This window comes from Thunnus maccoyii, chromosome 21 (assembly GCF_910596095.1).
Source record: "Thunnus maccoyii chromosome 21, fThuMac1.1, whole genome shotgun sequence".
NCBI classification, from domain to species: Eukaryota; Metazoa; Chordata; class Actinopteri; order Scombriformes; family Scombridae; genus Thunnus; species Thunnus maccoyii.
The window spans coordinates 7,077,238-7,303,087 of record NC_056553.1 but is presented as its reverse complement, the minus strand read 5'-3'; the positions used below and the strand labels follow the sequence as shown (position 1 = coordinate 7,303,087).

The 225,850-nt window shown below is 40.7% G+C and overlaps 10 protein-coding genes and 2 long non-coding RNA genes across 17 annotated transcripts; 8 read left to right on the top strand and 4 right to left on the bottom strand.

Annotated features, from left to right (window-relative positions):
- Positions 1 to 3,313: 3,313 nt before the first annotated feature.
- On the bottom strand, positions 3,314 to 8,659 carry LOC121888359 (patched domain-containing protein 3-like). Its single transcript, XM_042399825.1, has 4 exons — positions 7,937 to 8,659; positions 6,355 to 6,476; positions 5,285 to 5,430; positions 3,314 to 5,003 (listed from the first exon to the last, which is right to left on the bottom strand). Exons 1-4 carry the CDS (start codon positions 8,657 to 8,659, stop codon positions 3,427 to 3,429), a joined length of 2,568 nt encoding a protein of 855 aa, XP_042255759.1. The 3' UTR covers positions 3,314 to 3,426.
- A 6,330-nt stretch (positions 8,660 to 14,989) lies between these two features.
- Positions 14,990 to 19,859, bottom strand: LOC121888052 (threonine synthase-like 1). The gene is made up of 3 exons (XM_042399318.1): positions 19,732 to 19,859; positions 18,126 to 19,534; positions 14,990 to 16,414 (listed from the first exon to the last, which is right to left on the bottom strand). The coding sequence occupies exons 2-3, from the start codon at positions 19,497 to 19,499 to the stop codon at positions 15,611 to 15,613; spliced, it is 2,178 nt and encodes a 725-aa protein (XP_042255252.1). The 5' UTR covers positions 19,500 to 19,534; positions 19,732 to 19,859; the 3' UTR covers positions 14,990 to 15,610.
- Positions 19,860 to 20,501: 642 nt separating this feature from the next.
- On the top strand, positions 20,502 to 22,891 carry enkur (enkurin, TRPC channel interacting protein). Its single transcript, XM_042400226.1, has 5 exons — positions 20,502 to 20,716; positions 21,046 to 21,191; positions 21,278 to 21,501; positions 21,763 to 21,909; positions 22,279 to 22,891. Exons 1-5 carry the CDS (start codon positions 20,637 to 20,639, stop codon positions 22,450 to 22,452), a joined length of 771 nt encoding a protein of 256 aa, XP_042256160.1. The 5' UTR covers positions 20,502 to 20,636; the 3' UTR covers positions 22,453 to 22,891.
- An 82-nt stretch (positions 22,892 to 22,973) lies between these two features.
- prtfdc1a (phosphoribosyl transferase domain containing 1a) lies at positions 22,974 to 34,602 on the top strand. Of its 2 annotated transcripts, XM_042400227.1 has the most exons (11): positions 22,974 to 23,137; positions 23,386 to 23,465; positions 24,044 to 24,150; positions 24,235 to 24,418; positions 26,713 to 26,778; positions 29,121 to 29,138; positions 29,771 to 29,853; positions 30,290 to 30,336; positions 31,577 to 31,653; positions 33,867 to 33,908; positions 34,272 to 34,602. In XM_042400227.1, exons 2-11 carry the CDS (start codon positions 23,433 to 23,435, stop codon positions 34,278 to 34,280), a joined length of 666 nt encoding a protein of 221 aa, XP_042256161.1. In that variant the 5' UTR covers positions 22,974 to 23,137; positions 23,386 to 23,432; the 3' UTR covers positions 34,281 to 34,602. The 2 variants fall into 2 exon arrangements, with proteins under 2 accessions (XP_042256161.1, XP_042256162.1); XM_042400228.1 differs by lacking the exon at positions 34,272 to 34,602 and having other exon boundaries at positions 22,974 to 23,465; positions 33,867 to 34,252.
- Positions 34,603 to 39,399: 4,797 nt separating this feature from the next.
- On the top strand, positions 39,400 to 126,426 carry LOC121888077 (rho GTPase-activating protein 21). 4 transcript variants are annotated; one of them, XM_042399357.1, is made up of 25 exons: positions 39,400 to 39,809; positions 40,758 to 40,999; positions 84,863 to 85,051; positions 89,512 to 89,533; positions 101,390 to 101,482; positions 102,415 to 102,493; positions 102,880 to 102,934; positions 107,292 to 109,302; positions 113,078 to 113,224; positions 113,329 to 113,431; positions 113,607 to 113,643; positions 114,023 to 114,142; positions 114,810 to 115,109; positions 115,956 to 116,020; positions 116,155 to 116,303; positions 116,434 to 116,576; positions 116,672 to 116,830; positions 117,195 to 117,273; positions 117,399 to 117,472; positions 117,561 to 117,650; positions 117,742 to 117,867; positions 117,982 to 118,023; positions 118,790 to 118,895; positions 121,747 to 121,778; positions 123,393 to 126,426. In XM_042399357.1, exons 2-25 carry the CDS (start codon positions 40,922 to 40,924, stop codon positions 125,097 to 125,099), a joined length of 6,006 nt encoding a protein of 2,001 aa, XP_042255291.1. In that variant the 5' UTR covers positions 39,400 to 39,809; positions 40,758 to 40,921; the 3' UTR covers positions 125,100 to 126,426. The 4 variants fall into 4 exon arrangements, with proteins under 4 accessions (XP_042255291.1, XP_042255292.1, XP_042255290.1 ...); XM_042399358.1 differs by lacking the exons at positions 39,400 to 39,809; positions 40,758 to 40,999 and adding an exon at positions 49,881 to 49,899; XM_042399356.1 differs by lacking the exons at positions 39,400 to 39,809; positions 40,758 to 40,999 and adding an exon at positions 77,496 to 78,092 and having other exon boundaries at positions 113,359 to 113,431.
- Positions 126,427 to 131,119: 4,693 nt separating this feature from the next.
- Positions 131,120 to 135,832, top strand: apodb (apolipoprotein Db). The gene is made up of 4 exons (XM_042399803.1): positions 131,120 to 131,230; positions 131,900 to 132,021; positions 132,646 to 132,731; positions 134,406 to 135,832. Exons 1-4 carry the CDS (start codon positions 131,120 to 131,122, stop codon positions 134,636 to 134,638), a joined length of 552 nt encoding a protein of 183 aa, XP_042255737.1. The 3' UTR covers positions 134,639 to 135,832.
- Positions 135,833 to 136,270: 438 nt separating this feature from the next.
- Positions 136,271 to 138,489, top strand: otos (otospiralin). Its single transcript, XM_042400197.1, has 4 exons — positions 136,271 to 136,336; positions 136,523 to 136,589; positions 137,113 to 137,136; positions 138,098 to 138,489. Exons 2-4 carry the CDS (start codon positions 136,532 to 136,534, stop codon positions 138,283 to 138,285), a joined length of 270 nt encoding a protein of 89 aa, XP_042256131.1. The 5' UTR covers positions 136,271 to 136,336; positions 136,523 to 136,531; the 3' UTR covers positions 138,286 to 138,489.
- A 1,050-nt stretch (positions 138,490 to 139,539) lies between these two features.
- Positions 139,540 to 142,622, top strand: cops9 (COP9 signalosome subunit 9). Its single transcript, XM_042399717.1, has 3 exons — positions 139,540 to 139,726; positions 141,051 to 141,123; positions 142,512 to 142,622. Exons 1-3 carry the CDS (start codon positions 139,664 to 139,666, stop codon positions 142,547 to 142,549), a joined length of 174 nt encoding a protein of 57 aa, XP_042255651.1. The 5' UTR covers positions 139,540 to 139,663; the 3' UTR covers positions 142,550 to 142,622.
- Positions 142,623 to 144,927: 2,305 nt separating this feature from the next.
- Positions 144,928 to 151,912, top strand: and1 (actinodin1). Its single transcript, XM_042399634.1, has 6 exons — positions 144,928 to 146,062; positions 148,155 to 148,199; positions 148,559 to 148,704; positions 149,469 to 149,882; positions 150,078 to 150,326; positions 150,417 to 151,912. Exons 1-6 carry the CDS (start codon positions 145,990 to 145,992, stop codon positions 151,425 to 151,427), a joined length of 1,938 nt encoding a protein of 645 aa, XP_042255568.1. The 5' UTR covers positions 144,928 to 145,989; the 3' UTR covers positions 151,428 to 151,912.
- Positions 151,913 to 173,627: 21,715 nt separating this feature from the next.
- On the bottom strand, positions 173,628 to 175,963 carry LOC121888252. 2 transcript variants are annotated; one of them, XR_006093171.1, is made up of 5 exons: positions 175,070 to 175,963; positions 174,939 to 174,995; positions 174,736 to 174,851; positions 174,265 to 174,477; positions 173,628 to 174,034 (listed from the first exon to the last, which is right to left on the bottom strand). It is a non-coding gene; the product is annotated as an uncharacterized LOC121888252 (long non-coding RNA). The 2 variants fall into 2 exon arrangements; XR_006093172.1 differs by having other exon boundaries at positions 174,736 to 174,838.
- Positions 175,964 to 189,494: 13,531 nt separating this feature from the next.
- On the bottom strand, positions 189,495 to 225,248 carry tmtopsb (teleost multiple tissue opsin b). Its single transcript, XM_042399524.1, has 4 exons — positions 224,384 to 225,248; positions 214,051 to 214,379; positions 198,841 to 199,074; positions 189,495 to 191,517 (listed from the first exon to the last, which is right to left on the bottom strand). The coding sequence occupies exons 1-4, from the start codon at positions 224,769 to 224,771 to the stop codon at positions 191,209 to 191,211; spliced, it is 1,260 nt and encodes a 419-aa protein (XP_042255458.1). The 5' UTR covers positions 224,772 to 225,248; the 3' UTR covers positions 189,495 to 191,208.
- LOC121888146 lies at positions 199,312 to 211,095 on the top strand. The gene is made up of 3 exons (XR_006093150.1): positions 199,312 to 199,750; positions 199,899 to 200,071; positions 210,560 to 211,095. It is a non-coding gene; the product is annotated as an uncharacterized LOC121888146 (long non-coding RNA).
- Positions 225,249 to 225,850: the final 602 nt, after the last annotated feature.

The following is a 225,850-nucleotide window of genomic DNA, read 5'->3' as shown; positions in this document are numbered from 1 at the left end:
TTTCTTCTGGTGATCAATGTGAAAGAAAACCTTAATTACAACCACTTTTATTCAAAGTTGTGAAACAATAAAACTGAGACGACAAAGAGCATGAAGACTGAGAGTACAATATCATCCTGAATATTTATTTATTTATTTTTATATATTCATTTATTACATTTTTGTTTAGTTTCTCTTAATGTCATTGGGTGTTGTACTAATGGGCGTCGGCATGTATTCTCTCCTATTTTCAATACTTTCATGCATACGTTCTTACAAATCGTAATGCTAAATACGATGTGTGATCCACAGTTATATGGATAAACTTCCTGTCAAGTGTATTTAAGTTGGAGCATGATATATCTACATGTACATTTAATCTGGGAGTGCCATATTTTACTGTTTCTATGGTTATATGAAATTTAATATGGCAAATAGTCAGTGGATACCACTGTCCACATACTTTTGGACAGTTTACGTGAAGAGTGAAGGCTAGCACTGTGTGCCCATGATTATGGAATGATGTTCAACAACCACATATGTGTAATGTCCAAGTGTCCACATACTTTTGGCCTTATAGTGTACACTGTAAAACATCATACAGTGGAATCAACTAATCTTTTGTCATTAACTCCACTTAAATATACAATTAATCTCAAGTTAATTCAACTTATAATTTCTAGTTTTCATTCTCAGACCATTTCAGAATTCATCACTTGAAGTGTTTTGACTTGAAACGATGAGTTGAGTGAATGTACAGCTGAGAGATCACTCAACTCGTTAAATGAAGTACATAAAGAAACACAATCAGCATATTAGCAGACTTTATTGTCATCAAGGATGCATTGTTTGAGACTTAAAACTCTCCAGAGACTTTTTTTTTGTAGTTTGAAGAAAATATACATGATGGAAAAGTTATTAAAAAAAATCACACTTATAATTATAATAATTGTCAACGTAACTGATCAGTTGTTGAGTCAACTTAATACCTTATTGAACATGTTATCTCTAGTGGAGTTAACATGACTCTGAGTTTTACATTTTCACAACTCATGAGACAACTTTGAACTAATTCTTCAACTTAAATTCAGTTAACGCACATTTTTATGTCAGCAGAACATACACCTCTGTACAACAGAGGCAGATCAGCAGCAACCCAAACATTGTATTTCATCTTTACAGATGTTTTATACCTACAGGGCTCATTGGCACTGTGGGAATTCATTCATGCCTTTCCTTCAACCTAGATATGTTTCCAATCAATAAACTAATTTATTGTTGAGGCAAGCTGTGGCTCCTTCATGTGTTAGCCGAGCAGATTACACAGAAAGGGGATCTGATCTATTCCTCTACCTCTGTACTTCATCACCAATCCATCAGTCTCTCTCTTTCTTATTAGATCAAGTTCCTAGGTTGTTCTGTCTTTCTCTCTCCTGAGTGTAGGGGCATGTCACGTCACGCTGTATGGCCTAGAGGCATCTTGTCCTGGAAGCAGGGTGAGGGAAGACAGGCGTGACGGAGGGTGACAGAGCTTAGAGCCAGCTAGCAACGCTGGGCCATCAGGGTGGGTAAAAGTTAAAACCTGGAGACCTGCTGGATTTCTTGACCAACCTACATACTCTACAGCTGCATCCAGGACTTGAAATTTTGATTTCTGCAAGCCCCTAAACAGCAAACCCAACATTGTGCCACTGTGCAGAAAATAACTGGGGAAACTTTATTTTAAATGCGGCCTGCATATCAAAATGGCGCTGCCTTTCCATCTGTTTATGTCTAAGGGAATTCATAAGTCAGATTATTCATGGTGCTAAAAGAGTGTACTGCATTTTCCCACTGTGAGAAAAGCAGCTAGTTTTAATTTAGTAAATTTACTTTTCAAGTCCAGAGCCTCATGGGAATAGAGCTGTGCGTCAGTGGCACTGAAAACATGTGTCCGGGCTTATTAATAATCAAATATGCCTGTATGAATTTAAGGTGGCTCTTTATGTTGCTATATTGCCAATGTACTGTATTCTAAGTCCTCTCTCCATGCTATTGCTGTTTATATCTTATTAATCTTATAAGTGACCATGTATCATTGTAAGATCCAAATTCTGCATCCAATGGAGCAATTTAGTGGCGACCAGGCCAACAAATATCCATTTATTACCTGTCTTTCCATCAAGAAAGGTCCCAAATATTGTAGGAAAATGTGATGATGGCTCTCAGCAGAATGGTTCAGAGGAGAAAAATTCTAAAACATCAGTCAGAATGAAGATGATGATGATGGTGGTGGACATAGCACCTTCCTTGTGAGGTGTGAGCCATCTGCGTGGGTTCTCAATGTTAATGTGCTGCCAGTTGGAGACCATAATGAATATGTTATCAACACCAATTCCATAAAATGACAAATGGCGCTGCAGCTTTTTGGATAATGTGACATTTTAAAATGGTGCAAATGAAATAACATCTTGAAAACTTAGAAGACGATAACATTTCAGCCGTCCATAGCAGACCATAACTTTAGGATTGTTGATATGACTTAGTGATTATTGTGGCAGATTTAAGCTTTAAGGCTCTAAAACCTTCAAAACCATGACCACTGGAATTTAAGGGTAACAACAGCAGCCACACATCATGTGACTGTGCTAAAATGATGATATTGGAAAAAGGACAAATTCTGCAGTGTGGTACCAGATCACTTTTGGGTTGGTTCATCTTTAAAAGCATCCCAAACAAGAGTTAACCAAAAAATTACAATTGCATTAAGATGATGTGTCAGATTTCTTAGGTGCAACTAAAACATAATCTTTTCAGGGTTGCATTGTGATGTGTTACAATGATGTCCATTATTCAAGCAGTAAAGAGTACAAAGAATAAATGACTTTGCAGTGTATTTTTCTAGGAATAACAGTAATAAACCTTTCATGAAAGACATCTTCACATGTCATAGAAGGAAATTTCATTTAGGTGTGTCAGTTCCAGGGCCCTGCTGTATACTGGCTCACTGGGACACTTAATGGAACTCAGTCATCATTAACGTCATTATCAACACCTGGGAATATGTCAGTTTCTGCAAAGCAAGAGCACACAAAGTAGGCAAACAATTCAATATGAAAAAGACTTTATTGTCATGTGTAAAATGTAAACAGCTCCAAACTAATGTATGTTTATGGGAACCTAAACTACAATTAACTTATATTACATGTCAATGAGTACAAAAATTGCTGTTTACAAAAAAAATCACTGGAAATCATCCATTAATTCATCAATTAAAACAAGGACAGCAGAGTGTTTTTTTAAATGAATAACATAAAAATGATGCACCACAAATATTTTTGACAAAAGGCTTCATTCAATTCAAGTCAAATTTTTGACAAAATTTGTAAAATTTTTTGCTTTAAAGGAATATTTATATTGATTTCTCTGTCACTTTCAGTACAGTTTTGGAAAATATTTCAACAGTGGTCATAGTTTGCTGATTTTCACAGTCTTGTTCTTACATTCTTTTACATCTTTCTCTGAGCTACATGTAAATAATGTCAGGAATACTGGGATGAAAATTATGCCGTGAACCATCCCAATAAGCATGACAAGGAAAAAAATTTTAAAAAAGGTTCTGAAGGTGTGAAAGTCAGACGTAGCCAAAACTGACACTCCCAAAATGATGGACAAGGCCCCTTGAAGTATTGGATAGCCTAGATGGGAGAGCACATCCACCGCCTTGTCATCGGGGTTGGGTTTCTTGCTGGAGGCTAAGGCATAAGACACGTGAGCAGAGAAATCGACAGTAAAGCCAATGCAGACGGTAAAAACTATCATGGATATGGAATCGAGACTGACGTCCCATAGCGTCATGAAACCAGTCACCCCCGCCATCACCGAGCCGATAGAAAAAGTCACCCATAATGAGCAGAGGGGGTCTGGAATCAGCAGAAGAGAGACGACAAACATCACAGCTGTGATCACAATGACATTCTTAATCGTGCTACTGACTACTACACCGTACTGGTCATAGAAGATGAATTGTCGGTGATAAAATGATAAAGACGCCACATGGCATCTGCCTGCAGTGGTTTTAAGACCCTTAAGCATTTGGATTTCCATACTGGCGTTGGCAATATCAACAGTCTGAATGAAAATGCGGGATGCATAAATGGCATCACCAGTGAAGTTCACATCTTGCTTGAAAAAAGGAAATAAATCCAAAAATTCAGAAAGGTTTTTGAGAAAAACGTCTTTTTTGTCAAGGTTTAAATGTCTTTCTCGTCCATATGACAAGTAAGAGTGAAACCAAGACGTATAGACATCCTTATCTACAAAAGGAAGCCATTTAAAACTGTCCAGGCATGCCTCAAGCTGGTAACGCCTGATTCTAACCCAATATGGGAATTTCTCACTTACGATGACCATCACAGCTGGACCGTAATCAGAAAAATACTGCCTATCCTTCCTATTAAATCTCGTAACGTGGGAGTTATCAGCTGCCAGATCATAAAGCTCAATCCCCTGTTGTACTTGGGAACATCCATAAATACTTGTGGCTAAATATACCACATAAAGGAAGATTACACCTCTCTTGACCCACGGTTTGATCAAAAATGGGCCGTAGTAATCCTTAAAGAAATTATTTGCAGGCTGTTTTTTCTCTGCACCAGTGTGCTTATCATAGTCGCCTCCCACACAGCAGATGTTATATATCTCAGAACGATGATCAGGATTGTCTGATGGTATTTTCATGCAGGTCAGCCAGTGCCTGTTGCTGGCTTCTCTCCTCCCGTTTAGAGCGAGGAAGGCTCCGAAGAAGGTGATTGTGTAGATGTAACAGAATATGATGGAGGTGCTGGTGTACAGGCAGAACGACTGCACTGACGGGAAGTCAGACGTGAAGCCTATAAAGAACTTGAGGACGTCGGTCAGGGCGGTGATGGTGATGGACATGATAGCTTCTTTGTAAGAGTGAGCCATCCGCTTCGACACTGGGTCTGTCACGTTGGTGTGCTGCCAGTCGGACACCAGTATGAACATGTTGTTGAGGCCAATTCCTGAAACAATTGTGTTAGTGATGTAAAATTAATTACAGTTTTGATGTACTGAGTTTTTTCATATCTAAGACATTAAACATTAAGTGTAAAACATAAAATAATCATAAAACATGATGAATTGCTAGATTTTAATCTACCTAAAAACATAAGAAGCAGTTAAAATACTGACCATTGGAATTACTTTGTACGATATGGTTTTGTCACTTTTACTTAAATACAGAAACTAGTAGATGTTGCACTCCAAACAATGGAACAAAAAGGCAGAAGGTGCTTTTTCTCACCAAGTATTAGGAAAGGAGAGTTTGCGACTGTAATAACAAAAGGCACCCCGATGTAAAGCAGCAAGCCGAAAGAGGAGAGAATAGCCAGGCCAGAGGACAGGACCCCGAAGACAGCCACCCACAGCTTGTTCCTCACATTGTCCAGTCTGTCGAGGGAGTAAACACAGCATGATTTAACAAAGTTAGCAAAGTGAGACATGGTCTGTATTTCCAAATGTCTGTACAGTCAGTACAAAAACTGAAGTGCAAAAGCAACAGCAGCAGTGAAGTCACCACAGATATCTTAGACAGAGTCAGGCTAGTTGTTTCCTCTTGTTTCCGGTCATTATGCTAAGCTAAGCTAACCGTCTCATGGTCCTGGCTGTAGCTAACTCAAGCAAGAAAGTGAATGAGCTTATTTTCCAAAATGTCAAACTATTCCTTTAAAGGACAGGTTCACATTTTTTTCAAGTCTGTCTTAAAACAATACTCACATGCCTACATGCCTATATATACACTGAGAGAGTTACTGGTTGCTGTAATCATTCCTCCAGTTTATAGTTGCCCTTCTTAATGCAATGTTAACATAAATGATTGAGGACAAAATCCACAGTCCTCATCCGGTGTAACAATGCATATAAAAGTTTAAGTGAAACTTATATGAGGCTTCAGCAGTCTGAGTCAGCCAAATTAAATGAGTATGGCTTCAGCTGATCTCTGAAATGCATTTTTACGACTGTGGGTTTTGTCTCTCATCGTTTCATCAAGTTCTCTTCACATCAGGTATGAACAGGAGGAACGATTACAGTGACCAAAAACTCATATACAAGTACATATAAGACATGTGAGTGTAGAAAAAATTTTTTTTTGTGTGAACTCATCCCATAAGTTGCATGTTTAAAAACTTGCCGTCAGATTCTAAAATAATAAAGCTGCTTTAGACACAGTGATGCTGAAACTGTTGTTATCACTACTTGATGTGGCTTCTTCCCTGTATGAGTCACATTGATAAACAGCAGCTCTCTGTGTCCTGGACTTGGCCTGCAGTCAGAAAATCGCTGGCTGTGTGACAGTCACTGATCACTTCTTACCTCAGGCAGGATATCACCGAGAAGGTGATAGCACAGGCATAAGTGATGAGGAATAAAGGGAAGCCATCTGTGGTGTGACTGTCAATCTCCTCCTGCTTGGATTTGGAGGTGTAGTAAGACACCTACAATAGAGTACAACAGAAAGGAGCCAACATCAGCTCTTCAGTCGGAAAGCAGTGTTTACACATGGATGTCACGACAGCAATAAAGCCGGCGTGACAGCGCAGCTTGAATTTCAGGACAAAGCGGTGTGTCTTCAACCTTGCCAACCGCATTATATGAGAAGCAAGTGTAAAGATACAGCAGCAGCAGGCAGGCTGTAACTAATATGTTTAGCAAATGCATTAGTATGCTTTTTTTATTGCACGTTAAAAGTATTTATTTAGATACTGAGAAAACGCTTCTCCTACACTTAAAAGCAATATCTCAGTACAGCAGGTTCAGGTATGAATCAAAATCCACCTTTGTTTCCTTTTACATTGTCAGATATTGTCCATTTTGTGGCAGTCAGTGCATTCAAGGAGTTATTCTGTCACGATTTGTTAGACTCTAATTCAACTATGCCTCAATCTGCCTCATCTATTTCAGTTAGTGACGTCCTACAATTCCCAGAATGACTTTCAAACACCTGAAAGTGTTGTATTTGGTTGTATAAGGCTGCAGATACCATTAAAGACAATACTGTCATCTCCTCCATATTGTCTCTGGAAATGTGAGGTTTTAATGACCTGATGAGTCTATAAATACACACAAATTATCCATGGTGTTTTTTAAAGGTTGATACACACATTTTTAGACTTTTAGACTTAAATTAATTAAGAAAATGTAGTATTTCTCCACCAGAGTTGTATTTATGGATTGCAGAGAGGGAACTGAAACAGCCTTTAGACCATCACATAGGCAGATACAATTTACATAAAATATAACTGGACAAAAATTTAAACAAAAACTAAAAGCTAAAATTAAAAATCTGAAGTTTTTATGAAATTTTATCACTCAATCTCCAAATGTTGTAATATTCTGTTTATAAAACAGAGCAATAAAGCTTTTACAATGAAAAGAGTTACTCAAAAGTAAAATAAAATGGAAGCATTACATTACTGTCCAGTGAAGCTACTGTAATAAAGCTGGAAAAACTGGTATGTTCCCACTATATTATATTTCTGCCTGTCTAGGGAGAAGTTCTTGATGCTAAATCTATCTATAACTTCTGCAGTCATCACCAATAGATCACTAAACAACAAAATCATTTCAGAAATGCAACTCTCTGCAATTTGAAGTGTTGAAGTGTTTCAAGCTGGATTTTTCTAGTTCCTATCCATTGGTGCACCATTTAAGCCCCAATATGAGCCATAGTTGTTGAATGCTAACTAAAAAAATCATTGTTATATATTAGTTAAATCACGGAGAAGTTCAAATGTTACTATCAAGTACACTAGTAGACATTTTAGCATTGAAAATGTTCAGAAAACATGTTATATGAGTAAACATATTGGGTTTAAAGATGGAATCACTGAGTAACATGCAAAAATGTAGAAATATCCTTTTTTCAGTCTTATATTAGCAGCAGTGTGGTACATACGTCAATGTGTTTGCTGTTCATCTCAGCTGATAGGAGCTCTTTGAATGCTCTCAGCCATAATTTTGAGGCTTCAGCTGTGGTTCCCTTATTCTCTAAGTAGTAGAAGAGTTTGATCGCCTGAGCCGTTACGACTGAGCTGTTGGCGTCTGTAATAACCCCACCCAGCACAGATCCCAGAAAGACTGAACTGGATCTGTATGTATGTACTGGGAAGGTGATGCTGGTCCTTTGGTCAGTTTCATTAGCCCTAATAATTTCTAGGATGACATTTGAGACGCATTCTCCATTGGCTTTGACACATAGCTCCTTGAATCCCAGTCTCCTATTGCCCACAGTGATGTTAAGTATCTCATTGTTGAGTCTGATGATGTCCTCAAAGGCAGGATTTGCTAGTATACTAGAGCTGTTAGTTGACACAGCAATGAGGGATGCAAAGCTGCCCTTTTCGTAGAGCCTGTCTTCTGAAAACATCGAGTCATTGTAGGGAAAGTTTTCCTTGACAAAAGCTCTTGTTGCCTTCGAGGGTCCTTTCCTGGGTGTGAATTGCCGTTCAAGGTCATTGTCTTCCCTGTCTTTGAGGAAAGTGAAGCCTCCGCCGAGTGCTGCTGAAACTATAAGAGGAATCACAAAAAAATAGAAAGGATAAGAGCCTACAAGTGATCCAAGTTTTTCAAAAAGACCTGACAGAGGCTTTGCAAGACAGTCCGTGCGTCTACAGCCCATCTTCAAACATCTGATATCACAGATGAGGAGGAACTGCATCCTTTTAAAGGCGGCCATGCAGATTAAGTCACTCCTTACACACCTACTATTTGGAAGGCAAGTTGATCAATTACAATAGTTTCCTTTGAAGTCTCTTTAGGCATTACAGGCCCTTACTCCGGGAAAAATGTGGTGATCTACATAGAGGCTGTAAAAGTGATAAGACAGACAAGACATTGTAGACAAGAGATAAAGAAGACAGTTCAACAGGAAAGTAAATGACGACAGATTTCCCAGAAATTAAAAAAACTTATGGAAAATCACTGACAAAGATGTCAGACTTTATTTTTTTATGATACAAGTATTCAAAGATGCGTCGTAGCTAAGTCATAGAACACCGTATACCTCAATACTTAAATGAAAGCATAGTAATAAAGACATTGAGTCTTATCACATAACGTGTTCAAGTAAAGTTCAAGTGCTGTGAACTGTAAATGACTGTAACTGTGTAGTTAAACATTGTAGTAAATATAATTCTTTTCATTCAAATCCTCCACAAAAAGAGCTGAGTTTCCTGGAATGATGAGTTACTGAAATACAGCCGAATCCATCCCCTGAACAGTGATTGTCCTATTGTAGCTTAGCAACCTTAAGTGTTAGCATACATATTGTAGGGCTGTATTTACAGTGATACTCTGTATATAAAGAGCTTGGTGGTGTCTTTTTTTGTTGGTTTGTTGTTTTCTTTTTGACTTTTAGCCATTCTGAAACCAAAAAAGCAAGAGCAAAAGTGTAAGAAATGGATTTAACGGTGTGTTTGTCTGCCATGCCTCAAACGTGCAACCCAAGGAGCATTTCATACTACATTGTTTTGTAGTGTAACAGGAAGAGGTTCACACTCCAGCAAACCCAGCCAGCTCATTATTATATATATAGATAGCGTTACATTTGCCAAACACATCAGTTAGTCCTTTATCTTAAAAGCCTTTTCTTCTGTAATGTGAAAACTAACAGTTTGAAAATGCAAACAAGTAGCAAACTAAGCATCAGAACCATAGAACAAAATAAATCAGCTCTCGTCTATCTCTGTCTGAAATCAAGGACCCATTGTCTCCAAAAATAAGAATTTCAAGTGCTAAATCTGCCGCGGTTATTATTGTAAACTGTACCAGAAGGGACAGCTTGATAGGCGTAGCAACAGGGGCACAGGGCTCAGCGTACGGTCCATTACAGGAATACTTGTGATTCATGCCGCAGCCGGCCTCCATGTATCAGCCGTGCCCTCAACATGTACCATTTTAACCTTCAGTTCCACTTTATATTTGGAGTGAGAGTCCGAGAGGGTCAGTTTTACACCTCGGAGCCTGTCGGCCTTCCCTGGCAGTTAACCCCTGTCAGTCAGCTGTCAATCTGAGCCCTGCTGAGTCCTCTGAGACGAGGCTCATATCTCATTTCACACAGATCCATCTCGGGGTCATTGATTTCTCATTCTGCGAGTGAGAAATGGATTCTCTTTCCTTCATCACAGAGAGGAGAGGATCCTGGCAGACGGTCGCCAGAAGCCTGATGGACACATCAGTTAAATGTAATCTGTTTCAGGACCCCTCGGTTATTGTGTTCACCTTGAATTGAATCATTGCTTTTTGTCTGTTAGCTTATCAAAGACTGTTAACAGCAGATAGGCACCGATGCGTATTGTTCAGCTCTGAGTTTGTATCAAAATGCAAATGAGCTCAATCTGTGCTCCAATAACCATCATCTTCTGGTGGCCAGCTCCTGTTGACACCTTCATTAGCACTGCTTTTCTCTGCCTCCTCTTCCTCACACTCGGTACAGGTATGTTGGGGTGTGAATCGATGTCTTAGGTAATTAGCGGGGAAGCCTCGGGTGAACACGATGTTGAGATGTGTTGGCTGATTGTTCTGCTCTTGCTTCCAGAAAGAAACCATTAATCATGGTGAAAAACACTTCAGTATAACAGTGTAACGGTCTAGTTAACAGTATGACAGTCACAGTTTTTACTGTGCTGTCATATCAGATCACATGACTTGAACCACGTAGCTTTCTCCACCTTTACTCATTTTATAATGAAAGGTCAGAAGATCATTAACCTCATGAGGAGGATTTTCTGCAGTTTCACGTTCCACAATGGTTAAATATTATGTATTTTTATGTTCTTAACATATACAGGTCATGTCAGTAAACCTAAATCTGACACAAATGATTGTAGAATTTGAAGATACGAGGAGGAAATGTACACTGAGAACTAGAAAGAGCAACACTTATTTTCATTTTCACAGAAGTTAACTTAACCTTTGATTCCTGGGCAATTTTAACGATCAAGTCACATGATTTTAAGTGTTTAACTTGCTAGTTGTGCTAATATTGGTCTTCCTGTATGAGCACCTTTATTTCACATTTTTCTGTACTGTATCCATTTTGTTTGTGAAATAAATTGACGCCTTTTTGCATCAATAGAGCCTTTTCGAGAGTTTTTGTAGCAAGAAATATAACTAAATGTAACAAGATGTTTCCTCTTAATGGTTGAAAATGTAATAAAATCTGCAACTTTAATGAAAAGCCAATACTATAATGTACAAAATACTGTGTTTGTAATAATAATAATCATACAATTACACAAATTATTAAATTATTATTGCATACAAGTTTATATATGTGTAGCAGTTGTTATATTTGTGAAGGTCTGTTCAGTAGTTGTTGTAATAAACATTACACATTACGTTTAATGTAATTTGCACCAAGTAAATCCATTTATTGAATGGGAAACTAATTACAAATACCTGCATATTTTAAGCGAAAAACCCCCCAAACATTTCCCTTGCTTTATAATTATGTTTTAAAGGTACTTTAATGATAATGAGGATATTTTCTCGAGCCAAGTTTTCACAAGAAAAACAAAGATAGTTGAAATAAATAAATGTCAATAGTAGTTTTCTTTTTTACAGTGTAATCCTGAAAACATATTTGTAGACCGAAGTCACAGCTTTGCCAAAATCTCAACACTAAACAGCGGATTTCAGCACAAAGAAAAGAAACTCCAGTCAGGGTTCTTGGGAGCAGAACCTCAAATCAACCCGGTTCACCGAATCTTCTTTCCAAACCCTTCCGATGCTTTAATTTCCTCCTCTCCACTTTCTATTTCCTTCCACTGTGAAAGAGCAGTTTCCATTATGCCACAGGTTCACATTAAGGAGATGGGAACAGGCTGGTACCTGCAATTATCCTTGCTCACCCAGCCGTGGGCCACTAGGTGCTGAGCAACAGCTGGCTCTCTCTTTCCCTTCACCACTTATGCACACACACACATGCACCTGCACACTTCCCTCCTCCCCCTTCAGACACTTACCCACCCATTCCTCACATTCACCTGCCAAGCAGCTTGATTAATAAGGCCAGTGCTCACAGTGAAGCAAACCATAGAAACAGAGCGGATGGAGACCAAAGGAGAAAGAACAAGCACAGAGTTGCTACAAAGAAACCTACAGTATGTGACCATGTACTATGTAATATATTCATGCATAGCAAAAAAGTGATCAGTCATCCTGTAAGCATGGAAAAATGTCTGCAAACACAGTAATAGTATAGTCAGAGGGGGTGATTGTAAAATATTGCACTCATTCAAAAAAAAACAGCCCAAGTCATAATTTATTTTGATGTCCCTCTGCAGCTTTTTCTTTCTGTCTATCTGTTTTCCACAGGCACAGAAACACCAGAGCACAGGTTTGATTCTGTCAGGAGCAATGGATCACCTCAAACCATGGAGAAACCATTTTCACACAAACACCGCTGGGTTAAACCAATCAAACATACACTATGTGGCCAAAAGTCCCAACATGACACCCATACGTGACTGGCCTCCACTGTTCTGTGAAGTCTTTCCATAAGATGTTGATGAACCTGGCTGCAGGGATTCGCTCCCATTTGGCCACAACAGCATCGGTGAGGTTAGGCACTATGTTGGATGGGGTTTGGGTCACGGCTCTGTGCAGACCAGAGCTGAAAGTATCATTTTATGACATTATGATATCATTTTAAGACTTCCCTTAATTGGAACTAAGGGGCCCAGACCTTTCTGGCCATCACTCAGTTTTGAAAATTTTCCTCCATATTACACTTTAATTGTAAGTCAAAGACTAATATGGTGCACATTCATGTTGTTTTTGTTTCTTTAGATGTTAATATAAAAATGAAGAAGTGATTGAATTTTTTAAAAGTTTTTTTTGGGGGGGGGGGCGCATTTTTGCCTTCATTAAAGAGTAGTCGCTTGATAGGTGACAGAAAACAAAGTGGAGAGAGAACAGTGGGAATGTCATGCAATAAATGTGCCCAGTCACAGTCAAACCGAGGACGTTGTGTGTTCACAGTATGCGCCATTAGGTCAGAAATTGTTGGGGTTTTTTCTTTTAGTTTGGGATTTAATTTCTATGCTGTACAGTATGTAGCACAATATAAAAGTAAGGGAAACATTTGAGGAAATAAGAGGAAAGGATATGGACACATTTTGCTGTTTACTGTAGATGCTGATTGCAGATATGTGATATAAAATGGCTTTTATGATGAAAAATTATATATATAATAAGGACTGGGTATGGTATTGAGATGACAAAACCAATTATTTGTACCAAATTCAACTTGAGCATGGTGGTATCTTCATGTAGGAAACATTTGTGATAAAACAGTCAAAACTCAAGATTCACTAGCTTCCTCCAGAGCTTTTGACTGTATGTTGTGGCCTTCTTCTGTGATGTCTGATTAAAAAATAAGCAATGAAGAGTACAAAATCTGACAAGACATTCAATACAGTTTTCAGTATCTGACAATTTTCAACTTGATGCTATAGACACATTTTGGTCTGTGCCAAAAACATAATGAGGTTTGACACCCAGCCCTATACATATAATGTAATTAAGAACTATAAAAAAGGAGGAGGAAAAACTCTTTCTCAGTTCTGGCAAAGACACAGAGAGACAGTGATCCAGATCAGAGGGCATACTAGCAAAGTGCTTTGTCAAATCTAGCCTGACTTTCCATCTTTCTCAACAACTGCAGTCATAAGCAATCCTGGAGATCTATGAAACTTATCTTCTTCCCTCCTCTCCCTGCCCCTGCTGAGGCAGCACCTGGATTTAAATGACTCGACTGATAGCCACAGAGACGGGATTAATTTCTGGACTCTCCTGTTATGGATTCTGTGACGTCGAGGGCTGGAAAATTGCCCTCAGGCTCACTCTGTATTATATGATGTTTGTTTTAACAGCTGTCTGGCAAAAAAAAAGGAGTTATTTGGTTTTCTTAGAAACCAAGAAGTGTTGACTAGATGAATGTTACTGGCACATATGAATCCTGACTTAAATCAGTACATATTTATCAATTAATTCCTTTCCAAGAATATTTTATGGGAAAAAATATGGGAAAAAAAATTACATGACCTTGGTGTCATCAGTTGCAGTTACAGCTCTGCTTTTAAGCTGTTTTCATTGATGCAAATGTGAGGAAAACAACACTACACAGGCATCACAGCACTGAAAAAGGCTCCTCACATAGTCTAGAAATGAGTTAAGACATCTTTTAATCAACTGGTCCAAACATTACATCTATAGTATAACACAAAATAAAACATTTGTAAAAAATATTTCACAAAAATTCAGTTTCTTGCAGCAGCTAAAAGTTTGTTCCCTTGTTTCGGTCGCAGCAGAAGCAGAGAAGCTCTGTGCTAGTCAAACTGTAACTGCAATGTCTCAGTTTCAGGTCTTTTATGAGGAAAAAAAAAAAAACTCACAATGCCCTTCCTTGTTGCTGAAGTCAGATAGAAACATGAGCTGAATGTCTAAGTTGAGCCACTTCCTCTGGAGAAGCACAATGACTTAATTTCTGTTGATTGTATTTCAATCATTTCATTCAGCTGTGTTTGTAATAAATCTTTAGTGCAGAATACAATAATTTTGAAATTATATTCAGAAATACCTGGATTGACATTAGAGACCAAGGAAAGACAAAATCCTAATGCTGTCATTCACACCGGGAGGAACATTTTTGACATTATAGTTAAGCTAGCTGTATTTAAGCTAAGCTAAGCTAACCACTAGCTCCTCACCTGGCAATTACTGGACTTTGACTCTCAGAGAGATCAATTCATTATCTGTATTTTAATGCCACGCAAGTGAAATCCACCATGTTGTTGTCTTAGCCTCTCAGTAATGTAAAAGGATGAGAAAATTGGCACATTTTGATACATGAAACACTGATTAAATGTTTAAAAAGTGAGTTTTACATCATTACAATGTAAAACTGTGAGTGTCAGGACACAATGGAGCTGGACAGGTAAAGAAATATACTGCAAATATACTTTATCACAGTACAATGAGCATACATGGCAACAGATATTGATTTAACATCACAAATTACTAGTTTATTTGATCTTCTCATTATTACAGCGATAATCGTATAGTGTTACAGAAATACTGGCACCAGTGTTTCCACACAGCAGTGGCCGAGAGGTAGACATCACCATCTAGTGGGCCGTGACTCCAGATAATGATGTGAAGAAATGTTGAGTAATCAATAGGCTTTAAATCAAGCAAGAAAACAGTTTAGAGCTCTATTACAGTGTAATCAGAATGAATGTGCTGTTCACTTTTCTTCCCCCCAACCCTACAGGCTCAGCTTGGCAGAATCACTTTGGCCTTTAAATTTAAAAGAGTTATAACCAGCCCTGTTTATAATAGGCACTTTTTATTCATTCTTATTTATTTGTTCTTTCTCTGTTTGAATTTCTTGCACATTTTGTGTCTTTTGTGCAAGATTTGACGTTTTTTTGGCCTGTAATTTGTAATATTTTCTTTAAAAAGTGTCATACAAATGATACACAATACATACAGGACGCATAAAGAATAATATTACTATTTGTAAATTATTAATTCTGACTTAAATTAATGTTAATTTAAGATAAAGCTACATGACTTTCAAGAAGGAGTCATGTATCATATTCTCCACTTCTTCTACCAGCACACCATAATCTGCCTGACAGACAGTGTGTCCCTTCCTGCCGCTTTCTTGGAGGCATGTCATCAAGTCTCTGTGCGTTTCTGGTCTGGATGCGGTTGATCCCAGTTTCTCCAGCTGCTCCACAGGATCCTCTGGAATATTTTGGATTTGTAACGCTTTGAACACAGCGGGAGTAAATTTCCCGTAGTGAGCAGTGGAACAGAGCACCACGGGACACGAGCCGTCCTGCAGCCTATCAGCCGCAACTTTCGCCACGGCGGTGTGTGTGTCCATGACGTAGCCCGTCCACCTGTGAACGCTCTGGATGGCGGCCAAGCAGTCGTCTTCAGAGCACCAGCCAGCCAGCACTTCCTGCTGTATCCTGCCAAGAAGAGGCTCAGGAACCTGAAAGTGCTGCTGTCTGTCTAAGCATGTGAACAGGTCCTTAACAAGACGGCTGTCTCCTTCTGAGACGTGGTAGATAAACCTCTCCAGGTTGGAGGATTTCAGGATATCTATAGCCGGGGAGTGGGAGAGCATCAGAGGCCGTCCCCGGAGATCGTACTCACCTGTGCTGATAAAGTCTGTGATGACGTGGTTGTGGTTGGACGCGCAGATGATTTTTCTTATCGGGATGCCCATTTGCTTGGCGTACACAGCTGACATGGCATTGCCAAAGTTACCCGTAGGGATGCAAACATCAACGGGCTCCCCGAACTTGATAACACCGTCTCTGCACAGGTCCAGATAGGCGGAGGAATGGTAAACCACCTGCAAGAGAAAGGAAAGTTAACAAAATCTATGCCAACTAAAAGTGTGCAGTTGTGTGCGGCACAAAAACTTTTCTTCTTTTTTCTTCTGGCAGAATAAATCTGACACAACAGATAAAAAATGTCACTTCTCTTGAAAACACCAGAATAAAGCGCAGGGCCCTGAGTTGACATTTAAGTTAATTCCCTTGTGGTTGCCTGATAAAACTGGAAACAAAAAGGACCATATTAAATCACAGTGACTGAGCAAATTATAGGATATTAAACTTACTTTACTTTGCTCATCCTTTAGTCTGTTACTGCAGCCTACAATCTCTGTTTTTAGACATAATTTAAACAATCTGCCAGCAGACTCAGGGCGTCGAGGACAACGAGGTCACGTCCTCAGTATTATTTCTGGGAATGTCGGACTTTTAATGATCAGAAAAGGAGCTTAAATCAGACAGTTACACACAAATTACACATTGGGGGTTTGTGAGGCTTTATCAGCTATTTTTTTTTTGAATCAACATCTTTAAATTTGACTATTTTAGGCAAAAATACATGTAATTAAAATAAAGAAAGAGTTTTGGCCTGCTGGTTGAGGCCGTCACCTTGGACTCTGGACTCTGATGGGCAGTTTTCCCTGCTGCCTGACATTTTTTCAGCAGAATAATGAATAATAAACATGTAAGTTGCCCTAATTTAGTGAAGCAGGGTGTACCTGAAAAGGAGAACACTGCAGTGTCATTACATACACTGAGGAAGTTGATATTCTGTTCTACTACTCTCTTAAGATTTCCATGTTCATTTCATTGTGAATCTTTACATCCTTTATTCATAAGATGAGATGCCTTCAAGAAAAAGCATCCTTTAAAAGTGTTTCTAACAGATTTTGACATGTACCTCACCTCTGTTAAAAAAAAGTGACGTTTCATTCTTGGCTGCATCAAAACAAACCTCAGGCCTTTTATTTTTCTTTCTTTCTTTTTCTTTATGTTTTCTTTTATCACTGCTTACTTGTCTTTTCTATACGTTACTTTTGAATGTGTTGATATGAGTTTATTGTGTCAAGATTTATGTTACATCTGTTTTCTGATCTTTCCTGTCACAATAACGTTTTGTAACGACTCTGTATTACATGTTTTCTGTAAATAAACAAAAAAATTTTAAAAAATGGTTAAATGAGGTTTAAAAATAAAAACATATCTTCTCAGAAACAAAGCAAACTGCACTGGACATAAATTAAATTATCTCACCTCCTCAACAGTCAGTCAGTTATTGTTGAAACCATTTTTCATAAAAAAAAATATATTTAAATATTCTCTGCATTTACTGCTTTTTCCTGTTTTGTATGACAAATGAATTATCTTTTGGTTTTGGACTGTTTGGATATAACAAGACGACCATGATATGCATATTTTTTTTATTTTCTGACAAATCTGCTTTTGACAATTTAAAGGTTATTTAAAAAATAATTGGAAAAAAAAATCTACTGATTTAACAATAGGTGTTTTTCCACAGGAAGTCAGTTTGACATCTCACAGCAGGAAAAGCACAGGCGTAAATAATAAAATTAAGGACGGCTGAATTGTTCATGCTGACTCACTGTCACGGCTTACTGGATAGAACTGAACCATCGTTAATGTCGTTAGTAACACTTGTGCCTTTCCTGCTATTTGAGAAAGTCATTTTCCTTGCAGCCGCACTCAGTGATCATCTTTGTTACCCACCTGTGGTAACAAACGTGCCCAGTTGATGGAGTTGGCGGTGCTGAGGACCGTGCCGTACTCCACGGCGAGGTGCCCGGTCAGCCCGGACTCTCCAAACATCCTCTTGATGGTTCTCTGACAGAAGTCGAAGTCTGACAGGACGCTGACAGCCCTGGCGTTACCCTCTTTGTAGCTCGTCATCTGGAGCTTCTGAATCTCACTCACCCCTTCCTCTGGGAAAAACACCAGCACCCCGGTCCTGTGTCTGTCAGTGCTGCTGAGCCTGTTGAAACCGCTGAGCACCGCGCTTCCGGTGTCTCCGGACGTGGCTACCAGGATGAGGTAGTTGCACATCGGTGGGAGGCAGTAGGCGAAGAGCTGGGGCATCAGCTGCAAAGCGAGGTCCTTAAATGAGGCGGTGGGGCCATGAAAAAGCTCCAGAACATACTGATTGTGGATCAGGTGTTTTACAGGTGCAACTGCCTCGCTGGAAAAGTTCGACCCGTACGCCTTAAATACCATCTCTCTTAGATCCAAAGCAGATACATCTAATGGGTGTATGCACTTCTCAAGTAAAACTAACGCTCGCTCTGGGTATGACATGTCAGCTAGTCTCAGCCATTCACGAGCATCCATCTTTGGGAAGCCATTTTTGGGTACATAAAGGCCTCCATCTGTGGCCAGACCCTCAACTACCACATCGCTGAAGTATGTTTTCTGACCAGATGATCCTGCGCTGTCACTCCTGGTGGACACATATGTTTCTCCATCGTGGTTCTGATATCTCTCCACAGCTTTCAGCACCTTCTCCACTATCTCCTCCACCGTGTCGCCTGTTCCACACAACACCCGCACGTCGAGCCACTTCTCATAAAACTGTTTCCTGTAATGCAAAATGTCCTTCATGGATACCCCTGCTTCTTGGCCCACTATCCTGTTCACCTTCATCCTGGCGAGTCTCTGTATGATGTCCTCACTGTGCACGTCCAGGTAGATGACCAGCCCGGTCTGTTTGAGGTGCTGCATCGCCTCAGCATGAAGAGGGTTCGAGCCTGTCAGGGAGACAACGCACCCAGAGGCAGAGAAGTTACACAATGCTTGTCCTTCTTCCTCCAGGAAACGCTCTCCACCGATCGCAGCCAGCTTGGCAGCAACTGGCATCTTCCATGTTGTCTCCAAGACGTCGTCGTCAACGTCAATGACAGGCAGTCCCAGTCTGTGGGCCACTATCCTCCCCACTGTGGTCTTCCCTGCTCCAGGAGGACCCATGAGCAGGATGTTCTTGTCCCCCAGCAGGGAAGCTTTGGTGGAAAGCCATGATCTTGATTTTGGAAATGGACTCAGGTAGCATCTGACAACTCTTAGTGCAAGCTGACTTGCATTGAATAAACCCATTTAGATGTAAAATGACAGCACAGCAGCTGATTTTCCTGTGAAGACGAAAATACTATTTAAGAGGACATTTCAAATGCAGTTGCACTTTTAACAAATGTGTATTATTCACAGTAGCAACCTCGGGTTTTCTTTCAGTGCCTACAGTGTGTATAATAACTTTGCACGTGTTTTGCCTTTAGTGGTACTTTTAAACATAAATTATAGATTTAATGTAACGCTATTTTACACTCACGTGAAATTGTGGCTTTCTGTCTCTCAAACCCCTTTAATTAATGCTTTAATAGAGTCTGTGACAACAACGTGGTTTGTTTAAAACGTGAAAGCACCAGTCAGTTGTAAATACTTGACAGGACGATCACCCCGCAGTCCGCAAACAACTACGGTCCGCCTGGAGGGACAAAACTCATGAATCTCTTTTGGGAAGTCGAAAGCGCACCAGACAATATTTTTATCACTGTATGTACTTGTTCCGTTTATAATTGTCTATAAAGTCTAAAAATATGCTTACAAATTCAACACTAGTATTACTGAACGATACACGTTGTGTTTTATGGTTTTTGTATCGCGAAAACTGCTAAAACGAATGACCTTACGCTGCGTTCAAGAGCTCGTCAAAACAACGTAATTCTGTACTTCAAACTCGAAAGTATGACAAATAAATATAAGCAAGCAATTAGAACAATGAATGAGAAATCTGATAATTGGAGTTGGAATAAAAAAAATGACATATATACTTTGACACGTCAGTTTTCGGTGGGAGATGATCATTTGTAGAGATCAATTGGCATAGACGTAGCAGAATGAGTGGAGAATGAATATATTCCTAATTGGGTGAATAAAATGAGTTGTATACACAGGAAAAGGGCGCTGTAAGTGAAAACACAGTTCATAACTTTACATGTAGACAGCTCGGATATCGTAAGAAAGTGTAATCTTACCTCAGATTTGCTACTTTACGACTGTTTCGGAATGCAACATTTGCTCCCGCGGTCGCCTAGCAACTAGCCGGCAGCGTGTTGTCAAACAAATCGCACTGAACCAAATGTTAGCTCGGTCAAGTTAGCTCCTTTACTGCCTGAATTCAGTTATCGTGCCTTTCTGAACATTTCATCCACCTCATATTTGAAGTCATTCAACATGTCTGAAGTTGTTTATCCACGAGAAAGCGTCTACAATCTTATACCAAAGGAGAGGGTTCCAACTCAAAAACCGCCAAGGTATTTTTAGAGCATTATAACCTAAAAAAATAACATCATATTGATCAAATTAGCCTTTTTAGCTAAATCAGAAGCATAAACTAGCCAGATAGACCATAAGCTAACGCTAGTGGGTGAGCAAAATGATGTAAAGGTGTACATTTTGACAGCTGCAGTTGGTCTTTCGCTACTATTTGGCCTGAATAAAAAGAAATACTACTTAAAATGTCTAATAAACTGTACACTAGATAATTTTATGCATGGTGGAAGCACTGAATTTGGCATTTTAAAGATAAAAGTAATTAGAAATACATTTTATTATTGCTTGCTCCAATGTGCTGTTTCCAAAGGTATATGTCCAAGTTCAGGCCAATGGTTGTTCTTGAGGAAAAGTTATCCAAGGATACAATGAAAACGATGGGACCAGCAAAAGTTGAGGTGCCCTCCCCGGAAAAATACCTCAAGAAACATTCAAAAGAGCCCAAACTGCCTGAAAGTAAGTTATTGGACAGACTATATTGACTATATTATCAATGTGTGTCTTGAGTAATTATTATTCACCTTCATATTTGTCTTTTTCAGAGAAAGAGTGTTCAAAAGAAGTTCGTAACACCTGCACCATGAAGAAACCAGCCGTCCCTGTGAGGACAGAAAACCCACCTATGGGCATTTATACCAAGAGAGACTTTATAAAGACAACTACAGTGATGCCAATGAAACCACAGCCTACCTATGTAGACACCAACAAGGGACACAAGGAGCTCCTTGAAAATTCAGGACTTGTCCCCAAGTACATCATGAAAAGGGTAAAAAAAAAAAAAAAAGACTTCACAAAAAACAAACTTTTCACATTGTTTGGAAGAAAAACGTTCACTTAAACCAGCACAAATGGTCAAAATATTAAAAAATATAAGAATTTTCTAAAACACAGCCTTGAATGCTAGAAAAAGATGAGTCGGATGTACAAAAACCTAAAATAAATTCCTGTCTTTATTGATGAAGTGATCCATCTTTGGAGCCTAACTTCATATTTTGTATGCATGTATGTTTCCTGTTCCTACCTGCAGGATTACGGAGAAGTACCTGAGTACCTGCTGCAGCGCAATGAAGACGAACGAAGGGCTAAGGAGGAGTATGACAAGTTTGTGAGAGAACAGATGGATCAAGGAGCCATGAAACCCCTTTCTGATGAGGAGCGACAAGCCATCCTGGAGGTACTTGATCACGTGGCTGCACAATGACAATTCTTTCCCCAAAACAGCGAGAGATCCTGCAGACATCTGGAAACGACTGGAAGAGCACAGGAAGTTAATTAGATGATTTCTGACCGTGTCTTTGAAGTTTTCAGGAAAACTCCTTGTTTTATATTGTTACATATCCACAAATAGTTTTAACCTATAAAGAGATATTGCGTCATATTGCCCAGCATCAGTCATACAAAATGAAAAGTCCACATTTAGCAAAATTAATTTAACACTCTGAGGTATTTCTGGACTGCTGAACTCTTACATTATCAAGCTGACTTTATTGTGACATTTATTTACCAATGGTTGGGGGTTTTTTTCTCTGGGTTCACTGTCCAGCGCCTGAAGAAGAACTGGGATAAGGTGCACCATGAGTACCAGGGCCTCTCGCTGGTCACAGACACCCTGTCGAAGAAGGCCCACAAGGAGCGGCTCGAGGTGGCGATGAAGAAGTTGGAGAACGACATCAACCTCTTTGAAAGATTCAAGACCATCTTCATCGCCAATAACTAGGACACTTGATCAGATGTACTGTGCTGCGCCCTTATTTCATAAACCACATGGGCTTGAGTAAAATAAAAATCTGTATGATCTGCGCTATGATCAGTGAAAAGTCTAAAGTTCAGCTAGTGCAACATTCATTCATTGCAAATAAGGGGTGATAAATGACCAAAACCATTCAGATTCATCTTCTTGGGGCAATATCTGCCATTAGTAGGGTAAAAAATGTTTCCACTGCTTTATGTTAGCTGTTAGTTTTTAAAGTAACTCAAAAATATCAAATTCTAAGTGAAATTCTCAAAGGATAATGACCAATTATTCTCTCTTGCATGCTTGCTTTTAGCCTTCTTTATAAATGGATTGTGTCAGATTACTGTTCTGCAAAAACTCAGCCTTTAAAATCAGTTCTATTCTGACTGAATAAAATTTACCGCATAGAAGTTGAACCAAACTTTTGTTGCTACTTTTGTTCATTTCTTCCTGCAGTGGCCTGTGATGCGGCCACGAGCCAGCATAGCATCACATGAAGCTGATTATCCCTGTAATTCTCCACGACTGAAACAACGCTGTCCTTTTTTGCAAATGACTCAAGCGTGATCCCACAGCCCATGTGGCTGGCTTCTCCGTACGCTTTTGACTTTCTTTTTTTCCCCTTCTTTGTTTTGTGAATGGTCGCTGAGAAGAAGGCAACAAAACTGTAAGTAATGCTTTGGCAATAACAGATTAGAAATGTTGCGCTGCAGGTTAATACACAGAGAGAACGTAAGGTTAAGTCTCTAATGAACAAATTGTGACTGAGTTACATGAGATACTACTACTAAATTCAACTTGAATCTAATGTTTCTCTCCTTCTTGCCCTTCCTGCCCTTTTCTTGTACTATCACTATCCAGAGGAAGATGAAAAATATATATACAATAAGCTATTTCTGTGTATTTCCACTAAAGGTCACTGAACCTTTAACCCAGACAAGACTGTTTTCACCTTGTCAGTGATGGAGAATGCAGGGAAGAAAAGAGGAATTGTGGTATGTGTAACACAAAGCCCGTTGTGTCAAAGTATGTGTTGCTTAATTCAGAAATGTAGGTCATGTCTTTATATTTTGTGACAGTCAAACATCAGTAAAGAATGATTATTTTTGTCAGTATTTGCTCAGCTATCACAGCTGTTGTGAAAAGATAACCCTAAAGTAACTCTCAACCCAGAAAAACATGTACAGTTATTAAGCCAAAGTCAATAATGGCAGTAATGATAGTTCTCTGATTGAGGTTAAAGGTTACAGACATTTCAGGACCAAAGAACTTTGGGTTCTTTCCATATAATTCAAACTCTATCCTTATTTCTCTGACAATTAAACTGTAATTAACCTTATTTATAGCATTCATTTGGCTGAATCTGATGTTTAGCTTTGACATTACAGCTGAGCTTTGCAGGGACAGTTTGACTTCTCTAACCATTAGCTACAGCTGTGTCCACTCTCATAATCAATAGCAGTGTTGTTATACTATCATGAATACATTTTAAAGGTTAACAGAGGAGTGACAAGAGGCTCCAGCGTGACTAGTTTGAACACTTCCATGCCTAACAGTATGCTGTGTATCCTAGATAAAAGATGACTGGCCGGGTTACAGTCTGGACTTGTTCACCTACCCCGAACACTACCATGAAGACATAGAGAGTGTTTATATTCCACATGGAGTGATCAAGAACAGGTAGAAAACACATCACCATCACACATGCAGAGGGAGTTTTTAATCATTTTCTGCTCATTTGCAATGATGTGATTTGTGCCGCAGGACAGAGCGTCTGGCCCGATACATCATGGACGACTTCGGGGACAACAACATAATGGTGCTGTGCGTCCTGAAGGGAGGCTACAAGTTCTGCGCGGACCTGGTGGAGTTTATCAAGGTTCTTGGCCGTAACTCTAACAAGTACCTTGAAACCCGGGTGGAGTTCATCCGTCTGAAGAGCTACCTGGTAGGTGGACTGTACTGTGTACTAAAATATACATTAAACACCTGACCTGGCAAATGTGACTGTGATACATTTACATAGTGCTGAAACAATTAATCAATTAGCTGGTCGACAGAAAATTGCCATTTAAGCAGTAGTGGTTCCAGCTAGGGTTGCAACCAAAGCGTATTTTCTTTATCGATTAATCTGTTGATTGTTTTCTCAATTAATCGATTGGTCATTTGATCTATAAAATGTCAGAAAATGGTGAGAAATTGTGATCACTGTTTCCCAAAGCCCAATGTGCAACCTAATATGTCTTGTTTTGTCCCAATCAACAGTCCACAACCTGTTTACTGTCACAGAGGACTAAAGAAACCAGAAAAAATTCACACTGTAGAGGCTGTAATGAGAATTTTTTTCAATGAATCAACTACTCGTTAATATTCCAGTTTGGGCTCTTAAATGCTGCTTTGTTCCATTTTATTTCTTTGTTAATTTAATATATTTTGGTTTTGGACTGTTGGTCGGACAAAACAATCAATGTGAGGATGTCACATTTAGCTCTGGGAAACTGTGATGAGAATCTTTCATATTTTTTGACGTTTCATAGACTAAATGAATGAAAAATACATAAAAATGAATAATAAAAAATAATAATCAACAGATTACCTGATAATAAAAATAATCCTTAGTTGCATCCCTATATTCACCCCTTGTGTAACTCAGCCCTCGGCAGGCTGACGCCTCGGCCACTGGATGTCACTGTTGTGTACGTTTAGGGAGGAAAGAGGACATTCAGGCAGGACATCTCAAGGACAGTTGATGTTGGGAGAGACTGCAGAGCTCAGGACATGATACCAGATAAACACCAGACTGCTAATTGGCCTCCCTGCGCTGTGCCAAGACAAACAGATCTACAATATATCTACACAATATCATGCACCTGGAATGTATAAAGTGAGGAATTCACCTTGGGAATGATATAGGAATGTTTACAATGATATCACTTTGCAATTGTCACCAGTCACTTATTATACTGTGGTGTATTTTGGCACGTGTAAAAGGATCTGATTTATATTTCTCTGCATGTGGTCACATTCCTTCCCTCCCTTTACAGCACAGGAGAGGATTCACTATCCTTATTTACAGAACTGGATTCCACAGGGGTTCAAGTAGCTACACGAACAGCTTAAATTGAATTATAGATTGTTTTTTTTGGGGTTGACACAGACAGTAGGATCATCATTACTGATGAATGTGGTCAACATGGCTTTAATTCTTGTGTTTTTTTGCCTTTTAAACAGACTCAGGATTGTTTTAGATGTCAGCAAGCAACATTGCGGCACCGCTCTGGTGTCTGAGCGATGACACTGTTAGTCAATCTCACAGGTCATGATGGAGTCATGTGACCTGCCCCCAGGGCTAGGATTTTGTCCATGTCACTGCTCCTTTTATCCAAGTGATAAGTAACTTCAAAGCAGTTGTTCTTCAAAGCTGCATGCCGTGCTTCTGACTGTGAAAAAGAGTGCCTGTCTACATTCAGAGTTATTGTAAAATAAGTCTCCCTTGGTGGATTTGTCCTGCGTTAATGCTGTTCTGTTTTGAATATCTTACAGTAAAGCCAAATTTTAAGCCAATTTTTTGTCTTAAAGGGGACATAACATGCTTTTTGTGATTTTCTGTCATTTATATACTGTTATAATGTCAGAGGTCTATGTTAAACAGGATCAAAGTTCAGTCGAAGTCCTTCAGCCTGCTCTCAATGCTCTGTTTGTAAATTTACAACTATTTCGCCGTCGAACTGACGTCAGATTGTTTGTCTTTGTTGCTAAGGTTGTTCCAGGGGTTGTTCACGTCATTCACTCGCATATTTCCGATCAGATTCAGACTCAAACATGTATCGATGTATTTGAGAAGTTTATATTTTGAGTAAAGAATGAGAAAAATAAGTGAAATCCCACTACTAATGTTTGTTTACAAAGCTCATTGGGCTCATTGGTAGGGGGGTCTTAAAGCGACAGGAGCTAAAACAGCCTGTTTCAGACAGAAGCTGACCTGAGAGGCTGCATAAAGAGCCAGTTTAAGATAAATAAGGAAATTTTAAATCTAAATCATGCAAAGATATTCCAGTAGAGCCCCAGAATGAAAATACAGACCTGGACATGTGCATGATACATCCTCTTTAACTATCTGACTGACCTTTTATTGTAAGGTATTTCTGATATCATACGAATGCATCTTGATTTTGCACAAACAATCCCTTTTAAAAGTAGTAAAATATTAATAATCTCTCCATATTGTCTTCTTCTCCTCAGAATGACCAATCAACAGAAGACCTGCACATCATAGGAAGCAGTGATCTGTCTTTTCTGCGTGGAAAGGTGTGTGTAAATTACACTTAATTTAGGATATTATGCGGTCAAGGGGCAGTGCTCATTGTCAGGTTTAGTATTTAGATTTTTTTTTTAACAGAAACTACCTTGTCCTCAAGAGGGAGCTGTCAGTTAAACTGTCAGGAGGTGACCACTTGTATACAGGTGAACAGCGGAGAACAGAACAGAGCTTCAGTATGGACTTGAGAATACAACACAAATAAGTTTTTTACTGCCCAATCATGCGCAGGTACCAGATTACACCTCTATACTCAGACTTTTCCCCTCACAGCCGTCCTCTCTGTGCACACCTCACGATGAGTTTCACTTTGTTAAAGTGTTTTACCCTTCGCCAGCCTGGCCATGAATCCGACATTTCAGGCAAACGAATGTTCCCACAAGGCAGATTTACTGACTATTCATCCCCGCTGAACTCCGGCGGGGGAGGACCGAGGAGTCAGTAGAGGACGCAGGCTGTTGAATCATGAGGAATGATCCCTCTCTTAACTACATTATTCTCTGAGATAGGCGTAAGACAGAAACTCCACGTCCTCACGCGTACGCAAGACAGCGAGTCCGATGTTGAAATCCCCTTTTATGAATAGCTGAGCTGACAGAATGTGCTGTGCGCTGAGATGCATTTTCACTGTGGTTAGAAAGGTCAAAAGGAATAAAAACAGAAAGGCTGACAGGCACCTTGCACAGAGAGCATGAATCACTGTACTTTGTCTGCATCAGTAAGGTCAACGCTTTTTTTTTTAACGATCCTTCACCTTGATGAAAATATGAAATGAAAACCTCCCATGAAGTCAATAGTCATCAGTCTTTGCAGGCCTTTATACAAAAATGTTAGCCCCAGGTAGATTATGAATGCAGAACTGTTAAAACTGCTCTTTACAATCTATAATAATGGCAACGTAATGACAGCATAGTAAAAGTAAAAGTGTTATGTTGAAGAGTGAGGAGACATGAGCAGGCTCTCTGGTTTCTGTGAGTTGAACGCCGGCCAGCAGAGTTCATCGACACTGTTAAGAGGTTTTCTACTGCAATTCTTACTCACCGTGTCTCTGTGATTTCGTAGCAATCCCAAGTGTTATGATAGTAATCGGAGTGGTTTAAGTTCAAATTCAGCACAGCCGTAAAAAATGGAAAAATGGTGGCTGAAATACTGATGAGTGAATTATTGGAGCGTGGATGAAATACCAGTTTCTGTTTTACGGGCGCTTAAGGCAACAAATAAAGTTCATAGCATCACTTTATGTTCACAAAGAAATGAAAACTGAACATGTAATCTCCTGCTGTAATATACTACAGCTGCAACAAGTAATCGATTAAGTGGTTAGAATTAATCTCCAACTATTTTGATAATCAATTCATCATTTTGAGTCATTTTTTTAAGAAGAAATGCAAAAATTCTTTAGTCTTCTATGATAGCAAACTGACATTTTTCACTATTTTCTAACATTTTAAAGACCAAACAACTAATCAGTTAATTAAGAATATAATAAAGATTGACAGACTAATAGATAATGAAAATAATTGTTAGTTGCAGCCCTATAATATACATGTATTTCATTGTAAATAGTCTTTTAACTGATGAAATATCCTATAAAGTAAACAAGAACATAATAACACCATGATCAATTCTTGAACAATGCCTGTAGCGCAAAACACCAAAGCAGTGATTGATTTCAGCCAAAGTCTTTGCCAGATTCAGGACTGATTGATTGAGCTACAGAAATAATTCAAAGCTCCTGGGAGAACGAAACTAATCCCAAACAATCATACTATACAGAATAAAAATAATCACACAGTTGTTGCCCACACGGCTGCACAGTATGTTTGTTTGCAGAAAAACAGGTTGGTTTGGTGTTTTCATGTTCTTTACATGTCCCCGTCTCCTTTCTCTTGAGTTTTATGTAACAGCGTTCAGGTGTAGACTGAGAGAACATTGGCCGGGCGCCTGCATTCTCTCCGATCACTCTCCCCAAACCATAGATACTCTCCGCCGGTCTGACAAAGAGCCCCATACACCCAGCCAAGGGAACAAGGAGTCACTTGAAACCCCGCAGCAGAGAAAGCGTGCAGCACCCGAACACTCAGAAGTGACTTTTTGCTCACTGTAGACACAGATGTTCATTACTGGGGGAGAACAGAATGACTTCTGTGTTTTTGTTTAAGGCGCTGATGATACTGCCAACATTGTTGCCATAGATACCCTCTCTAAGAAATGTAAATTTCACAGAAACAACCCAGCTTTTATTGTTACTTTGCTGAAAATTTAAAGGTGATGTTTTACTAATGTGTTTCTGTCTCTTTTTTTTTTTATTTTTTTTTTACATGTAACCAAGAGTGTGCTCATTGTTGAGGTGAGTGTCCGGAGCAAACAATCTTACTAACTCGCCGTGTGTATTTATTTTTTCCATCAGCATTAATTCTATCGAGTATTTCCAACTCGTTTGATGCCTTTATCATGTTTTGTTTGCATTTCTTTTGGTGTCTTGTTGATTGAGGAGCCATTGTGTCTGTAACAGCCAAATGTCTTTTGCCTTTTGCTTCACAAAGGGACAAAAAAGAACAAAGTGTTTTTCTCTTTGAGATCATGTTTCAGTTGAAAAAAGCTGAGAAAAAGAGCTGTTTACCCCAAGAAATACAAACTACAGAAGTATTTATCAGGCTACACCCATCAGGGGTAATCTGACAAATTTACTATATATAGTTTTGAATAGCTGCCCCGGTGCCATATCAGCTCAAATTCATACTTGACTCCTCAAAGTCATGTCACAAACAAAAAGATAGTTATGTGCCCTCATTACTTGTATATAAAAACTTAATATATTCAATTTAAGAAGAATATATGATAGCAAAGTTAGAAAGAAGGTTTTTATCCTATCATTTGTAGATCATTTTTCTCCTCTTTCAAGGCGTTCTGCACTCAACTGTCCCACGTCCCTCCCTCCTCATCTCCTCTCCCTTTTCCTTTGCTCTTCCCTTCCCTAAGGCCATAGTTGACACAGGAAAGACCATGAACGCCCTTCTGAAGCATGTGGAGACCTTTGAACCCAAGATGGTCAAGGTCGCAGGGTGAGCCGGGTTTTTCAGTCATCTGTGTTTTCCCCACCAGGGGAAATGCCAAGTGTGTGACGAGCACAAAAAAAGAAGAAGATATCGCTTATCCACACATCCACAGTCCCTATCTCGTGTCCGTGGGCTGTTCCTATGGGCTCTGAGATGACAGAGACACGATAAACATCTTTCCTCGCACATGGTTCATGTTGAAAGTTTACTTCCTTCTGTATGTGTAATGCTGTTCAAGTGTTAGCATTACTGTATCCACTTACGGATTGTGACAAGACTGAAAAAACATACATTTTTACAATTGTTAAGATGTATATATGTTAGAGTGACGGTCTTCGAATGAAAATATACAGAAAAAACAACATTTGATGCCTTTTTAATACTGTATGTGTATTAACTTTAGTATTTTGGTAAATAACTCTTTATCTAACATGTGTTTCAGTCTGCTGGTGAAAAGGGTCCCTAACATGCCTGAAAGTCTGACAGACTGTAAGTACTCCTTGTTTTAATGCTCTCCATTGATTCCACAGAATGGGCGCCATTATCTTTCATTGTACTGCGATCGCCATGTCAGTTACAGTGAATCATGTGTGTTTTTCTGGTGTTTCTTAAAGCTGAAGCTGTTGTTCAGCAAGTGTGGTTATACACTCACATTTTTTTCATCTTTAATTATGTTTTCTTACCTGATAAGCCTGATATCTCTAGTAAATCCTGGAATATATGATTGAAAATGTGAATATAAACAGCAGAAATTCTTCTTAAGTTTCTAGCCTCATGTATTGGGTCAGAAAGGTGAAAAGGTTTGATGGTTTGGACAGCCAATAAGGAGGTAAACTGTAAAAGTGTAACTGACAAAAGCAAGTGGGAAGAAAAGTCATGACTGACACAACATTTAACAGCTAAACAGACTAAATAGAGCTGAAATTGCTTGAATGGCTCTCAGACTGTATTGAACTCCATTAAAAAAGTACAAACTTTTCTGGTAACAAATTCCATACATTTGTTTCTCAGATATTGGTGTCTTAACAGCAGATTTTACATTCTATGAATGTCTCTTTGGTGATTGTAAGAAACCTTATTCCATGAATGAGATGTACTGCATGTTTTAAAGTAAGCTCACTTGATTATCACATGTCTAAGCTTTCACCACCTTCCCTTTCGACAAAATTAGCTCCAGTAAATGACAATAATGTGGCGAGTGATGAGCCCAAACCCAACTTTTAAAAACACCCTTTTTGACACCAATTCCCGTTGTTGAGCTGAAAGAAGCTGTTGGAAAGAAAGAGGTCCGGGCTGCTCTGTTTGCCCTGTTGCCAAGACTGAATTATAACTGGATGGATTGATTGACTATTGAATGAAGTTGTGGTATCAATAGGAAGATAGTTTCATGTCGGTACTGACTGACATGCTGCGGATTCAATTTTGCTAAAAGCTGCTGTATAACCTTGAAGTGAAATCGTTGCAGTCGGTTTCCTAATGAAGACATTCTTGTGAAGAGTAGAATCTCTGACCTGCAGATCAATTCGTATGACAGAAAATCTATATTTCTGACCTTGTACAAAGCACTGATAAACATGTAGAGAAAAAAAAGATGTCTATATACTCTTATGTATGTTTAAATTCTTAACATACTGTATGTTTTTCATGTCATGCAAACCCCAAATTAGCATTGATTTTACGCACATCATATTAATCTTTAACACGACTGTCTGTTTTTTTGCTCTGATAGATGTTGGATTTGAAATCCCCAACCACTTTGTTGTTGGTTATGCTTTGGACTACAATGAATACTTCCGTGACCTGAATGTAAGTCCCGAGTCACCACTGCACAGCACATGACCTTTTGAAGAGCTAAGAGAAAGAGATGAAAGAGACGTGGGGCGGGAGGGGGGTGGGGAGGGGGGGTGCAGTAAACACAGTAAATCAAAGAGATGCACTCCTTTCCCTGAAACCTAAACTCACCCAACAGGTATCCTCCCTGCCTGAGGAGACTTTACATGTAAGCAAAGCAGCTTACATCACCTATATTTGTGCAGGTGGTTTTCTGTGGATGTTTCTGTGTGGTGTGTATTAGCTGTCTGTCCTTGAACATATGATTCAGGGTGGTGTAAATTCATACGTATGAGACCTGGTGTGTCCAGCTCTGTGCATTTTGTTCCCGATCACCTTTACGTGTCATCCAAGTCAGGAGAGATCTCTGATTGCCAGCATTCAGTGTGTAGTCTGACATGTCTTTTTGCCGAGTCATGGTAGGAATTTAAAGCACCATGATCACCTGTTCTGGCGTAGCGACCATTTTAAAAGACATGTAGTCTGATACCAGCATAGGTTAAAAAATGTCACTACTTTAAATGCTCACTTTTTCACTTTTAGCAATTTTATTATTTCATGCTAGTGGTGCGGCTCTAGGGAGGGCAATTTCGGTCAGTCGGTCAGTCTCTCACCACTTTCGCGAATACTGAAATATCTCAACAACTGTGTGATGGATTCAATTTAGCACAGGCATTCATGTCCCCCTCAGGATGAATAGTAATAACTTTGGTGACCCGTCGACTTTTCATGTAGCACACTTGAGTCAAAATTAAAATTTGTCCAACATTTTGGTTATATTACTTAAAGCAGGCGTAATCTAGATTTTTTTTTTCATACTAACAATGTATCAGATGACAATGTGTAATGTCAGATGTCCCTACAGAGAATTATCACTGGAGTCTGCAGCTCCTCTCATGTTTACAGAGCTTTATAACACGTTTCAGCTCATTGTTAAGCCGTCCAGCTGCAACTTCACTGTTTTGGTTCACTCTCACTGCTCTCATAGTGCTGTTTTCAGCCTCAGCGGGCAGCTACTTTGAGGGAAAAAGCTAAAAAAAAAAAAAAAACACTGTGCACTACCTGCTCAGCACCAAACAACAACAAATGGACACAGTGAGTGTCAGCTGGTGAACATAGCGGAGCATTTAGCAGCTAAAGAGCCAGATATTTCCCTCAGGGGTTGGTAGAGAGTGAAAACAGAGCTAAAAGAGAGTGAATTTTGGACTCACAGTCACCTGATCAGAAACACACCTTGAAATGAATGAATGATAATGTTGCTCCATAACTGTTGGATGTGGAAATAAGCAAGTGTTTGCTAACAGGTTCACCTTATCAGCTTAAAAGATGACGATGATGATGATCCTCTGCCCCCAAGTGGAACATGGTAAACATCAGCATGCTAACGCTGTCGTTGTAGGCGTGTTAGCATTTTAGCCAAAGCACTGCTGTTCCCAAGCACAGCCTCAAAGAGAAACTTTTAGTGTTGTTAAATTTTCCACCATACAATAAAAAAAATAAATAAAGAAATGAATCCAGTCCTTTTGCGTGTGAAAAGTTTCTGACTGACTACCTGGTGCTTTAAACCAACTTTACCTGGCAGCAGAAGTCTGAAATTAGTGAGCACAAACCTGTGTGAACTTTGTCATTTTTATATCTGTAAAGACGTGGCCTCAAATTTACCTCTGACTCATGTGAAACACTAAGCCAAGCCTAACCATAGCTTTGTGTGTGTATTCACGTGGGTGTGTATGCTGCATTTATTGTACTGTATGATAGTGTGTGTCTCTTGTGCTATGTTTGAGGGGGGGGTGGTATTCATTACTAAAGTTTGAAGGAGGGTGACCTGTGGAATGTCGGGGTTAGGATCTCATTATCAGGCAGAGTTAAAGCTTCCCCTCTTATCTGTCCTTATCCCACAGAAGAAATATGAGTTGAACCCCTGGGACGTTCAAAGTTAGATTAATGAATGTGTCATATCTTTGTAGATTACCTTCCCTGCTTTTAAAGGTTTGCAGGCTTCATCTTGCTGTACTGTATACGGCACATCGAGACTCTCAGAACGTGCTGGAATTTCCCACAGGGCAGGATGATCTTATGCAAATATTTTTTCTATCATCAGATTCAATGTTAAAGTTAAATTTGGAGTGACACAAGCTAATTTTTCCCTCTCTCTCTCTCTCTCTCTCTCCCACCTCTCCTCCTTTCAGCATATCTGTGTCATCAGCAAGATCGGGAAGATGAAGTACAAGGTTTGAGAAGAATTGAAACCACAAGTTATGCGCAGTTTTGCATTAGCAGCAGTATTTCAACCGTGTCCTGCTGAAGATAAATTAAGCTGCAGTTCTGTTTTTGTGCACACAAATGCTTCAAAATATATCGTCCATCTCTCTAAAGGTCATTTTAAAGGAGCTGTGTTTCACATAAAAAAAGTACATTTGTATTTATATCTGTCATTTGTAATATACGTTTTTAAGTGTAAGTGCTTTACAATGAAGGACTGTTCTTCAAATCAAAAGCACCAGTCATAACTTCCTCTTAGTGTCCATAAAATGTTTTTAAAAAGTATTTGTTGTGATGCAATTACGGCCTCATCTTCCATTTTTGTATGTCAGTGTGATTAACACAGAGGACAAAGAAATGGACAAATGAAAGAAAGGGATGCTTCCCACCAGGAAAGGACGTTGGCGACAGATGGAGAGAGCTTATGGACGTTGGCATGCCCGTGCTGGGTTGACGCCCACTCTGACTCATGGAAAACACACAGTGGGCACAGCACGCAGGCCTAACACGTCTCCTCGCCACACTGTATCTGTTTGTTCCCAACTTTAACCAGGCCTCTCTGAATGTCAGAACTAAATTTATGTGAAGTTAACTGCAAAACTGACATAAAAGTCAAAACCTGGAGAGTCTGTTTATAACTACTCTGACACTGAGTCAGCATTCAGTCTCAACAGTAATTTAAAGTTTAAATAAACTGTCATTTTTATCTTGGAAATTATTAGTATGTAAAACACAGAAGTTACTATGAATTACAATTCATAGTAAAACATGTTTTCATTCATAAACACTGGGGTTTTGTGTTTTTAGAGGGTTTGTAGTACTGCAATCAAACCCTGAGCCCTTAATCTTTGGAGGAGAATACTCACTCTAGAGGCTACACATCAAAATACCTGCAGTCTCAGGGCTCTGAACTGCAAACATACGCTACACACACATACACAGAAGTATTTCGTCGGGTCTGTTGCCATCGTTAGGGTGACTAAGAGAGTCAATTGTGCATGTCGACAGACCAGAAACATGCTGCACTTCACACAACGTGCACTCGGGGAGTGTTATCATGTGGCTACGCACTCTTGATTCTTAATCACCTGAAACTCCAAACAGCCGTCACATCACATAACAGGCATGCATGCATGCACACGCACATATTATTCTAAGAGTGTAAAGATTTCAGATGATTTCTCGTTACCATGGGATACAATATCTGGACTGAAATGTGGTTAAATAATTAGGCCCTCTTGTGTTGACTCTGGGTCGGAGTGTTCACCCCGACTTCCCTGACTACGTTCACTCCTCCATGTAAAGACCACCAAGGTCTGCAGTATTACTGTGTCCAGTGTTCCAATGACTTTTGTGTAATTCAAAACTCTTATCATACTGTGTTTTACTCACATTTGACAAACAAGTTCATCTTTGTGTTTTTAAGTCAAAGGTTATGTTTCGGTTCCGGCTACTAGGCCTCTCCAAGTTAAATGACCTGATAAATGAGTTGCTATTTGGATAATATGAATGACTGCAGACAAAAGACAATTCTGGGAGGTTTGGTGCACTTATATTGAATTGCCGTGCTTCCAAAATGCTCTCAAGTTTCACATCTGTGGTGGTAAACAAGATCTGCACTAATACATTCAGATGATGTCCTAAGTTCACTCAGGTTTTTATCACTTGTCAATGACCCCTGAAGATGCAGAGGAGTGAGGTAAGAAAGAGGGAAAAACTCAACAAATTACACAGCTTTTTGGATGTGTGTTATCCATGCAGCTCGAACCACAAAGACCCCCATTGTACCTCCGGCTGCACCCCCATGTGTTCTTATCGTAAAACATCAGCACTTGGCAGTGGTGGTTAACTTATCCCAGCTCTAATGCCCCCCCACACTGCCCTGGGAACCCAGAGGCCAATGTCTTTCACCTTGATGCAGGTTTTTGGTGAAAGCGAGAAGGGACAAAAAGCCTTTGCAGGTTTCACATGCTGCGGCTTTGTAGTGTCCCGTCGAGGGAACAGAGAACGGGGGGCTGACCGCGGAAAGTAGGCTACAGGTAAACTGGGCACAGCACAAAAGGAACAAAACGGGAATTGTACATTTGAATGGCCACGCATCCATGAATTCGACATATGAAGCCTGTGGTTAGAGACGGAGCAGTAGGATTTGATTTCACATCAACGGCACAACAGACAAAACATGTTTACTCCTGAAATCTATTTCATTGTGCTGTCTTTAAAGGAACAGTTCAACATTTTGGGAAATAGTTAGATGAGAAGATTAATACCACTCTTAAAAGGTCCATCTTGCCCTCAGTAAGAAAGCAAACAAGCATATTTCCCACACTGTCAAACTATTTCTTTTAAGGTTAGACCACTTCATTGACAAAGCCACATCACTTTTACAACTTTTATGTGTGCTTCTGTTGCACTTTTAAGATGAATAAAACCTCCTTTATTTGAAAGTTTATTTGACTAGAAATGAGCCACCAGACACTAAAAGATTATGTTCTTCATTCCCAGTTTGGAACTTAATAAATACTGCTTCAATGACGCATTTCAGTACACAAATAGAAAGAACATCCTCGCCAGTGTTCATTGTGTTCCAATTAGGGACTGGCTGGCCAGAGGGCTTGATAGATTGACTGCTGCTGGGTTTCATCCAGTCATCAAACTCAGTGCCAGATCCACTTATACAACCTGTAGTGGGGAGTGATCCTCATCCTCTTAAACTCTCAACTGCAGCTTACAAAACCCCTTGAATGAATGAAATATATACGTTGTGTTTTACCTGATGAGTGTTTGCGCACGTAGGAGTGTTGAAAACCTGAGACTCTGCATGCTGTGCTGCAGAGTCATCTCTACCTGTCCTAATCCTGACGCTCGCTGGGCTTTGAACTTGGGCTTCATGTGATGTCCTAATCCAGCCAAACATTTTACTGCCACGAGAGAGCTCGTAATCTCTCTTCTCCTCAATGTTTAAATCACTCTGACTCTGCAGCTATAAGCATTTGGCACAAAGCGATCAGCAGTGAATGTTCATACAGAGTTCATGCGAGCAGAACGTACAGAAATTATTTTGAAAAAAATCTGGGGAAAGAACAAGGGACCATGAAATGTAGAAACAACCCCACAGTAGACATGGATCCAGTCATTAAAGCAGACTACAGACTGACTATAATCTCATTCATTCATCTGACATCATCTGTCTTCAGTTTGACATTCATAAAAACAACACCGAGCTGCATGCGTGCCTTAAGCTGTGTTCCTCACACAGGAGAGTTGTAGTAACTGAAGTAGGCCAAGTGCTTTTTTTGGGAAAGTACCACAGAAACAATCACAGTTGGCTCTTAACTTAGTGAACCAGTAAAAACATTTTTATAGGTTGCTTGCTATTCTTTATACACACATTTAATCCTGAGAAATACAGATTGTGAGCTGTTTGTGTGGGAAAACAGAAGTCTACCCCATATGCTATCATGCTAAATGCTTAACTGTGGAGTTGTCATTATGTCTCTGATGCACAATCACGCGTTATGTCAAATCAATATGATCCTCTCGCTGCATTAAAAATGTGGTATGGGTTCAATAAACAAATTGCATTAAATGAATATGAACCTGATGTTTACCAACACATAATGCAGAGTCCAATTTACATCAGTTTAAGTTCTCCATTGTCTGGATGAGGGTGCACCAGCTCTTTAGACAATAGCTCCACTCTGAAACCAGGGAAACCTCGCCACAGTATGGGTCAAAAGAGTCCTATTGTCCTATCTTCTATTGTGCTGCTGGAGTAGCCTGCAAACAGAACACTGTCAGCCTTTGTCTTTGCCCGGATCAGCTGTGCAACCTTTTTTTTTTTTTTTTTTCATGCTCTGCAGAGTCCCATGTGGTTGCCATGCCCTACATGTCACCATAATAAAGTTAAGGACACTGCTGTTACAGTTGATAATGGATAGGCAAATATGTTTCACCAGTTGAACGTTAGGAAATTGGAGAGCTCAGCATATGTGCGGGCCTCAGGGCTTTCCTCGCAGTCTACAATGATGTCCCTGTGATTTCATTTGCTCACTTTAAAGGCCTGAAAGGTCTTAATGACTGAGAGTGGGAATAAAGTGTTTATTTAAATGTATTGTGTGAGTTTGCCTCCGTGGTAGCGGAAGAGAGAGCATTCAGATCTTTTTTCTTGAGTAAAAGTAGCAATACTTTTATGTAAAAATACTCTGTTACAAGTAATTTGTGGATTTAAAATCTTACTCAAGTAAAAATAAAGAAGTATTAACAGAAACATGTATCAAAAGTAAAAGTTATCATTATGCAGAATGAGCAGTTTCAGAGTGTTATATAAATATATACATATACATAAATACATACACTTTATATATTATTATATAGTAATTACTGATGTGTTAATATGTAAGCAGCTGCTGTTGTAGCTGGTTGAGGTGGAGCTAACTTTTACCTGCTTCATATACTGTTGAGTAGATCTAAAACCTGAATCTACAGAGTGACTAACTAGTTACAAACCAAATGAATACATAATGTTCAACCAGCAAATATGTAAACCATCAAAAGTAATAGCACTCATCATGCAGAATGGTACCTTTCAGAGGTTGATATTGCTGCATATATTATAAAATTGATCGATGAGTCAATTGACAGAAAATTCATCTGCAATTATTTTGATAACTGAATGATTGTTTTTGCCATTTTTTAAAGCAAAAAAGCTAAATATTGGATGGTTTCAGCCTTTCTGATGTGATGATTTAATGCTTTTCTTTGTCAAACATGATGGGAATCTGATTTTCTTTGGGTTTTGGACAACTGGTCGAACAAAAGAAGACATATGAAGACATCACCTTTAACTCTAGGAAATTATAACATGCATTTTCACTGTTTTCCAACATTTTACGGACAAAACAATTAATCGAGCTATATTATATTATTGGATTATTATTATGAAAGCAGCATTTTCAACCTGTCAAGCATGAGAAAATTTGAGGTACTTTATATAGTGTTGGACATTTTCGTCATATTTTATATGATGATCATATTTTGTGTGAATTTTTTGTATCTGTAAAGTAACTAGTAACTATGGCTGACAAATAAATATAGTGTATCAAACAATTACATGTTCATCTGTGGTAGAAATGTATAAGTATAAAGCAGCATAAAATGGAAAGTAAGGTTTAAGTATCTTGAATATATACTTTCTACCCTTGTTTTCAGTTGAATACCTCATGAAAGACCAAGTTACTACATGAAATAATATGAGAGTACTATGGTGATTTTTCAGCCAGTGACCAGTGCCGACCAGCTTCCACTCTTTATTGGAAATGTTATGTAACAACATCTCCAATTGGCTCGCTTTAAAATTCCAAATTTAAACTGACGATCTGATTGGACGACGCCCTCGGAGAGGGCGAGCGGAGGGGCGGGGCCTCAAGCAGAGTCGGGAGAATCGTCAATCTATATACAGATTGTCGCGCCGCCAACCGGGACCACGTAGGAGTACACGTTACTTTTTTTTGTGTCTATTTTGACTAATTATGCATCGAATTGAAGCTCTGAAATGAAGGGAAATGAATGGACACCAGAGGTATAATTTTCGTCGGGTCTGTCTGGCGAAGAAATGCACACTGAAGGGCGTTTACCATGTTTTTTCCAGTGTGTTTTCACTAACAGGTAGTGAGCTTCAACGGTCAGTCAGTGTAGCTCTAAAAGGAGACTGAATATCCCGCTTTGTAATCTCTTTGACAGCCTTTTTTAACTCCTCTTCGGATCCACCGAGGCTTTCAAGAAACACAACAACCCCCCACCTCTCTCTCTCTCCCAGAAATATGGACAATGTGTTGTCTTTTCGGAGTAGTTTTCTGAATTTGTAACAGGTAGGTTTTTTTTTTTTTTTTTTTGTGTTGTTCGCAATTACAGCTACACAGCAACAACCTGTCGTCCGCCTGGTTAGCCAGTTATTTCTCAACAGCAACGCGTAGTGGGAACCACAGGGGCATTTTCTTGCTTAAATAGCGACTGGAAAAAATAAAGAAAACGGGTCGTTAATGCTGTATGTGTGTCAGTGTCCTAAGAGAGAGCATTTAGTAGCCTGTCCTCGCTGTTTATATTTAGCGTGTGGCTTGATTCATGATGGCTGGTGTGGCGCTTTTTACACGGCAATCCTTAATGTCTTGTTGTGCACTTTCTCCCCATAGAGACTCATGAATTCCGCTTTATTTGACATGCATGTCTCGTTTTCTTTTCCCCCTCCACCTCTCCATGGTGTTCACATACTATTACACAGGTGTCGTCAGGCATTTTTAATCAAAAATAACAAACAAAAAACCTCTTTTCCACTTGCTATTACTCACTTAGAGCCAAATACACGCTCTATTAATTGGACAGAAATAGACTATTAGGTAAATATTTACCGTTAATTGGGCTTTGAGCCTAAAAAAACGTCACTTTAACATCATTGTTAGGTCTCTGTATTGACTGCAGTGTGCTTTATTTTAAAGCAGCGTTGATATTATTATGATATCTGTAGATAAATAAGGATTTAAGGTTAAGAAAGTTAGTCTTTTGATGTAATATCTTCATTTAGAGTTAGGACAGTGAAGATGCTAGGCTGCCCTTAGATGACCAGGCTTATCATAAATTCAGGGACTTAATTGGCCATCTTCCAGCAATGCATTATGCAGTATATTTTCATCTACATTGTGCAGACATCATCAGTCAGAATCAAAATAAAGAGATAAATCGTGGCTTGAGTGTCCCTCCACATGATTGTGGCTGTGTAACCTGCAGTTTTATCTCACTAACCTGTATAATTTGTTGTTTAGATTTCCGCCACTGACATGAAGAAGGAGGACGGTGTGGATTAGGATCTTTTTCCTTTTTCTTTTTCTTTTTTTTTTTGTTTTTTTTGTTTTTGTTTGGGGCTTCACCCTCCTCACCTCAATGTGGGCTCTAAAGGACTTCTTCCTCTTCAGCGGTTTGAAATGAAATGATGGCAGCACGTTGGAGTGATTCACCACAGGACAATGAAGAGAGTAAACACAGAGCCATAACTCCGTCTTGCGAGGTAGGACCTTGGAGAGAGATGTGTGGACCCTAGAATGTGCCTGTCAAAGCATATTTTTTTTATTTTTAAATGTGCATGCTTGTGCAGTTCTTCTTGTTTTGCTGGTCACCGTCTCATTTGTTTCATATGACGCTCTGGCAGTGGCGGACAATAACACTGAAATTATTCGCCAAAAAATTTGTATGCATCATTCATTTTTGAGACAAGGCGAGCTCTCTACTACAGATTGCAAAACACTCGCATGAGGATCCGCTCTGTCAGCTGGATGCATGCGAGGCATCCATGAAAACCATCAGACTACTTTAAAGGGACTGTAACTTTATCAGCGGTGTTTCAAAGGTATCATCACTTTCAGAAAACTCGTGATCATGCCGCACAAGTTACTGAGTGTGTCGGAGAGAGAGAGAGAGAGAGAGGAACCGAGTGAGTGTGAGCTAAGTGTTGCGGCGCACAGCACCATCACATCTGCCAGTGTTCGGGGTGACAGGGTTCATTTTTTTCCCCACTCTGACAACTGTTTAAGTGCAAACAGCACACAAAGAGAGTTTTATATCTGCAGCGCTAATCTTACTGGGTCTTTTGTTGGTCTGCATGCCAAACTCTGATAAATGGCACATTGTAGAGTTCATCCTTTTCCTCTTATGCACGGTAGCTTCAGCGGTTACATCATCCTAATCATTATCAGAGTCCAGCTAGGCTTCATGCATGTCATAACAGCATTGCAGCGGTGGCATGTTTTGGATTAATCCATCAGGAAATGGCAACAGTGCTCTGTTTGTGTGTGTGTGTGTGTGTGTGTAATCCTCTTAGTATGTCAGAACTAGCTGAGGATGGACAACATAAATCTTTGGGAATGGGGTGAGGCAGGCAGGGAGTTTACGAAACGGTCGATGGAGTAAGAAGAGGAAGCGTAGGGCGCAGGTGTCTGCTACCGCTGTTTGTTTCAAATAAATCTTAATGAGAAGTCTGAGCAGGATTAACAGAGGCAAGTAAGCAACACATCAGCGTCATTGAAAGCGGTTGTTTCTGGACGTCTGGTAATTGCACCACTTTCCTCTCAGCGTCCTATGTACTGCCTGAGCGAGTTATCTGAGGAAGTGAGACAGGAATCTCTTGAGATAAAGAGAGACAGCGGAGAGCGGTCGATATGAAAAGATAAAAACTTTTTTCCTTTCCTCTCTCTGGCCGCGTTACGTGTCAGCGTGCGGTTGCGGTTTTCCCTCGCATTTCGAGTTTCTACAATATAATAATAAGTGTTTTCTGTAACATCACTTAACTACAACCACCACAGCCTAGCGAACTCCCAGCTGGCCAGCAGACGCATTAAAAATACATCAACTACTTTACAACACAAGCCTCTTGTCCGCTAACTTCTCAGACTCTGATACTCTTGAGCTTTAGTCAGCTTTAAATCAGCGGAGACTCACAGCTGAGGCATTTCAGCTTTGCAGTTGAAAATAAGCACAGGATAGATGAGGATGCTGAAGCACAACAGATGTAAAAAAAAACAGGGAGTTGCAGGTGCATGGTTGCCTGCTGAGTTAGCAGGATGCTCTGATAAAATGAGATTTGATTTCATCTGTTTCTGAATAAACGTGAGACCAGAACATTTTTGCTTCACACCTCTGCATCGCTGCAGGAGATGCGAGTCACCTGTGAGTCAGTGCCGATGTTTAGCCTGATTTGTTTGAAGCCCGGGGCTCGACGTGAGAACGAGGCGGGTCTTTTTTTATCTTACCTGATGCCTTCTTCAACACACACAAACACACACAAATCTCTCTCAATTTTCAAGCTTCACTGCTTATGAACTGCTTTCCTCCCTGAGATCTAATGAGAGCTGAGACCCCAGGCTCCCCTCTCCCTCTCCCTTGCATCATCTTCCCTCGCTAATGAGGGAGATTGCAAGGGGCGTCTTCTCTAAGACCCCCCTCACCACCACCCTCCTCCTCCCTCCTCCTCCTCCTCCTCCTCCTCCCAACTAACACACGCCACCGCCAAAGCTATGATAGCAACGCCAGGGTAATTTAGGCACAGCTGCCCCAGTCACGAAGAGAAAAACACCCCACGTGTATAACGTCTGCTTGTCTCTCTCTGTCTTGGCCTCGGTCACACTCCCCACCTCACTCGACCTGCTGTCACACTCGTATTAGCTGGTTAGTTGTGATACAGCTGAGGCCCATAGAAAAAGATGAATTAAAAAAAAAAAAAACTATTTTGTTGTTAGCATATTGGCTGCCAACATCAATCAGCTGTTGAATTCATTTTTAAGCAGAAATTCCAAAAATCTCTGGCTCCAGCTTCTCAAATGTGAGCATGTGCTGCTTTTGTGTGTTTTACATAATCATAAAGTGAATGTTTTTGGATTTGGGACTTGTTGGTGGGACAAAACAAGACATTTGACAGGCAAAATGATTAATCGATCAATAGGAAAAAACAATAAGCAGGCTAATCGTTAAAATAATCGTTAGTTGCAGTTCTAAATAGGAGTCAATATATGCCACTATAAACACTTGGTGCTTCTCTTCCTCTTTCTCTCGTCTTCACGTGATTTCAGTGTTCAGTTTTCAGTTTCATTTAGCTTTTTGGACACTAATTTGAAATAAATGCTGCCGAGGCATAAAAAAAAAGAAAAAGAGTGGACAAAACAACCCAAACACACCACGCTGAACCTTTCCCCTCAGCGTGTATTGATCAGCTCCCTCATTCATGCTGGATGAGACCCATGGCGGCGCTCAGAGTGCTGGTGATGCTCTGCTTTGCTCTAAATATAGCCCCTCCCTACTCTATAAACCCCCTGCTCTTTTTTTTTTTTTTTCTCTCTCTCCACCATCCACATGCTTGTCTTTCACCCGTCCTCTATTCCCGCGTGTTTTTTAGTGATGCTATATTTAACCCGTGGAAAGAGGGAAAAATGGAATCACTGTACTGGAATCACTGTTTTTTTTTCTTCTGCTGAACGCAGCTACAAGCCGTCAGTATGTGAACGTCGGTCAGGACGGTATAATTTTAGGGGTCGGGGAATGCGACAGTGGTCAGTTTGTGCCATGTGAGAGCTGATTTTTTTTTTTTTTTTCTGTGGAAACAAGGAAGACCCAATCTCGATCTCTTCAGTTTTTCCACACACGTACCCAGCTGGACACACTTTGTGTCAAAAGACAACTTAAATTTCCAGTGTCACATCCCAGCCCCTAATTAATCTCACTATGATCTCATGTTTTTTTTTTTTAAAGCCTGATGGTTTATTTTAGTCATTGTAAGGATGAAAAAAACCTCACAGAACAGATTACAGTTCCTCCAAAAGGAAACGACCTCCTCATTTATCTGTGTTTAGAGTCGCGGCAGTTCATCAATCAGAGCGGCGACAAAACCATTTTGATTTGCATACATTTGAAAAGCAAATGTGCCTCGTGCAGCACATCGTGCTTCTTTCATATTCAGCAAACAAGACAGTGACCCGGACGTGACCTGACTTCTGTCTTAGCACATACACTCAACACAGAGTGAGTGTCATGGGAATCACAAGGAGTACGTTCTCCGAAGGGTTTCCCCAGTTTGGAAACACCAGATCTGCCTCACAGTTTACCGTCATTACCAAAAAAAAAAACCCCTTTGGAAATGAAGTGTGTGTTTTGGCATTAGTATCGGAATTAAACTTCCCAGCCATTTGCTATTTTTTTCCTGGAAAAGACGAAAAGGGAAATCTGTACGCGTGCTGCGTCGGACTCAAGGTCATCCAAAATATGTGTGCGTGTGTGTCGGCAGGCTACCTTATCATTTCCTCTCGTGGAGGGTTGACGTTCATGCTCAGCATGGCTCCCCGAGCATGTTGTCCCTCAGTCTGCTAAAAGCCCAGACTGGCCACAGTCACACTAGACGCCATTCTGCCGGCTACAAGCATGGATGAATGATTGATGGATGGAGAGATGGAGAGAGGAAGGGAGGGAGCAGGAGGAGGGCAAGGGAGTGTCAAGGCAGACGAGGGTTTAACCACCGGGGGGGGGAAAAAATGCCACCCTTTTTCTTTTCCTTCTCATCTTTTTTTTGTTCATCTCTATTGCAAATTGGCTCAATGTCACCGCCCCTTGTCCCTCTGTAAGATAAAGGGAGGACAGAAAGAAGACGGTGAGAGGTTGGAGTTTAGAGGAGAGGGGGGGGGGTGCAGACGCAGGCAGACAGACAGGCAGGCAGGCAGAGCAGAGCAGAACCGGTCTAATGCTCAGTGAGGCTGAGACGCTATCCATTACACATGCCCAAGGCGTCTCCTTCAACACTTGCCCCCTATCTGGCTCTATCTTTGGCTCCGAGACATGACACACACAAGTCTGTGTGTGTGTGTGTGTGTGAAGTGCATAAAGCGCTCAGTTTATCTGCATAGCTAATTTCTTATGGCGGTATTCACACTCCTCCCTCCATCCTGTCATTTTACACCCTACGGGCTTCATAAGCCACAGATTATGTAATGCACTGTGTAGCGGCTGGTGGATAATGACTATATAGACTGCAGGCATCAGAAACATTTCAGATAACTGTGCTAGTGGAGAGGAATTACCACATATCTGCCTCTTCTTCCTGTAAGAAACAGGGTTTTTTTTCCTGGGGGCGCTTTCACTTTTCTTTTTACATTCTGTATGTGAAGCTGCACATAACCACGTGCGTCTGAGGCAGTGTTTGTTTTCAATCGAACCTTACGTAACAAGGCGTTATCAGGACGTATCTTAACCTGCGGTGTTAGTGTGGGCTTTGAGGTCTCGGCAGGTAACCGCATTATTTCCTGTCAGCGTCAGCAGTGGAAATGAACAAGAGCACTTTGATGTAGGAATGATCTCATGATGAACGGATGGCAGAGAAGCCAACGTGTTTCAGGAGCAAGTGCTTCTCTGCAATGGGGCATGGAAGGACTGGATGTAAAAAGTGCTCCCAGACAGTAAATATAATACGCCTAAATTGACCACAACTGCTTAATTGTGGAGTAGCAGTCGGTAGTGGAAAAGCCGCTGGATTTAAGTCATCTAAAGAAAAGGCCAAAGAGCTGTCAGTGAAAACGAATGAATGTCGAGTTTTGGAAAATATTATTTTTCTACAGAGCCTTGAACATGTAAATGTGAATCATTTTAAAAGCTAACAAGTGGATTCAGTGTGTGTTGGATAAGTAATAGTGTGAAAAAAAGGACACATTCAGCACTGAGAACAGAGTTTTATTCCTAAAATCAACACTGTGTGTCGCAGGAATACCTTTTATATCAGCTGGATTTATTACTAGTAGTGAAACAAATTGCCAATCTATCAATTATTGTTTTTGACATAAAAAATAAACAACAATCAAGTAAAAATGTCAAACATTCACTTGTTCCTGGCTCTAAAACATGAGGATTTGCATCAATGGAATTTCTTTTATATTTATTAATTTTTTTGTTTTAGGACATTGGTTGGAAAAAACATTTTCTGGGAACTTTTGATGGATATTTTTTCATAATTTTTGGACTCTTCTTTAGACTAAACAATCATCACATGAAGATATCAGCAGATCAATCAATAATAAAAAATAATGTTCAGTCGAAGCCTTCAAGATCATAAGTGTGATGCCATTGACAGCTGATGGACGCACTGCAGGCTTAATAAATTCTGCCCTGTTTCCTGTCAGAGAAACCTCAACATCCTACATGCGCTCACTGTTGTTTTGAATCGGAGGGCGTGTGTGGCACTGAACGTGTGTGTGTATGTGTGTGTGCGCCACGAGATCCATAAGATCACAATTGATTGGATTATATTGGCTTCAGTGTGGGGGCAGGGCACATGCTTTTACTCTTTACTGGGTCTATTTCTGGCTTGTGATGTGGGGCGGGGGGGGGGGGGGGGGGGTTTCAGCCACAGCTTGTACACATGTTGATGCATGATGTCACAGCAGTTCACTGTGCAGATATTATTCAGACAGTTGTATCTTATTTCTTTATTCAACATTTGAAGTTTGAAATTATTCCGACATGAAATAATTTGGACTCAGGTGATGTGTACGATTCCCAAATATCTGCACAATTTTGAGTGTTTTACACACTTTTTTGCTCTTCATCATGAGTATTTTATAGATTTAATGGTAACATTTAGATAGGGCTTATCACTTGTCCTGCATTTAGGTGTTGTTTTGTTAGATTTTGTTAGATTTTTCTGGTCTATATATATATGCAGCATATTGGGACCAGTATGTTGTTGTTGCAGAGCTCCGCAGCAGATTTGCTTTCATTAATCCCCTTGACTTGTAAAGCATTTGTCATGTTTTGTTTTAAGTGTTAGATGGTGAAACAGGGACTTTGATGGATTTCATTGTGCCAGAGGCAGATCTAGCAATGTTTGAGACAGCTGGGCGGGTTGGACTGACATCACAGTTTCAGTCTTGCGTCTCTTAGAGCTTGTCTCACGTGTTTTTCCCCCCGATGTGATGAAAGCAAAAACAAAAGCGAGGTTTTTAATCCGTCTCGCTGACATTATTTTTTGAACTTCAGTATGAGAATAAGCACCTTTTTCAGTGGATTTACCTGCTGGGAGCTTGGTCTCCTGAGTTAAGGAAGAGTGTTGATAATGGGGGAACTCAAGGCGGTGTAAGAGTTAGGGGGGGGGGGCATGTAAAGCAGAGCACTGAGTGATCATTACCCCAACTGGTTTGTTGTTTGTGTGTTGTGGGGCCCAGGGTTGCCATGTCTGGTCACCAAGTTTGGCCTGTGGGACTTGGCTGACCTTTCTCACCCGACCGTGTGTGTAGCCTCGTGACCTGACTCAGACTCTAGTGTCTGTATTATCACTCACCCTGTCTTTTCCTTTTTTTTTTTTACATATTTAATGTATTTTACAGCAGATAAACTGGTGCACAAAAAGACTGCTAGTGCTACTGTTAGCGTCCTTTTTCATTTGTCTCTGTATGACGGCAAATAAATGAAAGCTAACAGTGACTTAATGTAAGTAATGATCACATGTTGCTGCACCTGTACTATTACTAAAGGTGTGTGCTGGTTTTTGCTGGACATATCCACATTGGGCATTCAGTCTTTGTGGTCAGTGTCCCTGTTAGAGAAAGAGCAGAAAGTGAGCCTGGACAGGTTAAGCTAACCCATTGTCGCTAACTTCGGGGCTAACCCCCTTCCAGCAGTTGAGGAAAACAACAGACGAGACTTTTCTTGGTCTTGAGAAGCTGCAGCTTTTATTAACAGACACACTGTAGTCTGTACTGTACATTTACTGCCCGACTGACGACTTCCTGCTAACTTTTTCCTCTGCTGCGCTGGCGTTCACCGTCACTATTCTGCTGCTCGCACTCTCTCAACCGGGCACAGAGTTTGACTTGGCTTCCAAACGATATTGATTCACGAATTAATGGATATTTAATGTTATTTTTGGAGTAAAAAGTATATTTTTCTGGGCTGGCGGAGGTTCTCATCGTACAGTTATAGGGGAAACCCCGAAGAGACGAAAAAGCCAAGATCAGAGTGACATGTAGCACTAAAGCGTTTTTTAAAAATGTATGAATATCTTAAACCCCACCTCAGGCTACTCCTGACTGCTAATTGGTTATGGCGTTTCTCATTTGAAGTAAGCTCAGAGCATCTCAGTGATGAAGCCGCCTCACAGCTAATGTCACAATCACAACCATCTGGACGTCATACAGCATCAAAGGGTGGAAGGAACATAAACAATCCCAGACAACTATTTACTGGCATCCAGTAGTTTGCTAATTCTCTCTTCTCGCATGCGAAAATGAATTTCCGGCATGTTTCCCTCTCTCAATAGCTTGATGTCTCTGACATCCCATGGCGAGATGGAGACTACAGAGGAAGTCTTTAACTTGATGTTCATTTTACTTAATAGAGCTGACTTCCGATGTGGGAATTCGCTCTGCAGTGGTGGGGGCTGCGGCACTCCTCTTCTTTTTTTTTTGCAAGAGAGTCTTCCTCCTGCAAAGTAGAGGGAAGATATTTTTTTTGCAGAGTAATGAAATAAATAAGGCTGCACAGGATCCTGCATTGCCGGCAAAATGCAGAATCAGTCAGGTTTGGAATTGGCGGCAGAGGCAGTGAGCCGTCTTTGTAGGTGTTGTTGAGGTGTTACAAGCGGAGGAAGGTCTGAATGAAACCTTTCCTTTGCTCTGTCCAGAGGAGTCTGGTGAGAGAAGAGAGAAATCATTCTAAGTCCTGCAATGCGGCCTGATGCATGATGATTTAGAGCGAGGCTTTGCTGCTGCCTCAGCCTGGCACCGCCGCGGAGACGAGCACAGGGAGGCACAGCCAGCCGGGGCGAGACTCCGTCACTGAAAGAGAGAAATAAAAAGCAGGGGCTCCCAAAACGCAACGGCAGACGACGACAAGGAAAAAGTACAGCAGGCTTCTCCTCCGCTGGTCTGCGGCGTAACCATGGTGACGCCTCTCTTGCATGCTGATAATCAGGTGGACTTTTTTTCCTCCGGACCGCTGATAACTCTTTTCTGCTGCTTCCCTCTCACAGGAAGGCTGTTTTTTTTTTCTTTTTAATGTTATGTCTAGATAATCCCTCGAGTATTTGCGCGGCATGAATCATTAACATATTGTTAATGAAGCGTGACTTGGGCGATGGCCACAGCTGACAGGACGCCCGCTGGGCTCGCAGATGGGCACGGAGATGCACCCTTCGCCTTCTGCTGATGGTTCCCTCTCGCCTCCTCGCACTCTCCTCCGTGTCAAGGTGGCATCGAGGAGCGTCGCTGCCAGCAGGGCGCCGCCGGGCACGGCAGGGTTCGGGAAACACAGCTGAGGGCAGGTGTCTGGGCAGCTTGTATTTCCTCAGAGCAGCTCAAAATGGCTCATCTCAAAGTTCTCGACTGTATGATTAATAACAACTGGAATCTGATCTGCAATCTGTACTGCGCCTGGAACAGTCAGGTCAGTTTTGTTAATTTTGTAGATTTTGCTCAGCCTTTTTTTATTTTTTTTATTTTTATAAGCTTGTCTTCCTCTGTCCCCTATTGCTCTCTGGAGTTTTCCAGGAAAGGCATCCCTGACATCTCAAGTATTAATAGCCAGCATTCATTCAGTAGTGCAGTGTGGAACTGGAGACTGTGGAGTGCTTGGCATGCTGACCTCTGAGTGTCCCTGCTCATGCAGACAGAGTGCCTCATGCAGCCTCAGGTGGCTCGACACTAAATTTGATTTTACAAAATCTGTCTTATCGAGTTATTAAATAAGTGATTCTCAGGAGTCTCTTGACCTCAATCGAAAATCAATGATTTTATCTCAATACAAGAGAAGTTATCATCTTAAGATATTGTCACTTTTTTGAAGAAGAAGAAGAAAAATCTTGCAAATGCGAGTGGAAACTGGTGAAATAATCCATCCCATTAATAGTTTAGAAAACTACAGATTAGGCTGACTGGTAAACACCCAGTTGAAGCTTTGCACTTTTAATATGGGTTGGATGTTAAGTACAAGGGCGCAAAGGTCGCAGCCTGTCTATGCTGAGAGAATGACGTATGTGTGTGTGCATCTGAGCATATTAACACGGACATACAGCGCTCTTTGTGGTGCATTTGTCTCTATATTCACACAAGTCAACTTGGCACCCTTACTAACACTCATATCTCTGACATGCCTTCACTTCACTGAAAACTCACACAGACAGCTCATTGTTTCTCTCTTCTTTTTTTTTTTTTTCCTCCCCTCCTCTCCCCTTTTTTCATTTCGCCATGGAATGCCTGATGTGAGGAGTAAAGAAGCCTCGCCGTGTCGAGCAATGCGGCGGCGCTGCTCTATGGCCTGCCCCTTCCCCTAATTTAATTTTAGCAGTGCTGAAAATTGTTTGTGTCCCAAGTCGAACTGATAGGCCTCTGTTTCCAGAGAGCCTCCGCTGTCCGAGGCCCGCTGAAAACGGCCTTTGTGTGCCAGTAGCACAGCGTCGAGGCCTCATGAAATATTTACAGGCTAACACCTGGTGTGAGACAGAGAGAGAGGAGCCAGGGAACTACAACAACACAGCAAGGCCACAACTCTATTAATATGTTGGCCCGTTGAAAATATTTGGTTTATTATTGTTTGATCTTTAGCATCCTCGTGAACAATAGCGGTCATTCATGTCTCCGGGAAATGAACAACAAAACAACCAGTTAAAACAGTGTAGCTTAGATGGTTTCATCGTTTTGCGCTAACAGGTGTAAAGTAAGATAATGTCACGTTAACTTCCTGTATCTTCTCATCCATAGAGATAACAGAAGCTCAGAGAGAATCAGTTCATCTCTGGTTGTCATGTGCGTTCTCCGACGTGTCCGAGTCTCTCCACTTTGTTCTGAGGAGTTTTAACACGGCACTGGGGGGTTAAACAGGAGTGTGTGTGTGTGTGTCAGAGGGCGCTCTGTCATGACCCTACTCTGTCAAAAACCTCAAAGAGCAACCAGGATTAATAATTCATAGATGAGGAAACCAATTATACAGGCCTTTGCTCGCATCTGGGTGGGGAGGGACTCCGGGGACTCTAATTGGCCCACCTGCTCTCACTCCCTGAAGGGTTGGCCGAGGTGGCTGGCTGGATGTAGGGGCGGTGTGTCTTTTCTTTGTTCGGATGAGCCTTGTAACGTGGGGGGATGGCTTCCTCAGCGGCGCGCTGGTAGCCACCTCGGACGACATCCGTGTGGTAACGGACCACACCCAGCACAGAGGGGAGGGCTCCCTGTGTGCCCACCATTGCTTTTTTATAAGGTTAAGAGACAATGAGGCATGCAAGAATGATGAAAAATTATATAATAAGGCTGTATCTATATATTATTCTCATTATCATTTAATTTGTTGATCATATCTTTGACTTATCAATTAATTGTTTGATCTATAAAATGCTAGAGAATAGTGAAAAATGTGCCCTGCTCATCAATTTTCTGTCTGTAGGGCTGCAACTTATGATTATTTACATTATCGATCAATCTGTTGATTATTTTCTTGATTAATTAATTTGTTGTTTGGTCCATAAAATGGTGAAAAATGTGTAGCACTGTTGCCCAGAGCCCAACGTGACCTCTTCACATGTCTTGTTTTGTCCACAACCCAGAGATAATCAGATATGAAATCCCAGAGGACAAAAGAAACTTAATCAATCATCAAAATAGTTGATCATTGCAGCTCTAGCCGATGAATTCATAGATTTAATGTTTCAGTATTATTCTGTATCTTGACTTTAAAGGCTCTTTTAGACGGGTGTGTAGGAGGAAATGTCCACAAGCAAGAGAAGAGAGAACTCCTGCACACTGTACTTTTACTGGCAATAAACTTTATTAGAGATACAATGTTTTGGTACTTAGACCTTCATCAGGTAAAACACCTGATGAAGAATCGACCAGTCAGATAATTAATCAGCAACAATTCTTATAATCAGTTAACCGTAAAAGTAATATTTTAAGCCAAAATGCCAAAAATTCAGCCTCTCAAATGTGAATATTTGCTGTTTTTCTCAGTCTTCTATGACAGTAAATTGAATATCTTTTGGGTTTTTGACTGTTAGTCACACAAATCATTTTGAATATGAAATCTTGGTCTTTGGGAAATAATCAATTTTACTACTTTCTCACATTTTATAGACTGAGTAATGGATAATTTAATAAAGTGGCAGCCCTAAACCGCCCTACACTAACATACGCTCCAACACAAAGCCGTTCTTGGGCTTTTGATGCTCTTGCTTATGCTAGCAAACCCCTCTCTGGACAGTCATTTGGGCCTCTGATGTGCATCGGCCCAGTGTCGTCTGCTCTCTGTCTGTCTGTCCCTTTCTCTCTCTCTCTCTCTCTCTCTCTCTCTCTCTCTCTCTCTCTCTCTGTCTCTCTCTCTCTCTCTCTCTCTCTCTCTCTCTCTCTCTCTCTCTCTCTCTCTCTCTCTCTCTCTCTCCTTCCATCTCCATTTCTCCTTTGTGGAGAGGAATTCCAGGCTGTTGGCCCGCACAATTGCTCGTCCATTAGCATATGAAAGCAGCCGAGGGGCAGTGAGCGAGGCGGGAAAAAGGGAGGGAAGGAGAGTCATAAAACTTCCAAAATCAGTCCCAAGCAGACATCAGAACTTTAATCAGTCTCATGCTAGAACATGCAGCTATGTGGTGGATATTTCCCCTTATCAAAGTTATTTATTCTCTATTTTAAGTCAGTCTTCTTCTCCGCTTTATTCCTGAGGTTTTATTCATGGACATTGTTTAAAGTGGAACTGTTACGCCTGATGTCAGTGAATATTGACAAGCTTTTCTTTTCAGTCGCCGGCATAAAATCAATCAATCTAAAGGATTTGCTTCGCTGTCTTGAGAACTTAATGTGGTCCCAAACGAGGCCTTAGTCCACATGATATTTACAGGCCTTTTTTCTTTTTCTGAATTATGTCGCCCTCACTGAAACATAAAAAAAAAAAACAAAATGGAAAAACAGCTATAGCTCATCTTCCTTTCATGGTGGTAAAAAACAAAAACAAATTTTGCATTCCTTTCATCATTTGGAAGCAGCGGGACTGACCTGGTTACTCTGCTGAGTCTCAGCACGCACTTTAAACTGTCCTCCTGTTTTATGATGTGATTTAGGACTTCTGGTTCAGACATATTTGTCTGTTTTGATAATGACGGTGTCTGAAAACATAAATATAAATAGATCAATGACAATATTTGTATCATATGATCGGCTATATTTGGCACGTATGATGAGCGGTCAGAGAAAGGAAGTGAAGGTAGAGTTGTGAGAGAGAGAGGAAAAGAAGCATTTTCATACAGCTTAGCATAACAAGCTGTAAAACGCATGTTGTCTCAGTGAGCAAGGATGTACTGAGGCATTAAAGCATGAAGTAATACCTCCCGCTGGGACAGGTTAATGTTTACACACACAGGGCAGTTTTAAGCCCCGTGACATAGTAGATTATCTTCAGACACCTGAACCTCTGACTTCGCGTCTGCATGCATATTGACAGGATCTTGTTTCAAGCAGCCAGTCCGTGCTTATTGGTATTAGTTTGTTTAATTTGTATTTAAAGTAGCAGGACACAGGAAGCAGCTAAACCTGCAATTTGGAATGAACAAGCACTGAAGGAGCACAAATTTGAGTGGAAAAAATATCAATAAAGTTATGAAAATGATGATTGTGCTGAACACCTTTTGATGAATCAGCGTGTCGTTTTTTTACTCGCCTACAAAAGTAGGTCACATTTGAGTTTCTCCTTTCAAAACTGTTGCTGTGTCATTGTCGCTCGGTACAGCTGCTGCAGACTATGAGGGTTTTTCTTCAGTGTAGACTCTTGATACGTCTGCCCGCGGTTGTAAATTCGAGACGTACCGTGGCCCTCAGCGTTTTGGCTCAGCTTGTAGTGAAAAGCGGCGTGAACAGAATGCTGATTCACCTCATACTGTCACAGTAACCCCTCTCTCTCCCTCCCCCTTCTCCCCGCCCATCTACGCACACGCATAATCCCTCCGACATATGTGCACAGCGCTGCAGTACACGTACAGTGATGCTGCTTGTGTAGTTTAGTCTGTATAAGGCAAAATTACATAAAAACAAGCTGAGTCTCCAGAGGCTTGGCTCAGCAAAACCAAGAAACACCTTGTCCTTGGAGCGTAACCTTGGCAACACAGAAAAAAGCCGGCATATAAAGACGTCTTTCTTTTATCATTTTTCAAGTAGGTTACTCTTCTAAGCCACAAGAGAAAAAAAAAGAGGGGGGGGGGGAGAGAGTGAGAGAAGACAGCAGAGGATGTGAATAAGAAGTAGCTGGATGCTGCTGAGTCTCCTTGGTGAGGATGATGAAAAACTGTCTCGGAAAAAGATGCAGCTCGCTTTGGTGCAATGCAGACAGGGCTGGGAGGAGCCTACGCCAGTACGTGCATGCAAGTGTGCGTTCAAGAGAGCACGGGCGACCGTGTTTGTCGGGGAGATGTTGTTTTGTTTTCATCTTTTAAGTGTTTACACATTGGTTCTTTTGCCCCCAACTCCCACTCCCACTCCCCCCCACCTTCAGGCTCTCTCAAGTGGATGTTGTAAATATCACCGGCACGCTGTAAGAGAAAAAGGTTGCTATGGTGATTTCTTTTTTTCTTGTTGTTTGAATGATAGAATCGCAGCTCTCGGTGCATCTAAACTCGATCAACCTACTAAGAGCAGTTACGTCATGCAAGACAGTCAGAGGGAGGGAGGGAGGGAGGGGGGAAGGCGGGGGGGGGTCATGAATAATCCCTCTGCAGAGCTCTGACAGAGAATCCATAGATCACTGGTGTGTGTCGGTCACCCTCTCTGTACTCCGACCCTCTCCGCTCCCGCTATCAGACCTGTCCCTCGCAGTCTCATTTAGCCCAGATAGACGGCTCAGTGACTTTAAGAGAATAGTTTGCTCGCAATATCCCCGATCCTGACAAACCCAAACATAAAAAAAACTCCACCATGCCCTTCTCCTCTCCTTCCAGCTCTTCAATAAAACGGTGAGCACGGCATATTTTCCTGTTTTCCTCACACAGCCCCGAGGCGTCCCAGTAAAAAAGGCGTTAATTGGCTGCCCGTTCAGTGCCAGAGCACGTGATTGGCCAGGCTCTACAGGCTTCACAGCGGCACAGACGGTGATAATGATGCCCTCTGTCCTCTGTCAGTCAGCGTGCACACGCAGCTTTGTTCCCATGCTGATGAGATGACACCGCGTTTGCATTCAGAGCACCTCCGCACCTCTGACAGCGTGACTGAGATGGGCTGAGCCCTGATTTTCTAATGGGGCAGCGTGGTGGCTCAGTACAACGCACTCACAGCAAGAAGGTCCTGCGTGAAAGTTTGCATGTTCTCCCAGAGTTTGCGTAGGTTTCCGCCGGGTGCTCCGGTTTCCTCCGCACTGGCTAAAGAACTGGTGTTAATCCTCGGGCACTGCATTTTGGCTGCCCGCTGCTCTTAGCGTGTGTGTATAGTATGGGTCAAACGCAGAGGATCAATCGGGCCATCCCCATTTTCCCCCATGGGGATCAATAAAGTGCTTCTTCTTCTAATCAACAGTGATGAATTGCAAGCGAAAGCAATCTGACAGTGTCAGAGGAGAGGTCACCGGAGGAAGACGGTGCCAAATTTGCTATTTTTTTTTGCAAAAACCGTATACCTCTCCGCCAGCCCGAGGAAATCTATTCTGTTGCCATCGTGCGTCTTTATAACACAAATGACATCCATCTGTTTTCTCCCTCGCTGTTTTCCTTTGGCTTTTAGTTTTTTAAAGGGGCCTGTGCGTGCATGCCAGAGAGAATGGCTCACTGAGTGTTTATTGTGGTGATGGAGAATGCAGTGGACACTCCCTCTGTGTTATATGGGGCCCAAGGATGATTAGAAAACAGTCTGATAGACCCAGACAAACGGAAGATGGGTGCAAAGAGAGGAGGAGAAGGTGAAAGAGACACTAAATTGAGATCCTAAAGTTTTGACGATAAGGGTTTAAAGTGTAGCGAGAAGGAGTAAGAAGAGGGGACAGGAGATGGAGCGAAAGAGGAAGAGATGAAGAGTATGTGTTTTTTATTGTTTCCAGCTGGGCCCGGGTGTGGTCATCATGGCCTGGAGACCTGCTGTGTTCAGTTCTGCTCCGAGTCCTCCTTCGCAGTCTCTGACCCATCTGCCAAATGGCTTCTCTGTGTGTTTTGTTTTCGCAAATGGTCCCGCACGTGTTCGACTTAATGGTGATATAATTGTTTTGGTGTGTGTGATTATTTCAGTATTTCACATTGATATTATTTACATTTCGAGGATCTCTGGGCAGATTGTGAGTACGCAGCGGCGGTGTTAGGGCTGCAGGATATGCATCAGCTGCTGCAGGAATCAAAACAGCACCATTTCCATTACAGGATGATCTATAAAACTATTAAGATACCCAACAAGTGGAATCCTGTAAATCAAACTCGACAGTTGCTCGGTTTTTTAGTGTTTGCTGTGACTACTAGCAGTTTCTGACATGTTTTAGTTTCTGTTGATGAACAGCTGAGGTAGGGTGGCACCGGTTTAACTTCATCAGTACTTTATATCCAAGCTGTTATAAATCCATATCATCCTCCTCTTTGTTGTCTCTCTCTATGACAACTATTGCTATGGCAGATTTTTTTGCAAATGAGAAAATAAGCCTCTGATTTTTTTTTGTGGAAATTAATGAATATTTTCATTTTGTATGCAGACATTCCCTGTTATTGTGTTGCACCACATTTTGAATGCAATTCAACACAAATAGGATGGAAAAAGCAACAAAGATGTCTCGAGCACCGCAGCCAAACAACCAAACAGTTACGGGAAGAAAACAGGCAGCCAGATGGACTGTGAAAAGGCTACATTAGTGAAAACGCCAGTTAACATGGCTCGAATTGGCTTATATTAGCTAAACTAAATTATGCAGCATGGATTCAATTACAAAACATAATGCTACACTTAAAACAGTTGCTTTTGCGATCACTTTGATGGATAGAGTGTGACAAAGAGAGTTGGGGTGGTCATTTTTTTTTTTTTTTTTTTTTTTTTTTTTCCAACTCTTGGCGGGATTTAGTTTTGGCATATATGAAAGATAATGAAAGTGCCGCTGACAGACATGTAGCCACAGCGCTTATAAAAACGCCGCTTTAAAACCAAAGTATTCTGCTTTTAACCGCACAATCCTCCCCCTGGCAGCATTTCGGTGCAGTCCTGGGTCATGTGGTTTTTCCTCTTCTCTCATCGCTTCATTATTCAATTAAGCGGTAAACACATGTTAGGCTTAAACGTTAACTGCACCGAGGATCCCCTATTGGGACGAGAGCAGTAAAGATCAACCGTAGGCTCTTGTATCATGCTCCATCAGCAGAGATGAGGCTCTCAGACTGGTTTCCATTTGGACCACCGCTGAAAGAGGATGATGCCGCTCAACGGGTGCACCTAGTAAATACCTTCTGGTTTGGAGTGGGGCGACTGCAAGAGCTGCTAGGTCTGGGGGTTGGAAGAAGCAGGGATGGGTTAGTAGAAAAGGAAAGATAGAGCCAGAAAAAAGAGATTTCAGCCTGAGTGGAGGAGACATTTGGTTTCTACTGGTTGTGATTATTGTAAACGCTGATAGCTGTAATCCTGAACTCTATATCAGTGTGTGCTGTTGTGCGCAGGCTAACAGGGTCAAGGAAGGTCTAGAGCTTTGGTTCAGGTGCGGAGATGCTCCCGTCCAGCCATCCCATCAGTCCCAGCGGGGGCATCCATCAACCGCACTCAGGGCTTTTTCTTCTTAGATTTGATTGATCGCTGATTACTGCCACTAACGGACATGTGGCTGCACACACACACACACACACGTGATACAAAAGACACACACACACACACACACACACGGATGCATGGACACAGACACACAGCATCAGCTCGCTTGAGTATCACATACACATTGTGGAAATTCACACACCTCTTAGACACACTTATTCTGGGCCTTTCCACAGTCTCAACATTCCACTGGCCGTATCTCACCGAAGGCCCCAACTGCTTTTAATCAGTTGGGTCACGAGGCGCTCCAGATGGGCCTCAGCGTTGGGTGGGACTGCCGCGGACGTGGTGGAGGAGGAGGAGGAGGACGAGGAGGAGGACGAGGAGGAGGAGGGGGCTTGAGCTCGTAATAGTCAACATATTTGTGCCCCCTCTCTCTCTCTCTCTCTCTCTCCTCCATCCTCTCAGCCTCCCCTCGCGTCCTGTATTGCGTCACCCTCCTCAGAGACCCGTGCTGGACGGCTCGCGCTACACTGGCCCTGCCGTATTCGGCGCATGCATTTCTAAGGCTCTCACTTTTCCAGTGTTTTACTAGCTAACATTTTCCATCGTCAGACTGCATGCTCCAAGTGTTTTGAAAAGAGCACTGTGTGCTTTTGGAGAGCGTCATCGCAGGATGTGCTTTTACAGTCTGAAGAAAGATGTAGGTGTACATGCAATTTAGTAAAAAACCTGAGGTAATTTGTTTTCCTCAGATGTCTGTAACGTTGAGTTCACCGAGTACAGAGCGTCTTGATTTTTGGACATGTGGGCCATAAGGAAAAATATGTGCAGAATGTGTATGGAGTCTCTCAGCACGGTGTGTATCAGCCCTCGTGGAAGTGCCAGCATCAGTCTAATCTGCATCCCACACGTCTTATCTAGTTATTACTGGGAAAGAGGAGGAAATTGTGGGAGAAGGAGGAGATATTGCAAAGATGTCTCTTAATGTGAAAATGCATCCAGACCAAGAGACTGTAATGGCAAGGAATCTGTTGGCACGTGTAGTATTCACTTACTTTCTTGCAGAGTAGCCAAAACAACAACATTGCAGAGTAATTTCATCCCTTCAGTTGTTTTCATACCACAATAGCTGGTCTTTGTCAGCTTGTCATTATACAGTCTCATGCTTTGATTCGCTCCGTGTTCAGTCTTGCTTTGACAGTGTTTACGACTGTTACCTGGATACCGTAGTACTAATCTCCCCTTTCCTCTCTCCCCTCATCACCTCTCCCCCTCGCTGCTGTGGTCTCACATTACAGGGGCTGACGTTGCCTCATTCTCAGAGCAGGCCTATCGGGTTAATACTCGCAGGGCGCACGCCCTGGGTGAAGGTCACAACACATCCGCGCTACAGGAAACGTCTGGGATAGTCTCACATATTCTGAGCGGAATCGGACTGGACATAGTCCTGAGTTGTTCCTCAGAGCTCATCCCCATCGCTGTGGTGTCTTATTCTGTATTCCCCCTTGTCGAGTGTGTGGTTTAGATTCCCAAAATATGGCATGACGTGCAGCTCATCAGCTGCCCCCTCATGCCTGGTTGGCAGGCAGAGTAAGACAGAAGAAGAAGAGAAAGGAGTGGAAACACTGACAAGAGAGACACTTGCCAGTTAGGCTATATGGGGGAAAAGCTAGGGCTGCCCTCTAAATGTCAATGGTTCGATGCATCAGTTGAGAAGCCTCATGAGTCGACTCACATTTTGGCAGTCGAATCACTGCGTAATATAAATTTTCAAAAGGCAGAGTAATCCAGAGTGACAGCAAGACAGGCTGTAAACTTTTAGAGTTTGTCTTAAAATTACCTAAATACATTACTGTGATAGAAACGGAGGACAAGCGCAACGCAGAGCCGAGTGACCACATTTCCGGACTCTGACGCTCTCGGCTTCAGTGCTGAATGTTAGCGAAGTCGGCTGAACTACTTCTGAAGCAGATGCCGGTACAACCTCCTCTACCGTCCAGCGTGACAGACTCTTCTGCTGACAGCGCTGTCAGCAGCCAGGCAGGAGAGATTTTATAACTAAATACCAAGAGGCACACTTTTTATTTCTCTGATTAAGTGGAAATCTGATGTTTTCACATCACAGATGATGAACAAACATGAGGCTCATGTAGGCTATTAGGAGTTTAGTGTGGGGCGGCTGCTTTGCAGATTGTACTGTAATTGGGCAAAGGCATGAATAACATTTCTCGTAAACTTTGGGAGGTAGTTGCAAAGCCCCCCCCCCCCCCTTCTGAGTTGATGCATTGAGCTGAAGTGCCAACTCTGAGTCGACTGAACACCCTGAGTCGGGGACAGCCCTATGAAAAGCAAAGTTAGGCCCTTATGAACACCTGTTTCGGCCTTTTGGTTGCAAAGATATCACATGAGTATTTGCAATCAATTCACTGCGGTGAAGGCCGCAGGCAGCAGAGCAGGGATATAGAGTGACACTTGCCACTATTCCTGACGCCATGAGGGAACAGTCCTGTCAATGGGATTGACTGAGTAAGGTTTGCTCAGTTTAGAAACTGATCTCGGCTGTGCTAAAAGGATTAGAGTGGTTGTACCTATAGGGTAGACGCTGGGCATCCCTTGATGGCTGCCAAGGTAGCTTAAAGTTGTGACTGTACGTCAGCCAAGCTGCCCCGCACTCACCTGCAATCTCATCCACACACTTGGGTTTTGTCCTTGCAAATTTAGACTGGCACGGTGCTCAACTAATGAGCTCTGGATTTACCTCACTCCCTGTGACTTTGTCTCTTGTGTCTCCTTAAACTTTCACCTTGCTAGCCATTTAATCACTTGACTTGTTGCCCTGTCAACAATCCCCAGCCCTCTCACTGGTGCCACTTGGCAGGCTTACGTCCACTTCAGAGACGATCCACATACCATTGATAGGATTTGAAACTGTTAAATTATTCTAACCGCTCTCTTTACTGCCTCCAACTCTGTAACCATTTCCTTGGCTAGAGAATCAGACAGGTTAAAGGCAAGAAGCTCTTTACTGTGATGTAATACTACCTATTCTGGGAAGGATGCATTTATAGCTAGAAAGAAGTCCTGTCTGTTTGATGCTTAGGATAGACCCAGTGAGTTCTGAAAGTTGTAGAAAGCCAGACATGATATAAAAAGCACATTTGTGGTTTGAGCCTGTTTGTAGATTTATGACATGCAGTATTTTCTTTTTTCGCCAAGTTGCCCAAGTAGTAGCAGAAACACTGCAGGTTTCTGAAATAAAAGGGGTGTTTGCTGAGCCTGCAGACATCCACCCACCTGGTCTGAGTCAGTGCAACATAACATAAAGAGCCGACGGCTTCATCTGTCCAAGTCTCCATTAAGGCTAAGTGTCTTGTCTAGTGCTACTCACACGTAACCCCTGACCTTTAGCCCTAACCTTGAAACCTAATTCCTTTTAAACTTGCCAGTGAAAGCTCAATGTGTGTTCGTGTGTGTGTGTGTGTGTGTATTTGTGTGTGTGTGTGTGTGTGTGCACATATGTCAGTGTTTACCGCCACTGTTTTCTGGTTAGCATCATTCTATCTGGACGCGATGCAAGAGTACTCTCTGTCCCCAGTAGAAATCATCCACTCTCCCACCAACAGATTAGATTTAATGCTTAATCAGTTGCTCTAGCTCAGCCCCGCCATTGACTTCATCACTGCTCTAGCTCAGCGCCATCACTAACTTCTTCTCCTACATGACACACATACACTCACACACACACACACACACTCCTGCCCCTCCTCCCTCCCACACCAGCGAGTGGCAGTCAGGGGAGTTTGCTGGTGAAGCCATCTGGCCCTCAATCTGGGCTTGCCGTACCACCAACAGCCCTTTTTTTTTTTCCTCTCTCTCCATCTTACAGTAACATATAAACACACACGTGTCACATCTCGACATAAACAACAGCTGCTGAGTCAACTTTTGTTCAACTGGTACATGTTGTGTTTTTAATGGTTGCTACAAGGATGTAATTGCATCGGTGCATGAAATGGGCGTTATTCAGCGATCTTTTAAGGATGCACCAGCTGAATTACTGACTGGTTGGTGCTTGCTCTGATTGCACAATAAAAACAACAGGAGTCTGATTATGTATGATGAGCTGATGTAGTTGTTTTTCCTTCTTTTCTGGTTGATGAGTAAAAATTTGGGGTGTTTGTTAAGCTTCTCTTGGAAATTAGTTTTCATGTCAGCAGAAAATGTTTGTATATCAGTCTCACTGTTGATTATGACAACTTAGCAAAAATATGGGAAGTCCCAAACTAGACAGAGAAGTGCATTGAAGAGGACCTGAAATCCTTCACAGTGCATGATTTCCCTTTCTTTTAACACCTTCTGGAAGGAGCTTGTCCATAACACCCAAAGAGAAACGAGTGTCCATCTCTACATGTCCGGCCCCCTCCCTCCTCCAACATGAAGTACCTACGTGATTTTTTTTGACATAGCCTCATAAATTGTTAATATCAGGGCCTTTTTGCACTTTTTTCCCCCTCGAGGTCAGAGTCTCTAAACCACACCGACCGTGTGTTCACACCAGCATGACAACAACATGCAAAGTGACAAGTACTCATTCATTTCAAATGAGTTCTGGGAGACAAGATTTGCTTTAGACGTCAGAGCAACGTTCAGTAGACGGACGTCAGCGACTCGGCGACGGGGTGAAAATGCAAATGATCAGCCGTGCAGTGTAGCGATAACCAGTTTTCTTCTGCTCCCATCGTTCTGTTCCTTTTTGTGATCATTTTTCAAGTTGCTGGGAGTTCTTGTCTTTAGGAACATGCAGTAATTACAGGTTGGTAACAGTCTGGGCTGGTTGATTTGGTAGAGTTTATTGACACTTATTGATACTGAGCCTATGACATGATTGTCCCCCAGTAGTGTTGAGGTGCATCTTTACAAGATGTCCTCAGGGGGAAGCCCATAATAAAAGTTTTGAAAGCATTTACGGTCACACTTTAGGCATTGAGTTGTTGCATTAATCTGAAATGACAGTGACTTAGAAAGTTTGAGCTAACTGTCATGTTTAAGGACACTCAAGCTGGACATATAATAACTGATGGACAAGTAGAAGAATGTAACTTGAGGCGTGGTCTCTATTATCTGTAGTTGGTTCACTAGTTTTTCTTTGCAGCTCAGTTGTAGACAGTCATTGCTGTCTGTACCAAATCGATTATTTGTCTCGATCCAACTATCTACATCTGCTTACCTTCAAAAAACAAGCGAGGAAAGATGTGGCCCATGATGCAACAGTGGTGCTTTGGCTCTTTAACAGCCAAGCAAAGGGTGTGTGTAACAGGAAAATTAACATTGTATTCTTTAGTTACACGTTTATTCTTAAGTGGTTTCTCTAAACGGTTACTCATCAGTTAACTCGTTTAGCACAGTTGAAGAAAATACCAACAGACAAGGCAGACAAACACAAACTAACACAGAGAGCTGATTCGTCAGCCCTCGCGGCTTCGGGGTCTCAGCCCCCCTGGACAAACATGGGAGGAAAACATTCCAGTGAATAATGGCTGAGCTGCTCCGCGCTGCAGGGAGAGAGGTGGAGAGCTAAATAGCCTTTTCTTCAGCTCATCTGGTCCAGGTCCTTATTACATAACTGGCTTTTGTTGGACAGACACACGGAGAACAGGCCTAAGAAAAGCAAAGACATGTTGTAGCTGTAAAGAGCCTCTGATGTCAGCTGTTAAAAGGAGATGCTGCTCGGGTAAACAGTCTGCGCCGAAAGAATGCTTTGATCCAGATTGATATTTATGCGACGGACTCTATTGAATGAAACGAGATTCACTCAGGATGTAAGATTTCTGTCAATAAATCACATGTGGCTGGCTTCTCGTTAGCACGCAGACAGACATCAAACAGGGGAGTCTCGCACAAATATCTCTGGACCATAACATCAACCGTAGATCTCTTCTCCCACTAAGTGATGTTAGCGCTCAGCTGAAAGACGACATTCTTGTCTGCTCAGCTAATACAGGACATTACTGTTCGGTCACACCTGCCCCGCCCTGTATAAATCCTATGTCTGTCTGTATGTCTGCAGCAGGTCACATGAACTCTCTTGAACCCCACCCTAAACAGCAGTCCTGTCTGACGTCAGCAGCAGCCAGGAACCGTCCCATCGTCTTTTCCCACTGAGTCCGTCGTCTCTTGGGGCTCACAGTTTATCTTTATTCCATTATTTCACCCTCAAACGCCCTTATCTCACTCACTTCTCTTGGCACCCCCTCTTCTTCTGAGGACACTAACCCTCAGCTTCTCATTTCTGCTCCATTCCTGTCTCTATTCCCAGCTGCTTACCTCATGGTCTTATCCCCTATTTTTGTTCCCACCGGCAGCTCCAGTGCTATTGACTATACGCAGCAACAAGAAAGTATGTTTCCACTACATAGTACCTGCTTGGCTTTACTCTACTCAACTCTACTCACGTCTTGGTAACAGGTACTTTTCTGGATTTCGTTTTCCACTGCAGATAGCACCACCTTAATGGGGGCGGGGTTTGCAGGCATGACCGTCGTTGATTGGTCAAACACACACAGCATGGCTGCTACAACTTGTGTACTGCTTCATTCATAAAACAAGGAAATACTCTAGTATCGATTTAAGACCAGTTTAGGACAAGGGGAGGACATTTCTCTTTGTTCGATAAAGTTTAAAGTAAAGGCTTTGTTGTCAGTTTCCTGACTCATTTTAAAAAAGATGAGAAAAAAAAGAGAGAGAGATAGCGCCAGTGACCTGAGAGTGCGAGAGAGAGAGAAAGACAGCGAGGAGAGGGAGCAGCGGTAGAGAGAACAAAGCAGTAAATGAGAGAAATGACTGACCAATCAGCGCCCAAATTTGGCACCGATTGATCTAAGGTGAGTAGTACTGACGTAATTCAGTCAGTACCCTTAAAAGTCCCGAGTTTGGTACCCAACCCGAGTGATAACCGTATGCAGCCGAGCCTCAGACCCTCCTGCTCTCACAGCGACTCTTACCCTCTGATTACAGTCGAGCTGATCCACAGAATTACGCGGTCCATAAATCAGACCCGCATCTTCTCCCGGATGCTGCCAAATGAGCTCAGAAGCAACGCCTTCGCCCGCAGCAACACAAAAGCATCTGACTGACATGTCAATAAATTTCTACCCATGGATCTGAAATCAAACTGTGATCCCGTCTCGGGGAATCTCGTTTCCTTGGTCCTGACATTTTAGTTTTGTTTTTTTTTACTTGCCACATCACAGCTGACACGTCGGCTTATCTGCAGAACGAGGATCTCAACCATACAACAACCACACACCACTGTGGTCCTTTTGATGAAATGTAACATGATGTCACCGACTGAGTTTCTGGGCGCATTTTCAACGTCTTAATTGATGAAGCCACTGCGGCTAAACTCAGATGGTCTGATGAAGTGCAGCAGAGTGCCTGAAAGAGAAGAGGAGGAGGGAGGAGGACGAGGGAGGAGGAGGGAGGGGGGGGAGAAGACACACCCACTGGCAGGAAAGTGAAGGATGAAGGGAAGCAGAGAAAGAAGGGGGTGGTGGGTGGCGGGCGGGGGGGGCGGGGGGGGGCGCAGCTCTACAGTACTGTATGTGCTCCAGCTCGGACCATGTGTACACAGGGAAAGCACCACGGTGTTTTCCAAGGATCATCATTCCTCTCTCAGACACTCCGGGCATCCACAATGACTCAATTATCTTAAACTCTAACCTCTCACTCTCTCTGTCTGTTTGTCTCGTTCTGTCCTCTCTCTCTCTCTCTCTCTCTCTCTCTCTCTCTCTCTCTCTCTCTCTCTCTCTCTCTCTCTCTCTCTCTCTCTCTCTCCATTCTTCCTCCCACTCCCTCTTGCTGGATCATAATAGCTGTGTAATTTACAGCTCTTGGTCAGGACGGGGCTGTGTATGTTATGTGTGTGTGTGTGTGTGTTGTTTAAAGGGCGTGTCCCGCAGCTCTCATCAGTGTTGGCTCCAGTGCAGAGCGCCTCTCCTCCATAACCAATACCAGATCTGTCCCATACCAAATCTGTTACAGTCCACCGAATGCCTTTACAATAACGCAACGGCGCTAATGTTGCAGATTTATAATGTAGAGCTGCAACGATTAATACTCCATCAAAATAAAATTAATTTACAACTATTTTGACAGTCGAATGATGGTTTCAGCCATTTTTTTTTCAAGCAAAAATGCCAAACGTGTATGGTTCCAGTTTCTCTAATGTGATGATTTGTGGTTTTTTTCTTTGTTAAATATGACAGTAAATTGAATATCTTTGGGTTTGGTTTTGGACTGTTAAACAGACAAAACAGGCAAATTGAAGCCATCTCTGTGGGCTCTGTGAAATTTTGAATGCCATTTTTTTTCACTATTTTTTTTTAACATTTCATTGACTAAATGATTAATCAAGAATTAATTTCATTTTAACCTCTTCCACCCCCCCCACACTCCCTACCATAGACCCATTTCTGTCTTTTTTTTAGGGGTGGGCGGGGCAGGGGATGGTATACATCATCTGAAAGCTGGGAACTTGAAGATTAGTTTGAGATGCCGCACTATGTGTCAAGTTTTTCTAGTCATAAATCTGTAATAAACACTGTGTTTTAGTTAGGCACCAGTTTAATATTGAAAGTTTAGAGTGTATAAGGGCTTAGAACATTATGATGGAAGTACATGATGGTCATTCCCGCACTCAGTTATGTCTCATAAGTTGTTGCAGCAATTTTTGGGTTGATATGATTTGTTACACAGATTTGGTGTAAAATTTAACCATTTTTGACCACTTGAGAGTTGATAAAAATGGTTAAAATCCCTCCAAAATACCACATTAAGACACCAAAACCTTCAGAAACACCACAGAAAAATTCATGCTGTCATTTGATTGGCTCAGAAACCCCTTTTATTGTCAATATACCTAGGGAAAGCCACACATCCTCTGAACGCCTTCTGTCTCTAGTTTGTGGTTGTAAAGTTTCATGAGGCTGTGATTATCCTCAAGATCACAATAGCTCATTTTATACGGTGATGTCAAGTTTTAAAAAATGGTCTCACTACAATGGAATATGGGGATTAACCATCACACATGATGCCACACCCAATTTATGCAATTCCAAGACTGTTTAGGGACCGCAGTATGCAGAAATATTCAAATACACCATTTTTAGAATAACACATTTATACAGTATGCATAAATTTCTGTTGGTAGAGAAAGCCATGAAAGACTCACATCAGATATCCAAAAGCTTTAAAAGTGGCAAGGCCAGTCTTGCACGCAGACCCATCCTTACTCTGTAGAGGTTTGTGTCAACCCTCTATTATTTGGGATGACTCTGAATAGCAATAATTGCTATCAAGAGAAATAGCAGCTGCTGCTTTGGCTGCGGGGTTCAGCGGCTCGCACACATGCTTACAGCCTCCGCACATGAGAGAGGTAAACACGGGATTGCCAGACATGGCGAAAGGGTTCATATCATGATGAATATTTCATATTCCCGTATGCTGTAAAGAGTATTTTTAGAGTTAAGGAGCATCTCTCCAGTCACTTATGAATTTTAAATGGACGTTATGAATATTTTACAAGTCGACCAGAATAGTTGAGCCGAAGCTGAAGAGTTGACATGTTTGGTATTTCCTGAGTGGATGCGGTCTTAGAAGCTCGCGCACTTCTCCTTCCTAGTTTTTGCCTGTTTCTAGGCTTGATGAGGATTATTTTCTTAATTGATTAATCGGTATATTCTTTTTAAAGTAATTCATTGTTTGCTCTGTTAGAAATAGTTTTAAAATGTCCTTTGCAAGTTCAAGTCGCTTGTTTTATCAGCCCAACACAGTTGTTCAGTTGATAATGATGTAACAGAGATATTGAAGGCTTCCTATTGGATGAGACATGTGGTTTAAGACACATACTATGTAATTGTGACGTTCCAGGTTTGATTGTGGCCAGGTGAGCTTTGTCGCATGTCATCACCTCATCTCTTTCCCTGTGTTACCTTTCTATAGTATCATAATATCGAGTAAACACAACAGTGCCTTAAAGGGGACATATATATAATGCTTTTTGTGATTTTCTGTCAGTTTTATACCGCTATGATGTTGGATGTCAATGTTAAACATGGTCAAAGTTCTAAAACTTGAGATCACGTATGTAAAATGCTCCCTGCAAGTCAAAAGCCAGGGCTTTAACCTGCATGTTATCTCTACTTCCTCATCGTGATGACGTCGGATAGTTTGCCTACAAACAGCTGTCCATTGGTAGCCTTTGTTGCTAAGGTTGGTCTATGGATTGTTCACATTGTCCACTTGCATACTTTGGATTGGGTTCAGGCTCAAACATGTTGGGATGCATTTGAGAAGTTTCTATTTTGAGTAAAGAACAAGAAAAATAAATGAAATCCTTCTACTGTTGTTGGAAAGCTGACCAATCAGAACAGAGTGGGCTCATCAAGGGGGGGGTGGGTCTTGAAGAGACAGGAGCTAACGCCGTCACCCGTCATTAAACCAACGTGGTTTACTTTTCATCATACCACTCTGTTTGCATTCATTAATCATTTAAACCTGGACTATTTCATCCTTATTTTACTAAATCAACATCTTAACGACTGAGATCTCATCATGCTGAACACCAGCAGCATGCATCCAGTATGTCCACGCGTGTTGTCACCCATTACACTGTAATTATGCATCCATCAGGCATGTGTGGTCGTATAAGCGGACCCTCCACCCCCCGTCCACCCTCCGAGCCTACAGCAGTCCAACCTCAAACCTCAGCTGAGGGAATTCCAAGATCATCTTACACCGCTGCTATATGGGCTCTTTATGGAGCACACGTTGGCCAACAGTAGTGTCACAGTCTCTTAAAGAAGTCTTTCAGAGGGCTGGAAAGCCTGAGTTTACATTCAGGGTGGTACACGTTAGTCTATATTCTTATTCTCGCTGCTCAGTAGCCCGGCTTGTTGAATCAGGTGTTTGTCCGCATGTCTCAGTATCTGATTGATGATGTCTTCGCCGAGTTTCCAGACATGGGTGGTTTGTGGCGCTAGGTTGGTTCTGGATGAATAGAGGTGTCTTTTTATGTAGGGTGAATCCTGCTTTAGTTGAGTTTTTTTCTCTCTCTGGAGGTTTAACCAAACCACTTTTAACACACATATATACCCTGTGTCAGACATGTTAAACACGAGCCGCCCATACCACACCGCTCTCACAGGTTAACCCCTGGTCATTCACACAACACCTGCTACTGCTACTGTAACTCAAACCACTGCTAAACATATGATCATACTACGCCTGATATAAATACATTTGCTAAACAGAATGGTCAAGTTTTTTTAAAAGTGGTTGCCTAAGTATTATTTAAGAGATAAATCATAGCAAATGGACCTTATGAAGAGTTAAAGTAACACGCTAAATCAGGCTCAAGTGTTTCTGAGGTTGATGCTTGTACTAAATAATAATCAATTGTTTGATTTTTGTTTGTCATAATTTTGTAGAGCCTAAGATGACATTTTCATTTTGCTTGTTTTGTCCGACCAACAGTCTAAAATCCAAACACAATCATTTTACAATTATATAAAAAAGAGGAAAAGAAGCAAATTGGCACATTTTTAAAGTAGGAACAGTAAATAGTTTGCAGTTCTGATTGATAAATGACTTTAAAAATGTATCAACATTAACACCAATCCTTTAATAATGTCAATTAATTGATCAAAAATACATGTTTACCCTCTTATACCTTATCCAAGCAGTGTTAGACCTGCATTGTATCGGAGCAGGGTTGCAAAGCAAGGTCACATAATACATGTTGACCTTTTTAGATTCATCTCACATCACTCTGTCAGTCTGGAAGCTGTATAACCGCGTCTTCATTAACGCTTTCTGATGATTCGAAGCAGAGAAAAGCTGCCGTGCTCTTTCCTCCTATCACCTCTCCTTAACCATGTGCTTTCTCCCTGAGGGGAAACTGTCTGGGCGAGGAGGAGAGATGCAATAATTAAGCATCGGCAGAGAAGGGTTTTTTTTTATTTTTTTTTTCGGTAGATGTTTGAGTTGAGAGTGGGGGGTACGGCTGTCATCAGAAACATATTTGCTCCTTTTTCTGCTGTCTGAGAGCAGCTGCTGAGGAGTGAATGAGCCGGCTACTGAATGCTTGATTGGCACAGGCATTTGTCTAGAAGTGTCTAGGGACCTTTGGAGACAATTGTCCAGATCAAGCAGGGCTCCTTTACTGGGGGATCTCGCTAATACACCAAGCTCATGCAAACCCCCCCCACCCCCACCACACACACACACCTCCCTCCTCCTTTGTATTCCCCGTTAGTTTCTGGGTGAGAGTCTAACCCACAGCCTCTCCTCACTCTGGCCACAGCTCCTTCTTGAAGGAAATCCCCTCTATTTTTTTTTTTTTTTTTTTTTCTCTCCTGGAAGTTTGGCGGTGTATTTCTTCTCTGCACTACACAGATGGTCTCCATAGCAAACTGTGAATTTTGATTGTTGTTTTTGCCAGTGGAATAGAAGCGACGCGCTGGCTCATAAATACTGTATGTCGTGGGCATGAGTCACAGGGAGTTAAGCTGGTAGCTTTCGGAGTTGCTGATTGAGTTTTTTAAAATGAAAACAAAGCTGGCGCCAACATTGTCCTCCAAAAGCATGACGAAAGACTGTCATTGTATCGTTAGTGGATTTTAATCTAGAAGCCTTTTAATGGGAGCTTGACATTTGTTGCACCTAATAGATAGATAGATAGATAGATAGATAGATAGATAGATAGATAGATAGATAGATAGATAGATAGATAGATAGAGAGGGAAACTGGGAATTAAAGGTCCTACATTTTGACTGTATGTTTAATGAATTTATTAGTCAGTTATTATAAGTTTTTCAGCTATTTAATGCATGTTTGAATGGCTGCAATGATAAGTTGAAGGACAGAAAATGAACTGGCAACTTGTTTAATAATCATATAATCATTTTCAGTCGTTTTTCAGCAGAAATACCAAACAGTTTCTGGTGAAGTGAATCTCTTATTTGAGAACATTAGTCAGACCAAAACAAGTAAATTGAAGACCTGGCCTGACCTGGAAGACGTGGCTTCTAAGAAATTACCAATACAATTTTTTCAGTTTAGTTTTGTCGTGCAGCCTGTTTCAGATTTTCTATTTCTTCATTGTTTTAAGCAGACTGTTTATAATAATCCCAGATGCAAACAGCTTTTCTCATTCACTTTTATTTTTCCTCCTTTACTGTCTTATTTTTCTTCCCTCCAGGAAAGAAACTCTTGGCTTCGCGCACCAAAACACCCTCCCTTCCTCCCTTCTAACGTACTGGCAGATGAGAGTGCCGTAAAATTATATTATAGGCCTCCTCAGATACAGTACCTGCCTCCGTCAATGCCTCCTGGACTCAGATTGAGGCGTTTCGATGTCTGAAACAAGCGTCAGTATCTGCCTCGATCAGCGCAGGGCAGCCTGCTTACCTACCCCAACGTAGTCGACTGTGGGGTTCATACCCCTCGGTACCCCCCGAGGGCCGTATGAAGAAGGGCTTTATGGGTGTGCAGCGGTGTGGGCGCATAGTGGGAGCAGTCTGTTCCCCCGGCCCTCATTAGCCAGTCCTTTGTTACAGTAAGCCATACCTCGCGGAGCCCAGATGCAGCATGTCCAGATTAGATCTTACACCCGCCAGGAGTCCTGAAAAGCCACCCATGAATCGAGCCTAATCCTCCTGCAAGACTTTTTTTTTTTTTTTCTTTTCTTCTTTCTCGCTCTCCGCACCACACACACACACACACACACACACACCCATTCACAGCCGTAGATACATAAAGTTAGTCACACACGAGCACCGATCGGAGACTTCAAAATTACTTATTGTAGTTTTTAGAGCCCTGTCGGTGCCTTGTGTCTTTAATCCCCATCCAGAGATCCTGTCAGCTGCTTACAGACCGCGGGCCTTTTTTCCCCCCATTGTTACACAAATCAGAGCTGCAGATAATCATCTAATAAATCCTAGACTCCAAGATTTTGAGTGGATTAAAATGAAACGGCATCATGAAACAACCTGGTTTTCATTGTGTTGTGTTTCACCAGAAATGTAAACATCTGAAACAAGTTTCACAACTCAGGGCGACACGACTTTGGCTGTTAGCTTTTGGGATTTTAAGGATTTTTTTTTTTTCTGTGGCGAGTGTTGGCATACCGCTTGAAATGTAAATGTAAAACACTGAACTTTTTCCTCTAACCAGTTTTGCTACCCTAGCCTTTCCAAACCCGCAAACTGGACTTGTGTCTGCCGCTAATGTGATTTCAGCTTAAACACTCACGAGCGGTCTAAAAAGCCCCGCTCCATTCCCTTTAAAAAAAACTCGCCGATCTCTCCATCCTTGTCTTTATTTCACCACAGCCGCAGTTTGGATGTTGTCTTTGGCCCTGCATGAGATGTTGTGTGAAGCCACAAGGCCATTTGCAGAATTATCAGCAGGGGGGGGGGGGGAGGACTCCAAGACCAAATTGCACCGTGTAGGGTCCAGCCACCAGCGGTAACAACAAGTGTAGCAACAAAGACCTCCTAAATGTTACAACACATAGTCAAGTAAACCATCTCTCTGTCTACTGGTCAGTTATTCATAGCACCACCCTCCACACCCAGCGGTAGAATGTCTCAGGCGTCTGTGGCCACACTCCAGTGTATTCATCAACTGGATCACACTGGTTTTATGTTATTGCTGGGTTTTTTGGGGGGGATAGACAGCGATGTTTACAATTTACACCTGTATGTTATCTCATAAAGTTCTTCAAAGCATTTTCCTCGCCGGTGTTAAAGATCTGTGTTTGAACATCATCCCATTAACCTGTTTCTACTCGTCTCTGTTTCATATGAGAGTAAATTGAATACATTTGGATTTCGAAACAAGCGATTTGAGAACATCACCTTGGGCTCTGGGATATTGTGACGGGTGTAACATGCTTTTTTGATTTTCTGTCATTTATGTATTGTTATAATGTCGGATGTCTATGTTAAACATGTTCAAAGTTCCAAAACTTGAGGTGAACTTATCTAAAATGATCCCTGAAAGTCAAAAACCAGGATTCAGTCTGCTCTGGATGCTCCGTTTGCAGAGTTATCTCTACTTCTCTGTCGAACTGATGTCAGATTGTTAACGCACGCCCACAATCAGCCATCCCTCCTGTAGCCTTTGTCTCTAAGGTTGTTGGTGTTGACTATATTTTGTCCGTATTTAAGATTGGATTTCTGCTCGAACATGTACGGATGTATTTGAGAAGTTTATATTTTGAGTAAAGAACCAGAAAAAGACAGAGGCTCAACTGAGGGGCTGCATAAAGGGCCAGTATGAGTTAAATAAGGAGTTTTTTAACTATAAATCAGTCCCAGTAGAGCCCCAGAATAAAAATATAGACCTGGAAATGTGCATGTCCCCTTTAAGGATTAACTTATAATAGTTAAACAAAAGAATAATCAGTAATAGAAGATCAATTTTAGCTGCAGTCTTGTATATTATAAGCCTTCTGATGTCTGTTGTCACGTCTCTGTAAACAGGTGAATTCCTTCATGAACACACCAGAACGTGACCCCTCCGCTCGCCTCGCTCTCGCTCTGCAACTTCAATACCTGAGATGACCCGACTTATCCTTTAAAGCTTTATCAATCCTTCCCAAACATTAAAACACGACCCAGTTTTGCCGCTAGTAAAACAAACAGAGCGCACAGCTAAATCCAGAACACACACACACACACACACACACACACACACACACACACACACACACAAATCCTTCCTTTCACTTTTTTTTTCTTCTCTGTATTTGCACATCGAGCCATATCAGGAACTCCAACGTGTGGCACATCTGACAGGATAACGGTGTTCTCTCAGATCAGAGGAAGTCAGAGGAAGTCAAATCACCTCCTTCACACTATATCCACTGATACACACACACACACACACACACACACACAAACCATGAAATCACATGAGCGACCACAGAGAACACCCCAGTCCAGTGGCTAACATTGTTGTGGTCAGGTTTGTTGCCACGACGACGGCATAATATTTCTGGGCGGCATGTCTAGTTTTTGTGTCTGCATGGCACCAAATCCACTTCCTAGCCAACAGGAATTCCATTCAAGTTTCCTGCCTCAGGATCTTTTTTTTTTTTTTTTTTTTTTTTTTTTCCTTATCATGTGTTTTAGATTTACAGGAATTTCGAGACATATATGATGTGTTTTGAAACACTATAACAGTCTGAAATGCATGAGTGGAGGTAAGATGTATTGTTTAGCTGGTAACTGTACCTGTAATGCTTTTGTAAAGACGGAAGCAACACACAGATTCACTTTCTATAACGCAGTCGACCCACGTACGCTTCTCAAATATAACCATTCTTGTAACATTTAATCCTTGTTTTGGCTTCTGCTTGTCAAGTGTCTCAACTGGGCTTCTATTTCTGCCATCTTTTCCATACGGAATACCACATGCTATATTGAGCTGAGTGAATGTGGTAACAAGATGCTCATAACCAAATGCTGAGAGGGAACATTCCACGACTGGGTTCCTGATGTTGTTTTCATGGTCGCTGCTGTCTCGGATGGCAAATAATCCTCAGAATCAAAATAGACCGGTATTTACGTTTTCGCCATTTAGCAGACGACCTGATCCGAAGCGACTTTTACAAACCACACCGGCTGTTGACGGACATGCATTAGCTGATGCCGGCGGCGAACCAGCACGCTTATGATTACGGGACAATCTGTCCAACTTCCTGGAGGTATAGTGAGCTGTTTAAATTCAGAATGAACTAAAGATGGATTCAACGTTTAGTGACAGGCCATGTAACAGCACAAATCCCTGCTGTTGCTGTTGGAGCAGCACAAACGCTCCAGAGAGCTCTGAGATGAAAATATGATTAAATATTAAATTGATATTTTGGCCCTGCTGTCTACCAGAGAGAGAGAGAAAAAAAAAGGTATCAGGGCTGAACCCATCCGGCTCCCAATCATCTCACCGGTCCTGGAATAAAGGCAGTTGCCAAGCCTCTTTGGAGTTTGTTTACCTTTTTAAAGATTGAGGAGGTATTCCCTTGTGGCATGGCCGGCCCTCTTATGTAACACACCGCAGTGAGTGTGAAGGGAGAATAGGTTGGTTGCAGGTGGTTTCACTGTTTGGATTCGCATGTTTGCTTAGGCTCTAATTCAGAGCACATTGTCCTGAGGGTTGAAGGTAAGGTATCACGCTGACACATACTAGAGTTTGTCTTAAGGTTTCTACCAGTAGACTTCGCCTCTCTTTTACATGATTCCTGTTGGTGTCTTAACACAGTCAGAATATGTCAGAGCTTGTTTATCACAGAAGAAAAGAAAGTAAATCGTTTTCAGACTTCTGAAAGTAGATTATTATGATGTTTTTTCTAATTTTTGTGTTATTTGGCTGTGCTTTAAGGCCCTGCACAGCCACACCTGCAAAGGCATTTTCAATTTCATTTTCACTCACTGATAAGAGCTCAAATGAAGTTGAAGTCGGGTGGAGCCATGTTTGGGAATAAGTATTAACTATGAACTAATAACAATAATAATATGGTTAATTGTCCTGCCCTGACAGGTGCAACAAAACCATAAGATTAAGGGAGCTGCCAGTCAAACTTAAAACAAGGTCTAATCAGGCAACGTTAGTGACAACACCTGTGTGAGTAAGAGTAGGTGTGAGCAGTGTTAAGGGCGTTTTCAAACCTATAGTTTATTTGCTCTGGTTAAAAATCAGTGGATAAGTTTCTATTCACACAGAGAAAAATCCAAGGGAACCAAAACGCATCACTACAAGTCAGAGAACGTTCTCTCTGCTCATTGGTTAGTCCATCGGGAAGTCCCAAGGAAGGTCTTCTGGCCAAATACAGTGTTCTTCGCTAGTTGGACCAGGATTCATTCACCGGCTAGCTGCTAGCAACTGCTGATTTCACTCATCTGCCTCCCAGTATACAAAGCACAACTGTCTACAAGAGCTGTTTAGTTCAAACTCGCAGAAAACGCCTTGTAGTCGGGTTGGCTCGAGGTCGGATCACATTCCTACCAACAAACCAAGACCACATCCTCAAATGGTCTCAGTACAGTCGTTTTAGTCCACCCCAAGAAAAATGTTCCATAGAAATCATTTTATAATACCAACATATTTTGTGAAATCATTAACATTGTGACTGCTTCATCACATTTATGTAGAAATCTTATAAAACCAATAATTCCTGGAAGCAGTTGAATCATTGATGGCCTGAAACATATTAAAGGTAGAGATAACTCAGTATAAATGGTTATGTTTACTTTTAGTGTTACTCACCAAGACTCATTGTGTGTGTCCTTGAAGTGCATTTCAATTCTCATAAAACATTTACAGAGAGATCTTTTTTTTTTTTGATATCTCAAATCTTTCATTTAAGTACATGTTTGCTTGCTAGCAGTCTTCTGTTTTCCATGCTTTTGTTGTCACATGACATGGACCGTACCGCCGCCAAATCAGCAAAATTATATAAATAACCCTCTTGTAAAAACAATACTCTGTAACGCCACGTCACTGTTTTCATTATATAATTTTTGCACTTTACTATGTTTTATCTTCTGACAAAGGAAGTCGTCCATGAAATAGTAGTTTTATCATCTTTTTTTTTTTTTTCCAACATCTGTCTTTTGATTTGTCATATCTGTTATATTGGACAACAGTTAGGATACATTTATGTAACTGCTGGTATTCTCGCCGACTACCACGTCTGCCATCCGAGCATTAGTTCTTTTGAAGGTGCCAGATGAGCTGCAGGCATGCGGAGGTGGGTGGGTCGGTGGTACATTTTTGTGCCTTATAGATTTTACAGAACCCATATGCTTCCTTATCTGCATGAGCCCCACTTGACTTCTTCTACCAGCAGTGAAAACAATCCAGGTTATTCCCGTCTCCTGGCAGATAACAACACGCCTATGCTTTCTATGTTAAAAACTTTTCAAATATTCCTTATATTTAACTTTGACTTGTGTGTGCGTCTTGTCTTCTCCTTTTCATTTGTTCTCATTTTTTATTGATTAGCCCCGACACGTGAGTCTGTCAGTGAGAGCGTGTGTGTTGGGGAGCTTTTAACGGCTGGCAGCGGAAGAGGGGAGCAAGAGAGAGAGAAGGAGAGAGAGAGAGAGAGAGAGAGGGCGATGGAGGAGACAGGAAAGGGAGAAAGAGAATTCACTTAAGGCTGCCTGGTGTGTGTGCGCATACTTCAGAGAGAGTTTTGTGTGGTGAGTGGGTGGGTGCGTCAGTCAGTCGGCCTGGGCTCTCTGCAGCGCACTCAGCCGCTGTGCTCTCCTCTCGGCTGAGTGGAAACATCATGTGTCTGTGGGACGCCCAGAGGAACAGCCCTGTTTCTCCGAGCCGAGACTAGAACAGACAGTAAAAGGCGGACTGAGGGAGAAAGAGGGAGCAAGATGGACTCGACCAGAAACTTATAGTAGACTACTTGGAGTTGGTGAAGAAAAGAGAGACCGAAAGACACAGAAAGTGGACGGGTTTTGAGGATAGTTTTCATCTGTTCTGCCATCTGGTCCTACCACCTCAGACTTGGCTATGCCATGCTAGCCCAGAGGAACGGGCTACCTCCAGGCTGTAAGCCGGTTCCTCTGAAGGACCACCCTGACTTGCGGGATGTGGACGTGAGCGCTGAAGGGTGCTGCACCCTGTCTCCTTCTCCGTCATCTGGAGGTTGTCCCTGGGCTCGACTGGCCGGGGTGGATGGCTGTTTGTCAGAGCCGTACTGTCTTTGGTTCCAGCTTTTGGCCAGAGCCTACTGGGGAGAAGTGGAACTCGGACTCACCAGTCCCAACCGCAGCGTGTCCTGGGCTCGGCTACGAGAAGCCTCCAGAAAGAACTGTGTCCGATCTAGGGTAAGAACAGTTATGTATGAGAAAGATGGAGAGCATCCATGTGATTTTTGACATTTTTTGGGGAGGTGCTAGGCAACTTCCTGGACAAGCGTGGCAGTTTAGAGGCTTTTAGGAATACTCTGACTCGCTATCAGTGTCTGGCAGAGGCATATAGGTTTACATAGGAAGCATCTGAGAGGGGAGAAGAGGTTAAGGGCGGCTACACTTTGTTGTGCTGTCTGAGGAATTTTGTGTGCGTCATCCTGCTCTCCAGCGACAGGGTAGTCCTGTTTCACTGACCGATATCTTTTGTAATGTGAGTGTGTCTTTGTGCGTTGGAGTTTTAGGTTTCGTTTATTGTTGGCCCCTACGGTAGTCTCAGAATGATACTTTGCCGTATGCTGTCAGACGACGATATCGTTGTTTTTTCCAGCTGTACATACGCGACAGTCCATATGGTGTGGCCTCGAATAAAAAAAAGAAATATCACCACAATCCTTTACTGTCTGTTTAGTGCGGAGACTGAAGCAGATGAAGTCAGTCATTGTTCAGTGCCGGACCAAACTAGGGAGTTAAAGGCATATTTTCCTATGTTTAAGGGAATAAGGGTGACTAATGTTAAAGCCTGTGGTCAGACAGGGAGAAAGGATTTGGAAAGAAAAAGCGAGAGAGGAGGGAGTGAAAGATCTATGAGGTCAGTCACCCAGGAGTGACTCGTTACTCACAAATGAACACAAAAAAAAAATAAAAATAAAAATAACACCGTGGAGAAAAGCTGAGTCAACAAGTAATGTCATTCAAATTCACTCTGATCTCATATGCATAAAGAAGCAGGAACAGGCATGCAAACGCACCATCCTGCAGGCTATGGCACCATATGGCAGCACACAGATCAAACCCTCTGTGCACATAATGGTGACTGTTTTGATGAGCAGATTGCATGCATAAGTGAGTAGTATTTATCAAGTAATTGTGTGAGCTTGTGTGGATCAAATTTACAGTATTGTATCTTTTTTGAATATGACTGTGAGGCATTGTGGGAACCAATAGCAGCACTGTGCTATACTGCTGCCTCTCTTGCTGGATAATTCAACATGCTATATATATATATAGAAAGAGAGAGAGAGATGGAAAATGAGTGTGCGTCTCAGTCATAGGACATTGGTGCCAAATGGCTTAGCTATTGCATAATACATTAGATTTTAAGCATGAAATCAAAACAAACAGCTGAGTTGGACTGTGTCAGCTCCCCTCCTCTCTGCTCTCTGTTACATCGTGAACTGTTGCTCACTTCCAGGCCCATACCACTGGGTATTGGTGGTGATTTCACCAGTCATACCATTAAGCCCACACCCATCCCTCTCTCTCTCTCTCTCTCTCTGGAGGCCTCTACATCTGCTGCTTCCAGACAGGCAAGAAGAGGAGAAGTGTGGATAGAGAAGCCTGGAGGATAAAGACAGAGAGGGGTGGTGGAGTCTTTGTTTTGGATCCATACCTAAGATGTATTTTTTTAGGAGAAGAGCCTGCGGAGAGATCTGAGTCGAGGCTGAGACTCTTTTTGCAGGCTCTCGTAGCCTGGATTCATCTATGGTAGTGTTAGTATTAACCGCTAACGCACGCCCTGTGGTGCAGTGGTTCAGCTCCATCATGACTTTGATGATGGATGTGACAGAAGTCTCACTGCTCAGACGGTTCACAGCGGCAGGAGAGAGCAGAGTTGCTATCTCAACAGAGAATATTTCCTGCTGTCTGTTTTACTTTGACTTAAGCTCTTTGCTCCTCTACGGAACATAGGCCATTGATAAATGTCTTCCACCTCATTGGGTTGTTGGCGGTTCTTTCGAGATCTCCCAGACATTTCCGCCTGGACATCTCTTCTCCCTCTGTTCCTGGGGAGACCATTTCAGGGCCTGTCAGGTGATATTTGTGGCAGGTTTTCCAATCCAACTCCACTTTCTCCTTCAAATTTGGAAATCAGTGAGATCCTGGCTTGTTCTTTTCCACAGGTCCATATTGATTGAGATGTGTTTTGAGCTCCAGATCTTCCTGAGCATATTAAACACCACCTTAGCCTTATTGATCCTGTTTTTTATGTTGGCATCTGTCCCTCCGGTGGTGTTCACAACACTGCCAAGGTATGTGAATGCTTCTACCTCCTCTAGGGCAGTGCTGTGCATGAGGATAGGGTTGCTGATTTTGGAGTGGATATTCATCTCATGTGTCTTTGCTGTGTTGGGTGAAATTTTGTCGCAGTTTGTGAGAGTCTGTCTGTTTTCTCCTGCACTTGTATCTGTGTGTGAAAGGAGAGCTATGTCATCTGCAAAGTCAAGGTCATCTAGCAGCTCCCACATTGTCCACTGTATCCTTTCTTTTCCCTTCAGTAGTTTCCCTCATGATCCAGTCAATTGCCAGGAGGAACAGGAATGGTGACCGTAGACATCCCTGATTGACACCCGTCTTGACATTAAAGCTCTGGGAGAGCTGGTCTACATGCATGACTTGCATGAGGTTCCTCATTAAGTTTATGATCTTGGTGGGAATTACATATTTATTAGGTGCCACAGCGTTGTCCTGTCTAAGCTATCAAACACTTTCTCAAAGTCGATGAAGTTGATGTACAGGGACGTGTTCCAATCAATAGACAATAATTCAATGATGATTCCTAGTGTTGCTATGTGATCTTTCCTGAATCCTGCTTGCTGGTCCCGGAGTCTCTTCCTGAAGGCTGAGGATGACCTGGTTGAGAATTTCACTGGGTACAGTAAGTAGGGTGATCCCTCGGTAGTTGTTACATTTTCTTAGGTCACCTTTCTTTGGCAGGTCTTTTTCTCTTCCCATATTCTCTCAAAGAAGCCATAGAGCATGTCTGTTGATGAGTTCACTTTTTCTTTGAACTCTTTCCTCTGTTGGATTGTGTCGAGGGTTTCTGGTGTTGTTCACTCCTTGTGCTTTTGGATGCTTCTCTCGAGGGCCTAGCGCACTGTTTCTTTGGCAACTATGGCAGCCTTGCCAGCCTGGAGCATGGTTCTGATGTTCCACGTCCCCACAGGGATGGATTTCTTTGGCGTCAGAAGGTGTGTCGGCTTCCCAGTGCCCTTGCAGGTGTGACTGGGAAGCGTCATAGTCCCCCCTCACTGGGTCACCTTCTTCAACCATGTGTGTGATTTTGGTTTTCACTCGTCAAAGTTTCTGTAACTCACAAATTTTCCAGGGCGGGGTAGTTAACCTCATGGCCAACCGGGGAGTACCGGGGACTGCCTCCTCACCTTGACCTGTCCGGTTCGGTTGCAACTGCCAGGGTTGTAAAAACCCCATCCGGCACAGCTCTCAGCATAGCTTGCAGTCCAGGAAAGGGCTGTGGGCTGTTTTGGAAAGGCTTTGAATTAAAACAATCTGAGAATGAGATTTAGAATGCAATTAAAGTGAATTATGTGTTATGAGTGATGATGTTATCATCTACTGTATGTTTGGACTGTAAACACAAAAAATAATTACTGTAAAGAAAATATTAGCCTATAGTTTGTAGGGCTGAAATGAACAATTATTGTCATTAAGGCTGCAATTATTCTGCAATCATTATACTCATTATCAAATAATCTGTTGACTATTTTCACAATGAATTGATATGTTGTTACATATCAGAAAGTGGTGAAAAATGACAATCACTGTTTCCCAAAGTCCAGAGAGACATCCTCAAATGTCTTGTTTTGTTCCAGCCAACAGTCAACAATCCAAAGAAGAAACAAGAAAAATGATTAATCGATTATTAAAGTAGTTGTCAATTAATCAACTAATCTTTCAGCTCTAATTGTCATTATTGGTTAATATGCTGCTTATTTTTCTTGGTTCATATCAGAACTAGAAACGGCTTTGTTCTCGCTAGCGCTGCTCGCTCTCTTCATTCATTCTCTAGCTCGCTCGACCGCCGCTGCTCTCTCTCTCTCTGCTCTCAGCTCGCCCCGGTCGAGCCAGGGGAGGAGGGGCTAACTTTGAATGCTATGTTTACTAACACCGACCGACAAAAACACGATTTATGTCACACAAATCACGTTATGTTGATCATTCTTTCATCACAACGCAACCTCCCCGGTAGATCTGAGACGTGACCACTCACGCTCCTTCTGTATGTTTGTGTTTGCTTGTTTTTTCTCGGGAGAATCATTATCACAGACCGGATCGACTCACTATATCTCCCGCTTGCCGTTTGAGACTGAGTCAGCGAAAACACTTTTCATAAACAGCTTTTGTTGTAGAACATTTCAAACCCCCGAGCCTCACGGGCCGATGTGGAGCATGTGTTGTGTTATGTAGGCATAAACGTAATGTTACACAAGCTAAAGCTGTCAGCGTTTAAGGGTTGTTTTTATCCTGCGTTAGTCACAGTAGGAGTGTAGAAGATAAGTCTGTCATCATGCAAACACGCCAAATAGCCTTGCAAAGCCCCAAATGTGCAATAACTGAAGCCATATGTACAGTTGTGTGAAGCTCGGGGCAGTACAAATATGACTTAAATGACAATCCTGATTATTTTGACAGATATTGTAGTCACTGACGTCAACTATAATTCAAAAACTCAATTATATGACTGTGTTTTTTTCAAGTGTAATGAAGTGTTTCTGTATTTGCTGACAAGCTTTACTGTAGATATGAATAAAAAACCCCAATGTAAGGTAGGTGACGCTCATCTGATGGCTTAATCAACAGTTTCTAGTGGATGTGATATAATCCTCACTGTTGAGAGACATCACAGTAGCAGAGGAGTTCAGTTGGTTATCAATTAATCTGCAGATTATTTTCTCGATTAATTGTTTAGACCATGAAAAGTCAAAAAGAAGTGAAAAATGTCAAAACTATCCAGAGCCCAAAGTCCTTAAATTGCTTGTTTTGTTGGACCAAGAGTCTAAAAACCTCAAAATATTTAATTTAATATCATATATGATACAAAAACAAGCAGCAAATCCTCATAATTTAGAATCTAGAGCCAGCAAAGTTTTGCTCTATTATAATTTAATAATCATTTAAGTAATTTTTCAAGCAAAAATGCAAAAGATTTGCTTGTTTGAACGCTTACAAATGTGAAAATGAGTTGCTTTTCTTGGTCTTACATCACCATAAATGTAATATTTTGGGGTTTTGGGTCTGTTTTTGGACAAAATAAGACATTTGATATGATGTACAAGTGTTGTAGTTTGCGTGATTGCAGAAAGGAAACAGCTTCTCTGTTCTTGAGGAGGCCTCAGTGCTACTTCAACACTTGTAAATCCTCCACTGATAACACCGGTACAAACGCAACCTGCCATATTATTTGTGCTGACAGAAAAAAGAAACATGAAACGTTGAAGTGAATTTTAGTTGGAGAGCTCTAAAAGCAGCCGAGCACTTTCCTTTAAAAAAAAAAAGAACGTTCAAACAAAAACGTTTTAGCCTTTTCTTCAAGTCGTAGTCAAGAACCGAAACGTTGAATTATTTATGTAGTATTACTCAACAGCGCACAACCCCTACAAACCTATCTTTTAACAGTGAGCCTTCTTGTTTACTTTGTCCTCTTGTTCCTGAAAACACAGACCTTCACCACAAAAAAACGACACCTTGTTATTCAGCAGAAACAAGCAGTCCAACTCTGGTAACTGTGAAGAATCACCAACAGGGGATTTCTTGTGTTTTTAAATCAGGTTGATTTATAATATCTATGCTTAGCCACGGGCTGTTTCATCTGTGAAAACACACTTTTCTTTGTTTTAGAAAAAAAAAAACCCTTTTGCTTTACGTAATTACCAGGGGTGAGGTGAACCGAGTGACTGAATGCTTTTTAGATTTCTTCATTGTGCATCATTTAAAGCAAAGGGTCCCCAACCTGGGTGTTGAGACCCCCCAAAAGATAAACCTGAGGGGAATGATGATGATGATGATTTAAGGGAAAAGGAGGAAAAAAAATATTCCCGTTGCACAATATTATGTGTATTTTTCTAACATTTGTCAAGCTTTTGCTTTTGTTTTCTTGTTAATATCACTTTGTTAGGCCTTTTTTCGTTTCAAATGAAACTGCTCACGTCTCATGCGCACACTAAAGTCATGATCTGTAACGAGGGGTCACAAGTAGACATTATTTTAAGATGTCACAACCCAAAAAAAGAGTGTGGGAACTATTAATCTGGTGCTGTTGTTTTGTATGAGATTGAGTAATCTGGTTAACCAAGTACATATGGTGCAAGCTTTCTTAAACAGGACAAAATATGATGTAAACATATGTAAAAAAAAATGGTGCCTTCAAGTCAAAAGTCAGGGCTTCAACCTGCTCTGAACGCTGCCTTCACTTCCTCCTTGTGATGACATCAGATTGTTCGCACAGGCCCTTAAACAGCCGTCCGTTCTGTAGCCGTCGCTGCTAAAGTTGATGCTAAAGTTGATGCTAAAGTTGATGCTAAAGTTGATGCTAAGGTTGTTCTGCAGGTTGTTCGCGTCGCCCACTCTCGGATTTCGACTTGAACATGTACGGATGTATTTGAGAAGTTTATATTTCTAGAAAAGAAGTAAAATCCGACTACTGCTGTTTGTTTTTGTAGCCTCTGAAGCTGGTGGAAGAGTTTTTTGAACTGTAAATCATGTAAAGATATTCCTGTAGAGCCCCAGAATATAAATATTGACCTGGAAATGTGCACGTATATCCCCTTTAATAATGTAACCATCCTTTCCTGTTTCTTTCCGTGTCAACAAACTGTATATATGCTCTACTTACTGTGTATATTTCAAAAATCACTACTGACGTTTTTGTTTATTTGTCTCCCTATCAGGCCAAGCAGAAGGATGGGCGCGATCAGAGCGAGGCGTCGGCTACGGCTTCTCCGGGGGCAGAGGAGGAGCCTTTCTCCTGGCCGGGGCCCAAAACGCTCCACCTGCGCCGGACCTCTCAGGGCTTCGGCTTCACGCTACGACACTTCATCGTCTACCCGCCCGAGTCTGCCGTCCACAACTCTCTGAAGGTAGAACGCCGATTCATTCGATCATTTCCCCAACTACGCTAGAACCTAAATAAACAAAAACACGTCTAATCAAATTTAGAGCTGAATAATTTTTTTAAATAAGCAAAAAAAAAAAAAGATCCTGACACTCGGGGTAAGGAAATATACTTGTGTTTCCAAAGTAAATAAACTTTTGTTGAATCAAGTGATATAAGCCGGAGGCAAGTAGGAGGATCTACTTTAATTTAAGACACTGTCATAAAAATCTGTGTCAACTGGGACATTATATTAGAAACAGATGAAATAATCTCAGACCGCTGGCAGGTTTTTACATTTATTTTAGGAAATGAAACATGTTTTTGACAATTTTTGGGGACTGAAATGCATTATCACATAGCTGGCCTTATGCCTCTGTATCACATTGATAGCAGAACTTTACAAAGAGAGCCGTGAAGTATTTTTTAGATTTTTTTTTTTTTATTACCGCGTGTGCTCTTGAATTCGGACTGAATCGAGGCCTTTCTCCAAACACCACTTTGACTGTTTTGCTTTCTCTCCTTTTGTTGATTCTTGTCCTCCACGCTAACTCTGGCCTCGCTGTCAAGAGCCCAGAAATTATAACTACTGGTCAGCGTTCCAGATTGTAATCATAAAATGTGACTCTATTTAGCTTTTTAGTGTCCACAATGATTAGAAAACATCAGATTTGTGTGACACGAGGGAAAAACATCATCAAAATTATGATTCTCAGCTGCTGTTTGAACACGGCCCTAGACAAACACCGGTGCATTCAGTGCAGTCGGGACATTAGAGTTGTGCCACAGTTCCATACTATTTACTAATCACATACAATAAGTTTTCATACTATACTGTTTTAGCTGACAGTATACAAGGAATAAATGTATTTTGTTTTGTACTAACTGGAAATCATGCAATACAATATGTGTGCTGATGGATGTTGATCAAACTGCAGCTTTGGAAAGCCACTGCTAATTAAACTTTACAAAGAAAAAGCTTTTTTTTTTCCAAAATATCTTCTTGAGAGTTATTTTGTCACGATCAACAATCTGTTTTAATTTTCTCCAGCTGTGAGCAGCTCCTCAGTATCCTTTGTGCAATAAACTGTGGACAGTACTGTTCATCAGGGCTGGAACTAACCATTGTTTTCATTTTTTGTTTAATCTACAGATTATTTTCTCGATTAATTGTGAAATTTGTAAAATGTCAGCAGATCAGAAGTTCCCAGAGTCCACTGTAACATCTTAAAATGTCTTCTTGGGTCTGATAAACTGTCTAAAACCCCCAAATATTCAGTTTACTATCATAGAAAAATTGTTAATATTCAGACTTGAGGAGTTATCACGCATTGACTACTGCAACTCCTAACTGGCAGACTTCCCCACATGTACGTTCAGATGATCCAGAACACGGCGGCATGTCTGGTCGTCAACCAGCCCAAAACAGCACACGTCACCCGACTTTGTTTATATCCCTCCGCTGGCTCCCGGTCGCTGCCCGCATCAAATTCAAAACCTTGACGCCTGCTTATAAAACAGCAACAAAAACAGCTCCCGCCTACCTGAACTCCCTCATTCAGGTCTACACTCTGCCAACGAAAGGCGTCTGGTTCTGCCACCACAACAGAGCCAGATTCTTCTCTTCTCTAGTTCCCCGGTGGTGGAACAAGTTACCAAACTCCTGAGCTTACTGAAAAATATGCACCATGCACTCTATGCCTCTGTGCACTGCCTGCTGGCACCTACTTCCTGTCTGACTTGAGCTCAGCTTTATGACGTCGTTGTGTCCTGACTGGATCCCTGCTTGTGTTGAATCAGCTCTCAGATATACGTCACGTTGGATAAAAGCTGCTAAATGAATTTGTAAATTGTAAGTTGGAACCAGCAAAATGTTCCATTTCTGCTTAAAAAACAGCATCAAAGATCTATAATCAAAATAGTTCAGTGTGTTTACACACTAAAACCTGCATGGAACTGGGAGGAAGCTTAGTTTTATCTCACTGGTAACTGTTGTAAACATTATGTAAGCACTTGGAAATAAAATCAATATTTGATCTGTTCAAATCTCTTTGAAGTTGAGATTTTTATAGTCATTTTGTTAGAAAATAGGAATCAATTTTCAAATATCTGTACTTATGAGTCATTATTGACACTTCTGACCATCACTGACATTAAAGCGTAGCGCTCTGTAGCAGTGTAACAGTAATTTTATTACAACAACGGGGTGATGATCCCAACCTGGGAAGTCTGCCAGCCATCCTCTGGATAACATCAGCACCAATCTGCCCTTTGGTATTAATCCTGACGTTACAGCACTTCCGCCTCCTAATGGGCACAGAGTAGCACACACTAAAGGGCTTTAGGTAAATACCACATCACACTTTTAACGGGAAAATGTGCCGGCGTTCGGAGGCGGCTATCTAAAAGCTTATCATGACCTCCCCCGTATTAGTTTTTGTAGGTGATAATTCATGATAAGTTCAGTTTACTTTTCTCTGAAGTGTATTTTGACAACCTCTTCAGTTTGCACAGAAGGATTTCCTACAACGTTAGCATAGTATGTTGTGTTTATAGCCTTTGGCTTCGGTTCCGCGTGTTGAAAGAGAAACTATGGCACAGCAGTTTGAATTTTCAGACATTTGTGTAATCAAAGAGAGAGACAGTTTCTCCCAGAGGCCTTCTTGGTTATCACAATGTTGTTTTGGACACTTTTTAAGTACAATCCGGGGCCACTATGTGCTTCTGTGATCTCGCTGTAACTTAATAATTTGATTTGAAGGTTTTGTAGACAAGTTTGTTATCTTAAAAACCCCTAACTCAGCGGTTTAAGATGCATACCAAACAAAATTAAAGCAGTAAATCCATTTTAATAAACTGGTAGGTCCGTTTAGCATCCATTAGCCATTAGCAGCTGGCATCGGTATACAGAATTACACAACTAAAACAAGCTGTTGCTCAGCAAGATGTGTCTGGCTTGTAGCTGTCTTCAGTCTTTCTGCAGCCTTCTTATCATAAGACATGATTCTGGGAAATATTTCAAAACCTTGGATTTAAATCAGTCAGGTCACAGTCACTGTAGATCCTAACCAGTTCTCCCATTACATAACCGCAGCAAGCAAGGGGAGAGGGAAAAAAAAAAAAATCCTCATCCTTGTACATTCATCACATTCAATTGTAATTACTTTTAAGGTCTTGGATGGGAGCTCTTGACTAATCACAGTTTGAGGATATTGGGGTTAGCTTGAAGAGGGTCAGGCTGTCTTAAGGAAAGCCGTGGGAGAGCAGGGGAGTCTTAAAGGATACAGTATGTGTCACTGAGGGGGAGGTGGATTAAAGCGGGAGTATGGATTTTAAACGGGGGGGCTCTGATGGAAATGAAGGTTTTATGTGTTGAGGAAACAGGGGAGAAAAAAAACACAAGCATGGGCTATGAAGTGGCTTTTTTTCTGTCCGAACTGGCACATGGATGGATCTGGACCGCTCCTGTCCCCATCTGTCCTCTGCAACACAACCGCTCCAATTATGTAGATGTGTTTAATGATAATGAGGCCTCTGTTTGTCTCTATGGATCATCTCGTCCCTCCTTCAATGCTCAGAGATGATTTTAAGACTGCAGCTATCAGTTTGTTTTTGTTTTGATGACTCGATTAATTGATTAGTCTGTGAAATGTTGGAATATGTTGTAGGGTCGAGTGTCTTTATTTGGTCTTTTCTTATTTGTTGTGACTCGATTGTGCCTTTTCTGCTTCATAGTTTTGTTTGGTTTTCTTGGAAACAATAAAGAATAATATGGCAAAGAAAACGCTTTAAAAATTCCAAGCACAAGTTCTCAAAGCCCAAGGTGATCTTAAACTTGCCAAAAGCAGTCCACAATCCTAATATTCATTAAATAGCGTAGCACATTTTCCTTAATAAAACAATTTAATAAATTGTAGGAATATTTGCTTCCTGTTAGGTTCCTTCCTTTATAAACATCAATTAGATCAAACTTCATAAAACTCCTCTTAGTAATTATTAGTCCTCGCTATTAGAGATTCAAAAGAAGCAACCGTCTGTCATCAATTTGAACTATTCAGCTAAATCTGGTTTTTGTCTGGCTCTTCTAATGGCAGAGAACAATCCTTGAAGCGGCAATAAAGCCTGCCAGTACAGGTCCAAAAAAAACCCCAAATATTCCATTTATAATGATTATTAAAAAAAAGGGAAAAAGCAGCAAATCCTTACATTTGGAGGGTTTTGGAGATTGGGATGGGTAGATGGCGGGACGGTTTTAGGGATTAGACAATGAAAATGATGTGTTTTTAAAGTATGATGTAACACTAGTCTTTCAACATATATTGACACGGTAGATTCAAATGAACTGTTTTGCATCTACCTGTGAATATCATCATGCAAAACCGGTAAAGAGACGATCTAAAGAAACAAAACATCTGACATTTACCGTCTCTCTTTTTTTTCCTCTAGGATGAAGAGAACGGCAGCCGAGGTAAGTGTGGAAAGATATACTGGTTTTTTATTTTTAAAACTGCTGCATGCGTTGTGCACTGTGAGCTGGGACCTCAGGTGTTGTGATGAGCATAGTAAAAAGACTGCGGCACAGAAAACCAGAGATCAAATTAGGATTGACAGTCCATTACTCTAATGTATTCTGACTCCTTATAGAATGAAATAGATGCATTTTGATGATTCTTTGTGTCTGGATCTGTGTCTCATTAGCTTAATTTACTCAGCTTGATCCAATCCCATTGATAGTGTTTTTTTAAATGCACTGATTCACCCTGGGATCAGTGCTACAGCCAGTACAAACAATATGTTGCAGGTGAAGTTGTCTTTTTCTGCAGGCTGTCAGGCAGGCAGACGGGCAGTGTCTGTTGCGTTTTAAGCCGTAGTCTTTTGCTGCTCTTCGGAGTGGCAGTCAGCACTGTGCTGTTAGCTTGGCAGAGCCTCAGCATTCCTCAGAGCATCCGGCTCGTCGTTCCAGTCCCTCAGTATTCCGCTCACGTCTGCAGCCCAGCGTGAATGCAGGAGGATCGCTCTGCTGCGCTTCATCAGCAGCCTTCTCGAACAGCCCATCATCACATGTCCGTGTGGCAGTGAGACTCTCGCAATCATAACACAACAACACCTTCCTTGTATCTCAACTGAAACAGCAACAGCACAGTCTTGGAAAATCTGTTTTATTTAAACAGATACACTTTTTGTGTATTCAAGTGATGTGGCGCCAGTTTATGCAGGCATTTTTATTTGCTCGTTTAAGCAAAGTGTCTCATAGATCTTTCTCTGAAAAAGCAAAAACCGCTTGATACATTTCTGGCAGAAACAGCAGTTTTTTGTTTGAAATAAACGGGGGGGGGGGGGGGGGGAGGATTATCATCATCAGCTGTTAGTTTGGCTTGAAATGCATCCAAAGCTCTACTAGGTGTGATTCAGGGAATTGTTATGGCATGAGTGGGCAGTGAAAGGGAAGCATCCTGGGTTTAAGGGGGGTGTGTGTGTGTGGGGGGGGGGGATAAATCCCACTCCCCCTTTTGTGATAAATCTGACTCTTAAACAGCTCTCAACGGGAAATTGAGAGATTCCTGTAAGTGTCCCTCATCATCCCTCTTGGCCCTTGGTGTCACATTCCTCACGCTACCCCCCACCCACCCCCCACACCCTTAACCATTTTAACCCCTCCATGTCCTCCCGCCTCATTCAACACAGGCCTCAAAAACATAAAACAACACACATAGGGTCCCGCTGTGGCAAGAGAAAACCCCTTCAGGGAGATTTGCGTGGCTACACATTCTTGCATGGCATTTTTTTTTTTTTTTTTGAATTCCTTAACGCGACCCTTCCTGAAAGGAGTCACGTAAAACCGGTGCGTGCTGATGTCATAAAATAGTATGCGGTGAGTGCATGACGAGCATTCATCTCCAAACTCAATAGAAGGTGCCTAGAAAGCCCCACACCCACACCCACCTCCTCTGCCACAGGAAGTCACTTGGCTCGCCTCCAGCTGATCATAAATCCTTCTTCGCTTCCCAGCATGCTCGGAGACGGCGACGACGCTGACAGGTAGCAGGGCATCAGTCAGAAACGGATATCGGGAACGACAAGAATTTCCTTGTAAGGCCACGTCAGAACAAGGGCCACAAAACATTTATGATATTAATAAGCACATGATGGTGTTATTGCAAATATCGAAGCGTATTTTGCAGTTGGAAACCATGCATGAGATATAAAAACAAGTATTTAGTGACTCTAGTTATTAGAGGTGAGCTAAATAGTCAGAATTTTTTTTTGTATCTGCTGGATATTTAACATTTTCTTGGAACTACTGTAGGATTTTTCACTCAAGCATAAGCAGAAGCACATGTGCATTTAGTAATCACCCTCCCTGGTCTCTCCGTGTTAACATCCTCCTTTCATGACCAGACATGCAGCTGATGAAAAGCAGCCTTTTTACTGGAAGAAAGTACCAAATTATTAGTTTTTCTCCTTTTGAAGGCATCCATATTTGCTTTTTGTTGTTTGTTTCTGGCTTTCATTATCTTTATTTATACGTAATTAATTGCAAGAATGCACAACGTAGATCTACATTTCAGTTAGATATGATGGTATTTATATTTCTAGCATTCTTGCAATATTTATATAATAATGAAAGACAAATTAACAAATAAAATTGTAGGAGAGAGAAGATGCTGTCATGACATAACACGTAGCCAGACACTGAGGGGAACTAACAACCAGGCGTTAAAGAGATCGGAGCTGTGTTTTAACATTTAACATTCCTCACTGATGTCTACAAATTGTTAACGTTGCTATGTGACGACCAAGCTCACTGCAGCTCTCCAGCACACTGTAGCGAAGGGGCACACGCCCCAAAAAACATCCGTAACATCGTCGTTCTCGCACCGACACAGACAGATAATACATCCCATGTGTCGAGTTATTTTAATGTGGAAAGAAAAAAAAAGTCGCATTCTGCAGTTTTCTCCGGTTTTCTCTGCCCCAGTCAGGTCTGTGATGTTCACTGCAGCCTGCCCAGCGCGCTGCACTGCAGTTTATTTGCTTGACTCCAGGCCAGTGTGTGATGAGGCTGTTGGTGTTTGGAGAAAGAGAGAGGGAGAGGAGGGGGGGTGGGGGGGGGCATGTCGACCGCATGTTGACTAGCTGGGTGTTGCCGCTGGAAACACTTCAAACCTCCAGAAAATACACAGACGGTCCCGCACGCACTGACGTAGATACACAGATAAACAAACGCACAGTATGTAGGTGCATCGTGGAAACATGATGATGTTGCTTACTCAGCGTGCGTCTCAAGTATGGATCTGTTTATTTCCTTTCACAGCGGTTGTGTACATACCAAGCAGCTTTTATCCCAAATCTTCCTCTCTATCTCACTTCCTCTTCTTCCTCCCTCCCTCTTCTGTCTCCATTTCTTTTTTCCTGTATGTCCCGTCTCTCTCTTCAGTCGTGTATTTTAGCAAGTTGTCGAAGGGTAAAACCCGAGCGAAGCGTTTTGCGCTACGCTTATGAAGCTGTGATACCTCAGAGCAGCAAGAGAAGCAACATAAAAATGTTTCCATCTGTTCAAATATTTATTTTTCATTCAACGTGAAACACTTTTCTCTGCAGATACCAGCTTTATTTCTCCAACTCTTCTTTTCTTTTCTTTTTTTTTTGTTCAGATTTTGGTTTGTTCCCATGAATTCTGCAGAGGGAAGGAAGCTCCAGCAAACAGAATTCCCCTTTATGCTCCAGCTGCCTTTTTAATACCCCACCTTCTTTAACAAAGCTGTGCACTAAATATTAGTGTTTGTTTTCTCTTTTTTCCCCTCTTGTCTTTCTTTTCTTGTATTCACATTCTTCCTCTCCCTGTCCACCTCTTTCTCTTTCCCCACTACAACTTTCTGACTTCTCAAAGCAACAGTTGGACATTTTGAGAAATGCACTTTTTCACTTTTTTGCCAAGAGCTAGATAAGAAGATCGATATCACTCTCATATCAGTTCATTAAGGACACAGCTAGCAGCAGCTTAGCTTTGTATAGAGGCTGGAAACATGAAGAACTAGTACTAGCTTGGCTCTGTCTAAAGGTAAGTGAGGAAACTCCAGGAAGTTACTGTGTCCGGCCAAGAATAGTCCCCTAACATAACCATAACATGTGTGAATCCACATTTTGATGTCACACTTTGGTTTTTGTTCAGATTAAACAAACGAGGTATAACATGTTAATTAGTTACCTTCAGAGATGCTGATAGGGGGATTATGTTACTTTTAGACAGAGCCAGGCTAGCTGTTTCCACTTGTTTCTAGTCTGCATGCTAAGCTAAGCTAACTGGCTACTGGTTATAGCTTCATATTTACAAATATGAGAGTGGTTTCAATGTTCTCACCTAATTCTCTGAGAGACAGCACGTCCAAAAAACCTTGAAGATGAAAAAACTAGTTACAGAAAAGAAAACCTTCTTCCGGCACAAACTGTCTCTGACCTGATGAAGACCTTGTGAGGTCGAAACCATCGCTGTTTTTACCAATATTCCCGACCAAATAAAGGCTCGTCATAAAACTCATCTCCCTGTTCTGCCTAAGATTGTTTTTGTGTAACGTCTACTATTCCATTATGTTTGTTTCCATTAGGCCTTAAACTAAACTCACCAGATCTAGTTGTTTAAATATTTTCCTTTTGTCTCATTCTGGTGACTTGTATACAGAATAGTTATCTTCTGTGTTAGTAATCGTAAATCTGACAACTTGTTTATTTGTTATGACATACACCCACCCATCTAGGTTATCATTATCATTAAGTATCAAGTCTTAACACCTGTTTTTAATGGGGACATATCATGCTTTTTACAATTTTCTGTTATTTTTATGCTGTTATAATACCAGATGTCCATGTTAAACAACTGTTAAAGTTCCAAAAATGGCTGTTTATTGATTACCTTTGTTGATAATGTTATCGCTAAGGTTGTTCTACGGGTTTTCACGTTGTCCACTCACACTTTGGAACGGATTCGGGTTCAAACATGTGCGGATATATTTGAGAAGTTTTCATTTTGAGTAAGGAACAAGAAAAAGAAGTGAAATCTTACCACTTCTGTTTATTGATGTTGCCTCCAGAACAGGAGAATCAGAACAGAGTGGGGGGCCTTAAACAGACAGGAGCCAGTATAAGATAAATATGTTGTTTTCTGAACTGTAAATCATGCAAACATATTCTAGTAGAGCCTCAGAATAAAAAAATATAGACCTGGAAATGCGCATAATACGTCCCCTTTAAGCAAATATCCAATTACATTTGGCTTTAAACAAATTTATAGAAGCAAGAGACACAGTTTTAGGATAAAGTCAGCCCATCTGTTTCCAGATGTCCAGATTTATAAGTGTCTGACAACATTATGGAAAGGATCTCTACAGAGAGAAAAAACTTTTTTTTTCTTTACCTTTCAGTCGATCCGGTCTGTTTGTTATCGTGTCTAATCGAGACTCGCTGGAGGAGAAGTATCACTCTGAAATCTTGTGAGAGTTGGTTTGTTGCAGGAAGACGGCTAAATAACATTTCAGATAACACTGAGATACATAACAAAATCTTCCCTGCACTCTCCTTTCTCTAACGCTCACTCATGTTTCCACCATCGTCCTACAGCAGCAACTCGACTCTCACAAGATTTCAATCAGAAACTTTTGATAACGATGCGAGGTTGTCAGTGGCAACTACGAGCACTTTTAGCGGACGTGCACTGATGGATAGTAATTACCCTAAAGGCTGTTTTTGCGGCCGCTGGCTGAAGCGTTCTCACTCAGGACCAATTTCACAAACGATGGGAACATAGGGTCCAGGTTGAACAATCCCAAAATTTCCCTTTAAACCCCCCCCAGGGAGAATGTTTGGCTTGTTTTACAGAAAGAAAACAAAACATAAGATTTTTTTTTTTTTTTTGCTGTGTGGTCAGAGTAATGTCAGTACATATCCTCTTTCCCCTGGGTGGATTTTGGTATTTGAAATTCCTAGAGAAAAAAAAAAAAAAAGTGATGGAAAGTACTACACCACCTTCCTGTTCTGTGGTGGAAAAAACACCAGATGTGTGTGTGTGTGTGTGTGTCTTTTTGTGTTTGTGTGTTGCAGTGACGAGCGGTCAGATGAGTGGACAGATGTAGCAGCGGTGACAGGCATGTATTTCTACATGGAAGTGACTTTGAAATGATCCCAGGCCTTCCGGGATTTAACCCCGCTGGGTGTTACAAGCACATATTTGGTCGCACATGACATTTTTTTTTGTGCTTTGTACACCTTCTGTCCATGTTTTTATGTTTTATCTGTCTCTATTATTTCCTCTTTAGAGCCTGATCTGTCTTACTACATTTATATCACTATCTGTGAACATGGTAGCCTGTAAAGAACAAGACACTGTAGTACAGGAATGAAAAACAATAGATTTTTTTACCTTCAGGTCCGAAGCTTTTAACCACATCTCCTCCTCGGGGAGAAAAAGTTTGCTCGGTTGTCGTCACGTGACCCAAGTGTGGAATTTCAATCACAGGTGGTGGTGTGGGTGGAGATTGTATTGGATGCTTGTCTTTGTTCAGAAACAGTCTTTGGCATCAGTTATGAATGGAAGTTTCATTCATGGGTCACATGAGGACAACTGAGTCAACTCAACATCCGCTGAGACAGACTGGAGATACAGTCGAAAACGCAGTAAAAAAAAAAGCTAAGAGTTCAGATTTTTTTTGTTTTGGAAGTTCATGCTCGATTTAGAGTAGTTTATTATAGCTCAGGGTTAGGGTTAGGGTAGTTTATAATGATGTTGTATCTTAACTTGCAGCTTTTCTTTGTCGTATGTGATAGTAAACAGAATATTTTGGGGGTTTTAAACTGTTGGTCAGACAAAACAACCAATTTGAAGACATGAGCTTAGACTTTAGGACATTGTGATGGGCATTTTTCACTATTTTCTGACATTTTTTAAGCCAAACAAATAATGAAACTAACCATTAGTTGCAGCCCTTGTCGTATAATAAATGGGGAAACATGGAATCAAAGCATGTTTGTAGTAAAAGGTTTTATTGTTATCACTTTGGCCTCAAAAGTCCAGTATCAGGCAGGCTTCTTCTTTCTGTTTAGTGAAGTGCTGCATGAAATATTTACTTACATGCAAGGACTAACTTCTAACTTGACACTGTTGGAGATGACAGGGGCTTTAAGGTGTATTGACATACCCTCCCTCCGGTGTGTGCTGAGGCTTCTGACATAAAGCCGCGGCTGTTTGCAAAGCGCAGCGATTACTGAAACGAGACCCGTCCGTCTGAAACCGGCACCTTCGTACAAATGGTTTCGCCATCTGACACAGTTTGTAAGGATGTGGGTTTGTAAAAGTGTCTGGAGGAGGTCAGGACGGAGGTACGCAGGTGTTTCAGCAGAGTTTTAAGTTTTCAAAGTAAAGTTGTGCTTGGAAGTAGTTTGTGTGTGAACCTGTACGCAGTCGGTGGTTCTTCATAGGACGGGGAGAAACAGACAGAGTTACAGTATTTATTTTCATCTGCCGTGTTCAAGCAATTCTTTTTCTTTGAGCAGAAGTTTGACAATATAACATGCTGTGCTCTTGAAGGAAGTTTGGAGTTTAGGGATTTAGGCGAAATGGACTTGTGTTCTGACCCTCCCACACTCTGGGGGGACCTTCTTGTGCCAGGATCATGTGCCTCCCATTTTCATATTTCTCCTCTGGAGCAGACCTGACATAGATAACCATCTAAACACACACACACACACACACATGGTGTTTGAAGTGTTGGGAAAGTTGGAGAAAAACACCTCTTCCTCTGTGTGAGAACCAAGAACACAGCGACACATCTGCATAGGTTTTTGTGTGTTTTTGTATACTCGTACTTGTCCGTGTGGGCGCGGTACTTGTAAATGTGAGAGTGATACAAACGGTAAAGAACAGCGAGTTTGGACGGAGAGGTATTACGCCAGGGTTAATGCAGTCAGTGGGCAGCGGGCCCAGCCCTCTGTAGAATAACATTATCTAACCCAAAACAACGGGAGAGCGGGGATCTGGCCCACACAACCAGGCCCAGCTGTGCAGTCAGGGACCACAGCCAAACCAGAGCTCGTCCAGGCCAGAGAGCAGCGCTGACACCCAGCCACGGAGGTAGATGGTCATTCGCTGTACACCGCTAGATCGGATCAGATAGGGTTGTACAAAATCTACAGTAAGGAGAAGAAATGTCTTGTATAACTAGACATGAGTTGAGACATTTTTCTGCTTTTCTGTGCCTGAAAATTCAAAAAATGTGGGAGAAGCCAACAAACTTTATATTTTTAGACTCAAATTTCAAACTCTGAAGATAGACAAAGTTTTTGGAATTGCACAGTTATCAATTAGGGCTGCAGCTAACTATTATTTCCATTATCTGTCTATAAATTGTCTTAATAGTGAAAGAAAATAGTGAAAAATGCCAACAATCCAACATCTAAAGATATTCAGTTTAATATGACAGAAAAGCTTAAATCATTTTAGCTTAAAAAAATGACTAAAATGATGATTCATCAGTCAAAATAGTTGGTGATTAATGGTTGCAGCTCTATGATCAATATTTAGATTTTTGATTAAATATGAGGAGTCATGTGGGTTGTAGTTAGAGCTGCAATGAATAGTCAATGAATCATGTTGCTGATAAGCAGAAAAACCTCAACTGCAACTATTTTGATATTCTTTCAGTCTTTCATGCAAAAACATTCAAAACATTCACTCAGATGTTGTTTTCTTTTCAATATATAATCTGAGAATCTAAGAGTTTTGGACTAATGGTTGCAGGAAACAAGACATTTAGGAACATTAGCTTTCAGCTCTGGTAAATTATGATATATTTTCTGACATTTATAAAACAAAAAAGTCAACGACAAAATAATCGGCAGATAAATTGGTTCTGAAAATAATCATTACAATCATTAAAACGTTAGATTAGGGCCAGAATAAATTATTCTGGTTTATTTTAGGTGCTGAAGGGAATCAAATTCACCACATGAGTTCATGTAACTGGCTGAAACAACCACCACAACATAGTTTTTGTTAACCATAATATTGAGCCACATGTAGTTTGAACACAATGTACTTGAAAGCCAAGTTCTGCCTCAAACAAGCTCTCGCTTACTAGTTGCACAAGCGTTCTCGTAGTGTAAAACCTTATAAACATGCAGTATTGAGTGTTTCGTCCACTAGTAAAACGTTGCCCTCAGTACCACCCAAGAGAAGCTGCGGTTACTCAACTCTTAACTCTGTGTTTTGGAAACGGCCGAAAGTCATTTTGAAGCGGACTGATGTATTTCATTAATCCACGTAGTCGTTTATGCTTTGGTAAGACAGTTGGGAGCATTAAAAATATCCAAAGCTTTAGATTTCCACATTTAATCCTGCTCATCCAGCTGCAGGCAGGGCACGGAAACTTCCAGTATCCAATTTGTGCTGTAGAGTTGGAGCTCTATGAGATTGGCTCTGGATTGGGAATCTGCCCAGTACCCACACACACACACACAAACACACACACATGCACACACACTGAGGAAAGGCATAGATGTGGGGGGTCATTTGTTGACATCTGTATACTGTGTTAACATTGTCGCGCATGAATGCATCAGTCCAGTTTCTCAACATGTTATGTAATAAATGTGAAAAGGGGTTGCAATAGAGCCAGTTTTTATATGTCATGTTTTTTTTGTCATGTGATCGGCCACCCGGGCTTCCCAGTTAGATCATAACCAGCGAGAGCATGAATGGAAATACAGTGTTGCCCTTAACAAATCTCACACTGTTTCCCAGTAAGAGAGATAACAGACATTTGATGTGCTTTGCTGCCTTCTGCTGGATCAAAAACAAGCCTACAAGTCCTTGTTGACATCTCAGCTGACTCCACAGTGGGTTTAACAATGAATCAGCAGGTTTAAAAGCACAGATTTGCCGTTAAAGGGATCAAACCTCAGTTTTCAGAATAGTTTTTCAGACAGTTTTTGGTGGTAATTACAGTGTTTCTGAAAGGTTTGAATAAGAGAACCAGAGTGTTGGACATCTATCAGTCACTTATCTTTTAAACACCCTTTAGAGATTTTGTTGCTGTTATATCCTATTATACAGTTAATCTGTAAATTAAAACATTGTACCTTTACAAATGTTAATCCTTTGCAGTAACATGTTCAGCCACAGGAGGGAGCTAGCAGAGTGGTGAATAGACAGACTGGAGAAGGAAAAGGATATCTGAAGTGACATGCTTACTGTACAACAGCCCATACTGGAAACACTGGGATGTTTTCTGTCAATAAAAATGATCAGTGATAGTTTAATTAAATTTAAAAGCATAGAGTATTTTTTTTACTTCAAAGTAGCTACAGGCAGGAAATAGTCCAGATTTTAGGGAAAATAGTTCAGGATTATAATATTCCTAGTAAACGTTGAGTAAAGTGATGATTAAACACAATGAAGCCACGTCTGCTCCAGCAGTCCAGCTGTTCAGGATTCTCCAGAACTAGCAGCAACTCTGAGTCATAAGTGCTTGTGTCTGCTGTGTAAACGTAAGATTGGGGATTCATGGGAAGACCCTGCGTCTGCATCCCCCCACACAAAACAACAGTAATGATGCTCTGATGTTGCAATTTTGCTCTCTCTCACTGTCTCAGTCAGACTCAGTCGCTACACATAATCACTGTTTTTAAACACACATTTTATGCATTTTAAAGAAGCTTTATATCGTCTCAGTTTGTCGGATTTTCTCCAGCTCGCCTCGTGTATTTCACACAACATGGCGCGTGCCGTCTCTTTTTCCGCCACATGAAACCAAAGCCCCTCGTGGTTCACCTGCGTGTCGCTCTGTCAGCACACTGTGACCTCTCCTCGCTGCTCTGGAGCTCAGGACACATCTGACAGCAGAGTAGAGTCAGTTGAAGGATGAGACAGGAGGGACAGGGGACGAGATAGGAGAGAGAGAGGGAGGAAAAGACTGATCCATGGTTCAGGGGATGTATGGATGTGTTTTGGGAAGAGGAAGGATTCGTTTTCTTGTGTCACCTGTTTCATAAACACCAGTTTTTGTCTTTCAATAACCAAACTACTGAAAAAACAGTGTAAATTAAATGTGAGAAGTAGAAATCCTCTGCGTAGTAAGTCTACTTGTTATGATTGTGAATGGGTGCACATGCAAACTCTAGTTCTAGCTCCATATATATAATTTCTATTTTTTTCTATTTTTTCAGCATTTTTTCATGTACTGGAAGAACAAATAATGACTTTTCCCATGTGCTTTATTCTTCTTGCTCATATAAGTGAATGTTTTCTACATGTGTTCAGAGAGGCATAGCTGTGTATTAGAGCTGCAGCGATTATTAACAATTAATTTCATGATCAATACATCTGCAGATTCTCAGTGAATTGTTTAGTCCATGAAATGTCAAAAAGAAGTGAAAAAGGCCTTTCACAACTTCCCAGAACCCAAAGTGATCTCTTTAAATAGCTATAATTTACTATCATGTACGATAAAATCCTCATATTTGAGTCAGTGGAATCAACACTCCCTCATGAGCAGCACTGGGCGACATCAGCAGGAAAAACTCCCCTGGAAGTCCCCGGGAAGAAAGCTCAAGCAGAACCGGACTCTAGTTGGGCGGCCATCTGCCTTGAGTGGTCAGGCTGAGAGAGAACGAGAGTGGGAGAGAGGGGGAGAGAGACACACAGAGAAGCATAATAACAATAATAACAATAACAATGATATAATAATAATAGAGATATTAGTAGTAACAATAACAGCAGGTGTGGGATTCGAGGCAGGACACTCACAAGAGTGAAACCTGCACATAGTCGGTGTTTTAATGTTTCTGAGTCCAGCTTCTCATGTTAATATTTTCTGCTTTTTTTAGTCCCCTATGACAGTAAACTGAGTATTTTTGTGTTGTGGACTGTTGGTCGGGACAAAACAAGACAATTGAGGAGGTCACCTTGAGCTCTGGGAAACAGTGATCGACTTTTCACCATTTACTGACATTTTATAGACCAAACAACTAATCGATTGCAGCTTTACTTTACTATGCATACAATTGTTTTCTGTAGATACATACATGTAAATAAGACTTCATATTTCAGCCTCAAGTTGCCTGTATTTTGTTATTCAAAGCCAAGAAAATCCTTTAATCAATATACATCAAAGTGAGAAACATCCCTGTACAGTCTCATACATATCACAGTTAAAATATACTGCAACATTGCAGCATTTATATTGTCCCAGCCGTTCTAGTGCAATACAGCCTCATTCTTGCTCTTCCTCACCGTGTGACCAATCGCCTGTGTGCATGCGCTCTCTCTCGTTGCCAGGGAGACAGAGGAACCGTCTGGAGCCAATGGACACCATTTTCGTCAAGCAAGTGAAGGAGGGAGGCCCCGCCCACGGAGCTGGACTCTGTACAGGTACACACACACACACACACACACACACACACACACACACGTGACACACACACACAGATAAGACCGCTGCACCCCTTCTGATAAACCGATAGATCTTATGATTAACTCTGCCTGTCTCACATCTGACCTTTAAAAAGCGACATCCGATGCCAAGATTTCTTCACGTCTGTAGGTAATTCCACTTCCTTGTAACACGCCAGGCAAAACAGATACAAGTTACAAAATAACAGATGGCTCCTTTGTGGGAGGTTGAACAAAGTGTAATATGCACACTGTTATTCCAACCTGCCCGTGATTCTGTTTTTCCAAGTCTCCCTCTTTGTTTCTTTACTTATTAGTATGTGAATCATTTCTAATTTTAAAGCAGCAAGGATAAAAATACTTGGAACAAACTCCCACCTGGTGAAAAAACCAACCTGCCTCTTGTGAATTTCCCCGAAACTGAGGTGAAAACCGAAGCTTTGTGCAACGTACTGTCAGCATTATTGCCAGGTTAGCACTCTGTATTACAGGAAATGTTAAGTGGCCTGGACAAGCCCTCTAAGCTGTCTCCTTTTATCTGTTCTCGCTCCTCTCCTGGGACAAGACCGTACACTGTTTTCCCACAATTATCTAGTTTCTCTCCTAAACTCACCTCGCCTCTCTTCCTGTAAGTTATTCGGGAAAACTTGAATGAAGACGCCTACACGGGGCCTTTCAAATAAACAAGTATTGGTATTACTTATTCCACTTTGATCTAAACACAGATATGTGTTTGTGCTGGAAGCTCCAAAGTGGTTTTCTTGGTCAATAAACTTATTGACTGGACTCCAGATTCCTTGTTTTTTGGTACAGCTGGGTGCAGAAACACAGTCGTGCAGAGTTGATTTGTCATGTCGCTGTTAGAAGTTAACAACAGAGGTGTGTGTTTTTTATTCTCTCATTCTGCGCAGGGGATCGGATAGTGAAGGTCAACGGAGAGAGCATCATCGGAAAGACCTACTCGCAGGTCATAGCCTTGATCCAAAACAGGTGAGACCCCGCCAGCTTTCCACGTTTTAATTTCATGCTTCACTTTTAGAAAAATATGCTAAAGGGGTGGGGTGCAAAAAGTCCTAACTGATTTAGACCCGAATGCCCCGAGATTTCATCTAATCTCTTCCCTGCCGACTCTCCTAATAACACCGTAATGGAGACAGAGTCATTAGAGGAGTGTGAGCCATTGTGAAACTCTTTAGGAGCAAACACATTCAGTTTCCTTATCAGTGACGAGCACACATGTAACAGTATTTCACGCTCCATTACACCGCAGCTATTTAGTGTTCTGATGATATTTTATACAGTAAAGGTCCAGTGTTACCAACAGTTTCTCTTTCTCTCTCTCTCTCTCTCTTCTCTGCCACCGTTTTATCCATTAGTGATGCCTCACTGGAACTCTGTGTGATGCCAAAGGATGAGGACATTTTGCAGCTGGTAAGCATTCATTTGTCAGTAAATATTGCAAGCGCTCTCAAAAATGCATTTTTTTTTTTTTATTATTATTCTTCAAAGCAAACCACGCAGTCATTTTTGGTTTTAATAGTGGAGGAGTAGCCTTTTAAGTCTTATCGGAATTAATAATGTCTTTTATCAACGTAGCCAAAAATGGCTTATCTAGGGCTGTATCTTGTTTATTTAACCCACATGTGAGTAGGCGATTGGAAAATTAATAAATTGTGTTTTTTAGGGGGAGTTTTCTCTGTGAAAATCAGTTTATCCTCGCAGTGTTTCTGGCTGTACTGCAGGTTCACTGCGAAGACTTGAGGATGCTGTGTTCAGTCACTGCACCCGGCTGCACGCAACGCCACCTAAAACCCACAAATTCACACTTTTACACTTCTCTTTATGGACGGGTTAAACAAACAAGGCGCAGCATGTTAGTTTATCAGCTTTAGTGATGTCAGACGGAGCCAGGCTAGCTGTTTCCCCGTGTATGCTAAGCTAAGCTAAACACAACACATCATGAGTCCAGTTTTGCTCTTATTGCACAGACATGAGTAGAGCTTAGTCAATTAATCAATTAGTCGATTGACAGAAAGTTAATATGCAACTATTTTGATAATGGAGTAATCGTTTTAGTCATTTTTTAAAGCAAAAATAACAAATATTTGCTGGTTTCAGCCCCTCAGATGTGATAATATTGTGTTTTTCTTTTGTAATACACGATAGGAAACTGTTGGTCAAAACAAGTCCTCTGAAGGCGTCACCTTCGAGTTATTTTTCACTATTTTCTGAAATTTCATAGACCAAATAATTAATCGAGGAAATCGTCGGCAGATGAATCGATAATGAAAATAAACGTCGGTTGCAGCCCCTAGATATGAGCTTGATTGAGGTTTATTTTCTGAACACGCTCTTGGAAAGAAAGCAAATAAACATATTTGCCCAAGTGTGGAACTATTTTTTTCCCCTAGTAGGCCAGACAACTTCCTAGTCTGCCTCCTTAACAGAGACGGAGAAAAAGTGTTGCTTCACTTTGCAGATGAGCTGCTCACGGACTAGTCTGTGTGAATCATAAACAGTTCATTGGGCTTAGAAAACAGCAGACACCTACTTAATCATTGAGATCTGAAACAAAGTCTCAACATGACTAATGGATATAGAGGCTGTCAAGTCCTTTTTTTCTAATCCTGACTATTGAAACTGGCCTTGATCATCTAAACTAGTGTGTGGGGGGGGCTCACTGCCAAAAATGTGAACTTCTACAGGCAGTGAAAATAACCGAGGCACAGACCCAGACTTCATGCCACAGCTCCACAGCCCCTCTGTCTGTCACACCGATGAGCTCAGCGATGCAAACAACCGGCCCACGCCATCAGTCAGGGTCCAGAGCTCCACAGACGATAAAACAGCGCCAGACCACGTCAAAACCAGTTGCCACACGTTATTCACCTCTGTTTGGAAATTCTCTGCCGAAGCAGAGAAGTGAGTCAGATCCCACTGTGTTGCTAAATTCCACACATAGCTAGTTCGCTGGGGCTGCAGCTCACGAAAAACCACAGAAACTTGCTTTTGGCATTTTGGAATGAGTCTTGAGTGCTCACAAGGCTGACGGCTTTCAAAAGCAGCAATTAGCTCTTCCTTCCCCAAAGTTGATTTCAGTTAGATTTTCCAGCTGGAGATTGTTTTTTTGTTTTACAGTTGTTAAGAATCTGACTGGCTGCGAGACAGATTCATGGGTTCAAACTATTCCGTGATGCAATATGTGTCTGAATATGTGCATCAAAGTGGAAATGAGGATAGTAGAGATGTGATTTCACTGACAAATGTTGTGTCACATAATCCATATCTGTCAAAATCCAGATTCCTGCTCTGTTTGAACATTTTTATACACAATTATCTTTTTTTTTATCTGCTTCATAGATGAAGAAAAGTGAGAATATTTTGGTTTTACTGCTCATTCTCCCTTGAGAATGTGTAAACAAATTAAATTATTACTGCAGAGTTCAAAATGAAACACTTTTATTAATATTGGTTGATAAGTGTGAACGGAGGCATGCAATGACACGGTCATAAACACAGTGTTTCAGTTTCTGTACATGTGTTCATGTTTGTGTGTTGTTGTTTTTTTTGCTTCGGGAGACATCGAGCCCACAAACTACCAGAGGGAGTGCAGCTGCAGTCAGCTGACTGCTCTCAGTACACTGTATATTTACAGGAGCGAGCGAGGGAGGAAGCTTGTGCAGATCAGGCGAGCGTGCTGTTATGCTCACTCTAAAGTGAACATAAGATAGAGCAGCGTTTGACACAGATGAGGGCAACGCTGACAGAGAGGAGTGTGCAAGTGTTATTGAAATGCTTGAGAAACCAGAGAGGGGGAGGTACCAAAATGAACAGGTGAGAGTGACAGAGTGAAGGAGAGAAATGCTGACTATGTAGAGAGAGAGAGAGAGAAAGCCAGCAGCATACATTTGACAATGTATTCTGACAGCAGCTGGGGCGTAGCTAGATGTAGATGAGGAGGAAGAGGAGGAAATCATGATGAGCAGCAACACAGGAAGCTGTTCAGCTCTTAGAAGGACGCTGCTGAAGTTCTCCTCTGTTCTTTCTTTTATTCCCTCTATTCCGACTTCTGTGATGCCTCTGTTCAGCGTTCCCACAGCGGGATGTATTTTTAGCCTGTGCTAAAGTGAGAGAAGTTGCCTGTCTCACCTACATCGGTGGCGTTGTACGTCTCATTTCTTTATTCTCACCTGTTTTACTTGTCTTTATTCCCTGTTTTTTCTCTCTCTGCTTGCCCTTCTTTAACATGTGGACTGCAGTTTTCCAGGGATATCACTGCTCTGGTAAGAAGGGAAACTATACTAACTAATCTCTTTCCTTTTACATTCTGTTTCTTGTCGGCATCATTGTGACGCATCGAAGTTATTTTTGCACATCTTGAAGTTGGCAAATCCCTTAAATCCCCAAACATAGTTACTTCCTTTGCGGTTTGCCGTATGCAAGTCATATGTTTTATTTTTTCCTTATTGGTGGGTGGATGGGAAGATGACTGTATACATGGGGTGGAAAAGCTTAGAAGGTACTTAAAACTTGTTGGTCTGTACTTTCCAGTACAGTTTCTATTTAGCTGTATGCCTTATGCAAATCAAGAGGGAGGCGCCAATCAGCAGACCTGCCGCTGCTGCTGCTGCTGCTGCTGCTGCTGCTGCTAGTGCAGTTGTAACCTGACACCTTAGGTAGAGCGCTATCGATTTAAGTCCAACACCACAACTCTCTCCTTTTCATTTTCTCAAGAGCTTGTGTGTTGAAAGGATGAGGAAACACAGGGCGGTCAATATGCAACCAGGAGTTTTCTGTGAAGCCGTCCGTGTGGATCCTTCACTGGAGAGCGAGTAGGGTTATTACTAGCTAAGATAAGTGTTTTTCTACCAGGTTTTTAATCAAGGAAAATATCATAGTTGCGACAGTAACAGTGGAGTTTTGGAGCCATGCTGACAGAAGTAGCGTTAGTTGCCAACGGCAGACAGAGGCGTCCCCCGTTCACCCTGTCTTCATGCCTCAGGGCACACTCTCCGGTACCAAAGGTGGGTAAACCCCTGCCAGTTTAATCCTCACTCCTGGCTCCACGGGTTTATTCTGGACTTTCCAGCCTTCTCTCTCTACTTTATTTGCCTCCCTGCTTGTCCCTTTTTTTCCCCCCTCTCCTGTTGAATCATGTCGTAATTGTAATATTTGTTTGCCGTTTCCTAGGAAAAGATTGTTAATAGAGTTGTGTTTAGTTTTGGGAAATCATACTGGAACACTGTCTACTTTTAGCATTCTGTTGTTTTATTGTTATATGCAGGCTGATTCCAGCTGCTCATCTGTCATTTACAGTTCTTTGAGGGAATGCAGTGACAGTGTTTGTCTTGCTGATAATCTCATCAGCTCACACAAAGACTTGTCAATGAAGGACACCAGAGATTAGCACTGTTTCACTACTTTCAGAACCATATTGCCACAATGCAGTTGAGGTTTGTCAGAATCATAAGAGTGATAGTTGTAATGGTGGAGACAGTACATGTATACTGTATTTAGATATTCATTCACAGTGATACATGGATATCTAAATAGTCGTCTTCTTCCTTGCTATTTTCAGGATTGCATTTGCAGCAGTTGTTTTTATTGTTGAAGTCTGACATGAAATTTCACAGTAGCTCTGAAGCGCTGCCTGTTCCATACATGTCTTTTTAGAAATGTACTTTGTCCCTGGTTGCGTGTGATGCTCTCGCGGGGTTTATTGTAATCTATTTTAGCGCGCCAACCTCTGAGCAAACGAAGTGACATAATATCCTATAATCTCTTGCAGGCGTATTCCCAGGATGCATACCTCAAAGGAAATGAGGCATACAGCGGAAATGCCCAGAACATCCCAGAGCCCCCTCCCATATGCTACCCTCGGATAGAAGTCAAGGCCGCGGGCATGGCCCAGGCATCAGAGCCCGCCACAGTCAGTGAGACCCCCCGAGGGCCGGCTCAGGGACCAGGAAGACGTGGGGGGGCGACAGAAAAGAGCTACCGGGTGGAAATCCCTGTTCCACCGTCTCCTCCACCCCAACAGACGTCAAAGTCTCAGACAGTGGTGTGCGTCTGTAATGACAATGTGAGGACAGTAGCCATGCCCCCTGATCCAGTTGACAGGGGGTCCCGCTTGGCTCGGGCTGGCCCCAGCCACAGGACAGAGGAGAACCGGCACAGTCCTCAAGCGGACCCAGGATCAGCTAGACCCAGACCCCTTATTCCCTCAGTACCTGGGGGCGCACAGTTGCAGTATCCCTCTTCCCGCACCACAGAGACCCCTGTGTACTCCCCTTCCTCAACTTCTAGACCCGGCCCGATCTATCCCGACACCTTAACCCCACCTGTACGGACACCTCTCACTCCTGCCTCACCGGACACATTCTCTACTGCCGTCTCCCCCAACGCCAACCACTACTCACCCTCCCCGACAGCCCCCTCCACCTCTCCACACCAGAACATTGACTGGAGAAACTACACCACCTATAAGGACTACATAGACGCCAAGAGGCTGCACACTTACGGCTGCCGCACCATCCAGGAGCGCTTGGACAGCTTGCGTGCCGCCGCCAGTTCCAGTTCTGCCTACACCCAGCAACGTACAACGCCTCCTCCTAGTACCAGTCAGAGAGGGGTGCTGGGTTCTCAGGTCAGACGGAGGAGCTCCTCCAATGACCGTGGGGTGGATGCGCTTAGCCAGGATATTGCCGTGATAACTCCGTTACGAAGTGCCTCTCAGGAGAGGCTCGGAGGTGGGGCGGAGAGGACGATACCAACCAGGAACTGGCCTCGGAGCGCTTCCCAGGATGCTCTGCCTTTCTCCACCCCAACAGGGATCGCCAAACCTCGGGCGCGGTCTTGCGACTACCTGGGCCACCATCCTGGAGAGCTGGGTGGTGTCGTCCCTGGAGACAGGGTAGGGTTGGAAGACAGCCTGATGCTGTGCCGGGGAGAGGAAGCTAGAGCCAGCAGGCAGGGATCAGGCCTGAGAGCTTTACCTCATCTGAACAGGAGTCTCACTGGACAGGGGGAAGAAGGGCGAGGAATGTCTAACTCACCTTTAGCTGCTCCTGTGTTTACTAAAGGTACGACAGATTCTGCACAACCATTAAGGACAGATGGTGTCATTGTGAGACCCTCACGTCTGCCCGTCAAAAACTCCATCTCAGACCCCTCACCTGCCTTATCCACCACTAAAACCACAGACCCTCTTAAAGACCAAAGAGCTAACATCATCGGCAACCACCTGGGCTACGCCTCTCCTCTGCATCTGCAGCTCAGGGGCAGAGCTGACAGTCTGAAAATGGAGAGCAGGTCGGAGGCTGGGTTGGCAGCCAGGTCCTCTTCTTGCTCTGGCCCCTCCTCTAAACTGCCCGTGCAGAGACAACTACAAAGCGGAGTTGCTCCCTCTCCTTCTGGTTCCTCCACCACTAACGGAGCTACGACCCAAAAGCCAAAAGTCAAAGAAACCTCCATTTCCGCCAACACCCCAGTACGGACTAATGGGGGTCATGCAGACGGCGTAGAAGGACCTGATGCAACAGTAGTGGTCCTAAGAAGGGATAAAAACTCTGCATCCCTTCACGTTCGCCCTCCGTCATATGTTCTAGCCGTCAATGACAACCAAGGAGGAGTGACTCATATGTCACCACCATTGGTGAAGGCAGGCTCCGCAGACGGAGCGATGTGCTGGATATCGAATGACAGCTGTAGGGACGTGCATCTAAAGAGGCTGGGAGACACACGGCAAAAATCTGGCTCCGACAACTTGGATGACTCCCTGGATTCCATCCCCTTCATAGGTAAGACTAATCTCTGCACAACCTTTGAACCTTTTCCTGTTTCTATAGCAATAACAGGGGGGGTCCTGTGAAAAATGTTGTTGTGTGAGGGGATAAAGTATGTTAATGCATGAAAGCATTGTTGTCTCTTTAGGCATTGAGATAAACATTTGTACCTTAATGCAAATTTACTGTGGCTGGGTATGAATGTTTTGACATACAGTTGGGGCTCGGTATCAAATATAGCAGTACCATAAACTCTGATAACAAAGGTTGGCATTAAATACTTGCATAGATTCTTCATCTGATTTCCTTATCTACATCAGGAAATACTTTGTCTATTTTATTTAGGGAAATTCCCCGTTTATAGCTCCTTGTGCTTAGATAACAATAACTGCTGATGCATTGAGAAATTTTAAATGAAAACATTTATATTCCTCAAACTAATACATTAAAAAGAAAAGAGTATCCTAGTGGCACCGGTATTGAAGTTTCCCATAAGATATCCAGTTCTATATACAGTGAATGTACATGACCAGTGGGTGTTATTTCCAATTGTTAAATATTATTTCCATCATGAAATTCTATTGAGGGGTTTTACATGCTCTAATAGCTTTAGCATATGAGAGGGTAACTTAGCTGAAATTGCAAAGGCGGGGGTGTGTGTCTGTGTGTACTGTATGTATAGCATGTTGGAGGCAGTTAGACATCCAATCATCCATCATCTAGTATTACTTACATTATGTGAGGGACGTGTGGGACGTCCTCCTGATCTGTGGACACTTAAAGGGGCATTTCACAGATTTTAAACAGTTGTATAATGTCTTCTGTGGCTCTGGAGGAGTTTTGTCAAGTGGGGGAAAAAAAACTCAACCTGGGCTTGAAAATAAATTAAATTTTAATGGATATTTCAGCTTGTGTTGTGAACTCGGATCCTAGAGTTTGAAATACATGAGCACCAGGTAGGGAAGGTCTAATGAAATATGCTAGTGGTTGCACTATGGGAAATGTAGGATCCAGTGTCTGGAGTTTGACTAAAGTCAGGATATCTCACCCTCTGCTGCTTTTATTTTGACCATTCTTTATATGATCAGTTGCTTTTAAGTCTCCCTACGTTATAGAAGTGCAATGCTAATTTGCTGGAGCGCCCCTTTAACAAAAAAAAAAAAGCATCTTTCCCCTTCTGGCACTTGTGCATTCAATCATAAAAATGCATTGAAAATCAAGTGTAAGCATGTCCATTGTTGCCCTGCTAATCAAACTACAAGGGGATCTATTCATGAATATACTGTGGATCATCAGAGGTAACGATGGTGTCATCTGTCTGGGTATTTCCCTGAGAAAATATGACGAAGACGCTTATTAGAATAAAAATCAACAAGCTATGAAACGGCTTGTTCAAGGTCATTTAATACATACTGTACATGACGCATATATATAGAGAGATATTTAAACTGTATTAGTTCCTGGTGACATTTTGAACTCTAGGATGACATCGTGTCAGGTGTGTGATTACGTGACATTGTACTGTAGGCAACCATGACGTATTTAACCCACAGAAACATACAGTCATTAGATACACACACATTCACACAGAGCTGCTCTCCAACTCAATACCCCCACCGCCCCCCCACCCCTCCCTCAAATGTCTCATATATCCCCCCAGTGTTCAGAGCTGTACAGCAAGAGAAACTTAAGAACATTGTCCTAATGGACTGTGACATAACAGAAAAAAAATAAGAGCATTCCTGCAGAAATCTGCTTCAATTAGATTTCATATTACAGTTCCAAACAATAAGTGGAACAACTGCTGTACATTAAGTGTCTGCCAAACATTTTATACTGGTGAAGAGAACACAACTGGCATTGTTGAAGTACATGCAAGATGTCACGTCCCCGTCTTTATGATGAGGAGGAATTCTTGCATTTTTTAAGTGGCTTTTTTTTTGTTTTTTTCCACATCTGAGCCGACTTATCAGCTGACATAAACCTAACAAGCTTGAACTCGACCGTACATCCTCGTTGATGTCTTCACTGGTGACTCATTACTAACCAATCAGAGCAGCTTTTGTGTTTCTCAGTTCCCCAGAACCTTTATTGGATAAACTTTTCCGGCACTGCTTTCCAGTGTATACACACACACACACCCTCCTCAGCTCTCACTTTTTGTTTATCTGTATCTAAATGTAGGTTAGATTAGATTTAGATCTTACCACTTCCCATTAATCTGTGGTTAAGGCCAGTAATCTTTTCTGTCCTTTTTTCATATTGATTATGTATGATAGCTGAAGTTTTATATGGGTCAGAATGCAATCTTCAACATCAAATGGGTGATTAAGTGTATTTCCAGTATAGTTGTGGTGTCAGACAGTTTTCCCAGCAACAGCGATGGAGTGTTACAAACAAATGATTAAAAGAAATAGGACTCAGCCTGGCTCGGCAACATTTTGTTTTTGAGGTTTTTGAGAGGGGGGGGGTACTTTGTACACAACTAACAAGCAGGTCAGATGTTTCATATTAAGTTGTGCCATTGAGAGAAAAGGTTTTGCATCAGTGCTTTGGCATCTTGAGGAATTTAATCTTTTCGATCTTTTTCCCTTTTATTCTTTTGGCCCTGTACTTGGAAATGAAAGTGAATGTGGGGTTTTTCATAAAGTTAAGTAAATATTTCCTGAGATTAATTTGTAAAACCATAATACAAAGAAGGTATTGCATCGCACAACAACAAGAATGAAGTACCGCGTCCAGCTCTCGCTCTACTTTATTCAGGGACACTGTGTTAACTAGTGCCACATTTGGTCTCACCTGTGCACCTGCATCATCACAGTCGCAGATATGATTCATCGCACGCCTCTCTTCATTTGTTTTTAGGGCTCGCCTTCTTCGCTGATATTGCATATCAGACGTTACGACACAAGCTCGTCTGCGATGATGTAATGTTAGCTAGATGACTGTTCTACGTATGTTTATTTAAAAGGAAAGGTGTGTAGCAGTTCATGAGAACAGAAGAACCTATCGACTGGCTGACTGCTTCTCTGTCTGCATCACTTTTCTTTCGCCCCATCAGCTGTTATCAAAGCCTTTTATTGCTTTCTGCTGAAATGTTTATCCAAGTGAAGATAGCGGCGATGAATTGGGCGTTGTTTTTGATTCTTACATTTACAATGTGATATTTGTTAACAGCTGACTTAAAGGGGACATGACATGCTTTTTGTGATTTGTCTGTCATTTATATACCGTTATAATGTCGGATGTCTGTTAAAAATGTGTGTAAAAACGCTTCCTGCAAGTCATAAGCCTGGGCTGCATCCTGTTTGCGATGTTACTTCTACTTCCTGATGATGTCAGATTGCTCAAGCTTGCCCATAAATGGCCGTCCGCTCAATATTTCAGATCGGATTTGGGCTCGAACATGTATGGATCTATGTGAGAAGTTTCCAATTTGAGTAAAGAATAAGAAAAAGAAATGAAAGCCTACTACTATAGTTTATTTACGCAGCCTCCCGAGCCGCCGGAAGTCGGCCCAGAGTTGGCTCAACGAGGGCCTTAAAGAGACAGGAGCTTAAAACAGCCTGTTTCAGACAGTATCAGATAAATAAAGTGTTTCTTTTAACTGTAAATAATGCAAAACTATTCCCGTAGTGCCCCAGAATAAAAATACAGACCTGGAAACATGCATGATACGTCCCTTTTAAGGCCAAAGTTATTCATCCTCTCATCCTTTAATCACAATTCTAACCCAAAATATAAAGCGTTCTCCTACTTTGTACCTAAATTCTTCTGTTTCTGTCCTCAGATGAACCATCTAGTCCCGGTACTGACCAGGAGAGCGCACACATTCCTGCCTCAGCTGTGATATCTGGAGCACCCATCATCACCACCAGCCCACCCAGCCCCCCTTCTCCGTCCCCTCTCATCCGACGCCAGCTGTCTCATGACCAAGGTTTGTGTTTTTTTCATATTATGGCAGATAAATTAGTCAATTACTGAATTTAACATTACAGGTGATGGACAGTTTCAAATAATTATATGACCCTCTCTTAATAGATTCTCTCCGTCTCACAATTGTTGAGTCAGATTCTGGTACTAAAACTGAGCGGTCCAAGTCCTACGACGAAGGTCTGGATAACTACCGGGAAGAAAGCAGAGGGTAGGTTGTACCCACAGCGGTGTCATCGCAGTGGAAGTATAAAAGACTGCTCAGGGCAAAAAAACAAGCACATAAAATCCTTTATATCCACTTTTTGGGATAAAATAATGGATATATCAGCTCCTTTTTGCTCTCTCTCTTTCAGTACTGTAATATTTTTATCTCTTTCCTTCAGGAGGTCCTTAATACCTGGTCTGAAAAGTCTCCAGAAGGTGAGTACTATCTGCATCTTTAATCAAACATGAGTATACTTGCCAGCTCAGTACCAGCTGTGCACACCTGCTATATGACTGGTTTATCTGCATTTCCTGCTTTGAGGTTTATCAGCTCATTAGTTCACACCCAGAAGATAAAAGTCCTCCTATTGACATTTGAATATATTATGGAAAATTCAAACAGCTGTAAAAGGAACAACTTATATTTTAACAAACAAAATCAGTCTTTTTGGTTAATGATTGATTTTTAGGGTGTAGTTTGCATAATTAGCTCTCCTACTGCGCCAATAGTCACACATCTCAGCATGTATTTAGGAAACTCTTATAGGTTTCTAAGTGTTTTCTAAGCTTCATGTCATTTTCTGATGCGCCACAGGCTGTTGACAGGTCGTCAGAAGATTCAGGGTCCAGGAGAGATTCTTCATCGGATGTCTTCTGTGACGCCACCAAGGAAGGTTTGCTGCATTTCAAGCAGCTTAACACAGACAAGGGCAAGGTGTGTAGTGTCTAAAAAAACATCATATAACTCAAACATGCACACACGTAAACATGTTTGTATCCCCCGTAGCCTGACAGATACTGTATTTATGAGGCAGATACCGACCTTGACATTTAATGATAAAACGATAACGATATAGTGGCCGATATTAATTATTTTGATATGAACAACAATCTTGATTCGGATCCCTTTGATTTGTGTTTTTGCAAACTTAATAATGGTGACACTGTTTTTAAATTATCTGAAATCTAATTTGGCATTCATGTCCAGTAATTCCTTGTTACTTATTAGCCAACACATACACCAATACAATACAAAGAGCTATAATATCAGCAGATTTATCAGTCGAGCTCTATTTCACTCACATAAATAAGGAAGCATTATGTGACCTACTGTCTAACTTGGTTTCTAAACATTAGCAGGGCTGCCCTTGTTTTGCAGAGTGTATCCACTTACATTTGTTTTATTTCCTCCTGAATGTTTCACTTGTGTGACCAGTCTGACCTTGTTGTACGAGGTCTTCTATCGTCCCCGAGGCAGTGATTATGTGTTATGATGGCAACAATAGAAAACGTTTCTGACCTGACTGAGAAAAAAAAGAGTTAATTCCTTCTATTTTTGTTTTGCAAAACTCACCTCCTTTCTCGTGACCTATTTTCCGCAGCGCGTCGGAGGCGGTATGCGCCCCTGGAAACAGATGTACGCCGTGTTGCGAGGCCACTACCTCTGCCTGTATAAAGACAAAAAGGAGGGGCAGGCTCACGCCAACTGTCAAGCGGTAGACGAACCCCTGCCAATCAGCATCAAGGCCTGTCTGATCGACATCTCCTACAGCGACACCAAGCGAAAGAACGTGCTGCGGCTCACGACGTCGGACTGCGAGTATCTGTTCCAGGCTGAGGACCGAGAGGACATGCTAGCCTGGATCAGAGTCATACAGGAGAACAGCAACCTGGATGAGGAGGTTAGAAGGCACAAGACACTGAGCCCCCATCACCTACTATATAACAGTCCATTGTCCATTTAACTGACGGTCGTGTCCTCTTGGCCTCCTCACGTTTAAGTCATGGCCCACTTTGCTTCACTGAGATGTTTTTTCAACTTCATGTTGAATCATTTCCACCTTATTTCTATCACAGTACAGCACTGCTCTGATGACAAGTCGTTGGCAGCTGAAATACTAATATTTTCTAATTGTTTTGAGTCCGCTAATACGACTGCTGGCACTGCTAAACCTGCTGACTTCCAACAGCAGGACTCGAAGCTCCGCAGTTTAACGTTCTTCTGTTTACTTTTTGGTAATGTTTTTCTATGGAGGACACTTAACCACGAATGGAGCAGAACAGATTATAGCTTATCTTATATAGCACTTTAAGGGTGTTGATCTTGCAAATAAACCTCCTCATGCATTCATAAAATTGAAAGGAGTGTGTAGATTTAGTTTATTTGCTGTTGATTAGCGTTTCTAACAATAAGACCTTTCATAAATGTAACGTTATTGAGCCTATAATAAGTAAATGTATTGGGTATATCATTATCAGCAGTATGCCTACTCCACTGTGTCTTTTTATAGGCGGGTCTCCCACCATTAGAAATTTAATCCCTTCTTTCCTCTCTTTTGAGGGCCTAACCACACTGTCCTTACTACGACATTCCAATGGTCTTACCTGTGTCACCTGATAGCAGCAGGTTATATAAAGATCCGTTATAGCCTGTTTGGGGGGGGTGAGGGGAGTTGTTGCATCTTATATTTTAACCACCATCTTTTGTGTCGTCTGCTCCCCTTTCCTTCCTTCCTTTCTTTTTTTAGAACGCGGCCTTTACCAGCCATGACCTCATCAGCCGGAAGATCAAGGAGTACAACACCTTGATGAGGTAAGGGGTAAGAGGAAGAGGAGGGAGGAGGGAGGTCCTCACACTTGTGGAGAACTTGACACAGTGCTGTGTAGTAGTTAGATGTGAGTGGATATCCCGAGTTCATTTCGCGTTTACTTCTGCGTCTTTCCCAGCCCGACAGGCAGCAAGACAGAGCCGTCACCCAAACCGTCACGCCAGTCGCTGAGCATCAGACAGACGCTGCTGGGAGGTAAAGGAGAGACCAAAGCACAGAGTCCACACTCCCCCAAACCGGAGCAGGAGAGAAAGAACATGCACAAAGGTAGGAAAGAATAAAAAAGTGTACAATTTTGTTCCGTCAAAGCTCTCGGTGTCTAAAGGAAAAAAGTTATCTGAAGGTAAAGAATTGCATTGTTTCTATCTCAAATATTCTCCTGGTTTGTTGCACTCAGATGACACCAGCCCTCCCAAGGATAAAGGGACGTGGAGGAAGGGCATCCCGGGGCTGATGAGGAAACCTTTCGAGAAGAAGCCGTCTCCTGGAGTCACGTTCGGAGTGAGACTGGATGACTGTCCTCCCGCACAGACTAACAAGGTAACAAGGCTGCAGATAAAATATAAAATCCAGCAGGGTTTTCATGTATGTTGCTGATTTAGAGCTAAACATTTTTGTATTTCCGTGTGTTCTAGTTCGTGCCTCTGATCGTGGAGGTTTGTTGTAAGCTGGTGGAGGACAGAGGGTTGGAGTACACAGGCATCTACAGAGTCCCTGGAAACAACGCAGCCATCTCCAACATGCAGGAGGAGCTCAATAACAAGGGCATGAATGACATCGATATCCAGGACGATGTGAGTGCCACTTAATCGATCCGCCGTTTCTTTAATTAAACTATGAAATGGAGTTTCACATTCTCAAGTGTTGTCCTTTCATGTGTTCGGGACAAACGCAGCTGTGTGCACAGCTGAAAGATTTTTCAAGCCCGCAGAATAAGTGATGTTTTCATGCCAGTGTTTTGACATTCTCCACACTGTATACTTGCCAGTAATGTGTCATTTAGCAGTGTTTTATAGTTTTATATCCATATTTCAGAGCTTGTGTCCTTCCAAATGTGACAAAATGTTCCTGTGAGCCCAGAATCATTATACATGTTGAGTAGAAGTCCAGTTTTTCTTTGCACAGTTTCCCATCATTCCCTAATATCATGTTTTACAGAAATGGAGGGATCTCAACGTGATCAGCAGTTTACTTAAATCCTTCTTCAGAAAGCTTCCAGAGCCGTTGTTCACAAACGGTAAGTAGTGTTTTTAAAGGTTCTGCACCCCATCTACTGGCCATAAATGAGAACTACAACCTTGCAGCATGTCGACTGTGTTTTACCTCCTGCCTTTGCTTTAAATTGTTAATTGGTACTTGCAGATAAGTACACAGACTTCATAGAGGCCAACAGAATAGAGGACCCAGTGGAGAGACTCAAAGTGCTCAAGAGGCTGGTGAGTTGTTTTGCCATTTTCTGTTTCATTCTGATCCAACCTTCATGTCTACAGTTGTGGTATAATGTCTGTTTCTTTCCTGTTTCAGCTTCATGAGTTACCTGATCATCATTATGAAACCCTCAAGTTCCTCTCAGCTCATCTAAAAACTGTCGCTGAAAACTCAGAGAAGAATAAGGCATGTGACTTAACGTTTTTTCTTTTAAACACACTTAGGTTTAGTTTATTTTGCAAATGTACAATTAAAACTTGGGTTTCTTGTGTGTTAGATGGAACCGAGGAACCTGGCCATCGTGTTTGGTCCCACTCTGGTGCGCACCACAGAGGACAACATGACCCATATGGTGACTCACATGCCAGACCAGTACAAGATAGTAGAGACCCTCATTCAAAATGTGAGTAACAGATTTTAAGTGTTCCCTTCATGGATTTTTTTTTTTTCAATTAAACCAAATTCTCACATGTAAAATACAAAACTTAATTTGTTTTGTTGTCTTTTTTAATTCCAGTATGACTGGTTTTTCACTGAAGATGGAAACGGAGATCCAGTGGTGGGTACAGGCATCACTGCCATAAGATTCTCTACTTCTGGTTCTCTCCTGTCTTAATATTTGACCTTAAAGACCCTCCAGACAGGTTTTAAGACATAAAAAATTAGTCTTGTCAGAATAATAGCTTGTGTCTTATATGGCTTTTCTACAAAAAAGTTGAATTACCTAGTTTAAAATTCTTAAAATTACATCTACTTCTTTTCCCTCACAGAAAAATCCAGAATCTATGAAACTGCAAATATTAAACACAATATTAAGAAGTCTACTCTCAGTGTACGTGCACTGGAGGTTTCAGGTTTTCACATTACACTTGTGTAAGTTGCGTATTGGACCCTGATTGTCTCCAAACTAGATGTGATGTCACAAATCATGCCTGTTGGTACACGCCTTAAACTCAGATTTACGGTGAGCGCAGAGAAACTTTCCGCAAATGAATGATTCACCGTGCATTACGAGCACAATCTGACAGCCTCCAATTGATATCTGACACATATTCTGACTAAGATGTTATTATCTGGCTCATCTAAAGGGCGCGACTCTGCAAATACATCATTCTGCACACTGAAGGTCAAAAATCCACGTGACGTTAAAATAAGTCAAAACACATTTTTGAGCTTTTCCAGGACAGTATGTTGTTTTTTTCAAGGTGTCAAAAGACGTTTGTAGACTTTAGCTCAGTATTAAATTCAAGAAAAGTCTACAAATAGAGATTAAAGTGTTCAAACAGCAGTCTCAGTGATTCTGTGTTATCATTGTGCTCCTCCAGACCGTGTCCCATGAGGAGAGCGCAGTGGAGTCTCAGCCTGTCCCCAACATCGACCACCTGCTCACCAACATCGGTCGCACAGGCACATCGCAGGGTGAAGTATCAGGTAACACGCTGCCTTTGGCAGACCGACTCTGTGGTGGGTTAACCTTTCTCTAACCTTTTCACTGCTGAGCACTGTGATCAAGGAGGGGCCGGCGTGTGTGAACTAGAAACAAATGTTGATGATAACGCTGCTTCTTCCCTAGGCCAAGCTTCCCCTTTTTGCTTCTTTGGCTGTTGCCATCAGATAGGAATGTCTATGGCTAACCATGACTCCAAACGCCTGTGTGGGTTTCAGTGGGCAATTTATCTGCATCCCCGAAACTTGAAGGGATGCAATAAATTGTGACGCTTCTTCATTTGCTTTAATAGATCTACCCTCCCTCGGTATTTGTTAATCTTTTAAACAGACTCTTACTAAACTTAGATGCCCCTTTTCCCTTTTTAACCATCCCTCTCTGCCACTTTAATACATCCTTTTGATCGAACTCTCCCCCTTTATCTTGCCTACTGTTGCACTAATACGTTCTTTCCCACGTCAGAAAATAGATGTTTTTACAGTGAAAGGCGACCTCTGATTCCTCTCTCTAGTGAGGCTCTGTCGGGTGTCCTAAAGGCTTTCCCAGCATTCACACATACTGATCTTGACACAGGCCAAGTGGGAGGAGTCTATCACACCGTGATGTCACTGATGGACTCTATAATGTCCGTGATGGACAGCTGGAACTGTAGGAAGAAGGAGGATTGTTGCCCCCAGTGTAGCTGCCTAGTCTGCAGGAACCCGCAGGTCTTTTAAGCGCAAGAAATGCCAAAGAGAAAGAAAGGAAAAACAAAAAAAAAGCATTAAAACAAAGAAAACCGTGACGAAAAGGGGAAGCGAAGCGGCTACACGGTACTGTACGGTGTCCGGTGTTGTGGGTTTTTCTATCAGAACATACCTTACGCAGGCCGGTGCTACTGTCTGAAAGGCTCTCCGCTGTCTCTCCTCACTGTCTCGCAAGCTTGCCAACAGGAGAGATAGCATGGTATGGTTTCTACGTCACCAGTCAGTGTGCACTTGCATATCGTGCCATCATCTGTATTGTAAGGGGTGTATAGGGGGGCTCGGCTATGTCACACAAAAACAAATTTTAGCTAGAAAAACGAAGGATGAGGAGGTGAGGACTGATTATAGTTTTTTTCTCTTTCTCATGTAGTGTCCTCTCTTTTCATATAGCTAGCCCCTCTGTGACTCCCCTGTCACTTCTCTTTTTGTTTTTTTTTGGTTTCCTCCATAGCCGCCTCTGTCATCACCGTGTCACTGTTGTCATGGCAACTCATGTCACCACATACCGCAACGTCGCCATTGCTTCGTCAGCTCAGCTGAGCAGCATCGTCAGAAAATAAAGAGCTCAATCTGTGGGGCTTGATATCAAACCTCAGTGCTTTTCTGGTGCAGACGGAAATGTCTTCAATCAGATAGTTCCTGATTTAAATTTTAAAGAAAGATGTTTCAGACGGTTTTATTTAAGAGTTTTTGTGTGACTGATTGTATGTCTTTGGTAACAAAACTGAGGCATCATACTGACAGTTGTATAAAAAAGATTAAAAACAGCCAATTCAGCCTTTTCTATTTTATATATAGATGTTACTACATTTGTATTGGTCATGTATAAATGAGAAAATACTTAACATTCTTACAAGTATTGTGTGTGTATCCAAAGCCTCCTTTGTTGGCCAAAAACTATTAAAAACACGTCAGTGAGTCACAACTTTACACTAGGTGACTTGTTCCTTCACCATGGAGATTAACGGTTACAGTAGTTGGTTTAGAAACGGCTCCAAAGAATAATAACAGTGATCACATTTTCATTCTCCGGAGAGTAGTTCTCTGTAAGGCTTGTTGTGCTACATAACACAACCTCTTGAATTAGCACTGAAGTTCTTTTTAGATTGTTTTTTGACATTTTTGCCTTTATTGGATAGTGGGCTGTGAAATGTCAGACAGGAAACAAGGGGAGAGAGAGATGGGTATGACATGCAACACAGGTCTCTAGCTGGAATCAAACCAGAGACGTTGCTCCAGTGTACTGAAATTGACAGTGTAGTACAAAGTTTGAGGTTGTGATATGTAGCAAGACTGAAAACATGATCACTGTTATTAGTCTTAAGAGCCATTTTTAAACAAACTAACGTGCCCAAAACACTTTGTGGTGAAGGAACATGTCACCCAGTGCAACGGTGTGACTCATTGACAGGTTTGTAATAGTTTTTGGGCCACAACAGAGGTCTACAGCACAGAGGAATAAGATATATCAGGATTTGGATGCACACACTTTACTCACTTGGCTCTGCATGAGATTTGTTGACAATAAGAAAATCCTAGAATATCAGCAGCCTTATCCATAAACAAAATCAGTCATCATTCTCGTTTTGCATGGCACACAACTCACTCTGTTGTTCCGTTGCTGTTAAACACATCTGTATGTTCATCGCCAAAGTTGCACTCAGTATCACTCTGTTGATAACATCTTCTGTGTCAAATAGCTTTTAAGAAACGATATCTCTGTGGGTTTAGTGACCACACAGTCTCTGTTTTTATTTTACTTGCACACAGGATGTTTTGGTTAGTGTCAGGGTTGGGAAAGAACGCTGCTTGTCATGATGTAGATGTGGACCTGAGTGTAACGTAGAGCTCATCTGTCCTTGTGTGTGCAGCATGGCCTGTCGTCTGCTCATGTGTACTGTATGTGTGTGTATCTCACATGTGTCGCCAGTCTCGTCTGCTCTGTGTTTTCACACTCTACATGATCCTCTTCATCAACGTGGTTCTCTTTTCCTTTTTTTCCTCCCCAATTCATTTTCCCGTGTCCTGCAGTAGATGTGCAGTTTTCAAATCATCTAACATGTCTTTCTGTTTTCTCTTTTACCTACAGATTCACCGACTAGTGACTCAGCTAAGTCAAAGGTGAGTGTGTGTGTGCCCAGTGTGAACCCTCTCAGGCCACTGCTAGTGTAGGATGACAGGAGGTAGGTGAAGCCTCCAGTCGAGATCAGCGTCCAATAGACTTATCGCAGCGCAAAGTTAAAAGGCAGTTTCACCCTAAAAACAAAATTAAACACATTCTTCATTTACCTCTAGTGGTGTCTACACTGTAAACTGTCAGATGGTTACATGTGTCCAGCTGTTGAGATGTCTGTTTCCACCCCAAAACAATGGAGGTGAATCGTGGTACTCACAGCTTTGATAAAGCACATTTAAGAATATGAGCAGCAATATCTCTTTCTAGAAACAATGTCCTGGGAAAGCCCTCTATACACTGTGTGATTTTAGGCTTTACCAGATGAAAGTTGACTGAATGATGAGACAAAATCTCAAGTTTTCAAACCAAAACAGTGATCCTGAATCGCCCAAAGATAACCTGATTGTCCGAGGAACAAATTCCCACAGTGATTGCTACCACAACCCACATCTCCATCAAAATTCAGCATGAAATGACACAGGATACACTGTCATAAACTTTTTTTGAAAAAACAGTGGTTTTTGCTGAACTTTCAAAACATGAGAGTGATGCAACAGAGACATGGCATCAATTTCCTTACCAATCCACTTTTTTTTTTTTCTTTTTATATCATAGTCATATAATTACACAATTCAACATAGCTTACACTGTTATTGCACAGTGTGTAGTTACTCCAAAATAACACACTAACCTCAGCGTAAACAGTGTTTATTGAAATTACTGCCCATAGAAGAAACTGTCCCTCTGAAAACTGTTGATTATCCAAACTAACAGTTATTTCTGGAAAGAGATGATTGTGTTTAATTGTAATTTAAGAAAGGGATTTTTTTATCATTGCTGTGAGTGTCACAAACAAAAAATCAACACCTGTTGTATTAAGGTGGAAGCAGAAATCTCCTAGATGAATAAAACTATCTGCATGGCTACGAAGCTCTGGAGTTAAATGAGACATTGTGTTGTTTTGTAATGTGGGTGAACTGAGGTTATGCTGTGAATAGTCTATGAGAACTGACCAGACGAAAACCTACTGTACGTCCAGTGAGCCACAGTCTTTCATGTCAAAAGGTCGCCTTTTAAAACGCTACAATCTGTCATGAAAGTCCCGCTTCGTGACACACTAAACTCAATACTTGTGGCTGAGAAGCTCGGGATTATACAGTCGCTTGTGATGAGATAAAGAGGAAAAAATAAATCCGAGTAAATCTCATCGCTGCACCGCTGCTATCTGGCTGCTTTTCCTCAGAGCTCCTCGGGGCTCCTGCAGGGGGTTGCATCAGTTCACGCTGTGCTGCTGCTTCTCTTGCTTCTGCTTTAAAGCTGGCATGGAATCAATAATGTGCTCCCTGTCAATGACGCCTCTTAATGTTCCTCTCTCTGTCCCATTTTTCTGGTTTGTGGCGCTTCACGGGAGCAGGTGGAGTACAGACTTAAGTTTTCAGACAGCGGTGAAGGGTTCTTTTTTCTCTGTGATGTGCCTCCTCTTGGTTCTCAGCTTCATAAATCCTCACTTTGGTTTTTTTTTTCTGCTCTCTCTCTTCCTGTCCCCTTCCTTTCTGCAGGGTTCCTGGGGCTCAGGGAAGGACCAGTGCAGCAGAGAGCTCCTGGTCTCCTCAATCTTTGCTGCAGCCAGCCGCAAAAGAAAGAAGTCAAAGGAGAAGCCGCAGCCTAGCAGTTCAGATGACGATCTGGATGCAGTTTTCCCCAAGAAGGAAATCCCTGGCCAGAAGCCGAACCACCACAGCCTCCAGACCGAGACGCAGAGCGAGACTCGCCCTAGCCCCAACACGAAACCCAACGCCAAGCAACAAGTACGGGCGGAGGAGAGGAAAGAGAACGGGAGAACTGTGGAGCTGACACCTAAAGCCAAGAGAGAGCATCGAAACTCCTCGTTCCTGAAGGAGAAGACTCCACCCAGACACCCCTCACCTTCCCCCTCCCCGTCCCCAAAAATCTCCGGCTCTCCCAACATCAGCTACCAAACAGTCGCCGGAGGGAAATCCTCCATGTCGGATCCCCCGTCCCAGCTGGATGAAAACACCTCCGACCTCGGGACCATGAGCTCCGGAGCGTCGGTGCAGCGGTCACGGCCGAAAAAGTGGACCGGAGGAACGTCCCCCGACCTGCCAGCGGGAGCGTGCACCGGGTTGGGAGCAGGTGCGGGAGCTTCGGCCGGCGCGGAGGTGAGCTCCATCACCTCGGACTACTCCACCACTTCTTCCATCACGTTCTTGACCGGAGCGGAGTCGAGTGCGCTCAGCCCGGAGCTGCAGGGTGGGGAGGAGGCGGACGACGAACGCAGCGAGCTCATCAGCGAAGGACGACCCATGGAGACAGACAGCGAGAACGACTTCCCGGTTTTCGCTCCGGGAGGCGGCAACAGCCAGTCCACGCCCTGCCCAGAGCAGAGTCAGGAAAAGACTGAAGTAAAAGGTGGAGCAGCCGAGGGGAGCACCACACCGAAACTGGAAGCACGGCGCCTTTTCCCCTCGCACAAAATGATCGAGTGCGACACCCTCTCCAGACGGTGGTCCCTAAGACAGAAAACCGACAGTGAATCATCGGTGGAAGGTGTTGCGGGCAGTGGAGAGCGCAGTGAGGGTAGGGCGGAGTCTTCCACGCGGCTGTCCCGAGTCCTGGAGGTGATGAAGAAGGGGCGGTCCACCAGCAGCCTCAGCTCGTCTTCACGCAGCGAGTCGGAGCGTCCCGAACCGGCCTGGCACCTTAAGATCACCGAGCGGCTCAAGTTCAGGTTACGCACGTCCGCCGACGACATGTTCACCCAGAAGACCCGCACTCCTGACGCTCGCGGCAAGAAGAAGAACATCCGGCGGAGGCACACCATGGGCGGCCAGAGAGACTTCGCAGAGCTGGCGGTCATCAACGACTGGAGGGAGCAGGGCGGAGTGGACCAGGCCGCCGAACTGTCGGCCCTGGACCGACTCAAGCCCAAATGCTCCTCTCAGGACTTATCCATCCGGGACTGGATCACCAGAGAGCGGTGCAGGGGCGGGGGCTCGGAGTCCAGCGTCGAGGTGGTCGCGCCCAAAGCCGTCCCCGAGGACGACAACACAGAAGCCCAGACGGACGTAGCTCCCGAAAGACCGCCTCCTCCCGCGTCTCCGGGCGCACAGCCGCTAACGGGGGAGCACGTTAACGGTAGCGGGCTGGCAAACAAAAGCAAAGCCTCCATCGGGGCAGCAGACGCGCACCCACACAAACTCTCTGGAGCACAAGTCGTCCGCTCACGGTTCTACCAGTATCTGTGAAACGGCAAGAGCGGTCTTGTCTAGTGTGTCTGCGAAAGAGGGGGAGGGGTTTAAAAAAAAAAAACATGAGAGAATGAATGCGTAATTGTACGAATGTGGGTATTTTAGCTAAGGTTACTGCACAATATTTTTTCTACAAAGTATACTTTATGTATCTACTGTACATACTGTGTATAGGCTCACAACATGATTGTTACTGGAATAATGCTGAAGAGATGTTTTATGTAATTCCACTGACTCGTTGGCCGTACTGGAACAGACACGGAAAGAACACGGGACTTCCTCCTTTAACGCAAGAATGTGACTTCGCTGTCGATATGTGACGATGTTAATAGGACAGACATGAACTCTGTGGAATGTTTTACAGCACTAATGAATTGACTATTACTGAAGAATCCGTTAGCGACTCTGCAGGAGGAAGCCTTTTTTTTTTTTTTTTTTTTTTTTTTAAGGAATCATTCAGTTCTTCCTATTATAAGCGGTATGAAGAATGTATAACTCTTTTCGTATTTGGACTAACACTAGTTGCTTGTGACAGTATCGTCATTTTCAAAATAATATGTATGTGTTTTGGGTTTTTTTTTTTGCCTGTACTTGAAGTATGTTGATATAATCGAGGGCTGCTTTCTGAGCTGGGTGCTGTGGGAAGTTTGTTTTTTGTTTTTGTTTTTTTTGTTTTTTTTTCACAGCACAGTCACAACAGCCAGATATTAGCTTGAGGGACTGGAGGATTATTATAGTTTTATCAAATAAAGACTGAAAAACATAATGAAATGCTGATACTAGAGTATGTAATGCTTGGTACAGTAGTTTTTATTTCCAAACTGTGTCCATTTATAGTCCAAAAAGTAAGTTTTTACATATGTGTGAATTGTTTTTATCTCAAAAAAAAAAGTGCCTCTTTTTTTTTTTTTTTTTTTTAAACTGTTTTTACCAACAGTTGTCAAGACAAGAAGGAAATTTAAAAAAAAAAATACATTTTTAGAAGAGCATAATCTCACAGGCATTCCAGAGATTTTTGTTTTGTTTTCCTTTCTGTTTTTTAGTTTCTCACCACGACATCAGCATTGAAATTTACATCAATGTCTGTGTTTCATTGTAGTTTTACTTCATTTTTACCCCCCCCCCCCCCCCCCCCCCCTCCCCACATCTGTATTTTTCAAGTGCAGTAAAATGCATGGGCGCTTAAAACCTGGGAGAAAAAAACTTTGTCTTTGAAACTGCATGAGACAACGTTTTCTGAACAGTGAACATCTCGCCTGTGTACAGCAGATCATGGGTGCAATGCCCTCCCTCAACAAACACTGGAAATAAATAATCTTTATTAGATTGTCGTGTCTGTTTGGTCTCATTGTTTTATATCACTAACAACCACTGGAAAGAATAATAGACATGGAAATGATTTATTCCTAATTAATGCCAAAATACAAAAGAATTTATTACATATCTTCCCCTTTTTACTAATAAAGCCACATTATAACAGTTAATCTGTAAATTTGCTACAGTAACTCAAATGAAAATGCAAATAAACTACAGATTAGAAAGCTGCAGTGGAATAAACATGTCTGAAATCTGACAGCTGCTTGTGACATACCATAATTTGACAGTTGTGGTATGACCTGGTGCTGAAGTAAACTTTGAATATTTTGAATTTAACATAACAGATCGTTACTTTTAACTAAGTATTTTTTACATTGTAGTATTGCTGCTTTTACTGGAGCACTAATTAACAAACTTATACATCAGTTAAGGTCTTGTAATATTCCTTCCTTGTGATTTAATAATACGCTGAGCTAGTGAACAACCTTAGATGGCAGAAGTTTAAACATCAATGACAAAAACTAATTACTGGTCTATAAAACAACACATTAACACTTACATACTGTTCAGGTCAAACTTGACCCTTTTTGTTTACATTTAAGAGCAATAAAAATATCCAAAACATAATTTGTTTAGCCTGAATTTTACAACCTTTCTCACACAGAAATATGCAAAAATGGAAATATTTCAACTTTTCTTGTGCAGCTGATACATGAAGAGAGTTTTACAGGTTAAACTGGACTTGTATTTATTCAAAACTTAAAATTCAGTTTTCTTGTTTTAAGTAATATACAACCATAATTTTGAATGATTTTTCCTCCATAAACAAATAGTGTAAAACATAAAGAGTACTCTCTCTGAACTCTCTGACTAATTATGAGGGGATACTGTGAAGAGAACAGTATGTAAGAATTAAACATTTAATGAATAATATTAGCTACAGACAGATGACAAATTAAAGGAAAAACTGGTCCAGGTTTCTGAATGCTTGACCCCTACAGTGAGGGGATCTGTTATGCTTTGGGGGGAATTTTACTGGCATGATTTGGATCCACTTGTCCCCTTAGAGGGAAGAGTCACTGCAAATCAATACAAAGTTGTTCTGAGTGATCACAGGATGAAACATTTCTATCCTGATGGGAGTGGTCTCTTCCAGGATGACAACGCCCCCATCCACAGGGCACGAGGGGTCACTGAACAGTTTGATTAGGATGAAGATGATGTGAATCATATGCTGTGACCTTCACAGTCACCAGATCTCAACCCAACTGAACACCTATGAGAGATTCAGGACTAACGTGTTAGACACTATTTCAAAAAGATATTCCCTCATTTCTTAAATTGCTCTAAAAGTACAAAAAGTATCATAAGTAATGAGATTACAGCCACAACAACACGTTTTCACTGATTTACAGAGAAAATCCTCCTTTGATTCGGCTGCAGCCTCACTAATCTTTTACATTCTTTCACCAGACTCCATACAAATATTTCACCTTCTTTAGAGTTCACTGTAAATATATTCATGTCATGATACGCAGAGATTTCAATCACCAGCAAATCCAGTGAAATGACCGAGGTTTGGAATAGTCTGGAGAAGGTTTGGAATAGTTTTGGAGAATGTTTTTGATAGTTTGGAGAAGATTAGGATACTTTCAGAGAATGTTTTTGATGTTGAAGGTTTGGAATAGTTTTGGAGCATGTTTTTGATCATTTGGAGAAGATCAGGATAGTAAGATATTTTTGGAGAATGTTTTTGATAGCTTGGAGTAGATTAGGTTAGTAGGATATTTTTTGAGAAGATTAGGAGAGTTTTAGAGAATTTTTTTGATAGTTTGGAGAAGGTTTGGAATAGTTTTGAAGAATGTTTTTGATAGTTTGGGGAAGATTAGGATAGTTATAGAGAATGTTTTTGATTGTGTGTTGAAGGTTTGGAATAGTTTTGGAGTTTCACAGTGTAGCAGTGTCGACATCTCCACGGTGGTATAAGGAAACAGTTTGACCTTTGACCCGAACATTCAAACACTTTTCTGGAGTTTTTAAAGTAAGTCCATGTTTTAAAAAAAAAAAAATCATACAAAAGTAATGTTTGTTTTTGCCTGAAGACAACTTCAGATCAGAAGATTATTATTATGATTATTATGATGATGATTATTATTATTAATTATTGAACACTGTAGCTGAGAGGAGATAAACATGAACCATCAGTGCAATAATAAAGTTTATTATAATACATAATAAAAGTAAAATTCGTGAACAAATCATTCAGTCATACTGTTTACTTACAGTTATCGGTTATGTGTGTAGTCTGACCGTGAATTCTCGTATTGCAAGATTACAGATAAATGTAATATGTTGTTTATAGAATCTTAATTGTACATATTGTGATCCAGATGTTTATAAAAGTGTAACCTCACAACTGAAGGTCCTCAGACAATAAAGTGAAGGCAGCCAGTTAAATAGCCTGTTTGCTCTGTGAGGTCACCTGAGGGTCAAACATGTTATATATCCTCACATAACCAGAATAGGTTTGGTTATTGTGTGCATATTGCATACTAAACATTAATATTGTCATTATTTTAATTGACTATTATTACTATTTCCATGTGAAAGCAATTAATATACAATTATTTGATTAAGGATTTTGTGTAAGAAATGTCATTGTAAAACAAAAGAATCTCAATATGAGCCCCCTGGACGTATTATAGATCGATAGATAGATCATAATTGTAATTAAAACTAAATAAAAATGTAATATATATTTAATATCCATAATATATTCAAGAATTAATATCATTATTCTTAAAACATAGAGCTTTCCTCAATTAATATTGAGCCACATCATCCAATAAAGCACTCCAAAATGTGTGTGTGTGTGTGTGTGTGTTTGTGTGTGTGTGTGTGTGTGTGTGTGTGTGTGTGTGTGGGAATGTGCACATGATGACAATTTGGCTAATGAGCTGCCTCGTGCTGTCGGAGTGACGTAACGTGAACGAGTTCCCAACCTGTATTTTGACTGCAGAGCTCGAGACTCGCAGCCAGTTTCTTTCTACAGCTGCAGGACAGAGTGAAGACGTCTTCCGCCTGACATCTGTACACACCTGAGGTAGGTGTTTGGAGTGAAGGTTGATGGGAATTATACTAAACTGCATAGTTTGGGGGTAAATGTTGTTTTAGTTTTAGTTTTATTGCTATATGGTATTTAAATGATACTGTTTTTAAGGAGATTGACGTGTTGGGTTTATCCTCTGTGATCCTACATTTGTATTTTTATTATATAACATTTTATAATATTTCAACTACAGCTTTCTCCTTGTCATTATGCTGAAATCTCGTGACAAATAACAAATCTATGAAGGCTAATGTTTGTTTTGTTATTATACAATAATGTAAAGAAGCCTACTGACATGTGAGTTCAGGTGCAGTGTGTTATGTGAAACCTGAAGAACAAGTGTGGCGACATGTGATGTTGTGTGAAGAGACAATAAGAGGATGAAGCTGTGCTTAACCACTGACAGATAGAAATTCTTCTGGCATGTGTTTCCACTATTATCTTGTTTTGTAAAACCGTTTACGCCCAGTCGAGCACTTTACATTTCTCTGGGTAACAATAGAAGATAAAATGTAAATGCTTTCAGGTATGTAGATGGAGAACATCAGCACCCACTATGGACTTAAGTTAGATAAGAATGATGTGAACTTTATGGTTTAACCCTCCAAAGTGAACAAACACACTCCATAGTCAGGCCTGTTCACACACAGTTATATTTTACATTTGGAAGAAAAAGGTAATATTTTGTCATCCTGTTATCTGAAATCAAACATGAATAAAAATCCAAATAATCCAATTATGACCCTTTTGAAAATGTAATAAAATACCTATAAATATCAATAACCCTACCAAAATGTAATGTAATGTAAATGTACAATCCTTAATTTGGTTCCAGCAAAAAGCGCATGAATAAATCTCAAACTTAAACCCAAAATCTCCAGAAAATCTTCACAATGCAAAACATTTTATAAGAATCCCCTTGTGTCTGAAGACATAAATAAATATATGAGTAAATAAAAATCATCTGCTTGTAATAATCAATTGTATCTGATATAATTGGAGCATTTTTCTCCCACAAAAAAGTCCAATAGTGTTGTGAAAAATTCTTAAAACTACATCTCCTCCTCCTTTAGAAAAATCCAGAATATATCAATATTACATTAGTAGAGTAATTAGTAGTAAAAAGTTTGACTACTGGGCACAAGATGATTCCTACATGAATGAGAAGTCCGTTCTCAGTGCACTGAAGGCTTCAAGTTTCTACATCTCACTTTTATAAACTGCATACTGGACCACGATTGGCTGCAAACTAGTTGTGATGTCACAAATCATGCTAGTAGGTACACGGCTCAAACTGAGATTAAAGGTCAGCACAGAGAAACTTTCCACCAACAAGAAAAACATATTTTTGAGTGGAGAGGACTTTAAAGCAGCAATTTTACTCATAAATTTTAATCCCACACTCAACTATTTACATCTAAATTTATTTAAAAACTAAATTATTGTCCATTTTACTCTCTTACCTCAGACATCGGGGTTACACAGAGATGGATTTAAGGTTGTTATATCCATTAATTTGCCTCACAGGTTCAGCCACATAATTTCTTTCATTTTTAGTTTTTATAATCTCCCCTCCACTCCTGAAGGAGCGATGTCTACCGTCTACCTCCTCCTCCTGCTGCTCCCTCTGGTCTCAGCGCAGACCTATCACTGGGGTCCCTGTCCCACTCCGAAGGTGCAGCCCGGCTTCAACCTTCAGCAGGTAACACATGAACACAAAAACACACAACACACAATCCAGACACCCTGTCATCTCTTTCAGGAGCAGATTCAGTGATTTGGGTGCTCCAGGCAAAAATGTCTTGCTTGAATATACACCCTTTGTCTAACTGGGAATGTTGGTATTGGCAGTGGTAGAAGTACCGAAAACCTTTTTCTAAAGTAAATCTATATATACCACACAGTAAAGTACTGTAAAAGTCCTGCATTCAAATTTTTACTTAAAAGTGAAGAATAAAAGAGACGTATTATTACTTAAATTTACTTGACATCTGTTCAACGTAGAGCTTTTGATTCTACTTTATATAAGGCTGGATAGTTCATTGAATAATAATGCATCATATTTTAATTGTTATATTTTATGAGTAAAATCTGAATCTGCTTCGTAACCAGTAACATTTATCTGTCAGCTAAATGTAGTGGTACAATGTTTTCCTCTGAATTAGAAGTATACAGTTTTTTAAAGTGCTTTGGGGCCTTTTGTAAGTTATTTCGAGGTGCAATGAGTTAGAATAGTAACATAATTCAATATTTTTCATATCTAAACATCATAATAAATCTACAGCTGTTGGGGGCCCTTTTAGTTGGGGGTCCCAGGCAGTTGTCTATCCACCCCTGACCTCTCTGCATAATTCAACCGTTCTGCTGACAGTACCTGGGCAGGTGGTACGAGATTGAGAAGCTTCCTGCTTCCTTCGAGAGGGGAAAGTGCATTGAGGCCAACTACGGCATAAGGAGAGATGGTACCATCCAGGTGCTGAACACTCAGTTCTAGTGAGTATTGAGGGATTTTTTTTAAATTGCAACTTCTTCTAAAACTTCTTCTAAAACCGCACTTTTTGTAGGGATCAAACAAATTAGATGTAACATGTTAATTAGTTTGAGGTGCTAGTTGGTGTATTTTGTTACCTTTAGACGGAACCTGTCTAAACCTATATTTACTGTATAGACGTAAAAGCGGTATCAATCTTCTCATGCAACTATCAGCAAGAAAGTGAAAAAGCTTGTCAAACTGTTCCTTTAAATCAATGCTCACTAGCAAAGATTAAAGCTCCTGCACAAGTTTTCTATTGACTTCAAATGGAGGATTGTACAAGGTGTGATAACCATGAATAGACACAAAGGGTTTAAAGGAGTGTTTTTCCTTTTTAATTATTTATTTTTGGATTCTACCAGGAGGTAAAATGTTCATAAGTTCTGGGAGAAGATAGACACTTAATTCAGTCCTTGCAGTGATAGTGTCTTACTGGGTTCACTGGAGTCTCAGCATTTTAAGTTACCTTGACTTTACTCCTCACTTGCAGAAGTTAGCATGTACATCTGCTGATTTGTTGTTTCCCTTGTAGCAATTCAATAAAGGGCGTTTAAATTTTTGTATTCTTTGTCTGTGTCTCTCAGTAAAGACAAGCTGAGGAAGGCAGAAGGGACAGCAGTGGTTCATGACCCAAGAGAACCGGCCAAACTTGGCGTCAGCTTCTCTTATTGTAAGTCTTTGTTTTTGCCGTCGTCTTCTTCGACTGCCTCACTTCTATTCTTCTTGTTCTTTATTTTCCTTTGTAGTCTTCTTGTGTTTATGGTTGTTATTGGTAAAATGAGTTGGAATCAAGCATTTAATACCAATAATTACAATACTAAAATCATTATATAATGTAGTTTCTTACTGCATTGTTGAAAGTGTTGAATTAAGACAGAAAATCGGACAGAAAAGCAACATGTACTTTTGCTTCGTACATGGCAGCCGTTTCACTCATCACTGAGCTTATCTGAGAGCACACATACCTTGTGAATGATGAAGATAACGGCTGACACATGATGCAGCAGCCTCACTGCATTTGTAATGTCTATGACAATGAGTCTGTCTGTCTGTGGAAGCCTTGAATCATCATTATAATTTATTCTGGTGTTCGTACATCTCAGTAGAAGTTTATGTCCTCCGTAACAGACTTGAACTGCAACAACGATGAGTGCGAGACAAACAACATAAAGCAGAAATATATGTCTCAAAAACACATCACAGTATCAGAGTGTAAACACTGCAGTGTAAATCATGAATGAAATTTCTCATTAAGTCATATAAAGTATTACATCCTCAAGACAACTTAAGATTTCTTATAAGCAACCCAACAGCTGCTTGTCTAGAGAAAAATAAGTCAAATAAACAACAAATATCTGAAACAACTCAATGAGACTAAGACTTTAGGTTCTAAAATACCCCTAAAAACACCGTCAGTATTTACAGTATAAACAGTTGACAGTTGAGTTGAAATCGAATTTCCATTCAAAAGTCAAAGATGAAAACATTTCTCTCCACATCAAAACCTGGAAACAGAAACATATGATCCTTCTTTAATAAAGTTTTTTGGACTTTTTGATCCATTGGATGATTGTAATCCTCTTTACTCTTGCATTGGTAAAAAAAAAAGAAGCTAATTTTAAAGGGGACATATGCTTTTTGTGATTTCCTGTCATTCATATACTGTTATAATGTTGGATGTCTATGTTTAACATAGACAAAGATCTAAAAAAAGACAGTAAAAAAAGTGAAATCCAACTTGTTTACATAAGCTAACAAATAGCCAGTATAAGATCAATAAGGACTGTAACTGTAAATCATGCAAATATGATTTTAAAGGCTCTTCTAGGGACGGACATTGGACATTAACAGTAGCTACAAATTATGTGATGCATTGCGTTGGATATTTGCTCTGCAAATGTATATTGTATCTGTCCCATCCAAATAAACATTAAAATTAAATAAAATGAAATGAAAGATATTCCAGTTGAGCCTCAGAACATAAATGTAGTCATGGAAATGTGCATGTTAATGTACAGTTTATCCCTTTAACGCACAAAACACACATTTACTGTAAAATATTTCTAATCAGTGGGTGGATCATTATAAAATCAAGGAGCATTTTGAATGTTTTACCTAAATACAAACAGATCAAGATCAAATTAGCCAACTGATCTGATCCTTCATCTTTTATTAATTATAAGGTAGTTTTTATGTAAGTCTAATTTTCCTTTTTTATTTTAAGTCCTTTCTTTCTGTATCTGAATTGTGTTGTGTTGATATATTTTGTAAGTCAGTTTTATAACTCTTCTCTAAAAAAAAAGATGTATGGTAAAATATTCTTATGTATTCTCTGTGCTCCCAGTTACTCCCTACAGCCCATACTGGGTTCTGACCACCGACTACACCAGCATGGCCGTCGTGTACTCCTGCATCGACATCCTCCGCCTGTTCCACATCGACTACGCCTGGATCCTCAGCCGCTCACGCTTCCTGCCCTACGAGACCGTGAGCTATGCCAAAGAGCTGATGATCAACGAAGGAATCGACCTGTTCAGGATGAAAGCTACGGATCAGAAAGGCTGCAAGGACAACTAGGGAGTCCTGGAGACTTCCACCCACAGGGATATTACTGTGTATTATAAACATACTGGACTCATATTATTTTAAGAAGATGCAGATTTGGGTCAGAGAGCAAGATACTGCCCTGCAGAACCTTTACTCATATTCAGTTTTTTTTAAAATTTCTATTGGAACTCACCAAACTTTGATTTTTTTGAATTTTAGAGATGCTAAAAAATAAAGCATGTGAGGAGAAAAATATATTCAGTAACTTGATAAAATGCACACATTAAATATTTGATTATTTGATATAAAAATGTGTTTTTTTGTATTAAATCAATACTGCAGCTCGTACTGCAATTACATTAGCAACCAAATCTCAGTATGATTTACTTTAATTTTTACAGTATAATCTAAATATCTCTGTGTTATAACTGTCTCTTATATCTCTGACAGGCTAATATATTCACAAAAAACAAGTTCAGTCTTTGTTTTAATATATTTTTCTATTTTATCTCTGCAGTAGCTGCTCTGTACTTTAAAAGGGGGAACTGAATTTGTCAAAACTACATCAAGACAAGTTCTCAGTTAAATGTGTTGTTATATAATAATACATATTGCAATTACAGTATGTAATATTTTCTTTTTTTTCATACTCTTACACCACATTTTACCTAATGTAAAATAACGTGGTGGATAATGTTGCAATTAAACGTCATATTCTTGGTGATTGAAAAAAACATGGAGGTGGGTTCTATAGTATGTCAATTAAAGCTGTTTTCATCAGCAGATCTAATGGTTTAACTGTGTTTATGTGGTGAACGTTGTTCATTGAGGATAGAAGAAGAACAAAGACAGGAGGCTGTTTGAATGCTTAAGTGATTGTCTGTGTGCACAAATAAGATGCACTTTAAAGATATGTTGTGTTTAAAGGTCAGTTTCAATAGTAGGAGTAAAACCATATAAAATAGAATACTTTATCATCAGTAAAGATAATAGTTATCATTTTAGGCAATGGCTTTAACTACGGGAACACATGAGGTCATAAACGTTTCTGTAAAATGAGTTTCGGCCATAATGTTTTATGTGCCAGGTGCTCTTGAGCAAGGCACACATCCTCAAGTAGAAGCTCCTCACAAACAGGGACTAATGTGTTGCTCAGCAACGTAAAAAATACATTTAAAAAAACAGATTTTTGGTGTGAAATCTTCTCTGATGACAAACACGTGGACCAATATTTGTTTACACTCAATTTAAGCTTCATATTAAACATATATGTCACAAATCAAACCTTTTAATGATCCTTTATTGAGCCTTAAAGTACAAATCCATGCAATTTCATTATGAAGAGAAAAGCAAATTTGTTGTTTAAGGCACTGAGAGAAGTACGTCTATATGCAGCTATAGAATTTTACATTTTTTTTTACCTTAGACGTAAAAAATAACTTTATACCACCCGGAAATTAAACTCTGTATTAAGGAAGGACTTTCCTGTATTGATACAGTATAAACTGGGCAAGGCTTGGCTGAGCTTGGTCGTGTGTGTGTGTGTGTGTATGCATGTGTGTGTGTGTGTGTATGCATGTGTGTGTGTGTGTGTGTGTGTGTATGCGTGTGTGTGTGTATGCTGGAGGTCCACTGGCTCTCCCTCCACTGAGCCCGACACACCACAGAACACAGTGAACCAGCAGATGAACAGAAGCATCTCTGCAAGACTTCACAAACCATTTACAGGTAAACAAAATCGCAAATTTCAGTTGTTTTCATGTAATTTTACTCACAAATTTATTGTAAGCTACAAAGAAAACCATTTTTTTAGGGGGAATCATTATATATTATATATTATATTGCATAAACCTGTAGATTGTACTAATATTGGAACTAAAATCTAGAGCATTATGAGTGTTTTTGTTTGTTTAGGAGGGCAAGATGAAGTGTTTGGTCTGGCTCAGTATTCTTCTTTGCCTCTTTGCTTGTCATCTCAGTGGTGAGTTTCTCTTTTTTTTAAAAAAAATCTGTAAATCATATTTTAGTTGAAGTATTTTCTTGAATGGAACAGCTGATGCGTTTTAATTGATGTTTGTGCAGTAAAAACATGTAGGGGTGAAGTAATATAACCCAGTTTGATATGTGCATGCTTATCAAAATAGCTGTGAATCATGTCTGATTCTCACAGATGGGACAGTGCTGCATTTGTTTTTGGCCACTGCATGTGTACAAAGGGGACTCTGTCCGATGATGAATTCCTTCTGCTTCGGACTGTGTGTGTGTGTGTATGTGTGTGTGTGTGTGTGTGTGTGTGTGTGTGTGTGTGTGTGTGTGTACGTGCTCTTGTGAATGGTCAGCAATAATATTTTGAGCAGCGAGCAGGTATCCTGCGATCCTCTGGCAGAAAGCTGAGTTTTCCGGACCTGAATCCCGTCTTTGTACGTGGAAAGCCTTGGAATGCTTGGGAATGTTAATTTTTTTTTCTCTCTCTCTTCCTCTCTCCCCCTTCTTCCTCCTCACAGAGGCCAGAGTCATCCCAGAAGGAGGTACAGTATTTAAATAAATAACACATCTCCTTTTAGACACCTTCATATTTTGCAAGAAAACCAAAGATGCTTCACAAATAGTTATTTTGCTGTTGTACAATTTTTAACAATTCCTTAGTCATTCTACCCTTGAAGCAGAATCTCCTTTCATTGGAAAAATGACTTAAAACACTTAAAATTCATTAGCTCAGTCATTAATTTCTGCTACTACAAAAAAATATGTCTTAAACATACTGGTTACATACAGAAAATGATCTTAATCAGCAGTGAGTACATTCATAATGAACCAGAATTAAAGTTGAAAGTTGTTTTGTGAATTCAAGATACTTTTTTTTGGATATATGCCATATATGCTAATTTAAGAGTATTATTTTGCCATTAAGCAGTATAATATCATAAAAAGTTTAAAGGGTGCACATTTTATTTTTCTTATTATTGTGTTTAACTTGCAAAATATAGATTAAAGTTTTTCTCACTGCAGATACAGCAGCAAACAAAGCTTTTTGTGATTTAAAACACAAGCCATAAGGGACCCAAAAACTGAAAAATACCATTTTTTAAAGAGACAAAACTGAGAAATTCATTACAGAGATACTTCAGCAGAGGTGTACGTGCTGCAGTCACGGGACATTTTGTGTTTTTAACTGCAGGAGTGACTCTCATTCTCTTGAGTGGAAAAACTTGCTCTTAATCTCTTTTCACCTGTATAAACTACAAGTTCACGCCTCTTCACTGAAGCTTGTGTAAAGACCGTCTGGAAAATATTCAACAGGCTGATTAACAAGAAGCAGCAGATGTAGATTTAGAGAAAATAAGCGCAGCAAAAATTGTAACACATCATCCTTAAATTGCAGGTAGAATCTGCTGAAGCTCACAGCTCGATGATAGGTCATACTAACACAGTGTGCTAGTGTTGGAATGTGGGTTTAACGTGCCCTTCCCTTCACTGCTGTGTATTTAGTGCCATACGATCAACCACCGGCTGTTCCCTACTGGCCTTACTCCACCTCTGACTTCTGGAACTACGTTGAATACTTCAAATCCATCGGCGCCTACAACCACATCAACGAGATGGCCCGGGCTTTCTTCGCCCACCAGCACCTCGGAGACACCCTGGGATACGAGACCAACATGGGACATGAACACTGAGGGGGGGTGAAAGGAGCCGGGAGAGGGAGGAAAAAGGCTGAGGGAGAGATTTTCAAAGTAAATAAATGTCTTATGCTGTGAGAAAGAGGAGACCATTAAGAAAGAAGGAAGTTAAAATTAAGAAAATAGCAGAAAATTAAATAAAGGAAAGATAGCAAATTATTCTCCAAGCATAACACTGTGTGTGTTATTATAGCATAGCCACACATATATAAAAGTAGCTTTTTTGTAGGAATGTATGATATCTTCATGTAATGTACAACAAATAAATCAAACATGTTTCAAATATGCAATGATGTCTATAAAATGATTTCATTATTTAACAAAACTACCAATATTACACTGTAAAGCCCATGTATACAGTCTACACTAAAGTAACTGTTTACATGGATGAAGTAACTGTCAGGTGTTCATATGAATACTGAAAGAGGTTTTCCTTGCTGTAATCATTTCTCCTGTTCATACTGGCTATTAAAAGATCCTCTTCAAATGTGCTTTCAATATAAGTGATGGGGGCCAAAATCCACAGTGTGTCCACACAGTTATTTTGCGCAAAAATGTATTTAAAAGTCATATCAAGTGGACATCTGCCACATTTACAGTCTTTTTTAGCATCAAATTCCCTCTTTGTGTTTCCTCAGACAGTGTTTCCCTGTTGAGCTGCGGTGGAAGTATAGTAACAGAAGGAGGGACTTTGGCACTAAAAAGACTGTAACGTTGAAAGATGTCAACTTGATTTGATTCATCTGGATGGCTGAAGGTTCATTTTAGTTTCAAATAAACTTTTAATACATTTTTGCACAGAAGGAGGCTTGTGGATTTTGGAGGCTCTCAGGGCTTCTCTGAGACTAGATTGAGAAGTTATATTAGGGAATGAAATGAGAGGTAAGGAAGAACTTTATTTACTTATTTTTGATATTTTTATTTTCATTTCAATTTATTTTATACATAATAATTTAGATTAGATAGGAGAATTGAGTTGTATTTTCAATCCAGTAGAAGGCGGTAATGCAACATTTTGGATACAAACCGCCTTTAAAAACCAACGAAGAAGAAGAAGCTGCCTGGGAGCAATATTTTTTCCTAGGATGGCGAAGTCATAAAGCGCCCTACTCCGCCTCTGATTGGCTTACTCTGATATTATTCCCTTAACTCTAACCAATCACACTCCTCATGTCTAAACTACTAGCCAATCAGAGGCAGAGTAGGGCGGGCCATGACTTCGCCGTCCTAGGAAAAAAACAAAACATTTGGCTATCCGGGTACAGTGTAGTGTTGCACACACTGTTTTGTTTACAAGACGAGCACTGCTAGCTCAGCTAGCCACAAACGAAAGCATCTTTTAAGCTAACTGCTGTTGAGCTGAAACTAAAACAACATGAAACCTGCGGTGGATGAGATGTTTCCTGAAGGAGCTGGTCCCTATGTGGATCTGGACGAGGTTGGTTGACGGATTTGTAGTAAAAAATAGCAATATTCAATTATTAAAATCCTGGTATATGCTAACAAGCTAGCTAACCTAACGTTAAAATGTAGCATTATGACAAAAAATGTGTTTAAAATGTATTTACGTTAACAGTTACTGTTACTAACAATTCAAAAGCTGTAAATGCTCTGAAATGACCGAACTGCAGTCATTAAATGTCAGTTTTGTTTGGGTTTACTAATTTAATTTATGTTCTCATTTTTCTAGCCAGTAAGTAATAGGCCTATATTCAGTTATTCGGGGGCTGTTTTCCTTTTCAATTAATTAGTTGCAAACTATTAAACTAATTGCCAACTATTTTGATAATCAAGTAATCGTTTTCAGCTGGTTACATTTTGCTCTACTAGACAACTAACTGATTTCTTGATAAAATAATCAACAGTAACCTATACCGAATCGAAATCTATATGGAAATAGTCAGTTGCAGCCCTAATTCGTACACTCTGCTTTGTTGTAAAGAACTAAATTCATTAGGATATCATTAGGGCTGCAATTAATTCTCATTATCGACTTTTCAGACGATTATTTTCTCAAATAATCAATTGATTGTTTTGTCTATATATAACTTCTTTGAGCCGAAAGTGACATCTTCAAATGTCTTGTTTTGTCTGATCGACTGTCAAAAACCAAAAGATATTCAGTTTTCTATCATGTATGACACAGAAAAGCTTCAAATCCTCACATTTGAGAAACTGCAACCGGCAAATATTTGTCATTTTTGCTTAAATAAATGACTAAATTGATCATTTAATCATCAAAATTGTTGCCAATTAATTTTCTGTCGATGGATTAATCAACTAATCATTGCCGCTCTAGATATCAGTATTGTCAGCCTCATCAGACCACGTGAAGAAGAGTCTTTCATCACTCTGAAAAGCTGAAATATAGTTACATGAACTGACTGTGCGTTGGTTAATAGTGGACTTTAGCTTTCAACAAAACGATGACTCTCTTCATTGTCCTTTATGTTACAGTAATATGGTCAAATTATAATTAAATGACAGGCAGCACTTTATTTTATGGATCCTTTACTTTCCTACTTATTTCCAGTGAAGACCTCTTTCACTGTTCATATGAGCTCCTGACTGTTGTCACCTACGTACCCTTTATGAAAATAAATGATAAATAACCGCCCATTTTCCCATCTTTCCTTTATTATTTGCTCTCATAATTACTTCTCTATCCTGAATCATTTATTGGAATGTAAAGCACCATGTTTGTATATGTGTGTATTCTCTGCTGGTGCCATTAAACCGGTTGTACCGCTGTGTGTTGACAGGCAGGAGGCAGCAGCGGCCTGTTAATGGACCTGGCAGCAAATGAAAAAGCAGTGCACTCTGATTTCTTTAACGGTGAGGTGGTACTCTTTTCTTTCCTATACCTTTCTGTAATGTGTGCAGAGTCAAGAGGATATTAAACACTACGTTGTCAGTGTAATGATCCCGTCAGATAGAGACGTGTGAGGGGAAGAAGTAAAAACCCTCCTGTGTCTCGATTTGTTTCCATCTTCCCACTTATTTGTAGGAAGACACGGGGGATTTTAGTCATGAACAGCTGTGTTTACTTGCTTACATTACGTGATCTGAACATTCCTTTAACCTGATATCTGCAACATCACTTAAATAACCCAGTTCCCCTTAATGATCAAAGGATTCGTCCTGCTAGAGAAACCTGATTACTTGGTTGTTTAGCCTTTAATTAAACACCAACTTAAATTGAGAGCCTGTCTTCTCACGGTGTTGTCAGTCCAAATGCTCCAACTTTTAAAAAAACATCTGTTAAAGTGGAAGCATCATATCTTCAGTATCTTTAGGAAGGTTTCTTGTGGAATCAAATGAACTTAAATACACATAAAACATATTGTTTGAGTACCATGAATGATGTGGAGGAGAAGAGTTTTACTGTTTCTTACATCAACCACATCATCTCCTCACATTAACCCTCATAAATCCTCTGTTGTCTCCCTGTAAACACCGGTTTATGTACACGTGAACACGTATACTGAGGACGCTCGCAAAAAAAAAAAAAAAAAAAAGCTAATCTGTTTTCCGTCTTGCAGCGTCGGCTTCAGGCAAAAACAATTTTGGCTCAGCAGCACATGACCTAGAAAAAAAAAAAAAAAAAAAAAAAAGAGCTGATTGTTAAAAAGAGGGGAATGAAAGAAGAAAAAAAGAAAGAGAGGAGAGAAGAGGATGGTAAAGTGAGTTTATAGCCGCTGTCAGACGGAAACGCAGCGGGACACCTCGCCAGTCAGCTGCTTTAAACACACACACACATTTAGATCACTTAAGGTTGTTAACACCGCTCTTACTGACAGGCAGTGAATTCCCTCCAAGTTCTGGAGCAGAGCGACTCTCACATCCAGCATGTCCTCGCTCATGGCACTAACAAGGATTTGAGATCCACAAACGCTCTTCATGCTAATAAAAGCGTGCAATGTGGAGCACAGCTGGTACACATAGTCAAAAAAACATACAGTGTGTGTCCAAAATAATACAACTTAATGTTTTTTAAGTCTTCTGCATCATCACAGAGCCCTCTAATGGGGCTTAGCCACTTATCTTTTTATATCTACACACTGAATAATCACATAAACATGCTACTGACACTAATCAGCCAAACTCAGCAGCTTAAAAAAAGGAAGATAAATAACAGCTGAGCTAATGATTTCCCTGTTTTTATCTCTCTTTTTGTCTCTTTTCTTTCCATTTTGTGTTTTTTTTCCTCTATCTTTCTGCAGATTTCGAGGATCTGTTTGATGACGACGACCTGCAGTGACGACAACAACAGCGAAACACCTGTGAACGTTTCTGTGAACATGTACATATAAAAATTGGCACTGTATTCTGACTACAAGTTCTCTCTTTATTGTACAGCCCCCTCCTCTCCTCCCTCCTCTCCCTCCTCCTCCTACATGTCACTCACCACCATGTTGAAATAAAGCCTTTTTGTTTTTACAAAAAAAAAAGCCATCATGGTGAACCAGGTGTCTGTGAATTCTGAGAATCACTTACATTCCAGCTTTGGAGAAAATTATGAGTATGGTTTTGGCGTCGTTCGTGTTTGAATCTGCTCCCGACTGGATTGTAGGTTTGCGAGCTCTACGAAACACCTGTTAGCAAACGTAATTACATACGAGATACAGTGTTAACATGACCACTAAATGTTCAGTTTGGGGCACGATGAGACAGGAAAAGAGGGGCTGCAAAAATGTGGAAATACTTAAAAAAAAAACAACAGTAAATGAAGCGTTCACGTTTGGGTAGTAAAACGGTTCGTTGTCAGGTCAACAGTAATTGAGCTAAAGTCTGTAGAGATGGAGTCAGATCTTATAAACATGTTACTGTTCATTTATAACAACTCAAATGTTTGTCGTATGAAATGTTTAATTGTATTCATTTTTGATTTTCTGTTATATGATGCAGACCCACATAAACCAGCTACATGACTGCAAAAATGAAATATTGGTAACACCCTGCAGAAAACTTAACACATTTAGACATACATACCGCCTACACATCGCAGGAACATTTACCACAGAGTGACATAGTTTACGTTTTATGGCTTTAGCATCAGTAAAGTCAGGTGCTGACGTTGGGGAATGACATCTGGCTCGCAATCGATCTTCATCTTAAAGGTGTTGGATGTGCGACATAAGCAACTTGTGCAATCTCACACTGAAACGGGAAAGAGTCTAAAAGTTGAAAACACATTTTATAATAATTTGCAGCAGAAGCCAGAGAGCCGGAGTCTACGTGAGGAGAGAATATTCCTCCCAAGTTAGAACAGTTGTGGTTATTTCATAGATTAGTGTTTTTCTCTGTGCTCTTCTCACTGACTGGAAGTAGATGTGGCTTCATTGCAAAGAAGTTGATAGATGCACTTCTTAAATCTGAGCAATATTTGAATCAGAACCTGATGACTAGTGAGGCTTCTGTCAGTCAGATATGATCAGACTGCACCTGCTCATGGTCCTGATGCAGCAGATGAGTTTTTGACTTAAACTGTTGATACATTAATACTGAGGAAGTTTGATGATGTCACTACATCAGATTCTGATACAAATATTACTTATTACATTTTTTAACATATAGAACTTAACTAAAGAAAAAAGACACCAGACAACCACCTACAAAAGAAAAAGTAAAATGAAGAATTTTCCATCGTAATCAACTAACAGGGATTCTTCCACTTTTAAACATAAGATAAGAACGGCTGCCACAAAACCCTTTATGTTTTAAAGTGTAACTAAGAAAAACTTAAGATTTGAAATCATGTTTTCAGGGACTTTAAGACCCAAATTATGAAAATATTGCTAAAAGTACATAAAGTATGTTAACTATACTTTAAAACCGTGTCTCACTTTTAAAAAGCACATAAAGAAGGTCAGTCAGCTTAAATAAACACTTAAATAAGATCCGGGGTCCAGATGGCAGTTATTTCCCAAAATGCAATACATCCAATAATAATAGAATAAATGTGTCTTTTTAAACTGCAATGAAAGTCTGATTTTTAAAAGGCAATTTTGCCCCAAAAAATCATGATTTATTTCGGATTAAATCACTTTTGGTGCATAAAAACGGATGTTTTTCAAAGTCAAAATCTCACTTTCTGCATAAACTAGTAAAACCTCCTCAGAAGTGGAGCCTGGACATGAATTTCATAAGACTACAGACAAACAGATGTACTGATATTGCATCATGTATCACAGCTATACGGCTTCTTCAGAGACCGGCTGAAACCGCTGTCCATGTCTATGTGTGTGTGTGTGTGTGTGTGTGTGTGTGTGTCTGAGGAGGCTGGCATGCCTGAACACAGTTAAACTGAGGAGGAAACTGTAGATTATCAAATTCCTCATGTGTAGACCAGCTGTCCCTTTGTGTGTGTGTGTGTGTGTTTTCACGTTAAGACAGAAGCTGTGGTTTGGCCCTCATTGAGGTCTCTGAGAAGTGCTTATGTGGCACCTCAGCTCCCCCTCATTATTTCCTTCTGTTTTACTTCATCTTTCCCTCTTTGTCTTTGTTTAACTTGCTCAGGAGTTATTGTTGCATCCACAAAAACAGAAAAACAGACACAGAAACTTAAAACCTGTATTTTGAGGCATAAATTACTAATCATTCAATTTCTTAAATTAAAAAAAACTGCCTTCACCCCATTTCTCCACGTTTCCATCTCTTTACCTCGAGCCCTCCCACCTTCCCTCTCTTCCTGCCTTTAATTACGGTGCCTCCGATTGGTCCGATCGCTCAGAAACTTTCAGCCAATCAGGCGTCTTGTTGAGTTGGCCCTTGACCCCCCTCAGGTAGTCCCCCTGTGTCCCTGTGTGCGTTTTTCTACGTGTAGCGTTAATGAATACTTGTTGGGTGTGTTTTTTGTGTGTGTGTCAGAGATGACGGGCTCCGTTTAAAACCCTCGACCGATCCCTTCATCAGGGCAGTCTGTCAGAAGGGCCGCAGGGACAGGGTGCACCAGGAGTCTCTTTTATACAACACACACACACACACACACACACATACACAAACACAGGCACTTGTGTAGATTCCACCTCTGGATCCGCAGACAGACACGCCGATAAACTAACCACAGGTAAGAAACCAGAAAACACAAGAGGAGTGACGTCTGTGCTGCTGCATGTTTAGGTTGGTAGATTTAGGTACTTACCAAAGGATTCAAGTTCAGGTTTGAAGTCAAGTTTGACTGCCGGAAAAACACCTGGTTCTGTTTTTTTATGATGACAAACCAGTAGCTGCAACACAGCTGGAAGCCTTGTGGCAACATGTTTGTTTAAAGCCTCCAAATCAAGAGTTTTCCAAGCTGCAGGGGTCACGTCCTGCTCTCCAGGTGAAAACTAGCACAAGTCTGGTGTCTCAGGTTGTGATCGGAGTGAAAATTTAACACCTTGTAACTGTTTTTTTTCTTCTGGACTGCTGAGCTTCTTGCAGGTAATGAACTATTTTGGAGAGAGAGCATCCAATTCTAAAATGCAGCTGTATGGTAAAATTGACAAAAATAGGTGGTGATTTAGTCACAGCGGTAGATAAAAATGTCACTTTCTTACTCTGCGTGGTTTGATTTCTTTGCAGCAGTAATCAAAGAATGTGTCTACAGTACATCTTTAAAGTCATAATGTTTGAAGAGAAAGATGTGTTTTATAATTTTGAGCCATTTTGACACCAGTTTTCGGTGTTGACAGGAGAAGAAGAAGAGGAGGCGAAGTCATGGCTGGACGAAGGAGAGCCGGTATCTCCGGTGTGATGGTCACCGCTCTGCTGGCTGTGATGTTGCTGCCTGGTGAGTACACAGTGGGACTCTGTAGCGGGATCATACATCACATACAGTCACATAACCGAGGTCATTTCTTTAACTACGTCACTACGAGATCCAGACGGTCACCGTGGTGGAATACAAACCATTTCATCAAAGCGCAGCTAATGATGTAAGTTGTTGCGAAACAAAATAAAAAAAATCAGAAAAGAAGATAAATTCTGTTCAGGTTTTGATGATAATGAATGGAGAGTGACTCATACGGTAGTTGAGAAATATACCAAATTATCTCACTTTACTTCGTCCGACTGTGAGTCATATAAGTTCTGCTTATTACAGGGATGCACTGATGAAAAATGTCCCCTTTTAAACAGAGACACAGCAGTGATTTTCTTCTTTTTAATGGTTATAATTTAGAGCTTTTACTCCAAGACAACATGGACACAATTTGATAAAATGGCAAAATGATAATGATGAAAGAGCTTATGTAACAGTAATTAAACATCATTCAAAAATGGTCGACGGCAACTGTTGATGAAGCTATTCATGAATGTCTCATTTCTCAAAGATGCACTGTATAGATCTGGGAGGCTAATAAACCCTATAATACCTTCACATAATCAAACTTCTCTTCCCATCTTCCCCCAAATTTTTCACTTAACATACAAGCAGCCGTTTTATTTGTTTGTTTCACAGTCTGCTTTTTCTTCCTCTGTCGGCTCTCTGCTTCTTTAAAAAGCTTTTTTCAAATAAATTTAACTTTGAGTTATAGCCTCACAGTCATTTTCAAGGTTTGTTTGTTAAGGCTAAAAGGTGAGCTACACTGTTCTCAGTTCATGGACACAGACTCGCGTCATTGCAGCACTTGCTAAAAGGTGGCCGTAACTCAAATGTGCTCCATATATTATCATGATGTGGCTTTCTGACACAGCCCGTGATGGTCATATATCATCTGAATACGACGTGAAGACAGGTTGCTCCTCCGCCACCTGGCTCTAGTTTGCTTAAGACGTGATTGGCATATTTACAAAAGGAGGGAAGCCTCATCTTTACCTTTAAAAATTTTTAAAACAACACTTTGTGGGGGGAAAAATAAGGAGGAGGAGGAGGAGTTTCTTTCATCATTCCTGGTTCTGTAAAAAAATTAGTACCTGTCAGCATCACCTCCTCCTCCTCTGCCCTCTTAAAGCTCTGCTGTTTCCAGATGTGCCAGCTAGTTTTTCTTTACAGGCTCGTAAAAACCAATACAGCGGATACACTGAGACAGCATCATTTAGCCCACCCTCCTCCTCCTCCTCCTCCTCCTCCTCCTCCGCATCACTCCATCACCGCGGGTCACCTTCACTTCTCCTGCTTCTTTTTAAAAAAAATTCTGTCTTTCCCTACAAATTCATACCTTTGCCTGTTACCCTTCCTCTGTGACCTTACATGCTACATTGCGCCCGGCGTCTCTCTGATTACTCCATCAAAGCTTATCAAAACTCTTTTTTCTTTTTTTTTTTACATCAGGAGATTGATGTTTTTTTTTTTCCCCCCACTTCCAACACGCGCCACGTAACCCTGAATTATCCCCTCTGGATCTCTCTTTTTAAACCTGTCGTCTGTTCCCCTTCTTATTCTTCCTCCTTCTCTTCCTCCCCCCCCTCCTCTTCCTCTCCTTCTGTAAAGCATTAACACCTTTTCCCTGTGGAGATGAAAGAAACCGGGAGCAGAGCTGAATTCACTGTTCCCTCAAGCGCATGGGGGTCAAACAGTACACATACATACGTATGTGCGCGCGCACACACACACACACACACACACACACACACACACACACAAGTGCAAACACAGCTCTTTGAAAACGCAGCATGAGGTTTGATGTTACAGGCTCCTATAAAATCTACAAAGAGCTGCAGTCGCCGGCCCTTCAGGCAGAGCCAATTACCCCTGCCCTATTTAATGAATGATATCTGCCTAAAAAAAGTGTTTGAGGTTTAATGTCATATTATCACTTGTATATTACAGACACGTTTAAAAAGTCAGAATAGTCAGTAAGCAATTTCCAGGATTTTTTCCTCGACTTCAGCAACTTAGATTTCACATCTGTTTTTGCTTTTCTCCGTCTTGTTTTTTGTAGCGTTCTTGTCTGCTGGACCGATCATGCAAAGGGCCAAAGGAGATGGTAAATATGTGATTTGTACCTGAGCATGTACTCACACGTTTGTTTGGTACACAGTGCCACGGCCGAATTGTTGAAAAATGAGTGTGAACGGCCATGAAAGTACTTTTTGATTAAAAGAGTAACACCCACATTCATCACTGCACTTCACCTTGCTTCTATGTAGCATCAACACTCAACCCTATGATAGATATAACAGCAATTTTCTTGACAAGTAAAAAAAAAAAAAGAAAAAAGAAGGCTTAATAATGTTTGACCCCCGAAATATAACAAGTTTGACTCCTTGAATATGATGCTATAAACTTTCAAAGTCACTGGAAAGTCCTTGAACATGTGTCTTCTCTTTTCTTTGCTGCCGTCAGCGGGAGAGAGTATCCAGGAGAGGGCGGCAGTTGCAGCGTCACACAGGAGGCTGATCCGCAACCGCAGGAACATCAGCTGGTATAAACAGCACTCTGACTTCTGGGGCTGGTACAAGTACTTCACTGACAATGGCAACCAGGAAGCAGTGAGTAAACATTATTATCTTTGGGGTTTTTTTCACTTTATACTAAGCTTACTACTTACTTTACCTAATGAAAGTCTTAAAGAGACACTCGAGTCTTGTCTTTATAGTATCAAACACTCATCCATGTTGGTCTGAAAGCTGCTGGTAACAGTTTCCCCTTTCAGAGATGTTACAATAGATTCCGATAATAAGCTTTCATAAGCTTTCAAGCTGATGTAATCAATGCTTTTATATGTTTATGTGACAAACCAACAGAATTATCACCAAACTTTGCAACTTTAAGCTGATTTGTTTTGTTTTTACGACCTGCAATATTACTGTTTTGGTTCACTCTCAACACACTCATCACTGTCAGACGTTGGCCAAAAAATCAATTAATGCAGGTGTAAAATCCATAGAACTTCCAAAAACCACCATCTATATCTTATGTCCCAAATTCATCACCACAATATTGTCTATGACAAGATAAGCAGTGTATTTTATTTAGTTTCATGATATGTTTCTATGGATGTTTTAATGTTTATCTTGCTGTTCAAACTTATCATTAGAGTCAACTAACAGCTCTGAATTCAAGCTGAGAGCAGCTGCAGTGCGCCATAAAGAAAAACACATTTAACAACCTCCTTTCAAGCCAACAAACGGATATTTGATACTAAAACAGAATTTGGGTGGGGTGTCACTTTAAAGTCTTTGCTCTGTTGTTTGTTTCCAAAATGTTCCCATTCATCATCTGACTGACTCACCAATAAACTCCCACAAATCAGGTTCAGGAGATGGACCGCATCTACCTGGCCTACCTCCAGAACAAGAACCGTGCTGAGGGACGTCGCTCCTACAAGGCTTACTTGCGCCACCTGGGGGAAATCTACAAGTCCTGCGCAGATTCTGATGACCCCAACTGCGTGTCATCCTATACCAGCAGGCCCAAACCTAAACCTGAGCCACCCAAACTTGCACCAGTGAAAACCTGTGACCCAACCAAGGATCCTTACTGCCTGTATGCCGCTTTGGTCCAGGGCAAGAGCCCGTACCTGCCCCTGGTTCTCCCAGTTGCCACCCCCGCCCCTGCACCAGCCAAGGCCCCAGCCCCTCTGTACGTCCGCTCTGCTGCTCCAGCAAAGGATCCAAAGTCAGGGTATTACTACTACGCTCCATCTGCAGCACCTTTCCTTTCCAAGGTACGCAATCAGACAATATCAATTTACAATGTACTGTATTATAATGTATCATAATTTATTGAGGAATGCAGTACATACAGTGTCCGTGGCTTCCAGGAGGATCGATGCATCTCAAATAAGTGTCTTTAAACTGCAAGACAAAGTCGTGTTTCTAGCCTTAATGACACCATGGAACCACATCTGAATCTGTTTCAGGAGCAGAAGGCCGAGCTGCTGCGTATCTGCTCCGCTGAGGACGTCGAGTGTCTGCAGTACCACCTGAGAGCTGCCTACGGGTACGTACCCTCCGCCGGGTCCCTCCCTTCTTACGCCCACCTCGGCTGTGACCCAAAGAAAGACCCCAACTGCAAACCCAAACTGGTGCAGAAAGCCCCCTCTGGTCTCTACCTGCAGTACCCCAACTGCGATCCACGTGATCCCTTCTGTGCCTACGCTGCCTCCCTAGTGGTATGATTTATTTATTATATAGACAAATTTTCATTTTGAATCTATGGCGTGATTATCATGACTTTATCTTTCAATTTGTCCCTACAGGCACCTCGTGCCCCTAACCCCCCTGCCCCTGCTGGCCCTGGATCTTGCAACCCTCTGTTTGAGGATAACTGCAACCCTCTTACCGCCACCAGATTCGCCACTCCCCCAGAGGCGTACAAAAATGAGGAAAAAGAGGAGGCCGCTGCCATTCGTGCTGCCCCTTCAGATGCTGAGCAGTACAATGACCCCTATGCCATGTTTAGGGATGCTTATGCTAACGCTAACAGAGTTACTGATCCTTATGCTATGTACCGCCAGGCTAGCGCCCCAGCTTCTCCTCCAGCTAATGATCCATATGCCATGCTGCGCCAGTACATGTCCCAAGCTCAAGTTAATGATCCATATGCTCCACGCATGGAGGCTGCTCCAGAGTCTAACCCCAATGATCCTTTCTCTGCAATCCGTGAGGCTGCGGCCGCCATGCAACGCCGCGGTCCTCCCACCCCCAGGCAGCAGTTTCCGTTTTCCCAGCCGAATTATGAGGAGCCTGCCCAGGAAGAGCGCCACCCTCTGGGCCCCCCAGGTAAAACCAAGGAGGGCTATGACTGCTTCATCGGTTACGATCGTGAATGCTACCCGGTGAAGCCCAACGAGCCTCGCTCCGGAGTTCAACGCCGCATACCCTTCCCAGCAGAGGCCTACGAGCCCCACGTGAGTGCTGACGGCACCCGCAACGGAGTCCTCGAGCCTTCCAACCCACACTGCGACCCCGAGTACGACCCTGACTGCCGCCTGCGTCGCTACGAGCCCGAGCAGGGCCACGCCGAGGCCCAGCCCGAACATCACGCCGAGGAGGATCACAACCAGGGGGCAGGACATAGCGAGCAGCAGCCGGAGCAGGAGCAGTACGAGACGGAGCCCTTCCAGAGCGGCCAGGAGGAGCCTCACATGTCCTACCCGCCACTCTCACAGGGTATGCCCAGCCTCCAGGACATACTGAGGCGCTACGGAGACCAGTTCCCTGAGCAGGATGATCACAGATCTTATGCAGAAGACTACCGCAAGAAATAAACACACTAACATACATGCATGCAGATGGACATGAATACACAGTCCCCGTGCGTTCTCGTAGCTTAGCCCTTGACCGTCTCACGCAGCGCACAGAAAGTCCTAACTGGACCGGATATGGGACACACGTAAGAAGTCTATGGACCCAGTGAGCGAGTCACAGAGGACGTCTTTAAAATTCTCCACCTACACCTCTACACGTCGCTTCCAGCTGTAGGAGCACGCTCACAAAGCAGAGGGTGCTCCAGCAATGTTTTCATCTCTTTAGCTGCTTTAGACCTGTTGCTTTGGCCTATTGCTTTCCAGTTTCCACCTCAAACCACTCGAATGTGTAATGACTTCTAAATGCTCAGCTTTGCTTCTGTATCTATGCATCTCCCATTTGTATTTGTTTGTTTTGCTTTTTGTCAGTGACGGATTATGTAAAGATTTTTTTTTTTTTTCATTTTGGATGTTCTAATAAAAAGCTCTAGGAAGCTGTTTTTGCATTTCATTTTTTTTTTTTGAATCTTGACATCTTGGCACTACAACCACACTGAGGCAACATGGGATTAATGACAGATGTAGGTTGAAGTAAACTTGCCACAAGACAGTAATTAAAGATCCAGTGGTTTGGTATAATACCTATTAGGGGGATTTACAAGACTTTTAGTATGGATCAAATTCCAAATACCTTTCCTATTATGCAACCATCAACATGTGTTTTCATAGACCTTCCCTACCTGGTAAATGCACATGTCCTTATAGGAATAAAATTTGCTTATTCACTCTCTGGTGAAGAATTAGATGAGAAGATCAATACTACTCTCAAAGACTACAGCCAGCAACCAGTTATCTTAGCATGGAAACGGTTAACCTGCCTTTGTCCAAAGGTAAAACAAAAGTCTGCCCACCAGCACCTCCATAGATAACATTAACATGTAGTACCCCATCTGCTTAAAATGTGCACAAAAAAACAACAATTTGCTATTTTGCAGGGGGTTATGTTCCTTTTTTCTTAGCAGGTAGTAGTTGGAAGGAGACTCTTCCTCTCCATTCAGTATTAAGGTTCAACCTCTTACATTGTAAGTTCTTACATTGTGATGTCAGGAACAAGTAGATTTTCAGGCTTGACCTGTCAGCCAAGTCTTGAACTTCAACAGACAGGTCCGCGACGTGTTTCTTTTAAAAGGGGTTTCTCTGCCTCTCCGCTCTCCTCTGACTTCACCCTCAGCTCTGTCGGCTCTCTCAGTCAGCTACAAATACACAGCGTGAGGAGGGTCCCAGAGAACAGGGGCTCGACCTTATTGATCCAAGAGCTCTCAGACACATTAACAGCACCAGCTATTCAGGCATCCGCAGGGAAGTTCTTGTAGTGTGTTTGGACAGTTACTGAAAACTTCAGACTTTAGCTTTCTTTAAAAACCAGATCAGACCTGGATCGCTGGCTGCTAGCAAGTGTTGAATTTGTATCCCAGTATGCAAAACGCATCCAGTTATGGGAGCCATTTAGCTTGAAACATGCTTAGTACGCCTTGCAGGTCACATTGAGGTCTTCCCACCAAACCAGTCATCTAAAGGGTCTTGGTGTGGTTGTTCATTTCAAGCCGACACAAGTTTTAAAACACCCTAAAAACATTAATGTGATGATGTGGTGCACAGGTAAGAAGGGACTGGGGATTAAGATAGGTCATGGTTTTGTTTACTTTTATTTATTTAGTTGGGTAATTTACCTCAGGTTTCATTTTTGGGTGTAAAAGGAAGCCTACGTATGTCTTTAGATTATGTCAATATTTCCCGTCTCCATTGAATTCTGCAATGTGTAAAATAAATAAATAAAAGTCTCTTCATTGATAGATGGACAGTTGGCTGGTTTCAAATGTCCTCAGACTCCTCGTGTCATTACATATTAGTGTTAAAGAGAAGATAAAAGAGAGGGACTCAGCAGGGAAGATAAAAACAAAAAATGTAATTTCTGCCAAAGATAAGCTGAGCTTTTTAACTTTTTATTATGTTAAACTGTTTATTGGTTTTTGAATAGACCAGTATTGAATGAAAACAGACAAGGGAAGATAAAGTAAGGTGTGGTACATTTTCTCTAAATATTATAACAGACATTTATGTAAAGAGCTAAATATTCTGAGCAGTAACCTGCTTGACAGTCAATGTGCTCACCACAGTTTTAATTAATGTCACCACTGTTCAAAATCCTATTGAAGGATACAGTTAATAATCAAATTGGACTCTGCCAAGCTGGATAAAAACGGTAACCAATTCCACACCTGTCATAGCTTGAATTTTTGCTAAAGATAGATTTACGTAATTTAATCAAAATGTCATCTGTTTAAAAAAAAAAAGAAGGCCTATTTCTGTCTTGATGGACAAACTTTATTTGTTCCTACTTGTCTTGTTCTTTAGAACACCTAACCTAAACGTTTTTACTCTATTACATTATCTGATAGAATTTGTGAAATGCCAGCACAACCTTTAACGCGGTTTAGATAATGAAATTCAAAAAAAGTCAAATCTGACACACACACACACACACACACACAAAAAAAGAGATTTTAAACAACTGATAATAACTATAGTGTGTTTTTTCTCTTAATTCTGGGGTCCAACTTTTCTTTAGTGTCTTGAAAGACAGAACCAGCGTTTGTTTGTAACAACAAAGAAGCATTCTCACACCTAGACAGGTAATAAAAACGAGTAAAACGGTAAAAACAAAAGTTAATGGGAACAATAAATTCTTTTTGGAGGCAGTTTCCTTTAGGAGATGAGTTCAAAAGACCTCAATACCGTTGGTGTCCAGGCTAAGACAAGTCCTTGAAAGGGAACTTTTTCAATTGATAAAAACCTTCAGGGGCTCCTCACCCTTTATAAAGCAGACCTCTATAAAGAATAATCACAGCAGGAAGTGATACTGTAATGCTGATTACAGTAAAAAGGGGCTGTAGATTTATGGTGCTTTTATTGAGATCATAAAGAGTAAATGGTCTCTTCAGCATACTTTTAATGTCCAAAATGAAACTTCAACCACCTTTTGTGAAACTGTAGCTTGTGGTATTGTTAACTGAATTTAGTTTTTTAGGATGTATTCAATCCTTTATGTCAGTGTTTCTTTGTTTGTCTTATCTCGTCACATCACTCATAGTCTTCACAGTCTTCTGCCTTCACTTCGGATGTTAGTGGTAAACATACTTCTAATAAAAATCAAAGACGAGGAGTTGGTCTTTGAAGTTTTTACTGAAAGCAACTGAAAAACCGGAGGAAAAAAACAAGTATTGGACACAGTGACACAGCAGAAATTACAAAATCAGACAATTCATCAAGATAAAACAACTTGTGGTGTTATTTTTCCAGACGAGACCGTTAAAGCATTGCAGAAGAAGAAGAAGAAGGAGGCGCAACAAGACGACTGTCATATGACATGATGGAAATATGATATCTATAGTTTGTTTCATGTATTTGTTTGAGGAAGGTTAAAGTCTCCTGATCGCTTCACACACATCTGATGTTTTCGTCTCCTCAGTGGAACAGAAACGTAAGTTGGACGTTCAAGTCACATGTTTCATGTATGTCATGATTTATTCACCGAATCATAGCATAAAAAACATTGTGATATTTTTTAAATTTTTTTATGCAAGAATTGAAAATGCAAATAAAAACCACACCTATTGTCTCTTTCATTTGTGTGCCCTAAATTGTGTAATTTTAGCATTTTCTTGATACAAAATACTACATCTTGCTGGAAAAGATAAATGTTGTCAGGTAATAACTTACATTAAGAATCAATGTAAAGGCGGAGGGAGTTCCAGGAAGGCAAATAAAAAGAAGAGCAGGTCTGGTTGGGGTAAACTTAGTTAAAAGGTTTATGGTCAGTGGTCTGCCGATATACGCGGTGGCCATGAAGCCCATAAAATGTGGAGTCATTGTTTATATCGGTGTATATCCTGCCGCCCCCCCCCCCCTTCACTCTTTCATCGTACACCTGCAAGAGCAGAAACCAAATGTAGCTCTTGTTTCAAACTTGTAATTATGTCTCTGGTCATTTTCATCCTGGATCTAAGTGTTGCCCTGTTTTCCCGGTGTTTTTTTGTTGTTTTTTTTTCTCTTGTAGGAAAGCCCCTCATGCCAAGGAGTTACTGTAAATTTGGTCTGACAGAATTTCTACTGCAAGTGAACTCATGACGGCACATTATTGATTTATCTCCTTTCTGTTCACAGGGCTGGTTATTGTCTCTGTTCTTCTCTTTCTTTTATCTAATTTTTTGCTCTAAAGGATATTGCGTCTTTATGAAATTAAATTTCTGATAATATCTGAAAATGCCTGAGTGCGCCTGCAGTTCATCTTGAAAATGTAAGAAAGTGACTGCTTTGAGACAATTGACTGGCAGATGTTTGAGGACGCAGCCGATACACAGACTGTCATAAGCTACATGAATACATGAACCTTCCCCAACTGGAAACACTGGGTCAACTGGGAGATCTGCGCTAAACACAAAGCCTGGACCGCCTCCTTCAACTCGGGGGACTCTGACGCCTACAAGGCAGCTAGTTATGACCTCCGGAAGTCCGTCAGGGATGCCAAGAGGGCCTCCAGAGACAAAGTGGAGTCCAACTACTACAGCTCTGATCCCAGACGCATATGTTGCATCAAAAAAACCAAAAAAAAACAGGAACATTATTCAGACCACCATCATTCCCTGCCACGTTCACCCTAGAGAGAGCCAACATGAGACGGTCCTTCAAAAGGGTCAACCACCACAAAGCTCCAGGGCCAGACGGTATACCAGGCCGGGCTCTCACGGTGTGCGCTGATCAACTGGCAGAAGAATTCACCAACATCCCCAACAAAAAAAAGTTCCGCACTGCAGGTTTAACCTACATATGACCAGGGATGCCCCCCAAAACCTGGTTCTGAAGTGTTTGGTGTAACTGTAGGCAGCTTCTCTCTGTCTGTGTGTCGGTTTGACTGAGGGCGGGTGAAGTGAAGATAAAGTTATACACGAGTTAACAACAACAACTCATTACTGTAACTGCCATAAAACCTTTGCCAGTAAAAAGCCAATTAGGGTAGTTTATCAAATCACCTGTTCAACGAGCATAAACGTGGAAAAATATTTTCACCTGCTGTCTTCTATCCACCGCTGGCATATTTCACACAACCACAGCATGCTGGTTGAGCTAATAGTTAATTCACTAACCGAGACCACACCGAGAACATTAGATTTCAATAGTTTAATTGAGATAATGAAAGAGAGCTGATATGTTGATGGATGGGTTGGAGAACCTGATGAAGGATTAGGGATGGAGGGATGAAGCGATGGGGGGAGGAAAGGGGTGAGATGTGAGAGTCGAGGAACATAGATTGGAGGGTTGTGGGACGATGATGGATGTATGGTATGTCGACTGGTCGACGACTGCTGACAGTAGGGAGGTGGGAGGGAACAGGGGGGAGAGGTTGAGACTCTGAGCGGGGGAACTGTCTCTCCAGTCCATCTCCTGGATAGAGCCCCCCTGTTCCTGTGTTAAAACAGAGGAGAGAGGATGATTGATGAAAAGAGAGGGGTTAGGGTGGGAGGGACTTGCAACTGAGATGAGGGGAGAAGAACGGATGGGGTGTGCCTCAATACTTTGTTGTGCGGAAGTGGGATGTGTACTCGGTGTGGTCTCTGTTCCCGAACCTCGTTTATAAATCTATAAACTTAATTTATTATAAAACAAGCTAAAACGAAAACTGTCTGCATGTAGCCGAACTGTTTAGCTTCATTTGCCACATATATTAAAATGTGGCAAATTCTTTTAACCTCAGCTGAGAACCAGCCGCTCCTCTCCACCAGACAGGTCCTCTTTCCAAACTCCACTCAGTATTTTGATGTCAGGGATTTTAGTTATTTTATTGACATTTTAGATTTGTTTCCAATGAAATATTATTGAGTTTATATAGACTTTATGAGGCAAAAGCTCATAAAAACTTTATGTTGCTCTTCTAGAAATGATTATGTTTAGAATATTAAATTATAATCCTGTTCTGAATGTATAATTTTTAAATTAATATATTTTTAATAAGGAGTATCGATAAGAGTAGTAGTATTGGTAAAATCCTAATGATTAACTAACTCCTAAGGCTAACCCTATTTTGGCTGAAACCCCTTTAGTTGAAGTGTAAATCTGTTGTGACCTTAAAAAGGAAAATAACCTATAAACATACAGAGAAGAATGGTTAATGATTCTGTAATTTGACCAGGCTGCTGCAACTACCTCAGAAAGCACAACATATAATATAAAGATATATTCAGTGACACTAATGGTGGTCATCACATTAAATGTGTGTTTGCAGTTGTAGCATGTATTGACACTAATGGTGCAGGCTTGTGTTTGCTTCAGAGGAGAGGGCAGAGAAAAATGGATAAAGCACAGCGCTGTAAAAAGAAAAAGCTCGGGGAGGAGGGGGGGGTTGAAGGGGGGGCTCCATTTTTACCTCTGTGTTCAAGACTCCTGCAGGGCACAAGACAGTAAAAAAGGAGTAAATCAAAGAGAAGACAGCATGAGACGATCTCCATCCAAGTGGATGTAGAAGTGAGTGATGGCATGTGTCTCATCTGTTTGTGTGTGTATGTGTTTGTATGTGTGTGTATGTGTGTGTGTTTGACAGAAAGAAATCCTCACCCCTAAATATATCTGAGTCAGTCTGCCTCCAGCTGCTGACAAAGTCATACCCCCTGCACTGTCTGACACACACACACACACACACACACACACACACACACACACACACACACACACACACACACTGTGCATTAAACACGGGACTCCCTCTTGTGGCTGCTGATGTTCGGGAGGAGACGAGGTGAACGTCAGTCACTGCTGCCACTGTCAACAACACTCAGAAGCTGATTACTTGTTGAAGACTAACAATAGATCACACTGTCAAATTAATTACTGTACGTCGTCTACACCGCTGTCCCCTTATTAGCTGTTGACTTTTATTCACACAAGACATTTAGTTTTACCATAAATTTGCAAACATAGTTGCAATGATTGGTTGATTAATTGATTAGTCAAAAGAAAATTGGCCATTAACCTTATTGTAGTAAATCTTTTAATCATATAAAGCACTTTGTAACTTTGTTATTAACTATTTTGATAATTGATTAATTGTTTCAATCATTTTTCAAGCAAAAATGCCAACTGTTGTTTGGTTTCAGCTTCTAAAATGTGACGATTTGCTGGTTTTCTTTGTCATATGAGAGAAAATTGAATATCTTAAAGGTTTTGGACTGTTAGATAAACAACAAAAGACATCAGTGTGGGCTCTTTGAAATGGTGAATGGCATTCTTTCACTATTTTTTTAATCAATTAATGAAGAAAATAGTCGATTCAGTTGCAGCCCTATTTTGAAATAGCAGTCAAGTGCAGCCAGAACCAGGACTTTGTTTGAAACATGCTTTTATTTTTTTTAAATCATAAGAAAACTGTGTGCTTCTGTTTTAATTCGCTGTTGATGAAAACTTAACACGTCCATAAATTCAGGATATTGGACGTTTCTACTGCATCAACTTCCATCAAAACAACAATAAAGCCACGTTACTCTCACCACTTTGTTGCTCGGAGCTCGTCTTACATAGACAAAACACTTTTCTTGCTCACTAATTGTCTTTATTTGAATTCTGGCTTTTATAGCAACAAGCTCAAACAAAAACATCACTTTCAACCCGGTCGGTTTTGATCACATAACTTTGAAGAATACCAAAGGGATAAGCGGTAGAAGATCTAATATGGACGAGTTCAGCTTTCTCTGCTGTTTATCCTGCCAGTGATCAAAGTTAAAACCAGAATTTAATTTGGGCAAATACAGGGTCAGAGCAGGGCTGCATATCCCTTCATCGTGTGATCCATGTCTGCAGCCACACTGATCCATCTCTGATCTGACAGAAATTAGACAGAATGTTTTGGTTTTTTTGTTTTGTTCTTGAATCACTTAATTTCTTTTTGTGATAAGAATGCAGCAGCGTGGACGGAAACGTTTAAAGTGAAATAAAGAAAAAAAAAAACAAGTCTCCTCATTTCTACTGGCTAAACGGACGATAGCTCCCATAGCTTCCAGCCTGTCAGAACTCTTCTGTCTGTCAAACTGGACATCTGTGGAGCTGATAACGACGTCAGACTGATATGATTTGCGCAGCTTTAATTTTAGCCACTTAAAAATAAAATAGAATTTGAGAAAAATCACATCAGACCAGGTCATCCTCATGATGGACAGCAAGATATGAATCACAAGCTGTAATGGTATGTCAGCATGATGCATCACCTAAAATAAGGTGCAACTTCTGTCACCTTTTTTTATTCAGAGCTGGCATCCAGTACCAAGAGTGATGAAGCCTCAGTGGGGGGAGAGAGGGAGGGGATCCACCTTTGCTCTTATTTCCAATTACAAAATACTGATCTTGAGTCCAGTAAAGCAAGAATGAGCAAAAAAAAAGGGGAAGACACTGGTTGATAGAGGGTAAAGATACACAAAAGAAGATGGTGAGTGCGGGGGGGAGAGAGAGAGGAGAAAAGGGAGGGGAGGAAAGAAAAAGGGTGTGAAAGAGAGACACACAGCAGGCGTCTCGCTAAAAGGCAGAGTTCACAGAGTGTGTCGTTGTGCAAGAATATTCCAGCACACGTCAGTGATTATAAGACGTCATGATGTGAAGAGGAGAAATGGTTTCGGGTATTGAATTATCCACTTTCCCCCCTTTCTCTAAGTCAGAGAGGAATATAATATGTGTCACACAGAAACGTACCGCGCTGTATTATCTGGGCATGTTAGCGGCGACTTGGTCAGCAGGAAGAGAAGAAGTGATGTTCTTTTTGTGGTCAGCGGCGGAGGGTCGATAAAGGTCACGTATGATGGATAAATGCCCTTTTAAAACAATGAAAGTTCCTCAAGACTCTTTTTTTCTTGGTATCAGTTTAATCTCCCTCAGAGAGACTTAATATATTTCAATTGTAAATCATTTTACAGTGACTTGCATTAAAGTTACTTCAGTTCTCACTCATCTTTTATGAAATTGTGGTCGTTTTTTAAAAAGAATACCCGGTTGAAAAAAATTAAGCTAATGAATCAACGCGCTCAACCTCAGCGTGTTTAGATGCTGAATCCTCAAAGGCAAAAATTAGTAGGAAAGCTTTCTGCTTAAGTTGTTTATTCAGGCATCGCACTGATGTTTTCCTCAGTGTGCAAAATGGCAACAGTGTCACAACTAAGCACAGGTGAGCTGTATGAATATGAATGTGAATATGATAATGAAGTGCAATAGTCAATAGGACTCATATTATAAACAACACTCATTAAAAGAAGGAACAAAAACAAATCTCACTAAGTCATTTTACAAAAAGAAGGACGATGAGGAACCTTCATTCAAGCCAGTTGTTATTAATGTTAAAATAAAATATTAAAGTTAAGATTATTATGAAGATAAATCTAAAAACACTCTCTGTAATAACCTTTCTGAATACTTTCATAATGTCTCTCTACAGGAAACTTATCATCATGATTCAGAATAGAATATTTATGTTCATAAAGTTTTAGATTATGTTTTGTCTGACCAACATAAAGTAAATGGACATTTAAGTTAATAAACTACAAAAGTGGTGTTAAAAGCAGGTAAATATAATCTAGATAAACTGCACAGTGTTGAGAATATAAATAAAACTAAAACTATAAATCTAAAACCTCTTCCTTCAAAAGCAATCTGGAAGTCCAACGATATAATAAATCCCTTTTAAAACTTTATATCCAACTTCAACACATGGGTGCACCAATCGAAAATAGTTTAGTTTGGCATGAAATAAAACTTTATTAACCCTGTAAATGGTAAATGTACTGCACTTATATAATGCCTTTCTAGTCTTCTGACCACTCAAAGCGTTTTACACTACATGTCAACATTCACACATTGACGACAGACGATGCCATGCAAGGTGCCAACCTGCTCACCAGGATTTAATCTAATCCATAGTCACACACACACACACACACACACACACACCTGCTGGCAAGGCCATCAGGAGCAATTCGGGGTTCAGTATCTTGCCCAAGAACACTTCGCCATGCAGACTGGAGGAACCGGGGATCGAACCGCCAATCTTCTGATTAGTGGACGACCCGCTTTACCTCCTGAGCCACAGCAGCCAACTGGGGTTAAAGGTTAATGATGGTTTAAAGTAGCAAAACATCATTTCTGTATTAAAAAGTAACATGTTTATGAGTGACATACATAGTAGTACGGCTCCTGCTGCCAAGTCTGTTGTCAATTCTTGTCTTAATTATACATTTATTTATAGAGCACTTTTCAAGGTACTCAAAGATGCTTTACACATAACAAAGAAAAATGTCTTAATCTTAAATGTACACAAAACGTCACTATATCAATATAAGCTTTATAGTGGTACATTTGGTCAGTTACTGCAGCATGTTTCATCTCAGCACAAAGATGACTTTTACTCAAGAACTCACTGTTAATTGTCCAAACTACATCACTCTTATTTGAAATCATTTCATGTTATTGTCAAGAAACAAGTGAAAACCACCTACAGTGAAGTTCCTTTTTTTAATTATTATTTAAAGATGTGTTTTTGGAGCATATTTGACTTTATTTGACAGTTGATAGTAGAGAAACAGGCGGGAAACAAGGAGGAGAAAGAGAGGGGCACGTGATGCAACAAGGGTCCCCAGGTGGAGATGAACCTGGGATGTTGTGGTTATGTGGCACGCACTGTAACTATTTGGTTACCATGGTGCTCCGATTTTATCTGTTTCTGATAAAAATTTGGTCTTTCAGGATTGAAATCTGTCATATTAAAACTCACTGAGATTCACCATGAAAAGATCTTCAAACAAGAGTAACTCCAACAAGTGAAAATATTTGTTTTCTTGTTTGGACAAAAAGTTATTCATGAAGGCTGAATATGAGACTTAATAACTTGTAAATACAAATGTTTTTTGTAGTGTTTACATTTTGTCTAAGCAAATATCTAAAGTAGGAAGACAAAGCAGAAAATACTGTGTGTACTTTACGAGTCTGGGATATGTGAGAGCCTCATGCATACATCACTGTGTGTAGATTCATCTGGCTCACAATCAGGAGGTCAGAGGAACACCGAGTCAGCAGTTTTCAGAGACAGATTTACACAGGCTCTGTGTCTGCAGGATTAGACTGAAGAATAGTCCACAATATTAATATGAGGGGATCTGAGGGAAACTTTTACCTTCCATATTATTCAGTATTTTTAATTTATTGCTCCTCTCTTTCACTAACTTTTCTAGTAGCTTGACTTTCCTTCTGCTCTTGATCAAGGTCATGCACTCAAGAGTACAGATCATTTTTTAACACTAAATACACTTTACTTTCATTTTAGCGAAACGATTGATGCCAGTGAAGCTGAGAGGCATGTACAGTAAGCTTCTGCTCTCTTAATTATGTTGCACTGCAAAAAAAATCAGAGGGGCCAGAGGGGCTGAGTCAAGGGCAACGGGATGTTTTAACTCTCATCTAAAAAGGCGTCTTTTATATCAGGTGTAAAAAAGGAGAAGAGTTCATGTCTTAAGGAATTGTAACTCCTAAAATCAGCTGAATTGAACTGAAAAAACAAATATGTATATTTTCAAGGTCAGAGAGTGTGTCGTGGTGACTTAATTTTAATACTAGCTTCAAGAATTAAAATCAAAACAACTTTATTGTCCACCTTTGTTGCACAAAAGTAGAAATTTGTCTTCAGCTTGCATGACAACCAACATCAGATATCACATCATGCGTCACAAAAACAGTAAGTAAAAGAGCATTTAAGTATATTATATTAGATTAGAACTTTGTAAAAAAGTAAAGAATAAATTGTTAAAATGATTTGAAATATTTTCAGTGTACCTCCCCATCTGACACATCAGTACAGGTTGGCATCACTGCTTGTCTGACAGACATCTTGGAGTCCTAAAGCTCAACCTGGACAAGACTGAGCATGTTTAATGCAACACTGTGGCGATGCAAGATCAAATGTTTTGGCATTGAACGTTTTACTCTCATCTTCAGTACCAACATTTTTGCAACTTGCTAAAATGTTAGTCTTGCGATACAAGACATCGAAGAACTCCACCTGCCAAAGTCTGTGGATTTCTAAATGCACACTAGTTGCTTGAAAGGCGAGAACGCCCCTTACATTTAGTCAAGGACACAATTTACCGGGAATGATGCCCCCCCCACCCCCCATTCTCCTCCATAGTGCACTGCATGTGTCCGCCCCAATATGAAGGGCAGCCCTAAAGACTTTGACAGTTGACAGAAAACGTAATTTGCCCGGCACTATGTATCCTTCAAAACAGAAAACAATTTCTAGGAGACAGGTTTGCCTCTGAAGCTGGTCCAGAATGCTGCTGACCATCTAGTGCTTAACCTCTCCAGGTTCTCCTCCACCACTCTCTTTCTCTGTTCTCTACACTGGCTCTGGTGCCAGACTACAGAGCAGTGAAGAACAGCTTCTTCCTGCCTCTAAGCCATTGGTCAAACCCTACACTCCACCACGACCATCGTGCTCCTCTGCCTCTGGACGTTTGGCCAGCCTCTCCCTCTGAGGACCTGTGGTTGTTCATGGTGGTCAAACCTCTTCTCTGTTCTGACCCCACAGCGGTGGATCCACTGACATTTTGGACTGGTTTACTTCCCACTGCAGGCTGAAAACCCACTTTTTCAGACTACACCATCTAGCAAAAACCTACAAAAACACTGAATACACTTCCTGATAGGGATGCATGATGTCTAGCTCTTGTTCCTCTGGAGGTTGAAGTTAAAAGCACCTATTGTAAACTACTTTGGACAAAAACCATCAGTGAAATAAATCTAGTAGAGAAAATGTCTCAAGATTACAGAAAATTTTGCTCGCACTATATTCAGATGGGGATTTTTTGCAGTGTGGGCATTTATTACCGAAGACGCTGGGTCGTTTCTCTCTCTAGTTCAGTCGTTAATGTTCTTCTTGTTCCCCGGGGAAACCGAGAAAGTGTTCTAACAAGGACGGGGGGAAAGAAAACTGGGGAGAAAGAAGAAAGAGATACAGAGAGAGAGAGAGAGAGATGCGGTTGGCTTTTCTTATCATTGTGAAGCAGGGTCGCTCAGAGACAAAAAGCCATGAACTAATTTCATACCAAATTTACATGAATATTACTATTAATTACTTAGAGATATTAGGTATGTTGGAAACAATTATACGATCCGCATGCAGACATTATTATGTAAATGTAATTTTGTTTCTGTTCCCTCGTCTGAGGCGTACAAGAGTGGTTCATCTGGTTGTTGGCACTTGGAAAAACAAACCCAGAAAGGAAAGAGTTTGCCCCGCTTTTGTTTCCTCCTCTCGCCGCTGTATAACTCGGTGATTAGTTGGATCCGTTGCAACGTGTCGCTTGAGGGCCACGGCTCGCAGCGGTCGCCTGGCGACAACCGCCGACAGGTTGCAACCTTGGCGTGATAGATGTTCCCACCTTCCGCTGACGTCTTGGGGGATGCTCTGGTGTTTATCTTGCTATCCTTCGCCATGAGCACTCATTCATCAAAGGGCGCACATCCCTCGCTACCAGCACGTCTGATTAAATATTAATAACTTTTTAAAAAGACTGCCAGGCATGTGTGTTCATGTACAAAAGTGTGCGTTTGTCTTGGGTTTTTTTTTTTTTTTTGCAAGTCCAGTTTGGTAATGACTGTTATCCAAACTTGCTCCATCTAGCAGTGGAAAGTAATAACATTTGCTCTGCTGTGTGTGCGTGTCTCCTTTTTCCACATTTAATTAAAACAAAGTAATGCTCCGAAAATTAAATCTGAAGGGCCGTGAAAGCAGAGCAGCTATTTGCCGGCCATGACAAAATCCATTCTAATAAAACTGATCTGAATATGTAAGTATGTGTGTGTGTGTCTCTGTATTAATGTTGGAGTGTCTCTTTCTGTGTACGTTTTCCAGACTTTCCATGTTTGGCCATGAAGCTGTGCCATCTGGAGCCGTGCCTCAGGTTTGTGTGTGTGTGTGTGTGTGTGTGGACATTTGAAGTGGAGAGCAGCTGTTTAACAGCAACAGATGGCTCCTCCTCCTCCTCTCTCCTGAGGCCCTTCACGTTTAACCCTTGACGGAAGAGAGGAAGCGGAGGAGAGGGAGGAAAAGGTAATTGTTGTTTAAGATGATTTAAGGTGGCAAATTGGGCAGCATTTTAAAATAAAAGCTTTTTTATTAAAACACTCTTAAGGCCTAAAATTAATTTGAAATAATTCAGTCAGTTGCTAAATAAAATCCTGTGGTTTATGCCAAAATTTCAGTCTCACTTGTATTTATAAACTGGAAAATTTTAGACCAATAGGGTTTTAATGTCATCACTATGGAATAACTGCAATGCTAAGTAAATTTGTTTAACTATGACTTGTTGCAGACTGTCTTGGTGGTGCCAACCTGTGAGGAAAAAGACAGAACCAATCCAACATGGAGGAAGTAACACCAGAACTTTCAGCAGAATGCAAATGTCCGAACATCACTGCAGACTCGGACTTGCCTTCCTGGGAAGTCTGCGAGTGTCAGACCAGACTTCGCTCGGAAAATTAGCCATAATCCACAGCAATACGGAAGTGACGATGTAAAAGAAAATATCAATAATTTAAAAACAATAAATATTGTCATAACAGGCAAATGATAAATATTGACTTTTGATGACTTTTGCTTTTTTTTAAAAAAAATTTGTTGTATAAGCTAATTGATGTAGTGAAGTATAATGTACACACAGAATATTCATTAGATCTGTGGGCTTAATAATGTGGATTAGTTAGTTATAATCTGCTAGACTAGACAGGCGAAGGTTGTTTTTTGTCAATTTATGAATGTGAAGTTCTTCAACTTCCAGTAGACCTCGAAAATGTCTTTAGGTTTTAAAAAAAAAGATTAAATTTTGAAATACATTTTTCATGGAGGGAGAAATGTAGAAACCAATAAAGGTGTTTGGGAGAAGAGATGTTTTTCTCTCTCACACTTCTTCCCTCTTCTATTCAGATTTGGTCCAACAGGAGCTGAGTTCAGATAACAATCATCACAAAGTTCATGATTCAGCAGGAAAACACGGTGAGAGAAAGACCTCAGGGACGAGACGGGAACTCGTGAAGGAACACTGAAAACAAAGTGTTTGAATGTGCAAGTTTTAGTATATTAAAACAGGTCTACATGAGCACAACCACAGCAATGTCACCCTTTTCTAAAAAGGAAAAGAGCTGATGTGCTTTTGATTAGGTTGTTGTTGAACTGCTTCTGTTTTACATGAGTTTGTTTGATGCAAGGTTTATTGAAACATGCATCCTTCTAGTAAGAAGGGGAGAGAGTGAGCATGAAAAATTGTCCTTATATATTCAGCCTGGTGTCCCTGTGATTCCCGCTGGAAATGAAGAAGTGGCCTTGTTAAATAATGTCTTCACGGAGAGTTCATCTCTTTACTTTTTCCACAGTTTGATGTGTTATTGACATCATTTGAAATTCTCTTCATTTGCCATAAATCGATCTAATACACCATTCTGACAAAGTGGGAAAAAATAATAAATTTATAGTTTTTTTATGTGCTCATGTACATGAACCTTCAGATCGGTTTCATCGATCGGTTTATCTTCTGGTCTTTATTTATTAAACATCTAATAAATATTTTCAATAAGAGTTCAGAGTCCTGACTTTTCCCTGACGCCATGTCTACATGTCTCTCAGTCCTCTGTCTCACGCACAGAAAAGATATGATTCCATTTTTAATCAACACAGTGTTTACGCGTGTATTTTCCCAACCCAGTCACATATCAGAGTGTGTAATGGCTACGTTGGTCCACAGCGCAAATCATATTAGTTTCACAATAATGGCTCTAAAATTGTGAGATGCCTACGTTTTTTGTTTTGTTCCGTTTTTTTTGCCTATTCTTTTCTATTGGCCTGTGTCCACGTCAGCTGGGATGCCAAGAGAGGCTAGCTAGCTGCGCTTCCCTCTGGCCATGCTAGCCTCCAAGCTAGCCCCGGCTTAAAGTGGGAAGAAATCTGTCAAGCGGCTGAGTGATGTGAAGCCAGCTGAGGAAGCAGCAGGGTGAAACCGAGGAGGAGCTGCTGTACAGATATGGAACACCTCTGCTGACAGGATGTACCGCTCTGTTTGAAAAAAAGCTTCTCCTTTTTGGTTTTTAATGGCAGTTGGCAGCCAGCATATTAGGTGCATTACTGCCACCTTATGCTTTGGAGTGTGGACCACAGATTAAATCCTACACATTAATCCTGTCTGTCTAATAAACACAAAGAAAACTCTACTGCTCGACCCACTTGGCAGGTTCATCAAAGTTTAATACTGAGCTCCTGAACTCCAGTCTTCATAAGTTCCTCCTTCCCACATGTCTTTCTTGATCATACTTAGTACAGTTTGTGATTGCATGCGTAATAGTCTCCTCAGCCAGGTGGAAAAAAATATGTGCATATCAGCAGTCAGCCAAAATCAGTTGGAAAATATCGGCATATCAGATATCAGCAAAAAATCCAACATCATGCATCCCTACCCTAGATGCAGTATTGTTATCTCTGAAGGTGAGTCATTTTGGTCTGTATTTCCACTAAAAAAGAAAAAAACAACAATTCATTTCTGAAAACATTGTGAAACTGGGGTTACGCCACATTTATGTTACCTAACCAACGTTGTCGCCATGGTAGCAACTTGTCAATCACAATGTTGCCACACCCTAAAGCATACCCTGTTTTAGCGTCAAATTTAAATTAATGGGACCATAATTTACAAAATGAACATCATATTGTATTGAAGAAGACTTAAAACTAGCGATTAAGACCATCAACCCATTAAGAAAGTGTTTACTGAGGTAATAAATCAAGTGAGAAGAAGAGTCATTTTCTCATGGACTTCTATACAATTGGTCTTTTTTTGGAGCCAGTGGCGTCGCCCCCTGATGGCCGTTAGAGAGAATGCAGGTTTAAGGCACTTCACTTTTCAGACCCAGAACTACCTGCCTGATTCTACATGGCTCCTGCGTTGAAATACTGATTTTTGAACCTTGATGTCAGTGCATGTTTGAAGGCTTATAATTCAGTAACAAAAAGGGGCTGCAGACATGGGACCAACTGTTATAGAGAGCTCTTGACCTCAGCTATCATGTGACAATAGTCAAATGAGGGCGCTGTCAAATATGGGGAAAATATAGTTAAATTAACTCTCACAACACAGCTTCTTTGAGGGGGAGAAGCAGGAGAAGGGGGGTCATCATGGGTTGGCCGTGGTTGGCGAGACGTCACCTCAACCCACTTGGAGGTAGGTCAGGCGTGCTTTGGCCTACTCCGGAGATGGTCCATCTTGGCCACGTTAAAACTAGTAATGGAAGCACAAATCAACACGGCATGGTTTGACTCGGCGCAGCCAAAAGTGCCGATGGAAAAACCCTATTAGTCTCTGACAATTTTCCCCACAGGATCCATCACAGGTCAGCTGAGCGCTGCTTGCCTTGTCTTGTTCATCATTTTTGTTTGCCATGATGCTCACAGCTGGTAAGCATATATTATGTAGGGATAAACTCGTTCAATAGTTTTAGTTTCCATAAATGAGAAATTTATGCACTGGCCCCAAATAATGCAAAAATGTAAACAATTACTGGAAAGCTAAAAACATAGCCACAAACAAACAAAGGTACCCGATAAATATTTATATTTTTTTCCATTTCTTTCTTGCTCATTATTCATTATATTTTGCCTTTTGAGCAGCTCTGTATCTATTGTATTTTTGTGCCTTTATGTTTTAGCATTCCTGGAAGCCTTCTTACCGGTTTTTCTTTGTTGTTGTTGTTTTTTTGCCTCTTGAGCCGCACCAACTCTTTTGTTTCCACACCATTTGTGTATCCCAGCCACACACTATGTTGTAACTCTCACGCAAGGTTAACAAACGATAAGTCAGAGAGTAACAGCAAAGGGCAAAGAGAGACACAACAACCTCATTCAGGCGGAACCTAGGGGGGTCAAGGATATTGGTGAGAATGTTTTTTATGAGGTGAGGATAAACAGCAGCATTTGTCTTCATCCTTGTGATAAGCTGCTGGATGGAGAGAAGGACAAAAGGTGAGAGATGATGGATGGAAGTGAATGGCAGGAAAATAAACAAGTGTCACGTGGCTCTGTGCTCGTGTTGCATGTGTGCGCCCAGGTGTGGATCAGACAGTCCATATGTGTGTCTGTGCGTGATGAACATTCTCATTATTCAACATGCCCTTTGACATTTCCTTTGGGAGGTTCATTCAGAGCTCCTAAGAAGAAAAGACAAACAAAATGAGTAATGAACGTGCATGAATATGTATGTGCATGTGTACTTTAAAGTCTTGTTTACAGCAAAACCATATTTGGTCACAGCTGTGCCAAAAGACTAGCAGCACATGGCCACTACATTAAAAGAGGGAGAGGGAAGGACAATGAGACAGAAAAATGAGTCAACACTGATAAGATATTACAAAACAAACACATTTACCACCTTTTAGTGCTCATCTACGCCATGGATGCAATGATAAAAGAGCAAATACAAATAAACCAGGTGTTTTTCTATCCGTTATGCCCTTCAATTCATTTTGGCATTCCAACATTTTTTACACCGCAAAAAAGAAGCTTGTGGATGAATCTGAAAACGCTGCATCTTTAGTGTAGATGACACATTTTTTCCAGACAAGGACGTACTAATTTTAATGTGACAATAACTTGGATTTACATTTATTTTGTCTGACAATAAAGTCGAACTGTGTTAAAAGGGCTATATCTCCCACACAGTTCTTTCTATATTGATGTAAACCAACTCAAATTAAAGCTGAGACTATAATGTAGTATCCATTATTTTATTTCAAATGATTGCTGAAGCACAGAGCCTGAAGAACAAAATATACTTACTACTTACTGTCTGGACTGTAGGTGATAATGGAGAGCAGGAAGGGGAAGAACGGAGATTTAAGTGAGCTGAGACTCAAAGTCTGTCCCACTCCTTAGCAGATGTTGGCTGTGGGGCACATTTTTCTTTGTGGACCAAAAGGAGGAGGATAAAGAGATTTAACACATTACTATGCTTCAGATTAAGTGCCTGTTGGATTGTTGAACAGTGTCTCAAACCCCTTCCTCTTCTACTTTTCCAACAGCCGAATTGAGGCAGCCACGTCCGTCATTTTTTTGTAACTTTCTGAAAACATCAGATACGCACACCTACTTCTCACAGCTACTGGCCAGGCATGCAGAGGTGGGAAAGTAGGAAGGATTTTTCATTTCTCAGTCCGTCTTGTTTTCATTCTTCACACAACTGCTTCTGTCATTTTGTGTGTACAACAGAGATTAATTCGCAGTTATCCCCGTTTGATTAATTATCACGTCTTTTCCCTTTATAATCATGGCAGGCTTTTTGCCTCACCTTCTGCCTTTAACTGATTTGTTTCAAGCATAGCCCAGCCTTTAGCAGCTCTCATATTGTTCGGGTGTTTGCAAGTGTACACTACTTGTTTTCACACATAAAAAAATGGCAATATCAGACTTAGCCAGCTTAGTGTGGACACAGACTTAGCGGCAGGATAGAAAAAAAACACAACAGACAAGTGATGAGGGGGAAGTAGGGATATTTATCAGTAAGAGAGACAGATGCGGTGAAGAGCAAGTAAAGCGTGAGGAGCAATGAAGTGTGCTATGTGCTAATGATCACACAGGGAGGTGAGAGATAAACAGTGAACCCAGGCACTGACGAAAGGGGTTAGATGAGGGGAGACAGAAAAAAAAAAGAAACTTATTGCCTGTTTTCCTGTTATATACTGGGAGTGTATACACAAACGTTCTTACTTGGTCAACTTACTGGTGAAATGAGGGGATAAAAAAGACATTAAATGTAAGTCACTAGTAAATCATTTGCATCAGATCTCCATGCTAATAGAGTGTAATGAGACATAAAAAGGACGAGGCATAAAAATATGAAAATGAGACTATTTCACTCTAAAGCATAATTACTACTAAACAGTATGCAGACAGATCCAGCAGTTTTGATATAATTAAAGTGCCAAAATTAACGGAGCAGTGGATGAATACATGACTGCTGACCTGAGACCGATGGTGGAATCAGCAATATTCATGATTTTTTTTAATTTATGGGCCATGATGTGAAAACAACACTAATGAGTAAAACGCTGTGGCTTGAATGCTGTCAGGTTGATGGAGTCGAAGAGGAAGTTTCAATAAATAAATGAATAAAAATACTGTGTCACAGATAGGGATGGGTATCGAGAACCGGTACTAAATTGGTACTGGTTCCTGACTGGTCAGTACCGAAATATTAATAAGCTTCTGGACAAAAAGGTGCTGATATTGGTATTTATATAAAATTAATTCATTCTAACATAGCTGGCGGTAATGCACCTTTATGCTGGTTGCCAACTGCCATAAAATGGAAAAAAGAAGATAGCGCTGCACAGCCAGCAGCAGGCCCAGGAGACACCTGCTGACAAAAGGTGAGTCTGAGACGGCGGCAGGAGAAGGAGAGCTGCCTGGAGAAAGAGGCCCTGCCGGGACTGTGAGGTTCCAAGATAACATTATCTTATATCTTAGAGGACATAAGATAAGAAGTGGTGAATTTACAGCTCACAGCAACTCAATGATATACTCTCTGGCTTTTGTTTGATATCACCTGCTAAGTAGTTAGCACGCATTAGCTTGGAGGGCTAACTTGGCTTGTTCATATTATGGGAACGTAACTTTTGCCCCATCTACAAATTGACTGGTTGAAGAGTAGGTAGAATTTCATCTGAGGACAGCAGACTTCAAAAAACAGAAGGGACTGGAGCACACTGATTAATTTGCGGCCTTTAATATCGACATTACTGCGTTGTCATCAGACTCAGAGTGCTCATATCACTGATATTTGCATGTTAGTGTGATCATTTTTCTCTACTTTGCTAAGTGAGACCTTATGACCACATTGGGACCATTCTATCAGTGTCTTACATTGTTCTCGCCTGTCTGTGAACTCTGTTGAACCAGGAGTCATATAGGGGTGTAGCAGACAGATTCAACATCTTACAATATACAATGTCAACACATCTACATCACTTTTATTCCCTGGTCAATACATCTGTCCCATCACATTTCGTGGCCTACAGAGGAAGCACTTCGCACATTGCAATTAAGGTTTCAGATTTCCAAATCCAGTCTGTGCTGTTGATGGATGTCACATTCCCATTGTATAACCACATTGCAACAATCCCATAGCCTATTATAACAGAAAACAATTTTATTCCGTCATCCTCACTGGATTCTCCGACCTTGAACAGTGATTCTGTCATATAAATGTAGGTCACCCTGGTAGTTGTCATGATTCCAAAGCATTTCACAACAGAGATGTTGCACGGCTACTGGAAGAAGATCCCCAGGCCCTGGTCCCAGAGGGAATGCACATTATTTGCAACTGATGAAGCCCTACAAGGATAATGGGCATCTAACCACCAGGCAGGGACGCTTTAACAAAAAGCTTAATGCAGCCTGTGTGACCACTGAGCATGCTTTAAGTTTCTGCGCATTAAAAAAAATGCCAAATATCAGTACAACAGTCACAGCATGTTGCATTCTTCACAACATTTGTTTAGGTCCAGGTGACCAACTTGATGAAGATGAGCAGGGTCATCTTTATCAACTCATTGATTGACATTGATGATCAACACCCACCACAGTCCAACAACCAAGATTCATCTGAGTACAGATACATGATTTGTGCCCACATTTAAAAGATAGTATACGCCTTTTCACTACATTTTTCCTCTGAATATATTTGTGAGCTGGTGTGCAGTATGCCACAGGGTCATGTGTCATGTGCACCTCAAGTCAAATGCCAAGTTTATCATGGAAATCAACTACTACTACCACCTTGTAATATTTGATAAAGCTCTTAGGCATTAAGTTAATTACCTTTTGATTAAAGTGCCTCTACATCGTCAAGACTTCTGCTGTGCCTCCAAGTGGGAGCTCATGGAAACTGGGTGGTAAGAACTCAGGCGAAATCAGCAGGGGATCTCAGAGTATCAGTGGTCCCAAGAGGCAGTCACAGCTGTGGATGTGAACCAGCCAACCACTACTCCCTTATGTGGAGTTTTTCAGTTTCTTGATGAGATGTATCAAAAAGACAAACACATAAATACCGTTCAACGTTTTTATTTTGTGTTGCTTTGTTTTAGTAACTTGGTTATTTCTTGTTGCTGTTTCCCAATCTCCTTTTAATTGGGTCAATATTTGACCCATGTATATGAGCATTTTCTTTTCAAATCCTCCTCCACCTTGCCAATTACGGCCTCACCAGTGACTCCAGTGCAGCTGTCCTCCACTCAGCATGGGACTGGTAAATGGTGGTCGGCTGTTGCCCTTTTTTGACCAGTCACTCGTGAGGTGTGAATGACAGTTGAGGGACTAGGCTGTTGATCTTCAATTTCACATGGTTGTTCACAGATAAAGACTGGGGAGTCTGACTGGGCAAGAGTAGTGTGGAAATAATGGTGCCCAGTGGTCCACTCCCCACCCCGGAGCCACCAAATAATTCATCCATTTGCTGTAAAAAGACAACAGAGTTTAAGTCAAAAATCAGACTGGTACAAATTGGTATTTTCACATTTGTTTGCTGTGCTAATTTCCCCCCTTTACCAGTACAACTATGAAGCACTGATGAAGCCCAGTAGTTAAACAGTGGGGGGCAAAATACTGAACAGGAAAACTGGAAGATTGATACACTTCAGTAAGTCCCACTAAAATTTAAGGTGTATATACAGAGCAAGTACATACTGAGTAATATTCTCAGGTAATTTTGCCTTCTCCTGTTGCCTGAGATCTGTCTTTAGCCCTTTTGTGTGTGGTGAGCATGTTGCCCAGTTTTCTCCTCATTTCTTCCATTTGTGAATGTGTGTCCTTTAGCAATGAAGGCTTGTTCCATTTTCTTGTAAAAAGGCTATTTTGTTCCAGTTGTATAGGTGTTGGCATGTCCTGGTCAGCAGAATTCTGTAAAAACATTGCAGTATTGTTAAGGATTCAACAATCACTGTGCCTGTCTGGGATTTGTGACATTCTGTCTGGCAGGATAGACATGGGACAAAGCCGTCTGAAGAGGATGACTGCTGTGGTAATGTGTTTTTTTTCAGGAGTGAGGCACCAGGAGAATGTAGCTGTAGATTGGGTCAGAACCTGAGTGGGGGAAACTATGAGCTGGGGAATAGGAGTGGGGCAATGGGTAATTGTAGCTACAGGCTGGGTCCGAACCTGAGTGAGGGTGGTGGAAACTCGGGGCTGGAGAATAGGAGTGGGGCTCTGGGTGACTGTTGGAGGTTGAGGAGTGGGGAAGACAGGAGGCTGGGTGACAACACTGCTTGGGTTTACTGAAGAGAAAGAAAGACAGAAAATTGAAAATAATTATCCATATGCATTTAAATATTCATGTTTGGCATAATAAAAAGGAAAATTACCTTGATTGTGTCCTGCAGCTCTTATTTGCTCCAGTATGCTAGTGGCACACTTGTTATCTGGAAAAACAGATCTCATTTAATAACTGCCATTCAAATTTATAATGGTATTAAGGTATACTTATTTTACTCACCAGTTATCAAGTCTTTCAGCAGTTTCTCTGCTCACATGTAATTTGATGGCACGTTTGTCGTCTCTCACGGTAACTATGACTTCATCAATTGTTGCTGGTCAAAACCAGGTTCTGCAGGTGCCTTATATGCCCAATTGCATAACAAGATTTTCTTGCCACACACCTGCTGGAAATGGAGCATACCTATTGTGTGGGAACCCATTTCGACTGACAGATTGTGTTAATCACAGTGATTACTGTTGCGTGTTTTGCTTATTTTGTTGATGATGGCATTCAAGAATGTATTTTTTATGCTTCACTGCATTTGTCCAATAAATAACCAATACATTTATCAGAACTAAACTTTCACTCAGTGTGAATATTTTTTCTTTATTTTTCTTCTTCAGAGAATAATGACTACTGTGCACATAACTTCCATTGTATTAATCATCTTAATGGGCATATGAGATGTGGTTTGTTTTTAATATTTAAATCTCATAAATGTAACAAATAGAAATACAAACTTTGTACCAATGAATTGATGATAGTTTTTAGGTTTAAGGTTTTGAGGTCATACAAAATGGATTACTCTTCACAGTGGTCTAAGTTTGTCAATCACAACTTTATTTGTTTAACAATGCCACTGTTATAATTGAGGAGAGAATTAGAGAAAGATTGGGCAGATTTTAGACCTTGGAGTCATATTCATTGAATAAGTATAGCCTACATAGACAATTTATGTAAAGGCACTGTCATTTATAAAATCATACAACCCCTGAATGTAAGAAATTGAACTGCTAAATTAACAGTCCAAATGGTCTCACAGCTACATACATAGCTACATGTTAAATATTACAATTACACAGAAAATTAGGATTTTCTACAAAACGTGGTCTTTATGGACATAACTAAGAGCCACTAACCGCCATCCCTCCACTGCACACACCCCTCCCTCCACCATGGCTTGCTTCCACCATGGTGATCGGTGATTCAATCATTCGGGGGCTCTCACTCCCCTCCCACAGAGCCGCTGCAGTGGTCCACTGTTTCCCTGGAGCCCATAAATTGGACCTCAACACACAGCTTCCAGCCATGCTTGGAAAAACACGCCAACTTGAATACTGTGGTGGCAACACATTGGCAGCAATGATACTTCTCATCATGAGTCCGAAACTTTAGGGGAACATTTTAAAACTTTTCTCAACACCCTTAAAGCAATTGGAAAAAAAACATTGCAATCTCAGGATCCCTACCAACTTACAAGGGGCATAGAAAAAAAATCAGTTGTCTGCTCTGCTTAAATTCATGGCTAAAAATAGCATGTGACAAATTTAAGGTCACTTGCCTTGCCCTGTGTTCTTTAAGCGTGATAGATTGCACCCCAAATAGAGGGACTCTAAGGTGCTCACCCACAACATAGTGCAATGTATTTCACCATGACTACCTTCCTCATCCAGCCGTTTACTCTATAAAACCCATCATCTCAACTCAACACTACCAACAGAACTATGAAGGGGAGAAACATAAATAACTTGGTTCTAGTTCCCATGAACAGAAACTCATTTTCAACTGCAATGTCAATGACCTCATCAATGATCACAATCTGGACTGTCTTTTTCTTACTGAAACCTGGCTGGGAACAGATGTACCTGCCACACTGACTGAGGCCTGTCCACCCAGCTACACTTTTTCCTATTCATCCAGAGAGTGAAAGAGGGGTGGAGGGACAGCTGCAATCTACAGAGACACACTGCAGGGCAGGAATGTGGACGTGAGCATATTTCATACCTTTGAATATAATGCTAGTTTTTTAAATTCTCAGCCTCACTTCCTTGCAGTGACAGTATACAGATCTCCTAAATTTTCTGTCCCCTCTTTTTTTAAAAACAATTCTCAGACCTATCTGTCATTCACACAAGCTATGATACCTGCATTTAATTGGTGGTTTTAACATACATGTTGATAATCTGGCAGATATCAGAGCCAAAGAGTTTATAGAATGTCTTTTAAACAGCATGTTAACATACCAACTCACAAATATGGACACACCTTGGATATAATCATATCATATGGTCTAAAATCAATATATCCTCTGTCACTGATCTGACTGTCTGACCACCACTGTGTGTTTAACAGTTTTGATCAGTCTCTGCCAAGTACCACTGAATGTATTATCGGAAAAACACTGCATTACCCCTGACGCAGCCACAACTCTCACATCAAATATTGCAACCTACAAAAATAATATCTTACTGTCAGCCTGTGAGACTTAGTCAATGATTTTAACCATAAAATGAAAACCTTGCTTGACGCAGTCGCTCCAATTGAAGCCAGGAAAATAATTACAAAAAAAAAGGTTGTCCCCATGGAAAAATAGTCAAACCATGGAGCCAAAAAGAGACTGCAAAATTGCTGGGCACAGATGGCAAAAAACAAAACTGTAATACATCACGATATACTCACCAAAAAACTTAACTTACAACAAGGCAATTCGAACATCACAGCATGGATATTTCTCAAACCTCTCTGGTAAATCTCACAACCAACTACAGTGTTGAGCTTCCAGGATCTAAATGTGAAGTTTGCTGGCTACTTCAGGGAGAAAATAATCAACATTAGATCTGATGTCTGCCAGCAGAGCAACCAGACTGTACTTTTACCTATATCCTCTGTACAGAGTGATTTAAAGTTGGAACGTTTTGACCTGGTTGAATAGTAGTAACAGAACTGAAGCCCTCCATGTGTTCCCTTGACCCAATTCCTACCTCCCTTATTAAAAACTATATTTAATTCTGTATCTGAAGACATCCTTGCCATAGTAAATCACTCCCTACAGCGGTAGGGAGTGATTTACTCCCCTCCCCACTGGTCTTAAAACTGCTTTAGTAAAACCTCTTTTAAAGAAAGGGAACCTGGATATTTTAACACCCAGCAATTTTAGACCAATTTCATTTTTTTAAGCAAAATTTTAGAGAAACTAGTTTTTAAATCAGCTAAGTGCCTTTTTAACTCAAACATTAATTAGAAATAGAAGAAAAAAAAGCAAACTTCAGGGTACCGTACCCTGATGAAGACCTTTATGGTCGAAACCGGTCGGTTTTTTAATTGTAAGTAGCCATGTTGAATAAAAGGCTTTTTAACTTAATCCCAGAGTTTTTCCATTCCTGCTCCACATATGAGTGCCTGAAGTTTGTTTTTTCCTTCTATGTGATGACCCTTATCTTCAAGAGCACCTGCATTTTTCTTGAATTTTATATGATCAAGACAGTCCTTGAGCACACCACTACCTCTTTTTCACAAGTTTATTAGAAATGTTTTCAAATCAGGTTTTAGGACACATCACAGCACAGAGACAGCCCTGCTAAAAGTAGTGAATAATATCAAAACAAATCTTGACAGCAACAATCCTTCAGTTTTGGTCTGCTTGACCTGGGTGCTGCCTTTGGTACTGTGGACCACCAGATACTTTTAGATTAAGCGAGCATGTTGGCCTGTCTGGAATCATTTTAAAAACTGTTTACCTATCTTTGCGGCATGCATTTTTTCGTATCTATAGATGACTACTCTTCCAAACACTATGAGGTTAACTGTGGGGTATCACAAGGATCAATTTTAGGACCGTTAATTTGTACATGCTAACTCTGGGCAGTGTCATCAGGAGGCACGATATCTCTTTACGCAACTATGCTGATGACACTCAGCTCTATGTGTCTGTGTCTCCTGATTACATCGGGCCAACGACTAACTTTTTAAATTGTATTTTAGATATAAAAAGGCCTGGATGTCAGATTTTTTTTAACAGCTCAATCAAGATAAAACAGAAGTACTGATCATTGGTTCAAAGGCTCAGAGATAAACTGGCCTCCAAACTAAACACACTAGGACTCCACCCGAACAAAGAAGCAAGAAATCTTTAGTGATTTTTGATTCCGATTTTAATTTCAAGGCTCATGTGCAGGTTGCCACAAAAACAGCATTTTCTCATTTGAAGAACATCCCCAAAGTGAGGCCATTTCTCTCTCTGAGCAACGCTGAGAGACTGATGCATACTCATGGAATGGTTGTGGCTCAGGAGGTAGAGCAGGTTGTCCACTAATCCCCAGCTCCTCCAGTCTGCATGTTGAAGTGTCCCTGGGCAAGATACTGAACCCGAAGGCTGTGCCATCGGTGTGTGAATGATTAGAAACTCCTCCTGATGAGCAGGTTGTCTCTGCCATCAGTGTATGAATGTGTGTGTGAATGGGTGAATGTTGACATGTAGTGTAAAGTGCTTTGAGTGATCAGAAGGCTAGAAAGGTGATGTATAAATGCAGTCCATTTACTATAGCTAGCAGGCTAGACTATTGTAACGCTCTCCTTTATGGTCTAATGAAGAACACAATTAATCAGCTGCAATTAATTCAAAATTCTGCTGCATCAGTGCTGACTGCTGTAACAGCCTTCAGAGGCTGTGTGAGGAGCTGAAAATAAGTTTAGTTTAACACCCAGACTGAAAGAGGAGGGCACCACAGATGATTTTCTTCTGGAGAGACTGGCACACCTGGGCCAAATGAGGGAGAAATTGGCTGAACAAGACAGTGCAGATGTTTGGTTTGCCGATGTCATCATAGACATGCTGGCAAACATCCACCCAGCAGGTAAGCGGGACGTGAAATTTAAAGTGTACCAGGTGCTATTTGAGGCAGAGCTGACTTCCTAAAAGATAAATCAGACTAATCTTTAATGGCCAAGAATGTTTACACATACAAAATATTAATGACCATTTGAATGTGGAATTATGCTAGTGAGTTGATATGTTTGTTTCAGATGTTTATTGTGAAGCATCATTTTCAAAAGATAACAAGGTGTTGCCATGCTTCTTTTCCATATAAACAATTAAAATGTCAAAAAGACATAAGAAAACCACGATTTGATATATATAAACAGCACGGTATTTAAGTTACATTGTTAAGCTCCTGATCTAAGAATTGCACTCAGATGGGACCTTGAGAATCCCGAGTCCTGTGGTTCTGTACAACATGATCTCAAACACAAAAAAAAACAAAACAAAAAAAAAACAAAAAAAAAAAAAAACACGTCACTAGTTCAAACAGCCTCTCCTAACGACTGTGTCTTGCCGGGGCACAAGACTCTATGATGTCTGGAAGTACAAATTCAGGTCGTTTCGTACTGTAGTTGCAGCCCACGATGTCCTTGCAGTTGTTGTTGTCTCCGGTAAACAGCCTCCTCCATTTACCTGGCAGAAGCTCCCCTGATGCTGCTGTCCCGTCAACAAATTTAGGTGGGATGTATCTGGCTGTAGGAGAGACTGCAGCATCAGTGTTTTTGTCAACACACAAATAAACAAGCTGCTAAAAACATTGCAAAAGCCAAAAAACATTAATGGACTGACAACATCCAGGAGTTTTTCCCAGTATGTGGGACTGACTTTCTTCTTTGCATTGGTGAAACTAGATACAATCCAGGATTACTGGAAAAAGAACACCATTTACAGCCAATGTCATGCCATGGGACTGGTACCTGGTGATATCTTGGAACATCCACGAGTGATTCTGAGAAAGACGTTGAGAACGACAGGTGAGGTCGCTGTCTGCTCTACAATCAACAAGGCATTCCCTGGAAGTACAAAACCCAGACAATTCCATGCCCGAGACCTGTCATGGAATATAACAAGTACAATGGGAGGTGGGACCAGTACTACTCTGTACACCACAAGAGCATGTGCTGGTGGCGGACATTGTTCTTCCACTTCCTGGACATTGCAGCCACAAACAGCCTCCCCCTTCACAAGGAGCTCTGCAGAGAGAAGCAGGAGGAACCCTGCAGGAGCTGATAGCCCAGTTGCAGCCCCTCCTGCCAAGGCACACAGGTGCCACTTATCCATGGCAATCTATGATCAATCTGATACAAGCGGGAGGTAAGTCGGTCTACCCCCTGGAAGTGTATGACACAAATGAGACTTCATTAAATATAAAATTTACTTAAACCAACTAAGTAATTTGCCTAATGTCTGTTTCTCTGTTCTTATCTTTGTCCTTTCTCGCTCTCTTAACTTCTCTCATTCATTCCTCCCCCTCTCCCCCCCATCACTCTCTCCAATATATGTATTAGTATCATTTTTTTTAAATATAAATTTGTTTACCATAAATAGACCTATTTGTCATTTACTTTTGGCAGATTTTCAGCACCCATAATCCTACTTCCCTACCAACAGCTAATGCGCTCAGGGTGGAGAAATCAATTTTCCACCCTGCCAACATAAACCATAAATTTTCACTGCAGTTCTGTCTGACTGAACAGTGGCTTTGTGATGGATTCCCCATCAGCAGCTATTGGAAGTGTGTGTGATCAGTGTTCCCTCTGTGTTTTCGTTGTCTGTCTCAGGTGGCGTTCCACCAGAGCCTCTCCGTATCGACAAGGAGTGGATAGGAGTGCTGTGCTGTATGAGGGTCATTTGTTAGTAGGAGGTCTCTATCCTTGTGAGAGAGGTGATGCTGCACTAATGATTTAAGAAGTGAACCTTCGCTCAGCAACTTAAGGTAAAAACCCTCCGTGCGATTTGAAAGCATGGCTGGTGTTCTGACTCTCCCTGCCAACAAAACCTCTTCAAGGTGAATAAAGCATAGAGGGGATTAAATAAAGTGAAGCATAGATGGACTGAATAAAAGTACACGGTAGACACTCTAAAAGTTTCCATTTCTACAGCTGTATGTGCTGTATTAACAGTACATGTCAAGGATTTTTTTAATGCTTTACAGAAGAACCACATGTATTGTAACCCTTCGATCATTTCGATCCTGCATTTTTCGAAACAATTCTTTTGATGGATGCAAACAAAATGCATGAGTGGTTCAGCAAACTAATGTAAAAAATTGATTTAAAAGATTGATTTTACAGTAAACACACCTACACAAACACTTTCAGGATTTCTCATTGGGAGGCTGACCTGCAAAGTGGAAACAAAAGGCCTATATATTTTCATTTCTTTCTTCATTTAAGAATAAAATTGATTTAAAACACTGTTAAGGATTGTATCTGAGGGCAGTCATTCATTAGTAAGTGAGGGTTGACAGAGTTATAGCTCATTTTAAGACTCACTTGACTAAGAAAAAGAAAAAAAGACAAATGTGAATATATATTCTGTGTTGCACTTTGAGACTGGAGATATACTTTATCGGTTATAATATATAATATACATAATATTTAATTTCTGGCAGGTTTTAGAGACTTACTTTAAGCATTAGACAGCACGGCCATGTTTTAATAACGCTCCTTGTGTGGTGGCAGTATTAGATGAAACAAGGTTTTATTCATTGGGATTTACTCAAGCCTTGTATGAACTTTGTTATGCAGCAAATTCGTGAAAAAAATATGTAAATATGTTTTCGATGTGAACTATGAAAGTCGAAACTTCAGCTTTCATCCGGGGGCCAAATATTTTTGCTGGAGGGCCACCATTTGCCTCCTACTGACATATAAATACACAAAACCGCATATTATTAGAGAACTTAAAACCCCAACAGATTGTGACAATTGTGACTCTTTTAATCTTTTCAGAAACCAACATGGATGAGAGGTCCTTTAAGTGCTCAGAAAAAAAAAAGAAGAAATGTGAACACTACTGTTCCTTTGCAACTGGGCAAATTCCATCTGCTGAGAAGTATTGTGTAATACGATTGAAAGCTCAAGAAAAGGTACTGAGTGGACCTTTGATGGACAAGAGACAGTTTCCAAGGTCAAGACTTAACTGTCAGTCTCAATTGTGAAGAGACTTCACAGTAACTCACTCACAAGCACACAAGGAGCCTTTTAACTCATTAGATGGTGATTCATATTGGAAATAAGAATCTAGTCACTACAGAATAAAATGCTCCCACACTCCACGGTTGCCCTATTTTACACTATATGACTATGCTGGATCTTTATGATCTTGAGCTCTCATTGCCGTATAATGAGGAATATGTGTTTTAATTCTTGTGATACATCTCTGGTTGTAATGTGATCCCAGTTCTCTTGATTCATATCCAAGAATGCACAGAGATAAACTAGGTTTTGAGATGTTATGTGAATGGAGGAACCTTTTTTAAGTCTTCAAAGTGCTTTTCTTTACTGAAACCATGTCAGTGCTAGCAATCTTAGCACAAACAATATCTCCAAATAAACGTGTTGAGTGTGTCTCTGCTCACAGTCAAAACTCTGCCACTGTCCAAACCCTGAGTTTAAATACTTTTGGAGTGTACCATTAACATCAGCAACGGGGATGATTCAGTTCACAGAAAAGCAAATGTAACTCTACTTGAGAAGCAGCTCAACCTCATTATGGATCACATTTTCACAAGATTTGAACATTTAATTTACTTACATCTCTGCTCATGACCGAAGGAAGAAAATAGAGCAAAAAACACCCATTATAATTCTCTTCCAATTCAATCCACTTGATAGAGTCCAACAAGCAGCAGCTGCTGCTCATTGAGCACCTGGTTGATTACATTGCAGCTCACCTGGCCTCAGTTAATTAGTGGAACCTAAGTTGGTTTGTTTTTTTTCTCAGCAAAAGCATACACAGAAGGATTCAGAAAGTCTCATTAAAATAAGATAAATGACTTCAGGCCCACTCACAGCAGCATTTAAATGGTGAAGTCAATTCATTTCAATGGCTTCAACTTAAATTCGACACATGAATGCGTGTCATTGACATGTACTGAACTGTCTCTAAAGTGCCGACCTTTGAGGAAACTGGAGAGCTCGATATTCCAAACAGGAGAAGCTACCATAACTTATTAGCTGTTTTGCACCGTCCACTTTAATTTAACCTCCTCTCCCAACAGAAGCATGAATTGAAGACAGTCATGAGACAGGGGTTGGTAGTACAAAGCACCTCTTCAATTAACTGTGTGAACTTTATTAACAGAACACTATGTACATACAAAATGTGTACAACTGACAAGTGCATAAAAAGCTACAGCAGTTCACCACTTAAGCAGTCACCACATCACCTAGCCTTCTAGTTTCACTTATTTCGCAAGAAAACTCAGATGAAGTTAACTTCTTCAGGTGTCATCGCAAAGGCAAAATAATGGCTACTAGACAGAGTTCCTGAATAGACTGATGGTATGTTGATATGTTTTTCATCTCTAACCTTTTAATCACTGCATTTTGAACTAGTGTCCTTTATGTTGTCTCTTATGATGTGATGTTATGTGAGTATATGTTGCCTTTTATCTTAAAATACATCCTAAAAACCTTTTTGATTACTTGTTCTTGGGATTCATTTGTCTACATTTGGTGCTTGTGTTGTGATATTTCTTCATGTCAAACAATGAACTCCATCTTGTTGAATGGTTGATGGTCTGGAAATAATAAATCTAGGACTCTGATATTGCAAAATGTTGTAAAGAAACCTAAATCTAAACCTTAGATCAAAATGGGATAGGCAAATTTAACATAACTAACCCTATTACTGAAGAAAAGACATGTATATTAATGTAGAAGCGGTTCTTCACACCTGTAGATTAAACGTTCTCTAAATGAGTATTTTCTACATAGGCATGTAATCCCTCAGTTGAAGACAATAAAGAATTACAGTAGAAGATGTAAAAAGGAATTCACTTAAGTCTCTAACCACTGGGCTTTATTGGCATCTTCTTCCCTACAAACTGTTTGACTCACTTAAACTGACACGGACATTCATCCTGAAAATGTAGTGATTATAAAACCGATTTGAAACTCGCTCTCTTTATCAAGCCACTAATGAGGATGCATGTAGTGATTTAGCGGAGATACGTACTCGCTTTTTCCAATACGACTCCTGGTAGGGTTGGATTTGGTCCAGTACCAAATGAGATAGCGCTGTGATGTGAGGACATTTCTGCTCAATCCAATTACAAGTGAGTCAGTGGAGGGGACACGTTAAGGACACGTCAAATAATCAATTGTTAATAATGGAGGTGTTTTCCTATTGTTTCTGCTTTGCTAAGTGTTTTCTAGCAACAAAAGGACATTGGAAATGAGCTCATTTATCTTTTCTGATCCATCTTCAGTGTGTGTGTGTGTGTGTGTGTGTGTGCAGACCAGTGTTTATCTACATTTGTTTGTAATCGCTGTGGTAAAATTAATAGTCCTTGGAGGACTCCCAAGTAAAAGATCAGTTCATTTCATTTTCAAATCATTCACAGGGAACATCATATCTGTGCTTCTTCATAATTTTGACGTCTCAAGAGTACACTGGAGAGTAAACTGGTTATATTTACTGTATGTAGAAATTGATGAGCCTCAGTACTTAATTAACTTTTGTGGGGTTTTTTTCCCCTTTCTTGTGTAGATAACTGCACACTTGTACACAGCTGACTATACATTGCAGCTTCATTATTTCCCCACAAACCCTGAAACCAATGAACCAAGTACCTACCAGAATAATACTACCTGGCCCCAGGAGTCTGTGTGTCAATTAGCGTGTGGTAATTTTACACACAACTTTATTGGGGACAATTGTCCATGTTAACACAACATAAAATACATCTTAAAATTCAGTTTTGACACACAGCCCCTCTATAAAACATGGTTAAAAGGTAATAATGCAGGACCTGCGTTAGTTTATGTTGTATTTGATTGGTTTTGTTGCCCACTTGGTAATCCAGCTTTGGTTTAAATATGTTTGTCAATTCCTCAAACTGTGTTCAGACCAACAATAGAGCTGCATTAAAAAATAGCTGCCACCTCATTCACTTCAATAACAACCCTGCGCAGGCATAACAGGTGCCAATGCTCAGGGCTCCAACAAAAACACAAACAAACAAATTAAAAAATACAATGTTGTCTGGCTAAAATGTTGAGCCTGGGGCCTGTTTCACAACATTTGCAACTTGATTCAGTCACATAAAACAGACAAAATATTTGTGGCACAAGCATGCAAGAGCCCTGAAAGACTCATAAATGTATCTGCAATTTGCAAGTTACCGCTATTTGTGTGCTGTAACACTGTAACATGAACAGAGTAATTCCACTATTTAGCTCATGATGACAGAGCGAGGTTGAAATGTTGTCACCACTTTCCATAGTTGTAAAATCCTGTCTCATAGTATTATAAACAGCTGTGCAATGTTTTGACCATAGACTGTATATAAAGATGGATGAGGCGAGCTCCGATGTCACCTGCTGGTTTCATTGGAGCTGGTTTGAAAACCGGAGGTGCTGCTTATGGTCAGCGCCATCTTTTCCGTTTGAAGCTAGAACCTTCCTAATAAGGGTCCGGGATGTTGCCACACTCTGGAAACACGCCCCGCTACCTCAGACCGAAGTGAACGCTAGCTTACTGAAAACACAGAGTGGTTCACACTTGGGCTAATGTTAGCTACTTTAGCTAAATTGTGCTAACAGGGCAGGTATCATAATCAAGTAACTCTAAAATTAAACTTACCAATATATTGCTTGACTGCATCCTTTTGAGGGTCTGTGAATCACAGAAAACTTTTGGCGTTGATAATGATCCTGCACCGAACCTATCAAACTTTGTGTTAGTTCATCAGCTGGATCTCTCAGGCGGAAAGGGGTCCAAGGATGGGTGACAAATCATTTCATGCTAAAATTATACTTGGCCGTTCACAATCAAGTAAGGACACATAATTTTGAATGTACCAAACCAAAAATATGGACACAGCCAGCAGTCTTTTGAGGATATGGGTGACACCAAGAAATGAGATTACACTAATTCATTCTGTGTGGTGTTGTGATCAAATTTGAACTGTTGGAACATGTAATGAAAGAGTCTCCTCTGTGCAAAGAAAAGCGCAATGCAAAAAGTGCATGTTTCAACTTAAGCATTAATCAGTCAAATGGATGATCAACACATAAAATATATTATACAACCAGTTGGATCTGAGCAGTGTTATGCCTATACCACAATTTGTAACATTTACTGCTTGCAACTTCTCTGTATAATTTGATTCAAATGTGAGCACTGTGTCTTTTTTGGGGGGGTGGTGGGGGACATTTTATCGCTTCAGTTTTGCAACAGTGGAGCGAGTCGACAGGAAATGAGGGGGAGAGAGAGATGGTGACATGCAACAAAGGTCCGCTGGCAGAATCGAACCGCAGACGTTGAGGTTATGTGGCAAGCGTCTTAACCAGTAGGCGATCAGGGCGCGCCATGAGTACTGTGTCTTGACAATCCATCACAACAGAGCAACCATATACAATACAGTATTATATAAAGGGCACTGCAGCTAGCTTGAGATGTCTGGAAGTGATAATCAGTCTGTTTGATTATGTAATCTGTGTCTCTGCAAGTGATAAGGCCATGGTTGGTTCACTCCTTTAGTGTTTATAATTGCATCCTAGAAAGACAGACTCAAGCACACATAGAAACACACACACACACACACACACACACAGAGGCCCACAGCAGGCCTGCTGTTTGGTATATTTGTGCGGAAAGATGAGGGCCAATTTGTACAGTTCATCCGAATTACAAAGAAACAGAGTTTTATGTTGTCGCTCTTTTTAATAATTTAAATTTCCAGTGCTGCTTGGTAATTTGTGTCTTACATTGGAGTAGTTACCCACTTTCCTATTTCCTATCGTGTCAACATCCAAGTTGTAATTACAATCTATAATTAAAATTATTCTGGAAGTTCCTAAAAATCAAGAAAATCCCTCACATTGGACAAAGTCTGTCGTTCAAGGTAATTAAACTTCATGGATATAGTGATAAGTTGTCAATGCACAATATTTTAACCCCAAACAACCAACTCTGCAATCACACAACTGTCTGATAATGTGAATGCTCACAAGTCCAAAACATAGGAATCTGTCTTATCCACACCATTCATCTCATTTGGTGAGAACACTGCATTAAGTCTACCCATAATGACTTTCCTTTAGCACTCAATCAGTCAGCTGTTGGCCTCCAAGTTATGTTGAGATATATAACTAGGCAGATTATGCAGGTGCTGGTTTGAAGTTTTTTGTTTTTTTTTCTGCTGTGGAAACATATTGAAATCCACTACTGTGAATCCAAGATGACCACATGACTTGTGGCCAGCTGTGGAAGAAGTATTCAGATCCTTTACCAACACAACCAACACAACAATGTAAAAATACTCCATTAAAAGTCCGGCATGAAAATCCTACTTAAGTAAAAGTACATAAGTATTAGCAGCAAAATGTACTTAAAGTATTAAAATAAAAGTAGTGGTTTGGTCCCTCTGACTGATATATTTTTATATATGACATCATTAGATTATTAATAGTGAAGCATCAGTGTTAGAGCAGCATGTTACTGTTGTAACTGCTGGAGGTGGAGCTAGTTTCAACTACTTTATATACAGTTAGCTAGTTTAGTCCAGTGGTTCCCAACCTAGGGGTTGGTCCCCTCCAAAGGGTCACCAGACAAATCTGAGGGGTCGTGAGATGATTAATGGGAGAGGAAAGAAGAAAAAACAAAGTTCTGATACACAAATCTGTTTTCAGTTTTTGGACTTTTTCTCTAATCTTTGATTTTTTGGTGAAATATTGGATCATTTGAACATTTATTGAAATGAAAGCATGTGAGAAGTTTAGAGGGAAAAATCACTATTTGGTGGAGCTGTTAACTCATAGACATGTGAAATGTGACCCCGACTACACACTGCTTTCTGGAAGCCAAAAAGGTTGGAAACCACTGGTTTCATCTTTAACAATGTGTTGTACTTTAAAAGCTTGTTATATTATCCATTGTGTCAAATCTTCATCTGATGAGTAACTAAAGCTGTCAAATAAATGTAGTGGAGTAGAAAGTACAATATTTCCCTCTGAAATGTAGTGGAGTGGAAGTTTAAAGTAGCATCAAATGGAAATGCTCAATGAAAATACAAGTACCTGAAAACTGTACTTGAGTAAAAGTACTTAGCTACTTTCCCCTACTGCTTGTAGCTAACGCTGCTCTTTCCAGACTTTATGGTGTATTTGTTTTTAGTAAATTACACAAGGTTTTAATTAAAACTCTTCTGCGGACGCCCTCTTTGTCACAACACATGACAAAGCCGACTACAATTTTTCACAGGTATGTTTAATACCCTACAGGCCTTGAATACCCAAAACACAACATTTGGGTGGAGTATTACTCTCAGATTAAAGGTTTACTCTGAGCAGCTGAGGTGTATTTGCAGCCCTCGGCTCATTATTCATTCATGGCCGTCAGTTAATATTCCAATCTAACTCTCCAGATGCTGCTTGTTTCTCACCGCGACGAAGGCTGTAATTTAGAACATTAATCTGCTTCCCTTCCGTAAATAATACCCACGTTAATAATTGATGGATTAATCAACACATCTGAGTATGACTAAGAGGAAAAAAAAGAATGAGAGAGAGAAAGTGACAGTGCGCTCCAGTTTTCTGAAGGAAGACACACACTTTGGATGAAGTAAGCAGAAAAAAGATCGAGACGTCCAAATCTGTTTGTGACATGATTTCATTTATGTTACATAAGCAAAGAAAAATACATTAGGAGACACACAAACACAAAACCACATTTCCACTAAACAGCAGCTTCAGAAACATCTAGACATCTTAAAACAGTGAAATCTCTTTACATGTCCCTCATAACCTTGTGAAATGTCCCTTTTAATGGCTTTCATAACAATCCCCGCATCGATGACAGATGGCCTGTACGCCGCAAAGTGTAAATAAAGGCATAATTAAAAACCTTGACAGTTCTAAATTGCATAAATTGTTGCTTTACACTGCTAACAAACCTTTAATACTCTGTATCAAATCTTTAAATATCAGCCATGGAAACGGGGTCAGGAGAAAACGCTTTACCCCCTTCTTCAACCGAATTATCATCGGGAAAAAAAAGGGAGAATAATCCTGCTAACAGTAGCTACACACTTGAGCTGACAAAATATCTCATTGCTCCGTTTACAAAAAAACCCCACCACCAAACAGTTTATGAAATCTCCGCCAAAGAACGCTATGCTTCTCCAAAATGTTCCTGAATTATTTCTCAGATTAAGAGAGAACATTATTTAGTTACGTAACAAATATACTTCATCAATACAAGCAAAAGGCTTGACCTATTTACGTGGATATATTTTTTTTTTGTATGTGTGTGTGTATGTAATTGAATTAATGGGGTGCGGCAAATGCAATTTCACGTCTTCCTCTCCATCTGGTTCCTCTGAATCAGTAAAGTGCTATCGTGCTTAGTTCCATCGCTAACGTGCTAACGCCGGGCCTAATAAACGTGATGATTCTCGGCCCTGCGGTGAACACGCTCCCCTTAAGATGCTACACACTTCACATTCATTAACAAATCTTCCAAAAATATACACATCTGAATTCACAAATAAAGGGTTTTATTCCAAAAAACACTTAATTTCCAAAACCTTCGCTGCATCAAGTGTATCTTCCTGTCCTTATAAACATGTAGTTTTGTAAGCGGACCTCTCCCGGCGTGAGAAATCACTTCAGTACTAACCCACAACGTCACTTTCTTTCAAGCATTTTGTAAAAGCAGGCATCGTTTTTTTCCCCCCAAAAAACAGTGGACATGTCATTTTGTAATCAGCCTCTTCATGTTGGCTCTGCGTAGGCTGCGTTCTGACACCTCGAGCCCCTGACCTTTTTTTCCCCCCACGCGTCAAACTAAAATTATTTGTCTTGATGTGCGGAAGCAAACGGCCACCCTTTCGTCGTCTTTTACACCAAGACAAAACTACACAAGTTTGTTAAATGTTCGTGATCCTGGATGCCTCCCTCTGGGCCCTTTCTGCTTAATTTTTCGGCAGAGGTAAGTGAGCTTCGACGCAACATTTGTGCTCTTGTGTGATGGATGTGATTACAGCAGATACATTCTAATGACAGAAGTCTGTAATCTTAACACGAAGCACTATGTTTAGCCCTAGTCTTCATTTCTACCTCCTGCTTTGTATACAGTGCCTCTGGTAAGCAGGGTGAGACTGGCGTTTTGCATGTGTCCCTGTTTGCCGATTTCACAGAACAATGATAATCTGTTAAGGGAATAAAATGTCCCAGTTTGTATTTAAGACTCCCACCGAGCTTGCTTTTTTTTCACTATTATGAGGATTTTTTTTTTTCTTAATTGGAGACCTGTGCCCCCGCTCATTGTTCCTTTCTGCAAATGTTCGTCCCCTGTTGTTGTTGTTGTTGTTGTTTCCCAGCTCTTACTCCCTGTAGTGAGCCACCAGAATCAGTTTGGGTTTGGGGCTGTTAGCAGCAGCAGCAGCAGCACGGATGTGGGAAGCGACAGAGGCCGGATTCGATGGAGACAGAGTCACGTCGTTGGCTCCCTGTGAGGATCCGTGGATGGAGTTGGGAGTGGGCATGACTGAACAGGGGGCGGCAGCGGACACTTGGTGCTCCTTCTCCTGGCGGACGGTTCGGAGCGTCTTGGTCGCCCGCGAAAATGTCTTTAAGGAGGAGCCTCGCTCGGGGGTGGAGCAGCTGACCAACGCCCTGAAACACCTGTAGAACTACAAACACACACATATGCGGGATTAGTATCATTATTTTAAAAGGTTGTGAATAGTAGCGACTCGTAGTGGTGATTATATGGTTGTAAATGTAGTAAATGTTCAATCAGAAAAGACACAAGTGAACAAGACTGTAGATTATTTATTTAATTTTTTACATCATCAATTAACTAATTAAAAACAAAATTATCAGAAAAACGAGCACTTGAACAAACATCAGCATGATAAGAATGACCGAAAATGACAGAAACCATCTTTGGGAAAAATTTAGTTTGGCTCATGTCCCATCCGCTAACATGGAGGGGGGCGGGACTTATGACCTATACTGCAGCCAACCTTCATTTCTTGGGAGCTGTCATGATGTCCATATTTATATACAGTCAATGGATTTAACTGTTTATATACTGATTGTAAATAGGGGGACTTAAAGGCAGAATGATAAGGATTTTCTTAAAAAACAATGTATAGACTCTACAAAAAATAATCCTCTCAATCATCACTTATGACTCCCTAGACGTGTGTGGTGGTGTATTTATCTACAGAAACCCTCTACCTGTATTTTTTTTATTTTGCTAAAGTAGTGTAGTAGTGGTGGGATAGTCATAGCAATAATGGCAATTATAGAAAAATAAAAAGAAGTAATGGTAGTAGTCAGATAATAGTCTATTACCTAATATCAAAATAAGTTATATTAGTAATATCAAGGTCATAGTATTAGTAGAAAAAGTAGTAGTGGGTGTGATAGAAAGTAGTAATAACAGCAGCAGTTGTAGTAGCAGAAGACAAAGTTATACTTAGTAGTTGCAGTCTTAAAGTATTAATTAGTGTAGTAGCAAGGTAAACTTCAATAGAAAGTAAAGTATATGGTAGCACTATAAGTACTTGTATTAGAAGTACCAGCTGTTGTTCAGTACTAGTATTAGTCGCAAGTATAAGTGTATTAATGGCAGTAGTAGAAAAAGTAGTGAACCTACACTAGTAGTGGATCTAGTAAGTGTTAGTAGTTGTAGAAATAGTAATTGTTGACCTAGTAGTATATCAAGTATGAAGTAGTATCAAAAGTAACACACATAATGGTTGTAGTACCATGGGAATAGTAGTAAGGTAACAGCATTTAAAAGTTGGTTATTAGTAGTAGTAAGTAAGTGGAAGTAGTGGTAAAGTACAAACAACACTGTATGAAATACAAATAGAAGTAGAAGCAGCAGTAGTGGGATAGTTAAGAGTTGTAGTTGTAGTTATAGTGGTAGAAATATTAACAATACACATAGCAGTAATAAAATACCGGCACATGAAATAGTATCACAACACCTAGTAGTTGTAGTATGATAATAGTGTGATAACACAGTAGCACTAGTGGTAACAGTGATAGAGGTAGGAGAACTAGTAGTAATTATAGTAATACTAATAGACATTGTAATAATAGTAGAAGTAGCAGCAGTAGTAATTGTAACACTAATTATGATATTATATTATGTAATAGTACAGTTCTGTTAGAAAATAAATGATCGACAGACAGATAAAGAGAAATAAATAAAGAGAAGATCATTTATCATTTAGATCCTTCTTCCCTCCGTGTTGGGAGTCCAGCAGGCTGCGTGCTCCCCTGGATAAACGTAGTGTACTTAGTATACTCTCCGGTTCCACACGTATACTTAAAGTCTACTACATTTCCCCAGGGCGCCGCAGATCAAACAGGCGTGCTTGCATGAAACATGACAACTCTCATATTACATCATCATAGTGAATAATTTCCTCCAGCATGATTCCACCCTTTGAAAGAAGTGACGTGCAGTGACTGATATGCAAAATGAGACCGACCAGTTTGTGGTGGGGTTTTTTTTAACAGAGATACTTAAGCACTCGGCTGACAATTCATCATATATGAGCCAATTATTTTTTTGTTACCCCGAGGAACTTATGCGGCTTTCAAAATTAGCGCTCTGTTTTTTAAAAAATCTTCTAGTGTCTAACATCCCAGTGTATTAATCTACTGTACTTGTAAAGAAGAAGAAGCTGTTGGTTTAAAAGCAAAACCTTCAGGAAAGTGTGAAGTTGAAGTGTGAAGGAGAAAAGGATGTTTGAGGTGAACGTAGGAAAAAAAAAAAGAAGAAGAAGCAGGAGGACAAGCAGACGTCATCAGGGATTATAGCTGATATCAGGCACAGATTGGGATCTTAAGACTGAGGAGGGTCCAAATCCTCACCTGTCACTCTTAATCTTTGTGTCTTTAAAGCAAACACACACACATGACAGTACTGTGATGCATTTGTGTCATATGTATCTGCAGTAAAATCTCTTGAACGAATGAATGTTTCCATCCATCTATTCATGCACTTTTTTTAATCATTTGATTTATTTACAGGCTGATGAATCTGCTGATGTGTTTCCACACAAAGCCTTCCTGTCATCAGAGGATGAGTCCGGTCTGGTTACTTAAAGGTGCAGTGTGTAAGATTGAGTGGCATCTAGTGGAACAGACTTGGCAGAAATTTAATATTGTTATAATTAGTGTTTAATCCACATGAATATAAGAACCGTTGTGTTTTCATTAACCTAGAATGAGCCCTTTATGTCTACATAAGGAGCAGGTCCCCTTCTATGGAGGCCGCCATGTTGCAAAACCATGTTTCTACAGTAGCCCACAGTGGACAAACCAAACACTGGCTATAGGCAGAGTCCTGCACACGTCAAAAACACTCCAGCCCGACAAAGTCTGCAATTTTTCAGCCCGAGCCCAACTTGAGACCAACACCAATATCACTTTAAACTCTGTCTGATAAACGTGAGGATACTCTGTTGAGCCGCACATATATTAGTCAGCATTGTTTCAGAACGGGCCTTTAAATCTAAATTGAAGATAAATCTGTTCACCATGGCTGTTAATTGCATTTTAAAGCTGCGCTTTGTTATTTTTATCCTTTATGTTATCTTTTCAATACTTTACTTTTCTTAATTTTTTTGTATTTTACTGTTCTATTCATTTTACTTGCCTCTTTTTAGTCTGGTTTTGTTCCTTTTCTTATATTCTTTTGCTAACAGGGATACAAACAGGTAAGTTGTGAACATCATGTGGATATAGAAAACCTGCCACCACTACGGGGGTCCGGAGTTATGGTCTCCCAGGGGGAAAATTTTGAAAGATATTCATTTGCTCATTTCATGCTCACATGCTCATTTCTAGTTACTTTTAAGTATATTTGCATCTGCCTGAAAACTAATTCCGACAGTCATTACGGGGTAAAACTACCCTACATAAAACACATAAAAGGAATCAATAATCAACACACTGATCTGCAGCTCAGTGCGGCGCACGCTTTTCCGGCCCATAGCGTCAAGCCACTTTGGTTCATCTGTAAAAAAAAGAGTTTCCTGCTCTACATCTGCATTTAAACTGTAAGAACTCAAAAAATGCAAATGTGTTTTGGCAGATGTAGATGGAAAATATCAGCTTCAAATGGTCACCAAACCACCCAGTAATCCATCCATCTGTCTCTCTTACAGACATGTAGGGCTGAAGAAGAATATTGGCAAAAAAAATTAGTGTTGATTATTACAATATACAATGCATCACATCTAAAAAAGGTAATTACCATTATTTCACCACATACAGTATATGCATCTGATAACTTCTACAGCTCCTAATGGAAAGCAGAAACATTAAGCAGATGTTGCTTTTTTTACTCTTGATTCATTAATTAATAGTCTATAAAATGTCAGTAAATAGTAAAAAAAAAAGCCTGTTTCTCACAAAGATTATGTCTTCAAATGTCTTCGTTTGTCTAACCAACAGTCCAAAAACCCCAAAATATTCAGTTTGCTACAGTGTATGTCAAAGAAAATCATCAAATTTTCACATTTTAGAAGCTGAAACCAGCACATTTCTGGCATTTTTGCTTAAAAAAAAGTTTATTTGATTATTAAAAATAATTAAAAATTAAATTTAAAAAACAAAAAAGGCGGAGCTCAACTGTGAGGGCTGTGCAGCACCCTACAGTGCGCACACACCAGAGTTCATCTTCAAAACAGACAGCGCTTGCAAGCGTTTTTCGATTTAATGACTAAATAATTACCTTTGTGAGACGAATGTGAAGTTTACTTTAACTTTCACGGAGCGGAAAGTCCGAAACGAGATCGGCTGACCAACACACACACTGCATCATTAAACAACTTGAACCAACTCTGAGGTGAAGAACATCTAACCTGATCAAACCCTAATACATGAGTTTCATAGGTGACTTATTTTCATCTAATTTCATTTTCATTTCACTTTGAGCTAATGTCACCAAAAGGTGAAAGGTTTGCATCTTTAAAACACTTTGAATTTCCTTGTGTATTAAATGTGCCATATAAATAAACTGCCTGGTAAAACTAATTATGTAATCCACATAAATACGTTAACACAGTTGATGGAAACATTGCTTAAATCTCAGAAATTTCCTGCAACATTTATGGCAACACAACCAAAGATGAGGTGAAAATATTAAACATAACCAATTTGAAATCTATAAATACTGGAAAACTACATTCACAGCATGACGTCCACATCGCCACCTTTTGCAGAAATATGCTAAGAACTGTAAAGGTGTAATTTATTCGGTGACAGCTCGGGTCCGGGGCGTGAATCTGCGCAGCGCTTGAAGTCTTCAACTCGCCTCAACACACTGCTGCCATAGTTATGGGCTGGGAGGAACTGAAGACTGAAAGCGCCACACAGCGTGGCCTCCAACGCGTTCCTCTGTGGCGCCGAAAGCTCAGTTAGTAGCTTAATCATCACACACGCACAAACACCACACGCCGAAAAACTTCACTACAGCACCGGCAGACAGAGCGCCGTCGTAACAAGTCAATCATCAAAGAAAGTTAAATGTCTTGCAAGCTCAAAAGTGACAGAGAAACAGGCAGACCAACAGGAAAAAAAAAAAAAAAAAACAAACCCTGAGAGACAGACTGAGGTAGAAGCAGATAAAAAGAGACAGAGACAGATAAAAGAGTGTGTGTGAATGTGTGAGAGAAGAAGGAAAGGTCACCGCCTCCGTGTGTCCTTCCCTGATAGTATCATCACATGCTAATCAAAATCAAAGCTACGTTACCTTCTGGAGATTAAAAAGAACTTTTCTTTCTACTCTCCCCGCCCAACACCTTTCTCTCTCTTACCTGTCTTTCATCTTCATGTCCTTCCTTTAGTCCTTTCTTTCATCTATTCCCACTTTTACTACCTTTTCTTTTCTTTCCTTTCTTCTCTCCTGAAAGCCTATCCCTCTTCCCTCCCGTCTTCCTGCCACATTTTCATTAAAACTTTCTTAGAATTGTGTCTTTTTTTTCTTTACTTCTGTCTTTTTTTCTTCCATCGCTTGACTTTATTTTAATTATTTTTAGCCTTTCGCTATTTATCCTCCTTTCCTCTCCTCCTCCTACCATCCATTTCTTTCTGTCTTCCCCATTCCTATCCAATTTAATTCCTTCGAGCAGTCCTCCTATCTTACTTTCTTTTCTTTCTTTTTCTGTTTGCTCTATCTCTCTCCTCTCCTGTTTCTGCCATCTTTTCACTACCTTTTATCTCTTTTCTTCTCTTTCATTATTGAGTCCCCCTTTGTCCTCAATAAATTCTGTTTTTCTATCCAAAATTTGTCCTTGCTTCTTCTCTTTTTCTTTCATTTTCTGATACTCTGTCATGAATTGTTCAATAGCACCGACGCAGTGCCGGTACGCTCCGACCGAGGTGCTTGTCGGATGATTGAGCAACGTCTAAAACTGCCCCAATTTCTTTAAAGCCCCCCTCCACTCATAATGTGTTTTGCTTTTTGATCCTTCGGTTGGGTGTTGGCGCTTCACTGTGCAGAATGATATATATGCAAAGTTTTGTTTTCACGTTCATCTGCTGAAGTTTCTCTGTGCTAACAAAAGTAGTTTTGAGCCAATCACGGGCCAGTATTCAACTTACATAGATGTGATGTGAGGGAGGAGTAGAGTATATATGTCATTGTAGGGATTTTATCAAGATAATTGAGCTTTTTTTGTGTGTAAAAACCATATTAGACACAAATACTGTAATTATTCAAAGTAGAGTGTTTTATATACATCTTAAAACATGTCTGGAGGAGACAATACGACACTCAAGCCCTCTTCATGCAGGTTTGAACGTCTTCGTCATCTCTCAAGCTCTCTTTTTAATTGTCATTACAACTTCAGTACTTTGTCACGTCTCACGTGTACATCTGAGTGCAACACGATGGATGTTGTGTGACTCATCCCTGTATTTAAACCATTATTGCACGTCACCCCTCTCTGTAACAGCAAGATTTTCACCCCGCCGTTAAGTGCGGCTGGTCAGAAAAACACTTTTACCCTGATGACACGCCATACAGTTATTATTGAGTATAATCCAGCCTATTACTTAAGGGTTTGTGTCTTTACTGAAGCTGTCACATTACTTATAATAATCACATTATATTCAGAGATGATTAGATAAAGAAAATAATACTTCTGAGTCATTTTTGTAACTGGAAGAGCTTCAAGCAGAGTAAAATAACGCATGATCTGTCCTCTATGTGATGCTAATATTTGGTTACAGTTATTACACTAATCTACTAATGACTGTCAATGTCAATTCAGAAGGCCAGTGATGGCATTGACCAGATTACTTCCTCTTTCTTTGTCACTAGTGTTTTGTTTTTTTTTCCCCTGTGCTGCGTCCTTGAATGTCAGTGACGTGTGTCGCAACCTCACGTGGAGAGGCGAGGGTTGTGGTACGTTGACGCCGTTATGGCTTTGACACCGTGATAATGATGTCGCACCTCAATCTCATTGTATTTTATCTCTGGCTTTGTAGTGGGATACGGGAGTGAGTTTTTTTTTCTATCTGAAGGCGTAAATGAGGAGCAAGCAGATGGAGAATGAAGGTCTGCTTGCACCTACATTAACCTCCTCTGGATGTGAATCTCATATGACTTCAATTACAAGGCAGAGCAGATAATTAGACCCGATCTCTTGTTAGACACACAAGTGTAGTTTAGTTTAGTTGGTTGTGATATTAAATGTTTTTCTTATTGTCAAAAAATCTAATGAAATGACCAGAAGCAACTGTTAAATGATCCCACTAACAAGTAATGTGTGTGTAGCAAAAGTTCGATATATCTTGATGATGATGAGTTCAGGTTCTGTAGTTTATTGTGAGTCGATCCTTCATGAACTGCTGCCGCAAATACTAACTAGTGCGCCAAATGTTAATTAATCTGCGGCTGAAAGTAGTCCCCTAAAAATATGACTTCTGTTTGAGTATCGGCTGTTTGAGCGATAGCGCGGTGACAGAGAACACCTCACCTGTTTGTTCATGAAGATGTAGATAAAGGGGTTGATGACGGTGGAGAACTTGGCCAGCAATGAGGGCGTGATGCTAGCCTCCGGGGTTAAAAGGTCACGGGGGCCAAAGGTGGAGAGCAGAGCCGCCACCCCGTAAGGCAGCCAGCAGACCAGGTAGCAAACCACCATCGTGACGACCATCACCAGCACTCGCTGCTCTCTGCGGCGGGTCACCACCGAACTCACACTGCGGACCTGAGACAGCAAGAGGGAAAAAACTATTGATGCATTGCCATGACTCACCATCATTTAATTAGTATTATTATTATTTTCTTTTTCAAATTACTATAATTATTTTCAATATAAAATATATACATATTGTAATGTAATGCTATAAGTATGAATGCAATCCTATGTAAGCAACTGTAAATCTACATAAAATGCACTCCTGTAATAAAGTATTTTTAAAAAACTAACACATGATCCCATCAGCCTGAAAATTCAACAGTTTAAGAGACAAATCTTCTTCTCTGTCATTGTGTACTCTACCGGGGGGTCAGTTTATGGACAATACTCTCAAGAACTTGTTTTCCTGCCTCAAAACACAGGCTTTATTGTCTCAACTTACCAGCAGAAACGACTGCCCACATCCCACAATTCATCATATGATGAAGTATTAGCAGATTATTTTGAGAATAATTCTGACCAATATGTACAAAAAAGGGTTTGTATATAAATTTAGCAGATTTTTAGCACAGATGTTTCGGCTATGACTTCTTCAACTTTTAACTTTTCACTAACAATGAGCGTCAAGTGACTTTCTCAGAGTTGCCTTACTGAAAATTTCCCAGGATCAGACATTAACATGGGAAACTCTCAACGCACAACTACAACCAGCAAGGGAAGGATCACGTGACGGACGGAGAAAGACGTGAGTAGGCTAGTTTTTGATAGCTTTGCTAGCTTAGTTGTTCTTTATTATAAGGGAAACAGTCAAGAGGAATAAAACACAGCTGTCACTGGAAGTAAAGTAAGTTTATTAATCAACCTGCTGTGTTTCTTCTGTCACTTCTCTTTAGTTTGGACACATTGTGATTGGAGAATTGGACATGATGTCTAATTTATCAGATTTTGAAAACCCTCGCAAGGCAGCTGGATTCACAAGATCACAGGAGAATCCACCTCGACAGGCTTCAAGTTACGCGCTTGTGTCCGAACCACCGGTGGTTCAGAACAACAGCTGCCTTGCAAGGTAAGACAGTGATGGGCAGATGGTTCATTCAATCACCTGCCAAGTATTTTTTGAAAGTGCTAATTTCCAAGGACAACTTTTCAGATGTGTAACAAACCTTTACATTCAGGTCAGGTTATATTTAAGGATCTTTTGTTACTTTTCACAGTTCTATTAACAGTATTTTCCATCAAATTGTTTAATCTGTGGATCTGTCACTCAGTAAAGGACTTCTATCAACTCTGATCAGAGAAATATCAGATAATAACAAGGACACACCTCAATAACAATTAAGTAAAAACATAACAAATGTCATTTTTAACAATAAATTCCAACTAAAATGTGTTATTGTAATATTTTTTATTAAAAGTTACATATCAGCTTGAGTTTCCAGGCAAAAAAACAAGCTAAAACAAGCTAGCAGATTAACTTGCTAGCATAGGTGCTAGCTTGGCTACCCTGGTCTATATGTAATTCTCTCTTTGCAGGTCGTAGTTGTTAAAAACAACTATTTCTAAACAATATGGACAACAACCCAACATGATGAAAAGACACGTGATATACTGCAATGTAGGGCTGCAACTAACGATTACATTCATTATCAATTTACAGGATCGGTCTGTTTTTTTTTTCTTAAAAATGACTCCAAAGAATTAATCGAATATTAATTGAATACTTGACAACTAATTGATTAATCAACAAATTGTTGCAGCTCTACTGCAATGATTATATGAGAGTAACTGTCATGTTATTGTAGCATAAGACAAATCAAAGGTAATGAAAGGTTGTTAAGGAATCGTTTCTTCTACCTTCAGATAGCAATTTTAACACCTAAACTGTAAATTTTTCTCGGAATATTACAACTTTTTCTTAAAATATTGTCACTTCAGACACAATAGCACACGTTTGTGGGGATGTTACACATTTACAAAGAAACAGCACATAATGTAACTCAACAACTGTGTGAGCAAGGCGTATCGGTATCTATGGTGACGGCTGCTTCCTGCTTATTGTGGTGCAAATGCTTTTCAAAGGTTTATGTTTATTTATACACTCACTCACTTAATACAGAGCCCCTCACAGCCGTGATTGTGTTTTTTGTGTTTTACTTTTTTTTCCACAATATGCTGAACCTTTGATATTAAATTCCTTCTGAAAAATGATCCATGCTGACTTTTAAAGTTATCGTTCCATTTATTAGTTATGAAACCAGTCAGTCAGTTAAATCAGTGACTGACAAAGCTCATGGCAAACTCCAACCTTCAAAACGTCACAGTAGAGACGTATTGATAGTGTCAGTGCCTGAAATCTGATGGCCGTTACTGACATCCTCCTTCTCCAGAGTTTCTCTAATTACACCAGCTCGAAGGGGGACATCCTTCAGGTTCTACTGCAGTGGACCTCCCACTGTCTCACAGAAGGAGCCTGCAAGCATGAACATGCCCCCTGCCTGAATCCCTGCTGTATTTCCTTGTTTGCTTGTTTTTTTATTCTAACCATCCAGCCTCCAAAAACTGGATTTAAGAAACAGTTTGAGCCGTAGTTCTCATTCTCACTGAGGCAAAATCCTTTCCACAAAGATGGTCACAGCCTTGTAGAAAAGGGGCAAGTCGCCCATTTGTTGCTTCTTCTGGAAACAGCTGCCTGTCAATAGCGAGCACTGGAGTGTGAGCAAGAGAGACATAGGATCAATTGATCAATCAATAGATTGGCAGACAGATGCTTGGCAGTGGAAAAAGCTAACTACATCTATTGAAATGCAGGAGCTGCAAAGGCTTAACTGACATTTAAACCCAAACAATCAGATCCTGCCAACATAAATATTTCATTCAGGAATCCTAAATATTCATAAGTATAGCAATATCATTTTAAAGTCAAAAGTCAACAGACGAGAGACTGAAGGAGAAGATTCGGGCTGTGATTTTGGGCTGTGCAGCTTCCTTTGGACTCACGCATCAGTAACCATTTCTAAGAGTTACAAGTAGAGACATACCCAGCGCTACTGAGGCCAACTCTCCTCTGAGGGAAGTAGCTATTGGTTGCACAAACAGTCAAAAAAATATCATGTGCAGCTTTGTTTATGCATGACTTCTCCATTTACACGCAGAGCTTAATATAAAGCTGTGTCTGCATGTGTTTTCCCAGTGGCCCCATAAATAAACTTGGCTCTTGTTGAGTTGAAGAACAAGATAAAAAAAAAAATTGCCATAAATGCCCAGGAATGCAAATTTCCACCTTTACATAACCCCACTGTATGTGGTTTCTGAGTAAATTTGCAAATGTGTCTTTGCCTAACAGCTATTGTTGCTGACAATTTCTCGGCTGGGTTCATACTGATGTTTTAGCCCTCTAGTTACATATTTTATCTTTCTTTTCCAGGATTCTATGAAAAACAATTTCAATAACAGAGACTGGAAATGTGGGATGGCTAATCAAGGGTAGAATGTGTTGTCTTTACCTTTTTTTAGGCCAAATTTTGTTGGAGTACGATTGTTAAAGGAGACATTTTTTTTAAATTCTGGGGATCTACTGGAATATCATTGCATGATTTACTCTTTATTTGCGTTATACTGGCCCTTTATGCAGCCCCTCAGTTCAGCCTCTGTCTGAAACAGGCCGTTTTAGCTCCTGCCTCGTTAAGAGCCCCCTCCTAATGAGCCCACTCTGCTCTGATTGGTTAACTCCGAGAAGCTGCCCCTCAAAAACATCCGTACATGTTTGATCCAAATCGAATTATGCAAGTGGACAAAATGAACAGCTGATTGAAAAACTCCCATATCAAGGAATCAACAAACTGTCAGAAAGTCTGAACAAACAAACAAACATCAGAGCTGAAAAATAATACAATTATAAATCTATCAAACAAGCAAACATTGTTAAAAGGATAAAATCAATGTGGTCATTTAAAAAGGTTGCGGTTTGGCATCCCACTTGACACTTGATGGAAATGAATTAATGTATGATCAAAGATATGTCTGTATGGTTCTATCACAGCAAAAAAAAAAACCATAAGGTCTCAGTTGTTGAGCTGCCATCCATTGAACGATGATTTGCAGAATGAAATCACACAGCTGTCATCCGTCATATGTTACCCAACGTTACGCAAACTGCACTCTCTCCATCCTGGTGACAGGTGCTGTGTCAGCAAGATGTCAAGGATGTTTTAAGAATATTTCAGACCACCGCCTGGCAGAGTACAGAAGATGTAAAAAAAAAATATATATATATATATATATATATAATATGGCATGTGTCAGGTCAAAAATGGTCCAGGCACTGTCACATTATCAAGGACGTGTTCCATCATCTTGCTGGTCTGCCAAACATCAGTGATGCTGCACATGGGACTATCAGGGTACCAAGAGTCAATAAGAATGATAGGTAACAGAAAAAGCTACAATCCATGCAATTAGTAGCCTATCGATTGTCATGCAGACATGGCTCTGACAAGTGTGAAAAAAACTTTCCAAGTGAATTAGAGACAGGCGAGCCTGTAAAGGAGTAGTTTGATACTTTGTGAAATACGCTTATATGCTTTCTTGCAGAGAGTTAAATGAGAAGATCGAAACTCGAGCTTCTCTGCTATTGAGCTTCTCATCTATCTCCTGGCAAGAAAGCAAGTAAACATATTTCCCAAAATGTTTAACTATTCCTTTAAATATGAAGCTCCAAATGTATCTCCTAATTTAATATGAATGAATGCATTTTTATTTTCATGTCATACCATTAAAAATGATCCGTCTCACATGGGATTGCAATAATACAACATATAAATAACAACTTCTAGTACACATTATTTAATAATTTTTCAATTCCTTCTAAATGTAGTTTGATCCGTTCTTCAATGTAAAACCATGTGCAGTTCACCAATCATACTAAGGGAAAAATTTCAATTCAATCCTACTGATAATAATACAAATTAAAAAAAAACAAGACTACGCATCAGCAGAAAACCTGAGTCGGTGGGAGGTCTTCATCCTGATTGTCCATCATACTAAAGGAAAGGACTAAGGAGACAAAATTTGTACAGTTCTGTGCAGAGGAGAAGCCTGAAAGTACACTATGAATCTTAAGTCTAGCCCTTAAATTGGCCAAGCATAGGCAGAACGTTGAGGGGCCCCGGGGGCTGCACAGGCGCCTTGAAACATGGCAGGGAGTATAGATATTTAATGTGTCAGAGCTGCTGTGTTTGAGCTGTTTTCAGGGAGCCCACGACTTCCTGCTGTGCATGAGTAGATCCAGCTCCATACAAACTGCAAGCGTTGGCAGTAAAAGTCCCACAAAGTCGTGATTTTCTTCCCTATTCTTTATTATGTGTGTCATTTATAATATATTTAATGTATAAGGACAGCCTGGAAAATGAAGCAGCTTCTTTCTCATTTTACAAAGACACATGTATGAGCCGACTCTGCCCGCCTGAGAGAGAATAAGATTGGAAAGAGTGATGGTTGTTGCTGGAATCAGCAATAACCAAGACTGGTGTAAATCACAGGGACAGACACAGATAGGAGTGAAGGGTCCCAGGATAGAAAGGTGTCAGTGGGTAACGTAGTGAGATTGTCAGAAAAGTAAAATTTCACAGTTATTAGTTGCATGTCAGACCGTCACGAGATGCCTGTTCGAAGGTTGGATCAATTTTGGATTATTCTCAAAATGTTCTGCTTCCAATCTGCAAAAGTATAAAAAGACTAGAAGATTGTACTCAGTAGAATACAGATCTCCTCCTGGTGTGTCTGTCATTTTCTTTAAGATGCATAGAATAGTGTAATGGTATTGTGACCGAGCGTCCTGGGTTCACCTAATTGTATTAACTTATTAAGGTCACAATAAATGGGATGATAAGTCCAAACCTCTCAATTGAAACATTGTTATTTATTTAGAAAATTTTATTATTATGTAGAACATTTTATTGTAACACACCACACAAAATAAAACCCCTCCTAAACCAAGAAGAGTTGAATCTCACTCAAATGTCCCTCCAGACTCCCTTACAGTCAAGATGGCGGTGGAGCTAACAAAAACGTGGATTTATTCAGCTCGTATCGTGCCTAACTTTAGTGGATCATAATATATCCGGTATGGAATTAACCTGCAGATGCTCCAGTTCAAGATGAGACCAAACTTTTCTATGAATGTCAGTTTTTGAGCCACGACAAAAGGTCAAAATGTGGCCCGCAACAGACTTGTTTTTAGGCTAGCCGATCACCAGAAATGCCTTTTGCTGCAGTTGTTGATCACTGGCCAGTAAAGAGGAGTGAGGAGTCAAACGCATTATAAAATAGATTTTTCAACAATTGTGAATCACTGCAACCACGAGAGGTACTTGAGCATACAGCTATAAATGTGGACAAAAAATATTGGACTGATGGGTCCAGTAGTATGCAAGATTAGCTGCAGACAGATACACACACACACAGATGGACACATGCACACCAAATGCATGCACGAGAGAAATGAAAGAGATTCTGCAGGTGAGTTTTTCTGTGTATGGAGATGTTAGTGTGTGCCCTGCAAGTGAGAAAAATGCATGCTGTGTAAGCTGAGGATTATCTTTCCCTCAGGTCACCTTACACCTCGGCTGCCAAAAGACAATAATACACACACATGCAAACGGAAACACACACAAATCCATGAATATACTGTATATACAGTGTGCAGACCACCTGATGCCAATCTGGATCACCTTGAGCATTTTCTCTTGTCTTCCTCCACATAAAGTCAGATTTTTATGGTGGCAACAATTTTTCCCAAATATCCTCACACAACATTAGATAATAAAATCATCATATCATAACAAAGCTGTGAAAGTGATTAGGATGATTGCCAGTTCATTGCCTGAAGCAGTTATCTGAACAATTCTTGTTTTCATATTCTGGCAACGTGTTTCTTTTAATGAGTCGAATCACTTGTTAATTTTTGGATGATAGCTTAATAACCTGGAGTGGATTGCCACTTGAACTGAGGATTAAAATCAATTGTTAAACTGTGCAGGATACAACTCCAATCAACCTGAAGCACCTGAGGCACTCACAAACACAAAACAAATACATGAGACAAAGACGCTTATCTGACAACTCTGCAAAAACTGGGTTTTATCAAACAACAAAATCACAAACAGCCTTCTCAACCTTCCCCATCAATGTCATTAGTATGTGAAACTAAAACTGCACACTGCTTACAGTTATTTATTTTACTCAGCAGTTAATTTGGTGAAGCAAAAATGCAACTGAACTGGTTTGCTTAGAAGTTAGTGGTTCACCTACTGAATTGGACCAGCTCAGAGAAATCACACCAGTATAGTGTTGCATTATGCAGTGATATGACAACACACCATATGGTTTCTTTAAATCTGCATAAATTACCACAATAAGTGGTAAATACAACACTGACATGTTATTACCTTATAAAGGTGATAATGTGTTAGCAAACAGTCGCCTATTTACATATCCAGCAGACATGGTGCAACAAATTCATTGATTTGGAGTCGTGATGAATGTGAGTCCAATATTTACTCTCTTTTTAGCTCTGTTTTGGTCCCCACCAACTCTTGAGATAAATATCTGACTTTTTAGCTGCTAAATGCTCTATAATGGTCACCAGCTAGTCTCTAACTTTATGTGTCTGCCATCGATGCTGGAACGGTAGCATACAGAGGGTTTATCAAAAATTTTCCCAACAGCTCCCTGCTGAGCCTGGATTACACTAATGAGAGGAGTGAGAGTTAACCAGAACAGTAAAGTTGCGGGCTGTGAAACCAAAACAATGAGCTGAAAGATGCTAAAATGCTACATAGCGCTGAGAGGAACTGCAGAGTTGGCTATGAGTTTGTCAGTTCTGAGCTACACTTGTTACACATAGTCATTTGATCTATTGTTACGATAAAATTGTTTATGACAGCAGCTTTAAAAAGATGGGGTGGTTGGCAAATAAATTAAAAATATAGAATAATCCCCCAAAAAGCAAAAACAAGCAGCTTCCCTCTTCTCTTCCCACTACTCTTTGTAAAGAAATAACTTTCAAAATTAAGTTACTCTGTGCTTTACAAAAAACAGAGAACTGAGAAATGCATAGATCCAAGTTAAATTAAATATAAACAAATATGATTAAATAAAATAAAACGGAACAAATAAAATTAAAAGATGAAATAGAATCATTTGGGAGTCATCAGGATAGAAATGGAAAATGATTTGGTGCTTTTTTTTTTACCTAAAAGTAAACATGTACACAGAGATTAGTAAAGGGCCAAAGATTGATCCCTGAGGTACTCCGAGAGTAAAATGAGCTGTGGAAGATTTACAGTCACCTACAGCCACACCAAAGGTCCTGAGAATATAACCAAATACCAGAAAAATATCTTTAGGTCAGAGTATTTCTAGCAGAAAGTCTATTGTCTTCTCTATCAAATACAGAAATACACATCCACACCTAAAGTGAACCTAAACCTCAGAATATTTGTGTAACAGGAGAGAGAGAGGCCGGTATCTACAATTCTCACCTGTATCGTTAAAAAACATAATGATAAAAGGATGTGGCTGCCAACCTGATAAACTAGAAAACCACAGCCATAACTCTTCAATTTAACCATCCCATCTCACTTTTCTGTGTTTATTTCTCCTCCTCTATACACCTATGAGTGTCCATCAACATACTTGCCATCTGCTCTAAACTAACCGACAGGAAGCAAGAAGACACAGAGAATTCTCACTACATCTGGCTCCGTTTTCCTCGGTTTCTCCGTTTAATTAATTGAAAAGGCATCGTCGGCTAAACGAGCAAGTTTGAAGCATCACTTTCTCTGTCTCAACTCCCTCTCTAATCCTCCATCTATCTTAAAGCATTTAATGACTTCCAGCAGATGTGAAATCATCTGCCGCTCTGTAAACTACACCAAATGAGGAAATGCAGCCATCCTACCAGTCTAAAGGTCAAATCCAGGCTGCGAAGAGCAGGCCGTCCCCTCTGAGTGAAAATTGCCCAAATTAATTTCAGGTGCCTGGTATGCTGTCTGATATGAAATCATCTTGTGCATAAAGAGATTTAAACTAAAACTCAAGTGCAAAACTTATATCTGATTAAACATAATTCATCACCGCTGGCTGAACCGTTGTGCTTTTTTTCCTTCCATAATCATCCTTGAGTCACATGAATATTTTCATGTTAGCCTGAGGTGATTTAAACATATTTCTTATTTTGGATTCTGACTGTCACTTAAATCTCAAATGAACTTGAAAATAGTACAAGAAAAAAAAAAAAGTGAACTCCCACGAGTAACATAATAAACCATCCACTTGAAAACTGGAATGAGTTTGTAGAGAAATGATTAGTTTTCTTAGTAGTAATATACGTTTTTGCACAGCTGATGTGGATTCATGCTTTCCTCCGAGGAATACAAGAATAGTTGCAGTATTGAGGAAATTTAAACTTTTTATTTATAAAACTATAAATTATACTTTTGTGGAGACCCTGCTCGACAAAACAAAGACACAAAGAAAACTTCAACGTGATTGCAGGCATGACAGAAACCCACAGAGGCATAGCACAGGAACCAGCAAATGGTGTGGTAAATTAAATTCTTGTGCAAACAGCATCAACACATCAACACCCAGAGCTCGCAGAAATGAACAGAGTGCAGTTTATGGCCTGTGAACAAACACATTTAACCATCCCACACAAAGTTAGGAGAAGACGTGTGACGCACAGGCAAACAGTGAGCTCTGTATGCATGTAGCTGCCAAACATATTAACATATGAGACATGAGAAATAATGCTTATAGTGTAATCACACTGAGGGCAAAAACAGTTACACAGGATTTAAGATTACTGAAGTCAAATATGTTTTTTTGTCAATATTATCTCCTAAAATGATGGTCAACCTGTTTAAAACCTTCCACACATGATCATTTTTGCTTTAAAAGTTAAAGACATTGAGTATAAAAACTATTACAATGAACTTTCAAAACCAACCACGTATAATTTGTAGGATGTAAACTCCTCCACGGGTCATTAAAACCTCTGCATCCCCAGAATCAATATGAAGACACGCCCTTGGTGTCATCAGTGGCAGCTACTGTACAACCCTGGTCTGCACACACACACACACACACACACACACACACATGCATACAGTTCACAGACACACACAGTTAAATGAAATGATGAGTTTTTGTCTTCTGTGATTAGTCGTCTGTAATCCTGTCATTAACACCAGCCTGCAGACAGAAACTCTGCGCTGCTCTCTACTTCCATCCCTAATCACTACTTTCAGCTTTCTTACTCGAGTCTTTGAAATTCTCTCAGCTGCTCTCAACTTTCTTCTGACCTTCTCTTACCTGTTTTTTTCCCAACTCATCTCATCTTGTAATTTCAGACTGAGCCTGCAAAATCTGACTACTTGTAATTTTAGCAGCATGTCGCCGACAAAAGCAACATTTCAATCGAAGGCACTTACGCCAGGCAAGCGGCCATTTATAGCAAATGTTTATGTTTATATTTGGGGGACTCTGCAATTTAAGGGAGCTTTTAAAGAATCTGGGCGGCGACGAGCATCTACTGAGAGAACTTATCCCCTCTAACAAACACATACATAAACTTGAAATCTTTGTAAAGTCAACAAAACTTTAAAGGAGATGTATTATGCATATTTCCAGGTCTATATTTTTATTCTGGGGCTCTACTGGAATATCTTTGCATGATTTACAGTTAAAAAAAACTCCTTATTTATCTTATACTGGCTCTTTATGCAGCTCCTCAGTTCAGCCTCTGTCTGAAACAGGCTGTTTTAGCTCCTGTCTCTATAAGGTCCCCCTCCTGCTTCCTGTTCCAGAGGTAAACAAACTAGCAGGATTTCACTTCCTTTTCTCGTTCAAAATATAAACTTTTCAAAGACATCTATACATGTTCAAGCCCGAATCCAATTTGAAACGTGTGTGGACAACATGAACAACCTGTGGAACAAACTTAGCAAGAAAGTCTACCAACGGGCGGCCATTTGTGGGCATACACGAACAATCTGATGTCATCACGAAGAGGAAGTAGAGGTAACTTTTCAAACAAAGAGCAGACTGAAGCCCTGACTTTTGACTATCAGGATTCACCTCAAGATTTGGAACCTTGACTATGTTTAACAGTATAAAAATGACAGAAAATGTCATCCTAACACAAAATGTTAGGAGGTCAGTTATACTTCCCCCTTCCCTTTGTTTTCCCATGATTTTCCCTTCCTAGTGTTTCATGTTTGTCCCCAGTCTGTCTCTCTCTGTGTTTGTGTGTGTGTTGGGGGGAGGGGGGGCGTATGCTGGGCTTGGCCTGCTGGTTTCCCTCTCCCACTCAACCTGAGCACCTGCAACTGATCTACTAATCAACTCCACAAGCTACAGCTGTATAAAGCCCCGGTTCATCTCTCCACACTTTGCCGGATCACCCAGTCACCAATGTGGTTCTTGTAAGCTACTTGTTTGTTTCTCTGACCTCCTGCTAACCTGCTAACTCTGTTTTCTGCCTGTGCCTCAGGTTCACCACTCCAGCTCCCAGTACACCTACCACGTCAACCTCATTTTCACCTGCTGTTTGCTAGTTTGGATTGTGGATTCCCTGTTTGCTCTGCTCTGCCCTGCCCTGCCTTGAGCCCCTCTGCCTGCTCCGCTCTGCCATTCCCAGCCCCTTTGCCACATCCAAAACCAAAAAACACTCAGCTAAGCCATCAGAACCATCTTCAACTCAAGCTACAATAAACTGTCCTTAACCATTCCTGCGTCTCCTGGTCTATGTGTGCATTTGGGTCCTAAATTGAACTGTTATAATACAAAAAGCAATGTCCCCTTTTCAACATATAAGAAGGTTAGGGTGGGGGAGGTAGCATATCAGCACAATAATAGTGAGAAGTAACAGGTTATAAAGGCTGCCTTTTACACCTGTATGGCTATGATTGGATGTTACCTGTCAGCTAACAGCCAAACAGGAGCCACTGAGTCAACTGATGCAAATCATCTATATGCAAGTCCGACTTCAGAGCTCTGTCTGAACTACAACAATACACCATAACATTAGTCTGGTGAAGTCTGTGTTATGGAAAGAATATATGAGCCAGGACAACTGAGCAAACTCCTTCTGCTGACGACAACCAGGAGATCTGGTTGAAAGCTCTGGCAAAAGCTTATGTGGACCACAGATCATAGAGAGATTTTCTCTCCTAATACTGATTCAGATATCCATCAAATGTCTTAAATAAATTTAATTCCTCTCACCAAGCATTTTAAACACAACACAGTTGATCCACAGTGTTGTATAACATCTCATTGGGATCATTCTTATGCAACTTATCATGAGACTGTGTGTAAAACATAAGTTCTTAAGTGTAAGTGGAGATGTAGATGCAGGCGTGTGCATATTTTAATTACACTGACCTAGATGAGGGTGCGTCGTTATAATCCCTAATCCTCAGTTAAATGTATACCTGACCTGAGGACAGATCACTTGTCTAATAAATGTAACACACACAAGTTGTGCTTTAGGATAACTGGTGTTGTGAACAGATATCGACTTTTAAAAACCACGAGGTGATGAATCACCAGTTGAAGCTTTGTTGTTCAGTGTACTTTTAGAAAAAGATATATTGAGCTGATGTTTGGTAATGTTAGCTAACCACAAATGGCCCTGTCACCATTTGTGGTTTCACAGTAAATGCTCACCACACTGCCTTCACACTACAATGCACTTATTGTTAAGCAGGAAGTGATGAGTAATAGCAGCAGCTTAATGCAACCAAATTACCTCGCAGCAGCAAATGAGCAGAGCAGAACAGGAAAATAATAAAGTATTTAAATGTGGATCTGTCGGGGTTGGCCGATACCCAATCTGCTTAATGAGGTCTATATTAGAGCAGATAGAACAGTGAATCTCTAACTATTTCCAAGGTCAAGAATTAACTTTCACATATATGAGCCAAAGGTGCATTTTCAAATTAGGCTGCCATCTATCCTAATATAAGATAAGTCTGTAGCCGTGTTTTTGCAAATATTACTTTGTGGTTGGTAGTTTCAGTTCCTGTTTAGATTCTCTCTGCTGTACTTTTCTTTCAATCAAAATCCCTGGTTTCAAGTACAAAGCAATACTTTATTCATGAGTCAAGTGAGGGGAGAAATAGAAAGTTCACACCCGAAACGAAAATATACATTATTTCTAAGCAAGCATGTGTGCTCAGAAATAAACTGCATCTTGTAATGACATACCTTATGTGCCTACTCCCAAACTTTCACCCTTTCTCCTCAGTGTTTGTATCATGCAAGTCCTGCCATTAAAAATTTCAAAAGAGTCACTAATTGTAGCTTTAAGGTCCAATGTGTAGAATTTAGTGGCATCTAGTGGAAGAAACTTTGCAGAAATGGAATATAATATTCATAAGTGTTTTTAATTAGTGTATAGTCACCTGAAAATAAGAATTGTTGTGTTTTCGTCACCTTAGAATGAGCACTTTATATCTACATAGGGAGCAGGTCCTCTTCCATGGAGTCCACAATGTTGCACCGCCATGTTTCTACAGTAGCCCAGAATAGACAAACCAAGCATGGGCTCTAGAGAGGGCCTTTGTGTTTTTCACGAGTTTCACAGTCACTGTAGGTTCTCCTGCATGCTTGGAATGGGAGGGGGAGGGGAAAGGGTATCCAGTTTGTTGCAATCTCACAAGTTTAAACTTCAGTAAACACAGAGCTAACGCTAAAGTTAGGTTGCTGGTGATGTCAAATCTGAGCAGAAATCCCTTTTGGTAAAACGTAGGAGGAGAAGAAAAACCTTGTCAGACAGCAATTTCTGGGTAGTTTGTGTATGACTGTTATGCACAAATTGGATCATGTCTTAACTACTTCATCTATCAGTGTGCCAACTATTTTTGCGAATAGGATGTGGCTTTATTACTTTGCGAGGTGGCTGGAATCGCGAGATCACACGAGAATCCATCTGGTCAGGATTCAAGTGCTTGTAGCCGAACCACTGGTGTTCAGATCAATCAGCATCCTATGAGGAACTACTGGCAGCTACAGGTGGGGTTTAGGTGTGATGAGAGCGAGAAGTGACTGTTCATTCGAAAACAACAATGGCGGCTCCTGAAGAGGTTAGCATAAATGCTGCTATAGCATCAGTTATATCAGAACTGGAGAATAGTTATATAACTACATAGCTAGCTACGCTGACCTGCTTGCTAGCTCTCAAAGTTCCTCAGACTGTGGCTTGTTGTTTCCTCTTCGTCGCTCTCTTACTACATCATACAGTTCATTGATTTGATTGGTTGAAGTTAGCCATGATAGACAGATGGTTTATCCAATCACATGCCAAGTATTTTTTTTAAAAGTGCCTCCTGCCCTTTTCCAAACAGTTTCCAAGGACGACTTCTCAGATGGTTCTGTGTAAAAAAAAAAACAAACATCTGGCGCGTCAGGTTAATGGCTTCAGGAACTTCAGAGAAATCTCACAGTGGCCCCGGCAGTCAGAAATAGTGCAGAGGACAAGAGAAGAAATTGGTGCCGGCAGCTCTAATAGATCACCGTGTTGAGATGTCAAAGCCCATTGGGACTGCTGAGATCAGATGATGGTCAGCTGATGTGTGGCTTCTTTTTTTTTCTCAGGTTTCAAATGTATCAACGAATATTCTCTCCTCTCTTGTCAACTTTGCAGCCCCAGATTCAAAGCATTCAGACTGGCTGAAGGCTTTACAGATACAGTTAAGGTCACAGATAACAGTGACAGTGATAGATAAGAGTGCACTACTGGTGTGCATTCAAAGCACTTATGATAACACTTTCTCTCTGGTGTTTTTCTGTATCTCAAATCTGCCTTGAAGTGCTTTCACTGGCACAAATCCAGACAGCTGGAATTTGTTTTAATAAAAAACAAAACTGCTCAGGGATTTATAACTCATAACAGAGTCAGCATTATGTTTTTCCCAAAGGCTAATTCTCTCACTTTGGAACAAACTCCTTCATGTAACATTTACATTTACAGAATCGCACCTGTCTGATGGCGTGCAGCAGCTTGCCGTACGAGTAGAGGATGACACTGAACGGCAGAACCAGGCAGAAGGTGAACAGGCAAACGATGTAGGAGATATTGTTTGGTGTCTGGGTCTTCCAGTCGACCGAGCAGGTGGTGCCGGGACCCTCGGGCCCGTATTTGCTCCAGCCCAGCAGCGGAGGGACAGTCCAGGCCACGGAGTAGAGCCAGGAGAAGCAGATCCCTCCCAGCGCTGGGCGGAAGTCTCTGCCGTCGGCTATAGTGGTTGCCATCATGGTGCAGTAACGCTCGTAGGACAGAACGGCCAGGGAAATCAGGGAAACAATGCCTGGGGAGGGTAAATACAGAGAAATAATTAACACATACAGGGTGGTTAAGTGTCTAACAAAAAATCATGGCATGATATTTCACATGATAAAAAGGAGCTGAACCACAATAACAACTCAATCCTTCCAGTATTGGAGCTTTAAGGAGCACCATTCAGCAGCTTTTCTCAAAATTGGAGCCCAGTGAGTAAGTTTGGAGACACTTTCCCATTCACTTAAATGGGAAAGTGTCTCCAAACTTTTGACTGGTGCTGTATATGAAAGGAAACTGTAATCTTTGGGTTTTGGGCTGTTGGTTGATTTAAAATGAGCAATTTGAATACATTACCTTTGGCTGTTTTTTTTCTGACATTTTTAAGACAAAACAATTCATCCATTGATAATTAAGATAAATTGTTTGTTGCAGCCCAAAACTTCAGTCACTTGTGTTTCTCTCCAGACTCTGTAAGACTATGAAAAGCAGCAAATTCTCACTTTTTTTTGACACTTTTGCTTGAAAAATGATACAATTAATCAATTCTAAAAATAATAGTAGCACATTGTATGAAAATATGTAAGAAACTTTCGACTTTCACCGTTTATTTTCAATGAAACATTATTAAATTTCAGTCAAACTTTATTAAAAGCATCGTGAATGGATCAAACTCTGAGCCCTGTAGCGTGATTTGACTCAAATTGTGAGCTTAACGGAGTGTTAAATCATCAGCGGCCATGTTACCTGTTGAAGAATGAACAATGAACAATGAAACAAAAATGCACCGAAACACTGATTTGCATTGGAGCGGAGGCAGACAGCAGCGCGGCCGTGTGCAATCTTTTTCTACATATTAATTGCTAATTGTTGAATGCGTTCGATTGGAGTGAATTGTTGCTGAGGTGACTAAGTCTTAAATCAAGGCTAATCAGCATATACCGGCTAAAGTGGTGGTTCAGGGGCACTTTACCTCTGTCACACCGAGTCTACCGGGAACAGAGACTTTGATTACACACAATCACCGCTGATGCGTAACAGAGGTCCCTAATTGGCTGACACCGTAGCGTGTTTGGTTTGGACAGTAGGCCGGGGTCGTGGGCGCGAAATGTGTTGAACATTTTGAATAGCAAATAGTAAGTAATAAGTAAGTGTGTGCATGTTGAATATCAGTGTAAAAGCTTTGTGAATATGTGTGTGAGCGTGTTTGCAGGTGGATGAGGAGGGAATAAGAGCTCTCTCTATTCATTACTGATGCACTCTAGTTAGATAAAGCCTGCAAACTCTACAGGTCTACCCTTATGGGTCAAACAGATTCTTAATTAACATACCGTGTTAAAGGATGAGTTCATATTGTTTTAAACTCTGTCTGAAAACGATATTCATATATTCATATATAGATATTCGTCCTTCATTTGTGCAAAAGATGTATCTAAAGGTTTATCTGAAGTTTATGAAGCTTCAGCTGTCTGTGTTAGTCAAATCAAGTGGATGTCTTCCAAAGTTCAAGTCTTTTTTAGTACAAAAGTCCCTCTTTGTGTCCCCCGTTGAGGAAGGATGATAACAAAAAGAGGGAAATATGTACAAAACTGGCGAAACTCAAAGTTCTGCAGTATTAATAATATAGTACACGCAACATAAAGAAAATAGTAATGAGAGTTAAGATGAAAAAGAGATTTTTTTTTAGGCCTTTTTTTAAAAGAGACTGTAGGGTCTTTGCTGCGCTCAGATGGTTAGGAAGGCTGTTCCACAAGCGTGATGCAGCAAGAGCATAAGGCTCGATCCCCCATGGCGAGGAGCTTAGTACTGGGGGCCCTGGAGGAGCAAGCTGCTGCCAGATCTGAGGGTGCGGGTGGAGGTTTGTGGTTCAGTTCCTGTAGGTATGGAGGCATATGTCTGTTGATGGATTTGTATGCAAGCAGTGTGAGAGAGATTTAAATAGTGGTTATCATTTGATGTATTTCTTGTATATATTATGTATATATTTTATAAAGGTTGTTCCTCAAACTAAGTGGTCAGTTTGTTATTCAGCACCTGTTCTACACACTGTGTCTATTTTAAACTTAGCTCCTTGCTGTGTAAAGTGAGATAGCTGACCATATGTAAGTTATTAAGCCTCTGTTTAGCAGATAGTTTATGTTGTTGTACTTCTGTCTGAGCCAGTGGTAAGATGTAGATTTCTGTGTCTCTTTAATGTGTTGATCTGACAAGTTTTTAGAGGACATTGCTGTTTGTTCTTTAAGTCAATGTGATAGTGTCACTTTGTCATCAGATGCAGCTTTGGTCCACACCTGTGTGCTGTCATTCTGGCACACATGGTTGAGAAGAAATCTTACTCCTTGACTAGTTGAACTCTTGACCTTTGTTTCCATCTGAGGGTCGTTCACTAACCTTTAGGGTTAACTATGGGTGTTTTGGATCCTATACAGGGGTACTGAAGAACTTATATGAGTGCCGAATCACCAGAGAGAGAGAAAAGGTAAATCTAAGTGGTATCTCCTCTCTCTCAGAAATATGATGCATTGTTCTTCTGATTGTATTGTTTGATTGTATTGTTTCAAAACCTGACAATGCTCCCTTTGTGTGTGTTTGGGTGATCAAGCAATTTTCCACTACAGCAGCAGGGCTTTGTAGTCAATCCTGAAGGAGACAGAGAGCCGGTGTAATGAAAACAGAATTGGTGTTATTTGTTCGTGTTTTCGCACTCTCATCAGGATCTTGGCAGCGCTGTTCTGAATGTACTGGAGCTTCTGGATGCTCCTGCCAGGGATCCTTGTGAGGAACGCATTGCAGTAGCCCAGTCTTGGGGAGATAAAGGCATGAAGTTTCTCTGCATCTGACTGGGTTAGAGAGGAGCGACAGATGTTTTTGAGATGGTAGAAATAGGTTTTGGATAGATGTCTTATATGGTCATCATAAATCAACTGGGGGTCAAACCCCAGATTAGTGACTGAGGAGGATGTCCTGGCCCTCAAAGGTGAGATGAGGTACAGGGGATGACTGAATCTGCTGTGGAGTGTCTGTGGAGCAGAGTTTCAGTTTTGCTGCTGTTTAACTGGAGGAAATTTGTGCTCATCCAGGCCTTTATCTCCCAAAGACAGGACCATCCACTTCATTTGACTAATTTGGACGACAGAGGCCTCATATTAGATTCAGATAAGCTTCTGAATATCTTTTTACATAAAATGAGGACTGTGGATTTTTTCCCTCATCACTTACTTTGAAAGCACATTAAAAATTGATCTTTTAATGGCCTTTAAGAACAGTGAGAATGATTACAGCGAGAAAAAACCTTTGTTAATGTTCATTTCAGTGTTTGATACTTCCATTAATAGTCGGCAAAGTCAGGAATTTTTTAAACCCTACACATACTGTAGGAGCTCAAAAAGCACTGAAGTAAAACATGAATTCAAAACAAGTCAAGTCAATTTTTGTTTGTATTTGTTTTGTGATATGGTCGCCCAGTATCACAAATCACAAACTTGCCTCAGGGGGCTTTACAGTCTGTACAGCAATACAACATCCTCTATCTTTAGACCCTTGATTCAAATAAAGAAAAACACCTTTAATGGGGAAAAAGTGGATGAAACTTCAGGAAGAGCAACAGAAGGGGGATCCCTCTTCCAGGATGGACAGACATCACAAAACAAAATTATTAAGGTATAGAAGTAGCAACATTAGTGTGAGTAAAACACCACCTGTATGGCATAAATCAGAAGAGTTGCTAGATAATGAATAAGTTTGGAAATAAGAAAAAGCTCATTTATAGTATGTGTTTATAGCATGTATCAAATAGTATTGTTTTTTTCTTTTTAATCAACTATAAGTATGCATTTTCTTGTAATACACCTACACAGGCTACACATCTGAAGGGAGCATCACTCTTGTTGAGACATCATGCAACCTGTGACGAGATCTTCGTAACCGAGCAAGAGGAGACTGCTTGGCTACGAAGGGTCATGAGCCAAAAAGGTTGTGAACCAACTGTAACAAACTGCTCAAGAAAAGACAAAACGCTGCAATGTTCTTATTTTAAAGCTTCATTCAATTATTCATTGGCCACTTGGAGACATTGGAACAAACTGAAACAATATTTGACATATTATAACCCTTAAAAAATGTCAAACATATTAACAGATAATAGGCTATTTAGCATTCATAAGGAATCCTATTTCTGTTCAGTATTCATTACCCTTTAACTCTGTTTTGGTCGCCTCCAACTCCTGAGAAAAATATCTGGCTCTTTAGCTGCTAAATTCTCCATTATGTTCACTAGCTAGTCGCTAACTTTGTCTGTTGCAGTTTAATGCTGAGCAGGTAGCATACAGTAGGATATTAGAGATGTTTTGCTGAAAACGTAAGGTAACACTCTGTTGAGAGCAGAGTTTGTGCAGCTGAAAACCAAAACAATGAGCTAAAAGAGGCTAAAATGCTGTGTAGAGCTGAGAGACACTGCAGCGGTTAAGTGGCCCCTCTAACGTTACTTATATGTCTGATCCATTATAAGCATAAAAATATTGATCAGTGCAGCTTTAATGTTTTGTTTGCTTGCCCTATAATTGATTTAATGATCTTGTGATCTTCACATAATTGTGTTATTATCTGTAATCAGCAAACAGAGATTGATTTATGTCTACTCTAAAGTAATCTTGGGTAAACAAAGCTTAAAGCTAATGACACCCAAGGCCTTTCCGGCTTTCTGAAGTGGATTTTTTTTTTTTTTTAATATGAATGGTCTGCTACCTCAGCAACAGGCCAACTTCTCTTAACAGCAACCGTTTTTCTATTCATTTTCTGTAATGATTGCACAGTCTCTACTCTCAGCCTGGTGGGGATTCGGGAGCATATCTGCCCCCAATGTTGGCTTTGATTCAAACATGGCCCACTTTGATTCTCCACCATGCATTTTAATGGGTTTTTCACCTGAGGCTTGATTCTTCTTCACCCAACTCCAGGGTGGCGCAGAATAGATTTATGGTAAAACAAATGACCCAATGTCCCAGACCTGAGTCAGCACAGGAGGTAATCATCCTTCATTGTCTCTTGCTTTTTGCTCTCTCTCTCTCTCCCTCTCCTTTCTTGTCTTTTCTATAGTCTCTCTCTCTCTCTGTCTTTCTCTATTACCCTCATGTTCTTTCTCCCTGCGTCCCTCTTTACTTTCTACTTTACCTCTGCCTCCCTCCTTGTTTCCGTCTCTTTTTCTCTCATTTGTTTCACATCCATTTCTTTGATTAATTTCTTAGAGTATTACCCAGTTGTCCACTCAGCTGGACCTCCGGGACAATAGAGTGTGTCGACTTGCACTTACTGCAGGTAACCAGGTTACTATCAGTTTTCTGCAGTAATTTGATGTATTCAACATCATGTAAATGAGAAACCTGGTTTCCATAATCAGGGAAGAGGGTTAGAAAGATCCAGCGGTGGAAAGTAACTACGTACATTTACTCCAGTACTGGATTTAAGTACAAATTTGAGGTACTTTACTTGAGTATTTACATTTTATACTTTGTACTTCAACTTCACTACCTTTTTTATTATTTATTTATTATTTGTCACTTATAGTTACTAATTACTTTTCAGATTAAGAATTTACATAAAATACTTTCTGTACATAATACTCAATATTCTGTTTTAAAATTGTCTGCTCTTTTCTTTTCCTTTTTTAAAATATTTGTTATTTACTTTGAGCTGCACTAGTGTGTGAGAGGTGCTATATAAATAAAGTGGATTATCATTATTATTATTATTATTGTCATTATAAAAACATGATACATTTATATAATATGATGCAGTACTATTACTATCAATCTACCAAAAGTTTCTAAAAATGTTCTTTTGTGTATTTGTTAGTGATAAGGTAACGAAAACACATCAATTCTTATTTTCAGGTGATTTTACACTAAATAAAACATACTTATGAACATTATATTCTATTTCTGCCAAGTCCGTTCCACTAGATGCCACTAAATTCTACATACTGGTCCTTTAAGTACATTTTGCTGATAATACTTCTGTACTTTTACTTCAGTAACATTTTGAATTCAGGACTTTTACTTGTAATGGAGTATTTTTAGACTGCTGAATTTTTATAGGATGTTTTAAAGGATCAAAATACTTCTTCAACCACTGGAAAGACCTGATATCCCAGTTAGATTTCTTCCAGAGAAAGCTGATATCCATGAGAGCGTACACATGTAACCAGGTTTCTTTTTTTTTTTTTTTTACATGGGTGCATGTGCAAGACAAAAAAAAACCTCAGAGAGGGAAAGTACTGCTGTGACAGCAACATAAATGTAGCCATGTAGCCTCAAATAATTGTATTTAAAGTCCAACTAACACTTAAAATGATACTAACTAGCCACATCTACCGCTGAAAAGTTGACTTTTTCTAAAATTCAGACACATTTGTGCTTCTTACTGCACTATGAGTCCAAATGGTCTGACAACAACATCAAAAAATACTTATAAAGGACTGTTTTTTATGACTAATACATTTAAAATAAGGGTAGAAATCTTGTAACTGACCTCCTGCTTTTACTGTATATAAGGATTTTACAGTAACCAGGTACAGTGTATGTTAACATGTTGCCCAATCTCCTGTATAACATGATCTCTTCTAGTCACCTGGGTTCATGTGTGCATGTAAACATACTCTATGTGTTCCTCTTTATGCTCACCGTTTCCCCTGAAGTCAGTTTAAAAAGTGCTCTTTTATCCTGCACCTGTTACCCCCCATCATAGCATTATGATGGTGGACTGCTTGAGGGAGAGGATAACAGTGTAGGAGGGAGGGGGTAAAAAAAAAAAAAAACGTCCTCAATGACTCATGAAGATCTAATTCCAGTGAGAGTGACCCGAGGCTTGATTACCAGCTTCCCAACAGTGCCTGACTGCACGGTACAATAGCTCCGATGTTGTCTGGGTAATTGCAGTGGGGCGGACAATGTCTCATTAGTAAATTAACAAACGGACTGGATTATATCTTTTCTCTCATGGGCAGAAGGTGAAATGAGAGGTCTCGGTGCTGTTTGCACTTTCTTCCTGCCAAACTGAGTACATATGTTACTTTTTTCGTTGACCTGGCGGTGATACAGTATTAGTCTTATTAGACTGACTGCTGGTAAGATATTGATAAGTGTTGGAAGTAGCTGATTACATTTATCTCAGTTGCTTCTGTTCTCATTTTTGGGTATTTTTTTTTGTTTTATTCTGTAGTTTTTATACTGAAATCTTGCACTTCAGCACAGTTGGAATCACTTCTAATCGGATGTTATGAATGTCTTTGGTTATCCATAAACATCCTAATTGCTTTACCCACCTAGCTGCATTATCTAATGTTTCTACTTCTATATCAACAAATAAATACTGGGAAGTCACTTGAATGCAAAAAACTGCTCAACTATTGCAAAAATTAAATGCACTTTAAGACCAATAGACACACAGGATAGCATTCTAAGGAGGCTATGCAATTTAAGCTAAATCTCCTCCTCAGGTGGCATTTTTTTTGCAGTTAAAACACAATCTAGTGTGAACTCTGCAGAGTTCAAACTCACTATTACCTCTACTTAAAGGGGACCTAACATGCTTTTTGTGATTTTCTGTCATTTTTATACTGTTATGATGTTGGATGTCTATGTTAAACATGGCCAAAAGCACCAGAAACTTGAGGTAAAATTCTCCCTGAAAGTCAAAAGTCAGGGTATCAGCCTGCTCTGAACGCTCCGTTAGCAAAGTTAGCTGTACTTCCCCAACTTGCCCACAAACCGCCGTCTGTTCCATAACGTTTGTTTCTAAGGTTGTTTGAGTTGTCGTTGTTGCATATTTGGGATCTGATTTGGGCTCAAACATGTACGGATGTATTCGAGAAGTTGAACATTTTGAGTAAAGTGCGAGAAAAAGAAGTGAAATCCGACTACCACTGTTTGCTTGACTCCAGAGCCGGCCAATCAGAACAGAGCATGCTCAAATAGGGATGCCTTAAAGAGACAGGAGCTAAAACAGCCTGTTTCAGGCTGAACTGAGCGGCTGCATAAGGGCCATTATAAGATAAATAAGGAGTTTTTTAAACTATAAATCATGCAAAGATATCCCAGCAGAGCCCCACAACAAAAACATAGACTTGGAAATGTGTGCGATATATCCCCTTTAAATACCAAACATTATTATTCTTTCCATTGGACAGAAAAGGATGTAACCTGACTTGGCAGGAAAAGTTATTATTCTCCTTGCTTTTCCACTATCTCATCACTTCTGCCAAAATATTGACAATCAGTCACCAAGTCCTCACATCAATCATTGATGCCAGGGTGCCCATCTGTCCACTCCAATAGTCTTAGAGAGCTAATAACCAGACCAGACCAGAATTCAATCTCTAAAACATCTAATTCAGGTCTTTTGAGCCTTTTGATCCTCTCACATACAGTTTTAATGCTATTGCTTGTTTATTCTTTGGCTGTCCACCTGAACATGCTCCACAGTGAAACACTGCAAAATTAATAGCTAAAGTTCTTCAGGTCATGGATAAACTGCAGATTAGATATAAATTGTACATGTCCTATTACAGTGTGAATTGCCAGCTTGTTGAAAGGTGTTGCTGGTAGCATCTAGGATTGTATTGGAAAGCTGTGTAACCCCGTCAGAAGCTGTATAGTGGAGTTATGGAGGAATTTACTCAGAATTCTTATGTTTTGATGGGAAAAGATGAGAAAACAAGTTGAAAAGAGCAGAGCAGACACCTTGCTGCAGGTCCATCATACTCCACAGAGAAAACAACTGATTTAAGAGCAACAACGTGAACTCCAGAGAGCAGTAAAAGTGACAGAGATAGATGATGACAAGGTGAGTCAAGACGAGGACAGGTCTGCACCGAGAGTCTATTAACAGATTGATTACTCGCGTTCCTTTCCGCTCAATCACGGACTTCTTTAACCACAGAAGTAAAAATGTCTAAATTCAGTAAGAGCATGAAAACACTAACTAGCACAACCCCCCAATAATCATCTCCCATGACTCAGAAATTAGGATCCTAGTTTCTGAGCAGAGGGGGTGACAGTAATCAATCCTTAGCAGTAATCACAGTGATTGTCCTCAAAGTAAAGAGGTCAAAGATTTCCCAGCACTGGCAAAGAGCTCTGTCAACAGTCCTGCGTGTCCAAATTTGAACAAGACACAGAACCTCTGAGGATCTAGATAAGAGCCTAACAAGAGCAGATTTATTATGTAATATGATCAGAAATGCTTTTTCCATGTTTTATGATTTTTTTAGTGTTCATTTCCTCTGCATCTATCTTCCTCCTCAAAGTGTATTGTTACCTCTGGGACATAATGCAGTTTATATTATTCCTGTTTAAAAAAAAAAAAGAAAAAAAAACTCAGTTTGCAAGCTGAGCATATAATCAGCAGTGAGCAACACATTACACCTTCGCAACGCAATAGGATGTTAATTGAAATTAACTGGAGAATGAAATGAGTTAACGGGATTTTAATCATGTTATGTTTTGAGTGAGTTTTATGTCGCTGCAGGCGATAGATGCATATTTTCTTCATGACATTCTGTATGTATATGTATGCAGTAACAGGGCAAATCAATCATATTATAAGGGAACATGCTGCTACACCTGAAAACCTTAAATTCCTGCCAATTTTCATGTTTAAATGTATCTAAAGATGACATGTTGAGACTCATCTTTTAGGATAAATGTGCCTGATGTGTAGAAATTAAAAGTAAGGAGTTCGTAACGTTTTTAAGATACAAGATCTTTACAGTTTTTCTTACATATGTTGATAAAAGAAAGCGTAATGGGATAACATCCTAAATTACGCAAAGCCACTATAACTGGCGCTGGAATTAAGAGGCAGAATCAATATTTAATATCTTATTCGCTTGTTAGAGGTGAGAAGAAAAGAAACAATAAGACAGAAAAAGAAAGATAAGATTTAATTTAGATTAAATGAGCGGAAAGGTGTTACTTTGGGTCATTAAATCTCCATTGACACATGCCAGAGAGAAAAAAAAAAGAATGAAAACCGGCTTACCCAAACATGCGTTAACGAACCCGTACCAGACGCACCCAGCGCGTCCGATCAGCCACCGCCCCTGGGTGCTGGCCGCGAAGCTGAACGGGGTGCCCAGGATGCTGACCAGCAGGTCGCTCGCCGAGATGCTCACCAGCAGGAGGTTCATGGGCGTGCGCAGAGCCCGGTACCGGCAGAACAGCGTGAGTACCAGGAAGTTACTGAGGAACCCGAAGGTGCCGATGAAGCCGAGGCACACCGCCACCACCAGGTGCCCTGTCGGGCTCAGGGACGGAGGAGGCAGAGAACCGGATACCTCCTCGTACGCATCCGTCGCCGTCGCCGCCGTGCCGCCGGCTCCTCCCCCGGGACAGTGCGCACAGCTCAGGCTCACGTTGGAAACGATCATACCGGGCTGAGCCGCGAAGTTTGGACCAGCCCGAAGTTTGCACCGCGGGGCGGAACCATCCGGTCTCGGTGCTTCTCACTCAGTCAACCCATCTGGAGAAGCGAAGGCGCACGGGGGAGTCCTCTGCTGCACCATGCGCACATGTATCAGCTTTTAATGAAAAGAGGATTAATTTCTAAAACGCCGGGATCCCCTGTCTAAGAGAGCTACTTGGCGAATGAGTGAGATTTCAGAGAGCAGATGTCAGTGTCATGATAGATCCGCCCCTCCGCCGTGCGCTCCGGGTCCGGCGAGGTGCGCTTCTTTTCATGCGCGGCCAGCGGTTCAGCTCCAAGTGTGCCTGAGCTTTTATCACCCACAGCGCCTTTTAACGCGCTGGGGGACAGAAACCCTCAACACAAGGCGGTGGAGATATGTGTGTGTTTGTGTATGTGTGTGTGTCTGTATCTGTGAGCATGCATATGATACTCTCAATCAACCAGAACTGCACCATCAATGAAAACATTGCACAGCGATGTTTTATTTGGATGGAGCCCACAGCAAATTAAGGGAAAACATGATTCAACAGCTGTGCTGCAGGTCTACAAGCCCAGACTCTGTTTCTCTTACATTAGCCCGTGAACGTCTGCGTGATCGATCTAAACACTTGTGTAGCTACATACATTTAATTAAGAGAAATCACCGATTTGTCATGTCTGGGAGGGAATCCATACACTGCCTGACAAGAGATCAGTATGTTATATCCTGAGGGACATGGACTGGTTTATTCCGTTGCTTATATGAAATACTCTTATCTAGGCTAATCATTATTTCAAGATAGATTTTTATCAAGATAGATAGATAGGTTTATTGGCTGTTTGGGTCACAGCTTGATGTCAAGGGGTCAGGAAGTCTAATTAACCGACAAAAGCATGGGAATCAATGGTATCGCCCGGCTCTTAAAAACCTGTCTTTCTCTCCGTGTAAGTAGCCATGTTTGTCTCACTGCTCTTTCTTATTCTTACTTGACGTCCTTGTCTTATCCTCTCTCTCTCTCTGTGTGTGTGTGTGTGTTTGACAGGAGCGCACAGACACACAGT

What these genes read in the sequence shown, in the direction of transcription:
- LOC121888359 (XM_042399825.1), bottom strand. Translation starts at nt 8,659, where the DNA reads ATGGGCTGTAGACGCACGGACTGTCTTGCAAAGCCTCTGTCAGGTCTT. An exon ending in TGAACAGCAAACACATTGAC is followed by an intron (nt 6,477 to 7,936) that starts GTATGTACCACA and finishes ACTCTATTGTAG; the next exon opens with GTGTCTTACTACACCTCCAA. An exon ending in TCGGTGATATCCTGCCTGAG is followed by an intron (nt 5,431 to 6,354) that starts GTAAGAAGTGAT and finishes CTCCCTCGACAG; the next exon opens with ACTGGACAATGTGAGGAACA.
- LOC121888052 (XM_042399318.1), bottom strand. Translation starts at nt 19,499, where the DNA reads ATGGGTTTATTCAATGCAAGTCAGCTTGCACTAAGAGTTGTCAGATGC. An exon ending in GGGCACGTTTGTTACCACAG is followed by an intron (nt 16,415 to 18,125) that starts GTGGGTAACAAA and finishes TTTCTCTTGCAG; the next exon opens with GTGGTTTACCATTCCTCCGC.
- enkur (XM_042400226.1), top strand. Translation starts at nt 20,637, where the DNA reads ATGTCTGAAGTTGTTTATCCACGAGAAAGCGTCTACAATCTTATACCA. An exon ending in CCAAGTACATCATGAAAAGG is followed by an intron (nt 21,502 to 21,762) that starts GTAAAAAAAAAA and finishes TCCTACCTGCAG; the next exon opens with GATTACGGAGAAGTACCTGA. An exon ending in AGCGACAAGCCATCCTGGAG is followed by an intron (nt 21,910 to 22,278) that starts GTACTTGATCAC and finishes TTCACTGTCCAG; the next exon opens with CGCCTGAAGAAGAACTGGGA.
- prtfdc1a (XM_042400227.1), top strand. Translation starts at nt 23,433, where the DNA reads ATGGAGAATGCAGGGAAGAAAAGAGGAATTGTG. An exon ending in AAGATGGTCAAGGTCGCAGG is followed by an intron (nt 29,854 to 30,289) that starts GTGAGCCGGGTT and finishes CATGTGTTTCAG; the next exon opens with TCTGCTGGTGAAAAGGGTCC. An exon ending in AATACTTCCGTGACCTGAAT is followed by an intron (nt 31,654 to 33,866) that starts GTAAGTCCCGAG and finishes TCCTCCTTTCAG; the next exon opens with CATATCTGTGTCATCAGCAA.
- LOC121888077 (XM_042399355.1), top strand. Translation starts at nt 77,781, where the DNA reads ATGCTAGCCCAGAGGAACGGGCTACCTCCAGGCTGTAAGCCGGTTCCT. An exon ending in ATGGAAACGGAGATCCAGTG is followed by an intron (nt 118,024 to 118,789) that starts GTGGGTACAGGC and finishes GTGCTCCTCCAG; the next exon opens with ACCGTGTCCCATGAGGAGAG. An exon ending in ATCGCAGGGTGAAGTATCAG is followed by an intron (nt 118,896 to 121,746) that starts GTAACACGCTGC and finishes TTTTACCTACAG; the next exon opens with ATTCACCGACTAGTGACTCA.
- apodb (XM_042399803.1), top strand. Translation starts at nt 131,120, where the DNA reads ATGTCTACCGTCTACCTCCTCCTCCTGCTGCTCCCTCTGGTCTCAGCG. An exon ending in CCGGCTTCAACCTTCAGCAG is followed by an intron (nt 131,231 to 131,899) that starts GTAACACATGAA and finishes TTCTGCTGACAG; the next exon opens with TACCTGGGCAGGTGGTACGA. An exon ending in GTGCTGAACACTCAGTTCTA is followed by an intron (nt 132,022 to 132,645) that starts GTGAGTATTGAG and finishes TGTGTCTCTCAG; the next exon opens with TAAAGACAAGCTGAGGAAGG.
- otos (XM_042400197.1), top strand. Translation starts at nt 136,532, where the DNA reads ATGAAGTGTTTGGTCTGGCTCAGTATTCTTCTTTGCCTCTTTGCTTGT. An exon ending in CTTTGCTTGTCATCTCAGTG is followed by an intron (nt 136,590 to 137,112) that starts GTGAGTTTCTCT and finishes TCCTCCTCACAG; the next exon opens with AGGCCAGAGTCATCCCAGAA. An exon ending in CAGAGTCATCCCAGAAGGAG is followed by an intron (nt 137,137 to 138,097) that starts GTACAGTATTTA and finishes CTGTGTATTTAG; the next exon opens with TGCCATACGATCAACCACCG.
- cops9 (XM_042399717.1), top strand. Translation starts at nt 139,664, where the DNA reads ATGAAACCTGCGGTGGATGAGATGTTTCCTGAAGGAGCTGGTCCCTAT. An exon ending in CCTATGTGGATCTGGACGAG is followed by an intron (nt 139,727 to 141,050) that starts GTTGGTTGACGG and finishes GTGTGTTGACAG; the next exon opens with GCAGGAGGCAGCAGCGGCCT. An exon ending in GCACTCTGATTTCTTTAACG is followed by an intron (nt 141,124 to 142,511) that starts GTGAGGTGGTAC and finishes ATCTTTCTGCAG; the next exon opens with ATTTCGAGGATCTGTTTGAT.
- and1 (XM_042399634.1), top strand. Translation starts at nt 145,990, where the DNA reads ATGGCTGGACGAAGGAGAGCCGGTATCTCCGGTGTGATGGTCACCGCT. An exon ending in GCAAAGGGCCAAAGGAGATG is followed by an intron (nt 148,200 to 148,558) that starts GTAAATATGTGA and finishes TGCTGCCGTCAG; the next exon opens with CGGGAGAGAGTATCCAGGAG. An exon ending in CAGCACCTTTCCTTTCCAAG is followed by an intron (nt 149,883 to 150,077) that starts GTACGCAATCAG and finishes AATCTGTTTCAG; the next exon opens with GAGCAGAAGGCCGAGCTGCT.
- tmtopsb (XM_042399524.1), bottom strand. Translation starts at nt 224,771, where the DNA reads ATGATCGTTTCCAACGTGAGCCTGAGCTGTGCGCACTGTCCCGGGGGA. An exon ending in TGCTGCACGCCATCAGACAG is followed by an intron (nt 199,075 to 214,050) that starts GTGCGATTCTGT and finishes TTGCTGTCTCAG; the next exon opens with GTCCGCAGTGTGAGTTCGGT. An exon ending in ACATCTTCATGAACAAACAG is followed by an intron (nt 191,518 to 198,840) that starts GTGAGGTGTTCT and finishes GTGTGTTTGTAG; the next exon opens with TTCTACAGGTGTTTCAGGGC.